This window comes from Bombus pyrosoma, linkage group LG5, assembly GCF_014825855.1.
Source record: "Bombus pyrosoma isolate SC7728 linkage group LG5, ASM1482585v1, whole genome shotgun sequence".
Classification (NCBI taxonomy): domain Eukaryota; kingdom Metazoa; phylum Arthropoda; class Insecta; order Hymenoptera; family Apidae; genus Bombus; species Bombus pyrosoma.
In genome coordinates, this window is record NC_057774.1 from 2431512 (window position 1) to 2719869 (window position 288358).

Genomic DNA, 288358 nt, shown 5'->3' on the forward strand with positions numbered 1-288358 from the left:
ACAATCGCAGGATAAACCGAAGATATAATGACACGTATGACGCGGTAAAACTTCTGTGCCACTTCAGTTAACTTCTGAGGGATTGGCGGAACGAACAATCGCGGAATTGAAGTCACGGCGATCCTACGGCTGCTTCACCGGTTGACGTACCGAGCAAACCTGTTACGAGATAGACTCAAAGGATCTCGTCTGGTACGCGAATGTTTGCGTATATATATATATATATATATGTACACGATATCGAGTCGCAGCGCACCCTCGCCGTGTGGTCGCCTTGGTTGTCTCCCTCTCTTTTACTATTTACCATCGAAGAGCAGAGAGTTAAGGGAAAAAGAAAAGAGAGAAGGAGAATGAAGAAGAAGCGGCACGTAGGAGCGCAACAGGAGAGGAACGAAGACGGGGACACGCGAGGAAATACGCACCGGTAGAAAGCAGCAAGAGGGCTCGGAAAAATGATAGAAGGAGAAAGGGAGACGTCGGACGGTCCTTTTCTACCTTCGACTCTTTTCTCGAGCGCTCGTTTTTTCCCCTTTGTCCCGAAGCACGGAAATTAAGAGACTTCTGCCGGTAGTCCAACCCCTTCGCAGGATCCGCGTATATACGGACGTGCAACGCACAGGCACTCGGGGCCGCGAATCTGTGACACGCACACACGTTAGCCGATCACAGCGGTCTCTATCCATGGGACCATGTGCATGTGCAGACGTACAACAGGGACGCGAGTCATTGTCCGCGGACACCTGTGGACTTACGTGCTATGTACGATGTAGCCACTTACTTCAGAGCCCGCTGGAAAAAAAGCTCTCTTGCGCTTTTCTCCGCTTTTCACACCGGGCAAACTAAGCACCCTAGCCCTATGTCTACAAGACTCGTCCTCTGTCCCTCTTCAACCGTGCTATTCTTCCAACGGTGTGTCTTTCTCTCTGCTCTGGAACGCTCAAGGTTCTTAGTTCTCCCTGGCGCCTCGTGCTTCGTTTCTCACCCTCTCCCCCACTCCATCCTCTGTCTAAGTCTGGGGTGAGAAAGTCGTTCAGGGCGTTAAATCGTCTCTTCGGCTCCGCCGCTTCGCGCACCCGTTGCTTTGTAAACTGCCTCACCCTCTCGAGAATAAGATAATGCAAAGTGCAACGGCAGCGTGCTAGGTGCCTTACGTCACGCGACACACTGTGTTGTCGTTTTATTTTTCTCTTTTCCACAGTGACGCTGTTTTTTCCGTTGCCGTCGCTGTGCTTCCTTTAATTAAAAAAGTTATTATCTTGGAAGAAAGAGAAGCACTGGGCCGGGGCCGCGTATTTATTCTCTCTCTCGGTGTTTGCTGACCGTGCCGGAGCTCGCGAGCGACGAACGATTTTTGTGGTAGTCGGACAAGAACCCTCGAGAACAGAAAAGATTGTACCAGGAACAATTGCGATATTATATTAGGAAAAGAGCGATTAATCAACGAAATTCTTTTGGATGAGACAATCACGCAGCCCATGCGCTCGTTCGGCTCGATTTATAGCGACTTTAGGAGTTTCTTCAGATTATGTGACGTATTACTTCGATTCTATTACTTGAAAGAAGTTCGCAACGTCTCTTAAAGATAACCTCCACGCCATCCTGAGTAAACTGCACCGATTATTGTAGGGGTGTGGGCTACCATCTGCTATGTACTATTTGCAAGCTCGTACATCTGGATACATTGGCGTAATAACAAAGTTTTAGTACTTGTAGGGGAATGACTTAGGCAATGATAATACGAAAGACTTATATAGATTCTATACAAAATACGATTCTTTGATTCGATCAAACAGAGGTATTGTTCAACGAACATCAATGCTAGGGATTACTTGCGGCTCCACGCGGGAAGAACGATGACAAGAGAGAGATTCGATGATTAAACAGTCGACAAAAAAGATATTGATTTGTCCGAGAAGAAACGAACGAAACTTTCTCATCTTTGTCCCTGTTTAACGATGGATGTCGAAAAAATCGACTGGCCGGACAAAACGCAGAATCCTCCTGATGCTACAAAAAACATTATCCATGGTGAAGTGTCCTCGGATTATCAGCTGCTGTATTTGCTTAAAGACAGAAAGCTGTTGCTAAATTATCCGTAATATCTGTGGCAACGAGTATCGTGGATCGTCGAGTCTGCACAGTTTGAGAGGGCGATGAACGGCGAAAAAATTTCATGCACGCCTAAATGCTTGTGCACGAACGTAAATTTGCACAGGCTCGGACACACTCGTACACACGCGCGCTTCTTGTTCCTGCGTGTATCGACAGAGATAAAGAGAGAAAGAAAAAGCGCGAAATAGAAAGAGAAAGAGGTACGAGGTGTGCAGTCGATCTGGTTGGTCGGGGTGAAAACAAAAATCGAGGCCGAGCCCGCAGATACGCGGTTTTTGCGAAATTACGGGTCCCGCCTCGTACCTCCGTGCATTCCGGTAAATCAATCGCCGCTTCGACGTTCGTATATATTTTCCGTTAATTATTTTTATTCACGACTCCGCACGTAGGAACGCCCAACGCGCCCATCAGGGCCGATCTACGCGTCAACATGCACCACTCGGGGCCACTGACATATTCCACGTATATATATATATATATATATATTATATACTCACGTGCGCACGCACGTATGTACATATTCGCGCACTTGTTCCTGGGATATACGTCGAATTTTTCTGGGGAGGCTCATGGAACGCGCGCCCAAGCCCTTACGCATCTACGATGCGACCAGAAAATTCTCGAAAGTATGGACGCATGGGCGTACGCGCATAATCTGCTATCTTTTTCTCTCTTAACTTTTTTCTCTCTGCTTTTTTTCTATTTTCTCTCACGTACACTCGTCGCTGACAGGCGTGCTTGTACGCGCGTCCTTTTTCCAATAGAAGAGGAGAGGGCGGAGGAGACAAGGGGTGAGAGAGGACAGCCAGGGAGAGTGGGGCTGGTTCGTCAAATTTGCACATTTATTCGTTTATCGGCATACAATCGAGCTTAAACTCGGCCGAGTTCGTATGAATGCGTGGACACCGGCGGCGTATGTGCGTCGCTACGCATGAACTTCATCCCTTATTCATAACCTTTCGAAGGGCTTGATGGAGCTCCGAGGCTCGTACGCCGCACGGACAATCTCTCTTTTTCTATCTATCTCTCTCCAACTTTCTCCTTCTCTTGATTTTTTCTGTTTTTTAAACTCCTGCTCTGCTCCCCCTTGTTTTCGTGCACGAGGTGGGGGCAGATCGCATTCCCCTGAAATGCTTCATTTGTCGCGCGGCATTGTGTAATTCTTGACAGTCTTGCGCGTCTTTCGGCGCCGGTGCAGGTATAACTCGTGGTCGAAAGGATGCAGGGAAAATCGTGGCTGGACCTCGACCGAATAATTTTTCGTCCGCAAATAAATACACCACGTTTCAAAGAAATACCCATCGGTTGCAGTTATTATTATTTGCGATTTTTCCCCGAGCTTCTTTTTCAACACTTATGGCAACGCGATGATATTTATTGTCCGGATAGCAATCATCGATAGTCGTTTTCTTATCAATTTGTGTGCCGTTTCGATAATTAGTTTTCATTTTGATCGACTGAATTATCGATTTCAGATTTGCACGTTTCTTGTCGGATTTGAAAGTGGAGTGCTTTGGAACAATGCCCTGTTGTTTGGCATTGTTGTTTTTATCATTTGATTTTTTTTAGTATTTGTTTTTATTGCGTTTTGACTGCACTTTGAGTTTTAAGTGCTGTGAAGTCTGACATTTGGATAATTCTTGCATTGTAGATTTCGTTTTATGTTTTCATGGTACATTGAATATCTAGAATTTTTTCTGTCTTTCAGACAAATCTTCTATTTTTTAACTCAATATCTGATACATACTGGTATATTATCCGCGTTACAGAGTGATATATAAAAATAGCGAACTACGTAACATTTAATATCATTTATTTGTTTCGAGCTTTACTAAATATACTGATAGTTTTACGTGATAAAAAAGAGAAAGAGAAAGAAATTTCTAATTAGAAGAACATCCCGATGCTAACTCCGAACATTTGAAGACGCGACAAGTGTAAATAAAGGGTAGGGCGTGCCGATTGTGTAACTTGTGGAGGGACGAGCACGGAGGGCAGTTGCTAATTAACGATTCAATCGCACACACTCGGTCGCCTCGATAGTTTAATTAATTCCGAAATAGTTGGCGGCGCGGACTAAACCAAGTTCAGTTTGGGAATGAACCTGAGCGCCACCCTCGTCAGGCATCCTGTGGTCAGGAGATCCAGCAAGAAATAAATTACCAAACTGCACGCTGTTCCCAAGAATGTCCACCCTTCTTCTGAAATGTCGAACCGTTCGCGAAACAATCTCGACGCGGATTGAACGGCTCGTTCTTCGTTTCCCTCTGGTAACCGCTCCGATGTGATGGGGCAACGGCAAAGACGAGGCTCGATTGTCACTTCCGTTGGGGGAGGACCGAGCGGAACCGTGTTCCAGAAGAGAAATCGATTCGGTGAATGCGAAATTTTGAAACCGGGGAAACGAGCATTCGAATCGGTTTTTTTAGGCTTTAATGAGAAACAGGAGGCGAATCCTTTCTTGTGGAAATGAATAAAGAGACGGTTATAGTTAAATATTAATTTGTAGATAATTTTACCAAGTCGTGGTATATGTTTGAAAAAAGGAATACGAAAGAATGTTCTATGAGTAAAGAGAAACTTGGAATTTTCCAATTATGCGTGATTATTGCTGTAAGTAATATGCAGATTTGTGTGATCTTGTGTTAATGGTTGTAGAAGATCGATTAAAATATAGAGAAAGAGACGTAGAATTGCATCATAATTTTAATGGTCCTTTTCAAGTAATATCATCGTAAAAATGGTAGTCAATTACAGCTGTACTTGTACTCTTAATGAAATTTTGTTACCAATATACACATAGGATATCCATATCTATCGTAAATTATCAGTTACACGAACATTTATACGATGAACAAAATTACCTCTCGTTTAACAGAATTTTCTAACATATACTCGTTATCAAAGAACGTTACCGAAGCCGTCACACTCATAACTTCCCATGAAGTTGTCAGTGGTGGGCAAAACGTGACCGTAAAAGAAAACGACGATCGCGAAGTTGGCCGGTATATTTGGAAAATTCGACGAGTAGCAGCGTGTGAGCTAGCCATGGTAACAAGGCGGGCAGTTTGAAGAGCCAAAGTTGGCCATAACACATGTGTATCATTACGTAGTTCGTAGAGTTTACCGAGTTTCAAATTTTTCCGGTATACGGTCCCAGAGTGCACACCTTGCCGTCAATTCCTCCGACTTTTCTCACATACGTGGCCTTCCTCGCTACTGCCTGGCCCTGGCTAGAGCAATAGCGAGTCATAGAAACATTTCTCGTGTGTTCTGTGTACCCTTTGCTTTCGTGTTGGAGAAGTATCGCGGTCGTGCGCTACAGTTATCGCGTAGTTACATGATACTTGCACGGTCTCTGGCTGCAAGCGTATCTCCAAGCGGAGAAGTAGACGTATGGTTTAGGTGTTTTACAGCTTCTCGTACCGAGTTTCTCGAAGCACGCAATTTGGCGAACCATCGTCTCCTTTTTCTCCGTTTTCCTTTGTATATTCTCCTTTGCTCTCCGTTGCTCTTGCTTTCCCGTCTTTTCTTCCTCTCTCTCTCTCTCTTTATTGCGCAGTATATGTATGTGTGTGTGTGTGTACGTGTATTCCGTGACGGTCCGTTCCTTTCCGAGTCTGCCACACGCTATTTTTTATTTTTCATCGCGCCTTCTTTTGTTTGTCGCCTTCAGACTTTGTAACTACACACTATAGTCACTATAGGATCCACGACCGATCGCATCGGCCATCGCCGTTTAATAAAGCCGCAATAAAGGCGCTGCCTGAGAAGAGTCATCTGATCTACGGAGCGTAATTGCGAGTAATCCAAGTGTACACAACGCGTGTGTTTGCGCGAGCATCTATAAAATGCGCGTGTGTATGTGTGGAAGGAACGTGTGCGTGATGTCGTTGGGGCGAGCCTTTGTCAGCCAGAGTTGACGGTGATATTAGTTTTCAAAGTTTCCGCATACTGTTCGACGAAATCGACGAGCAACAGCTTTAAATATTACCAAAGTTGTGTAATACTTCGTTTCGACGGAAAAATTGATTTTTTTACTCGACACCCATGAATCGGTTTCGACAGCTATCTAATTGCCGTTTGTAGTATAAGTACGATGATCTTTGGAGACAAACTACTATTCTGATATTTGGCGATATAGTAAAGTTATTGTATTATTAATTGAAGATTTGAAAAAATCATTTATTCGATGAATTGTTTAATCTAAAGACAATGTGGAGTGTGGTTACTTAATAAATATCGTTGTTCGTTATTAAAGGAAGCATGGAATATTTAAAATTGTGAAATGTAAAAGAACAGAAGATATGAGATGGAATTCATATAATTGGAAAGTTTGTTAATAGTAATTTCATGTTGACAGATTAAATAGAAGTTATTAAATAAATAACATTTCATCACGTTTGTTGTAATGTTTCCATTTGCAGGAATTCGCAAGCAGTACATAATATTTATGTAAATGCAATAACGCTAATGATAACGTTGTGTTTGTCAAATTTATACGATAAATTTTCAAATCTGCATTTCCTCCAGACCGATTCTTCGTTGGAAATTCAATCTTTTATATTATTCATATCATTTTACCCTTTCTGGGCTACATTTTTCTGAACAGCGAAAAAATTTAATTTTCAATTATCAATAATAAAATTACATTTTTTCTAAACGGACAAGATTTTTTCCCATGTTTGAGTAAAAAAGCTAAGATCAATCTTACCAGATATATCTATAGATAGATACATTTATCACGTAGTTGATTAACTATTCGTTTTTCTCACAACATCGTGTTACGACCATTTCCATTTCAATCAAAAATTACCAATGGAAAAAAATAGCACGAATAAACGATTCGTACAGACTGTACAACATCTTGGCTGATTTCTTGAGTTGGAGCAGAAGGATAGAAAAGTTGGAAGCGTGCAGGTTAGCGGGAATCGGGAGGAATCGGGCGACCAACGAAACCGAGACAGTCTGCAATAATTATCGGGGGTCTCGGGAAAGAAGAGAAAAAAGGAACGGCGAAGGGAGAATGGAAGGGCAAGGGAAAAGGGACAGAGAGGTCGGTGCGCGCGGACAGAAAAAGAAAGGAGAGCAGAAAAGAGAGGAGAGCTGCGAGGGACGATGAAAAGTTTGACCGGACGCAGCGAGCACAATGCACCGTGGTCCACCCTCTCCGCCTCCACGACCGATCCACCCCATAATCCCACCCACATTGTACGACCAATCAATATTGTTTTATACCGCGAGTCATGAGACGAGCCGGCCCGATGGTTCGACCGTTCGATGCTCCTCTCTTTTTCCTGCAGCTGCGGATGCAGTCGCTGCCTCTCCTCTTTCTCGTGCTACCTAGAAATTCTATCGTATTCGTTGGATTTTCTTTCACGATCAAACGCTCCCCTCTCTCCATCCATCCGTTCTTACTTCAGAACTCCAAGACTTCTCGAAGCCAGCCAATCAAAGCATCATCGTTTTGTTTCGGTTTGATCGGTGCCTGCTGTTCGAAAACGAGTTTCTCTATGCTCGTTCAACTTCTTTCTATTCGCCAACCCTACCCATTATATCATTTCTTGATTTCGCGGTTTCGTATCGAACTACGCCTCCTCGGTTTATCCTTCGTCTCATTGATACGCTCCTTATGCCGCGGTTGCCTGTTTGAAATTGCAGACTTCATTGTTGCGTTATCGTTCGAGGTAGAGAGCGTTATCCAGGCCGAGCGAGAAGAGAGTTCCATAAAAACCGGAGATTCCGATCAATACTCGTGGCCAGGGGGCCGGACGGAGGTGGATGGCGGGCGAATGGAAAATATCGTAAGCGATCGGACGACAGCTTTCCGATCGGGCGTCTTGTCGCGCGCGCCACGCAGAATCTATTCAACGAATCTGTCCTTCGCAGCCGTACAAAAGCGAAAGAAGATGCGACGGACACGCTGACTAGACCCGATAGATCGTCACTGCGTTCAGCTTGTGTTTTCATCGTCGTCGTGTGCTCACGTGCAGAGATTGTGATACTAGTGACAAGACGACGCGCAAGAGTGGCGCACAATGCGCATCCGTTTAGCCTTCGCTCTGCTACGAGGAGAATCCGTTTCGTCCGCTCGAGGACACGCTGATTCAGGATTATTCTCCCTCTTTAATTATCTCCGCCGCCTCTCCATCCCGTTGCCTCGTCGACGTCGTCATCGCCGTCTTCTGTAGTTCAGTTCGCAGAAACGAACAGAAAGTCCGGTTCACAGCGTGATAAACCATTTATCTTCGAGAACACGCTTCTTGGGCAGGAACCGGAAATATTGCCGGACGATAGCGTCGGGCGGTATCTTGCAAGACCCGCGGTGATATACTCCTTGACCGCAATTGTTTTTTACACCTACGTTTTTCTGGATTTCAAAGAAGGTCCTCTTATCAAGCTCATTGAAGCAAGGAAAGGCGTACTTTCCTGTGACTTTTGAACGTATGAGAAGATACATAACTAATTAATTCAATATATCTTTACAAATAGTATTTTAAGGAAAGATGTGATTACTAATATATAAAATAAATTTTATCGATCACTTAATAATTTCAATATTTATATCGAAAAAAGTAGAAACTAGGAAAGAAAACCCAGTATTTGAACTCAAATAACACATGGTATAATACTTGGCTATTGATTAAACTACAGTTTTATTTTGATGAATAAGAATCTTTTGGGTATCGTAAAAATTTTACCATGAAAAAATATTCTCCATTAGAAAGCAAGTAGATATATATTCGTATATGGTTACTAGAATAACGGATATTAGTCGAACGATAAAGACAGCGAATAAAGAATCATCTTCACGTGTCCGTCACTGACGACTCATAAGCCTCCGACCACATGACATACGCGTCACATAATCTCCGTTAAGAGTGGAAGTGCAAGTGCATGAGCGAACGTACTTCTGCCCCATACCGACGACGCAATTCTCCGGCTCCCTACCATCCAAACATACCCTCTGCATCTATGTAAATAGGTTCTCCACCCACGAACGTAATCTTGGTACGACGTTCATTATACCGTGATCTAAGCACTCTAGTTTCACCATTTACCGCTCGTAGCTCGTCTGCGTGCGTGGAAATCGTGACACAATTCTGCCGCCTTTCTCTGTACTTTCTTTCCACGTTTCTGTTTTTTTTTCTTTTTCTTTTCTCTTGGATTCATGATGGTTAACGATCTGTAGAGACTTTTCAGGGATGCTAAGTCGATCGTACGGCCACGTCCAATGCGAATGTTAATTTTGAATAAAGCGAAACATGTCGATATCAATATGGATTCTTGTACTTCTTCGAGTTCTGCTTTAAAATTTATCAGCGGAAATATAACATTCTATGAAAAATTCGAAATTCTATCTGGAAGGTTCTCAGAATTCTAAATGTAACTCGATAATCTACAAAATTTTATACGATACGAATACGAAAGCTTATTTTCTAATTTCTTGTAAATACTGTATTCTATTTTCTGTATTTGGGTAATTATGATGCGCAGTTGTTGCGCATAAACAAACCAAAGAGAAGCAAGGTCACTGACCCTCTAAGAAATTATTTCATTACGTAAAATTCTTTCCAATTACTATTGAAATTGATTTCAATTTCCAATCAACTTATAGATTTAATTTACGAAGAAACTTGAAAAGTATCTTTCAGAAATTTCAATTGACAAACTGTGATAGCAATAAACGTATTCGCATAAATACACCAAAACATCTAGACCAACGTACATGGTAGAGTTTTCGATGACTAAATTACAAACAGAGAATCAATTTCTCGTGTTCAAGAATTCTGCCAATATCTAACATGACCAGAAATAGCCATCACATAAGTGTCTAACTCTAGAGGTAGCAATCGTTCCTAGACATCTCATCCTCAGCAATAATACGTCCCCAAGTGGTCAGTAACTCGATATCGAGGCGGATGGGTGCTCGAGGCCGTCCGCAAAAATCGATGCCTCCATCTGGAAAAGGACTGGTTGCAGCCAGACGGCGCGGATCGCGTGCGAACGGTTGCAGCGGGTGCAATTATCCGGATTCTTTATTCCGTTTGGAAAGTCGCGATTGGCGGGTAACCTGGTAACAACTGGAACCTGGTAGACTCGAATCGCGATCATGGGGGCCCAGTGAGCGAAGATCCGGCCCCGTTCGTCGGGAATGGGCGTAGAACAGCGCGCGGGAAACGGCGATCGCTCCGGAAGAACGCCGATCGTCCATTGTCGGTCGCCATTCTCAATGGCCATTCAGCGTGCATTGCCTCGCCTTCGTTTGCCGGCGATTCGATACACTTACACACGCCTTCGCAGATTTACCGTGATTCTCTAGTGTTCTCGTAAACGGTGACGAGCCGTGATGTAAGAGCTCCACCTAGCTCGGGAAATTATTCGTGTTCTCCGAAGTCGAGGTAGCCTTCGGCATCCGGTGTTGCCTTTTTCTCATACCAAACGCTCCGACTAATTAGCCACCGGACCCCCGGGAAGTTGTCAAGGCTTTCGTATTCGTTGCGTGATTAGAAAACACCGGTAATTCGTGGTTCTTGATTATTTCTAATGATAGGGATTTGCGACTTATGTCTTCTGTCGACGTTGGTACCTAGGAATTTGTCACGTAACTAGGTGGCAGTTGCTTGGATAGAGATACGATAAAACTTTGATTTGCTTGATACAAGATATATTTCCAGAGGCAATTGTATCTTGTAATAAACTTCAATGTGTTCGATAACTAATAATGGGTTGTAACGAAACAACTACGACAGATCGTATTTTGTTTCTTCAAGTCGTATCCATGAAAAGTGTCAACATACTCTTGTTGGATTACTTTTTTGGATTAATTTCACATTTGACAAACGTCGAAGACGATTTAATCAACCGATCTGATAACTTGTTCACTCCTCTAAGGTTTACATCGATGTCTAAGCAATTCTTAAAAGTTATCCAAGACGTGAACACTCGATTTTTCTCTATAAAAGGTCTAAATCGCTTCAGGGATAGAATTTTAATTACAGGTTCGATTATAGCTGTTTGTTATAGAAAAACGTACCGATACAGCAATTTTGAAAATCGGGTAGAAATTTCAGAAAACCATTAACCCTGTCGACTGGTCGAACGATACAAAGCAGGGGATGCGTTGCAGGTATTCACACATGTCGCTGTTTTATGATACATTTCGAGTCGAGGAACAATGGAGGTGTAAATCGATGTATTTTGATATCAGAAATTGCGATCAGAGCAAGGTCGTGTGCCGTTCAACGAACCTTTATATTCACGTTTAGGGTCATTGTCAAATTTCACACTCGATATTTATTATGCATCCTGTGGTATCTATGATCTACCAACCTTAGCATTTTTCCTTTATACTTAATTATGTAGCTCTATAATTGAAGCTATTGTACAATAATTTGCCAACTACGTAATAGCACATGGGTTGTAGCCTTTGTTGTTATGGCATTCAAGTTTTTCGTCAAGTATGATTAGATAGCTTGTAATCTGTAAAATCTATTTGCAAAATTTTATTTGCATTAATTTCAAACTTGTCAGTGTTCTTCAATCATTTCAAACGACCCACACATGTAGTAAAATCTGCTATTTCTTGAACACACAGAATCGTTTTATCGATATTGTTATTCAATTAATAAATTTAATTACACATTAGCGAGGTTATATTGGACGAATTATAATTTACCTCGATATTGATTAAGTGGTCGACCTTCCTAATATTTTTCATTAATTTCATACAACTCTTAATCACAGTTAACATCTCTCCTTGTATATTACAACCATAATTCTCATCATCATAATCGTGAATTCATTTTTATTTATATTTAGAAAGATAGAATCCTTCTGAGAGTTCGCTGGAGTAGACAAACAAGATCAAATTACTTGCGTTACAGAGACCGACCATATTCTAACTTCCTTCAAACGAAATAACGATCTTCGCAGTCGGTTCAATGGTCGACAAATTAATATTTTCGTCATTATAATCAGTGAAGGACCTCTGTCGATCGGCGATCGCGGCCTGTTTAGTTTGTCGTAATAAAATTTGCAATGGTTTCCGCCGCTCATATACATAATCGACGCGAATCGCTTTTATCGCCTCCGCATACGCGCGCGCGCGCAAGCTCACCGCGTTAACGATGCTTGACGACGCGTAAAATCAGGGGTGATAATTTGGAATTAACCGAATTAGTATGTTACGGCTTTGTAATTGCGTTACATCGTACCGATGGTGCACGACCGTAAACCAGATGAAAGAAAGTGTTTGTGAACTCGGTCGCGTGGCGAATTGTCACTTTTGAAAATACGATCGATCGAATATCACGCGGTCTCCTCCATATCACGACCAGCATTATAAATTTAATTGTTTCGTTTATGTTTTTCAACTTCTCTTTTATCGAAGTCACGCTTCTCGCTTCGACTCAGACGGTGCTTCCTTGAAACCGAGCCAATTTCTGATATATCCGAAAATGAGAATGCTAATCGAGTTCGAGAACGACTACTTGTGGTTTAGAAGCGAATCGCACAGCGTTGGAATCCTTAACGAGAGTTTGAGAAATTTCACATCCGTCGAGGTTAATCGGGGGTGAACCATTTCATCTTAAACAGATGTCGATCTGGAACGGGAAGTTGTAACTAAACTTCAGTAACTTGTCGTAACTAATCGCCGCTCTCACCGTGATCTTTGACAATTTGCGTAGTATCGTGTAAGAATGACCAAGTGTGATACGATAATCGTAATAGTTAAGCATGCAATTATGTTAGCATTCGAATTGTTTGTTCAATGTGGTTATGATTCTTCTTGACATAGGTTTTTGGATGGATTTTGTCAAATATATTGTCTTCTTTCGGTACCAAAACTATCAAAGTGGTCCAAATGACGTATTTCAGGTTTCCTTGTTTTACATTTAGTAAAAATATCCAGATAATTTTGATAAAACAACCGTTGGAAAAAGGTATGTAATTGTAATATTCTTTTCTCTTTTTTCATTTCTAAGTTTACCATTGTTTATTTTATTACAGGACCGAGGAAACATTCTATTTTCTAGCGCTAAAAGCGATAATAGTTCAGTGTTTAATTCTAACTGGATACAATTATTTCACATATTATTTTATGTATGTGTAATTGTAATTGCTCTGTAATTACATAATAATTCAATAATATGTTAAAGAAGTATTATCATCCTTCAAACGAATATATAATTTAATTCCTCATATATATAATTAATTATCCATATTAATAACTTTGCCATTGAATATTGTACATAATTCATTAAGTTAAACATAATGAGTCGAGATATTTAGTTTCACTTTCGTTTGTTTGAATTTTCTGTGTAAAGTTACGTTATTTATTTCCTGAGTGAATGAAACATCACGCTTTGTACATCTATTATTCGTAATCTTAAAACTGAAACTATATTAAAATATCAAGAAAATGAGGAATCTTCTGAGAAAAAGATTTATTAGATAAAACGGCGAACTGAGTCGGAAGTTTTAGTTCTAGTATTTTAATATTAGCTGCTTTTTTCTTCGTTCTTTTTATATTTGCACAGTGAATAAAAATTTCATAATACTAATTCAATATTCTCACTGAAAAATACACCGCTCACCTACCATATCCTTATCATAGGAGAATCAGAAAATCCCTTAAATAGGATATACATAGATATTCAAATAGAACTTTTTCAAGTAACTTTATCTCGCATAACCTTTTCCAAAAATTTACCTAATTTACACCTGACGTCGTCACAAATTGAAACAGACTATTCCCATAAGAGCAGCACCAGGCACAATTCGATTCCCTAATCCACCACGGGAATCAATAGTGTACTCGAACACCACATTTATTTACATAGATAAACATCACGAAATTATCCCCAAATAGACACTTTGCACATATACCACGAACATATACCGGATCGGTTCTGCTAATAAACTTATCGGTAAATAATTGTGGCAAGTGTGATATCCTTCCTCCCAGTTTGTCCTCCTCTTTCCCTCGCCAATTAAATATTTCTTACATCAGAGATGTAACGACGGTAAAACGAGATCCGCGTCAAATAAAAAACAGAATCGAACGTGAAATTTCACCGGAAACCATGGCGAGAAGCATCTCGGGTTGCGCACGAACCATTGTCCGTGCTTGCTTTCAAAAAGTCAACCAAATTAATTTCAATTGCAGACCGCGGCCCGGTTCGTCTCCTAGCAACCGAACGTTAGCGGAGAACGCGGTACGTGCTGGGAGCTGGGCGAATATAAATTGGCGCGGCAAACAACTTGCCGGCAAATTGTAATCGGTGAGCGAAACGCGAATGGAACGCATCGCGAGAGGAAAAAATATACGAGCACGCGGAAATATGGAAGGCCGCTGATCGTGGGATCTGTTTGCTTCCTGCGCATTAGCACGTTCACTGGCACGGATATCACTGATCACCAGCATTAGAATTCATAAGGAGACACCTCCATTTCCCAATACATAGTTTGAATAAACCAACAAAAGCCAACTCAAAATCGATTGAAATCGGATCACTTTTTGAAAGGTACTATAAATTCACGTTGTCTGTTATTAAAATACAGCTGCTCCTCCGTGGAAGCTATTTTCAGAAATATCTGTAGTTTAACTAATACTGCTTATTCTAACCTCATGTACATGTATGTATATTACCATGCATTATAGTCCAATGTACGACAATTCACTATCACTGTATGTAAGACACGAAACAAATCGTTCAACAATCACCGCGTTAGAAGAAGGCAGCCGATATTTTTGTCGGTAAAAGATCACGATTGGCGTCCACTCGAACGTATAAACAAGAGAAAAGCGAGGCGATAATTGAAACGCGAAGATCCTTCGACACCTCGTCGTTCCTTTAATCAGTTACGCTCAAACGAATCTGTCGCGTGCTTGGGGACTAGGAGAGAGGGCGCGTTCAAAATTCATCAAACTGATTCTTATTTCTGCAAGGAAGGAAGAGAAGAAGGAGGGGGAAAGACCAGAATCCATGGGCTTGTTGGGCTCACGAGTTTCTCTTGGTTACACAGACTCGACGGTCGAGGCACAAAGTGTTGCAGGGGACCACCTTTGATGTCGAACAATCGTGGATGATCGCGCTCGAAGGCGTGGAATTCGGCGCCCTACGAGTGACCACTCGTGGATCCGCGACGAGTGTCTCCATCCAGGGCAAAGGGAAACACTCTTTCCGTGTCGTTTGGTGGTTTCAACGCAGGTGATCGGTGTGCGACGAGGAGGTGGGAGGGGGGAAGGACACTGATTGTCCGGAGACGTTGGAGAGCGAGGTGGATGACAAGCATGAAACCGTGGAGCGAAAGAGAAGGAAGAGAGAGAAGGAAGAAGAAAACACGGGGGTGGAAAACAATTAAGGGAAGGCGAGGAGAGGACCGCCTTGTATGATAATGCGTTGTAACCTCCGGCAGAGGAGAACGATACGGTGAAGAAGGAGGTAGATGGTTGGAGATGACGGAGGTGGAGGAGCAGGTTGCCGAGGATGAGGCCGGATGAAGCACGGAATGGTGGGGCAGCCGCGAGAAGGGGTTTGGCGGAGGTCGTGGTTCTTACTTTGCATTCCTTTGTGTGTCCTCCTGAGCCCTCCATCTACCCTCCTACAACCCAGTCATCCTCCTCCCTCTTGAAGCTTGAACTAACGCCCGAGGTTTTAATGCACTTGTCTACTCCACATACCGTTCATAAAGACATATATGCCGTCTGTTGAACGAGCGGGCAGGAGGACTGATTCTTGGAAAGAGGAGTAGAACGAAGACAGAGAGGAAGGTGGAAGAGAGAAAAGGAGGGAAACAGATACGGTACAAGAGGGGGTGTGGGGTTCAGAGAAAGAGGGTGAAAAAAGGGAGACGGGGCGCGTGCGATGTACGAAGAAGCGAGAGACGGTGCCCGGCAAAAGAAGAGCGCGATGAGAAAGAGAAAGCGGAGAGCATAACGATATGAAATGCATTTTAAATTCTAAGCATTCGCTCCGCGTCATGGAAAGACCTCGGCTCTTTGCTTGCATAATCCTGCCCGGTGATGTATAAAAGTTAAAAAAGAACGGCGGAGAGCCAACGGGGAGGAATTAAAATGCACTGGTCGAATCAGAGACCTTTGCCGGATGCCTCCGCAGCCGTAGGCCACGTGAACTTTCGTCCACGATATCCGCCGAAGACGGAGACTGCCTCGGCGCTCACATTGCACGATGTTTCGTATGAATAGTTCGTCTGCTTGTAAGCGGCAAGTGTTTTTGCACTTGCAGGCTAAGCAAACTGTAAAATTCAGTCGATAGATCACGTTGAAGAGAAGAAAAGGAAAGTTGAGTTTATGTTCAGAGTCTGGTAATTTTAGAGGTATTGATTGGGAGATTAGTACATTTTCTGAAAGAATTGCACGACAAAAGTCCGCTATACAACAATTGTATCGTGGATATTTACGTATTTATGACAAGTAGATGTACATATGCAATAATTAAAAAAAAGTGTGCACACACGAAGGAACACGTATACAGAATATTAAAAGCGAAGAATATATTGTTGAATTTCGAGAATAAAGCGTTCTTTTATTCCAGTTTCAATGCTTTATTTGTCCTTATTATTAACATGAATTTGCATAAACATCTGCGGTATAATAATAATAATAATAACAATAATAATATAACAAATTTGTGTATGTCAATAAATGTAAATTCTCTATATTTCTTTCTATCATTTAACGTAATTCCTTTACATATTTTTATTTCAGTATAAATTAAGATTGACAAAAACGTGTACCGATCGTTAAACTTCACATCAATGGTTCAATTAACCACCGTAGTTTGAGTCAATAAAATTATAAAGCATCGTGCATGTACATTTACTTATAAACACCTGATAAAACAAGATCCGATTGTAGCATTTTCATCAGTGGATCGACAAAGTGACAAGAAACGAGAGCGCGTGCGAGTGATTTTAACGAGACGGCTGAAAAGTGGCCGAAAAGTCGAAAGGAACAGAGCAGACAAAAATATTGAAATATCCAGATTGAAAGCTACCTTTCACACGTGTTGCATTCGCTCTTCTGGCGTGTCAATGCGATACATATTTCATCGAATATAAATACCGTGTTCCCTCGTTTCTTCTCAGCGAGCGTAATCAATATGCATTCAGTTTCCTCGCGTTTTTCTGCTCGCTTAATTTCGCGCTTGTTACGCGGCCGATGATTTTTCGAGCGATTCGACACAGGGCGACACTTAGGAAATTACGGATGCACCGTCAAAGGAAAACCGCGCACCAGAATAGTCCTATTGTTTAATCATAGTTCGACTTACCTCTTGTGTCCCGGTATCCGCGCACCAGCCAGCTCTCTGTTACGTCGTCATTCGTCAATCTAAAGAACAAACGAAACGGTGAAAGAACGGTTAGTGGGGAAACGAATGTGTGCGTTTCGAGTGTGATTGTCGATTGCTTTCCTCTCATTTTCGAAGCGGTGCGGCGCGCGAAACGGGGGTTCGAAATCCGTTTAAACATTTAATTCGATGCAACAAGGTCAAGAGCAGCGGCATCGGAATTTATAATAATTTCGATTTTATCGCGGCGCATGTTTCACCGACATAAATTAATTTCGATACTCGCGCGCCGGTAGTTTTAATGAATTTCAAGTAATTTCTATTAAATTGCATCACCTTCGCATTATGCCGTCACGTTCTGTCGGTCACTTCATATTAAAATCCGCAAATATTTATACAAAATAACAACAAAATGCGTTGAATGAAACGGTTGGCCGGGAACGGCCGGCACAATGCCGCTCAACAGACCAACCTGATTATCGAACCTCGATCGCTAATTACCACCATCGGGGTTTTATTGTTCGTTTCAATTGTATATAGTATGAGCCAAGATATAGCGTAGTCATTAATTAAGCTCTCGACACCAACTGTGTTTAAGTATTCCATACGATAAAAAGTTACCTACTTGGAACTTATGATATCTCATTCATAAATAGAAAAGCAGCAAACAGACGTATCAATGCAATAAGTTTAAAACGAAAGGAGAAATTGTGATATAAATATAAATTTGTATTGGTTAGAAAAGCACTCCATCATTTCAGGAGTCCGGTGAATATTTGATGTAAAACTGTGCATAGACTGCGAATATTTGTGGAACTTTATAGTTTTACGAACGTACCTAAAGAAACTTATAAAACTCTCACGTGGTAACAAGATTTATTATTTTTAATTCAGCTCTCAAAAAAACTGCGTTCCCTATAGAATGACCCAATACAATACAATTCGTTTGATTAATTCCGAAATTGACTAATAAAATCTATGATCTCTTTGTATCGTCATATCACTTATATAATAACCGATGGAAACATGTATAGCTTGTACGCGAATACCAACAGCCATGAACATCCTCGTTATCGACGTCATCGTCATCGTTCAAGAGGAAAAAGACTTCTCAGGAGAAGGCACAGACGAACGAGTAGTTTTCTTTTAAAAGAACCGTGTGTTCATGTGCATATATATATATGTCGAATACAATGGCGACGTTAGGGTCGGCCCGTGGATATACGAACTGGCACACAGCAGTTGGTCGTTTCAGAGGAGACGTACACGGGCGCACGAGAGACAGACAGAGGCGATGAGCGAGCAACGGAGAAATCCTTTTCATTCGGCGGAAAAAAGAAAACGGGCGCGAGATTCGCGCTTCATTCATGGCCAAGTCTATGGGGTGAAAAAGGATTTCTTCTTCGAAATGTAATTAGCATGTCTTCGCACAACGGGCCAGACAATGCTGCCGTTTAATTAGTATGTGTCTCCGTGCCCCGAGTCCGTGTCTTTCGTCGTGATCCCGTGTCCTTTACTCGCACACGTGTCATATACACACGATATACACACATATAATGTGGAACATATATACATTTCTCGTGAGATTCATGAACGAATCGTGTATGCGTGTGTATGCCTGTAATTGACACAACGCGCGTTGTTACTTACTGTATCGTTTGATACGAGTGGATGGACAAACGCAATTTTGATTATTTTCTATCATTTAGTTCGTGGTTCTTTTAAGTTTCTAGATTTTTAAGATATTTAATTATAATGTTATTTAGCTATCGTAGTCAATGATCTCTCATTCTGCAAATTGAAATTTAGAGTATCAATTTATTATTTAAATACTTAAGGAATTTTGAAACAGAGTAATCTACGATTTAAGAAATTTTTAATGACCAACATTGCTCATTTTTGGAAAAGGTGATATTTACATTCTACTGTTTTACGTGTCATGAATTTTTCAGAGAAATACATATTTAAATTTCACGATAGAAAGGTCATACAATTTTGATGCTATCTATTTCAGAATCGACGCATTAAACAATAACCGATGTTCGAAAATACGTATTTTGGTCTTTAAAGTAAAACTATATGAATTAGTACAGATTAATCAAAATTTCATCGCAACTTTATTGTTTGGATTTAATTCTTCCATTGCTGTAAATAACAAACGTCGCTATTTGCTATCTTCCCTATAATTTATAGCTCCACGATATGGTACAACTTCTTGCAATCTTAATGATAATCTTTTACAAAGTAATCTTTTGTATTGTACATTTCTAAAAGCTGCCTAAAATAATACAATAGATTTATACAAATCTAGCGTTAAGTCTGAAGAATTTTTGTCAATATTCCAACAAGTATGATTCAACGAATTTTCAATTACATGTAATCACAATATCACGATATATTAAAGAAAATTGCAATACTCGTGGCAAACACGGTCGAATGAAGTGAAAGTTCGACCCACGTGGAAATTATTTGATGTATTAGGTTGTCCGGAAAGTGTTTTTCTTTCGCAAACGCGTTTTTTACAACAATGAACCTTCATACAAACGTGAAACCAAGTCTGTGAAATATCGCTGTGTTTATCTCAACAGAAAATGGATCGTACGTAATTCGACAAAATAATATAAAACAAAAAACGTTGTGCATCTATTATTTTCTCATAAAACGAAAGAAACTTTTTGGACAATCTAATAAATAAGAGCAACCAGTAGTCCAACACGGATGCGTTCTTCTCTATTTTAACGAAGGCCAGCCCCGTGAATATGTGTTCCCACGGCTCGAAGACTACGCTTTAATGGCGGACTCGAGCTGCTGGATACGTGACGCGATTGTGACGCATTAACGCGACACGTCGATTCGCAATTACCGTGCGAGAATCGGCTCGCATCCTCGAGACAATTGCGGAGGGTGACGAAGGACGACCAATTGCTACTGAGCCAACAGCAGAAAGCCACACGATTTCCGGGACGGTAATATTTAGTATCGTATGAAGCATCGTGCATGATCATGCATTATAAGTGCGGGCTTTATCGAAGAAGAAACACGAGAAGCTTTACCTTCTTTGTTTCCTTTCTTGATTTTTTTATTTAATCAAGGAAGGGAAATGAACTAGAGTGAGAGAGAGTGAGAAAGTGAGAGAGAGAGAAAGAGAGAGAGAGAGAGAGAGAGAGAGTGAAGAGATGCGGTAATCGGTTTCTGGTCGAAATGAATATTAAAAAACATATTCAATTCGCAATTTCATCGCAGTCTTCCGGATCTTTCGCTCGAGTGTCGTTTCGTTCGAGTGTTCCTTTCAATGGGACGCATTGTTCGAAACGTAAAATGTTGAGCACGAGAGTTTTACTTTTATTACCGACGTTTTTTCGAAATTAGTTTCGGAACGATCGTCGAGATAATTTAATGGTATTTCACGGTCTACGCGGGACCGTTTGAAAAAAAAAAGGAAAGTAGATGGAAAAGAGAGGGGGATAGGGAAGAAAAAAAGGAAGGGAAAACGCAATTAAAAGCCGTTTTCAAATTGCGATTGCGCCCCCCGACCCTCTCACTGTAAAACTATCGTTAATGCACCTACCGGCGCGGCGGGTCTTCAATTAAATGTTGAATGTTATTTTTCCGTGGCCGCGAGGCTTTTTCTGGCTTCCTTGCGCGATAAATTCAAGCACGTCGCCGAACGGATACAACGTCGCGGTACAATCAAACTCTTTTAAAACATCCTTCCTCGTTGATAAGTCCAGCCTACCTCGACCAATCCATGTGGCAACGTGATACATTTTAAAGACAGACTTTCATTCTCTTTTTTATGAACTCATGTATACCTTTGTTTATAAGTAGATACTAAAACACTTACAGAAAAATAAGATAAAACCTGAGAAATTATTAGGAAATTATTAAGCTTCGTTTGGAAATTTAGATCGCACGAAAAGTGATATATTTAACGTTTTAATAAGAATCTCACTGATTACATAATAAAGTATCAGATTTTTCACGATAATCAGGTTAAACTGAAAAAGATCGTTAGGAATTTATTATTAAAAGCTCTGGGATTATCATTTCGATTGCCATATTAAGATATGGAGAATGTGTATTTTAATATGCCGTAATAATAGAATTGAGCTCTCTTCTTTCTTACAATATACAAATCTGATGATTTCATGCAAAATTTAAGGTTGAATTGTAACATCACCCTACCAGAGAAAACGCTCATTTGAGATCTAACGATCAAAACATAGAGAAAATTGAAACTAAGAATCGGAAACGAATTACAAGAAGTGTCGGAATGACGACGCAGTCAAACTCGAAATCATTCGATGTGGGTCAATGCTACGATTTAACGCGTGTATCCAATCTTTTTGGAGGCCGAACGAATATCGAAATTGCATGACGGCGAGGTGCGGCGTGGGGTAGCGCGACGGACTTTTGCATAATGAGCCTCGCGGCCGCGAGCGACGCACCATCACCGATCCACCCCATGCACGTTCACGCATACCGCGGCGCGTGCATTAATATTTTCATTTGATTGCGTTAATTAAACTGGCTGCCAATCGATGACCTTTGAAGTTCAGCGGCACACGACACGCGTACACCAATTACCAATATTATTAATTGCGACGAGTTCCCCATTTTCAGCCGACGTCGGATAACGACGCTTTTCGCGCCTACCAGGAAATAATTGAAGGAACGCGTGAGAACCCGTGACTAATCACATACGTACGTGTTATCTTTTTCAAAGAAGATCTTGTTCTATTAGGTGAATGATATTACAGTCTATGAATGTTACTGCAGTCGTTGAATTTTTATGCCCCAATCTTGTTCTTCTTCTTGTAACAAATCAAAAGATTTTTAATTCTTTGGCTTCAGTTTCTTGAGTCGAAAGTCATCGGAAAATCGGTTTTCCCTCGGTAAATCGTAATTAAAAGTTCATAACTACTGTGTGTCGATCGAAGTAAGTTTTTCTATCGAAGGAAGAATATTCTGCGGTTTGCTTTTAATTGTAGCGGAAGCCCGAGATTACTCGAACACCGATAAGAATGATTTCTCAATGTTTATCAATTCTGAGTAAGGCATCTATATTTCCCAGAACTTAGCGACGGAACATCATACATAGTTGTACGTAGCATCGTTAAAATACTCTTAACAATTTCATCGTTGATTTCACCTATCGCAATATAAATAATAGAAGAGAGTAGAAAATTTTAGTTCCGAATTCTCTCAATATTTTACTCCATCAAACCCGCAAAACTGTAAAAATGATAGCGTGTAACGTCGACATCAAACATCGCTCGTAAGAACTTCTACGGCTTCCATTTTTTTTTTTTTTTTTTTTTTTTTTCGTTGTTCGCATCGAGGTACCAATAAAATTATTTTTCAGCGTTGAGTGAAATCGGATATTTTGGTTGGAAACCTGCGAAAAATAAGCCCGGTAACACGCTCACGGCCGTATATTTTATCAGTTTCGACGTAACAGAACAACCGTGCGTATTAAAAACTGGCTAGAAAAGGGCGTCGCTTCTCGTTTCGATGATAAATTCTTGTTAATGAAACGAGCAAGGATGTCCGTGACGAAAATTTTCGTCTCGCCCTCTCGTACTATCGTTTCCCGGTTTCGTCACGAGACCAGCTATCCGCCGGCTTTAGGGTGAAGCACTTACAGCTTACAATGAGTATGCAAATAGGCCGGCATTCGGCTACATTTGTTTCAACGAGCTTAGAAGCGGCAAGGTTCCTTCGTGGAAGGCTCATAAAAGTTCGCCGCGTGGCCTGAAATCTTTCAAAAACAAGGGGAGCCCTGCCCTCCACCTTCCTGTAGGTACTTTTATTGTCTCGATTTCATTTTCACGGCTACCGTGCGCGAATGTTGTTTGCCAGTCGCGATCGTTTCTCTTTCCTTCTTTGTTTCTCATACTTCCCCCCCCCCCTTTGTTAGAACGTCTTGTAAATCGAGGATGAGATGAAAATGATGAAATGTAGCGAGGAATGTACGATGTCTTGTAAATATCGCAGTTGTCACTAGTGACAAGCAAATTTGATTACTTCGTTTCGTATTATTATTACGTGTATTACTCGCATTAAATAAAAAATTAGTTGAAATAATTGAGTAAAGGATTATAATATTTATGGCGACTGTATTAAGTCGACAAACTGTACACGATTGATATTTTATTTTGAATATTGTTAAATTTTGATTTTTATGGTGTTCTATGAATTTTTATACTAGAATATCGATTTTATGATTATTGGATTATGTGACATTCTGCCAATCAATATTCCTATTAGTTAGCATATTAAGGTCATACATTTTGAAATGTACTTTTAAATTTAGGAAAAAACTAGGATTGACGGAAGGGGCTATTAGATATTTTTTGCAAATACATATAAACTGAATGGTGTAAACAGGGAAGGAAAAACATATAAGTAATATTTGTAAAAGCATAACGAGAAGCCGATAGATTATTCTGGAACCTACTTATTAATTTAAGATCAATTATAAAATAGTCATTTTTAACTCAGAATCAACAATTATCTGACATGCCACGAAAGTGAGTGGTAATAAAATTAAGTAATATCACGATTAGATGGAAAATATATTAGTACGCGGTTATTAAGCTATTTTGATGCGAAGAAGTGTAACGATATAGTTATTTCACTATATGACGAAAAAATGTAATTTCGAATGTTAAAGGTAGAACAAACAAAACTTTGTGCAAATATAAATTACCAAGACAAACAATTTTAAAAACAATGTAAAGCTGCACAATTTGAAAAACTTAAGGACTTTTATTATTATTATTTATTTATCTTAGCAAGATAATCAATTCACACGATGAGAACAAAATAGCTTTTTTCCATGGAGACTTCACTTCATTGAAATTAAAAGCTCGGCACAAAAAATATATGTATTATATCATATTTTTCTAGGAACATATAACAAACAATTAAGGTGACATTAGAATTAACAGAGTAGTTAAGATTAACATTTACGTGACTAATACGAATCTCGCAAGATTAAAAAATACTTAGTTACTTACAAATTGCTTCTTGCCATTAATCAAATAGAAAAAAGCAGTTATTCTCAAAATTGACAAAACGAATTTTCCTCTGGATGAAATTCACAATTGTAAATTCGGTTGATTCGTATACGATTTAGCTCGCGACTTCTTCGCCTCCCACGAGATTAGGCTCGACAATCGAGGCTTGACGATGAAACTTTCGTTACTCAGACGATGACGCGAGGATACGTTAAGATGCGTCACGGTGTGCCACTCGAGAACTTAGCAAATCCTGACAACGGCCGCCATTTGGGAGTGCCTAGAAGTCGTTATTCCCAACACTTGCCAAGACATAACCCTGCATAGCGATTTTGAAAGCTTAGCAACGGCTCGATGAAATGGGAAGCATTTGGAACGTCGCCTAATCGTTCGATCTTCGTTCCATCGCTGACAACACGGGTGCAGTTTCGGCGTTAAAAATGTGACAACTGTTTTTCAGAATGAAATCGAATGGACGAATCTCTGAAACTAAGCGAATGCATCTATATTTTTACGTACTGCTTGCAATTTAGAGTAAAAGATTTCTTTTCAAGTAAGAAATAAGCTTCGAAGCAAAAATGTTAAAGAATTTGAAAAGTTGCGTTGAAGGTTAAGGTATTTTTATAAATATAAATCTATAGAACACTTGTCAATATTCAAATACAAAATACACAACGTATTTTCTTTTCAATGTAACACGAGCAGAATTTTTGACAGTTACGAATATAAATTTTTATTCAGTTTTACGATTATCGTATTTTAGGAGAATGCTATTAAAACATCTACTGTTGCTTTTACGAACATTCGATAACCGTTCATGGCTAGATTCTATTCGTTGAAAATGACAGGTCTTGAAATTCGGCTTCAATTTAAGCCTTGTCAATTTCAAAAATGCAGATGCTATGTGAAAAGGAAGAGTAAAAACGCAACTAACAAAAGAAACAAAATAAAGTGATAATTAACTTATAGAATAATTCTTGGACGGACATAATTCTCTAGGCTTAAATTACAGAAACATTAAACACGATATGTTTCCAAGGCTAAATAAAATAAATTCAGAAATAAATTTGCAACTCGGTGCATTACAATGGACAACTTTGGCCGGATACATTCCAACGAATCGAATCGTCGCGACGCATTACCGTTTGCGCGACGTTCCTCAGAACGTTGGTGAAAAGTTAAGCCGGAAGCGGAGCTCAAGTTTCGCAGGCAAAGTGAACGAGAAGTTTGAGAAACGCGACGCACCCCCGCGGGATTCCTAATGGCGAGATTCTGAGATTTCATTAGGCAACGTATACCTCGTTCCCATTTTAAGCCTCGAACAACCGCTCGTGGAAAAAGTTTCCGACGACTCCGCGCAACCGAGATTTCGCGTGATCCCCGTGGCAAATTGGTTTTAGGAAAATTAATTAAGATTCGAAGCCGAGGAGATCTAAGATCTTAAGTAACGAAGAACCGACGGAGAGTTTAATTCTGACCGATTGACTTTCAGTCGCTGAGGTTCGTCTAATCTCTTTCATTTTTTGACAGAATATCAAATTCGTAACGCAACCCTCCAGTTCAGAATTTTGAAGAAATATCGAGGCTGGCGAGGAACGTATTTTTGTTTAGATGTCATAAATAAGCTAAGTTACAAAAATTCGAAATTGTTGAATAGAAGCGTGAGAATTCAAAGTGTCTAGGATCTAGAGTACTATAGCAAGAAACATTTATGCGAAAAAGTAGTTTTTTTATGGTTAGTTATCAGATTCTTGGTATTTTTCAATGAATATGTGAAATTCTATGATGTATTTTTCTCTAGAAATGTCAATAGATTTTAATCGTAAATTCGTGTATAGTATTTTCTATCAATATGACTGCGAATAAACTATTAGCCATTAAATATTGTACAAATATTTAATTTCCTTATCTTATTACTAAGCATTACCGTAAAATTCGATGGCGTATGGTATCGATAGGAAAATACTAACTTTCATACGATATGATACAATTCGCGATAAAATATAACAGATTGATCAGACTATTAATCAAAGAAGCTTCTTGTACAGTCAATTAAAAATTCTCAGATCATTTTTACAGATTTCATAAATTAATTATGTCAAACGAAAGAAATCATCGAACAATTAACAAATATATCGTCTTATGACCTCATGGAGTTCGACAACCATTTTTTCAGCATACTCGAAAGTAGCAATATAAATTGCAGAAAAAAGTTCGGAGCAGCCATCACTGTTCTATTCCCGGTTCGATACTAATTGAACGACCTCGAATCGAATACCCGATCGCATTCAACGTTTTTGTCTTTTTCTTTTTTTTTTTTTCGTAACTAGAAACAAGCGACACCATCGTTGTACGGGATCGAGCTGTCAAATCGCGCGGCGTTTCGAAAGCAAAAGGGAGTCGTCGCATTTCCTTACGGACAACGATACCGGAGAGCTTTGTCATGGTCCGCGTGCATGGTTAATGAACCCCGTGAAAACGATCGCGAACGTTAAGGAGGCTGTTCCCGTGTGGGAAAGCGTAGTCCATTCTCTCGCTAACAATACATCCATTTGATAAAAGTCACTCGATCCCCTTTTCGCCGAGAACAAATATTGGAAGGAGTGCTCGCGATAAGCGTGAAACTCTGAATTCGAAGCTGTCGTAGATTATGCTGGCTCCGGCGTTGTTTGCACCCGTGCGCGCGTGTGTGCACGCGTGCACATACATGCACACGCGGATCGCGCTGCTTTACGAGGCAGATGTTGATAACGGACGACAGCGACAGAGACAGGGACAGTGACAGCTGCCCCGTATTGTTCGACACGTTCGCTGATTATAGGTCAAAGGCCCCTTACGAATCAAAGAATTATCGAAGAAAGGCTCGACATTTTCCCCCCTCATCGCTGTAAAAAAATGCTGCTTTTTTTCCTGCCGCCTCCGATTTCCCGTGCGATCGCCGACCGATCCCTTCGAGTTCGAGAACCACTCAAATTCGCCAAGCATAAAAATAGTAAACGACTCGATGAAGTCGAATTAGACAACTCGAAGAGCGGAGACAAATAATATTCTGTCAAAAATTTGCATACGTACTACGTATATATTATATATATGATTATTCTCGACTTTTCGCGATAACGTATCGAATGTGTACCTTTGTAAAAGGTATTATTACCCGTTTCCTTCGCGTTCTTCCTGCTGACAGCTCGAACATGTCGGAATGCATATAGAATCAAGTCCTTACTACGGTGAGAAATATACATCGAAATAATGACATCTGACTGAATTATTGAAGGTCAGGGAACAACTCGAGTGTCTCTCGCTTATGATAAATAAACCAGCAGCAGCAAGCACCGCGGCTAGTTATTCGATATAGGGTAAAGAGAGACCGAACTATTGATCACAATAAATATAATTCCCTTGAATGGAGCTTTACCATTGTGCATGACGGGTTCTCTCTCGTCTCAGGCGCCAGGCGTTCGTAGTCTATCGGACCGTGACGTCTGGCCACACACGCTTGCTACTACTAAGACCGATCGACAGAGTAATCTCGCGTCTCTTCCTCGTAATTTCGGACTTCTGATATTTAAAGCGAACAGAATAGTAATTTCCGCGATGTTCCTAACCACGAGACGTTGAATTAATCGTAGGTATCTTGTATAAATTTGGCTCTTTGAATTTAGGAACGTATCGTAGAGTGGATCGTTTGAACAATTCAGAAGCTATCACGGAAGCGCGAGAGCGTGAAATATCGGTTTTCGTTGGATGACAGCACGATTTTGATCTATTATTGGGTAGAATCCACTTGACGATGGACAAAAACTGAGAAAAAGAGAGAGAAACTGTGACCTGATACGAAAGACTCCCGACGGAGAGGACGCAGAATCACGAAATGGGTTTAAAATGATTATTGAAACGTCACGCGTACCCATTCTTTCCAGTGCCGCGGCAATGCGCTCGTTGCCGTGCTAATTAATCGTTGTCACGGTGTTCACAGTTGTTTCCTTTTCTTTCGTTTTCTCTTCTCTTTCTTTTCTTTCCTTTTTTTGTTTGTTGAACTATACACCGTTCCGTGACACGTTCGATGATTGAAATTTCACGCTGTGAGAAGCAATTAAATTGCAAATAAATTGCAGTGAACAAATGAATAATAACTAAATTAAATGTAAGAGCATAAGTGCTCTTGATCGCGCAAGGCTTTTCTATACTTTATCTCTTAATTTTTTCGAAGTGAAGAAACGATCGTCACTGTATGTAATTTCTGCTAGAACTGCTGAAAAATAGCATGACAGAACTTGCGTGATCAAGTTGATGTAAGGAAAACGAAGGGATAAGAAAGGAAAAGAAATAAATAAAAATGCAACGCAACACAAAAAAAACATAAATTGTATTTCATGGTTAGGATTCGATGGAACGAAAGTGAAACACTGGTCGCATACACCGCGTAAACCGCTCATTGACAATCGCGATGAATAATGGAGGGGTCAATTAAATCTCAATTAAACACCACCAAATAATACGATCCGCTGCTCTTTTCAGCGCTGTTCGACAAGCGAACGCGTTTTTTTTTAAATACTCGTCTCACTCACACATACAGCCGCACACTCTCTTTCTCTCCCTTTCTTTCTGTCTGTGTTAAACACCGGCCGTGTGTTCATTCAGCTTGAAAAACAGCACGCAATCACTGTCGAACAACGGTTCCGTACAAATCGTAAAGGCGGCTTCATTAAAATTACAATCCATGGCCACTGATAGTCAACAGCTAACAACCGCAATTTTATTGTCGTCGAATTTTGACATGCGAAATTTTTTATGAGACTCGACGATACTGAAGTTCCACCGGTACAATTGCAAACCAATCAATTTTGCTCGTCGATCACCGAGGCGGGTTAATTTTCGTCGTACTTCACAATAATCAGCATAGGAAGGTATCACGTAACCTATTTCTCGATTCGTTAAACTTTTTCGGAGAATAACGTCAAATTTCACGGGCGGAACTCAGTACCGCCGAGTGTCTTAACGACATGATAGCACAGGTTTCTTCTTCGATGATCACAGGACAGTCGACGAACATCTCTCCTATAACAATACTCGAATAGATGGAAATTCAAGAAACGAACCCTAACATAATTCGAGAACATCGAGAAATCTAGAATCACTAGAATCACTTGAACCCGGTTGAATAGTGAACACATGTCAACAGGACATTCACGATGTATTACCTTATTATTGTCGACGCAGCCACGTTTATCCGGATGATAAAAAATACACGTGTCACACTGAGTCACGACGTAGTATAACACGAGGGATGATCAACGGAACAGTCGTGGGTCGAGTCGGTCACACGAGCGTAGAGTTGTACGTAGAAACACAACAGTCTCGGTCGAAGGTCGACAAACCACTGACCAATGTGACGAAGAAGCAGAGGGATCTACTGCCTTCTACCGGCAGCAGCCTCACAATGTTCTTACACACTGTACTCGATTTTCACGATACTGTCCGGTCATCTTTGTTCTATACAATCCCGAGCATCTTTCATTCACGAAAACCAACGAACGGTGTCCTGTTACGGCGGTAAACTAATCCACGATCGTTTCATCGTGACGATAACTGGCATCGACGATGTACACGGTGACGAATGCCAATCACGACACATATAGATTCCGTTTTGTTCCTCTTTCTATGTTCACGCGTCCAGCACTGAATCAAGAATCACCGTCTGTTCGCGTTCTTAATCGGTCGACCACCACTGCGCGTCGTGTCTCCTCACCTCACATCTCACCTCTGTTCAAACGATCGGCGTACACCACTGTTTCAACGTACGCGTCTTCGCAGGACGTATGCACCTTCGTGTCCTTAAGGTGCACGTATATTAGAAGAACTGACCGATGACCGCGCTCGCGTTGTTGACTGGTATACGCATCGGATGCGCGCGTGCACGTAATATAAGAGAGCAGTGTCCGCGTGTTTCGGCACGATCGTGTGTCGTAAATAAGCGCGATGTGGATCGACCTGTATTGGTTGGGCAGTTGTGCGTATGTGAGTTGCAGTGTTGGTGCGTGTACCAGCTTATATATACATATAGAAATTTGGTCGCGCGCGCGCGTTTCAATGTACACATATGTATATGTACGGTGTGGTTGTGGGTAGTCGTATGTACGTGTATGTATATACGTGTGAGTAGGTGTAGGTGCGGACGACGCGGGAGCGCGCGCGCGCCTCTACGGTGGTTATATTACAAGGTGTACGCGTCTTAAGTGATTTCGGCCTGGCTGGTCAGCCCGGCAGCTCCGTATGATGAGGCCGCCGCTTTGCTACTGACAGACCTAAAGACCACCCTAACCCTGCAGTCGGGGACGAGGGGTTCCCCACCCCCGTCGTGAGCGGGCGAGAGAGAGACCACCCCTCCGCCGCCAGGGACTGGGGCGAATAAGCAACCCTTAGCACCCGATGCCACCTCCACGGCGGCGGCGCAAACGCACTCCTGCCTCCGAGGGTAGTCTTATCCCCACCATTTCTTCCGTAGGAGTGAGACTACCACCCCCACCCACCCCCAGACGGTCCAGCGCTGCCACCACCAGAAACCTCTATACCCCGCGACGCACGCCGCCACCGCCGCCGACGTCGACGCCGCCGCCGTTGTCGTTTCTACCCCTCCAGCTGGACTCCGAGCTTGAGAAGAACCCCTTCCAGAACCACCACCGACGAACCCCTTCTTCTCTTCGTCTCCTACGCGGCTTCTAGTCGGAGAGTCGTCTTAAGATAAAAACACGGACGATCGGGTTTTGCAGTTAACCCACTCACCCTCGCCTCGTGTACCCCTACCATCCGACAGACTTTTCCTTCTACCCCTCCTTATACCTTCTCTACCACTATCCCCTTCTCTTTCTCGATACCAGGCTACCCCTTCTTCCTAACCTCTCCTCTCTGTCTTCCTCTCTCTTTTCTCTCTATACTAGCCCTTGCAAGCAACCACGACTCACCCCAACCCCTTTTTCAATCCTCTCCTTCTCTTTTCTTCTTCACTCGATCGCACAGTCTCTTTTTCTCTCTCTCTCTCTGACTCGACGAAACTTTCGATTCTTTCGGGGGCAACCTTCAATCCTCCCCCTCCCCGTCCACCCCCATTTTTTTCCTCTCTTCACCGACCGATACATCGCGTGTCGACCTGTTCGACGTTATCATACCGTTCACCCTCGGAACATACATACCCCCACCTTGACCACCCAGTCTCCCACCAACGAGAGACGACAACAACGAGAACGACCTCGTGCTTTTTCACAGAGTCGGTATATATTGTTGTCAGTGTGTTGTTTTTTTTTTTTTTTTTTTGAGGACCTTTTTTAGGCACATCGATCTTCGACGTGTACGTATTCAGTTCTGTCGTCGTGTCGTTGTGACGTGACCGGCAAGATCACTTTCGCCCCCATTTCTTCCCGATCGGACGTACCAGCTCCGAGGTTTTAGTTTTTGCCTGGATCTTTCTAGATTTTGTTTTTTTTTATATTTCGGGGATATAGTCAGGAAAAGGGTCAGGATTCGAACTTTTCGCGCTGACAAAGGACGTAAACAATGCGGGAAGGACGTGGAAATTATTAGACAGGTTTAAACGCGGATAGCGAAAGATTGCCTGCGCTATTAGAAGTTTTGGGTGTTAACGAAGGGACAAGGTGTCTGATTTTAACGGAAGTGTTGACATGCAGCGTAAAGGGATGCGAAAGATTAAACTGACGATGGGTGACAGAGAAGAATGAAATATAGTCTGTGATCCCTGTTACGTTTTTGCGAGATTTATACGACTGTAGACATTTTCAACTTTGACTCGACGTGGAAAAATTTGACCAAAACGTTGAAAATTTCAGAGTGCTCTTACTTGATTTTAATTTGCTTGAACTTTGCTTGATATTGCCTGAACTTTGTTATATTTTGCCTGTTGCTTTTTAATATAAATTTCTGCGAAGGTGTGTATTTGAAATTTCAATGAATCTCCGTACAAGGATTACAAAATTGACTTTTAACGAATAAAAAAATCTAACTAGTTGTATAAGTTGGATGATTCGTGAAAGTAAAATAAGTTGGTACATATTTTGGTACGGAGACATGTCATCGCAGAATAAGATGAATAAAAGCAGAGTCCACTGTCTGACTTCTCGCTGTGAAACACGTTCGTTTCTTTCCCATAGCGCGTGCCTCTACGATTTAATAGAAACAAGAACAAACGTCAATGAAACCTTTCAACGCGAAAGTAGCGTTCAGCTTTTCAAAGTAGCAGAACGGGCTTGATCAAACACATGTTCCACTATACGCGACGTATTCAATGCAACCTACGCAAAATCTGAGCGGATCCAATGATTTAGAAGTTGGGCTTGGGACTTGAACAAGATCCAATTCAAAATCGATCAAGCACATCAAGTGTTTTCTTCCTATCGCTTTATCTGACGACCTTCCCCTGTCCAAAGTAGGTGGAAAGAATCGTTGAACGAAGTAGAGGAAAAAAGAAAGTTACTTTTGATATTCGAAAATACCAAAAAACTTAGAATGTTCGAGAAATGACACTACGACACATCGATGTAACTGAAAACTGGAAACATTCAGATGAAAGTCGGACATCGAAACGAAATTTTTCAGCGGGTCGAGATTTCCTATGCTTTTCAAATTGATCACCCCCACCCCGTCACGTTGTTGTACCCCACTCCGCCATCGAAATTCATTTATACTTTTACCACCACTCTACCGCCCCCGCAGGATTGTTTATGACACGATTCGTTTGATTATTAGCTGTTTATACGCGGTCATCGATCGAGTTGCCAACTGCCACGCGGCATTTCAACAACAAAACGCTTCCGAGGTTGCGTTCCATCGGTAACCCTTCCTGCATGACTGCCTGTGCATACATTCTCTTTTCTTTTTTTGCCCAACCCTTTGCTCGGGCCGGCGAAACTGGTTCCACCAGATTCGTGATCGAAGCTAGATACTGATTTTCGGACCCTCAGTTCCACGAGGACGCCGCCACGATTAAGGGTCTTTATCGTATCGTGAAAGTGTCTAATTTTTCGTACTCGATAGAGTTCTCGTGATTGCACCAAAAATCATTCTGTAAATGTTGTTTTGTCCTCCAACGTAGTTCGATTCGAATTTGCGGACAAGATTATTCCGGTGGTGATTTTACGATTAGAGTCGGAAATGCTTATAAAGATTAATTTCGTTAATTTTTACGATAACATCGATCGTTCATCGAGTTTTAGACAGTTTGAGTACATTTATCGGTTTTAAATCACGATTTAAGTGTTTTAATACGACTTGATAACGCGATTGATTGTGATTAAACGAAAATACGTTTTTATTAATACGAACGTGATATTTAGAGATGCTTTTACTACTTTTTAGTGTATATTAATGATTTGATACGTATGTTAGATATAATTTTTCTTACTTTTCAATTTCCGGTAACGTCAGTATTATTCGCATCTTTAATCTATCATTTTACAAGTTTTATTTAAAAATGTATAATATCTTTCATTATTTCGTGTTATTCATCTTTTTTTTTCTAAATATGTCCCGTTCTATCTGGTTGCCGACGGAAGAGTAGTTCGGGCGTATGTATCATCTTACGTCTGACAAGAACTGACCGTATCTACTTCGAGGCGGACGATTCGTACATTTTTTATTAGACACACGTTTCACGAGTTATTTCTAATACTCTAATAATAATACCCTCATTACTATTCCAACATCAACCAATTTATATCATTTTACGAATATTTGATAGTAGAATATGTTGCTACAAAAATGTTCTAATAGTTTTTCACACGTTTTGATCGAAGGTTTTATTGGCTCGGTTTCATTCACATTTTCTTTGAAAACGACTATATTTATTCATACGTGTTTCACTGGACTTCTTGCAAATTGAATGGAAATCTTAGCTGTTAAAATATTCTCCTATTTTTTGTTTTATGATCAGCCGTATAGTTTTCCAATGACGAACCCCATCGGCATATGTTTATTAATATACACGGACTGGAATATTAATATACCGAGAATGAAACATTCATATTTGCGATATTTTAATTACGCGCACACGTGACTTTGATTTTCATTATATTCGCACGTCGGCAGTTGTGTTTCGATTTAATAATGACAAAATTAATACATAATTGTCACTTTATTAACGGACTCTTATATTTACGAGGAATTTTTTCATCACACAAACGTCCAGTGACACGTGTTTTAACCGAATTCTTAGAACGAAATGTCACTTCCACTGTTTTCATACGATCGTCAGTATACGATTTGTCCCTTGTTCCAGCTTATTTTCAAAATTTATTCTCATTTCGCAATCGTATTGATTAATCGTGTTGTTTAGCTCACAATTAGCACCACCACCACTATACACTGTCACCACGAGTGTCACCACACAATCAGAGACGCGTCTTTGCTTGAGAAATATCTACGAAAAAGGGGAATGTATCTGTGAACGATAGACAAGCCACTTAGATCAAAGGGAAATCGCCTAATCGCGACTGAAAAATACATCCTTCACCTTCAAAAATACGCTATTTCCTGTTAGATTTTACAGAAAAGAAGCAATCGAACTATAAAAGTAACTTGCGATACAACTTGAAACGAAGGAACAGAATTTTATTAATCTCACTGGGAAAATAAAAAGCACTGTAACAGGGTAATCATTTGACGATTTTGAAGAAATTAGAAGCGAAAATATAAAAATTCAACAGAAACACTTCTGTCGTTACTGGACAGTATCTTTCAACCTCGCTGCAAAACTCCCATTAGAATAAACAGATAATAGACGAAAAGAGAAAAACTTAATGGCTACCCGTTTTTTAAAAATGATATATTTAAATATTTTAAAGTACAGAGCATCACTGTTAGTCAGAATCGATCTGACAGATCTTGGCAACGATGACATTTCCTCACGATACACCTTACAAACCTACGAAACGATCAATTTCCAATTACAAAGTGTATTCCCTCGAGACATTCTAACGACGTAAATTAAAAAATTCTTCATCATACACTGAAACACCTCGCTAGTGCCACCCCACGAGACATTTCTCGCGACCGTTCCTGTGAAAGGAAGATCGAACACCAAAAGGAGAAATGAAAGAAACGAACGAAAAAGAAAAACAAAAAAATCCTGATGATCGTTGAGGAGGTGGACTCACCTGTACGATCGCGGCGATCCCAAGAAGACGTGTTCGAGGACGTGCGTAAACGGTGTTTCACAAACGAAAACAGCGCACTGGATAGCAGTCCGTGATATCCTGTTCGTTTCCTCACAGTCACTGCCCGTTTCTTCGAAGAGGTCTCGTGTGATCAGGTCGGAGCGCGCGTGTTTCGAATGTTTTCACTCGTATTACGTGTCACACCACGTCGTCGAACTGTTTCCTTGAGCGGCGAGCGAGAACGTTATTATGTATATGTATATATAGTATATAAGAATGATCGTTTCCTTAAGAGACTTGTCTTGGAGACGCGTTGCTCGCCAAGCCGGCCCGGTCCGTTCGTTCGTGTTTGTCTTCGAATTAACAGTAAGAAATCGTCCGTCGTGTGTGTCCGTGTCCAGTCGGCTCGCGCGCGGCCCCGCTGCCTTTTTGCGTGGGGCCCGGCTGACGAACGTGGCCGATCAGCGCGCGGCTAGAGAGAGCTTGGGCTGCGTGGCGGAGCGCGAACTTGCGGGCTTGCGGGCGCACTGGCGCACACAGCATACTCGCACCGCGTAGGCGGAGAGAGGAGAAGGTCCGGCGGATGCTGTAAGCCGAAGGGAGAGAAACACGCGCGCCGGCCAGCAAGCGGAGGCAAGCCGGTGGCCCCTCTTGGCCGCTGCCCCGGACGGTGGCTCCCCTGCCGTTCGGACACGAAAGCTCGCCGCCTGCTTCTCCTAGCGAGCTGTGAGAGCCGCGGGAGTGCGATCGGACTCGACCGACCAAAGAACAGAGAAAGTGAACGCCGGATGCGCGACAGAGACTCACTTATGCGGGAATGTTTGTAACGCGAGAAAGAAGGGACGAACCGAACGACGGCGAGGACATGACCGCCCCTTGGCACCGGCCTAGCGGCACCCGCTCTGACTGCCCCGGCAAAATTCAAGATTTATGATGAGATGTTTCTCGCGAACGTTTCACCTACCGTTCGGTCGTTGTCGCGGATCACTTTTTGTTTTTCTTTTCCAGTCTAACTTTTCTCCGATACGATCTTTGTCATAGGGAGAGAGTTAGGGGCAGTGTTCAACAAGGGACGATTCTATTTTTATTCTATCAACATGAAATTTTCTTATACGTAACAACATCTTCCAGAGATAGAGAATAATATAAATAAGAAAAGAAGAAAAAGAAATGTTTATTAAGTTTTAGAACTTATTACACGTTGGCCTATTCTCGTTGACTCGAAGAAATGCTCGTTGCATAGGGTAACCAGAGTCCAGCAGCCGGCACTGAATGAATTTAGAGGAAGACGATATCAACGAGGGAGTCGTTTGTGTGACGAGGAGGATCTCGATCGTGGAAGCTTGCGACGGAATCGTCGGTGGTGGGTGAACAGGTTACGCCGGGAGAAGGGGATAAATTACGAGAGGAAGATGACGCGCCGTGACGTCCACGAGGGCGTAACGAGGACGACTGCAAACGACACGAACATCCCCGATCTCGTCCGAGACGCACTCGACTGGTCAGCCGTTCAGAAGACGGAGACGGAGCTTGTGGAACGATCGCTGGTGAAAAAGAGAAAACGAGCCGCGCGGCTGGTGTGGACGAAGACGAAGAGGATGATAGAATAGACACCATTGGAACGACGGAGAGCTTTTTCGCAAGCTGACCACGCGCTCGTATGCTTCGCAACGGTGAACCGCCGAGAAGGACGGATAAACGCGTTGCACCTAGATGGACAGGAACAGAGAGCTTTTCTACTTTATCACGCTGCCCCTGTGTACGTGTGCGTGTCTACGTCGAGGTGTAATGGGGGCTTTCGAGGCGATGGTATATGCTGATATCGGATAGGCTGGACACGTGCAAGCTTCGGACGAATGCAACGGAAATTAGGCAGGCTAAGATGGTTTATGTAGGAACGTTGATTATTTCTATTTTACAAAAGAAGCATAATTGGTTATTAAGATGGTTTATATAGGAATGTAGATTATTTCTATTTTACAAAGAAACAATAATTGGTTACGGAAGTATAAAATGATATTTAAAATCATATTACGAGAATGCTGTCATTCTAAAGTAATTTGTCGTAACGTAAATTATTATTCTAAAGCAAGAAAACTTTAAACTGTATTTAGTCAATTCAGAAAATACACGATACTTTTTCCCTTTTTTTAAGCTGATACGAGCCTCAGTGAACGACATTAACGATAACAATCGAGTACTTTTATGTCCTCTGGAAGGAGCGATTCATTTGATGTTGCTTCGACGAAGATAGCGCGAGGAAGAGCGCGAATGGTTTCGGTCATGCGCGATTCTCGAGAAAAGAGAGGGTAGCTATCGCTTTCGAAGCGAAACGAGGATACTCGCAACCCCACTGATGCATGCTCGTATCGAGTCTGTGTTCCTAACGGTGAGACGACTCGGTTCTGTGTCGGTGTTCCAAAGAAAAATCACCCCCGTCTGTGGAGACGTATCCGTGTGTGCTAAGGGGTTGAATCCTGCTGGTGTTGGTGAAAGGGTCGCTGGACAGTGGCGAGCTCTTGCTTAGACGGCTGATATTGGAACTAGCGTAGAAACAGCTTGAATCAAAGACCTTTCCGCTCTTTATACGCGATTCTATTGCTGCGATTTCCCCTTTTAGCCTATTAAACCTTTGCGTATGCAGCGTCGAAATATTTTTGTTTTAATTTTAGAAAATATTCATTTGTACTTATTTACGTATCTTAGGTCTTATTATTGAACGTTTGTTTATCGCCACAAATATAATTTTTAAGCAATTTATTCGCAAAGTAAAATTTCAGATTGTTTATGTTAGTTTCTTTAAAGAAGTAAAAAAAATTCGTTTAACTCTGTATAAGCAGTTTCGTGATCTCGGTGTTTGTGCTTTTAATCCTGATGAAAACCCAGTACCCCTCGTTTTATCCCCCAAGATATGCACGAGAGGGGTTCGGTTTCTTTGTAGTCGCCGATGACGTCAGAAATGGTCAATAAAGCAGCGTAACTTCTAAGTATTTATCTATCTGAACTACCCTCGGCCGTGTCGACTCTCGCCCCTTTTTACCTCTCGGTTTACTCTAACCCCATATTTCCCTTTCCGAATGATCTCGCCTACCGCTTTGAGTTCGATTGAGCCGCGTAAAACTCTCGATCGGCCGTTCGCATTTTTATGTTCGTACATTTTGAGGTCACTTGTTGCTCTTTAATTTCATATCTCGGCCCCGGATCGAATCCTGTTTCTCTTTTCGAAAAAACAGCTGTTTCCGCAAAAAGAAATAGCTGCTGATCGATCGACCCGACGCAACAATTTGCGGGGATTCCTTTCTCAAGTCTTTTATGAAAAAAAACCTTTATACGGTCGAATACTTTCTATTAGGTACCTTCGTCATTCTATTATCGTCACTTGTAAAGTAACGAATATTATTATCGAGTGCTCAATGAATTATGCAGTTTCGTTACAATTTCCAGTACTGTTCGTCGCACAATTTTTGCTTCCCATTATGCAAACCACTTAGTTCGCTCTTTACCGAAGGTACCGTCCCTACATTTCAATTCGTTCAACTCGGCATACACGCGTACACCAATTACCACTGTGAATAACTCCGACGATTAACAGAGCAATGCCGCGTACCAGTTTCGTCTCAAAGAAGCGAAGAAAAAATGCTAAAAAAACGATGTACGTATACACACACGTATAATAGATCGATCAACGATAGAGCTACCGGTTTAAGTTACGCGCGCGTAACTGATTGGTAAAACTTTTCTCCTATTGACAGAAACAAGCGCGTGTCGGGCAAGAGGGAGGGAGGAAAAAAGGAAAGCGCAACTGACGTTGCCAGCAGCGGTTTCTCTTTTCTTCTTTTTCTTTTTTTTTTTGTTTCTTTCTTTTCTGTTTTTTTAAACTACGATCCCGGTGTTTACATGCGGCAACGGGTTGCTAGTGGTTCCTTGGCACGGCGAAACACACCCTGCAACCCCTTTGCCACCGGCAGGCTCGCAGCTGCGCACGATACCCGATCAGTAGCCGGTATTTTTATTCGCAGATTTTAAGGTCACTTGTTGCTTGTTTAGTTATGTCGGCGTACACACGATCAGTCAACATGCGCGCACACACATGCATACAGAGAGCGTGTGTGCAGTCGCGTGGCGGTGTGGTCGAGTCCGTGCCACGTATCGCGACACACGTGGACAAAGCATCGGCCAGCACCGTGTGCAAGGCGTTCCATGTATGTGATCGTGTGTTGTATACGTGCCATCGGACCGATAGGTGGACGCCCTGTCGATTTCATTTCCACCCCTACCACTGATCGTACCGTCGACCAAGCGTCGGGAAGGGAAACGTGGTGGGGATCGGTTCACTATTTTTTTTCCGGCTTTTTTCCTCCTTTTTTACAGACCGTCCGGGTTCCACCGTTGCGGTTTTTTTTGCGCAGCTTTCGCTAGTCGGCTGCCGTGACGTACTTCTCCTCTACTCTGTAACAAAAACAACAACAGGGACAACGTATCATCCGCGGCTTTTCTTTGCCTTCGCTTCTTCACCTTCGCGTTTCTTCCTCGGGACATCGTTCCGTTTCAGCGGTTTCTGTTTTTACTCTACCGTCCACCGGCACGCTGTTTAGTCAGGTTCGTATTTATAGGCTGTTTTGTTTTTAAAGCAGTTACTTCGTCTCGTTTCGAGTGATTAAACGTGAGTATGTACATAGTGTGTCTTAAAGCTAGTGCATGGATGTTTGATTCGATATTTGTGTAATTGTTTGTTTACGATAAGAATTTTTCTACCTATACTTATAAAAATATTACATTTCCCTTTTCACGTTCTTGTCCTATCTCACTGTTGAATACATATACGAATCTTTTAGAAACCAAACTGATAAACTACACTTTTTATAAAGTTATTAATTGCCCCCTAATTGAGATAAATAGTTAGTAATAATTAATTAAATGATTTTCATAAATTTATTTATCACGAGATGGTACGATAGTAGCAAATTCCAAGGCAAATTTTTAAAAAATGTCTGTGAACTTTGTTTTTCTATTTGTTTCAATTTATGATCAACATGAGTGACTCATATCTCTCACATCTACATCTGTCACAATACTCTGTCCATAAATATGTATCTCACAATACGATCAAAATGTTAAAATGTTTTTTTATTTTTATGACAGTCGACGTAGTTTTTCGACTGAAATTTAAAAAAGATTATGACCAACCTAAAAATTTTACAATACCGTGTTTCATTTCACGTTACAAATTACCATCAGAAATTCCAAATTGACTTTCATCCACCGTATGTAAATGGCTTCAATTACGAGTCCTGCTTCAAATACACGGCTCTGTCCAGAAGTCGAGGTTTCGCTCGTGTCTCGCGAAATCGAATATTTGCGAGGCCAGGAAACTCGAACTGTGCCCGTGTCGGATGGAAGAAAACGCATTGAAAAATCGCCAAGTTGATGGAGTTACACAGCGTAGCAGTATATTTGTAAGCTCGTTCACGTTAATTAACGTCATTTTGCTTTTAATCGCGCGGGAAAGCCGCGCGCGGCAAGAGCCCCCGGCTAATGTACCAAACGGAAAACGGCATTTTTCCCCCTTCTTTTTTTCAGTTTCCTTCAAATGAAAAAGTATATCCGTATTACAACTTCGTTAAGTAGTTCAGGGCGCAATTTCATATTATCCGGTTAATTTCGTTCCGGCGATGCCTGATCGTTGACAGAATTTTAATTAAAATTCCATTCGACTAGCGATGCCTTTTCTTCGATTGTGTCCTACGAAATCGATAATTACAAGTAATTACCGTTTGACACGACTTTGCATCTCCTCCCCTCTCCCTCTCCGCTCTCGGATGTTGAACAAAATATATACAGAACGGGACGCGTTTAAGCAATGGGAAGTAATAGTTATCGGTTAACAACGTACACAGAATAGAGGGAAATAGCTGTAGAGGTTGATTTGTGAGCGTTCAGGTTCCATAGATCGACCGAATCGATAGCATCGACTCCCTAGAGTCAGTCTTTTCCACCTTCCTACTCCATCAGCCTCGAGTGTACACATATACGAACGTTGGATGCACAGCGACCGAAGTACAAACCGATCTCACCTAATACGTCAGTGGGCACGAGTCCGTTCTACTGTTATGGAAAATCTCATAAGGTGGAAGAAAAAGGTATCGGTTATTCTAAAAGAAACGATGGCTCAAATAACCCCCTATCTCTTAAAATAATTGCTCGAATGGTTACTCGAATAATTTGTGGAGTCTAGTCAAAAACTGATAGCTATTCTTTTACAATTTCTTTCTACATGCAACGTCTATAATGTTCACACGAATTGATCATGTGTGTATGTGCGTGAATGTTTTTTAAAAGAACGAAAATATTTTTGAATATAAAGTTCGTTCCTGGATACGTTTATAGGTCGAAAAAACCGTACCAGTCCAATTGAAATTCCATGTATATAGAGTTAAATGTGATCAATGATTATTTTATTATTCGCAGTATATCGCGTATCTCCTTTGAAACTCGAGGGAATAAATCGGAAAAAACAAATACATAATCGATGCATAGAGCGATGCTCACTGATTTCTCATCGGCGATAATGGAGAACTTTAATTGGTGATGTCCGTATCAACTTCATCTGCGACATCCGCGTAACAATAAGTACGGTTCTGCTCTATCGGTTATCTTTAATCTCCTTCCCGCAACTCGCTCTCTGATTACGTGAAATTTATCTCTCAAATACTCAATGATTAGACGACTAAGATCAGCGTCGTTGAAGTATCGTAGCTTCTTGCTTTTATCAGAGACTACTGATCTATACACTGGTAATTATTAATTACTCTTAACTTACTCGCGTATTACATCGATGATGTAAAGTGATAAAAATTGCGATTCGCTTTATTGGATTATTCATTTCTCAGATTCGTCAACATAAGATATTTATTATATATAGAAACGAACTAAAAATAAGTATTTTCAAAAAGGTTGTGGCATAAGATTGAAACGAGAAATCAAACATGTTAACAACTTTCATATATTCCTTAAACTTGAAAAATCTTTCGATACGTTGGAAGAAATACGTTTAGATTGAAAATGACTCAGATAACATGGTAAAATTAAAAAATAAAACGTTCGTCAACAAATTCACATTAATTAAACAAAAGTCAGCGTCGAAACGTAGCTTAGGGATCGTTGGCGTTCGATTTTCACACGGCGAATAGTCGGAAAAGTCTGAAGCCGGTCGGACGGATTGGTGGTCCTGCTGTTCTGCCGGTGACAGCCGCGGTATTAACATTCCTACTCCGACCAGTAACTACTCATAGCCGAGGATATACGCCGTGCCGTGAAAACACGCGCACGTACGCACGTCCGTATGACTTCGCATACATACGAATCCCGGCCACGGTACATTCGAACACGGCCCGCTAACGGAGGATATCGGGGTGCTTTCGTATCCGTTTTACCATAATAATTCGCCGACGTACAAGTATACGCGTATCTACGTTTGCACGGAGGTCGGCTACGTCGGTTGAAAGGTACTGGTTCAACTTCGTCCTCTTCATCCGCCTCTGCCTCGTCCGCCTTCATCCCCCTTCGCTGCTCTTTTTCTCTTTCTACTCTCCACCCTTCCGCCGTTGGTCCGTTTCTCGCTTTCCCTCGGCTTGCAGGACTGCAGCCAAACAGACTCAGTCTGCTCCACCTTTGACCAGTCGAATTAAACCTTTTAACTGTCGCATTGTTTTTGATGGCTCATTTTCTCCCGTGAAATTGTTATTTAAAGTTCGCGACGCAGGAGTTCCTTCCCAGACAGTCTCTGGTCTCCCCACAATGTCGATTTTGTTCGTCCATAGATTTGCGACTTTTTCAGTTTTTGCTTTAACTGTCAACTGGTATGGTACAGGTTTACCAACAATTTTATTCTGTATACAATATGCTGTATGATTTTATGCAATGTAAAGGTCATAAGTGGAAGACATAAATCAAACTTATATATAACGTCTTTTAGAGAGTATTAATTTTTATATACAATATGAAATCAACCAGTTTCATCTCAAAACATACAATAATAATTATATAACTCACTGCAATCTAGTACAGTATATAAACCCTTAATTTAATTTAAGAATCCAGGACTTTACAAGATATCTTACTGAAAAATAATACGAGCAAGATTTATTATTCGATTAAAAGATTTAATTTTGTCCTGAGCACTAAAAAGTTTTATGACTAATCCCACGCACCTCCAACTTGCTGCGAATCTGTTAGCGACAGCGAAATCGTCTGAAAAGGATTGCAGTACACGTATTCGCCTGACGAAGAGTTGCTTCGTGTAATCGGTAATCGTGTCGCGTTGTATCCTTGTCTTTTCTCTCGACAATTCAGCGAAACGTTCGCAGAAACTCGTCATTCGACTTGCCTGGCCTTGCGAACGACGTTTTCGCGATTCTATGTGCATGGCAAGTTTCCACCGTCTGGCAGGAAAGCTTTTGGAATAGGTGGCAGGTTTACAATATTACTCCGTAGTTAGATTTTAGTTTAATGATTTCCAGTGGACAATAAACGTGGTAATGGTACCGAAATCCTGTCCACCTCGTTCCGGCCGAGCACATTCTCCGAATGGTTCCGTGGCGCGAACCCGCAACACGTTCCTCTATGCACTCAGGAACGTACGCATCCACGCACTCGTATATACGCGTTTACTATTCGCGAGTGAATCCGTAAGAGGCACCACTTGCAGCGCCCAAAATTTCGACTCTTTCACTTTCAAAAACGGTTGAACTTCAACGGCGAGTGGCGTTTCAGCTAAATTAACGCTTGAATCAGTCGCGTTCGTTTTATTTCTCGAGAACATACAGATGATGCGCACCGGCCCATAGATTCAAAGTGTTCGAGTGGAAAAGCGATTTTCAGTCGATCAAGAATTATCGAAATCCTTTGAGGCCGGCAAAGGTATCCAGCCGCTGTTATAATTCGTCGTGACATTTCTGCTTTTAACGAAGCCTGTTAAGTACCACACTGAGAGTAGAACCATCATTGGATTTTGGTGCAAGCATCAGTCTCGTTCAATTAAAGAACGTCTTTAGATTGCGTGAAAGCTTCTCTTCGGAAGCGAGAAAACGACTATCCAACTCTGATCCTCCTTCATTCACCTCGTGCTATGGTTTTCAACGAACGGATGCGGGTGCCAGCTCAGGTTTTTATGAAGATGTCCTACCACTCGATTGTGTTCTCATTTCATTCTTCTTTCTTTTTTCTCGATTACACGGTCCACGCTGCAATTACCATTGAAATATTGCAGAAAGAAAGGTATCACTTGTCTAAAATTTTATAATGGTTGTACGAGGTGAGTGTGGTAAGAGGAATTAGCAAAATTTCGGTTTTATTACGCTAGGCAAGATATTTATACTTTAATCAAATAAAAGAAACCGATCTTTTTCAAATATTATAAAACTCAATCTATGATTTTAGCTGACGGTAAATTGCTAATTACTAGATGTTTACGCATTTATTGGAAATTCGAAGGTACATAAATGCCTATAATGCGTGTAATATACAAAAACATTGGAAATATCTAATTCTATACTTATTCTATTTTATATATCGTAGTTAAATACCAGCCTTCTTTAAATAGCAACCTAACCGAACAAAATTGTCGGTTGGTGATTTTTTAAAAGACATGCGGCGTGCATGTAACAGACACTGGCCTTTAAACGTCCACGTTCGACTAACGTCTTCGTCACAAACATTAAGCAGAAGTTGGCGGGGTTCTGCTGCGGTGCACCTTAAGGGGGCCCCCAACAGGTGCACCCCACGATACGCACGTTGACCACCTCTTGAGTCGAACGTATAATGCATTCTTAACCGTCTTTCTTAACTACGATTTCCTTCGTCTTGTCGGTTAACTTCGTTTTATCATACAAAGTATCGCAACTGTTCCTTCGTTGGGTGTAGCGGTTTTCTGTTGGACACTCGTTAAATATCGAAACCATTACAGCGGCCGTTGGAGAAGTTAGGAAAGTTTGACGCAGTAAATTTTACCGGCTGTTTAATAACTTCTACCGTAACGTGGCTCGAGAAGTTTGCAAGGTTTTAATACGCGCACGGATATACATGAACTATTAAACGTTTTAAACTAGCCATACGAAATACGCGACAGGTGAACGCCTTGTTGAGCTTGTGCATATAGAGTTTTCTCGATCTTTTTTACGAAGTTCCTCGGGGCTCATCCTTCTCCATCCTTTTATTCTTTGCTCTTTTTATGTTCAGTTGCGCAAGTTTCTAATTAGTACTTCAAACTTTGAAGTTATGATACTGCCATGCGTTTACGTCGTTCGTGGAAAGTTCATAAAGGATGAGAAGGAACGAGCATTCTGTCTTTTTTTTCCAACGAATTGAGAATGTACAATTTTTGTTTGACTTATTAGTTTATATGACAATTGTACGTATTTCCTTTGTGTTAGAGAGGATCATATTGAAGTTGCGCTTTGTTAACTTTTTACGACCTGAATCTTTTCTTACAAATGAGAAAAGTTGATTTTCCAAATAGTTCATATAAATGAATAATCTTTCCAGTTGTTTATTTCTCATCATCCTTACAATTTAATTCTCTTACATTTTACAAACTTTAAAAATCACATACTATAATAATAATAATGAATAAATTGTAAGAATGATAATTACGGTTGATGATGAATATATTCGAACCTACCGTTAATTAATAATTAACGATTAAAATCCTAAAAATTTTTCGATCGTCCCTCCCAACTCGTTCCCCCAAAGTAAACTTTAAGAATTCATTTTTCGCGCCCATCGTCTGGCATTGGTAGAGAACGGAGTGGCAACGGATTAATATTCAAACAAATAAATATTTATTTTGCAATCAACCAGCAACAGGTAGCAATGTAATTAAAGCGTGCAGTTTAAACATTATTTTAACAACGCTCTCGGCCGCTGACAGATATACGATAATTATTGATGGCAATTAGAGGGCGTGCGATAATGTGGGATTATGTGGATTTATAATGTAATTAATACCAGCGCAGAAATATTAGTTTTTCTGCGTCGATCGACGCGGTGAGAGGAAATTTTACTGAAATAACGCACCTCATTCCCGGCCCGTAAATCGCGACTTCATCGGCCCCGCCTCCAAAAGTTGGCTTTTCACTTGTTGACTAATTCATTGTTTCATCGCCGCTTCGATGATGCGTAATGCACCGTTTCAACGAAACAAACAACGCATTCTCTATGCTTATTATACGATATTCTACCTGCGACGCCTATATAAAATGCGCGTATGCACGTAAGTCAATCGCGATAAATTACCGGGACGATTCTATTTCGAGGAAATGGCGAGCGCGGTTAATCTTGATGCCCGACATCTTCCCATGAATCTTGCGAGTAGCGACGATACAGCAGCTAAGTAATTGTATACGGAAGTGTAATGGCGTGATGGCCAGTATGATAATTAAAGGGCGTGACGGCAGGTCCGTAAGTACACACGCACGATATCACCAGCAACTTTTAACGTTGATGCGAACACCGGAAACGAAATTCGTTCGCGCGCACCGAACCCTTCCTTCGACAATTGTTAAGGGAGAACCTACGACATGACTGCTGTTTGTGGTTACCGTTGAAGTAGGAATTGAGACTTACATGTGTTTAAAGGTGCAATAGCGTTTATAGGTAGATCATCTATGTATATTCATGCGAATTTATATTTTTACAAAGGTAATTTTAAAGATGAAACGTAAACGGAGAAGCAAATCTGTAACTCAATCCAACCAATCCAAAACCATAATACTAATAATTTGTTATACATATTCTTGTCTCATATTCTCATTATCGAATTGAAATTTATGATTACAATATGTACATCATTCGGTAGAGAAAACTGAATGTGTCTGTTTTTAGTCTTTTCCACATATGCGAATGTAACTGACATGGTTTTAACATTCGAAATGGAAGAAAATGACACGATAAAGGTTAGAAGTATCGCAGAGCAATTAAAATGACGATTTATTTGCGGCGCCTGATAAATGTGGTTGCGACATGTAACAGTTCGTTTAATGATGCCGCTTGAAATTATTTACATATTATCTGCCATTGCCGTATTTACACGAACATAATATCATTAATTTACCACTTTCGTGTGCACCGTGAAATTCAAAAATTGAAATTCGAGTACAGGAGATCGATAGAACGATCATCACACACGTATCCATATGCCAGGAACGTTTACGGTATTCTGTGAATTTGCAAATATGTGTCTCTTCTTCCCATTAATCATTAGCACTACATTTTGTGATTTCAGATATCTAATAGAATTTATGCCAAGAATTTGTTTACAAATCGATTTTAGTATTTCTTTTTATCTTCTTCTAATTTGCTCGTTGCTTTCAAATTAATTGTCCAATGATAAACGACAAATTTCAATTTTGTAAGTATGGTTTAATATGCTTCACTGCATCTGTGATTTGAACTGCCTGAAAGAAAGATATTTACTGATAAATTTTCGATAAACGCGTAAACATTCGTAGTTTAATTATTTTCTATAAAATTTCTCGTATTTAAATATTCTCATATTATTTGTAGTTCGTCGCATGAAGCGTATTCCACTCTGTTTCGTACCAACCTGCGATTTGATACAAGTAGAATCGATTCTTACACACAAATCCAAAATCTTCTGTGCACCGCTTGCAAAGGTTGGATTGCGCGAGGGTTGAAGATCCCAATCAAGATATGCCACTTGCTTCGGGACTATGGTATCTTAGCACGGCGTTATCAAGAAGGGACTATCTTTATTCGCAATAACCTTCGAAACTCACTCTATTCACGGACTAGTAGACATTTGAGCAACAACCAACCGGTTAGTTAAGGATTTCGTCAGAATAAAGCTGCATTGATGGGAAGATAGATTCGTAAAGTCGAAGGTATTATGGGTATATAAATGTGTAAATTTAATAAATTAATAAGTTATTGTTATATTATATGTAATTGAAATTATTCTGAATTGAATTGATTCTGTATGTGCTATATCTTGAATATTTCAAAATCAACTTATCGGACGACCTAATATATGTAGTTGATATATATCCATCTTTGAATATGTGAAATTTCAGCATCATTTGGTTTATTGCTTATTATTTAAACATACGTTTCTACCAATTACAATATTTGTATTGTATACATTTATAATAAATAAATATACATATATATATATATATATATTCATATATCCCAGGTCATCATATTATGTACAATAAATATTAATATTAATATGAATCGTTTTAAATGTTATCTATACTCTTATTACAAATCTTGATATTTATAATATTTTTAATATGGAACTCTTAATATTTATCCTAATAATAATGCTACTGTAGTTTCTCGAAGATAAATAACGATCCTAATGATCAATTAAAAAAACGTGTCTATACCTATGTCGAAACATATGATTTTAAGACGAACAATGAATTGCCAACATAGATAATTGTTTTTTTCCTTTTGACATTTTTCTGAAATTTTTTCTTTGAAATAGTTTATGTAAACGTTATACTCGTATCAATTTCTGTCTAAAAATGGCCATCTGGGGTTCCTCTACCCGTTTACGAGTATCAAATCGACCTAATTTAATCTGCCACGATAATTTGTAACATTTCTAATTAGGGTTGAAATTAGCATCGCGCATCGGTTTAATTAGAAATATATTATTTTCGATCGACGCTTCAGTCGTTAATTATCCACTGACGGTGTGTAGAGAGTACGTATTGAAAAGTACAATTGACGAGGAACGACGTCGGGACGGTTTTAAAGGCGAAAGTATGATTTAAAAGCAAACACGAGGCCGATTAATGGAGAAAACAGCGAGTGGCCGATCGAGATGTGAAGGGCAAAGTTTCGAGAGCGACCGGGGAAACCGATTAACTTACAAATTCAGTCGGCCGTTTCAGGAATTCCTTTCGCGACGCGTCATTTTCACCGGTCATTTCACCTTCATGCTAATTACACGCAAACACTTCGCGTCATTATATTCATTGACACCGTCGCGATTGGATAATATGAGCGCAAACAGCGAGTAATTGTTTCGACGATCGCGAATATTTTGTCGTTTCCAAAAGCGAGCCACGGTTGATTCGTTGCACGTGGACTGGCGGTCGCCTCGCTTTAATGCGCATGGAAAAAAGGGGGAGAGAAATAAACCGATGGAAAACCGCGGCGCACGCTGGGAAAGTGTCGCCGACACGCGACCGTACAATGAGATATTAATACCCCCATTTGATTTCGATTTCCTGGAAAAACGTTCGATGGAGATAAAATTACTGGCAACAACGGTACGCCGTCACAATAAATCAACCACGGCCACGTATACTAACGACTATCCAAACGAAATGCCGATTATACGTTTGAAAATTTGGTCTGTTCTCACATTCCGATAGTGGTGCATCTTTGATGAGGTGGCGTTTCCTTGAACCTTTTCCAGGAAGTGTGCTATTACTCTTCGAAGAACTGCTTCTTCGTGATCTACATGCAAATAGGATATACCAGGCGCATATTAAGCAGTTACGGTGTAAATGTTTGGGCAACAATTTTAATTACGTTACGATCGAGATCTTCTATATTGAACTTTAAATGTATAGTCTTTCAAATATAGTAGAACAATTTAAAACCCCTAATTTTTATACTACGAAACTATACACGAGAAGGATACGAATCTGGATATTTCACCTTGTAGCATGTTTCACTTGGGTATAGTTATCCCCTAGATGCACCGTGTGTAGAATATATGAATAAGTTATAGAGTAGTCATTGTAAAAATACTATAAATTACTTATATTCTGGTAACAGGTACAGCGCAACATTTTAAAAAGTGTAATATTAAATAATATTTTGAATATAACATTAAAAGTAACAACCATAAATAAACAGTATTGAGACTTTCGAGTTATGAGAGTAATAAGATAATAAAGCGAAAGTAATTCTTTCGTGTTTGTTTCTCTGTTTCAACATACTGATATTTCAGCATACTACGCAGTAAGTACAATGTGTCTGGTATATTAGGAAATATAGGTGTGTTTGCAAATGACAACATTATGCACTTAAGGATTAAGCAGTTTATGTACTCGTGTTATTACTTTGAGGAGATAGATAATGGCGCTAAAGCTGTTTTAAATTAAATAATTAAAATATTAACGCAAACTAACAAAATTTTCATCATAAAAAGATGCTTCCTCGGATATGATGTACTTACCCATGACCTTTCCCCAAAAATATCCAGCTTCTAGCCAGTCGAAGCAAAAGAAATCTCATCGAATGTTTGAAAGAAAATACGCTGACGCACTATCGATCCGTCGAAGCCAGATCGAAATTGAAGCCTAACTACGGGTCAACCCACGTGCGATATTGTACATTCAATAGGGTCATCGTATCAGTGGGTCGTGTGTTACGATACATCGACGCGGTGGTTCCCCCCCATGGTTCACCCCTTGATAATAGTATTATGACTCGCCTGATTGTGGAAATAAACACGGGATCGCACGGGGTGCGGCGTATACGTGTATATATTATATCCACGCTTGTAATCGTGTCTATGACGCGTATACATGCACACGTGTGCGTGCAACAGCAACACGATTGAGTCGGCCGCGCGCTGTTCATTAGGCTGGACAAATACATGCAATAATAAATTCGGTATCAATGATCGATCGTTATTTCGATCGGTATTTTGATCGGGACCTTCGATAATTGTTCAATCGTGTGTTTACAACGTTTCCAGTTAATAATAGACAGAGGATAATGTGGCTACTATCGGTCTTACGATTGAGCTTATTACGATGATAGCTGTTCGATTCTTTTCAAATCTTTGAATAATTCAAGTTGTGTAAAATGGAATAGTTTTAGTGAAATTTTATTATCAGACTGCAGATGTTTATGCAAAATTGGATCCTTATGAATACAACCGAAGAAATGTAATTTAAATAGAGATTCGTTTCATAATTTAAGTATTATAACGAGTATTTATTTTAGATATTTACGTATAATAGCAGTTTATACACTTGCGTATTTCAATATTCCATAAATGCGCAAACATCCGCAGTCTATTCATTATTATATTGTACAAATGTGTTAGGTGCTAAAGGACATTAATATTATAATATGATACTGACAACTAACGTATAAAAAATCTTCCATAAAAAATATATATTAACACAAGCACAATTACATCTCCTCTTGATAAAAATTTCAAATTCTTCTACAATCTTCCCTTTTTTCCCCTAGGTTTTAGAAGGAAAAGTCTGTGGACACCTAAACACGGAGAATTGCAGGTGTGCAGGGGCGACGATCGGAAGCATCAGAAACGCGAAATTCAGGAATGTTTCGTAGGAAGAGGCGACGTGCAACAGGCGCCTCGGTCGAAGGGCACATACACTCGGGCTGCCTCAGAATCTTTGGTATTTGATCGGTATCGATGAGGACCAATACGTGCGTGTCCATGTACACAACAGACGCGGGGGGAACGTGGCGTGGTCAGGCATGAGCGTGGCTGTGTGCTCGACGAGAATGTGCCCGTTTTGTATACGGGTATCGAGGTCACTATGCTAGTGGAACACACGTTAAGGGGGTTGTGCACCCCTCGATACGATCATACGGATACGTAATGGTAAACGACCGATCGTATCGTCAAGTTCGATCGATCGATCCCGTTCAGAGCCGTAGCCAACGCTTTAGTATCTATAAACGCGCTGCCAGGATTTACTGTCGCTTCAGGCGCGTGTCCTGTGTGCTAATTATTGACGGCGACTGCGTAAGTCGAATTATTAATGTTAAATCGTCGAGGGTATACGCGCGGAAATAATCTGAAGCTTGGCTAAATCTTATTTTGTCTTGATTGTGGAAGATTGCCATGCTGAGTTGTTTCGAAAGACTTCATGTATTTTGTTGACTATATCTTTGATTAGTTCCTTAATTTGTTAATCGGGCAAGGCGAATTCACTCGTCATTCAATAGTAATTTTTTTATTTAAAGATACCCTATATCGTTGCGTATAATTTCACTTTTGTTCATGTTCGTATTTGCAAGAATTTGAACTAATTTACCTGAAATTGATTTGTGTTTATCATTAATTTTGAATCTCATAGTTATAGAAATTATTGGTTAAATTAAGCGTGGCGAAATTAATTTGTTAATATTATTTTGTAAATGCAAACCATCAATAGATATTAACTTGCTAGAGAAGAATATCATTAAAGTTATTGTTTGTTTTAATTAATTAATTATTTATAAAATATCATTAACCAAATAGAACTTTTGTTTTGTATTAAAATCTACAATTTTTGAAAAATTAACTAACTATAAGCAATTCTTCGATTAATTCAAAGTTTGAATTACAATAAGAAGAAGGACGAGGAATACAAATTTGTATACAATTTATTTTTATTATGATCAGTTTATTCAGGAAACAATTTACTGAATAATTCTTTCTTCATCATGATCAGACAGTCTTGAATCCTTTACGTCGACTGTGTTTCAAATATCTTAAAAACGATGATATAAAAGGGTACTTTCACGACATTATATTTCTGAATTATAAAAGAAACGTATCGTGAAGCGGGTTGAAATGATCCAGAAGTTTTAGAGACTTCAGTCGTTAAAATGCTTACACTTTCCACTCCCTTGTGTTTCATTAATTATGTCTGCTTGAGGCGGCTTTGAAAAGTCGTCTCTCGCGTGACCAAAAGAGGGTGTGGCTGTCATCCGGTTAGTCGACGGATATCTGATATTAAGACGTTACCACTTCTCTTGGTTATGTAAAAGCTCTGACGAGCTGCTATTTCATTTATCGAACCAATATGGCTAATCCATTTGATTAGTTTCTAAGTTTCTGCCATGTCATCGTCACAGTAATTAAAACATTTTTTATCAGGCGTGTTTGATGTCTCATACCAACGAAATCGATAAAACCTGAAAGTAAATTGCCAGTTTTTATAATTATACACCTTGTTCATCATACGGCAATGGATTGAGAACGTTTTTTTCTATCATGAATTTTTTTTTATATTAAAGAATAAAAAATACTATGAGTGGATTCATAAAAAAAGTAGAAATTGACCGAGGGAATTTGTACAGAAAAGTTTCTCTTCTTTTCTCTAAATAGCCAATGAATTAGCTGGAATATTTTCAAAAAATTGTACTTTGCTGGATACATTTTTCAAACCGCTTGATGTAACGCGTTAAAATTTTTTATAGTACCTCCTATTCATGTTGGGATAAAAATACTGCTACACGTAGAGCATAGAACTTAAATTTACAAAATATCTATTCTTATAGCTTGAAATACTTCGTTTATTAATGCCATAAACATACATTAATCTCGCTTTATTACATTATTAACCGAACCTGTAATTCGAAGAACATGTAACCTCCTAACCTTCCGCGATATTAAAATTCATCTTCATACAAAACCTGTCTACACGAGACCTTCGTATCATATTAATAACACCGGATCGATACGTGTCCATAATTTTGCGAAATTTACTCTACTCGTTATTTCAATCTTTCTAAACCGAAATTACAAGAACGAAAAATATTCAAACACTGGTTCAACTTCAAAATATCGCTGAATTCGCACGATATTCCAGACAGCGCACGGTGTCTTGGAGAAACGTGGAAGCAGGTTCGTGCGAAAGGCGCACGGAGAGGGTCGGAGGGAGTCGAAAATCAAGTTGAACCGGGTTGGGTAGAGTCGCATGAAAGGCGAACGACCAAACGGGGCTCGGAGGGAAGACAATTCACGGGCTTAGCCGCGTAATAAGAGACCAGTGTTTTTGGCTCGGCATGGGACGATGTTGTCCGGCCGCTGGATCACCGTGCACAGGGGGGTTGAACGTGGGTGGACCGTGGGATGAGGGTGTCCAGTGACGATGGGTCGCCATGGTAACCGACTGCACCACCACGGCACCCTGTGCATCCCCCACGGCTGCAGTTTGAGTTTGCGAGCGGAACTGCATCCTGCAGAACAGAGAAGGGGGCGCGGTGTAGAGGGCGAAAGGGTGAGTCGGAGGGCAGAGGGACGACGTCGGAGGGACCCTGAATTTCGGTGGATAAGTGCGGCGCTAGCTAGCCGAGGTAGAGGGGCGAATGGGCCGCGGGGGAACGGGCAGTCACCCCTGCGAATCTATGTCTAATGATTATCGCGCATCCTCAGACCGTCCGGATCCCATGAAAATTCAGACTTCCGCGTTCATTAAAAATGTCAGCGTTCCGTGGATTTTCACGGGGTTAAAGATCGACGAAAACACGTACTCGAGCATATTCTACTGTAATATCTCGATGCGAATTCGTGTACCATGGAATAATTTACGAAACGCGATTCGATTCGGCTCGATTTCTTCACGAAATTACGAAATGTTATAGGGAGACTGTACTATCTTATTCAGAACCGTTAGGACACTGACTAATCTTCAGTGAATCCAGATCGAACAGTCGATTGACTATAATTGAATAATTTCCGAATATGTATTTACAATCGATATCGAGTATAGCGTTTGTTTTGTCAAGCAATTTTCAAATTTCTTTTGGTATTTTAGGATAGATCATGTGTTGAAATATGGATGTTTCATAGTAGATATTGTATTAAAAAAATTTCCTTTTAAAAAGGAATTAATATCGCATTAAGTTGTAACATTAAAAATGTCAGATTTTTAATGACTCGAACTTTACTCGGGATCTTATTATTTATTAATATGATAAGCTTTCCACGTTTAAAATTTTTTTAATATTTCCATATGACATCACTTACGAAATGATCTGGTACATAATTTGTGAGCTTTTTATCACGATGTTGAACATACGAGTTCTTCATAGTTTAATGTTTGAGATACTAATTTTTAAAAATTTAAATAATTTCCTAACGATTTGCTGAGGTTTATTTTATTTCTCATTAAGTGTCTTAGTACTTACGAATGTGACTGTAGTTCCATGATTTGGAATCTATTGTTTGTATTTTGATTTTCGCCGGTGGTTGGTGGTTGAATTTACGAGTAAAGCTGAGGTTTTCGCGGCGTATATCGTTACTCTCAAGACCGAATTAGTAGAGAGTGTTGAGAATTTGAGAGCTTCGGGTTTCGACATAAAATTTATCACAACTTGCATGGTTCGAGCTTTAGGGTAGTATCAATGGAGATAATAGATATGCATGACGCATGCATGAAATGCATTTGCGAAATGTATGCGCCGGGATGTGGATGATACCTCTGTATCTAAAATATTTTGTAAACAATATATCCATGTTGTGAAAAGCGAAACTTGCTACATGTTGTAGATACAATACGTTTTTTCAGCCCTCTTTTTTTTTTTAACCTGTAGCCATTCGAGAAATGGGATTAGTGTGATAGTAACGGTTCAGAATTGTAGGAACAAAATGTACAAATAGAGATTTTTATTACCTGCAAATATAGATAAATTATACTAGATTGCAGAAAAAGACTATTTTTCCTATGAGAAGTGGCTAATATTTTACTACAGAAGAATTTGACTTTCACATTTAACTTATACAACTTATATAAATTCATTTGAAACATTTTCAATCTCAGTTTAATGTATTATCTATACATTCCATTGACCCTTTCAACTAATTATAATTTTGAAAATATTCTGAGGATATGTTTCATATTTTCTTTTAAGATAGACAGAGAAAACAAATAACTTATGTAAGAATTACATCAACAATTACATGAGTTATCTAATTTACTATACTATTTCTTCGCAATTATTTCTATAAAAGCAAGACATTTTCTATTTGTTAAAAAGAGTTTCTGTATTATACGGAGCACGCAATATCATTAAATTCAGAATGAGTTAATTCCACTGTACGTCTTACGCTCATTAGTCACAAAACATTAGATTGCCGTATGACGTGGAGATTATTGCAACCGGTACAATACACTTTGATTAATGTATCCTCCCCCTTCATTCCAACGACTTTTTCTAACTGCGACTAGAAAAGAGGACTAACTGATTGCCTTAATCACGCCAGAGTCAATCAACGATAAAAACGATCGAAGATAGTAATTAAAATTCACTCAGAGTATATCTATCGGATCGATTCTAATAGCCTTTGAAAGGAACGCATGCCTGTGCGTGGCGTTATTACCTCTGAAGTATCGCAGTCGTCGAGGCTGACACGGCACGAAGAAAACTAGACCAGTGGCAATTTATGATACCGATCGGACGATAGACGTGTAACGACTTTTACTCTATGGCGAAAGCGGGCCGATAATGGTTGTTCCAGAGCGAATCTCCTTGAACGAGGCCAATCGTGGTCGCTTTGCGCGAAACACGATATTAGGGCTCGGCACGCTGATGGACGTGCACGCGACTTTTGAAGTTTTTCGCGGGAAGGGGTTGCGTCCTGTACGGAAGCCGCGTTACATTATTTATCTTATTTATCGGAGTTTGCGCCATTTTCTGATCAGATCTCGCGATAACGGTCACGTACGACCCACACCGCCGGAGACAACACACAAGGTGGCGTGCCTGAAAATTATTATATGCCTTACTTTGCCGTCTGTCCGTCGAGTGAATATTTTATTAATTCCATAAAGCGCGCACCCGCGGGCCCTGTCTGCCTGTGCACGCGTCAGAAGTACCTATTTTCGTCGCTACAGACTTTTGTCGAATTTCGGTTACGTTCTACAACGACTACGTCGTTCTACGAGCAACAGAGAAAGGATTGAGCATTGAAAGCTGCGAATCAGCTTATGAGCAGTTTTTCAGAAAAGACTGTGATAATGTCGTTTTGGAGGAGACTGGAAAAATTCAATAGATCGTTTGAATGGTTATTGTAAAAAATAAACTGATGTACGTAGACGTACACTATCGTTCGTAAGAATACAGATACTTCGACCAATTTGTACTAACCAGTTTGTATTTAGATTTGACCAAAGGAAATTAACGATGAGTTAACTCATTAAGGACCAAGCAATGAAGTAGATATATTATAGAATATGTATATACTACAATTGTATCCATATCATTATTGTTAAATATTATAATTACTTAATAGTAAAAAGAACATCAGCTTCTCGCCTCAAGAATATTCGTGGTCCCTTCAGCGAGGTTTCCTTACGTCCTTAGATCTAAGCCGCAAACTATGAATTTATGCAAATCGAGATAGGACTAGCAAATCTCCACGATCTCGACTGACCCTCTTCAGTCCCTACACTGTACTGGCTTACGGATCGAACTTCGTGGCCTCTGGTCTAAACGGACTAACTAAACGGCCAGCGTCTGGACTTAACCGACTGTTAAGTTCGATTCGAGTTACTCCGAAGATCGAACCCGTTTAATCGGCAGGATCCGTAGGAAAATACAGCAAGTTGAGTATGCGAGCGCTACGCGACTGCTTCGAAGGAATCCTGGTCTGGGGATGGATTTCAATCGAAATCTTGGAATATGACGAATGTCGACGCGTGAACTGCAAACACGAGGGGCATGAGATTCCGCGGCCCATAACAGGAATCTCTTACGAATCGAATCAACACGTATCTTGTTAGTGTCCCATTAAATTCCATGATCAGGAGAATGAAATTTCCTTCCAATTTTGTACAAATATATCGTGACTCATGAAAATATTTCAATTCTAAAATTTGATTTAGTTAATAATTCTTTCTATTAGAAATCTTTTTTTGTTTATTTCGCGAATGAATTAAAATACATGATAGTATAGATAATTATGTGATTATTGCAAAAAGAATTATGTGATATTTTTAATAGAATCAATAATCTGATATATGGCTTTGAAAATATATATCACTCGCATCACAGCAAATTTTACATTAGAGTATTAACTTGTAAATAGATATTTTATTAAATAATTCGAATACCTCAACCTTTTTTTCTCAATATATCCTTTCTTAAAAATAGATTAAATGCTTATCAAAGTTGATAAAAATTGTTTTTAATTTAAAGAGCAAATGTAGAAAAAATAGTATCTATAGTATGCATATGTAATATTTTCGACCACAGAATTCTATACATTTGAATCTAATATACGTTTGCTGAGTTATCATATATTATATATTATATCGGCATGTACATGAGGCTATAATTTTCCATATCATGTTAGTACATCATGAAATATTCTTCTTGAAAAATATGTGAGTCGGTATTTCTTTAAAATTTCCGTTTCAGCTATCGCTTCATTTTTATGTGAGCATTTTACGATAGTATAACGCTTGACATATGATACAAAAATAATAGCAAAATAAATTCAATCACTTCAATAAAATAAATTATCTTCTTATATAAAATAAGAAAGGACATAAATATAATTCGTCAATTTTCATCTTTTACCTATTTACTTAAATTTTACGCGAATTTAGGAAATTAATTAGTAGAATACAGTATAAAATAAATAACTATTCATAAAATCCAATTGACACCTGTTAGGCACAACAGTAAATTGACTGAATCGCACGTACTGTGTTTCAGGCATATTAACCAAACACAATCGAGTCAATCTCTCTCTACGTTCAATTCACAGTATAGTAAAAAGTAAATGGACTTACCGACGTAATAGAACTCATCCCTGTAATTTCTTAGAATTCAAATAAAAAATTCAAATAAGAAGAACAGTTGAAAAGCTTTCTAGAAAAATTTAACAAAATGATATAATGACACTTCGTACTTTCTACATTTGCATAATAAGTAAAAATTTTACTAAAGTATTTAACCGTTTGATTAGAAAACATTACATTCGATCATATTTACCATAAATGTATAGGCCTCCTTTTCAAAAAATTCCTCGATTGCTAATAAAATGATGCTCTGTTCACCGATCGATCTGAGAATATCAATTCTATCTTAGAAAATAGACCAGTCAAGTAAAATAATATCTGCAAAAAGGAGCTATGATATTCGTCATGATATAATCTATGTAATATCGCCAATTATAATTGCACCCAATTAACTTGATTTTACCTTACTTTTCGTGCATTACGCAATATATCATATCTGATATCTCATTTCTATTGATACTTTGTTGCGTGTATAGTCATCGCAGACAGCAGAAAGATCGCGCGTGTGACACCAGGCGAGGTCTCAGGGAAATAACGAATGCAAGAAATCAATTCTGCAGCGAGATAACCGTGAGTGTATGCGTTCCGTAGCCGGGAACCGACTGGGCGAGCGATAAGATCAGTCGCGTGAGCCAACTCGGGGGTAGTTTGCCCTAAATGGCTAGTCCCATTTCCCTCTTCTCTAAGTAGCTCTAGGTATTTGTACTGTCGACGGTACAGTCGCCCTTGCCTCACTATCGCCGCCTCTCACCGATATAACTTACACACCTATTGCCGAGGCCTATGCGCGCTTCCTAGCCAGCCCCTTTATTCGTGAACGTCAGATCGAGATACGATAAGGGGGAAATCACTAATGTCCGCTGGTGTCTGTTGTGAATAGCTCGTTTTACGAAGGTCCGTCGACGAAGACGTTGGTGGATTAGTTTTCTTCGAGAAGCCTTTATACCTGGTACAATCGAAGAGCTAGAATAGATTTTCTTTGTTAGAGAAAATGTAGATTCTATAAGGAATGTGATGAAAAGAGTTATAAGCGTAGGAATGATTTATTGTATTTTGTATGTACAAGTTATTAAGAAATCTAAATTCGACACTTAGAAAGTACATTTATCGCATGAAACGTTTACGCTGCTTTCTTCAATGAAGCAATAAAATCGTTGAAATAGTCTGTGCTACGATGTTTAAATGTGCTAGTTATTATGATAAACCTACGATTCTTATCTTCCTAATAAAAATTTATTGTTATATTCTTTTAAGAAGTATAGTACGTAGAGTAACCATTATTACAACCGCACAAGTACATTCTATTAATATTCAATGGGTAAAAAGAACGCATTTACAACTTTAGTTTCAGTCGATTAAAAATCAAAGCAAAAAAGGAAAGGAGAACTAACACCAGCATATAAAAGCCAGTATGAACTTCTGCGTCTAATTCATCCATGAACTGAAACACACCGACTGGTCTCGGTAGTGCGCTTAATCCATCATCGAATACACCGAGCGACGATTACAAGCGCTAGATCGCGACTTACGGACGCACGTGAATCCGAGTCGCGAGCGACGCAAACAACGCGGCGCTTCGATTATCCCCGAATTTTCCGCGGACTGGTCGCCGAGTTAAGGAACAATTTGGCAAAAAGCGCGCGTCAGATTCGTCAGCGTTTCACCGGCGGCGTATGGCACGCTGGAGCCGTTTGGAATTCCACGTGGCGCGCTCCTTGCACCCTGTCCTTCCAACCCTGCTGGCCTGAGAGCGCTTTTGGACTAGGCGAATCCCACGAATCGAACGAGAGCTGTGTAGCTGCCTGAAATCCTGACGTCCTGACGTGGCAGTGCGCCGACAGAAGCGAGAGCCGGCACCAGGCTCGCTAGCTAAGCTCAGCACATTACTGTGTGCCTTCCGGCTTACATCCGACAATGTTTTCATATTATGGCCCCGAATGTTTACGGCGTGCTAGCTGCATTATTCCCTTGCTTCTTCTTCCGTTTTGCCCGTCGCTTGTTCACTGTTCTTCCACGAACTTAAGTCCTTTCGACGTTTTTCCACCCCCTCAACCCTGGAGCTCAGGCTGTTCTTGGCACATCCGGTAAGCTAGCGCGAGCTGGCGCTCAGAATTGCACCGGAACGTGTCTCTTGGCATCCGAGCAGCTTCTCACCCGGACGACCTTCCAACGAGAACGAGCTTAAAAGCAGTGAAGGACTCGGCTTGCCTCACGGAAGAGAACTTGAAAGGAACCACGAAAAGGGACACTCGACTCCAGCTCGAGTGCTTTCCTCCGCTTACCGTTTGTCTTCAACTCGTCGTCGACTTCGTTCTCTCCCTCGTTTCCATCATATGCTTATCCTTTACGCTTTTCTAGCTACGTCGACAATTTTTCGCCACCAGCTTTCGTACGAGCGATTTCCTCGTTTCCCGCTTAGGACTTCTCTATGTTTCACGCGGCAACCGAGCCACCTCCAGCTTACGAATCGACGATTTTTACGTTCCAATTGTGGACGAGGTAAATGGTATCGTTTGGCTTTGTATGAGACTGGTTTTTAGGAGGTTGAATTTTGTATTGAGAAAGATCTATTCTTTTTGTGGTTTATAGATTAGGTATCCATTATCTTATCCATTATCCGATGATTCAAGGGGGATGAAGAATTTGTTGATAAAAAGAAGTTTAAAAAGTTTGTAAATATGTACTTTATTTAATCTACTTGTTAGTAATTGAGACTTGAATAGCATTACTTTTTCTGTCCATAGCAGTGGAAGAAAAATTGTTTTTATTAGTTTCGAAGGAGTAATTTGAAAAATTCCTAATAAAAAATAGAAAATGTTTCAATTAATGACTCGTCAGTTCTGAGGATAAAAGTTAATGTAATGGATTATGTAAGTACTTCGGTAAACCAGGAACGAATTTTAACAAAGTATTTTTTATGTTCGATGCCAAAATTAAATAAATTTAGAACTTGAATATGTTACAATATCAAAATTTAAATATCTTTGTAGTATTCTTATTTATCTGTGGCATTCTATCATTTCGTTATTCGTAGATTATATACGTTTGATGTATATCATCTAACATACCATACCACCTTTTAATTACTGTAAAAATTATTTCGAGTAAAGTAATTTCAAAATTAAAACCTAGGAGACGTAGGAGATTAATTTCAAGAATAAAGATTAATTTAACGCTTAAATCCAGAGTGCTTAGAATTAATAGAATGCTAAATCTCATCAAAATATATCGTTTTATAAAGGCACGTACGCGCGTTTTACCTAAGACAGAAGGTGTACCACAAAGTATGAGAGTATAACATATGGCAATTAAGCTGGAACACGATAAGGTACATCAGACAAATATTTGTCTAGTGATGCCTTTACCTTCGATCCACTAGATAGGACTTTTTCCATCTTATCAGAGTCACACGGATCGAGATTCGGAAATATAAAAATTAAATAAGCGTTGACGAAGAAAGATTTTGCTTTGAGTACGTAGCTTACTAAAAAGCTCATGAATCATCCTTCTACATATAAAACCTTAATGTAAAAGTTATGTATTTAAATATCACCATTCTTGTTTATATACATAAATATGGATGCCTACTAATTTCATATGGGATATGATTAATCAAAATTTTGGAATCGTGTAAGATAACGATTTAAAATATACGATAAAAGCTGACAGAAATTGTTATTTGCAGGAGTTATAGAAAAATGATGAATGAACAATCACACATTATCCCCATGATAGTGGAGTAGTAGAGTTTCTGGAGTAGTAAATTTCAGTGACAAAATTTGAGGTAAATTAAAAAGAAAATTTTAATTAAAATCTGATTTGAATCTGAAAAGTCTAACTAAAATCTGAATTTGATTTATTGTTTTCGATAACATTCCACTTTGATTAACATAGATGATTGTAAAAGAGCGAAAGTAGTAAAGATTCGTCGATATTCGAATATGAAGAAATATAGAAGTCTAAATTATGGGTACAGTGTTCCTCGTGCGCGCTTTTCTCTTTTCTCTATGGCTATCAGGCGTAACTTCCGTCGAAAAGAACTTTGTAAACTCCGTGATGGTCAAAGAACGGAAACAGCTCGGCCTAAAAGAGTTGAGGCGCTTAACTTTAAGCTGAAACTAATGAGATTGAAGCACGACGTAAATGTCGTCTAACGAACGGAAGAAGCTTTCGGTCTTTGATTCAAAGTACGCCTACTTTTGGAAATTAGGATGCCTTTTAATGGTCGATAAAGCATGGTCGACCAACGATCGAGAATTTTTTCCTAAGTAACGAGCTTACCTTTCGGCCGATTTCAATTTTTAAACAACTTCTGTTGAAATTAAAATCTCCAACGCGATCGCGAAGTTTGGCGACATCTGTAAAACAGCAGAGTTTAAAATTCTCTTTTCAGCTTTGATTTACGTAAGTCACGAGTATAGATGGCAATTTTAGAAATATGCAGAATCTCATTTTGCGAGATTACCTGTTAGATTTATGTATTTCCGTTATTCTATTAAATCTAAATACATATATACTGCAAATAGAAAATTTTCATTAAAGAATATTTTTAAATATATGAATTAATATATGAATAAAGTATAACTGAGGAATACCTCAAAGTATGTAAACCAATGCATAAAATAGGTATGTATTTATCATTTCAGAGTAGACTGGATTAATCAGTTATTCTAACGATAGAACATAAAACAATATTCAAAATTCGGCGTGAAAATGTTCTTTTCTGTCAGAAACCATAATACACATACGTTATTTGCACTCATAAAATTATTTCCTAGCGTATTTCCTTTATTTTACAAATTACTTTGTAAGTGATTTATCATCTTATAATCAATCATAATAATATACTCTCATATCACGTATAATATCGTTATTATATATAAATTTATACTAAATATTAATTTCGTAAAGGTTTGATCACGAAACTAGTGCGTATTAGACATTCGGATTCCATCAAATTCTTTATTCTACAAAAATCCATGTGAATTAAGAGTACAAAGAAGCAAATCGATTCGCCAGCAATCATTAATGTTGAAGAAGCAGTCGATTCTTGGTGAACATTAGTGTTTCGAACCATTTGTTCAAAAAGGAAAAAGCCAGAGGCGTCCAGGATAATTTATTAACCTATCCGGTAGAAATCTCGAGACACAGACAGACCTTGTGCATGAGCGATTTCGATTAAGTCACATATGGCTGATTCAGTTGTCGTTTTATCGAATGATAAGTCGAAGCGATTAAACTACACCCTTTTCCTGTAACGCGCACCTGTTCCTTTCGCGTCAGTTTTATTTGCTAGATTCTCTTTTTTTCAATCTATTCACATTTCCGATCAGAGGCAGAGTGCCTTTATCAGCAGAACAAGGCATATATCGGCTAAGATAGGATTATTTAAATCAATAGGATATTTGGGTCAAGTTAAGCAATTTAATTTACCTAGTAATTTGTTAAATCCTATTAGAACAATTTTTTTAACGATCTGTATTCGAAAACAACTTGCTAAAGAATGAAATATATGGTGTACATTGACAGTTCGATTACTATCATTTTCTATTCAACGTCTATTTATCCAAAAAGCAAGAAGTTTCTTTAATTACTGTTAATGATTAGTGGAATTAATTTCAGTTGTATCGAATTATCATAATTCGATAGTGTTTGTGTATTATCTTATTTTTAGCAGAAATTTTATTCTTTATTTTATTATTCCTCATACGATACTTCGTTACTGACTCAAATGACCCTAATTATTTTTCAAGAAATACTTTATGCCGAGTTTAAAGTACTTGTACGATATTTCCTCATCTTGTTGTCGTTATCCTAAGTCTAATGGCGTCTCACAATATACAACAAGTTTGATTACTCTGTATAAAGCTCAAAATAAAGTTTTAAGATATTGAGGCTTAGGTGACTCAAATAATCCTAGCTTACTATACGTTTCGGACGAACAATGGTAATGTCGTCAAAGATAGCGAATTTAAAGGCGATAGTAAGTTCGAAATGCGATGCGATACGCGCGATAAAGCGATACAGCATGTAGCGCAATCGAACGCCGTGCCGCTTAATTTTCCAGCGGGCACCGTGCAATTACATGCTTGATCGCATATAATTTTCTAAAATGTTTATCTTCCTAGTAACCACACGCTGTTCGAACGGTTTCGTATAAAATTAGCGGAATTTCATTTCATAACAATCGCATTTCTGCCGCTGCCACAAGTTACGCGGATATTATCTTGCGTGCAACTTTCCTGCGTCAGAAACGAAGCACAATAATCTCGTACTAGCTGATAATAATAATCGTCAGCCTAATAATCGTGACCTCTTCGTCGAATGGAAATTCCATCTACGCTGTGTTCCACAGCTCGTTCGTTTTTGCACGTAACGCTCTATCGTCACACATTCGATCGAATGTGAACATCAAAATTAAAAGATAAATGCTAATTTTCCTAAGCCGAACCTTGACAAAAGTAAAGTCAATTCAAAAATTAATTCAAATATAGTGGCTCATGGAAATAGTTTGACACTTAACATAGAAAACTTTCAGTATATTATGTTTGCTATATAAAATTATTTCGAATTTTTATTGATATTGTAATAAAACACGACTGTCACGATTATATTAATCAAATTTGAAACCAATCTGAAAATGTATATAGAACTTACAAGTATAGTCATTGCAAATACATTTTGCACAAATTATTATTTGAATAGTCAATTGTTGATTATACTAATAAGCTAAATTATTTAATAAGACCATCTTTAGCACTTATTCTAGGTATAAAACCATTGTTCGTGATATACACTAAATTTTTATTAAGTATACGTTTGCAACAAATGACTCGTAAACAAATCTCACCAATATAATCACGATAGCCGCTGTTTAAAATTAAAAAATACAAGAATCGCTAGTAATCATGGTAGTCGCGATCGCCATTAAAATTAAAAAATACGTGAATGTAGCTTTATACTTGCTTGTATGTACGATTTATTTCATTTATTTGTTTCGCATATTTACATCTGTTGCATGAATAATGCGCTGTTGTTTGTTTCTATGTAAACATTAACTTCGAGGCAAAGATATTAGGCGGTCTTGAACGTTGATTTGATTCAATGGGAGACTTTGATTGATATATGCTCATCGTTGAAATGGCTAATTACTTAATAATCCTTCCCTTTCCGGCCAAGGATCTTTTCACGTGCAGCCATCAGGTCTTCTTCCGTGATCTGTACTTGACATCTGTTCGCGTATATGTGACACTTTGTGTTAGTGCAACAGTCTCTGTTGGAAACGCACTGAAATGAAGAAATAAATTCGCGTTAGCGAATTTATCAGCTGGTATAAATGACATTGTGCAGCTCTGGCTGCATATTATTACGGCTGCTTTAAAATTCTATTTTAGGCTCTCATCGTCCACGAGACTCTAATTAGCGGAACTGGTTCGCGTAACCCTGTTATTATTTTTACGTCTGGTCCTCTTTATGACCTGTGTGTCAAGCTGACGTCGAACATATCTGATGATCAACACGTCTATAAAGTAATAGTTCCGTTGAATGAAACACAAAGATATTGTTTTATCTACTGCTGAAGGAAAATGAAAGGCAGAGTATGTCTAGAATTAGGATAATTAAATATTGGGATATAAATTTCTAATATCGTTTTATATTTCGAAATTTTTTTCGCGCTACTGAACGTGTTGACAACGAACCAACGTTACATCATTTTGTTGGTGGACATTCAGAGAAATAACAAAATAACTTTTTACTTACGGGGTCACCGTGTCTACCGCAGGAGCTGGGGACAGCCGTAATGACGGTTGTAGCCAGCAAAACGACGCAAACGAATAGCATAAACTTGGACATTTTGCGATGTATTTTCACACTGTAAATGAGAAAAAATTGTATCACTTTCTCTTCCCATCTTGCAATGCAATTCATTTTTTGTTGTTCAATTTTTTAATCTCGTATAGCACTAGGAATTTTATTGTTTGCCATCGAACTATCATTTTGCTTTTTATTTTCGTTTGTAACGTACATTTTTCAACGAACACTTGCTTTTTTTTGTGAAATTTAGAAGAAATTCAAATCGAACCGGAATATATCAAATGAAAGATACTTCTTAACTTTTAACTTCAGACTTAACATCTCGTCTAAACAGATCTGTGAAAGACGCTCTCCTGTGAAGGTCGGACTCAGATTCATAACATTCTAGCTCATTACGCAAGCGACCGAGTATATGTATGAGTTCTACGCAGGAAGGATGTACACAGGTGTCCGTGAATGAGTCATTAACTACTGACCTGACTCGTTCTTGAATAGCGATCAGAGTGAGTAAAGTATATGGCCACGGCCAACCGTGTACGGCATCAATCTACTTTGCCAAGTGGTTGTCACGTATTTAGTGTGACAGAATTCTTTCGTGCTTTATAATGGACATGGACTAATAAACACATTGTTTTGGCCTTCCTTTGCAAAATAATTTATTGATGAGTTGCGAATTTATTATCTTTATCTGCTCGAGTTTTTTTATTACGTCACTTTTTATGTAAATTATGCGAATACACAATTCTGTTATCGACATGCCTCGAATTTTTTTTCGTTAAAAGAATAATATTTTTAATTTAACCGATAGCAACACTATGGTCAGTTTAAAATTGTCTTCTTTCCTAATTTGCCAATTTTATTTTTATTTTTCCAGATCGTTAATAATACATTTATAATCATAGTGTTTGATTTGGAAAAAGATAACTATCTCGATAGTTGTATGTACAATGACGAGATGAATAACGTACTAAAATAACAACAATACGTGACAACAGGCGTTCAAAGTTCAATGCACGACCAAGTTAACGCATCGAGAAGAAGTCACTTGGAAAACATGCTGTCGAACGTTTTCGTCTCTTTGAAGAGAAATTTGAGAAAGTTTGGCGTTTACGATACACTCATATTTACACTTCGTACACTTGATACGATTTTCTATATTCTCTTGATATTCATTCACTCCAAGTCATATATTCAAATGTTTCACCATCTAAAATTATTTACCGAAATTCAAATTCACAATCGAATCGAACCAATCACTGAAGAACGGTTTATACGTGAAATCTGTAGCTGTAATTATTTTATTTTCAAACACTTTTTCACGATGATCAGCTTAAAAACAAGTTGTTGCCAGCTATTCAGAAGTAATTCGTCCTTCACGGAGAAACTGCGCAATTCTACTCACCAGAAGTGACTTGATCTGTAGGAGCGATTTCACGGCTCTTTCTTCACAGCGAACGTCTCAAGAGTTCGACCTTAACTGATTTCTCAACTTGAAATATACTACGCTTTTATACCGCAACATCGCGTCACTCTAACTGCTGTTTAAGTCGTGTATTACACATACAGAATGCGGCACGTGTGCGTAGCTGGAAGAGTGCTGGGTAATAGCGAGAAATGTTATATTTCTTAAAAGTACACGTGATTCAGTTTTAAGAAATGTTTGTGCAGTTGTTTCGCTCTTTATTACACTGATGAGTTCTCGTTCCAATGATTAGTTTAGCTACTGAATGAATTTTCCACGTCTTACTTTCTTTCCTCTTTTCGACCTTCTTATTCGTTGGAGGAAATTTGGAATTTTTATTGTAGAATTTTGTAAACTGCAATTATGTCATTTTGAACTATTATATATATATATATTATATTAGAACAATATGGTTGGAAAATTGTGTTAAAACTTATTAGTGGAAGATTAATCGAGTAGGTTTGTTACATCATTATTAATTAATTTAATTATAGATATTAAATTCAAATTGATTAAATTAAAATTATAAGTATTAAATAATATTAATATTTATATGTTTTAATCCGTGTTAATTTATATGTTTTAAGTGACTAACTACAATTACGTATTTAGAAGATGATAGAAGATAAGTATAATGCAAAATTATAATTAATAATGAGCGAACTTTTATCTTTCAGTTATAATTGTTATGTAGATTACATGTATATAACTCTAATATAACTGTCTTCCAACATATTTCATCATACTTTCCAAAACAGATACGATGGGAAAACTAAGGAGTCTGTCGGAAATGGAAAATACGTGATACAGTTTGTCCTTGAAAGTTGAATGTACACAACGCGTATACGTGCAACAAATATGTTTTTATCTGTTTCTTTCTGGTTATCTGTAAAACATTTAGAGGACCTTACATCAGTAAAGTATTAAGAGCGCATAAAGTAATGCTTTACAACTTTTTCTCTCCAAAAAAAAGAAAGAAGAAAAGGAAGAGAAAAAGAATTAATTGAATAGATAACGTTTGGAGAATATAAATTGCTGGCGAAACGCGAATAAAAATAACAAGGAAGATAAAATAGGGAAATCCTCTGTCTTTGTTGCTAACAGATTTCATTTTTCAATTTAACAATATACTGTATGAGCGTAAACAATGAAACGTTGCCTTCGATCTCTATCTTCGAGTTTAATCGTTCTGTTGTATGTACAAATCCTTCCTTTCCTTTCTACGTTAATAAAAAAAAAAGAAAGGAAAATAGAAAATAAAGAAGGAAAAGGCCACCTATAAACTTACAGTAACTGAAGATTGTTCTGGATCTGTTATTTAGTTTGTATCTCGGCAAATTCGAGGAAGTCAAAACCTGCCGTACTATTTTCCCCACAATTATAATTCACTCCGATTATACTCTAAACTGTATAACAATTGAAAAGAGGCAGTCACTGCGAACATTCTTTTTCCATTCGTCGCTATGAAATGGTCGAGCACTTTTTGCTTTCTGCACCGATATTCCATCGACTGCATATTGCAGGCTTTATACATTCCATTGATCTCCCGACAAAGCCCTCTTGTTCTTTAATTCGCTTAATAGGAAACAACAGGAAAGAAAACCGAATCATCCGGTAATATTGTCCTTTTATACGTAGACGGTAGCCAAGTGAAAACGTCGATTATTTCTCTTTTCCTTTCTTTCGCTCCTTTTTTTTTTTTTATTTCTTTTAACGTCACTGAATTTCACGTACAACGAGCCGGCGCGCCGCAATCGTAGCTTTCTTTCCCTCCTTGGTAAATCTGCTTTTGAAAAACATCACCATACAACGTCACAACTTTGCAATTTCAAAATTAAAAATTTTTTTACGCATCTCGTTGTTTGTTTGTTATACAATTTCGTTTACTTATCGTTACGATGATACTACCATTAAACTGCCAAAAGATTAGGTCATTTGAGAACTTTGACATTTTCCACGTAACATCCGCGGAAACGGATGAAGTTTCAAATTACGTTGCTTTGTCATATGTAATATAAACGAGCAGTGATAATTTTTGGTTTATTTAAATAACAACATATGCTAACAGTCAGAAATAAGACTCGTAATATGGTGAAACTGATATCACAATGAACCTTCACATGGAACAAATGAAAATTGAAACGTTTTACAAAAAAAATTTTTGTGAGAAGTATTTCTTATCTTAATATTACTTTTGCGTTGCTATCAGCAGATATTTTTATCAGTCACTTATTTCATTTTAGTCGTTGATTCACATGGTTCCATATGATTCAGCTGTTATAGTAACAACGAAGACGACGATATTTTTAAGTATTTTATTGCTTGTTTTCTTTTTATATAATAAGGAATGTCCAATTCGAACGAGGATACATATTTATACGGTTTGTTAAAAGGCATCAAAATTTATTAAACAAAAATTAAAGATGTTAAAGTATCTTTTCTATTTTCCTAGAAAGAGATAAAAATCCAGAAGGGTCGTTTTTGTTATGGATGAATAAAGAGTTTAAGAGTTAAGGAAAAACGAAAACGTAATAGTACTTAATCGCTTGGATAATCAGGAGGAAATGGTCCATTTCCAATAGGTCTTTTGTCTTGTCCTGGAATATGCACTGGATTTAGCACACATTTAGCTGCATATGTAAGACAAAGAAGATGGCGACAACAATCTTCGTACACTCTACACTAAAATCAGAAATACAAAATAATTAAATATTCAATGTTAAAAATGATGTTAAGACTTAGAGCTACGGTAACTAAACTGTACTTGATATTTTATATATTTAATATATTGATATTCATTGTATAATAAATATATTGATATTCTAGTTTTATACAAGCTCGGATTACGAAGTTTTATAATACAAATTTTCGATAAAAAATTATATAATTTTTCATATATATATGAATATAACATTTATTTGTGTATGTGCATATTTCATACTCATAACAGAATTTTAACATTGTCAATTGGATAGTTGCACGTTTTTAGCACGTGTTAAATATTACTGTATACATAATTATTAAAAGAAGTCTACTAATAACAAAAATGAAAAAAGGAGATGAGGAACGAGAACTACTTTTCCTAGTATGAAACTAACTATAAGGCATCAACATTTTCTTTAGCTTATCGTCATATTTTCGACAAGATTATTTAACCATTGTCGTAAAATAACGCTCAGTGTCTTGTTACCACAAAATTACATATAATGTAAATGCTACGTTCTTAGCACCTGTAAACAAAATAAATGTGGGTTAAGATGTTAGATAAAAGAAAATCTTGAATATTATCTTCGAACAAGTGAAAGATATCATTGTAGAAGTATATCATCAATATGCACGAGAGATATATTATTATATGTTTTGTTATTTCATATTAGCAACACTGTGACGAAGTTGTATCTATCGAATCGTTTAAGATTAAACGATAAACCGTACACACTGCATTAGGTATATTTAAAAATGACTAACAACAGAGAAAAGGTCGTATATGACTTTTTTTTAATAGTTTGTAAAATAAAGTTCATGGTATTTCACATTTTTTATATTCTTATCTATCATATAAGTGATGTTAAGTTGTCTTTAAGTAAGCGTCAGCGACGATCTGACAAAAATAAAATGTGTCACTTTGATATGCAAAGAGTAACGTCATACACATACACTTTTCAAGATACTACAAGCAAAAATATTGTACCGTATAAAAAAAGAAAATGTAATCTTCAATATCGATATCCGATATTATGTATATTTTATTTTACAAATTTTCTTAGTTTTTCAACACATAAGTAATTTCTTTTCAGTAATTATTGGATGTTATAAAATTACATGATTCTTCTGATTTAAACAATGAAACTGTCTATAATTTTTAAGATAATTTAGGAAATACACAAGAAAATAATTTATAGGTATAAATGAAATATCTTGAAATTAATATATTCTATAAAGAGGAGTACTTCGACAATAAACATTGTTCTTTTCGTACTTTATAAGTTTCATACGTGATGCACGTACCTTTCCATTCCAAGGGCTGCAACTGCCGGTTTCTTTCGATTGAGTCGATAACACAGCAGTACAAATTGCCATAAACATCAACATGGACAGCAGAAATCGCATTTCAATAGCTATTGAAGCTGCAATAATTATTGAAAAGAATATGATATAATTAAAGATTACTGTAAGCATAGAAATTAGGAAAATATATACGTACAAGAAATTGAATAAATATTTTAATTAGGCTTAATAAGCAAATTGTCTATTATTCATGATTATTCTCCTTATTTATAAACGTTTCGTGCTAATTACATATATTTCTATACAGAGATCTAATAAGAAAAACATAACAGAAGCGTTGTGAACATAACTGCAAACTTTTCTCATATTTCACGTTGAATTCCGCCCGATTGCGCATAGCTCATAAAAATTCACCATTACATTCGTTTTTGCTGTTATACTTGCGCTATACAAAATGTGCAGTGAAATTGAAACATTACTTCTATTACGTATGGTTGAGCGGGTTCTGCGATTATTCCTCAAAAATTTAATAATTATGTTTCACAGAACAGAGATTCGATACAATGTAAATTTTAAATTCCTTCCAGTATGAAACATTTGTTTAAATCATTTTCTTTCAGATTATCGGGTCCTGGAATTTTCTGTTTCATTAAAAATGCAATTTATCAATATTCTGGAGTAAAAATACGATTAACATTGACAGTATAAATGCTAGTTATAGCACATATCTATATGAATAATACTAATTGAGGAGCTTTCTAGAAAACGAGTATAACTTTATATATTAAGGCTAGAATAAGGCTATAACTTTGTATATTTTTCACTATAGTTTGTGATAAGCGAACTAATATAGATGTAATACATATGTATGTGTGTGTGTATTTAATGCAATTTGATACTAAGGTACTATATAAAATTAAAGAATGATTTGTGTGGAATTCGGATGAAATTCAACGTAAAAATTGAACTTAGTATGAACGAAATATGCTTGAAAGAAAAGTTATAAAATATTTATTCTATTATATTTGTTGTAGATGTTAATTCAAGTTATGTATTCTTTTAGAAATTTAATTACAATGAAATTTACAGTATGTGTGAAGACAGCAAATCAGCAAACAGTAAAACAGCAAATTAGAAAATATTTCCATATTTTGAGATTTTTATTCAAAGTAGATAAAGTAATTGCAGTCAAATAATAATAATTTGATGTTTCAGATCACAAATAATTTTAGAGAATAAAGAGATATACTAACTTCTACCTGCATGCTCTCAGCGTCGAAGTATGCTTTAAACTGTCTTGTAAACAGTAGTTTCGTGTATTTATACGTTCGACATAGTCGATCGAGGTTGAAATCACAGACCCATTCATGTTATCGTGAAGTGTTATTGTCGTATTGTTATAAGAAGTTCAATAATTTCTTGCGAGTCTTAATACATACAGTGTAGATGTAACTATAGAATACATATTAGTGGAATGTTTTTTCGTTTTATCATTTGCATATGTTATTTTTTGAATTACGTATATTTCAATTCACTATTAATATTAGTATGTAGTAAATAGTACTATAAATACAATGGTGTGTAAATACTTTTTGTAACCACTGTATATATTTATCATCAAATTTTACTAACAATATTAATTTAGTCAGCGCTGTTCCGTAATTTATTTACAAATTATACCGTACATGAATTTATCTGTTCAACAAACAGAGAAAGATATAGTACCTTATATAAGGAAAATTAAGGAATAATAAATTTAGCACAAATATATCTTGTATTTATTATATATACGCATACATATATTTATATAGAGGAAAATAAATTCAATTTTAAGATTCTAAATATGGCGAGTATCTAACTAGATTCGTAGGCAAACGAAATAACATTGATATCAATCGAAAGATGATTCATTGCTGGCCCAGAACACGTGCGCGTCTTGATCTCGTAGCTAATTTTCTGATTCTAGTGGTGCTGGCGGACCCATTTTCTTGGTACATCGGCGAGCCCACGGGTTGCATATCAACGGTTCACAGCAATCTTTGTCATCAGAACACTACGACAAATTACATCCGATAATTAGCCATACGAATGAACCAATTGACGCGTGACAAAAATTTCGAAAAATTCCCAGACGACGCATAAGTTTCGTTGGTCTCTAAAGAAATATCTGGCTACATTACGTATAGCTATTGGATTGGAAAATTATTCGCATAAAATTAATCGTTATTCAGATCAGTCAAATTATTTGAATTCGAGAAACTGGAATTTAAGCTTTTATTTGTACGAATTAAGTTGTATGAATTAAAACCACTTAAATTTTACCCTTTCGGGATTGAATGTTTTCTTGACTTGTGAGAAAATTTGTTTCCTACTAATTATTAATAATAGAAACACATTTTTTCAATAGTTCTATAAAGTAAAAATAATATTTCAAGTCAGGTAAAGTAACAAGTATATGTATATTAGTATTTGAACGAATAATCACTGTAATCGATGTTGAAATAAATAAATAAAAGGAAAAGGGTAGTGTAATTCCAAGCTACTTGAATTCAAGCAATTGGAAGTAACTTGACCAATAAGAGCTGATTAGTGAAAACGAGTAAAATAAAATAATAAAATTCCCTTAAATGATCCAGTATCAGCAATACACTAAATTGTAAATAACATTATGCTATCTAACAAGTGTTGTTCATTACAAAGAATAATTAAGAGAACCTCAATTCTAACTGAAATTTGCAAAGATATTTCAATTCAAATGAAATAACAAATTCAAATTAAGCCTAGTCCAAATTAACGGATTCAAACAACTGAAGAAGTTTTGCTTAGTTTAATATAATAACAAAATTGGTACTCTTAAGTTTAATTTTCATCGTTAGCAAATTTACTTACTAGTGCACCTGCTGGTCTGCAACCCGTAATGGCTGAAATAGCCAATAAACAAATGAAGAGAATTACGAACAGTACTCTCATTTTAATCACTTGGTGTGATTCCACAAATATAGAAACTGCAAAATATCATACAAAAATTGATATATATCGGAAGAATGAAGCTTGTATTTGTTTGTTGGAAACAAATTTAGTATATTTGATATATAATTAAAACTTACCTTTCTTAGATTCAGCTTTCAGTATCTTTGATGTAACTTGCAACGTCTGAGCATATTTGTTGTAACTTTGATATTTATATGATCCGACAAATCTGTAGATAATATTTTTTCTATTTGGACGGGATACCTTGACGAATCATCAAACTCTATTTGTGATCGTCACGGATACTATTGCATTTTATCGAGATTCGTCGACTACAAGGTAAACACCGTATTGGATAAACATATTGCGCAGGCCTTCCTGCTTCGCAGAAATCTACGAGAGAGAAAAACAAACCCCCTGTCGTTTCTTATCTTGATAAAATAATTATTTTTCTGAAGATCGTTGTTTTGCTGCCAATTTATCATTTTCTTCCAAGAAATTCGATTGTAATCTCTGTTCATAATTTTTATCTTGTGTTTATTTCCAAATTAATAAACTTATAATTAGATATGCTTGTAAATCTATAATTAAAATTCAATTAACATTAATAACAATAGATATTATTACATTGCAATAATAGGTAAGAAGATAGTATAATAAACTACATGTAATAATAAGAAATAAAAATTTATATTTTTTTGCAAAGCTATTGCAATCACAGTATAATACTAAAGTATTATTTTTCTTCGTAAAAGATATATATCTTGATAGAAATTTTGTTCACGGGTATAGAAATAGAAAAGTTATACAAACATGAATGTAACACAAACGTGTTTTCTATTAATGAAATAACATTTTCCGATTACTCAAATTCAATAAATTTATTTAAAAATCGAATCTCAAATTTTTAAGGTATCTTTATCAAAGTGTTCCATTTTTAAAGTTACATGTACATGTGTATGACATTTGTACATTTCCTTTTACGTAAAAGAAGAATTCATGTTATTTGAATATCTTTAAAGTACATAGAATAATCAAAGTATAGTAATCGTTATTGTTTTAAATTAATTGTCGAGTTGTTACTAGCTTCCAGAATTGCAATACGATCGTTATTCCCAAAATGAAACTTTCATGTCGTGTTTCCAGGGCGTCATTAATACGTCGATCGCTGGTCACCAACATTTTCAGGAAATAGCATAATTTGAAAGTATAACAAACACTTGGCGTTTTCACCAGTTGTTCGATCGAATCGAGCGATTCGACTGGGTTACAAGGTAAACGAAATTGATGCAAGCAGTTAATTTGTATGATTGAATTTTGCACGACGTTGTGTATTCATTATTCTGTTTGTTGTTAACCAGGACAATATTGAAACTTTATGTAAGAGTTCTATGTGTTCGACAAATTTTTGTACTCACATTTCCAGATCTTCCTTTTTTTATTTTAACAATGCCTCGAATAAGGTTCCTGTTATTTTCCTTTTCCCCTTTTTATAAAAATTTCTCGTCGCATTGACTTCTGAATCATTAATAAACTGCAGATTCTATGAATCGAAAATAGTAAGATTTCATACGATCAAATAATAACCGCTTTGATAAAGAATTTAATAATTACTAATTTTCTTCTTAATTTAGTAAATTGCATAAACAAGCAATCCTTATAAAAGGTTCTGTACATTTTATAAAAATGAATTACTTTATTGATTCAAAATATATATCATTTTGAAATTTATTTGTTGAAGTTTATTATCCGTTATAGTTTTTTAATTTATAATATGTAAATAATATTTTTACATTTTGTAAATAACGTATAAAAATGAATATGGAATCAATGTGAGATAGTATATTTATTATTATATGAAAATTTTGAATAAACAGGAGATATATATAGCCACATGCGTATATCGATAAATGAACTTTCAAAATCATTGCTTTCGACAAAATAAGCGGGATAAACAGTTGCATTCGTTTGTAGTTATTAATTAATATTACATCATATATTCTAATTAAGGGTCGCGAGTAATTATTGTTTAACTATAAGATAATTATTTTATACCACTGTAAACACATTATTTAATCATCTCTCTTTTAAAGGCAATTCTAACATTCTCAAAGATAAAGTTTTATCTGTCTTATCCTTTTGATGAAATCTTATGCACAATGATTTTCAAGCGCCGTGAAGAAACTATAAACAGAAGTAAATAGATTTAAGTGGTTAAAAAGGGAACAAGAACTTGTTATCATTAAGATTGAAGATGAATACAAGATATCTCGTTCTCATTAAACTATTTAGAGAGAAGGAAGTGCTATGCGAAAGACTAAAATGTTATGGAATTTTTATCATCTAAAATTAATTTTGTAATTATCGCGGAACTAGTTTCCTAGAAATTTTATGATTAAAAAAAGCTATTTCTTTGTGAGAAACGAAATATTTTTAGATAGGGAAACTTCTCATGATCATTTTCATCTCTTTAAATAGATTTCTATATTTTTAGTATTATAATCATGTAGAGCATACAAAAATAAATATTACAAACTCGACAAGTCGAATTCAACGACAAATATTATTACTCCACTCTCAACTGATTTTAATGATTTTAATCCATTCCTTGCTGACGAAATGCACATAAAAAAAAAGGTATCTGTTACCATTGCTACTTACTACATGTTCAACATCGTCAAAATATTGTAATAGATGTTCAAAATGCTCTTCATCAGCTTCCAAACATTTACGCATTCTCACTCGAATAGACAGTTGCAGTTAAGTCAACAAGAACACTTGAAAATGCAAGTACGTACTTCACCACGCATACGTATCGTTTTTCTCGTTTTCAGCTTTCATGCTATTAAACTATTCCATACTAGTGGAAGCTGAAAGTGCTAAATTTTTTATTGTCTGAAACTATTTTAAAGAACGAAAACTTTGGAATAATAAAATCACAAAAATTACTTAATCCACTATTAAATGACAGTGAAAGGAAATAATACATATATCGTCGGTTAACAAAATTTTACAATATAAAAATAACAATCTCGTTGATATTTTTAAATAAACAAACGCGTAACGAGTTTATTATGCTACGATCTAATACTTATGCCAGTATATCGTCTAGCACTGTACAACCTATACCAAGCGTATTTCGTATTCCCGAAAAAAATCGCGATCTGACGTGTGTCGTAACAGCCGATCGCATTTTTTTTCTGCGAGCTGTCGACGATAATTGGCGTAACACCGGCGTAATATTTCAAAACACCTGCCGTGTAACGCGTTCACATGTCGTACGGCCTATCAAAACCGCCCTCTAAATTGATTCAATTGTCGTTCCCCGAGGGAAAAAGAGGCCTCCTCGTGCGCTTATTTTTTGGGAACCCGGTAAATCCGTTGACCGCGACTGCTATTACTTTTCTCTGTTTTTTCTGCCTGTTCTTTTTGTTGTTGCTTTTTCCCCAATTCCGATGCTTTTCTCGAGGCGTTTCTCGGGGCTAAAAATTATTGTCGTGCGATCGAACGTTTCACTCGCTATGGAAATGCGCGTTGCCGATAAACTTCCAAGCTAAATGTTTCAAGGCGTTATATCGTGTACAATATGTTCCTTCTTCGCTGGCTGAAATTGCTTTTCCGAGATTGTTATTCGGAAAACGATTCTTTTCGATTCTATCCGCAACAAGTGGCAGGATATTAAAAAAATTTCATGCGAAGAGTGATACAACTTTTATTGGAAACATTTAGCGATTTCGCATTCTACGAACAAGGAAATGAAAGAAATGAAGTTGTTATGATAGTGGTGCACGATATATGTATCCACTCGATTAGTCTACACAATTTTAAATTATTTGTATTTGCCTAATCTTTTAAATGATGAAACAAACAAATTTTATCTGTGGATGACTTTTATCTAGAAGTTGCTTGCTTCTTCTTTTTGGAGCATAATGTTCCGCCTAAAAGTATTGCGTAACCGGAAATATTTAACGACAGTAGTAAAATAACAGCATTTAGTTCTATTTATATGTAAAAAGAAATTAAGCGTTTAAAGGTATGAAAAATATTATTGTATCGAAAATCGTAATGTGCGAAGAATGTTGAACTGAAAAACGAATTCGAGGTTGTTCGATAGCTTTTGTTTCAAATCGAAGTAGTTAGGCCGTATTTTCCTTTTTATTTCCAATTTTATATCGCAAATAGAATTTTTCATTAAAAACGTTGAGCAATTTCGCAAGATCAGATAGGATTTTTACGAAATTAAAAAGAGCGATATCGAGAGGTTTGGAAAACGCAGCAGTAAACGGAAAAACATTATAAAATAAAACGCACCGTCGAAAGTTACAAAGTAACGAAATTTATTGTTCGCGCGATCATAAAGGATTCGCAAAATCGTTTATGGAATTCAATATCATTTATATTATTAAAATTTTATCATGGCACATATTTATGCCGATGCTGTTGGAAATACAGTCACCGAAACCTTAACAAATTTGAAATCACGCACTGATATCACTTATCGCTTTAATATTCATTAACTTTTTAATCGATTTATGTGACCGTAACAGATGTAGTGAATGATAAAATTAGTATATTTACATCTCACAAACTGTATCTACTTATTTGCATTATATCGCTTCAATTCTAATTAGCTGTGTACAACATGTACATACATATCGAAGTCGGTAGTTCTAACGTTAACGTGTATGTGTCTATATTTCAATTTTGTGTTAAAATTTCTTTTTTTTTTTTAAGGCAACATGGCTGATAATATTTCGTCAAGTGAAAAAAAAATTCAGAAGGTAGCAGATAGTATTACAAGATTACAATTACGATTGGCTCCAAATAAGAACGTAATACAATTTACATCGTTGAAAAATTTAGAACCCGTAAATCAGAAATTCTGATCTGTTGGCAAGACTCAAATTACACTCATTGATATAGAAAATGTAAACGATGGACGAGTTATGTAACGCGTTAGCAGTTCGAGAACGAATCTCGCGGTGAATTTTCTGAACGTAGAGGAAAAGAAAAAGAGAACGAGAAGGGACAGATGAGAGAATGAGTTGGAGTGACGAGAGAGCAATGAGCTGCTTGAATCGACGATCACGTGTTTTACGTAAACACGATATTATGTATTATAAAATGTATGCAACCGAGGCTCCGTTAACCGCGAATAATATTTCTCTCTGACTGATGAACACGGCTGGTCAAGTGCATCATTGCTTGCAATTTAATACAATGAAGACAATTAAAACATTTATCGAGCGCGGTTTTGATAATCGGCAAACAAACGAGCGACCAGTCATTTTATCGAAGCGATAATTAAATGCCTGTTCCGATTAATTCGTTGCATCCGAAAGAAGATCAAACTGTTGCGCTCCTGTTGCGCCAATCGAAGTGCTCGTCAGGATTACCAGACCTTTTCTTTTTCTCCTTTCAAGTTATCGTACTTCGAGTAAGATCCTGGATTAGTTTAATAAATTTAACAATATTCAACGAAAATCGATTTCAACGTTTTGGTTAATAAGCGATCTCGTCTTTTCCAATGTCGTAAAAGGCTGGGAAGAATTGATTTTGCGAAGAATTTTTTTAATTCTGCCATACAAATTGTATCATATATTTTCGAGTCTTATTCTTTTACTGGGAAGTTTTTAAAGCTTTTAAAGAATTTGAGGAATGTTATTATTAAATTTCATGTATAGAGTCTTCAGTAAAATCGAACATAAGTTTGTTCCAATAACAAGTGACAAGTATGTTTTCATAAAGTCTCTTATCATAGGTAAATAAGTCTTTAATGGAAAAAGATTTAAAATAGAAGCATCGGAAAGTAAATCATTTAGCGCATCGTAGTCATTATCGTGTAATTGTTTTTAACCTGGTTTATATAATTAATGCGTTTTCAAATGATGTATTCAATGCAGCATATTATCCAAATTAACTTTTGCAAATTTAACAATTATTCCAATATTACAACCTGTAATGTTGTAAGTGGAACTGAAAACTGTCAGTAGTTATTTGCATCATTATTCGGATAATTTCAGAATAGTTGCTTCAATAAATTATTCGAATACGTAATGAGAAATCATTTGAATATGCAGATAGAATAATATATTACAAATAACCAATAATTATTATCCAGGCAAAATATTCGACCGAACGAAATTCATTCGAATAATTATTATACAAAAGTATTAGATAAACATTTATTTAAACTAAAGTAAATATTTCTCGTACCTATTCTTCACGAAAGAACGTAGAATTTATGAACTCATAGATTATGAGTGAGATTTAAAAGCATTATGATACCGTGGATGATACAGTTGAATTCTTCATAAAACTGTATTTTTATTAAACATAATGTTCGTTAATTAAAAAATGAGATCTACGAAACTAAACCATATCATTCCTTTAGTTAATAAGTCGTATCACTCTTCTTGCAAAACAATGACGCGCGCGGTGTCAATAATTGCTTATCTAAGCTTTCATAACGTGAGCTTTTCAATCTTCTAACTACTTTTATGTTTATCATTTATGTTTCCTCTTTCATCTATTCATTGAAAGTGAAATTATCTTTCTATGTTTCGAATAATCTAAACTCATTTTCCTATTATACATGAATATAACAACATCTAATAAATTTGTCTACGTTGATCTTATCAGATATTGTGTTAATCGCACTCAATAAAAATGAAAATACGAACGTTGCTTATACAACACGTGCGTTGCGAAGTCATCTATTAAATTTGAAAAACCAATATGCATGACCTACGTGGTCGATGAAGTAAGGCGACGTCTATCAACCTCAGGGTTAGTTACGAGGCGATAAAAGTGATATCTCTTCCGAGAACGACGTTGCGTTCCTAGTCTTTGGAAAATTATTAAACGCATTTCCACGAGGAGGACTTGTTTGTTACGATTCTCGAGTAGATTTCCGCGATATCGCTTGATTTTCAGGGTTAATATCTAATTATACGTTCTACGATTTCAGTTTATTCGATTTTTCATTTAGGACAGATAAGCTTCGATGTTATGACTCGCTAGGAAGGAAAATACGTATTGAGTTTCCTGTAGATATCCTTCTTTAAAACGCAATATTATCAAGGAATTTTTATTTGTAATTGAACTATACGATGTAATATATTTATCTTAGTTGAAAGATTTATATGTTAAATGACAAATGATTACTTTATACTACTTAAATATTCGTTTGAAATAAATACTTTCAGGATTAGCAATTAAATGTTAATAATGAGCAATTTAAGAGCAAATGTTACATTTTAGAAGCGAATTATCAGTTGCTACATTCGACAAATATACCAAACTGATCAAAATGACTAGTTTATCACAGATATTCTTCATAAACTTTTCATAGGTCTACGAAAGTGGATTTTTTGAAATTTCAATGATTTTTTATAAAATTTATAGGTAATATATTTCTTCGTATCTTTTTCATTTTCATTTCTTTGATTTGAAGTTCTATACATTCAATACATATATTATTTATTAACTGTCGGTAGTTCTGGAATCAAAGACTTTATTAAACAGCTGAAAATTCAAACAACATATTGCTGAAATTATCGTGCTCAATTTTCCTGGTTCAATAATTCCCGTTGTTGAAGAGCCAGTTACTTGTTGCTGGCGATTACGATGTTGCGTGTATCGTAACTGAATTAAACTTGGTCTCTAAGACGATGTCTACATTAGAATCGCGTGCAAAGGGGGTGTGTGTGTACACATTCCACACGCACATCCGGTTTGCATTTCCAGGTACTAATAATCATTTTCCTGTACACGTGTCGCCTTAACTTCAAGGAAATTCTGTGGTTAGGTGAAAAGGAAATTAGCATCGACGTTCTTACCAAGGGGAGAACAAAAAATTGCATCGTTTACGTGTCTCGTGGGGTTGATAGGGATCAGGGTGAACTGTGTAGTCACCTAAAAGCTGATCGTTTCGAATTTTTCAGATAATCATCTAACGAAGAAGCTATCCTTAACAGCAACTGTAATTTTCGTGATAACAATTCAGCAATTTCTTTGTAATAGGAATATTTTATTTATTGATTTTAATTATTCTCAAGGTTACACTGACAAATTATACGCTTTCCAAATAACACTCTCGTTTCTTCATTTTACCATATCGAATGAATTATGTCAAATTAAATAAAATTGGAACTAAAACTTTATCTTATTGGTCGAGTTACATGTTTTACGGTAATCTTGATATATCGGTCAATTCGTATAAATTAAAATGAACTTTCTGTGCTGCTTCTAATGGTCTACTTTAGTGTAGCCATATATTCTGTCGGTAATTTCCGCGTTATTTTTAAAACCTCTATTTTGGACAATTTACCAAGAATTTATACATTATAAGTAATTTCATAGATGCACAGAATTCAAGTATATGTTGTGAAAAGCTTCAGCTTATGTGACGTTTGTAATACATGCGAATTATATGAATTTTCCGAAAAGATGAAAAGATCGAGAAGAACACTTTGTTGCTTCTTCATTGTCATTTTCATCATCAATTCTTTCTTTTTCTTATCCGTTCTTGCCCGTTGTTCTTATCGATTTATCACCTTATCTGACGACGAAATACTCCCCAGAGTTCGTGTGCTTTCCAGTCACTTAAGTGATAAATTTTCGCTGCTAACGTCGAGCTGTCTTTAGTGGTTTTGCCTGGCAAAATCTATTGCTCCCTTAGTTGGCCATTTCACGGCACTTAGGCTTGTCTATCGTCTGCTCTGCGCGTTACCGAAATAGTGGCTCAAAATTACAAATAGATTGTTATAAGGGATGGCCAAATTTCAATTTTAGAAAAGAATACAAAATTCAAATTTCATTTATGTACAAAGTGTTTCGTGTATTTTGGACTGATTTACTCTCAATTACTTTTATCGATACAAAAATTTATGTCCTAACAAGAAAAAGTGATTCAGAACAGAGAACATCATGACATTTCAAGACATTTCTTCTCGAAATTATCTTTTTCGAAAAGTTGTTAAATTCATCGAGATTTTTCTTAAATGGAAGTACAAATAGATGCAATTTTGTATTCTGAATATTGTGTATAATTTCTTGCATTCGTAAATGTAAATAAAATAATAAATAATTTAAGACTAACGAAGCATTCCGTACATAAACTTAAAAGCTGATTAAATTGTTACTGTAAATAATTTATGAATGCTTTTAACAGATGCAGATTCGGAAATTTTTGTAAAGAAGTCACTACATGTAATAGATTGGTGAATTTATAAAGATTTAGTATTTCAAAATGTTTCGAGGAAGATAGTCATGCTTATTAAGTTTGTTAACTTCATTAAAATATAGGTTCAGTTTATTTTTCCTATCTTAACCATTTTCTCGTTAAAATATTGACAGTGTCATTTGTATTCGAAGCAGTTACCTTTGTTATGGTAAATGGTTTATTCCATACAAATGCAGGTATGTATTCATAAATACTTGTACAGATGAAAATAGCATTATGATATATCAAAATACCATTAATGTAACAGGCTGCAAGCTAACACGTATACCAACACGAGAAGTGCATGTAACAAGTTATTAAAAAATTACACCAAATACCAGGTACTTTTTCATATTTTAATGAAATGATGTGAATAGTACGCAAGAAAACACTTTCATATATCGTTGTAACTTTTAAGTAGTAATTACAATTAATAATTTATTAAAACAAATGATAATAATCTCATCAGTTATGACACAATTGTATTTTTCTAACGTTAAAAACCTTCTCAAATTGGTGGAAAATATGAAAAAATTATTATTTGGCATTCGTAACTTCTCGTTTCAAAATTTCACATTAGATATTTTTTTAAAATATTGCAAATCTTTCTTTTTTTTAAATGAGAGGAAAATTAAAATATACGAATTCAGGGATTACAGTAAGATTAACTCGTCTTTCACAGTAAACAAGTAGAATTTTAAGCTCATCCTCTAATTGTTATTTATCTTATGCGATTTTAGAACAACCTATATAAATCCAACCTAGATTCATTTTCTCGCTCTCTCTCTCTCTCTCTCTCTCTCTCTCTTCCTATTTTCCGGTTTTTCTGGTTTTCTCGGTTTCGTCTTTACGCGTTTCCTACCTCGTCTCTTTCTTTTCTTGGAAATTCGCCTTCGTCCCGAATTCTCATCCCTCTTCCTTCTGCGGCTTCAGTCCGTTTTCTCTTGACTCGGTTGAAGTGCCGGACAATTTGATAATTGGATCTGCGGCAGTGGCGTGATTTACGTGCACGAGGGTCCAGCTGACCATTCGTGCGGGGGGCACGCGATGCATCCACCCTCGAAGACCCCAAGTGGAGACAATCGGCTTGGAGAGATGCGTCTTCTGCGAATTAACTAAAATTACGTTTCTAGCACGGCTAGACGATGTTTTACCACGCAATTCCAATGATAGGACAAATTATCGCGTCACATGTACCCATTGTCCAAGCTTTCCAAAGATGCGACAAGGAACTTTTATTATTCATTATTATCCTATGAAGAGTTGCATTTATTCGAATTAAAAATGTATTTAAAGTTTATCAAAAAAATGGAAGGAATATTTTGTTTGAGAATGTGAATTTTTGTTCTTAACGAGTTATGTCTTTTTCTTGTTGACATTGCCATTTCTCTCGTAGATGTTACTAGTGTTTTTACTGTTATTACTCGTCGTTATTAATTTATTTGACTTTTGGAGCTAGTGGTTTATAACGTTAAGACAGACGCTAAAATTGTACGATTATGCGAAGGAGATGATACGTTCAATAGCACAAAAATGTGACATATTTGCTTATGTCATTCTGTTTAAACCGTCTCAGATTTTTTAAAAAGCTATAACTTCGTTTCATTTTATATTTTAACCAGCTATATTCTAAAAATTATATTCCTCAAGAAAATCTACAAAAGGAGAAAGATCGATTTTTTCAGAGGTCTATATTAGAACATCCCCTTAACACAGAATCCTGTACCTCGCCTTTACTTTCCCTTACCTACAGCAGTAAATAAACTAAAAATAAAAAGAGGGGAGAAGAGAAGTGAAAAAGAAATAAAGTTGCACGATAATTTTCCGATCTTGGTGGGCACTGATGATGATAGCTCGGTTACCGGGTGTGAAACGAAAGAGAAGATATAAAAGAAGTTGAAACGGCCGTAGGAAAATTGCCTGCGGTTCGATAGCGAGCCTCCGGATAGGCTGTTCGCGTTGAATCGAATTCGCGTCGCAAGAAGAAGGCGACGACCCGTAAAATCAAACGACGAGGTAGCAGAAAGAACCTCGTAAAGCTTCCTTGCCGTTGGGTGAAAGCTGCCGACACGATCGCTGCTTTTTCTCTCTTTCTTTTCACACCGATGGCAAGTTGGCCCGCGTGTATCTCTTGCACGTCGCCATCGTCGTCGTCGTGCACGGCAACCGTAAAAGAGAAACAGGAAAAACCGTCACCAGAGAAATAAACCGGCAGCCGGTTGTTTCTTCGTTTATTCGCCACTCTGGCTTCGCTGAACTTGGAACTTGGAAATTCGTCGGAGGGTTGGCTTTCGTCGCGCGAGACGCTCCAGGCTGACGAATCTTTCCACAGACGTCTAGTCGATATTTCTTTCAAACTTCTCTGGACGAAAAAATTTCATGTGAATATACATTTTCTCTTCCTCTTCCTTTTTTCACGCTTTTACGTTTATTTGTGACAGAAATAGTTTTGGAAAGATAGATTTTTTTTTGTTTGTTTCCTATTAAAGCGATTGAAATTTATATGAACTTATATATCGTAAACAAGTAAAGAGAGAACTTAATAAAAACGATGGTGGAAGTTGAAAAAGATGAAATAAGAGCGTGGAAAAATATATCATCGGTTAATTATCACCAAATAGTTGTATATTTACATTTCGATAATATACATTTGAAAAACTACTCGTGAAATGACTTAATACATTAAAAACGGGAAGACCGATCTGTTCGGTTATGTCTTTCGCGGTAACACGAGTCGATTTTGTATATCGTTATTTAATATTCTCAACGGCATTAAATATTGTTAATACGACCGGATAATAAATTAATAACGCATAAAGCGTGATTAAACCGAGCCAGTTAATTGATTACCGTGGTCCGCGAAGTAAAAAATGACGACCAACGAACGACGATAAACGGTAATTTACTTTGCTGCCGCACGGCCATCAGGATGAAGAGTAAATTGCGCGGATTGCCCATATCGGTAAGGATTAAAAGTATGAAAATCAATCATTAAATGTAAATAACACTCGTGTTAAATAAATTCAATAATTTATTAATCAGCATTTGTGCGGCCGCGATTTCAACTCGTCTCGCTAACCGGAAGATACCCAACCACGCTCCCCCCAAGCCACCCCCGCCGCTCGAATCGCTTGTTGTATATAACGCGTTGCGTTTCTCGTGTAATTATTCGACGATATAATAACGACGATGACAACCAACACACGATAATACGACGCAACCACCGCGGATTATTATCGTCCTCGAATTACGATTATTATTTTTATCATTGTCATCATCGGGGTGGCTTTGTAAATCGTCAGCCCGTATTATCGGGCTAACCGGAACGAATGAAACCATTAACCTAAAAGGAGTAACAGATAGAAAGAGGAAAAGAGGAAAAGAGAGGGGAAAGGTAAAGGTGGTGAAAAACAACGGGGGTAAACACAGCGGCGCAGTCAGGTTTTATCTGTTGCATAAGAGGATTTCTCGACTGTAGTAAAAAGCTTGGGATCGAGAGCACGATGTGGCTTTATTCTTGCAGTCTCTTGCGGTCACGCGCACCCGTGTATATAAATCTTTCCTCTTACGACTGAGACAGAGACAGAAAGCGGAGGTAGAGGCCGGCCAGTCGGAGCGTCGAGCGCGTTAAGAAAAGAGAAAGCTCTCTTCTGCTTCTCCGCTTCTTTGCTGTATTTACCGCGTCTAGCTGCCGGCTGAAAAAGTGCACCCCAGGCGAGGCGAACGAAGGTGTGTATGAAACGGGGAGAGTAAAACGAAAACGTTTGGGGGAGGATAAAGTTTCCGGGAGAAAGACGCGTCCTCTCCTCCCCGTTTTCCATTGTCGTTACATCGCCTTTGAGGTGTTTTAAATATTACACGTTACGCGCCCGGATACCTTTTTCCATGATCCTCTACCGTCTCTCCTGTCTCACTCTTTCCAACCTTTTCTCCCTTTTTATTGTTCCTTTCTTTCATTCCGCGTTGTCGTCGCCTCGTCAAGAACAGTTCTTCTTAATTTCTTCCGGGACTTATTCTCTCAACCGTATACCGTAATCTGAGATCGTGTTAAACTTCATCAAGGGTGAAGGAGCTTCCTTGTTGGTGCAATTCTTTCTAAAAGGTTAAGAGCTCCACTTATCCTTGCTGCATGCGTATTTATGTGTTGTTTGGTGCATGCTGCGCATGGCGTTGACGAATGCTGAAAGGATATTGTTCGAAGTGAGTTATCGTCAACACATTTTTCATTAAACATGTGTCAATAAGTCTTACGTTATCCGAATTCTGTTGGTCGTTAGAATTATCGTACGAAGTTGTTGAAGCTCGATACTACCTTCATTAGAGAATTTTTTATTCGTCATTCTCATTTTGTCATGTAAGGCTATTTTTGATCATTTTTCCATCACACGCGGTTGTTTCAACGCTGTCTTGCGTGAAAAATAGTCAGCCACCGGCGTTAGTTTCCGCATAAATCCTACCATTCACAATGCGTTAAGAGGATTGTTGCCATTTTCGGCATCGTTTCTTTCGGTAATCGAGGAGACTTCTAGCCGGCATTGCGCGAATTTATTTATCACGCTGCTTTTCATTCTCTAACTGAGTTTCGCTTGCCAAAATGATATAATACGTAGAATATATAAAAAATTGTGTTACAGTTTGTAATTGTAAATTACGCTTTACTTTGTTAGACTTCTTACTTTCGTTCCGAAAATTTTTTGCATGGTCTATGTTTCTTTAGCTTTAGACGAATGAAAAGGCGCACAGTTATCGTATTATGTTATTAATAATTCATATTATTACACGATAAATTACACGTAATTAACCTGAATTATTTTTATTCATATATTTCATATATATCGTTTCTTAGTTTGCTCTTTTGAAAAACACAGTTTAATTAGTTTTTTATGATATTAAAGATAAACATAGATCTTCAAAAAAGGAAAATGTATAAAATGCGAATGGAATATTAAAATTGTAAAAAGAATTAACAGGTAAATTCCTATGCGTATATAGCAATTTCTCTTAAATATTATACTTAATAATAAAATTCTCGAAATACAAATTCTTCTCAAGATTATTCAGAGTTTTTAAAGAATTAATTAAATCCCCTATTGGATAAACCCTAACGAGTCTTTTTACTTAGTTTCTTTTCACCTCCTAAAGTACACATATACGATACTCCTGATCGCAAACAGAGAAGACATAAAGTAAGAAATAAGAAACGTGGAAAGTTAAAGTTACGTTATCGGGTGAACCTCTCGTGAGAGAGGGAGCTCGGTAATAACCTTTATCTGCGATAAAAGGAATCGACCTTACAATAAAACAACTGCTAGAAATGGCGAAGTAAAAATCTTGGACAAGTCGTACACACCCCTTGTGTAATCTCGATTTTAGTGTCATACTTAAATGGTATATCGAAACGACGCGTGGAATGGCTCGTCAAACGATCGTAGGCGTAAAAATCGTGTTTCGGTGATTGGGTAAAACACGAATTTTTGAGTGTTAGCGTAGCTTCTTTTACAGGAAAAACGCGTTGTAATCGACTTACGGTCAATCGAAGTGGCTTCTTTCATCGAATCCAATCAGCAAGCGTCGGGTATGAAACAGCGGGGACATCCATTCTCTCGCCTCCTTCGATCGGCGTCCACAATCGCGAAGGATAGAGAACGCGCGACAGAGACGCACGAGGACCATCGAGCGGAAGAGGGCCATTGGTAAACACGAATTTCGGCGCGCTCTGGTCAAGACTCCGCAGGGACGTCGTTTAATTTCCTCGAGGACAACGGCGCGATGTATCGAGCGCGCGCGGATGAACAGGCGACATTTTTTAGTCTCCACTCGACGAGCGCCAGCCTTTTAAAGGCTTTTCTTGTGACCGTTTAGGCTATTAGACGAGAACGAACATAGGGACGAGCGTGGTCAAAAAGGGTGGCCATTTCCTAGCAATTTCCTGACGCTGTTTTTCACGTGAACTTTTGAACTGTTCCCTTTCCCCTCCTATCCTGCCACCTTTTCACTGGAAAATATTCGCTAAGTAGCCACGGCAAGACTGGCCGATTATAAATGGCCCACGCTCCGGCCTTTTATGTCCAGATGCGTCCTGTATATTTAATGCGAGCTGGACAACGATCCGTGTGCCTGGCGAACGAAAAAGACTCGAAAATTAACGAGCTGTCTTGGTAGCTTGACTTTCCGCCGAACAAAGTTTCCGGCCCCTGCGCTTTGCTCGATAAGGGCTATCGAGATGCTCAACGAGGAGATGGTGTGATTTGTAAGTCGTGATCCAAGCGTGAAAAGATCGTGCAAAATTGTGATTCATACGAACGAATAATCGAAGGGTTGTAATAAAATAAATTGGTAAATTCCTCTACTAAGAGAAATTAAGAGATTAAAGATACACACTCGTATTTTTCATTTCAAGCGATATATTTATATCGACAACTGGCTAATTTTTATATTATAATTAACTTCTCTAAATATCTAAAAGACAAATGTTAACTGATTTAAAGACTCGTGTGTCACAGAAATTACAATTTTGTCTTCACGTTCGTTTTAGAAAGCTTCTTTTCTCGATAATACGTTAAATCTTTATAATTCTATTCACGAAGAAAATTATCGCTTCTGCACGAGACGATATCGTTACGCAGTTCCCTCTCACTTTCACGCGCATAATCGTTGCATTTTTCATACGATATCCCCGACTTTAATACCTCGTCCGCTAACCGTATATGCATAATTCTTTACATCGACGAACGAGTTAGTCATTCCTTGGCACGCGATTCGTGATTAAAGTGATTCCAGCCAGACTGAAATATTCATCCTGCTCGTCCAAGCATCGTGATTGATAAGATCAAATAGAAGGACGATCTCGTCAGGACTGAGTGCGTTTAAATCTTGAAACAGGACAATGGCGCGTTTCCTATGGAAAAAAGGAGAAGAAAGGAAAAAACGACCACTAAGTCTGAATATGTTTTCGTTAAATACGCCACTAAAACGTGCGAAAGATCGTAAAGAGGGACAGAACGTGGCTTGTGCTCGGATGCATACACGGTTATCTCGCATCAGGCGTGCCACCGTTCGGTTTATGGGGAGCAGATCCTAAAAAGGGATGGTCGTGTAGTTTTCCGCGACGATGTAACCGGTAAACGGTACTTTACACCCGTTACAACGTTCAACTATCGTTATGCACGCGTTTCCTGCTCAGTAACGGGCAAGAAAAGTAGCGTTTCACGGTGCCATGCTTACATTGCGAGTAGTGTACTGAAGTATTATATATAGTTATTAGAAATTTAATTTAGCGTTCATCGGTGACTGGTAGTTAATTTGTCGTTAAAAATTTTCAAACATATGAGTCGCCAGTGGCCGTGCTCTTATAATTGCGCAGCATACTACAATATGTACATAAATTTATTCAACTATTTTTTTTCAAATTGTCCGTCATAAAGGGTTTGTAAATGTCTTGCATCTTTTTATACAATTGTAATCTTCTAATTTTGTAACCAGAAGACATATCGTCGGGGGAATAATTTTTTGGAAGGTCTCTTTTTAATTCAAATAAATCTTTATTAACAGCCTTGTTACCTTTGACATTGTAATCGGCAGTATTTAATAATGTACCTACAGCATGCATTCAAACATGCAGCAAACAAATTCTATCCGAAGTATGAACGAACTTGATGAAATGTGAACACACTATGTCAAATATTTATTTGTGAACGAGTTATCTGAAAAATAATTTAGAGACTTATCGATTACTCGTTTTTAAGTGATTTAATTTCGAATGATTCGGTCACAGAATATGGTTAATACAAATTGTTCTTCTTCATATGCTCATAGTTATAGTTCATTGGAACGCCGGTTAATACAGAAAAGACGGGAAAAATAAATTGTTTATTTTAACTCGAAGATTTAAACAGAAAATAAACGTATCAATTTTATCACATATTCAATAGTTCAATTTGTGAGTTAAATGTATACTTAATATTCAACGGCATTATCGTACGTGCAATTAAACAAAATTACGATAAAATATCTACACTTGATTGGCTTCTAAAAATCGATGTATGATTTATAATTCCGTAAACCCCATAGTATAGTATTTACGTACAAAGAGGCGAATACAAATCCAGTTGTAAATTATTAATTTAACGCGCAACATGTTGTTCGACGTAGTTGTGTAAACGTGAATCGACTTTTACAACTTTATTGGGGGACTGTTTGGAAACGCGGTAATGCGATAGAGGATGGCCAGTCGAACGAATAAGGAAAAGCTCACACTCTCGGTAATAATTTCCGGAATTATTTTATTCCGGTACCCGATAACAAATTTCACTTGATAACGAGGCTTTAATTATGAAGTAGAAGTTAATGGCTACCAATTGATTCAATTAGCATACATTATAACAATCGAATTCTACTTGACGCTAAATAAATAAATCGTTATTTAAATTTGAATTCAATAAATGTTTCTCGTTTTGTTCGCGTGTCTCCGTTGGCTGTCATTCGTTATAACTACGATTTCCATCGTTTCGTCGTAGCACATTTTGTTTCATTTTGATCGAGCCGTGTTTCGTACATTGCGAATTTCTGCAAGTATTTAAATAGCGAGCAGATATGATTAAATAGTTCATTAGTTTTCAAGTAGGCGGCTTTATTTATTGTCTTTGAACGATCTATATATTGTTACACATAGATCTTTCCTGCTGCTTTATTATTTTTTCGTTATATTAGCTTAGATCCATTATTCCTGGATTCGTAAACATATCGTTCTATCATCTCGTTACGCAAATTGGTTAAATTCCTATAAAAATCCTTCATATTATTAATTGCAAGAAAAAATAATTTATTTATTGGTCTATATAAAATTTTATTCCTTTTGTCACATCAGCATTGAGAAATACGTATGGCCATTGAATGATATCCTATAATTTTATTTTGTCAGTATACATTAGATGACTTGTTCGTACTTTAATTGACGAAATATTTCACTAGAACAACTTACTTTTTGTGATGTTTTTATAGTAAGATATTTGCTAATGTTACAGGTATAAATAACTACAGATACTAAGATTACGATTCATTACATGAAATTAACCAATTTTTCTCTTGCTTAAGATTTCACATAGCATGCGTGCAGCTCTAATTCGGATAATTAATTACTGAAATAGTGGTAAGGCCGCAACATGAAGCCGAAGGGCGTCGTAAAATGTTGCTCAATTGGACAAAAGTTTCGCTGCAGTGTTAATTCCCGCGAGTATCCCAGACAACACTTTGTCCGTTTTTTAAGCAGGTCGCTGGTGCCACCTGGCGTGTACTACGCGAACTAACCGGCTCAACGCATGCGCGTTGTGCAGAAAAGATCAGAAATAGGGAAGGTCGGTAACGGGGATTCCTAACGAGATCGATAATGTGAAGAAATTAGGAGCCCGATGCGAAACTCGTATTTTAGAAACGATGAAAAACCCATAAAAATTTAGAAAATACGTGGAAAAATGAAAAAATAAAAAGTAATTGGAAAAATGACAAAAATTCAAGGACTGAGCAACGGTAATTTTTTTATAAAAATTTTTTTTTAAGCCTCTCCCGAGGGTTGACTCTTTTCGTGCCGACTTGCACGATGGGTTGCAGACTGCAGGCGTCCATTCGCTGCATTCTCAGTGCAATGGTTGCAACGCTGAAGTAAAATACAGGATTTCACGACGTTCTTACATCCTGAATAAATGAATTCATGTTAATAGTAGCGAATTAGGAAATAGTAATATAAATTACCAAATATTGAAATAGTTGATTTCATGTAGATTTTAAGTACATATTTTCATAAGTATTTTTTAATGTATCAAGGCTGATACTTTTTCACAGAATTCATTGATACCTAGATTTTCCGATTAATTATAAAATTTTAATAGATTTAAACATTTAGAGGAAATTTAAAGATGCAATAAAGCATAGGATGCGTACAGTATGCAAAAATATATAAAATATCATTATAATATTTAGTGAGTGAACAAATCGCTGCTTAGGTCTCATCTTTTCAGCTGTGATCACGAATATAGAAATTTGCACAAACATACTCTACATAGTTATTACTCGTACCATCTATTTTTTACATTCTTACATAATATTCCAAAAACACATCCCATCTATCAATGAGACCAATAAAAAAAAATTAACCGTAAAGCTACATTCTACAAGAATGAAGTACGATACTTTTCCGTGGTGAAATGAAATTGGCAAAAATATTTACCTCGGATCATCATCGATTTTCCGCATTATGCTCATAGTAACGTAGGCGAGCTGGTCTACACGTTTCGCATGATATTGGAAATGCCTGTGAAAATCCGTTACAATACAATGCAATGATCCGTCTATTATCTAAACACCGTGACAAAGAGCCTGTCACCGTAATCAACGCCAAAATTTTCCGGTAAGCATAGCCGATACTCAGGTCGGCGGGCTCGTGTTACGCGCAAATTAGTCGCGAAGAGCATCAAGCTACGATTGCAGCCGCGTTCCCAACGAGCAGAATTAACGGTGCATGGGAGAAACAGAAGCTTTAGAGAGTTTAGATATCGATCATTCTCCGAGCAAGCAACGAGCTTATGGTCTGTGCCACTCGAGGATCTCGATACGGCCTCGAGCTGCGACCTCGTTCCAGACCGTGTATCCTGAACACCTTGGCTGAGACTGTGTCACAACATTGATAAGGTGGAACTTGATTCAAGAACTTACAAAAGAATGATCTACTAAATACATTTTCCAAATAATATCTCCTAGGCATAGCTTCTGAGATCATTCTTTGTTGGTTTTGATGTTCTTTTAACACAGGACTGAATTATTTTGAATTGTGACGCTCTTGAAATACACGTGAGAAAAGATAACTTGGAAAGATGATTTGGAAACAACTCTGAGGAATGGTCATATCATATACACAGCTTCTTTATAACTGGTCCCCTATTTTGAACCATGTGACTTCTTCATTCATGCTTTGTTTAGCTTCGACTCGTAAAGTTCGACTTGCCTCGATCAGATTATATCGTCGATCCCTTCCTGCAAAAAAGAAGAAGAACAAGGAAAAGAACTCTAAGAATCACGAGTAAAAGTGGCGATAAAAAAGAGAAGTACAACAATGGCTAGTCGGAAAAACGCAGAGAAAGCTGCGAGAAAGGAACAGGGAGAGAGAGAAACAGAGATGAAAAAATAGCCGTGTAAAGTGCACGGTGCGCGAGTGACCATTGGTCGAGTGCGGAACAACCGATAGGGACCAGTCTTTCTCATTTATCCAATCGATCGAGCTGAAAATTTCCAACCCTTAATTAAGATCGCGAGGGCACTTGAGTTTTCAATTAAAAGAGAACCGACGGTTTTTCTCCGTCTCTTTCCCAACGGTTTTCTCAACGTTCTCGTATACTTCTCTTCTCTTCGTCGCCCTTTCTTTTTCTAGTTTCTTCTCTAACTTCTCCTCTTGCTATGTTCCCTCGTTGTTGGTACTCGTTCCCTTTTTGGCTAATTTTGATCGAAAGGTGACAATACCAAACGCTGAGAGTCTCGTGGATTTACTTGAGGAATCTCATGTATCGTAAACGAGCTTATGGCTCCACAATGGTCTGATACTTCATGGCCAAAACACAATTTCTCAACTTTAACATTTAGAAAAAAATCTCTACAAAATGATGGCTCTCCAAACCTCCAAATAAAATTTGAAACCAATGTAAAAATATATATAGAAGATACACATATTTACTGTTGCGAAAAATTAGTGTATAGCATGGACAGTCTTATGACTATATTATAATATAATAATATGTTCAATATTGTTATTGATATCGCTATAATTTACTATCTAAATATGTTTGTGGACCTTACGAAATATTTTTTAATTTTTATATACATTTTCAGTTTTATTTCAGGCTTCGCTAAAATCCATACACGTTCTTAAGTTACTTTGAAAATTGCCCAATATAATTACAAAGGTTGTATTTCATTGTAGATTTATAAAATATCAAAATCTTTTCTACACACATATAAGATATTCATAAAAGGTTTCTATGAGAGTACAGATACCTTAATGAGCAACTGTATACTGAAAATATCGCTGTATCGATGTTTTCAATTTCAAGCTTGAAATATCTTTGTTTCGTGGACAATAATCGTGACATTTTTAATAATACACAATAAATAGACGAATTATTATATAGAAATTAGATTTATATTGAAAAAATATATATCGGACATCTCTATAGATGCTTTTAATTTTAACCACGGAACGCTGATTTCCAGACAATTGTCCAACTCGCGAGCTTCAGGCCGTTACGATATCGAGGAACAAGTATTCGTCGAGGCAAGCAGGCGAAAAGGTGAAGTGGACTCGCTGCAATCGGTAATATTCTATCGTGCGATATGGAGCCTGGTCGCGGGGTCGCGACTTTTTCATCAGCTTGTATATGCACGCGGCGACCCGCGAAAATTGAAATTCCTGCGCCGCACTTGTGCCGGTGGTCTCCACTTCACCTCGTTTCCGAATTCTCGAACGCGAGTCGCCGCGACGCGACGCGCGGTCTCTCGCCTCGAAATTCGCTGGACGATCACTCGTTTCCAATCTGCCTCTGCGGTGATCCTACGGCTATCCGCGCGATATTTAGGAAATATTGGCTCGTGGGGAGGTAACAGGGGAGGTAACAACACACCACGGCCTGATTTTCTTTCGCCCTGTTGGCAAGGATTTATTAAAGTTTCTCTGTGTGTATTCGTTCGATTTCGTTATCGCATGGCGTACACCCACTTGAATCGATATGATGAAAGCTACCAAGCTTCATATGTTTCTGTTTCTATGTTGCACCACTTTTATAGTTAAGTGTGCTTAGTAAATTGCAACAGTTATTATAGGTTTCTCCATTTCTGGGCATATGGGTGAGTAGGGATAAGCAAGGAGCGACGATGTTGATATGGACCACGAATTATAGTAACCGTGTTTGAAATGTTGAGATGAAGCACCTGACAGAGATGTACGTATATATAAACTTGAAATCTTGGACAATATATTTCGAATTTATAAGGTAATAAAATAATTCAGAAAAGATCCCAGGTACCTCTCTCGTTGCATGATGTAGTTGTATAGCTACAGAATTATTAAAAACCTTCTGCAGATATCGTATGTCAATTGACACGTTATCCATCAATCTTGATTTCCTAAAACGCCGTACACCGTCACCATTTTTTTAATTCTGCGCGATAAGAGATACCCTATACCCCGTCAATCGTTATCATACAGGCACTTGAAACACACCCGTAAAAAGCGAGTTCCGCCCTTTGGGGTCGTAGGCCAGCCGATCTTTTGCCACTGTTCTCTCTATCAGAAAGCACGATCCTAAAGTGAAAGGTCCTTTATCCTCGCATAAAACGCGCATAATTTTAAAAGGCACGATCGGCACAGCGGTTGGTAGAAGCAAGCTCATTTTGACAAAACAAAATCGAAAAAAAAAAAAGGAACAGAGAACGTTATCAGGTGCAGGGTGGCGCGCAGAGCGGGCAGCTACGCGAAGGTAATCGAGGGAAGCAGCCGCACGGGTGACGCGTAATCGTGGAAGCGGAGAGAGAGAAAGAGCAAAAGAGGGGACCGGTGGGTGGTATTTTTGGGAAACAGCAGGGCTCGGTCCGCGGCGCGGTATCGCTCGGCCTGCGGACGCGTAACCCTCGCGCAATGCCAATTTTTGCACACGCATCGTACCGTTGTGTACGCTTATACGCGGCGTGCTGCTGGATCCCACCCACGCACGGCCACGCAAACACAACTGTCCGATAATACTGTGCACGATGACCATGGGACACGGGGCTGATTGGGGTGTGCAGGCTAGCTATGCAGTTTAATTTATGTTGCATCACCAGCCAGTCGTAGCCGCATCAACCTCTCTCCTATACGGCGATGATCGTGTCTTGTATCGCGCCATTTCTCACCGTGATCTGTTCTCTGTTTCGTCTCGTTTACGTATACGTATCCCGGTGTTTCTCGTTGAAGACGAGATCCAGAGAGGGAGAAGGTTCTCCAACCTCGAAAGAGAAGAGAATCGGATCCGTCGCGTGTTTCTCCGGCATGTGCCTGTGTATGAGCGTGATTGCGCGTGAATTTCGCGTATTGGTGCGCGTGTGCGTGATAAATACACATTGGCAGCGTTGGCTGAATACCGGTGTGCACGGAGAGCAGCGGCGGCGGACGCGCGTCGCTCGGCCCTGCAGGTTCGTAGTCGGCCATATTTGTTAAGCGCGTCTGCGAGACGGATAATCGATCTTGCGGTTGATCTGAATTGGAGGCGGATAGGTGACGTTTATTGGTTCACTATAACACCGATCGACCGTACAAGCTTCGCGGCCTGATACGTGTGCCGCGTGTTAAGCGTTTGCCGACACTCGCGCTTCTTCGACCGATACCTTTCACCTCGGACGTTTCACCAAGCAGGGGCAAGTTAGAATGGTTGTGATTTAAGAATTGAACCGATGCGCTGTGTAGGAAATCGCAGTGCGGGTGTTTGATTTCCGAAGTGTGTTGATTTATAGAGGTTCGTTTGTTAGCTGAGAAACGAAAGGTAGAAGCTTTCGACGAGTTGGTCGTCTTTGATGTTAACGTACGTTGTTAAGGGTACATAAAGAGGAGAGGAGGATGTCTACGGTACATACGATACGACAAACGTGGTTAAACGAATCATAGTTTCCAGCTTACCTCGTTTTCTTTCACGAAAGTATATGGATATTTTTTTCTACTTTTAACATTTCAAACTTTCAATAGTTACTTTTATGTACGTTTATAGGCAGTGATAGAATTGTCGTGTAAAATTAAGTACCATATTCGAAATTTACATTTACAATTATAAATTTATAATTTTAAATTAATTTTAAATTTACAATTATAAATGATTTGAGAATTGTATATTAGCATCTAATGTAAAAAGTACTTTGGAATAACTATATGCCCTATTTATATGAAACTCATACCTTTTATAAAATCCCAATTGAAACTTATCAAACACCATTTTACATATTAAACTTTACTGTCTTAACGTGGATCTTTCGTTCGTGTTTCACTGTATATTATTTATTGTACGATGTATTTAAACGAATTATTTGTTAAACATTTTATCGATCTTAATCTAGAATGTTTAAAGACACTAAATGAATTTTTCCAATTTTTTTAACTACTATTATTCGATAAAAATCGCATCAAGCATAGAAGACTCACGTATTACATGTACTTATATTCTTCGATCAAATACCTTTTCATCGGAAAAATTACAGATTTTATACTAAAAGCGGAACAAATGCAATTTTTCTGACATAATGTAACGATAATTGATCGTTGATATTTTGTATTGAAATCTCCCATCATAAATGTTTTAGATATATCTTGGTAACATTTTGCATCTGTCGTTGGAGGGTGTAGCTAAATATTTCGATACATCAATGGATACGTTAATAGACGCGGTTTCGACATCAATGACGTGTTTTTCCTATTAACTTCTTTCTCTTAATTTGATCTTCAACAATGAATTGATCGAATAACGAATTAAAGGAACAATGGGTTAAAAATATCGACTTACACAGTGAGTGAACGAAACATTCAGACGATTTTTATTAATTTTCAACCGAATAACTCTGCTTTTATGCGGAATATGTCTTTTAATACTCTTATAAATAGGTCTCATTTAATACTTGCCTCGAGAAGACTTGGAACTCATAAAGGATTTATGACGATGACTAGAACTCTAAATATGATAATGTCAGCACTTTTCCACAATCGTTATATTTTTTGGGACAATTTTATGAATTTGATACGATTTATATCCAATCGAGCCTAGAAGAAAGTATTCTACAGAGCTGCTTTTGAAGATATAATAAAGATGTAGGTATTATTTATATAAATGACATCTCTGATGATACTTTGCTCGAGTATTTCTCAGTGTAAAGAATTAAACCTAAATTAATCTTAAAGCGTGGCACGCATGTAACATTACAAACATGTTAAGATCAATTTCATATAGGTACTTATCTTCGAACAAAAACTTTCCTCGAAAATTCACATAGGTTGAAAAACAACGTTCACATTTACCTGTCGCACATTTAATACGGTTGGAGTCGAGAAAACGGACAGACGCAGGAATTCACGGTCCTAATGAAAATCCATCGACGAAGGCTGATTAATAACGGCGTTAGATAGGCGGTGTCGTCGGCGCTAACTTTTTCACGCGTCTACCCTTTCGCCCGGCCTCTCCCTCGATATCAAATATACGTCGCGAGACAAAACGTTCTGCTTATCGCTACGTGAACGCAGCAAGATCAAACGGCCGATAAATAAAGGAGCGTCGAACTCGCTCGAGGTATCGGCCAACAGCGCGGAAACGGAATCCGGGAACGAGCAGGAAAAGCTAATTAGCGCGGATCGAAGCCTCGTCGCTTGATAAATGAACGGTCAATATTTGAATTAAGGACACCCTTGCCACCTTCGTCCCTGGCCCCTTCTCCTCTTACATTTTTATTTTCATTCTTTATCCCTGAGTTCTTTGCCACCAGTATGACTGTCTCGCCAGAGTGGTCACGGTAACTTAGGCGCGTTTAGTCAAATATCTAGCCGGTTTTACACGGACAACCTCGACCACGAGATAGCCGATGATTAATGGGTCTCCTTCAAGGTTTATTAACTAAGCTAGCACGCTCTTCCAATCCTGACTCGGCCATTTTTTTTTTAACTTTGATATGGACCTCGGACATACGGCCCGATTTCTAATTACATGAAAAATTTGCGATATTAAAAGAATTAAGAATTAGGAGGAGAGTATTTTCAGAGGAAAGAGGATTAATCCTTTCATTATTCATTAAAGTGCCGATATTTTGCAAAATAGGTAAATACAAAACATTCTTTCAAATAATTTGCTTATGTTACTTTAAAAGTGTAACTAGTAGCAAGAAATTATTTGTGTAATTGTAAGTCTTAGAAGTTTTATCTAATATCTCTTCATAAAAATGAGATGGATTAGTCTTCAACGGCTGTATAGTTAAGGAAATAAAAGACGAAGAACACATATTCAGATCACGTAGATAGGAAACGTTGGATACCTGAAACGGATCAAACATTTGAAAATTTCATTATGTGCAGTTGCCTCGAATTACGTGAAGTGTTCGAAAGTTTTAGGCACCTGAAAATTAACTCAGTTACTCAGAATTAGCTGTAATGGTCTCGAGTAATCCATCGGATTTTATGCGAGCGAGAAGTTGCCTACTTAAATTTGAAACAGCTTTGAATTCTAAATATTCCTATGCATTTTTAATTTATAAAACTTTCGGATACTCGAAATATTTGGCGTGTTCGTTTTCTCAATTTTACATTGGAAACTGTACCCAAGTTTTTGTGGAAGGCTTGAAACCACGTGTCTCTAAAAATTATTAGAACAGTCTAGTTATTTCAAATAACAAATAAGATACATTGAACGGAGGTAATAGCATATAAACATTTCATATAGAAATTGTTCAATCTTCGATATAATTTTTAAGAATATTTAAGGACAAGTTATCTAATATTTCAAATAGCCCGCGAAGTGCCAGGATATCCCAGAATAGACCTAACGATCGATCAAATCTGCAACCAATCGGATACATCCGTGATATCAATGGACAAGGAGACTGCTTTAATCGCTGGGTAATATAATTCATCGACTAGACTTATCGGCATTCTAGCTGTGTCACGATGACTTTGACGTATTACCTTATTTGCGAAGTAGATAAATCCGTGCAGGTTATACAGACCGCATTATTCCTTGGGTGGAAGTTGACTCATCCGCGGGAGACCATAAGGCACCATGCAAATACACGGTAACCCAATCCGATAATAGTTAGATGGTCAATTAAGATGGCCATCATAAGAACCAATTAAACGTAAGTGGCTGACCGGCCTAGCTCCGGTTACGTATTTACGATGTGAAATTATGCTCATCTCGTAGTTCGATCTCCCATTTCTTGCCGCATCATTCCTTCAGACTGACCCCTGGCATAGGAACGCTATTTGGACACCTGGTTTTTTGGATAATCTGAACATAAAAGATCTTACTTCTGTCAAAGACTCTTTTAATTGGATCTTCTACGGTGTCATATAATGACGGAGAACTTAGAACGAACGATTCAGAGAATAATTAACTATATGTCGTAAAGATTTCTTGTATTTCTCATATCAGTTACAATATGTTATGGCAAATAAATATTAATAATTGTGTTACACACGATGACGTTTTAAATATGAAAATGTAGCTATCAAGTGTATCTTTCGTTATACTTTTAAAGCGTCAACATCTTGTTAAAGAGTTACAACGAATAGTAGTTGTAACTTGAATGGAATAGTTATTTATATAAACGAAGAATAGAACAATGTTCTACCTTAGGTTACCTTATGAATCTTGAAGTTTTTAATTCTCGTCAAATAGAAAATGAGAGCTTAGATCTTTCACCCTAAACTGCTGTAATCATTAAAATATTTAAACGTCCATTATCATTTTAAAAGATGTATCACATAATTCTTAAGAATATGTTGAAAACTTTCTGTGTCAAATTTGCTATTTTCCAAACAATAGAAAACATGAATGGATCCTAAATCCATATATAGATGAAGTTCAGTTACTTCTACTAATTCAGATTGATTTTGATTACGGTGAACAACACGGCATATAACCGTACATACAGGTACATCACTATACCGACAACGTTTCTTCACCTTGAGCACTTGGCTGAAAACGATGGAGGATATCTGGATAAAAATGTAAGAAAAGGATGTACGAAACGTTTTGTGGTGAATGGTTCAATTGAAACTGCAACGTATTTCGAATTTCGATTCATTCGATTAACACTTTCAATTAATTACTGACGTACTACTTCTGATCGGGGCATAATGAAGCACGTTATCGGAGATATTACTGGCCGATACGAGCTTTAAATTGTTTTCGATGATCGTTTAAAATTTCGTTTGTTTTCTGGCTGCGAAACGCAGCGGTCTGCACTGTAAATATGATGCATATCATCATCAACCGATGACCTTGGTTATTAATCACCGTGTTAATCGAAACGTTTGTTTAATAAGTACACCGGGAAAAACAGGGTCGCGATTCATTTAGCAATTATTTTATGCGATGCACGCGTAAATTCAGTGAAAGACGTCATGGAACACGTACACACACGCTCGTCCGGTCAACAAAGTGGAAAATTTCGAAACGAGTGCCGTCCGCTTGGTAATTTGACCAATTTCATGACTAATTGGGGATCAACGAAAGGAACGAAATCACTGGAAAACGATTGATAAACAAACAATAGGCTCGTTACATTTATTCTCGTTCATAGAAAAGATGTATGAGAATTGACCTTAATTTATTTATTATACTATCGCTCGTAAGTATCCAAACACTTCAGCCGAATTGTAGTAACAGCACATAAATGTTAGTAAAATATATAAATTAATGAGAAACAAGTAGCTAATACCAGTAATAAATTTTAATTATTTGTTTAAAAATTGACCAACAGTATATGTAAATTTAATTCATTGATGTATCAAAGAAGATAAAAACTGGAATTTTCTTCAATTTCAAAGCGGTCATTTTAACTAAGGAGGCTAGTGTAACCGAGCATACGTGATATGAGTATCCTTCGAGAAAGTATGTTTTTTAGTCCCTTCTCGACCTCGTTTCTCACGGTCAGAAGTGGTCACGAAACGAGTTTCCGCAAGGATATAAAAAACAAGCAGTGGTTATTAAATATAGCTCGAAGAGTGACCATACATACCACACATACGCGTACACACAAAAGGAAACACGTATATTTCTTCCTCGTTAATCGTACATGTTACACTTTTTCCAAGTGCTTCCATTGTCAGGGAAAAAGGAAGCACTTTCTTCCCTTTTCTTCCCTTTATTTGTAGAAATTCCTTTTTCGTTAGGGAGAACACACATATATTCTTCTTTTACGTGAAATCATTTGAACCAACATGAAATTTGTATTGACACGACATTAAAATATTAGTTAAGATATTAGAAGCTCAGGGAATCTACTTAATATTTAATATATTAATATTTAATATATAATATTTAATATCAGGAATCTATTTAATATTTCCTGTATTCATGATAACGAAAAAAGGTAGTTTAAGACTTTAGAAACTTATTGCTCTTACTTAAAGAGTAAGAGTAGAAACTTAAAAGAAGTTTGGGAGAGTTAAGGAGGAGTAAATAATATATAAGAATTTGTATTGTATTTAATTTACATTGATTTACATGGAGAGAGAAATTAACTGAGAATTACGAACAGAATATATTCCTTAATCTATGATCCTGAAATATCAGTTCACACACATATCTCATAGAAAAAAATCTTTCAAGAACATCTGCATCCATATTATACCTCCTCCTCCGGGATCAGCGAAGAAAGCTGGAAAACGAGTAGGCTGAATCGAGAAATTTTAATTCTCGGTGCGTGAAGGTAGCGTAGGAGAATTTTCCAGCGGTAGGTGAGAGCGAGAGAGAAAAAGAGGGAATAGAAGCGAGATCTCGTTCGGCATCAATTTTCTGAGAAAAATAAATGGCCATTCGGAGGACAGACGACGGAGAAAAAATTGTCCGCTTTTCATAAGGGAATGAACAAGGTAAGCTAGTCCAATAGTTTGAGGGCCGAAATGGAAGAACCGGGAGCCATGTTCGCAGATATATGGAGCCGGGCCGCGTTGATAGATACCAGAAACTTTACAACTTTAATTTCTCCCTGGGCGTCAATTTCGGATTTTAATCTTGACCGCCCAACCGAATCCACGTGGCGACCAGGTGACAAGAATTACTGTCGCCGATGCAGCTTCGAGTTCTTTAGGCTGCGATTTCTGTGCGTAGGAGGACAATTTTCTCGGCCGGCAATTTTCACTTGGCAATGTGCACAAGTGCAACGCAAATATGCTGAAATTCTATAAAATGTCCGCCGCGGTCGATTCGTTTCCCGATGATTGACCGTTCGAGGTGGTTCGATCGGACGATTTGCTCGTCCTAATTGTCAGAGAAATATAGTTGATGACAAAAGTATTCGAACATTTATAGAAATCTTTGATGAATATATTACATATGTTATATGAAATATTTTGAAATTTCGTTCATTTCACTAATCTGATAATTTATCTTTTTCTGTCAGGAAATCTTTCTCAATTTTTATTGCATGCTCTGAATCATTATTTTGTACGAATTTATAAAATTCTAATCAATTAATCACGTTCCTAATAATTCAATATTATGTTTTGGAACAGACACTGTAATATTTATGAACGTAGATGTAAGTAGGGAATGAGGATGACTCGATACTAGATTTGAAATAAAATTTAATCTGATATAGCATTAATCCCAATAAAATTTTGATTTCAAATAAAATTAATGAAGATTTACTCTTTTCTCTATAATCAAATAAAATATGACAATATTGGTATTCGAATGAAGGAGTGGAAACGTATAATAGTAGTATTTAATCGAATTAAAAAATCATTTACAAGATAATCTGAAAGCGTTAAAGAAACAATCAATGAATCACCTATTGGCCACGCGAGCAAGTTTTAATATTCACGGAAAAGGGTTTAGATTACCGGACAATCCGATTGCCTCCGAGTCGATCAATTGAAAAACCAACTGCTAGTGATAGACAGTTTAGAACAGAAAACAACATTAATTGCTTCCCAGTAAAGTGACCACTCGAAAATTGAACAGGCGGCTGATCGATAAGCAATTTTTACTGAATCCAGATGCATTACTTCGTTTTCTACTGTATCTATATATGCACGTTATGTATATACATATATCGTCGGTTCTGACCAATATTATGCGAACTACACAGGTATTACTTGGTGTTTCAGTTAAGATTCGGTTGAATCTAAGCTAATAATCGTACGCTTGGCAGAGAAGATCGATAATTTATTTTGATCGCGGATATGTTCGTCGCTTCACTGTCACTTTAAATAATTCCGTGTTTATCTTTAACCGAATCGCACCTGACGGAATTCACGAAAGATTTTTGCCGATAACGAGCCGATTTGTCACGCATAATCACGAAAACGACCGATCTAGGACAAAATACACTCGCGTTATTGCCAAGGAAATAGAAAGAAAATAAATAATAAGAAAATATATTGTTGAGACAATCACGCGAAAGTTTAGAGCTCGAATTTGAAAAAAAAGAGTTGTTTCAACTAAGAGTCATTTTTACTGTACCATTTTCTTTTATTGTTAAATATCGTTTTCATTATTATATTTTATATTTAAAGAGTGGAATTATACCTGTAGTCCAAACTACTTGTTTCTCCTTAATTTCATCAATATATTATTTACAATGTATATTGAGAATTCCGCACGATCCCCATACAATGGAATTTTACAAAACGCAATTTGACATTAATAAACGACTGCTCGATTACATTCTTTGATAAGGACACAGGACAAATCGAATCACAATTACTAACTTGCTTAGCGATAATTTATCCTCCTAATGACGCGGACAAAAGACTGTTTTAGGGGGGATAGCTTTGAAAGGTAGCTTTTTTCAAGGTACAGAGATCCGCAAAGGACTTTGTAGTCGGAACCCGGATTTTTTTGAAACGGCATCAGGTGCATTCCTGTTTGGGACATCCCATAGCAGGATAATGTTTCACTCCGTGTTAGTGTTTCAGGTATGTTCATTGTCACTTCGCACCCCTGTTCACCCGAGGAGTTTTGTATTCACGAGAGATCGCTTTTCATCCCGTCTTCTAAAACGAACTATTGACGAAACTCGAACATCCTTAACGATGTTCGTCCTTCCACCTGATCATTCACAAAGCTTGCTAATTAACACGTTAACCACGACATCCTCGTTGAAAGAAGGAACATCTTATTTATTCGTGGTAATTTCTCTGGGAACAAAGAAATGTAGAATAGAATGTAAAATTATTTAACATATTTATATACGTATTTGTTAAAGCTAATAATACAAAAATGTTCGAAATAATATTTCAGATTTAGAATAATTAAAAAATTTTCTGATTCTGTGAATGGAATAATTGAAGATGATAGTGAATAAAAATAAAACGTAAACAAGAGTAAAAAGATTAAAAATTAAGATGTAATTGCTGTGAGTAAACGTATTTAGTCATCGATGATAATGGAATAATGACATCGTATCAGTGATACTAAATAGAGTTATTTAGCAACGCAATGATTTATGTGGTATGATAAAATATGATATGAACAGATTAGTACGTTATTTATAGCTGACCCTTTCCTAGTAAGATGGAGATAACATTATTAAAAGAAATTGAGCTTCGTAGTAATCTTAAAAAATATTGTACGTATATTACTTTTTCGTAAAAGAAAAATACAATACTCTTGTAATGCAATTTATTTATAAAATATCGATATATAAATATATTATATATTATGCACTTGTATAATTCTATTAAGTAAATGAAAATAGTAAAGTGAAACTACCTTATAACATTTATATATATATACATGTATACGTATTGCAAATACAGTAATAACCGTTTAGCTTCCTCCTGGATAATAATCAGTGTATCTCTTGATAGCTACTAGAGATTATGTAAAATATAATTATGGAAAATTTGATGAATTTAACGTGATATCGTATTCGCCAATTTTGTTGATAATTAGGTATATAATCTAATGCTACGATCATAAAGTAACTATGCATTGCACTTTTTCTAATTATTTGTATACGGTAGTACTTTATATAAAGGTTAGTGTAAATTATTTATTATTAACTAAAAAAATGAATTCACGAAATAATTATGCATATTACAATTGAAAAAGTGATAATAAGAAATCAACGATCAAATAATTATATTATTCAATGATGAACATGTAATTTTGTATGATGTAAATTAAGATGAAATTTTCTATTAAATGCTTCAATCAACTGACATGTATAATGGAGTTTCATTAGCTGCCTTGAATTACACATTGTATTCGTAAATTTTGATCTGATCGTAAAATAATATGTTTGTGACGACTGTGCTATTAATAACAATCATTAAACTTCTTGTTCTAACAAACGTAAGAAAAAATTGTATTTTCTTGACAAAATAATTATTTCTATTCTCCTTATTGTACATTCTTATTTATGCAAGAGCGTACATGATCTTGATACGTATGTTGAACATATTTTTTAAACAACTTGCATCGCGAGCTGACGCTTTCCGTTAGTTTATTTTAACTGTAAACACTGCATGAAACGATATTGTATTCGAAATAACGAGAGTTTAATTCGGTAAAAGCATCACAATGAGCGATAGTAATTCATTTATTTGTATCAACATCATGTAAAACGTACGAAATTTTGATTCGATCTACGCTATTAGATTCGTTTCCCTTGACAGGTTATGGAATAATTTTAACAAAGAGCCATACAAACACGTAACAGCTTTCGATTTACAATCGAACATTTGACAGCGTCTGTGCTTATCCTACAGTCTCATAAAATTGCTTTTGAATTTTATAAATAAACGAGATCAATGCATTTTCATATTATAAATAACTATTACCTAGCGACATGATTCTTTCAATTTCTACTTGTAAATCTGTAATTAAATTAAGTATATTCTATCAAAAGTAGACAAATATTCGAATACTTTTCAGAAACGTGAATTTATTGTATATAGGCTTATATAAATTTGTAAATAATATCAGTACCAAGTGTATTTGCCAATCAAATACTTTTATTATTTTATGAAATTTTCATTTAGTCTGTAGATATAAAACGAATCAAGTTTTTTAAGTGCTATTATACGAGCCGTTCACGGGCCAAAACACCTCATATCCAATTATCAATTCAAACGTAGCTAATATTAAAAAGTTAAGAGCGAAGCTTTCGACGCAATTTACACAATCCTTTGCCATCCTGTCTTATGGGTCCCTTTCTCAAATAGTTCCTCAATTTTCACAAGAATCGAAGAATCCATCGCAGCGATTCGTCACCACTGAATAAACAGCTCTGTTTAACGCGTTTTTATGCGGTTAGCAGACTTTAATTCAGTTATTTTAATGGTGTTACGCGGTACACGTGTAATCCCCTTCGGGGCATGAAATAAATGACCGAAAGGAAAAATCTCGGAGTTAAAGGTATAAGAGACGGAAACCTGTTGTGCCCTAGCCAACTCCGGTGGCTTCACGTGTTTCTTTTTTTCCCTTAGCCGTCGTAAGTTCGCACTCTCGAAAGCGGAGTGTTCGTTTCTCAGACAGAATCAAACAGGTTTGTGTAACCGGTGTGTGTGGTGCCAAATAAAAATCAATCTCCCGCCGACTCTTTTGAAACTTTTTATTTCTTACGTCAAACGTAAGCGACTTAATTCTTTAACAAACTTACCTCGCTTGATATTCTTCCTCTTACTTTTCCCTTTTATCGGGCACGATAAGTCATGGATGAACGTTAAACCACGTAACTGAGATGATTTAATCGAACTCGTTTGTTTATCGTTTATTTATCAACCAGTGTTCTTGCCCGTGTCCTTCGATATTTGATTAAAGGATTTTACGAAGCTCGCTTCGATCAATCAGCTCGTTACCACTCGTTCAGAGTACACTAAATGTGAGGATGAAATTTTCATCCGGTATGGTTATGATTGAACGTTAATAATCAAGGCCGTACGCAAGGTGAAACTGTAATTCATCAATACGTCGCGTCGCATCGTGAAGAATACGAACGAATGGATACCGTTGGTCGCAGCGAAAGGGGAATAATACGTGTTATCTCTGCTTTCACTGTTTCGATACCATGACGCGTTCCAGTCAATGGAATGCACGTAGTATTTGGCTAGTATAGGTTCGATGAAAAAGAGACCAAGAAGATTCAAACGAAATCAATTAAGATACTTGAAAATTGCTTCAAACGCATGTTCCAATCATAATTTCGACACATTATCGATTAAAGAAATGTCCTCGTGAAAAAGAAACGATCGTGCCCCAGAGAAAAACGGAATTTTTTCTTGTAGAAAAAGAAAGAAAAAAAAATTAAAGATCGTGAATTTTTCCATTTTTCCTGGCGCGAGTATAGGTCATCAGTGCAGAATGATTCTTAGATGAGCAAAGACACGGCGTCCAGGGTGCGGGCGCTTGCGTGAAGCACGAAAATGAGGGGGTTGCAGAGAGGTTGGCGGCGTGGTGGCGGTACGGGGGGATGAGTTTGGGGATTGTGAAAGCGAGGGCGCCTGCAGTGACTAGCCTCCATCGATTTACTGTGCGCCGCCATCTTGCCACCCTTCGCTACGGGGGTTGACCACCCACTCCCCCCACACCCCCCTCGTTCGTCGGTACCGACCCCTCCAACCACCCACTCAACCATCCACCCACCTCACCCCGCGAGGCAGAGGCAGACATTTTGAAAAATGATTCCGAAAGTCATCGTGGCCCGGCACGTCGTTTTTCAGCCGGCCTTTTTTTTTGCCTGCAACAACAGCCCCTTCTCTTTTTCGGCACGCAACCCCTTCGTCTACAGAGGGAAGAAAAAGCGTCGTGCGGAACCCTGGACGCAAAAAGAAGGCAAATCGAAACGTCCAGGAGACAGGGAAATAATAAATGAAGGGGATCATGCCAGATGGCAATTTCGCGATACGTGGATATTAAGTTCATGACTTTGTCAAGCCCTGCGTCCATTGAACATCGGTGAATGGACATCCTTGTCGTGCCATCGACTAATAGAACGGTTACGTTTTACTACGAGCTGATGTGTAATTAATGATAATCGACACTTTTATTTTTGATAGTCCTATGCTTGTTTATTCTACGTACTATTTGTAATTTTTTTTCGAGTATTCCTTTTTTGCTCGAAAATTTGTACACGCGAGAATCCTTCTTTTGAAAAGATATTTGAATGAATTTAGAGAGATGAAAGATATCATTTTCTAATGATGTATGTACATTGTCAAGTTTAATTTTATTTTTGTTGGATAAAAGACAAAATTGAATTGTGCATGATTCGAATAATGTAGTTAATTTTGCTAGGATATCTAAATGCTCTAATACTACGTAAACTGATCAACGATATTCTACAGTATGGAAAACATATTTAAGAGATCAAATAAATTAAACAGGTCTTCTTCAATTCGTGTAACATACGCTTTTACAAGCAACATAAGTCACCATAAGCATTCGTAAACTGTAAAAGAATTTAATATCAAATTTTAACTCGTGTTAAATAAATTTGTAACGTATAGATGATCATTCGATACTTCGATTCTTCGCAGCAATATTTCCACGCAACTTCAAATAAATTCTCTGTTTGAAAAACACGGCTTATCAATCACTTTATTGAAAATATACATGTTCATGCAGAACGTATTTTCCGAGCTCTTTTACATACTAATTTATTAATTGATAACATTAGAGTAAGAAGAGAATAGACTCTTTTACAATTTTGCAATGTTACGTTACATAGAATAACCAAATGGCTGATAATTTGCAACACTCAGTTTCTTCTATTACTAAATTTGTTAGTATCGTATAACAAAATTTATTAGTACTAACAATTTGTAAAATTCCGCTAAAATTTCATTATCCTGCATATTAGATAATTCTATTATGCAAGAGGGATCATGAAAGATAATAAAAAAGAAGAAAGAAGATGATATTTATTTATTTATGAAGAGTTGGATTTCGATATGAGACGAAAGGCGGGATCTTAATTGCATCAACGTCATGTCGTCTGAGGTCTCAACGCGAGGTTGATTCGCGCTTTTAAAGAGACGGTTGCAGCTTGTCTATGAACATCCCTGCATCAAAAGAGGTCGGGAACAAAGGTGGCGCGGGAGAAAGATTTCAATCGCGTCTACCAATCGCGAGATAAACAATGCCGGGCTTTCGAGAATTCACCGTGCGGTTGATCGGTTCTCGATTAACCTGAAAAAAATTTTTGTTTCCGTAAAAAAAAAGTTTGCGTTCCCTGTTCTATCGGGATATCGGAGGAAGTCGGCCGGTGAAAAAGTTGCAATGAAAATATGCGTCAGAAGGTACCGACGTCTATTTTTATTCCGCTCGTTTCACTAATCTAGCGGAATCCTGTCTAAATGCAGCATTTTATTAAAATTATGTACCTACTTCCAATTTATTGGAATCTTTCGTTTTCCATACTTATAGCATTCGCATTATGATATTAAAAATAACATGTTATAAAAGTACGTTACAGATTTAAATCATTGCATATTCAGAGTTTTAGATATCTATATATGTAAAATATCTAGCAGAAAAATTATTCTCGTCTGCGGAATATAATAGGATTAAATAAATAATTTTTAGATTAATAAGTTTCCAATATATTGAAGTTTCTTTGATTTCCCATGATAATATATATTTTTAAAGAAATAGCATTGAAGTCAATTTATTATTACGACGCATTATCAATCATTATGCTTCACACTTGCTATTCCAATACCGTATCAACAGTCCGTAATTACGTGATCAACGAATATACAATACTTGAAGAAAGCTTAGTGAATGATGAAGCCTGAAGAACGAGGACAAAAGCGGAATAAGTGGCGAATACCAAAACAATCCAATTGGCGTACAGTCTGTAACAAAAATGTAAAGCGCCCACCGTTAGTATCGGTAATTGAATTTCAACGGGAATAACAGGAAGCCGACAAATTTACGGGATTGCGTTACACGGTTCTCGTTCCGTGATTATATCTCTTCGTTGTTCGTTTTCCCTACACTTTGCATTTGATTAAAAAGAATAGCATTGTTGTGGACCAGATGATGCTACTTTCACTCTTCGATCGTGTTCCCGTTAACAGAAAATACAAGCGTTTAGATTGGTTAGAAATTAATTTAATTATTCTGCAGAAAGATCCATGGAATTTCAGCAAATCGATAATTTTACGGTGGTCAAACAGATTTTGAAAGATATTTCTGTCCTACAAAAATAGTTCACTTACAGAGTCCAAATCTATAAAGATAATAAATGTAAAAAATCCACAGTGTTCAAGTGATAAACGATATACGTGTCAAAATCAACAAAAAATACATTTTTCATCTCTATTAAAAATCTTCACTTCTGACATTATCATAAATTATCATTCTAACTTCTAACATCTCTTCCAATTCTTCCAATAACTCGCAATATAACCCATTAAAAAAAAGTTTGCTATACGATTAGAAAATATATGTTTAATACGCACACGTATCTCTGATTCAATTCAAGAAGATCCATGCTCATTCTCGATGCTTGATAACCTGTTAGGCAGAATAATGAGCGCAAAGAAACTAGAAGACAGAAGAACGTGTCGTTTGGTCCGAGGTAAGAAACTAAGGCTGAACGAGTACAGGTGCTCGCAAAAATAGAATCAACGACCGCACCGGTAATTGAATTTCGACGAGGATAATGGGCGGCCGACAAATACGCGCACGACCGCGTTAGATGGCTTTCGATGTGTGCCGGTGCGGGCATTCAGCCAGGCCAGGATGGATCCTTGATGGCTAGATTTAAAAAACCGTCCCCATCCAGGCGGTGCCCCTCGCACGGCCATGTGTTACGGTTCGCGGTGGTAGATGACGATGGTGTTGGTGTCACCGTTTTGGGTGAGATGGTGTGCGAGCTGGTTCAGTCGCGCGGCGGTCTCTGTATAACTGATGGTGCTTCTGAGTGTCAGGGCCAGGCTGTCCACTTCTTTGCGAGACTGTGAGCGTGTGTACTATCTGGTGTGGGAGCACGTACAACGTCCGCCGGACTTGTATTGTGATTCGAGGCTCCGTCGTGTGTTCGCCACCTAAGCATGATCGGTGTATTGGCACGCGGATATCGGGCCAATCTTCTCTTTTTTTTTCTTTTATTATTATTATTTTTCCCGTTTCTCCTCCCTTTTGTTTTTCCTTTTTCTGTCTTTGGCTTGATGTTTATGTGGAGAGACGAGGAATCCGCGCGTTGGATAATGTTCGGAATTAGAGGGTTGTTTAGGTGGAGATTATGTAAATGAGGAATTCTTGGATCGGGGCGTGTGTTATTTTCGGTTTTACTCGCGAAGGCCACCTTAATCGGATTTATGGCGTTGTACCACGTGAATTTTTCTTCTGATTAATGGGCCATGTTTGTTTATGCAAACTCATATTTTATGAACTAACGAAATAGAACCTAAGTAGGAATTTGGTTCACCTTGTATTCGAAGCAAGACTTTGAGTTTAAAAGTATACATTTAAAAGTATACATACAGAAGCCACGATATCGCAAAAGTAATTTGAACAGACAATTATTCGTTATATTATATGTATACTTAGTGAAAATATCTTTAGCATTAAGTAAAACCTACCTGTTTAAAATGACTATTTATGCTGCACATTAGTTTTTTATGAAGCGTATATTTGTGCTAAATGACTTATAAATATAAATTTAATACATTTTTAAATTGGTTTGGTAACCAATACAATCATGATACCCGTTATAGACTAATAAACAGTATTTATAAAATAAAAATTTTCTGCGATATTAAATGTTCCGGCAAAATTTCCTTTAAAATCCCAGCAATCAATCTGCATCTTCAAATAGACACTTCACGAAGCTCAGAAATCAGACTTCTGCTTTCAAAGAAATCTCCCGAAGAAAGAATTAAAAAGCGTCAAGTCAAACATTTACTCAGCCCCGATCCTTAGCACTCTAAGAACGTGCGCGGCCAATTAATGTTCATTCGTAAAACGTGAAAGAATTCCTGGAAGAAAGGAGATTATGGAGTCGTAGAGAAACCACCTTGGAGAACCGCCAGACAGGACAATTCCTCGCAAGAAAAATATTTTCCTTATTCGATTTTCAATCCTCGTGGGGTCGCGGCTCCGACCGCAGAATTATCTCGCCGTGCTCGAGGCCATAGGAATAACGATGTGCAATGAAAAAGGAGAAGTGGCCGACACACCGTGTACGAGTCAATTAAGATCGATCGAGGAAGCCGCCTCTTCTCCATCTGTGTAACCATAAATGCGTATCGGAGCTATAAACGACTCACACGATGGTTGCAACAGGCTGAAACGAGACACGGAAGATTGGGAAGAAGTGGAACGATAAAGAGTAGACCGTATATCGGGATTGAATGCCTGTAAAACGTTAACACAAGCGGAGAGGCGTGTTCCACGAACAGTGCCAAGTCCAATGCTACCGACAATAATCGGATTGATTAAAAGTCGCCGATCTATCGACGATATTTCGCACTCTCTCGCGCGAAGCGTGAACTCGCGACGACGACTATAGACACTGATTCCCTAGACCGGATTCACAGGATGTGTGAGCATCCATGCATGTGCATGCACAGAGGCGGCCACGTGAACGGGGAACGCGACGTTTGAATCGCGGAATCAATGAGAGCACTTGGTATCACGTCGACGCATCCATCGTTAATGAGCCGCTAATTATTGTACGTTACCGAACTCGCCGAACAACCACGCAAAAATCGGCCGCGTTCGATCATGTGAAAGGCGTTAATGCGCAAACTAGCTGTTCCTGATGCTTTGATAGAAACGTTTTTGCCCGGAGGCGAAGAACTTTTGGGAAAAAGTGGGTTTTCTTTTAGAACGTAATTTTGTATACGTTATCTACTTGTAATTAGCGTAGTTTTGCAGTATTTTCTAATCGTAGAGGTTGACATTCTTGGAAAAAGCTTGGATGTTAAGGAATTTGAAGAAAGTAACACTTTTATTAAATTTCTTTGATGCATCTGGTTTTATTAAAAAGTAATATAATTTAATAAGCTTCTTTTTCTACGAGATACGAAAGAATAAACGAAAGTCGAATCTTATAAATAATATCTACTTCAATAAAACGTATATAACACGATGTACATTAATATATTCATTTGTTAACATATCCAAAGAGAAATAATGAAATTGGTGGCTTTAGCATAGACTGTATTAACTTTGCAACAAAATTTAATTTTGTACACAGTAAGGAGTTAAATCAAATATCAATCAATTTCCTAAAATCATTTTTCAGGCAGTCTCCCTCGCTACTTCTAATCCAAAAGGTTCATCGAAATAAACTCATCATACGATTATAACGTAATTGGACGATATGTATCCATTCAGTAGATACATTCTTAATATTCAATTTTTCACTAACATGTTATATCCTATTTTCACAAAATTCAAAAACAACTTTCACATCGTTTGATCATATTAAACCTTCATCAATTTCTACCAACTGCATGGACGAACGAGTCTATCGGTAATCGCAGTTTTCGACAATGATCCACATTTCAGTCCGCGTCATTAAGCAATCTCGTAATTATGCAGTACGAGACACAACGATATCAAAGCAGCGTGCTGTAATTCCATTAGGACGGAGTAAGATAACCGTGATTACCAGGGGTTTGAAAGGTGACCCGTTGGGAAGGTGGAGGGAACGGATAAAATGTGAGCGGCAAGAGTAGCATAGACGCACAGTAGTTCCATGAGACGGGGAGGAGGTGAGGTGGAAGAGGCTGATGGCGGAGTCAAGGCGGTGGATCGATATTTTTGACTGCAATTTAGTCTGCGTTTAATCAACGTTTAATCACCTCGTCAACGGACCAAGTTAATCCGAGCGAACTACCTTCGGTCTGGTCAGTAGCCAGCGCCTATGTATCCGTACACGACGGCGCCATGTTTAAACTCATCATTATTCGGTGCACTAATAGAGCTACCCTGAGGAAAATTCTCTCTGGAGTTTAACTCTGGTAAAAAGACGAGCGTGTTACATTGCGTGACCTGAACCATCGCTGACGAGAGATGCTGGTCTGAATACAAGCCCAGATTTCTGCCATGGTACGCCTTTTTTCCAAGGCTGGATTCAATGAACCACCGTTGATAACGTCTTCGTGTTTTTGTCCTTTGTACAGATTTTTGACCTACGATAATTTCGTAATGCTGTCGCAACATCGTTGAAACGGTTTCCATACGATTTTTATGCTATCCTGGATGATTTGCTGATTTCTATAAATTAATGTAGCTAATTTATGGTGATTAATTTTAATCCACCAACGAATGTTTTCTATTGAAATTCATGAATATGATAATGTGTAATACATTGTGTTAAAATATTAGATTTATAAAATACATTTATAAAATTGAAGATTTATAGAATTAATTATTTATAGACAGACATTGTTGATTAACGTTAATAGATTTATAGAATTGAAGTTGAAATTACAATTGTCTGTTTAATAGAAATACATTTACAATAAATTTATTTGAATGAAAGGAAAAGGAATAAAAGTCAGACAGTTATTTGTTTAATCGTCTAAAGGAATTAACGCAGGACAGTCTGTTTTACATTCAGACCTTTACGAGGCCCAGAGTCGTTTCGAAGGTCTAAATTACCATGGGCACATCCTTCGAGTTTAGGAGCATCCCCCGTCTCAACCAATGTTCTCCATTCCCTTCGGTCCCTTAACCCCCGTCGTGGCTCCGTCGACCTCTATAAATTCCCTCAGGATTTTTCTTTCCTCTACTTGCCTTAATTAAAGCCCTCCCATGCCGCCCTTATGACTACGTCTATGGATCCGCCCTTTCGCTCGTATTTACCCTACCTACGACGATTCTACCCCTGACAGGATTGCATTTAACGCTGAATGTCAATCGGAACAAAGACGGCAGACACTTAATAGAGGAATTTAGAGATTGACCAATGTCACTTTAACGTTTCGATGTTTGATAAGCATTTGTTCCGTATCGTTTGATGTTTGATTACGCTGTCAAAAAGTTAAAGTCATGCGACCAATTTGAATTGAAATTCTATAGTTGTAAGTATATTTTTGTTGCTCATTTTCTTCTATAGATAATCGTAAAATGAGTTGACAAACAAACTGATTGAAAATAGGTTTTAGAATTATTCTAATTTTTACTATGTATTTTTCTTTAGTTCATTAGTCGTAAAATATAATGATTCAATTATAGATTCATATTTACATACACTGTTTTCATGTTGAGAACAATGAAGTAGATCAAACAATAACAGAATAAAAATTTCCATTTCTATTACAGAATTTTATTTTAACGTGCCTTCTCAAATAAGAGGTTGCACTCGAGGTAACACAAAAAAATAGTGTGAGATAAAACTTTGCTTTAATATATTTTTATATTTCATAGCGCTCATTTCTCTCTCTGGTTAATTATATAAAGCAAATTAACGGAGAAAAAGAGGTTCGAAACTACCCTCGTTACGTATCTTTCTTTTTCCCTCTCACGAGTTTCTCGCTTGGCGGAGTTAGTCGCGCTCGAGGGGGTGAGATTTCTTTCACACGGGTAATGTTTGGCCTCCCACCTCCGTCAGAAAACTTTCGTTCCATCTGCGTGTGCGCTGACGTGTCGGTCAAGAAGTTCGAAAAGTTTTCCCGCGTAAAAAGCTGAGTTTTTCAGAGTTTTCTTGGCCGCCTGCGCGAGAGGGTGCGCACGGTGTCACGGAGGAGGGTAAAGTTGTAGGGGTTGGTGGTAGTTATGGAGCTGGCCGTGCCGTTAGTGGAAGTGGCGATGTTGGGGGTGGCATCTGAGGGTTCGAAGAAGGAGTCTGAGGAGTGGGGAGATCGACAGATAAGAGAGAACCGGAAGGAGGGAGATGGGGTAGTTCGAGGAGGGGATTTTCATCTCTCTACCGCTATAAGCTGTACCGCTGTATTAGAATCCCTTAGAGAATAGAAACTCGTTTCGTTATAAGGAACAACATCACGATTCCATTTCAAGATTGAATCTTAAATATTTGCTAAGGGATGGGGCGGCTGAGTTAGAGAAAGTTTAGACATACAGCTCGGCTGTTGCTCAATTTCAATAAATTTCAATTTTATTCGTTTAACGACTAAATAATTTAGCGAGCGATTCTGGAAAATACAGGAAACGTTTTGTGGAGATTTGTAATGTTAATACGTTTCACCGTAAATTTACGCGTAGCTATAAACTATCTAAAACGCGACATAAAGCGAACGCCAGTTTTTCATGATAATTGCTCGCCTTTGTCTTTTATCTGCCTTCAACTGCTGGTACAATTTTACGCGCATGTAACAATATTTATAATATTTGGAAGAAATTATTCTTAGATATGTGTCAAACGCAATATTTTTATTTTTTTGTACATATATATATATATAGGTTCTACTTTATATTTATTTTAGGTTCGTTGAAGAGACAAAATATGTTCTTGAAAGATTAGTAATATCGCATATAATATTTTTAGTCACTTGTTTCTCCGGAGACAATTTCATTCATACGGAGTTCTAGGTTAAGCGGCAGTTAGGTTCGTAGCACGAAGGTCTCGCGAAAAGAAACTGAAAAACGTAAACATTCCTAGCACGTGGAACACACTCTGAATAGGATTAATGTAATTTCTGTAGGTATATAAAGGAGAAAGCTGGAAAAGAAAGAAAATAAAAAAAAAAAATGTATAGCTTTCGCTTGTAACGAAATAAAAAGTGATATTCCATTCTTGTAGCTTAAGTGATTTACTTGTTTCAGGTGAAATAAAAAAAGTACGCGTAGATCATCCCTTGTACAATAAAGATAAAAAGATGAAAGAGCCGCGTAATCGATACAACATCGCAATCGACGTTAACCTTTTGTTTTCATATCAAGCGTAATTAACGCGAAAGCAAATAGGTGATATCGCGTTATTGAAACAACGTCGATTTCTCAATGTATCTTAGGATGCTTATTGATATCGATTCCAAAAATTTCTAGAAAACAATCGAAATATAATTAAAAACATTTAAGCTTTTCTTTTGACGTATGTTTATACAATATACTTTTACACTATTCGTAATGACATACTATTCCCAATTAGCTATTACTCCTCGAGGAATTAAAAAGGTAGCAAAAGATTATGCTTGTACTTAAGATATTCCTTTGAATACAATAGTATGTGGCACAACATGCCATCAAGGAGAAAAAGGACAGTGAAATAAAATAACACGTGATAACGTTAACACGAACAAAAATATTCTCAACAACATCTCGTCCCTGCGGAAACGTGCTCGCGGCTATCTTACCTACCCAATTCTGGACGCCTGCCCGCTCTGAACTTTTAGACCTCCCACAGAGCATACGTATGCGTACAGGTGCAAATGAACCTTTAAGGGTAAACGGTGAATCGTCGAAGAGGTAGCAGGATGTATGCGGAGGATGGGTATGGGGAAGAGAGGGTGTCAGTGCGGAGTATCACGGACCACCTAACGATGCACATATAACCCCGTAAAAGAGGATCCCGAAGCGGGAATAGAAGCAGAGCGGGGGTCGAAGGAAAAGGGGATGTCGAGGGGCGACGGAGGCTGGGTGGTTAGGTGGGTGGTAGGTTAGAGCCAGTATCCTCGAGAAGCTTTAGCAAACCGAGTCGAACTTGTCGCTTGCGTTGTGTGCGGTACTGATGGTGGGGAAACTGGTCGGTCGATGCGCTCGGTCGCTGCTGGAGCTGCAGGGGGCTGTTTTTGCGGGTGTGGCTTAACGCACCCCCTGTCGCCCCACTGACCCTCGCTTCCTTGCCCCAGGAATTACCAAGCGTTCCTCCCTCTTTCCTCGCTGCTCCAACTAGCCACCGTGGTCGCTACGCTCGTCTCTTTCTCTCTGAATCCTCGTCCTCGATCCGTTTCTCTTCGTCTCACCTTTCTCGTGTTCCTTTACCTTCCACTTCTCCACCCTCTCCAGTCGTCTCTGCTGTCTAGCCCCTGAGGGCGAGAGCGTGAGCGCGAAACTACGAGAGTCGAGCTTGCTCGATCGTGTCTACGTGATCAGCAAACCTCGCTAGCGAGAACCGCCTCGCTGGAAATATGGAAATTCACGCTTTGAGACGCGGTTTCGTGAGAGCTCGATTGTTGTCTTGGGTAGCGGCGATTTTGTTCTGCGTTTGTAGACAATGAGAGGAGATTGCTAGCAGCTCGCCCCTATGGTCAGCCCGAACACTCTTTAATTTCTTCAGGAAACACTTTTACCCCACGTGTACTTCGACTTTCACTGCACGACGCGACGTGCCGAACACGTCGTAGACGTTCTCCTCTAACTCGCAGGAAATCGAATTTTAGATATCCGCGCGCGTTACTCTTTTTGCTGCTTTTTCCCTCTTGTGGGATTTCGTTCTAACGTACTTTTTGCATTGCGAAATTTAATTCCTTTATCTGTCTTCGATTACTCTTTTAACGCTTACATAGGGATTAAATTTGTTTCATTTATTCCTTATCGTGACTGTATTGCTTATAAATCGATGTTTCCACTCGTTTTTGCGATAAGATTGATTAATAACGTGTATATCGAATCACCGCAATGACTGCCTGCATATTGAATCAGTATTAAATGACGTATACAGAGTTTATAGCGGTTAATGTTGCAAGTTATTATCAAGGTTCGAAACAAAATAAGTTGATTAGACTGCATTTCGTACGATCAGTTTCGTTTGTAATCAATTAATGATATTTCGATGTTTATAGTTATTAAAAATTTCCCCATCAATCGCATACAAAATACCGCCTCATTGTTCACGCAATTTCCGTGTCATTTAATTGAATCCTTTAAACACCTTGAAACTCTTCGCCGCTTATATTTTTTCTAATTCGTTGCTGAATGTGAATTTATCGGGTCGAAATAGAATATCAGCGAATGAACATCAAATTGAAAAATTCAAATTTCTGAAACACAGACATAACACAAAAAATAAAGGATTATGAATATTATTGAAAAATTGTGCAAAATTTATGCAAGTGAGATACACAGGAAAAAGTTGGAGTTTTTCGATATTTCTACAGCGATTTCTTAATTAGTAACTCAGCATCGATATCAAAAGTATCCTGTCCGTTATTAATTAGTCCTCGAATTGAGCAGATGTAATTCACAGTCTGCTCAAAAGTGCGTTTGTTCCGGGCGAGACCTTATAACTGGAAGGAATAACTAATTAAAGCGGCACGATGAATTCCAGTTCGGCTGGTATGTACGCCGGTAATCGCGTAGGCGGATATCGTCACTCGCCAAACCGACGAGATACGAGCGTATAAATAATTTATTAAACAATTCTGAAAAAGTCTGATCCAACTGGAATATATACTACTCCTCTTAGCTCTTTAAGCTGAATGAAAATGTGGTGTCCTGTGCACCGCGCAGGATTAATTAAAAACTAGTTAATAGATTGAGGAACGCGTATCAGAATAGCTTTTTGGTTTGATTCTTCCTAATATTTACCGTTTACAAACGCAAACTTGTCATTTAAATCTAGGATATTTAAAATCGTGTAATAAAATCACCGCAGAGTAATATCGACACAAACAATTTATTTGATACAAATAATCGATGAACTGATTATGTCTCGTTATCGGTTTAATGTATTTGACATTTTCCGTTTTCCTTTGGCGATGCGAGATGCATTTACAATGAGATTACACGATAAATGTATTTTTATACGATAATTACGAATAAGTCGTGTTAATCGAACATGATAAGAATTAATGTGATTAATGAAAGCACACTTCGTTTAAGGTACCTCGATAACGTCATATTTGTTCAACGATAGAAAATTAAAGGAAATCGTGGTACCCCCAGCACGCCTTGTTTTGACGACGTAAGTTTATTTTGACAGTCGTTAATCTTGTTTACAATCGCACACCTGAAATCGATATTACGAATAATTAGCAAACGGTACCGAGGAATATGAATTAACCAGGTTATCTTGTATTTATTGCCAGGCTTTTAGCACCGATACACTTTCTGTCCGACGCTTTAATGAGCATGTGAAATGAACGGAAATAAATACGACCTCAGCTCATTATTCACCCAAAAAAGAGAAAGTAAAAGACTTGGTTGGCTCGCGTGTTTTCCTTTGATTAAAGGATTGCTGTTCGATAATTGTTTCTTTTTTCAAGACGATTTTTCAAAAAATCCTTTCAGAAGAAAATCTTTGTTCGGAAAAAGATGAAAAAGTAAAATGAACTGGGGATCGAATGTGACAAAGGATGAAAGCAACTTGAGCAACTTGAATATTTTAAAATATACGATAACCGTGAACATAACGCTAATGTTTCACTATTGAATAAATATTGAAAAGTTGATAAATGTTCTAGTAATCTAGTTACGTAACAATTAACAAATCATATAATTTACCATCAAGCAGAAAATATTTCTTCAAAATAAAATGATTACTATCTCCAAGAAATTCATAAATAATTCTATCTCAAAAATAGAAGTTGTTTTCTTATAGCAATATAAAATAAACAAACCACGTTGCCTTCCCATAACGATATCACATTTTATCGGAAAAAGAGAAAATAACCGTTTCAATCGGGAAAGAACAATCGATCACGCTGAGGCCCGTACGACTACCGTTTAATGCAGTTCGAATCGCGACTTTTTATTTCTTCCATTTCTTCCCATTTCTTTTCCCTTCCGTTTCCCAATCTGGAGCAAACCAATTATCATTAAGAGAAGACTCTTTAAGCTTCTCCTTTTTCCCTTCTTCCGTCAGCCAGGAAACTAATTATTTCGCCAAAGAAACTCTCTTTTTTTTTCGTCGCACTCTTCTTCTATCTGTACTCCTTCTTCAACTCGCTGGTTCCTGAACTAATTGATACTTTAGCGGCTATCTAGCGTCACTTTCTCCCTCGTCGAGGATTTCATACGGATGGAAGAGGAAAAGTAAATAGCCGCGGTTCAGAAGAAGGACGGCCGCGATGCAGGACAGCGACATTGAAACAACAACGACGACGACGCGACGGTCCATTTGTGAAAAGCGACGTGCGGGCCACGGTCGTTGCCCGACATGGTTTCGATTGTTGCTTCACTCTTCTCCGCCCCCGTACACCCACCCCGTCTCCGCGCTCTTTTTTTCCCTCTTTGCTGCTGGTGCCGTCACGACACATGAGAAAACAGCTGTTGGTCCGTCATCCCCGCGTACCACGCGCAAACGCAAAAAAGAGCGAATTCGAGCCCCCATGTATCCAACTTGACTTTGAACTGCTTGACCAATCTGTACAGTCTAAGATATCTTTGAAATATAGCATTTTGTTAATAAAATATGTCATATTGATCCGCTATTCCTTTCCAAATAAACTAATCTATTTCATCATTTATAAAAAATTACTAATATCTTTGTGTATTATATAGCATAGTACATTAATATAAATAATTATTTATCTAAAATTTAAAAGCGTTTGAAAAGTGTCAATAAGAATTCAGAGACATTTTGTTAATTGGTTTAGTATCCAAATTCCGTAAGTTTTCTTACAAAAAGGATAGTACCAAATATATAAAAATTATTTCAACATTGGACTAACATTTACATTTCATAGGAATTCGTTACATATCAACATAGATAAACTTATATTCATCCAATAAAAATACTACAGAAAATTAAAAATATTTCAAACTATACGTTTCTCAAATATAAATTAGATAGAATATATTTTTTTTTTTAATAAGTCTCAGCGCAAGGAACTTCAATTAGAAAGGAAAGTAATATTAAACTGCCTGAGCACACAATCGTGCTAACGAAATCTCAGCAATTTCACTGGAGGTGCATTAACATCGAGTAAATTATTATACATGAGATGCGTCCACCTTAAGTATGCAAAACCATTTCGCGACGCTTAAGCGTTCACTTTTCCTTTCTGAAATGCATACGGATAGACGAAAGATGGACGGAGGTGGGAAGCTCGTCAGTCGTATGCGCGAGCAGTATGATTAACCGAGTGACTAATTAGAAGAAAAAAGCGCGGGAGCACTCAGCAACGCAAACATAATTAGGGGGGGCAGCCGGGAAGAAATAAAGAAAAAGGGGTAGATTGTTTGAGGACACGCGATCTACCGTGTTCCTCGACCAAAGTCTACGATGACCGACTAGCCATCGCTAATGGCGACGGTAAAAAGTGTTTACACGCGTTTACAAAGAGCCCGGGATCCGCCCAAGATCGGACGCCACGCTTAATTCGTCGAGTCAAAACAGAAAGTCGTCTGTTTCTCACGGACGACCTGTGGAGTGGTTTCATGGCACTCTAAATACACACAAGTACACGTATCAAGCTTCCCGTTTTGTTGCAGCCAGAATTTGATTCGTTTGGTGTTAATTAAGTAAGAAGATTTGATTGGACTTTATTCGGTAGAAAAGATAGAGATGCTTTTATGAGCCTCAATTTAAAAAAAAAAGTAAATTACTTTTAATTTAGGTTGAGTATGAACTTTTCAGTGCTTTATAAGTTTAAAGATATCAATCAAATAAATGGATACACACACGTGCACACACACATATATTATATATATATAAATGTATTTTTCTGTGCGTAATTTTGGCATTTATTTTTCAAAGCTTTTAATAAATTTTGAAATCCTCGGATTTTACATTAACTATATACACCTACTTACATATACATATATTATTATTGGCATTTTATACAAATATATTTCAGGACATTTGAATTACAAAGAAGTTAAGCTAATCGATTTCACCTTCTATATATTCTATACTATCTAAACATATAATTAATATTTAACTTTGCAGAAATCAGACAATTGATATTAACTACGACAAATATTTTAATTCGTAATTATTAGAGATATGTAATTGTTAGGTGAAGTGTACCATAACAATTTGACTTCTCTTTCGCTCATACCCACTCACTTCCGTCAGTCGCCGAATGTTGTTCTGAATCACGACACGGAAGGGTTTATCCCCGTTGTAAATACCCAGCCGTGGTCCCACATAGGACAATGGCACTCCCGGATTTATGCTATTTAATTTATAAGCCTTTAATGTAAGGCCTGAAGCTACACTATATTGTCATATAGTTGTCACTAGACTGTGGATTTTTATGGAAATTCATATTTCTATAAAATGTTTACGCGTAAAAGGTAAAATTTAAAAGAATAAAGCTTAAAGCAATATTTATTTCACCCTCTAAATATTATAGGAAACAAATATGAGTTAATGTATTACTTTAGATATTTTTCACGTTCTTATAATATATTATTGTTTAAATATCTGCTTTCTTCTGTTCGTTCACCTAAAATCATCAAAATAACTACAACAGTCATCAAATCTATATATGTATAGATTATTTATGATGAAATGCATTATGTATGCGTTATTTCTGATAAAAGTATAAATATTTTCTATATAAATGCAACATAATTCCTCGCACAAACATTCATAATTTTATCACAGTACATTTATCAATCAATAATTCACCTATTCACTCATTATTTCTCTCGATAATCTTTCACTTTCACTTGAAAATTTAACTCTCTTTTTCATTACTAAGTGCTAATTAAAAACATCCTTTATCATTTACCGCGTACAAATATTTAGACATTACTTTCCAATAATACAGCCAACCTATCCCTGTCTCGATGCTCTCAAAACTCGCACACACTTCCACTACCATGCTGTGTTCAGCGAAATTTAAACGCATTCGCTGGAATGAAATGTTTTCGAAGCGACTGCGATTCATGAAACGTTAAAAGATTCTCGCAACAAGTGAGTTTCATTAATTATTGCAGTAACATTTGAACACACTGCTCGTACGAGAAGCGTAAATTATTGTGCGACGTGTTGCTTGCCATCGTTCACTGATACCTACGTACAACATTGAGGGGACAGAGAACGAACAGAATAGAAGTATGTATACACTATCGTCTATGTTATTGCAAATAGCTGTGTTTATGAAGTATAATAAGGTAGGATTGTTTGAGTCGAAGGATATTTAAGTCAAACCATGTAATTTGTTTAATGATTCATTCGAATTCTCATATATCGATGAAAAAAAGGGCAACAAATTTTATTTTAATTTCTATATAAAACTCTTTTAATTACATTAAATTGGATACTCTAAGAGGTAGGAGAAAGTTCACATATAAGTATATGTGGAAATTTATTATTAAAAGAGACGAATAACTTTTCTTTGAAAAAAGACATACGGAGCTACTCGATGGGAAAGAGTCACGGTTGTAAACATTATTCAATAAAATTCTTCTTCTAGGAAAATACATTATCGTTAAATTCTTCTTACGTTTCGCTACGAACGTTCCGAATAACCCACATCATCTTCTGATCGAATTTTACCGAGTAACAAAATACCTGTGAATAGCGACATAGAAGATAAAAGGTGGACTGAAACAAAATTTTTATTACGAAAGCGGTGCACGTCTTTTGATATAATGAAACGTTGCGACGTGTAGACTTTTTAATATACAATTGCCCCGTTTGTGTTACGAATTTTCGTCGGAGGAATATTTTCGCTTCCGGCGTATGTTAATTGGAAGTTAACTACTTTCCGTAGCCGGCCCATGGGTTCTGCTCGGCGGATCCAGATTAGACAATAAAGTGCTTGTTAGCGAATAACTATTTAATATTAAAAACTACAAGTACCGCTCGTGATTGTAAAATATTTAAATACATGCACATGCATATCGCGCGTATGAAATTAACATTCCTTCCTCGCGGCCTCGTGGCGTATCTACGCTCGTGCATTAACGTTATGAAACATGGATTACTCGCCGTGAAATATTTGCGGAACTTCGCGCGCCAGGCAATACCGAGGATGGGGCTCTTTCGTGGTTCTTTGTTCGTCTTGTTTACCATCGAACGCCACAGGGAGAAAGAAAGGAGACAGAAGTGAATTGGTATTGTAATAATAAAGTATAATGGTTTCGCAATGACATGAATCACCATGGCAGAAAAATGATAAACCATCCAATGATAAGAAAAATGATAAAAGACCCATCAAAGAGTAATAATTTATTCTACATTAGTTGCATTCGCCTGTTTAATTTCGTATCTTTATAATTCGTCGTATTGATAAAGAAATAGAAGAAATAAGAAATATGTTACTGTTCATAAATCGAAATAAATATATAAAAGAAGATATATAAAATAATCTATAATATTTATGATGATATTGTATGAAGTATTTTGTAATATTTTTAACTGTAAGTAGCTAGTAAAAAGAATAATTCCTCGTGCGTTCTCATTCAGAAGATAAAAAATGTATAACCTATTAAAACCTGTTGCGCTGTTTTCAAGCAACCAACTGCGTGTTGCTCGCGAGTTTAGTGTAAGTAGAAGTAACGAGTTGTAGACAGACACCTTAATCAAGTAGTAGCGAACTACATGCGCGTCCTAGGAATGTTTAAACTCGATTTTCTCGAGGATGAAATGTTGTCAAATAATATATAAAATAATTTTACTATATATTTTGTATTCTTTTCATTAAGTTACTTTATTTCTGATTGAACGAAATCATTTGCTTTTTGCGACGAACTAGAAAGAACTCAACATCATCTTTTTGATAGAAAATGGTAGATGGTAAAGTCGGAAGATATTGGGTGGATTAATTGCTAAAGCAGTAATCAAACAGAATACATAATATCAAAATAGGACAGGATTTCTGACACATAATCAAAGTGAGGCGAATGAAGATTAATTAATTTTGCACAAAAAGATATAAAAATATTGTTGTTACAAAGTACAGCGTCGATCTGGAATAATGTGACATAACATTAAAAAGATATATTGTTCTCATTACAGTTGATATTTAAAATTGAATTTTATAGAAAACAGATCATAGATTGATATATGTAGTATATAGATAAATATTAAGCCATTCTTTAATGGTTAATATTTTATCACTGGATACGGAATTTCTACCATCTGATTAGTTCCCATTTCAAATGTTTAATTCATTCACTCCCTTAATTAGTAATATTTAATTAATTATATTATTTGCTCGTCACAATTTAATTTATTAATACATTTGTTGACGCTTCATGTATAATATGCGTAACATAATTCATGTTGGTATAATATAAAGATTATTACTTAATTAGACTAAACTTTAACGGAAAAAGTCAAAGATTTGAATGTACATATACTTTCCGTAAGACGATTCAACAAAATGTACATAGTGTATGTAGAATATTTAAGAAGCGCTTAATTATAAAAGCTATATGAAGAAAAATATGATATTAGCTATTTTTATTAACTATCTAAATTTGATGTCGCTTGATAACTAGATGCCAGAAACGAGTATTTTAACGTGATAAAATTGAAGAAGTAGATATAAGTCCAAAAATGTAAATCATCTAAAGACGACTGATCAATGTACGAAGTTTTTGTAGAAAATCAAACCAAAAAGATAAAGAACAACGATATTACAACTATTAAATTTTTTCAATGAAGTCAATCTTTTCTGAAAAATTTGAAACTTAATCTATAATCGACGCATAAATAATCAATGAAAAAGCTAATTTATTGAGTCAAAGTTACTTTGCCGCGTTCCATAAAGAGAAATTCGAGCGAAATCCTATGATATTCTCCTTGTACCTATATTCTCATAAATCGTAAGCCGCAGGCGTTTGATTGAATTAAGGCGAGGGAAAGCCAGCGATTTCGCGTGGCGAAATTTTGCCCGCGACCGCGTGCCGATACATCTGCGCATACGCCGCGGCAAACGAACGTGCCGAGCCGAGTAAAAAGTGAGAATCCGCAGCCAAGAATAATCGAATTCACCGCACGTTATACAATGTTAAAATTTCCCTAGCCACCCGATCGGTTGGTCCGCGCTTGTTACCCTCTTTTCTCTTTGCTCTCGTGCGCGTACACCGAATCTTCTTTCATCATAGCGAATCCTCGCTTTCGTCGCGTTTTCCTCTGTTAGGTTGTTTCTATACTCGTGCTGACTGGCCACCGGCACGCTCACGGCACGAACAATCGTGCGACTATTAGCAAACTATTACAATATCGATACCGGTCGATGGATCGATAGATAGCGGCGAGCCATCAGCTGTTGCGCTGATCAGCTATCTCTGTTTGGGCGTAGTCGGCATCGCTGCGTGACCACCGTGATCCCCTAAATTGGCCCTCATAAATTGGCACTTCGAGTGGCTGGAAACTTCGCCTTTATGCTGAAGGCCGACGTCCCGTGAAAGAGTTGTCGATGCGTTTTGTAAAAATAATTTAATTGCCGCATGCTCGAATCCGATTCACCGAATACTTCGGTGGGATTTTCTCACGATTTTTATTTTTATGGGATTATGGGGTTTTTCGAATGCCATCATCATCGTAATTCCGTTTCTTTTTTCTCGTAAAATTCTATTCGATCTAATTTCCGTATTAAAGAAATCTTTAAAGATCGAAATCTTTTAAAATCTATTAAAGAAATTTTGATTATTCAATGATGACGAAGAAACACATAGTGGCGGGCAAAAGAAAGATTAAAAAAAAAATTGCAAATAAGATGCTTAATATTACTCGAATTCACGTCACAGCCACTGTGATCATCCATCGGGCGAATAAATGCCAATGGACGTCGCTGCGACGGAAAAGTTTCATTATGCGTATCGCTGAATATGTCGCTCGTTAAGACAATTTTATCGAGCGAAATTCCTACGTCATGCAGCATCGCGCAATATCCTCGTAGTCGCGCGATTTTTTATCGTCTCGCGAGTCGACGTAGCATGAAATGTTGGCGTTAAAAAAGAAAAGGAAACGGGACCGTATAAGCGAACGCATCGGTGATTCAACGGAGTCTGACGTGGAGTACGTCCAGCCAGGGGAGTAATTTATCCAGTAATTCGTCCCGAAATAAAAATATATCCAATTAAAAACTCGAAGTATCTATTTCGTTTAATGGTCATCCCGTGAATCATGTTACTTACAGGGTTATCCGTGTTCAGGCTGACTGACAAGGGAAACCGACGAAAACAAATACTCCGATTTCAGCGGGACTTTACAAACACGTAAAGTAATCTACGACGGTAGATTTATATTCCTCTATGGGGTAGCTTCGAGAAATAAAATTGTCAGGTTCTCCTAACGGCAGAGAACGATGATTTGTAATTACGCATGGAAAGATATTCTGTTACGCGGATGTACACGATGTTTAGTCCATGATACGTGTAGGAAAGTTTTTTTCATGCAGTGTAACATTTTAAGCAAGCTGATAGGAGGAAAACTGGTAACATTAATTTTGATAATGCGTTCACTTGATTTTGCTTACTTTGACATCTATTTTAAACGAAAGTACCGATGATATTCTTAAAAGGATTGTAACAGGTGAACAGCAACTAAAAATTGTATACGGTATACAGAGAACAATATAATTTAAGTTATGTAACAAGATTTACGAAATTAATGAAAAAATTTTAAGAAATTTTTAATGATTCTTTTTATATGGTATACCATTATATGTATATTTTCATCATGTATTATCTTATATTTATAATGTTTCCAATTATCAGCAATTTGTAAGAAAAATATATTCCATAAATATACATATATGTATATTATATTATATATGCACAAGTACATTTATAGTATATAATAGCATTAAATCTATATACTAAATTAAATGTTCTAAAATAACATATTCATTATCGTATTAAAAATACTTTTCTAATAGGAGATGTTTTAACAATTTTAAACTGTTCAGCGTACATTAATTTTCTCTAATTTTCCATTATGGTCCAAGTTAATGGGAGAAATTTCCGTACATATTACATGATGTTTCTTTTTTTCATCAACCAAAATTTCATCATCCAAATTTTATAGTTTGGGCAACCGACATGGAATGACAGTGGCGGTGTGTACCGCATTATTTTTATTGCTCGGTCGAGTCGACGGATTGTAAAATACGAGGGTGGTGGGAAAAAAAAATATAACGTAGCATGGCCGTACATAAATGTAACCCCGACCTAGGGGAACATTCGCGGCGGTAAAAGAGGCGGAGATGGGCGCGCCTGGTACGCCATTCAAAATCGATTCCGCAGCGCGGCGTTATAGCCTTCGATGAACGGGTCACGACCGTGGAAATATGAATGAAAAACGGCTATGCGCGGTTCTTCGGGAAAAGCCCCGCCTGGAAAAAAAGGAGGCAATCCATGCTGGCCGGCCATCGATCGACCACGTGCTCAGCACCTGTTCGACTTTGCCGCCCTTTTTCTCCGACTTTATAAACACTTACGTGACCGTCTTATCTCCTTTAATATCCTTCCCTTTGCTAATAATGCTACTTTAAAAGTTAAATAACTGAGAGTGCAAGAAAGGTAATATAGTAGTCCTCTTCAAGGGATTCTCTCGTTGTTGAAGAAATTTATGCGGATATATTTGTTGTTCTAAAAGAAGGAATTTATATAGAAATTCATAAGATGTATTTTATTGCAATTCTTCGGTGTATCATTATCTATCCTTTCATTCATTTTCTTAAGATGCAAACAATGAAAAAGAGATAACATATTCGTAAAAGTAGTTGAATAATTGAGGGTTTAGGAACGAAGATTTTACTGCACTGTTTGAGAATGAATATATTTAATGTATGACTAATACTATCAATATTAATTCCTGTTAATAGCAAAATAGCTCTTCCAACTCTTTCAATCCACATATTTTGAAACGTATTACTTCTAAAGAATCATAACGTAACAGTAAGACGTACCGATGATTAATAACGAATGTGTACTAATATTTATGAAATAAAACTTTTCTAGTTTCGATCCCCTAAAACATGGATAAAGTTAACCATTCTATTTTTTAGTTTCAGATACCCGGGGATCGAGGCACGACGTAGCATCCGATCTGACGCCATCTATCTCCACGTTTAATCATGCTTAAGGACTCGCTTCCGTTAGGAGCATTCCCGTTCAGGACTTTGGTCCAGGTACGTCTAGCTAATTATGAATTTCTGTAGACCGCAATCAATTTTCCCCGGGAACGAAATTGCCGGTAAATTGACGTCGCCGGTAGCCTCCTCGGCTAGGCCAACTGTACTTGCAGACTATCCGTTACTCTCGTGTTGGTGCCCAGACGCTAGGGATCACGCTGGCTCTTTGTGCTCCGATGGTTACCATCGAGCAACACGCTAGAGTAACGAAGACAGACAGACTGCTTCGGTTTGGTTAGACGAGGAGATGCGATATGAGCTAACTTCAGCTAGAGCGAGAACGGGAGACGAGAGCAAGGGTGGTTTTTGGTAGGTGGGCTACAAAGGCGAGAGGGTGGCCCATGAGGGTGGACCTAAGCGAGGATAAAGGAGAAGGAGAAAGCACACACCAGTATGGTGTATGCCCCCTTTCCGTAGGTGGGCCGGAGGACGATCAATAAGAAGCATCGCTGGTGGGGGGTCTTACCAGGACCTCAAGCTACCCCCTACGTTGTCCTGCTTAGGGTGAGGGTCCGCAAGAAAGAACCGAGAAAATATTCTGAAAGGGGTCGTGACAGTGGTTCTGTGTGCGTGTGCCTGTCCGACGCTCAGTCCGTGAACTTTGGCTCCCACCCTCGATCGCGTGCCACTCTCACAATCACAGGAAGATTACACACGTAAGAGCAAACAGCCACAGCTCTTTCTCTACCGTTCTCTCGCTCCTTCCCTCTTTGGTCTACACACGCTGACCACGTGTGCTTGTTTCATTCCTCGAGTTTTACGACAGCGAGGGTTTGTTGGCTGAGAGAAAATTTCGGAGGAAACGAGTATCGAGGGAAAAAAAATCGCACGAGCAATTACTCTCCCTCTCTGTTTCGTTTCAGCGGGTAAACACGCCACCGTTCAAAGGGTGAACGAGTTTCTTTCTTTTGCGGCAGAGAAATTTCCTTTACGGAAAGAAGAGTGACTTCGGTCTTTTTATTGGGTTTTTCTTTTATTTCTCTGTTTTAATGGGGTATTATGACGTGTTATCAAACGACGAAAAAAGATTAAAGAAGAAAAAATAACATTAATCGCGATTTAGATACTTACATGTTCTTCCTCAGCTTTTTCAGTGACCACGTGGTCGGACTTTTTCGTACGGAGAAAAATAACGTACACCTGTTTGAATGCGCTCGCTGTACGAGTTCTGCAGGGCGCTACGTGTAATCTATGGAATCGATATTCGCTATATGATACAGTTTTTTGCGATGAATCCATACCTAACGTTCTTTTCCTTTTATATACACACATCTAACTGCTAGCGAAAGTATTGAGGAATCGAATCCTACTTAAAGAAGATTATCGTAATACTCATAAATGTTATATATGTATATTAAGTGTTACTTAAACAGTTATATATATATACAAATAACACACACACACACACACACACACACACACACACACACACACACACACACACACTGTAAGCAACTCAATAATTTGTCTTTGAAATGAAACCTTTCACGAAAAATTTAAAAGTTTCAATCACTCGTTAAGATAAACAAAGTTGCGACAAATCAACAGACTGTGGTCACGCGGAATAATTATGCGATAGTCGTGTGTCGGTTTCCGAGGCTACAAGTTGCCGCCGGTGAGTGAATAAAAAATGACCGCAACGAAGTTACATCCCAGATCGATTTAAATCTAATTTCGCGTCGTGGAGAACGAGCGCATCGCGCCAAAGGCCCGTCAAGGAATCAGTGTCAATTAACGACGATGAAAGCAAAAGCTGGACGCCGAGATCTGCCATGAATATTCATCCCCCTTCGGAGAATTTAATAGCCGCTAGATTCCGCCGACCATCGCTACAAGTGTCGAAGAAAAGAAACGACGAGGGAAACAGAGGGGTTAGCACCGACTATCGCCAGAAGAGATATCACCCTCGATGTTTGATCGTTCCGTATGCATATACTGTGTCCGCGACTGAACATTCACCGCTACCAAGTATCGCCTAGAAGGTGAACCGTACAAGGGTTGAAATCTACGTGTGCATGCGTAGGTGGTATGGTGTTTATACGAGACCGGCGGAAGCGTCTAATCCATCGGGTGGGTATTGTTGTCAGACATATTGAGGTTTGTTCTTGAGGCAGCAGCTCGAGGGAGGAGAGAAGGTGGCAGATGAGAAGGAGGTGGTGGAAGGTGGTCAGGTGGGTGATTCGAAGAGGATGGACCGAGGAAAGGGGGAGGGTGAGGGTGGTTAGCTTTATTGATCTGTAAGACTGCCAACCAACCTACACACTCTGCTTACCCGCCCTCCTCTTCGTTCTCCACATTCACCACCTCCGGCTTCTCTTCCTACGATGTACCTACCTAGCGTGTCTCCCTTTCTATCTAGTCCTCCCTCTGTTCCTCTATACCTGGCTGCTTCACCGTTTTCTCTCTCTATTACTCCCTCGTTTCTAGTTTCTATGTGCTTTCTACCTTGCTCTTTCCCTCTAAATGCTTACAAACGTGCATACAGCCCGGTATTGTCACTCTCTCGCTCTTCCTATCTCCTTCCGTCTCTCTTTCATGGATTTCTCGTTTCTCCTACCTTCCCGTAAGCTCTGCGTACCTACTCCAAGCCACCCTTAACGCTGGCTTAGCAAGGGACAACCCCCGACCATCGCCACCGCCAGCTACGCTGCCGTCCTCTCACTCTCTTTCTCGCCCCCCGCAACACCCCCTGCGCTTCGCTCGTCCTCTTCCACATCACACGCCACCTCTTCGTGTATCCCCCTTTTCTCTCCTAGTCGACGGACCTACCCGGATTCACAAGCAGCTAACCAACACGCAAGTCGCTTAAACCCACGCTCAACCTAGTCTCATTGTGTTTGTGTAACGCCCGAAGACCGCACCGACAATGCATGCCCGCCGTAACTTTCTCGACGCACACCCGTTTCTCGCGAATTTTCTCTTTTTCTTTTCGGACCATGTTCTCTTACCGTCTTCCCTCTTGCGCTTCTTCTTTCGTCTAAGTCGTCCTCGGCTCTGCCATCGGTTTTTTCCTTTGTTTGCACTCTACCTTTTGATTCGGCGTTCTTTTTTTGCGGCCAACCAGCTCGCTGCTCCCCTTTTCGAGTACGCAGAGAGGATTTAGAGTTTTTTCTTCTTCGCCGTTTCTTTTCCTCCTCTCCGTTCTCTCTCTACTTCACGCGATGTGTTAACCGAGCGGGAGAGTTTGATTGTCGGAGAGCTAAAAGTGGGATTTCGATACTTCCTTTCGTCTCTACATCCCTGAGAGGGCACAGTCATCCCGGTAATTGTGAAACGGGATAGCGGTAAAGGGAGTCAGATTATTTCTTTCCTCGTGCGATATGTTTATCATCATTGCATGCGTGTCTTTCTACAGCTTGGAAGTACTTTAATATGCTTCCTGAAAGTTCACTTTTAATAACGGTCAAGTTCTTTCTCTATTTTCGTTGAGGCGCACCGGTATGCTTTTAAGAATTTTTTACATTTCATTTTTGTTCTTACTTGGGATATATTCTTTTAATTATTTTCCGTATTATTGAGAGGATTTTTTTTTTTATCTAACAGCTGAAATGTTTCGTATATAAATAAATACTGCCGTGACGAATATTGTTTCAAAAACTCGAGAACGAAGCAGGTTGATTAAGAAATTGATATTTTAATTGCATAAAATGAATAAATATGAGCACGTATATTTTAAGAAAAATTTATGTAACCAAACTTTTCGTTCTTCTATGATAATATCCTGCGAAAATTTTCCATGAAACCAACTTTTCTAGTATACAAAGTGACATAAAAGAAACTTATACTACAGTTCACTAGGATAAAAATGTAAGGTAAAAATAGACTGTTTTAGAAACGTTGATTATCATATAACACACAATAATCAAATATTGTTTGAGCATGTTTTTCTATAATTTTGCTTTGACAAATATTTAAAAAGTCGTACAGTGATTCATGAAAATATTTGGTCACCCACCATAAAAAGTTTTCTGAATATAGTATGTTTGTCATATAAAGTAATTTGAAATTTTATTAGCACTATGATCAGACACGCCTAATACCCGTAGCTAATAAGAAATCGACTGCTTATAATATAATAAGTAATCTCTGCAAAATGTAAGCTTGTAATATAATTTCAATACTTATATATTTTCAAATTCACCTCACGTTTTACAATAGCGTGTCTATAATAATATTATCTATCACGTTTTACAATACCGTGTCTATAATAATATTGCAGTGCTAATAAAATTTCAAAATATTTCGTATAACGTATAATACGTTCACAAAATTTTTTTATAAAATCTAAATTTATAAAATCCAAAAATCTGTGCAATCCACATTTTCGTAAGCCAATGTACGTAATATTTAATGAAACGTAATACATTATTACAATTAATGCTCATTATCCCGAACCTATTTAAAAATACCACAAAATGGGGATACCACGGTCCATCCTACTTCGCAACCCGTTTTTCGATTAAATCCTCTCAATCCACCTAAGATCCTCAACACCGAACTTCCCCCTCTCGATGCTCACGGGCGTCAATTAATCTTAATTACACTTTACGTAATTGCATTCTTTCAGCGGGCAGACGTGTACGCGTCTCTATCCCTTATCCAGGAGTTAGCAGGAACGGAATATAAGTGATTTCGAAGCATCCCCGGCCACTTTCGTGGTCCAACCCTCTTTCACTTTCGTCCGTCCTTACTTCCCCATTCGTCCCTCTTTCTCTTTCTCCCACGCGCGCATTTTTCTTACGTCGTCCTTTCCTCGGGTTGTACTCGGCCTTCCGGTCGACGTCCAGGCTGGTTCGCTATCCACCCAACCGTGTCGGTGTACTGTGCGTGAGACTGCTCACCACCCTCGCATGCACGCGTCGATGAGCGGGCCAGCCCTCCTATGACGTGAGATTAAATTCTAACGGGCCAGCTCCCCAACGTACAGGCATTTTTCTTAGCTCGCCCGGTAAAGGACTACGTGCCTAAATTAATACCCACTCCTACGAGCGTACACACATATACGCATGTCACAGATATGCACATACATGTATACGTATATGAAGGTGACCTTTTCAACGTAGGAAAATGGTCACACACATGTGTGACCGCTTAAGTATGGTTTACGGGGATGGAAGCGGGGCGTATGTTAGAAGACACACGGACGCACGAACACATGGTCGCATGGTTGGAATACTCGTAGCGCCATACGGGCATTTCGACCCCCCGTTGAATTTCTAGCGGCCATTATTTAGCGCGCTTAGAACTTGCTGCCGTGGGGTAATGGCGCCCTTCTCTGCACGTGTGTGTGCGCTCCGTGTAGACGAAGCATCGTCGGGACGTAGACGATAGCGATGACGACAACGTAGCCCGGGGGACATCGGGCTCAAGAGCCCGGCTTGCTAGCAATCTAGGAATTCCTGTTACTTCTTTGTCCGTAATGAGTCAATCCCTCGCTCAATTGCCAGCAGGGGGTGGTCCGCACTGAGAGATCCATGAACGAATCGGCCGTTTTGTTATTTCGGGCCTGGAATTCCGAGGGAGAAATGGAAATTGGTTTTTTAACTTCCTAACATCGGATTATTCTTGCGATTTTAGGCAGAGGTGGTTGAAGCTTGCGTAGATACCATCAAATTGTCGCGTTACAAACGGATCTTTCATTCGGTTTTGGTTAATTTTAGTTGTGTTTCATTCTCTTATTCCAGATTTTATTAAGACAAACGCTTAATTACTAGCAGTTGTTTACTTAATACGGCAAAATATTAATGGAAATATGTACCATTCTAACATACAATGCAATTTATATTATATTATACTTTGTAACATTTGCTTATTTATAATTTCAATCAATAATAGTTAGTTTTGTATGAAAATGTTCCAGATCTAAACCATTACAATCTCTTTCTTAAAAGGGGAAATTTAATTAGTTTGTGCACTGTTATTGATAAAAATAATTATTTTTCACGCTACTAATAAAAAGGGATTGAAGGGAACAGTGTGGTTCGACTAACGCTCTAAGAATATTCTTTCATTTTGCTTTTCCAGTTTGTAACCGCATCTGCATATCCATTCTCTTTTGTTGATTATGCAAAAGGAAATATCGATTATGCATACAACAATTTCATCCTTTTTTATATACATAAAATATTAACTACCAAAATAACTATGAAAACTGTACAAAAATACACACATACAACATAACGTAGAATAAGAAACGTAATTAATAAATTGCAAAAATTGTTCCTGTTATTGTAATATATTTATTTAATATTCCTTAAAGTCCGCTATTTTGAACCTTTGAAATGTATTATATTACTATTTATATTTAGAAAGCATATTTTATGTTACAATAGAATCTCGATTATCAGAACTGTGATTAATGAAACGCACGATTATCGAAGCATCGATTAACGCCTATTGAAAGCTTGTCTCTTACAGGAAAGATTGAAAAATAAGATTAGAAACTAAAAGAAACTACTTGCTTTATTCGAAACGTTTCATTGCTCTTTAATATTAATATTCATAGAATAGTTCAAAGTAAATGATCTCTTTTTATACGAAAACAAACTTACCCGATTCTTACTCGATAGATAGTTCTACTACATCTGCATTTTCTCTCTTGACTTTCCTAGTTCTCAAATTTTTCTAAAAAGAAAAGGAAGAGAACAAACTATTTCACACAAGACTCCCAACACAGCACAATATATATATGTATATATAGGAACACCGAAAAAAGAATAAGGAAATTCCTTTCCATGAAACGTTTCCGAATGCTCGAAAATATTCCTCCATCCAGGGAACCTGGCTTCTAATCGCGATGGCTGCGCATCTGCCTCCTTATTTCCCGGCTGGGTCGATCCCTTTTTCCTGGGACTGTACCGCTCCGGTGGACTTAGATTTAGGGGCTGCTAGTTGGGGGTAGTTCGCGGGGGGCGACGAGAAGAGCCGGTGAGTCGAAGGGATAGAAGAGGGGCGAGGTATATGGGGGTCGACGAAGAGGGAGGGTCGGGTTGGTTCACATTTACATAGCGGACCCGGCAGGACTAGATGACTAGGCGGTGGGATATTAAGAGGGAGAAAGGGGGTAGGTGGTGGCAATTCTGGCAACATGGCCGCGACCGAGCCGCGCGACGTACACCAAGTGAGTTCCGGGAAATGGTGTTCCTGGGGGTGTGGGAGAGACTAGATTTCCTATGCCAGCGTCACCTTCTCTCCTCTGACCGGTGTGACCCACCCGTTTCGAACACCCCACGTACAACGTCTGCTTAGATGCGATTCTCGGACCCGGCTTTATTCGATTATTAAGGACCGCTATTGGATTAAGTGCGATTCCGCGACTGATTTCGCGCCCCGTCGTCCTCGTTCAACTAATCCGCCTCTCACGATGTTTTTCACTGACATTCTCGTCGCTTTCGAACTTAGGTTGAACGAACGTGCCCACCTACCATTGGCTTGATTACCCCTAGGCACCCGGCTCTCGGTTAACTTTCCTCCATGAAAACCGATGCATTCGCACGTGCGCCGAGAAATGACGAGGGTAATTAGATCTGTGATTAAGGGTGAAATGCAGAGCGAAGACGCTCTTCAGTGTGAGAACGTTATTACGTTCGTCGGAGAAAGATCTTGGCCGGGAAAGGCGAGAACAAAAGAGTCGTTGGAAAGAAGTGATGAAGGGTCGGGATGGTGAGCAATAACAGGAGAAAAGAATTTAATCTCCTCGTCGTAAAATATCCCGCAGGATCTTTCGTGGCTTTTAATAGGATTCATTTCTCGAGTGATTAACCTTCCTGGCTCGACTTCTGCGTCTTAATGCATCTTTTTCTTGAGAGAGTCTTCTTTTACGGGCACTAGGTATTTTATTCTTCGGATAATATACTGTTTCCTTTACGATGAATATCCGCGCTATTAAACTGTATCAAATGAAATCTCCTGTTTATGTATAATTATCAATTTTACTATTTTTTACACACTTCAACGATACTCAGTTTTTTAAAATAACCTTAATCATCAGTATATTACATATACATATATGATGGGATATACATGAACATACGATACATAATATAAATTATCTTATAAATAAATAATCCTATCCCTTCGTTCATGATTTATAGTATTTAGAAGCTCACTGAAATAGTTAAAAATTAGAAAAAGAATATTTATCATGGTGATGATAGAAGATTCCTATTTTTTAAGTACCTTCTACCTTTCTAACAAATCGCCAACTATTTTGAATCACTATTATAGCCAGGATCATTGACGAGGAGCAGGAAACGGTTAATCCGCGTAACTCTAAAACGATGGCAACTCGTCCGATCAAAACTACGAAACTTGAAGGCAGCGGGCTTAGTCCTAATTTAAGGGTAGAAGTGAAAACCACCCTTGCCGGCGCTAATTTAAGGCCGCCGCTGCCCGCTCATTTGTTTTAACCGCTCTCCCGCGGGAGACTCGGTGTCGAGGGTAGAGGACGGTGTACGCAGATCCGCGGGGGTGAAGGAGGTTGCCCGGTGGTGGAAGAGAATGGCCGTGCCACGGAATGGCTGGGGGGAGGCGGTGGATAAAACGCGGTTTAGTTTAGTTGCAATTCACGCTGAAGCACCGGCTGAACAACGGGTTTTAGCCCGGCTTCCAAGAATGCCAGGGTTGCCCTCTGTTACTTGTTCATTTTGCTCGTCGCGGCGGGTTTTCAAGTTTAACTTCTTTTCAGTATCATTCGGTCAAGGCCGTTTTATAACGCGCCACGAGACTGCCACATATTTACGCCTGTTTCCGGTCTGGCATAATTGGCATTTTGTGTATATTTGGCATTTATCGTGTTAGTTGGCACAGGAAACATTGCGTAACAATTGTCGTTTCCTATCTAATCTTTTTAGATAAAATTATACCGAACAAAAGAAATAGCATTAATATTGAAATATTACATAGCAATGGCAATGATTTCTTTTCATTTAATCCTTGCGCATTCGTTTCCTGAATTATTAGTGAAATGAACTCACTGAATTCGTGGAATGGATTTTTGAAGTCAGTATTAAACGGAGAACAATAGGGGAATAATAGGGGAACAATAGGAAGCACAGTAGTTTCTTTTTACTTAATTCATTAATGAGCATTGTTAAAAGATTTATTAAACGCAACATAATTCGCATATTAACTCAAAAATTTCATATCTGTCGTCTTACAAATCGATCGATAAATAGATCGATAACTGTTAATGTGAAACGAAAAAGTGAGGAATTCGAAACAGAGATAAAATGACGGATGCACGCATGGGTTGATAGAGAGGAACGTGGTGCTAATAAATCGGTAATTCGTGAGTTAATTCCGTTTCTGATCGATTCATCGGGTCAGAAAAAGGAGAAAAGCGGATGCGCGTTACTCGATGCAGAAAAAGAAGGCAAGAAGAACGAACGAGAGAAAGAGAGCCGGCAAGTTGCAAGAATGCCGGTGAAAGCAGCTTTAAAGCGATCTCGACAAGCGGAGAAAAAAGAACGCAAGCGCGGCCGATCGACATGGGTGACGAAATAAACGAAATAAAAAAGGAGAAAGGAAAAAGGAAGCCAGAAATCAAAGAATTCGATAAACCTTCGAACCAACTGGCTTGTTTAAATTCGGATACTGGATTATACGCCGTGCGTTCTTCTACTCTTCGAAAAATGTTATTTGATGGAAACTTAATCATGGAATGTCCTGGCACTAAAACATGGGCGAAAGTAAAACACCGAGACTAGAATAGAGACATAAATTATTTAGAAAGTGAGCGTTCGTACTTGTGAAGACGAGAACAATGAGATGGTTTTGTATATCGGTTTCTACAAAAAGGCAAATAAATTTTAGAATAGTAATGGTTTTACAGATGGGTCCAGGAGCGGAATAAAATTGTAATACTAAAGCTAAGCAACTCTTTATACAAGAATAAATTTAAATTAAGATTGATTTACGATTTGAATCAAGAGATAGATAATATTTGAATGTGTACGTAACCTACAATCCATATGATTAAGACTTTACAAATTCTAGGTAGATATGTCTCTATATCTAAGATACAATTATATTATATTCTATAATATCAAAGATTTTTGTCCATTTTAATGTTGTAATACGATATTTCTACAACGATTCGTATCAGCGAAGAAAGACCATACCTGCGAAATTCAGAAGCAGTGACGCTCGTTCTCAAAAAAAAACCGAATGACACATGGTAACACCGAGTGGCGATATCGTTTCTTGTGTATCAGTTTCAGGCCTCAGAGAGATCAGCTTCGCGAGTCCCTCCTTCTTTATTCTTGATCGCAAAAATGTCTCTGCCACGTCCCGTCTCTTTCGAGAGAATCGCGTTGATGCGCGTCACAAACTAAACGCGACACTGAAAGCACCCCAAAGCCGATCGTCGCGATCGCGTGAATCCTCACCAAATCTGAATATCAAAGGAACTTCCTGGCCGAATAGAAACCTGAATAACGGCTGGGGGTCCTTTCGGTCCAGGTGGGGTCTACACCGGTTCATCTGGTTCATTCCAAAAAACTGGATCGCCGTGGTCTCATCGTTGACCACGTGGGGTTCGTGTTACGATCCTGTTGATTCGCAACATCCCTCGTGGCGGTCCAGCATCCGAAGAAACGAGTTTCTCCTGAAACGGGTCGCGGGCAACCGTCATGGTGGTCCATTCAAGTGAAACCCGTTCCGCGAAAAATTCGTTGGTCGAGCCGGATGAGAAAATTTTCTACGCTTCGGAGCAAGAATCTTAACCGTCTTCGAAACGATTCGTAGACACAGAGAGACGCGACGTGCTTGTTGAGGAAAAAATCTGTTGCATTTGCATCCGAATTTTTAATTTGAAAGTGAGGAGAGAAAGAAAAGCTAGTGAAAGAATTGTAGGAGATGTTTCAGAAGTATTTCTCGTTTCTCTAGTCTCTGTTAGTATGTTCTTTTACTTATTTTCTACTTGTTGAAAGTACAAATAAACAAAATTACAGCAAACAGTAAGATTTTGTTAATTTTAACAACATGAAAATTGCACGTGGAAAAATAAATTGAACGTACGTAAGAAGAAACTACGACGGATTTAAGGTAAGTATGTATTGTATAAAATCTGTCTTGTTCTCTAATTACAGTTGCAATTATAGTTGCATTTATTCACAAAAATACAACCCTCTTGCATCAAGAGCAAAATATTTCTCAAATAGATTCTTTATCCTAAATTTTCAAACGAGACGTTTCGCATCCTAATGAAGACACGTGAGATATCTCATCCATAACGTGGCATGAACGACATTGCAACGCGAGATATTTCGTCTATAGCGTTGCATAAATGACATTAGAGTAGCGAAATATCTCGTCCGCGGTCGCGAAAGGGTTAATTACATAGCCTCATTATCAAGTAGTAACTCAACCAACGAAGAGTTATAAAATATATGACATTAGGGAAAAAGCGAAAACACGTGTTCTATGTCCATAACTCCATCACGGCAGCAAGAACAACAGCAACAAGCAGCGAGCATCGTGGTGATCTCCCATTAAAAAAAAGCTACGCTGAAGCGACATTCCGCCACTTTCGCGTGTATCAAATATACAACGTGACAATGCATATCCATGGAGAAACGGTGGCGACGTCGAGCGAAAAAAATAATAAAAATGCGACAGCTTCTCGGGAACGAACGCGTCCCCGGAGTGACAGAACTGATCGGTGTACGTGACCAGCGGTGCAAATAAAGGCGATACACCTGGCCTTATCCGGTTAACGATAAAAAGGAACGACTAGCGTACGGTGAGCAGTTATTGGATAGCGAGAGGTCAGCCCGCCGCAAATGGTTAATAAACCTCGAAGAGAGCATGGATCGGCCATAAGACACACATGGGGGATGGTTAAGGTTGGCGTTAATGATGCCCGTATGGCCGTGCGTTCACGGTTCTCGGAAAATAAATAGGGTACACTAGCTATCGTTCGACCATTAATGCTTCTTCTTTTACCATTATTTACGGTATTCGCTAATCTTTGATCGACGTATCGAATGTGATAATAATTGACATCGCTTTTAACGAAGGTTAAGATAATACTTCTCGAATCTTTGTATGTATGTTCATGTTTATTAGCAATGTGTAATCAATCTGTGACATTTGTACTCGTGTTATAATAAAGGTATTATCCTTAAGACTGTATTTACTATTTAGCTTTCTTCAATTTTTAACTTTATTCTACGGGTTCATATTTCTCATGTTTTATTTATATGTCCGAGATATCTTCCCTTTTCATAATGGAAATTGCTAAATTACTTAGTAATAAATATATAATTCTTATTTCATTTTATTTAATTTAATAACCAAATAACGGGATAATTCAACTAGAAATCATTTTCTTCTTCTAATAACAGATTGATATATAATTATTTCAAAATAATTTCATATAAGATAAAATACATTATTTAAATGACTCCATACAAGCGTATTGTATTTTAATAACGCGAAAATCTGTAGTAAAACTTTTTTTAAAAATTATTAAAAATCGGTAATAATGTGAAAAATAGGGACAACTGCTTGTGAATTGAAGTGAGGCTTTGAATAACTTCGAAATGTAAATGGCACTAGTTGGTGACGACTGGGAAAAACGGTGCGCGCAAGTGTCTATTATTTGTAAATGGTATTGTTTTATTTTCATCGTACAAATCCATTTGTATCCATTTCGCGTGGGACACCACGTATTGCGAATTGTAACCGCTTGAACAAGATGCGCGCGGCATGTGAGTCTGAATTTTTTTCTTCCTATCTCTCTCTCCTTCTCTCTCTCTCTCTCTCTCTCTCTCTATCTATCTATCTAGCCCCCCACCAACTGCCCTTCGTATATTTTTTTTGTTCGATTTCAACACATTCAACATCGAGTGCATAGCAGGAATAATTGTCGTATAGCCAGTTTCGGCAAGCGTTTGCGTGAAAAAGCGAAATTCGAGGGGTCTCCCATAAAACGTCACGAATATTCGAAAAATATTAAGATGCTTTTTTATATCCTTTTACCGCGAACGAGCGCGCGTACAAACGTTTCGCATTAATAGAAATAAATCGCGCGCTGCTTGAACTGCGTTTCAAATAGAACGGCGAAAAACAATGTTTCGAAAATGCAACGACCTGCAAAATGGTTTGATGGATTTCGTTTTATAACTTACACGATACCGTACCTGAGGGACGTGCACTTTCACTGCAGGTTTTCCTCCTTCGTCGAAGAGATCGAATTGGAGCGGAGTAAGCGGAAGAATGGATGTAAAGGAATTCAAAAGAGATATTGTTAAGTGTAGGTGGATATAACGAGGTATTCGACAAACTCTCTTTCATACGTGAGATTATTAAGTACTATTTCGACAACTGTATAATCACGTTTTGTAATAACATATGGTGAATGGTTGCTAACTTCAATTCATCTGAACAATTTGTTTAATATTATATATTTAATTTCTTAAAAGCATTTCTAATTTGTAATGTATAACGATACGAGGAAAAGTTTATATTTGCAGAGAAAGATTGAATGTTGATTCAATTATTATGAAATTGGAACTTCAATGAAACGTAGATACATGTGTACTAAGTTGGATAATTTTTAAATTCTCAAGACTTCTTCATATAATATGTTACATTTTCTAGAATTGGCATAATTGAATAGTACATCTTTTTTTTTTATCGTAAGGTTTCATAATATTAAAATGCGCTTCGTTAAAGTCAATGTAACGAAGTCGATATTATTATTCCACAGCCCTTCTCGTATTCATTATTTTTCCCTGTATACCACGCATAATAATTATGAAATTCAATGAATTTCAATGAGTTCCAAAGATTCGGTTTCAATATTGTGAAATCATTTCCTTTTGCAACACAGGTATTCCATATTCCTTTCTTAGGTAGCTTAGATAATATTTAACATTTCTTCAAGTATTTTTAATATATATTACAATATCAATATTTCTCACAACATTTCACGTTTTTGGTTTTGAATAAATTCTAACCCTTTACAGATTAAAACAACAATTTTCATATTTCATTACATAAAGTATACATCACGTTAAAGTTGCATGTAAATTATGATTAAAGATTAATACATTCCTTGTGAACTACGCGCGTGACGATGGGAATTTTATGTTTCCATATAGAAATGTCAAAGGAAAATAATTAAATAATCAAAACGTGTTTGATACACCCAAAAATGATTGCCACATATAGTAGCTCATGTGAAAATCGAAGCTGAGGAACGAATCGGCAATGTAAAATCAATTTGGGCGTGTCTTGGACGTCATGGCGCGAGTGAAAAGTTTGAAAATGAAAAACTTCTGACAGAACGTTGTAATCGGCCACTGCCTGGGATCAGGCAAGGTTGGTTTCCAGGGTGGCACCCGGGGTTGGTGTAGCGTCGGCCGAGCGACCGTACGAGTGAATAACCGCGTGGAACTCGAGTGATTTATGTTAATTCATGTTAAATTACTTTGTTCCGCAAACGCAGCGCAGCTCCGTTTTGAAAGGAATGAGCCAAGTTGAAAGCGACAACCTAGAAATTGTGTCAAAGAAAGTAAAAAATGATCGGAAATCCTCCCAAGTGTTAGCATTCAGTTTTGGTACGATAGTTGGGAAAATTAATGAAAGTTATTACGGATTGATCAAATTAAGAGTTGCAACTAAAAATGATCGAAATTTTTGTTTAAATAAAACATTTTTTTTTATGTCAAACCGCATCAGAGTTGGTACAATATTTATTTAAATTAGTATAAATTGATACGAAATTTTGGAAAAAAGTATGCTATTGGAAAAAGTATATTGAAATGACAGAGTGATCAAATTAAGAAGTAAAACTGGAAAGAATAAAAATTGTATTTAAATTGGAAAATTTTCATTCTAGTGTATTTTGAGTTGCGTTAAATTTCATACAAAATTTATCTAAATTAATACAAATCATGAACCTTTTTCCTATTACTTGAGATATATTGTTTAATCTATAAAATTGACCTTTATTTATTTTAACACATTAGGATAGAATCGCGTGATTGATTCGGAATAGTTTAAGAATCGAGCGACAGGTGCATAAAGATAGAATGTCTTCCTTGAAATGAACATTCACGATCATTAGTCTTATCTTTTTTAGTGAGAGAGATGAAGAAGGGGAGTAATTCTATAAATTTCGTGGGGATTTAAAATTACGCTAGTCGAACAGAAAGCGCAAGAAGGAGAAGAGAGATATATCTTCTGTGTTGGACGCATTCCGGATTTCCCCTATTAATATGAAACTTTGCCAGGTTCCAAGTATTTTTTTTCTTTTGTTGTTGCGTTAACGTTACCTAGGCATTATTTCTCTATTTCTCTCTTCTTTCTTAATTTGGAGAAGCAAATAAATTTTCTTCGTTCTTTCGAATATATTTTTAGAAATATTAGGAGACTTGGAAAATGAAATATCTAAGCCTTAAATATATCTAAGTTTATCTTTATGATAATAAGACCGAATTTTCTCTTAAATATTATTTTTTCGATTCCATATCTTGTTTCGAATTTCTGTTCTTGATTACGAACCTCTTTGAATTTTATCGTATATTTAATTCGTGCAATATTTTTTCAGTGTGTTTCGATTTAAGAAATTGTGGGGGATGCTGTATAATATTTAATTTATGAAGCTTCTACAGACAGTTTTTACAAACTATGACATTACGAACGCGAAATCTTGATCGATTAATCACTTGCTCGATGATTTAGACCACGTGCACGTGTCACGTTTCATATAAAAGCAGAATGTTTTTAAATAAATACTCACGCACGTGAGTGTATGCATTGAAACAGTATCATTCGCAAGAACGAAATCGAATTTTACGGAAAGTGTTGATCTCTCTGAATGAAATTCTTTGTATAATTTATTTAACAGCTGTTCGCGATGTAAGCGGTGTATTAATTTAATCGCCGGCATTCGCGGTCAATTTATATTTTATTCCGCGATTAATTAAAAAGATAATTTCGCCCGTTGTAATTTTCGTATTGGGCCGAATATTCTGACGGCGAAATAAATCAATTCAACAGGTAAATGTCTTTAATAATTAACACGCGTTGGCGAACGAGCACGGGGCTGGATGTAAAACCGTAAAAACAAATTCTTCGGTGGTCGCATGCGCGCGATCAAACCCAAGCCGACAACGATAAGTGGGAGACGTAAAAAGTGAAAATTAATGTATAATTACAAGGTGATTTTTGAAAATATTTACGCCGGATCGAAATGACGGGGAGCACGTTTGAAACTGAGCCAACAATGCGTCCCCGTGCACATGTAAAGATGCAACGACAAATATTTATATTTTTCGATTTTAATGGAAATTCATGTTGAACGCGTTGCAGGCCAATCGCGGATTAACGATTTGTATTAACCAAATGTAACGGCCGCTTTATTTCCGCAGATATTCCGTGCAAATAGACACGCGTAATCATTGCATACACACAATCCGCTAATATATTTACATTTTGATAAACCTCTTTCATCGATAAACCCTTCAAACGCGTAATAACTCGTAATATCGTTTGGTACTGCCGACGAAAATCGATGAGTCGAAGGCCCGATATGTTAAGCGAAATAAAAAAAGGGAGATAGCGATATATAAATAAACCCAACTTTTTTATTGCTCTCTCAGGATCCAGCGAAATGCGCCGTGACAATTTATCGCTTCCATTCCTGACGGTGAAATAAAAGAAAATGGAAGTTCCCTGCACGAATTACACGTAGGTAATGTAATGCAGAGATTGACGCTATAAAGTTTGGCACGCATCAAGCAATTGGAAATAGCAAAAAAAAAGAAAACGTTTTTGTTATAGTATTTTCTATATATATGACAAAGATAGTAAAGTATATAACTTTAAAAAAACTCGTTTGCTTCTGACGCTTCAGAAGTCTTTCAGGATGATTAATTATATCTTAAATTATGACAATTACATGTGGATATTGTGTTTTAAAGAAAGTCTATGAGAAATAGAATTTAATTCGTGTTATATAGCGATATGTATTATTTTATTAGATAAATAGTAACGAAAAGCACAATTATTAACTAATTTTCTACACCTGCGACGCCAAGCATTACTACATTGAATACACAGTACTCCCTTTGTTCTGAACGTTCGATTCAACCCTTTATCGAACTGAAAAGTTCAAACCTCTAATTCCGCATTACAGTAAACCATTTCCTGAACGCATTCATCGAATCAGCTGCAGTTCAATCTGAAACAACAGGCGATTGCACATTTTCAGTGGAAAATCAGGTTCCGTTGGTGAATGCTAGGTTCTCGAGGAAAATCGTAACCACGAATCAGTAGAAAGCCGAACTCGGGGGCGGCAAAGTGGCGAGGCAAGACACCTGTCTCCGGCAGGATAGATCAAAAAAGAGGAAAGTTCGCATACAGCGTGCGCTGCTCTTCTTGTCGCGTTTGCTTTTTCGCCGTTCTGTTCGTCTCTCGTTTCCACTCGAAACCGAAAAAAAACGCGGTCAGCCAACGCGGCCGGAACGAGGGACAGAGAGAAAAAATAAAAAGCATCGGCGGAGAGGGAGCGTGCGTCCGAGAAAGTTGAAACTATCGTCTAGCAGGACAGAACCCCCCATAAAAAAAAGGAAAAAGTAGGAGAGCCTCGCGATAAACCTCTCCCTGCGGCGTGCCGTGTCCATTTTGCATTTCGACGCACACACAAGCGGAAACGGACGTTCATGCACGCGCGCTCGCCCACGCTCGCTCACCACGACTCTCTTTTCCGTTTAGCTGTGTAACCGTCGATGTAAAGCTGTAACGTCACGCGCCAGTGCAGCCGGTTCGTCCCGTTCCGCTGTAACTGCGTGCTACGGCCACCGCAATATGATGAACGATGAATAATAAACGCCACTATCGATGAACAACAAAACGGCGCGAAGTATACCGCAAATAATAATTGGTAACGATTCGATCGCGTCCACCGGCGCGGCGAACCGGAAGTTGCCAAGGGGGTGAGGAGACTGGAAGAGGCGCGGATGGTCCGGTAACAATTTTAGCGTGATGTATTGGCACGTAAGTATTAGTGTGGCATGAATTAGACGAGCACCTTGATGATCGTCTTTGGAATGATTTAACGTTAGAACCATATACCGGCGATGAAAGTATAAGACATGTAGTTAAAGAATTATAATATATGGCATTGTTGTGGAAAATAATGATTTCGGAATTGTCAATAAAATAAATAGGTTTATATCTTTGCTTAAGTAATTATTGAAAATAAGTTATTAATATGTATATGCATTGTCTAATAACAATTTATTAACTCTTATTTATTTCTTGTGTCAATTTATACTTTTATAATTTTTGCTCGAAGAACTTGACGATTCATGACCATTTATCCTTCCGTTATATTGACCTTTTACCATTGTGGTAATTTAATACCGACGGACAAATTGAATTGGAAAAACGAGGGACCGACGTTGGTTGATATTTATTTATTAAACGCTTATCATTAATATTTATTGTATTTAATAAGAAAGAATAAATATCAACAGTTTGAAGGCCGAAACTCGAATTACATGACTCTTGATTTTTGATTAATTTTATTTCAATATTTTAATATTGCAGTATTACAATATACCTAGGAAATTACTCATTATCGTTAATTAATCTAATTGCTTTCGATATTCGAGAGTCTTCTATTTCTATTTCTCGTATTCGACAGATAATTGGAACAGCAGTAACAAAATGGCAAATATAAACGACAGCAATGGATGTATCTATGCTTGAAGAAGAAAAACATTGACGAATTAAACTCAAATACAATATGAAGGATGTATGGTTAAAAGAAGAAAAATAGAGATCTAGATATGCATTGGCAGAAATAAAACGATATCTTTAGAGGTATTTTGCAAGCTTGAAACTCGTTTAAAAGCTAAGAACGAAAGTAAGAAGCTTAAAAAAATCATCTTTAGGAATATCCTTCGCTTTAATCGCTAATTTTTCTTGATTTCAAATGAAATAGAAAACTAACTTTTTGCCAGAAAAAGGCGTCATTCTCCAAGATTTTTATCACGAACTGAATACATACTCATTCTATGTTAACAAGCTTGTCGATAATTCTTCTATTAAATGACATATAACGAATAATTGTCAAGCGAATATTACGTAGATTAAGATATTTTTATCCACATCGTCGAATAAAGGTTATGCAATACCTTAAATCCGCACTCAGGATGCACTCGATTATTGGAAAACATTTTTGTCATGTTTCATCGCCTCGTAGATTGAGGTTGAATGATGTACCGGTATCGGGAGATAGCCCGCCAGTTCTTTTTGCTTCTTTTGGGGGATGAACCGGGAACGGCCGAGCCAATGGAAGAGGTTTTCTTGGTTTATGGTAAATGGCTGTGTTTCAAGGGTGTCCGTTCCACATTTGTTGAGTCGAGGAAAAGATCACGCGAAGCGAAAGAATTAACGCGGTCAGTAATCATCCCCTGTGGCCGTGACATTTAACCTACTACTCGCAGTGATAACTCGGTTCGCTTTGAGCATTTAGGTCTTTTTCTACCTTGGTTAAAGTGTTTGCTGTAGACGAATTACTTCTTTCACTTTCCTTCTCTTAAAATAGATTCCTTCTGCTTTCTTTCCTGTTCGATAAAATTAGTTATTAAAATCGTATGAGAGGAAGTTTTTGTAACAATTGATAGGAGAGAAGAATGGGAATAAGAATTATTACTATTTTTAAACTCTCTTACTAAAATAAATGTATATGATGTGGTATTTAACGAAATAATTAGATGGGTTTTAATAAATATATTTAGCGTAATAAGCTATAGCACACGCTTTTACACTTGTCTACGCAAGTTAAGCAAATAGTCCGAATCTCACTTTCGTTTTCACAAAGAATATGGCTTTCAATGTTCAAGGGAAAAGATAATATTTAAGGCAAGAAATCATGCAACAATAGGATTAAGGAAATGTTACTATTAAATATTATTAATTAGAGAGGGTCGTATGTTTCTGTTCTTTTTATTGTGATAAATTGTGACTTTGTCCCAAAACGTAATACGTAAGGACACTATACTATAAATATAACATTATATTATACATCGCCTGGAAAATCAACAAACGTCTCATAGAGCATCTAGCAGAAAACGCAGCCCTGTTTGCAAAACTGTATCGAAGAAACTCCTCATCCAAAAATAATAAATACATGAAGTATTGTAGCCAGTACCTCCTCGTGAGCTCGCAACCCCAACCTTGAAAAGCTCAGTTCGGTCGTCTCTCTTAAAAACGGAGCATCGTCCTCGCACCTGGCCAGGCTGCGAAACAAAAAGATAAATCCTATTCTACCGCGGTTCTCCTGCAATTTCTCTGCCTTTCGCTCATTCGAACTACCTCCCTGATACGTTCCCGACGCGCAAAAGCAAAGGCAAGGCTCGCGAAGGAACGGGGAATAGTGCTCGATAGAACGAGCTAGTCGAAACAGTAGAAACGGCAGAAAATAAGGACGGGTACAGGGTAGAGAAACGAGAGGAGAAGAGAGACAACACACGGTCGGTGAACCAATCGCATGCTGCGCCTGACAACCAGCCGACTACTATACTGCACCGTTGCGACCATTTGAGTTTCCTACTACAACGTTCGCCCTCTTTCTCTCGGACGCGTTCTATCCAGCTTTCAACCTGGCTCTTTCTCTCTTTCGTGTTTCCTCCTCGTCGCACCGATCGTTCCTCTATCTATCTATATTCCATTTTCTCTCGCTCTCCGTGTCCAGCGTCCTCTTTCCACCCCTATACGTATATCGTCGAGCGTTCGTTCCCTCGACCAGCATGTTCCCTCTCTCCGTCCCACCGTGTATCCTCCTCTCTTCATCAACCTCGAATTTTCCTCTCCGTCACTCCCGTTCCATTATATCTCCCGCCCGCTCGTACTTCCACGAAGCGACGGAGCACCGGCCGATTTTGCATTTAAATTTGGTAAATTTGCCGGAGTTGGCAAATGAGCTGTGGGCATGGTGTCTAATACTCGCGCACGAGCACGGCCGCCGATACACTGCGTCTAATGCCTCTGGAGAGGGTACGCGTGTATACATGTGTGTACAGTCCGCAGCAAAAGTCGAGGTCACGTCACCGGGGTAAAAAGGTCAGAGGGTTGCACGGCTGGAAAAGAATGCCGTTCCGAGTAGAGGAAGCAACAGGGGATAAGCATAGGTCGGTTTAGGATACGAAGTTGCACTGGACTTTCGTACTCTTAACGAGACGTGAAGAGTTTCTGTTCTCTTTCCTCTTTGCTTAAGTACGGAGTATGATCTAATGGTCATTGCGTTTTTAATCAATTAATTAACTTTGATTAATGTAACGTAAAGAACCGGTAGATTATTAACGGGTTTGACTTTTCAAATATAAGAGCGTCGTAAAGCACGCGAAATAATCAGATGAACGATATTAGGCAATTTATGTTCAGAGTGGGTCAAATGTTAATCGAGCAACGTGTAAATCAACGCGTGGGAAAAACGCCGCGCGTTCGTTCCTCTTGGACACGTGTTAACAAATCGATTTCATAAAATATTATGGATGCGTATAAAAAATAAAAAAGGAAGAACAAAAAAAAAACAAAAAATAGGAAAAAAGAGGAGCGAGAACGAAAGCGGAGCGTAGACAAGGAAAGAGACAATAGAAACGCGCGGGTCGAGCAGCCGTGGAAAAAAAACGAAAGCAATTTCATTCGCGGGTTTCATTCATCCCTAACCCCCACCTATTTCTGTCTTTCTCTCTCGATCTAACTGTTGTTAGCTTTTTTTAGTCATTGTTTCTTGCAACACACCGCGAACTGCTCGCCGATAAGCTGACAAATTCGGGCAACACGCGTCTCTCGCATCCGGCCTCGCTCGATTTCGTCGCGGACTGTACGCACCCACACGTGGGAAATAGTGCATAGGAAATGCAAACGTGTAGCGGAGAAGTTCGGACAGCACCCTCTAATTTTAGCCCGCAGAAGGCACCACCCTGTCACGCCTGTACGTGTCTGTTCATGTTGTAAAGTTGCGTTCCATTTTCATCGTACAGTCCTCTTTCCAAATTCGACCGGAACAACGAGCGAAAGGGTCGCGGTAGGAGGGCGCCTAGCGAAATCGGTGTGGTTTCCGGCTCGTCGTTGGAAACTTTTTGCATAGTTTCACGCCGATGCCTCCCATCCACTGATAACCCGTACTGGCCGCAAGTGGAAGGAAAAGTCTCTTGGAACCTGATTGTCCTCGTTACCAAATTTCTGATAGCTCTTTGCCATTTTCACCAACTCAGAAAACCGTGCGGTCGTTCCTTTAATCGCATTCCATCGACACTTTTACCTTCTCCAGAACATGAATTCGCGTTTTATTCGAGTAGTTTGACAAATATAATCTACAAGGTGTTATGCAATCGCGATTGTAGGAAATTGAAATTGAATCTTCGCGAGGAAGTGTTGATGAAATTTTTGCGATGTATGGAAAGTTCATTTGTATTAGAAGATCATGTAGATGAAACACGATGAATTTTTTTTTATGGGAATATATTTCGACAACTGCTCAAACTGTCAATCGATCCTACATAAATAAAACTGTTTGCGTTACTTAATTTTTAGATCGAGTATATATATTGAATAATACAAAAATATTGATTGTCGTAAAATTAGTTAGATCGCTGGTTTCGTGGATTTGGTTCACTTATTTTTATATCTTTGAATTATTTTTCAATTATGTAATATTAAAATACCCACTTTTAGTCATCCAGAAACATCAAGATTAAAAAACTTAACAAAAATGGATTTATCGTGTCCTTTTTGTATAGTTTTCATTTGAGTGAGTTAAAAGTAAAATACGTGGTAAAAATGTTGCAAATGTTTTCTCTAATGCGAAAAATTAATCCAATACGTGTTTGTTAGATACGATGCCATAAAGTTTGTTAGGTATCGATACGTTGCGCTGGTTTTGAATAAAGATCGATTGACGAAAAATGTTGCATAGGTCGATATTGTGATTCTTGTGTTTTGGAATATTTTCAATTTTTATCTCGACTAGAATATGTATTACAAATTACAATATTCTCTTGTGCATATATCTTAAATTTAATAAAAATTTCTATTGAACACAGAAGGATTAAATTTTTACAAAATACACAATTTCGTATTTATATATATCTTAACACAATTTTCATGTTGCGTTGTTGTAGTTATATTATTTCTATTAATCTTACTACCCGCCTTATATTTTCCACTCATTCAAATAAATCTCTCTTCCAGAAAATTTGAAAAAATTCGACAAGCACGCCTACACCCCTTTTTCATATTATTTACAACATTATCCATATTTCCCACAAGCACCATCTCATTTTTACCATCAGACCCGCTAAACACGTATCCATTGCACAAAGAAAGCCAACCGTACAAACATACTGTAGGAACGTGGCTTCAATGTTATACATAGTGGCTCGCATAGTTATGCGTTAGAACGCATTGCGAAGGACACACGCGTGGAAAAAGAACGTGGAACGGGTTTGTTGGTACGCGATGAAAATTCACGGATCATTAGAGAGGTTCTCGTGGTCGCGTTCCACGTAGAGTTGCATTAATTCGCGAACGTCTGGCCGACATTTGAATGAAGCGAAAGAAAGGGTAGGGAGTAAACACGCGAGAAGAACGTGAGCGCGCGAAAGGTGGTGGAAAAAAGCTGGGCCGAGCGGGACGAAACGTGGGGGTGTTAGGGAGAGAACTTCAAACCGGCTGTCTCTCTATTTCTGTCTCTTCTCTGCCTTTCTATCTCGTAATTAAAGAGTTCTGCACGTAATATCTAAAAACATAGAGAAAAATTCAGAGACGAACGACCGGGCTGCGTGAAATTCGCGTCGACGCCGCGTAGATAGACGGATAAATAAAGAGAAAGAATTCTAATGTAATTATTTTTTACACGCCTCCATTACGCTTTTTATTCGAAAGAGTCTGACGTTCCTTGCCGATTAAATCGGTTCGTAAGAACGATTTCGTAGTCGAGGGGTGAATCGATGTTAAAAGAGGGGTACGGCTTTCAAACAAGGGCTCTTGTTTGGCCGAGGCTCGATTTGGTGCATTTCCTTACCGGCACACGGACTACGATAGAAGATGAAAGGTTCTAAGAGGAAATCAATTATATTACTGAGGAGAAAATCGAACTTGCACCTCTTGTTGCTTGTTTTAGAGATTCGAATAATCTAACAATAAGATAGTCTTTTGTATGCTAAGACTACATTTAAATGACCTTTATTTTTTGATTTGGTAACTTTTAATGTTCTTAACCTTGCTACAATGGAGAACGTAATATACTAAAACTATGCGGGACCAATTTTAATGAAGATAAATACATTTATCGTTTAATTGATCAATAATATTCTAAGGTACATTAAATGTACCTTAAATGTTACTTATATATAACATACACTGTGGAAAGATTAATTGTTTAGTGAAACGTAATATTAAAATAGGATCAAACTATGCAGATAAATTAAGTATAAAAGCAATCGTATCGGGAAATGCTTTTTAGTCTACAACCGGTATTTAAAATAATCATTATTTCGTGATGTTGTAATTTGTATTATTCTTAATTGTACAGGAAATTTAAATCTTAAAATAATCTAAATAAAATCGTTATCGGAAAACTGCAATGAGAAGATAGAATTAAAATTTAAATCGCGGAATGCAATCGAATAGTAAGTTGAGAGTTTAAATGAAGAGAACGAGATATACTTTTTTGAATAATGGATACATAATAGGAGAACCTTTTTTAGTTTTACTTCGATAAGAGTAATGAACCATTGATCAACAAAGAGTTATCGGCGCAATTGTATCTACGTATCGAGATTTTTTACCGTTCTCTGAGAATCGTTTTTAATGGAACGATGTACAAAGTAAAGCTGTCAAAGTTTATGTATCTCCTTTTATACGATAAAGCAATGTTTGCAACATGTACAGGGCGTGCTTTTAATCATTTTATATGCATATCCATACAATTATTCTTTTCTAGTGATCATTTGTATTACAGTAACACTCCATCATTTACAAAGGAAATACAAAAATTCACAAGCAAGAACGAACTAAGCCTCATGATATTCAATCAAATTATATTAATATAAACATTTTAATATAAACAAGAATTGTATACCTACGTAAAAAATAATATTACAGAATAATGTTGAGCTATAAGACAGTATTAAACATAAAACAAGAGAAACATAGCTATATCTAACAAAACAATATAGATAATGTAGTAACTAACTCGATTTTGTGAAACTGAGAGATTAGAAAAAAGCTCGAAAGAAGGATACGAGGAATGTTTCTATAATTTACATTCCCGATCGTAATAAAAACAGGTGTAGCAGACTCTTTCCTTCTTCGAATCGCATACAGATGTTCGTTATCAGTTATCGTCGTTTCCCATGAATTTCTTCGCTTCTTATCAGCGATGGACGCGCACAATCGGAAAAAAGTCGGTGAAAAATGGTCGATGCGCGGGCGTTCGCTTCATTCGATTTCCCCGATCGAAAAATCGAACGTTAACATCGAATCGGCAATGAGGCGGCTCGTGCTGGGAACCGGATTATCGAGATCGAGTAGGGAAAAGAGATAGAGAGTAAGGCGAACGTGCTTTAATCTCACAAAGTACTCGTACATTTCGAATTCCGTTCATTCGACGCGTTACTGCCCCCCCCCCCCACTTCCTGTCTAGCAACGATACAAAATAATCTATTAACAGGGAACATAATCGTATTTTCGGACAGGTTTCGAACGTTATGAATGTCGTTAGAGGAAGCTTCTCGCGTTATAAACGATCAGGAATGTGTACAGAACGTTGTTCCATTGTTAATTATTAAATTGGCGCATATGAAATGTCGTTTTTTTAACACAACGTAGTTCCTTCAAAATATCATATTTCTCCATTACTTAGTCTAGTGATTTTCACGTGATTTAATGCATTTCTCCAGAGACTAATGAGTTTCGTTATTACAGATTTTTAATAATTCTGAGTTCAGAAGAATTCAAAAATCCCTAGAATAGAGCTTATAGTTGTTTCATTTACAATCCTTTTTCTCTTGAAATAACGTATGCATTAAAAAATGTTCTACTTGGAACACAGAATAAATAATGGTATCCTTGCCTAAGTACCAATAAGCAATCTCGCTTTCGTATTTATAAAAACACTTGTGTTCTTTCACTTGCTATCCTGTATTTTATAGTACGAAGAACGCAAGATATAGCGTTAGAATGACAAACAGAGATGCGGTATTGTATAACCAAGAGACAATTTGTACGAAATGTACAATTTACGAAATTGTACATTCTTCGTCGGTCAAGTGGAAAAAAGTTGTACGTCAAGAGACTAAATCGCCAATACCCTTTCAAAGATGAACTACAGTTCGACTCTGACAAGTTGTTCCGGTCACCTGTCCATCCTACGTCTCTCTCCCTCGTGCCATCCCTTGAGTTCCTTCTTGTCTGCACTATATCTTGGTCTCCGTTCATCTCGCGAGCAGAACACGCGGCTGTTTTTTCCGTGGCGGCACGTACCATCATTTTTGCTGTTCCAGCGAGGCTCGAACAGCGTCGCGGCGAGGCGCGGCACGTAACGCAACGCGACGTAACGTAATACGGAGAAATAATAGGTTGATGAGGGGGATGAACGTGGTTACACGTTGGGAGGGAGGAGGAGCAGCGGAGGCAGCGGCTACGCCGGCGAGAGGCAACCACGGGGAGACAGGGGCTTGGCGAGGCACGAACCGAGCTCTAGGGGGTGGCGGCGTCCTGTTCATTATGCAACGACGCGACTGTATCCCCCCGGTACAACGAGCGCCGGTTCTCTGTTGCACCGGAAAACCGGCGCAAAGTACAATCGGGAGCCCCCGTGGTTAATGAGTCGACCGAACAAAGCGAAAAACCGTCCATTAAATAATGCGCGATGCAACGTCGGACCGCCGGAGCTCCTGGATATGCACGGAACCAACCGGCGAAACGGGATCCCCCTTTTCCTGGAAATTCACCGTCATTGCACCCAACGGCCCTATGCACTTGCGATTCGCGATTCGCGGCACTGACGATGGGGTCGTGAGTGGCCAAGAATTCGGTTTGGTAGTTTACGGAAGTTGTTCGCGAGAATAGATAAGTTAACCTTTTAAGGGCCAAGCTATTAAATAGTTATTATACGGACTATTGGAAAATAATTTGTATAAATTTAAAGTGCATTGGAAATTTTCATACAAGGAGTTTGTCAGTCTGGTTCGAGAAGATTTTCACTACTCGAAAATCAAAGTTATAGTCACAGTTGGGATAGCATCATTTTAGAGATGAGTTTCGTTTAGTTGCGCGACAGATTTAATGCAACAGAGAAAAGAAAATGCGTATTCGGGTTAGTTACTAGAACAGAATAGAAAATATTAGAGAAAATTAGTTTAAAATTGATAATGAGGTATAGCATCTGTATTAATTTGATATGATTGAATTAAGAATGGAAATTAAACGATAATGGCTGCTTTTCTAATTTATTGGATAAACTGATCGAAATTACCTTTTGAATACCCGCTTTGAACAGTATATTCGCAATATGAAAAAGAATTTCGAAATAGTTCCGACTACGGTAATTTTTATATAGCATAGCGTCATTGGATCCGTTTATTCGTTTACAAATATTTTGCATAATTTCAATTTTATAGATAAAATTAGCTTTAGTCGCACAAACGATTAGAACGTTAGGCATCGTTTCTCATGTTGGATGGTACCAAAAAATTAAACATTAAAACGTACTAACATGAAATATATGCGGTGGATTGTTTCACATTCCAACAACCACTATGGTACATTTATTAATTTTCTCGGTATTAATTAAGTGGTTTCTCAACGTTCTCTCTTAACCAAGGTCTTTCCGCTATCTAAAGATTTCCGATATTATATACAGAATATATTATATGCAATTACGTTAAACCGATTACGCTTGATTATTAAAGATATAATATAGCGTATTAATACTGCCACTTCTTCCATGTTAACAAAGAAAAATTTCTAGATGTTAATGATGTGTGTTTTATAAATTTCATTTTTCATTCACTTTCCTGATTCCTCCATTGATGTTTCCATTTTCTTTCTTGACAAACTATTTCAACATGTTCGTGATTTGAGATTTTTTACTATATATTTTCGTATTATATCATATTTCGTATATTATGTCGTATTATATATTGTAGGTACCACAATAAATATTTGCAACTTCTATATTCTAATATTTTAATGGAAAAGTGATACCTATGAAGAAATTATTTGGTTTCCTTAGATATAGCTCTGATACGACCTAAAAATGGTAGGAACCTTTTTAACACTCGTAGACTTATAATTTCGGACATGTTGAAAATTTAATGAAATTGCATTATTAAACCAGTCTAACAGGTCGAATAAATCAGAGATGAAGCAAAAGTATTTTGGTAAGAAAATTATTTTCTCATTTCATGACTTATTCATACGCACAGTTGCGTTTAACTTCAAGTTCTCTATCTCAATTCGTTGAATTACTAAATAGCTTCGTAAAAATATGTTTGACAGAGTTCCAAAAGAAATCGAATTTATGTTGATAAAAATGATATTAATTAAATATACCCATATAAGTTGTACAAAGATTACGGAATATTCTGCGTAAAATTTTCGAAATTACAAACCACAAATGGATTTTGTAAAACCACTGGAAGAACTACCTCACGAGTTTCACATTTATAAATGTTCAAAACAATTAAGAGGTACAAATTGATATTGACAGAAAATATTAATTATTCTCAATCAAAAACTGTACCGATAACATAATGTTTAAAATAACCATATATGTCTAATAATAGCCAATAGAAGAAATATTATCTTGCCACGTGAAATAATTTGCCAACGTAGACATAAAAGATTCTGGCCTGGCTGACGAAACGAAAAGGGTGGCTGGGTCGCCATTCACATTCGTGCGCGCGTAGATTCCCGGCAAGCAGTCTCGGCGAAGAGCGAGCTGACGCACCCTGCGTTTTATCTAAACTTTCATCTAAACTCCCCTATGCATCTAATCGCGCTACCCCACCACTATTTTCTATGAAAGGGCCAGGAAAGGAGTTGGAGTGGGGTTGGTCGAGGATGGTGGGGAAACTTGCACACACGCAGCTGCGAGCGAATAAGCGTATATGGATCGCGCTGGAAGGGGTAACAACCCTTAATAAGTGCGCACTCGAAGAGGGCGCAGCAGCTCGTGAAAGAGCGTTAAGAAAGATCGTCGTGAAGCTGTCTTAGGGAATTAACCTACAATTTTACGACTCTTTTATACTGCGTAACAATCATCGCGACCTTCTACGATCCTAACCACCCTTTCTACGCTTTTTCGTGTCTCTGAATTTTGAAACGACAGGGTTGATCGAATATGCTTTCAGTTGACGAATAGAATGTTAGTAATTTTGCATAAAGGTAAATTTTCAATTTTTCAGGTGGATACATATATAGCTTTTACCTATAGTTTTAACTAGTTTTATTCTTCATTTTTAACTGATATTTATGAAATATAGCAAAGAGGCTAAAATATTTAATAGGAAGATTGAATATTGTTTAAATATCTAAACAATAGGTGCTATAAAGCCTAGATAACTATATTTTAACAAAATCTCTTTCATACACGTACGCTAAAATACATTCTTTCTACCTTAAGCATTTTTCTGCAACACGTTTCCATTCATTAATAGAAGTACCCTGAAACGCAACGAGACATAAGCAAAGCACAAAAACCAGTAAATTACAAACTCTACATTTACTATACCTACAAACTAAAACATTTCGTTTAAAAGCCAAACTGCCCTTTATCATTTTAACAGCAAAAAGGAATATGCTGATTATTTCTTACGTGTGATAAAATATCTCATTCAAGGTCACCGATAATCAATTCATTCAATCAATGAAAACGACGTTCATCTCAGGATAAATCGATCCGTCTGTTTCCATTAATATTTCTCACCGCCTCACGGTTTCACCAGGGATTTGTCTCGCCGAATCCAATGTCACGCGGAATAAAAACTCATTTTCTCGTGACGAGCGAGAAACGTCGTCAGAAGATTGCTAGGGTTTAAAAGAAGCAGAAGAGCGAGGTCGAAAGATGGTCAAGGGTGACGATCGCAGGGCGAGACGCGTCATCTCTGGAAAGGACGGAATTTTTTTTTCTCCTCGCGAAGCGGTTAAAATGTAAATTAAGTCGACGTGCTTAAGAATGTGAGATTATTAAGAGAGACTGCCGCTTCCACGGGTATTACATACTTGCGAAAACATTTCTCTACTTTTTATTTTTTCGTCGGATACGACCGCGCATTATAAAGCATATATTTTCTTCTTTTGTACCTTTTGTCCTTTTTCCTTCTCTCGGTGGCACCGTTGTTGACTTCCTCAAGAGACGCGACCACGCTCGTCGAGTGCTTCTTAAAGTTTCAACGAGCAGACCCTGCCCAGCTCAAGTTCGTTGCAGTTAGAAGAAAGTCCACGAGAGTGTTTTCCGCGAGAAAAATTTCAGTGGACTTTGCAAGTAGATGGTACGGAGTAAGGAAGGAAAGTTGAGTGCACTTTTTATGTTAAATGAGACTACGGCGGTAATGGAGATCTGGATGATGGCGAGTAGAATTAACGGTAGCGAGAATCGTAATTTTCAAATGTGCACGGAATGGTATAATTTTACGCGCGTAATGATGTGGAAGTGAGCAAATTGTGAAATTTATTTAGAATCGTTTCGCGTTTATGGATGAATAATTGAAAGAAATATTATGACATTATTGGTAAAGTTGGAATAATTAACATTGAATGTTTCTAAATAATCGTGGTGAGTTACAGGATATATGTATGTTTTATATATCGTGGAACATATTGAATTTAAAACATGGAATTTCTAACGGATTTGCAAGACACTCAGAAATATAGAAATTCGATAAATTTTATACTTCTACGTGTATTATATTGTAATGTAAATAGATTTCATTAAATTGCTCTCCAAGAGTCATAGCGAAATTGCTAAGGGAATTTCTACATCGAACATAATTTAATTGTTACGAATAACTGAATTCGGAGACTTGGTTTGGTATTTGCAGAAGTTTGCCTGTAACTGTATCGCATGGTCTAATTAATGAAATACAACAAATGCGAATATTAGAGCAGGAAGGTACCTATGAATACTTTACACATGGACGTGAAAAATTAATTAACGGGAGAAATGTAGTATATGTATAGTTTTATCAAAATGTACTGTCTTTAAAAATTACTTATTTGTAATTCTAGCGTTGCTTCAGGATTAAACAAGAATATATCAATTTTGTACATTAATACAGAAATTATATAGATATCTATAACAGAACGTAAGTATAGCAGTATACCAGAAGTAAAAACGTAAATATATTAAAACCATCTTTTCAATCTACACACAGTAGCCATACTTCGTTGAGAAAGATTCGTATCGTAAAACAGAGCTTGAAAACCACCCCTTCTTTATCTCAGAAATTACTCGGAAGAAAACTTGTCCGTGCAATTCTCATATGCTTGGACAGCAGTAAACTCTTCAAACCGGACTACATCTAAGGCACGATTCAATTACTAAAGGGGTCTGTACGATTAGATTCTCCCCTGCGCTCGATATTTCCAGCATCCCTCGCGAAAAGAGGGCGCCACGTAACCGTGCCTAGAACATATCGAATTAACATTCTTCGCGGCCCACGTCAAACCGATCGACACAAGAAAAATCGTTCGCTGGCCGTGAAAGATAAAACTCTCGACTATGCTGCGCTCTTCTTTCCATACATATAAGGAAAAAAAAACCGTCGAAAGACCGAAGAAGGAAACGGTAAAGGAAAAGGAGGAGGCAACGTATGGAGATAGTATGGAGGCAATCAGTGGCAGCTTTCGCAAGGAATCGCCGTGTACCGATTACCCGAGGCCATAATCGAATCAAGCAGCGCTATTTATTTTTCCATCCATTTAAAAACGTGTTAAAATGCAAAAAAGCGAATGGCAGACTACGAGAGGCAGGGATTGTGCGACGGTGGAGCGCGGCAGGACGGTTGGAAACACCGGAATCTCGCCGAAGGAAGCGGCGGAGGAGGAAGAGAAAGAGAGAGAGGTGGTCCGGGAGGAGAAAGATCGACGAGCACGAGAACGAGTGAGGCTGCTAGCGAAAAGGGATGCCAGGGGGTGGCCGGGGCGCACGCAGGGGTCCCGACAGGGGGGTGGGTAGCCACGATCAGGCCGGGTGCGGCGGAGTAAAGGGTGAAAATGCAAAAAGGCGCCGGGGGCCTCGCTCAATACCGAAGCGGCGGCGCAAGCGCCTTCATTTTGTTTTTCGTACGTCGCCGCGTCGCTTTCGTTTTTCCAAGATGGCCGCCCGCTCTCGCGTGCACGACGTCGGTAACTGGTCCCCTTGAAGTGGTGCCGTACCGCCACGGCGCATTCTACTTTGCCGGCCGGAGAAGAAATCACCGCCGAAAACGCGGCCACGCTGCGGCGCTTCGCTCGCCGCGAAATTACTACCCTTTCGAATCTCACCCCGGGAGACTTCGATACTGGTAGAACAACAACCTTCGGATTTGGATAAAAAGTCAGAGACGGTAACGTTTTTCTGAAATTGTATTTATAATTCGAGCTTCTTCTTGAACGAGATAATAGTAACGTGCCGGTCTTTTTTCTTCAATTTAATTGATGCTATTAGTAAATTTTTAGAAATTACAAGTTACAGGATATCGCTATCGATGAATACTCTTACATAACAATAACTTTGGTAACAAAAGAAATTAAATTTCAGAAATATTTACAGATTGAAAGGTATCTGATTATTATATTTAAGAAAAAAATTATGAAATTGTAAAAGGAACGTCTATAATATATAACTTATAATGCATCTAATTTTCCAACGTTATTATATAGCTGGTAGATTACAGTGCAACGACATCCGACCTCTTCTGATATACAAGCTTACTAGGTACGCGAAGTTGAGAATGATAATTTTTTCTGAATTTTTTCATAATCTCTCTTAACCTTTCATTCAATTTTTTAAAGCTCAATATCCTTACGGGGATTGAGTATTTTAAGTTATATAATTGCGCAAGTGGGATTCAACCACGGATGGCTTAATTAATGTTATGTTATTTCACAGGTATGCATTCCCCTATATGTATGCAATTTAACTATTCTGTTGTAACAAATGGCTTACGATAGTTAATTAACAAAGATATTTAATTTATATTATAGTTATCTAAACATCGTGAAACAACAAATATTAGACATAAAAATTGGACTGTTTTCATAAAAGATAACTAAAAGCTGATGTCGCTGTATAGCAAAATTTCCATGAATGGCGAAGCTCTGTCTTCGTAGTGAAAAAATTAACTAGAGGATAATATTAAAATCGAGAGAAGTTTTATTTGTATGTAAATTTCACATTGTTATTTCATCTTGTATCAGTATACAAAGAGAAAAAGATATGATCAAGTAAAGTTCCAATTTTTAATAAGTTCAATAATAGATTATAACATTTCGCCTTAGAAGAAAAGTAGCACATAAAAGTAGTATATTATTACACAAATAACATGATACTGTAAATACATATATATGTAATTACATTATATTCCAAACAAATTCTAATACAATTCTGCATCGTCTGCAACTTATAGTATAATAGAGACTCAAGAGAAAAAATATAATAACATATAGCATTTATATTAATATTACTCCACTTCCACGAAAAACTCCATTCTAATAAGCTAGTACGGCATATTTTAATAATTGAAAAACGTAACATTTTTCTTGCAACAATGAATTTCAGGACATCTTGATTGACACACGAAATCCTGAAAGCAGCACGTTCAAATTATTTAATGTGCGTCTGACACGTGACTCTGTTGAAATATTTTTTTCTCCCCCCGTTTCCTCCCCTTTTTTACGGAACGTCTCATTTTTGCGGTACATTTCGCTTCGTGCCTGTCGCTCCGTGTTAGATTCTATTAAAGGACATTTTAAGCGACTCTTTTTTTCCTTCTTGAAAAAAATGAAAAGAGAAGAAGAAACCGATAGTAGATCGCGTAACTGCATTCTTGCCTCGTGTATTATTTTGACTTGCACCAAAATGCTTTTAAAGTGTCTTTCAGCGAATGCACGTGAATAGATCAGACGTTGGGATAAGTATCTTTTTTCTTTACGCCAGACGGTTTATTATGCGTATATATTTATGCATTTTCTTGCGTTTTCTGGAAATTATTTATTTTGTAATACTTCTCTATAATTTCACAATTCGATATACAATTTATAAGATATTATAAGACATTGGGCTATTAAAAAATAATCAATGTACTATTGGATCGATTAGATCGATTTCGAACGAGGGCATCGGTATTAGCTTCGAGAAACATTTTTTAAACATTAAATATTTAAAATTAATTATTTGTTACAAGATAATGACTTGCCCTGATTTAAATATATATGAAATACCACGCAAAATATCTTTCAAATTTTAATCGCAACTAGAATGATAAGAATAGAAGCATGTATAAAAATATCTTAATAGCGACAAATACGTATGTTAATATTTTAGGAGATTTTCACGTGCTATGCTCAGTCTAAATAATGCTGGCTCCCACAAATGAAATTCAAAAAGTAAAATTTAAACAGAACCCATCTGTCAACCTTCCACTCTCACTTTCCAATTTGCTAATGAGAGAATCAATTCCAATGTAGGTATCAATCATAATCCATTAACAATTCTGAATGCAACTTCTAGATGCACATATCCCTTTGGACACTGAATATCCTCAACATCCTGCTTATTCAATGTCCTCTTCGCAGTGAATAATCAAAGTAGTTATCATATCTGTTGAGACGAAACTGTAGTTCATATTGAACGTTACTGTTAATTAACTGAAGTTCGCTATTTTTTGCATGTATGTGTGCATTATCAAATTTTTCAGTACAGTATATAATTTTTAACATCAGAGATTAAACGTTACTATTTTAGTACATTAAAAGTGTAAAATATATTATATCAACCTTAGGTTAATACCTGACTACGAATGATACTACTACTTAAATTAAGTTCACTACTAAGATTATCTAACTTAATATGCCCTATAGTTCGAATGCTCTATTTCTATAATTTGAATTGTCATCTCATTAGTAGCTGTCATGATCGACTACCAATTACGCAATATCGTAGTAGCGTAACAAGAAAGATAATTCGACTTCCAGATGATTTATATATAACTTGTAGCAAACGGATTCAATTACAAATTCATTTACTTGGGATTCATATCATAAGCTTTATTGGTAGTGATTATGTATGGGAGTATGTACATATATATGTATATATATATTATATATATGTATCTTTTTCGTTCCATCCGCGATCTACACTTTCCTGCCACATAATTCCATCATTCGACATTGCAATTTCTGCTTCAAAGGGATATGCGTGCTGAAAACTGCGACCTCTATTTGTATTGCTCTTTCAACAACGTTCCACGTGGGACGAGTTTTTTTCGAGCGCGCCGCTACAGATCTGAAACGTAGAATAAATGATATCGACAACCGCCAGAACTTCCATGTCGCGTATTCTCGCGACTGTCCTGCCTAACGATTTCGACACCGCTAGGACTACGTATATATCGTTGAAAAATATATTAACAATGACTGGAAAAGTGAAATAAGATGCCTGAAGAATCTTGGTATGTAATCAGTGAATGTTCGTTTCGTATTTATATTTTACATGTTGCGGTAAACTTTGTATCGCGTGATAGGTATATCAAGTGATGATCATTCTCTGTCTGATAGATGAATTTGGTTATAATATTCATGGATATCTTGTTTTAATATGTAATTAGATAGCTTGAGTGGAGTAACTATTTCAGAAGGGTTTCAGTGTTTCAGTGAGAAATGTTTGTGTTAAAATATTAGTTCAATCTGAAATTTAATTTTAATATCCAAAGTGGAAGCTTGAATTTGATACTTACACAGAATTGCTCTATATTCTATTTTACAAGCTCTAATAAAATGTTACGAAACTACTAGAGCTGTAATTTCTTACGATATTAAACTTAATGACACCATACATTCCCAGAATAATTTAAGGAATCAACTTATAAAAAAAAAAAAGAATAATAAGATTCCACTATAGAAAAATGCATCGATGCATCTGCGAAAAAGTTCACGCGATAGAACGAGAATAGAGCTCGAAAAATATCGCAAAATCTTCCTCCATATTTTTTTTTTCAATTTCACACAAAACAGATGTAGATATAGTCCGATATATTTTCAATTCCTAAATATTATTTCTTAGATCCCTGAAAAATTCTAGGTGCTTAAACATTCCAAATCGGAGCGTTTTATCGCAAAACGGTCACGATGAATTAAAACGATCCAGAGTAACGTTTCAGCATGTCGTTCGCCGAATATCATCGCGAAATAACGAGAACGATTTGCAGTGAAAGAGGCGGCGTTTGCCGGAACGGTAGACCGCGTTGGGAAACAACGAATACTCCTATTTATCATTTCCGAAACGGTCGTTTCTCTGTTCTCTACCATTTTGAAAATCGCTACTCGCATTACCGCGGCGTGTCGACCGGAAGCAACTCGAGCTTCCCGGGTATTCGCGGTTTTCGCAATACCCTCGCAACGATCCGCTTCACTGGGAGAAGCGTCGAATACGTTTGCGCGCGACGAAACCCGAAACACTGTAACACCAGTGTCTGATAATCGACTGATAATTGCTGAAACGGTCCACACGCTTCAGAATCCCATCAGCGGTACATTACGGTAATAAGATTGCCCAGCACCTCGTTCGAATTCTTTCAGTATCGCGCACGAGACCGAACATCGACCTATCGTGGCGTACACATCCAATGCCGAATATCGTATCGTGACACGAATTTGTTACAGTGACAAACACAAGAATATGATTTATACCTACATATTTTTGACATTTACGAAGCGTTTTCATTGCATATATGAAATTTTATATTCAACATATAAAACTTAAGAAACCTTATGATATATATATTACTGTTTTATTATATTAATTCTAACTTATACAAAAATGAAAATTACATACATTTCTAACATATATTTTTATTTATACATAATATCATTTACATATATTCCTAATATTTATAAATTTATTTTATTGCGCAAACAAAATTATGTATTAACTACATGTGTGTAAAATGCACATGTAAAATTAATAAACTCTATAGTATTTATTATATATAGTACCTACATAATATTTTGTACCTATTTTATATATAATATTTCACTGTATTAATTCTAGTATTAAATTTGAGTCAAATGTAAGAATATAAGAAGTCGCTTTTCTCCATATTTCGAGGATATTGTTTAAAAAGATGTTAAACTTAGATACTTATTTTTCATTCTGCGATCAGCGTTTTACTCATTAGCGAAAATTACCGTATGTTCGTCATCGCAGCGAGAAAAAATTACGCGCAACATGTGTATCGCAATATTTCGTGAAGCATTCTTCTCGACGTAGTCATCGTGCATCGCTACATCAAAGGGTATCATTCCTACTAAGATTTTAATCCCGCAATGAAATAAAATGCATATATGCCTTAAAGCAATCGTAATCTTGAATTGTACGTTGGATATGGGAATTTCGGCTTCCATAAGCTTTCCGTGATTTTCATGAGCTGCTAGATCTACTTAGCAAGCACGAAACAATGGTGTCGAGCATTGTTGGCAGATAATACTGAAAATGAATATAATTCGAACATATACTCTAGCAAAATACCGTGATATCCAAATAGGAACGTAGACTAGGATTAGACTAACACTTAGTAAATTGAATTGTGGAAGTAAATCTAATATTTATTTACGTCGTTTTATGTTTTTTTTTATTCTTAGTAAAGTATTTTTATATATACCAAAAGTTATCATTAATTTGGAAAATTAAATAAAATCGTACTTTTGGATCTATAATGAACGTGGTTACGAAACAGGTCCTGCTTTCGATCCTTCAGAAAACTATCATTAATCAGCACGTCATTTTCAATATCTGCTGTTACGTTTAAGTAAAAATATTCCGTAATATTTTTCATATTCGGCATGTTTAATTACATATAAAGAAAAAATCGTCAATATCAAATTAAAGTACAGTACACGTATTAAATTGATTTACAATACTTCTTAATTCAGTTTTCTTTTATCGATAATTTGCTGAAAATTTAAGTATTATAATATCTATTTAGGAAAATTCAAGTATTCTAGTATTTGAAAACCTAATGACAAATGAAATCAATTTTTAGATAAATCGATAATAGGTAATTTGAAATTTTTTATTTGCCTAATATGCGATTACGTTATATCCAAAGAGAAGAAAGAACAATATATTATCCGAATTATCAAAAATTTTACCACTATTGGAAAATTATCCAAAAAAGGGGCAGAATGCGATATCGTAACATCTACATAGAAGGAAAAACATTACTTTTGCTACGAGAGAACCGATTGTGCTCCCTATTAGCTTGAATAATTTCATCCCGAAATGTTAGTAATAATTTTCTAAATCACATTTAATATTTTGCAAAAAATCTACTTTTCTATTTTTCACTTGTTGTTTAACTTAATTATCCACTGGAATTTCAATTTTTCCATTCGCGGCCATATTCCTTTATTTTCCTACATATACAGAGTGTATTTCATCGTATAGTAAGTAACTATGCAAAGGAAATCGATACTGACCTTGAAAGGCTCGAAAAAAATGGGCGAACCGAATATTTTTTTTTAATAAAATAGAATATAAATTTCTTTCGAAAAAGAGCAAAACCTATTACTACTGTTACTAGCTTTTATACAATTTTTCCGGAATATACGGAACAAGTTATAAGTAATTTACTGACGCTCTATTTTGCTGTTTCGAAAACATTTGCTTTCAATTTTCCGCAGAGTAAACGTTCTGATATTTAATCATTTCCTTAAGATATATGCAATAGAAATTAAAACATTTTTTAGATATTATTTGCAGTCATTATTTCGCGTGATACAATTTCGAAAACCTTGTAAAATACATAAAAATCGTAAAATGCTACAAATGGAATAATATTGAGATAACAAGGGGATTGAATTTTACATAAAAGTTTTTGCCATTATTACCAATGAAAAACGTGTTTGTTTAAAAAAAAAAAAAAAGAGGAGCAGCGCGCAAAAAATACAAATAAACGTTTAAAACATACAAAGATAATATTCAAATATTTCACTCTAAAAATTCCTACGCGTCAAACAATCGCGTATTAAAAATGCTTGAAGCTACATCGCTTCTAAAATAAATAAATAAAGGAGAATCACCATTGGGTAGTAAAAGAAACCTGTAAAGAGGTGCAAGGACGCCTCCGTAACACACGTAGGTGCAAAATAAAAAATGTTACAACATAGGAATAAAAACAAAACCAAGCAGTAACAATAAAAAAAACATCAAAGAATCTTATTCAAGATCGTAGGTTGGAAAACAAAATGTTCTCCAAGCAAGTTGCTAAGCTCTGGCAGCGTTACGGTATCGTCGACAAGTAGCGCGGCGATATTATACCATGACATTGCGTTTTCCGCGACATTACGTCGTATTGGCGGCCATTAAAGCAACTAGAGCAGGCGTTCGCGACTCTCGCTGAGTTTTAGCCGGTTGATCTCGCTCGCCTCGTTCCACGAAAGATGGGACCGCGGCGGAAAAACCAGTGTTGAAAAAAGAGGAACCTCGTGACCGTAGATGCCGTGCATCGTGGCGAGACCAGATAACCGGCGATATTAAACATAATTCGCGCGTTTATCGCGCCGCGGCCGCTCGTAATCCGGCATTCGACGCACCCGCGCGCGATGGCGCCGCGACGACCAACGCGGTCGTTTACGCCGCGTGGAGAGCCCCGCGGAAAACAAAAGAGAGAGCCGACCCTTCGAAAACACGCTGCGATACCAAGAGATGGATAGATAGAGGGAAAAAAGAACGACGCTAGGTGGTCGCAGGACAGAGACAAAAGACCAGAATCAAAGAGAGCGCGATGATGGTCGCGGAGAGGAGGACGCGATAGCGACGAAGGAAAGCGATAGAAGAAGATAAACGGGAAACGAACGAAGGAATGGAACAAGGACGGACGAAAAAGAGGTTGTCGGGATGAAAAAAGGAAGCACGGGATAGGCTGGCGGAACAGAGACGGAGATAGATAAAGAAAGGACGAAGGGACGAGTAAGGGTGGACGCTGGGGAAAAAGAGAGTTGATATCAAGCGAAAAGAGAGAGGGAGGCTCACCGCCGTTGGACATTAAGAACGTTTCGTGCGGCAATTTAACCACCTAGCAGGGACGCCGAGAGCGGCGCAGTCAGCGTTGCTGCTGAAGCCAGCCTGAACAGCTATATACGCGAAGGGAAGGTATATAGCTGAAAAGAAACGCGGGAAAAGAGTCGAAACGAGACAGACAGAGAAAAGTAGATAGGTTCCACCACGGTGTATATACGGAGTTTATACGACTTCTTCGCGCGTGCGCCTGCACACCTGGAGATTAGGTTTAACAGCCTTAATTTTAAAAAATTGCCACCTCTCCCCAGACGATCTGCTCTTTCCTCTTGCCCCTCGGACGAGCTTCCTCTTGTTCTTCCCTATCCGACTCGTTCGACCGTTCACGCCACCCCTACGTATCACCTCGACACCCTTCCCACGACGAAACGAAATTGCGCCGCTTTGCGCCATTTAGAACCAACTTCTCCATGGCTTTCTCTGTTTCTCTCGAACCCTTGATGGTGTTTCTACGGTCAAGAACTACAACTGAGGCACATTGGCCATCGTGGACGTGGAAAAGTACGGGGAGGCTCAGGCCATTTGCTGCTTGCCTATACGCACCGATCGGGATTAGACGTCACGAAGTGGCAGGGATATGTCGTCGGAATTTTGGGGAAAATTGTTTGGGGGTGACTAACGTGGACAAGGGTAGACACCAGGGAAAATAAAATTGTGAACCAATGGAATTTCGACCAGAGACTTCCTTCATTTTACGTTACTGCGTTCAGATCATAAAATAGTTAATTGAGGCTTGGGCAATACATATTTAGATGTTTCAATGGATTAATATGTTGTGTTAAAGATATTTCATTTTGTAATTGTGTCGAGTTGTCGCTCTGATTTGTTTTTGTAATTGGCAAGTTGAAATGCTGAACGATGCAAATCCCACAAGTGATGTTTTCTAAATCAGGAAACGTATTTATGTTAATTCTAGGGCTTACATCGTTTATCACTTGAATGCTATTGACCATCACCTTTATGAACTTAAAAGTAAAATAATTGGTAAATATCTATTAGTTATTGGTTAGTAGAAATTTTTAATCACAAGTTTCGAGATTTATCTATGCACGATCCGACTAATTTCCAAAACTAATTTGACCAGAAGCTTTTCGTTAATACTACTATTAACTAGTTAATTCTAGAAATACCCAAACGTATTTATCTAGTTTTAATTAACAACACACAATTAATTTTGTAATTAACTAGAGTAAACTAGTTCCTATAGACGAAAAGCATTTGCAACTACTATTGACAGAATTCGGCTTTTACCCATAACACGTGTACCAAATTACCTTTATCTCGCCTAAAAATACTATTCCTAGAAATACAACAAATATTCTAGATGACAAATAATATTAAATAATAGTAAGGAAAAATTCTAGGAGATAAATGATATTAAATAATAGTAAGGAAAAATTTACAGGTTGCCTGTATAAAATTTGCAACACTGATCTTTTATATACAGACACATATATTTCTCCTCTATTCATAATGCGGACGTAAGTAATTGATCAATAATTAATTGCTAATAATTAATTCGTATTTAATTCTAAGATAAATTCTAAAATAAATGTAGAAAATAATATTTGTAATGTCATCAGTTTTCTGAATTTGTCAAAGCACATCCATTAATCTTTTCAACGGCTTATACGATATATAGCGGCTATAACGAGAAACGAGTTAATTACTAATTTTTTAACGCCTTTGATAACGCAAAAATTATTCTTTGCGCAATTATCGTCAGAGCTCGATCATCGCCATTGCATTCTTCTTCCAGATAATTTGACTCGATCTCCAGTCAGCTTCGCCCACGATCGAATCCACGTTACTGGTGAACCTGTAAAAATAAAACGAAAGCTATCAGCGATGTGAGTATAGGAGATATTTCTGTTTTAAAGTTTCGTGATACGATTACGTGCCACGACGCATATCGCGACGACGCGACTCTGGAAGCGGAAGAAGTTGCCGCCTTCTCCTATTCGGCGCGAGTCAGCAGAATAACTCAACACGCGTGGCCCATGTTCGCTTCAAGCGTAAATTGATGATGCATCCAGTGTATTTGCGAGTTTCGTCAGACAAACTGCGTAGAGCGTCAGAGAGAGGAGCAGAATATCTAGATGCCTAGATTAATTAACAACTTCGTAGACCGTCCCTTCTCGTGGACCCCTTTCCGTAATTCCGTGGAAATTTTTGCCCCGACCCCGCCCTCTCCCTCTTGGTAGCCGACTGTGCTGGCCGGCCGCAATAAAATCCACGTTGAGCCAGGTTCCAGACTCGTGTGAAATATCGCCGCGAATTATCATACCATCTGAAATTAAAGGGCTGAAATTTCGGGCTGGTACCGCGCCGGCGGTGGTGCCCACTGGAAAATAATTTTGATGCTCGCTCTCTACTTGTACGCACGCTTTGCCCCCCGCCATCCTCTATGAACCCCCTCAGGCCGCTAATCCCGCTGTTCACCCTCTTCTTCTTCTACCTTGTCTCCTTCTGTGTCGACTAACGTGGAACAGACAGAGCCGAGAGTAAAGTCGCGAGCAGAGGGACGCGAGTGGAGAAGGGACGAAAGCAGGCGGCTCGGTAACCGTGACGCGATGGGGATGACGACGATGGAGAGCGAAAGAGAGGTAACCGAGCCAGCTCTCGGTGAAGAAAGAGCAGGCCGAAAAGCGCTACGGTTATACGATGTTCTCGATCGTGAAGCGGAGAGACTACGAGGAAAAAGGAGAAAGTTCGACGCGAGGGACAGAGAGGACACGAAGGGTAGCAGAGAGCGATGTGGAAAAAGAGGTACCGACGATGCTAACGTGAAGGAGAAAGGAAGAGGGCGACTTCCGGCGGAGCGAAAGGGCGCCCTCTTTGCCCGCTCGTGCGCATTTGCCTCTCTCTTCCTGCCCTCTTAGCCAGCGACCCCCGCGCCCTCCCTGCACCCCGTTTTTTTCTTTCGCGCAACGCGTCGCGCGTTTCCGGCACGGCGCGCGCTGCTTTTCCTGGTCGCGAGCGACGATTTTTCTTTGGCAGCGTCTGCGCGGCCACGCCCTCCCGCTGCAATGGCCGCGGGACCGAAATTTCTCGCGGGGGCGGCACCCTTTTCCCTGCTACCCCGCGATCTTTTTCCTTCTCGCTTCCAACCCAGCTTTCCCCTCGTTCGTCCTTTTTCACCTACTGTTCTCCCCCAACTACCCCCCACCCCAATTTTTCTCATTTTTCCACCGGTTTTTTTTTCCCCTCGTTAACTACTACCCCTTCACACGCTATACATCTCACGGCCTCTCTCCTCTCTTGTCTCTCCTTCTCTTGTCTCTGTTACCCTTTGAATGAGAGCGACGACGACGACTAGTACGACGACCAGCAACAGCTCGCCGACCAGCTTTCCTTCTCTCGCTGCTGTGAGCTGCAAGGGTGTGTTTTAAGAGGTCTCTCAAACAGGCCCGTGGCTACGACGCCGACTGTCTGTGTGCATTGTACTTGGCTCGTGTAATGTGTACGTACGTCTTTGATCGAGTGTTTATACGGACTCGGCTCAGGAATCGATTGGTCCCTATGGTTAATGAGTCGCGCTGAATGCTATTGATGTTTCCGATCGATTTATGGAAGCTTCCATCGTTATTGAAGAAGAAACACAGGACAATCGTGGCGGACTTGGTTAGATGATTTGCTCTATGTCGTATCGATTTCGTTCGTATGCTTTTTAATTGATCTGCTAGTACGTAATTCGATCGGGATTTGTCAGGATCGAACGCAACCCCAACGTCGACCAAACACGCTGGTTCAGCCTAAATTTGAACGCAGGCAACGAATTTAGTATCGGTCAACCGGGCTTGTTTAGAGGCAGGTTTGACGCGATTTCACGAACCTTGGTTTTCGATGAATCGATGGAAAATCGTACTTGGTGGATGTTATCGTGGAAATCGATGAATCTGACTACGTTATAAAATAACGCCCTGTGAAGTGGGACCACAGCGAGGACTCGATTTAACAGCCGATTATGCCGAACGATTAGCAAAGCTCGTGGATGTTATAAACGATAGATTTACAGGATTTAAGAGTTGATATCTGCGGATTAGAATTTGAGATATAATCCGCACTCGAAGCGCTGTGATTACTGATAATGTGCTCAGCGTTATTTCATATTTACCGGACGGCTTGAAAATATTGCGAACGTAAACGACCAAAAGTAGTTATGTAAATATATATACGATATTCCGTAGAAACTTTTTCGAAAAAGTAAGATGAATTCAGGTTTAAGAACGTCGATGAATTTTTCAAACACTAAATCACATTAAAAACATTCGATCTATTCTCATATTATCGTGAAATATTTTCTTAATTAGAGCTAATTTGATCCGATCAATGACCATCTCTCGATCGTGTGTATCCAAAGGAGTCAATATTTGTCCGACTTGGAGAAATGTGTACTTAGCTCGTGCAAGCTTCTTGAAGCTTGTTTGGGTCGATAATTCGTGCTCGATGCTAATCGAACATCTATCAATCGCTCCCATGGTTGGTTTATCGCCTTTTCGCTTGGCGGAGCGTTCGATCAGTCCAATTTGAAAAGCAACAGAAACCAAAAAAGATTAAATTAAGAAGAGAATGAACTTTTCATTTCCGCTTGATACGAACATGAATCATCATCATGGAAGATTAAACATAGTTTTAGCCGACGTAACAATAATGAGATCGAGCAGTTCGTTCTTCATCATGGTGCGTTTGTAAATGAACGAATGATTAACATCAAATTCGCTGGAATATCGTGAACAGCCATCGACGCGATACCACGTTGCGCCCATCCGCTGAAATTTGTCTATGAATTTTGTCATGAAGCACGCCAACTGAATTTTATTCTGAATACGAGCCTAAATTAGTACCGTACAATTCCTCTGGCGCTTTATTAGTTTATTAGTGTGGCGCGAATGTTAAAAGAGGAAGTTAGAAGGGAAATTTTAGACGAGGAATTCAAAGGGAATATTAAAGAACGGGATCCGTTGAAATTACAAAATCAGATGATTTTTCAATTCGTTGTTCAAAACTACGTACCACGTAAACAATAATTTTCCTCTACAAATAAGGTATACAAAAATTTTCATTAAAAAAAGACTATTGACAAAATTTTTTTTAGAACACTTACTTACAGTTAATTAGTTCAGAAATGCGAGATACATCGGAATACTAATTACATAGAATTGAATGAATCGAATGAAAGAAACTTCTATGATAAAATATGGAAAACAATTTTCATTCAAGTATAAAGAAAGCAACATTTTTTACTCTGTAACACAAAAGAGTATTAAACAAAGATTTAACAGCAAAAAGATTTGAAATCGGCATATTAATTGAACAGCGTTAAAGTAAGTCCAGGGAAAGAAATTTTCATAGTAAAATACAAACAAAATTTTCCATTCTAAAGTATAAAGGATATTCAGAAAAATGTTTGGAGGTGGTTATTACTGAGAAAATCGGAAAAACTTGAAGTAATTGGAATAGTAATTATACAGGGTTAAATAAATCGAACGAAAGAAGTTTCGATGGTAAAATGTGGAAGTAGCAAGAAGACAAACAAAAATTATTCAAACCATGAAACGCGTTTGTTCGACTCGCAAATCTTCCACGTAATTAACATTCTTCCAGGAAAGAAAAAGAGAACCAGGCGAAAACGTTCCGGCTGATAAATGCAAATCCCGTTGGCTCGGCTATTTCGCGAGATGTCTCGCAATTATAAGGTAATCAGAATATAAACCTACCGTGCAAAACAATAATTTAATGCGTACAGAACAACGGTATCACGGTGCGCGGTCATCTGTCTCCCGGTTGGTGCAATGTAAATTGTTAATTTTAATTCGACTACTCGTTATTCTGCCTAAAAATCCTGATATTGCTTAAAATTTCACAAAGGACCGTTATCATTCGAACAACGAATTTTCTCAAAAACCTCTTACACCAAAATCAAATTCTTATCTCGTGAATCATCATCATCGAACGAAGTGTACGAAAGATTGCAACTTCCATTTAAAAACTTAACTTTTCCATCGAGCAACAGACAGTAACTCCGCTGATCGAAGATCGTGCTTTAATTGTGTTGATATCCGCGACAAGGAAAATTAACGAGATTCATCAAGAGGTCCAATCCGTACAAACGTTCATGGCTCGTCGTATTACGCACGTATGAACAGCTATGAACTTCTCTCTAACGGTAGTCTCTCTGTGGCTCTATCTCTGCCTCCCTTCACGGTCCTGCAGCCTGTAGTGCACGGGCGCGTGTAAAATTTAACGAAATTTAAAGGGCTGGTTTGTGAGCTTCGATAATTATAATTATGCCACAGCCGCGTGTAATTATCCCTGGATTTCCATCGGTACGCTCAATGGCGATGCGTTGGCACGCGCGCGCACGCCTCGCTTTCGAAACGTCAAGAAATTATATAATCGTGAAATTCGCGAATACAATGAAACACGTCAGTCTCGTGTATCCGTTCAATGACGCGAAAGGAAGAGAACTCGTTTCAACCGAGGCCGTCCTCCTCGTTTTTCCCCTTTCCCCCACTATCATGCTTTTTTTTCTAGTTTGGTCCATTTCAACGCTTTCCTTCGACCAGGTTACTCTTCCATTTCGTTTGCTCATTTCACCGGGTTGGACGTTTTGATCGGGGAACACGGGGAATATTGGCGAAACGACGGGGAACAGTTTACGCGGACGAGCGCGTTATAGAGAGAAGTTTGTACTGGCGTCGTTTAGTTTCGAAGTCGTTAATTGCAGTAGTTTGCAGATTTAGTAGAAAACTACCACTTGAGGGGGGCTATTTCATGGTACGCAACGAACGGAACTAGAAACGCGAACCGTCATGCGAACGGTTTTATGATAAGGTAGCTCTCGGTAACAGCTTTATTCTTCCGCGTAATATTCGATCTTTTCAATCGTTCGTTTTATCCCAAGTCATAAATTGCCGGAAAACAATGGCCTGGCGAGCTTTCGACGCTTAAAACGAAGGAAATTTGCCGGCATTAAACTCTCGGAAGCAAAAGTTCGCGCGGCTGGATAACGAGCGGGGTTACTCTAGCTGTGGGTTGAAAGTCCACGAAGCGAAAAGCATCTGCATCGATGATGCGTTAAATGGTCGACAGCGCGCAATTACGAGACGAGAGGTGCACCGTCTAACGAAGTTCCTGCCGAATTTCACGTAATTGTTTGATATGGTCGACGAAAACTGCCGCGAGAAACATAAATTATCGTCGAGAGACATTGAAATTACGCTCGCGACGTGGTCGAACAAGAGGTTACACGAGAGAAGAACGTATATTCCGTGTAGGAGCTTGGCGACCTCGGTGCGTCGAGAGGCGCGCGTCGACGCGACGAAAGCGTTCACCTCCAAGCGAGGCACGTGATCGATCGGACGTAGTCGCGATCGGTCGCATCGAAGTCAATGGGAACGGCGGGAACGGCGTTTCGTACATTCGACTCGTGGAAAACAGATGGCCAAGTATTTGCACCTCTCCCGCCCTCTGCGCCGATACGGGGTTGGCCGTGTTTTCCGGACGCGCGGGGCGAGTGAAGAAGATGGAATTCTCAGGCGAGCGGAAAAAGGAAGAACGGGAAAAAGCAGGCAGGGGAAAAAAAGAGTGGAAATGAAAGGTAAAAAAAAATTTGGGAAAAAAGAAAGGTAGTCGACGACGAACAGGTTGGAAGGGATTGAACGAGAGTTTTGCGCAGGATACGTGGCAATGGTGGGGAGCGGCTGGAGGGAAAAAGACGAGCGATTCGGAGAAGCGACGATGAGGTGGGGGTGTAGAACGGTGTAGCGATCGGTGCACGAAGGCGGGAGAGGGGTAGGCAAAGCAAAAAGAAAGACAGAAAGAGGCGTGCAGCGACGGTATCGGGGGAAGGAAACTGAACAACGCAAGTCAATCGTGCGTCTCTTAATAGAAAAGTGGGGTCGATTTATGGGTTATAGGTAAACTCTGCACTCACCCCTCTGGATCATCGAGCCCGTGTCCCTCCACCCGGCATCGACACCCCCTTTCTACATCGCCTACACACGTCCAGTAGCGGCCACCGATCGGCCGGCAGATATCGCTCTTTCGTTTCCCATCGACACTATCCCCCTTTTTGTCAACCGCGTACTCTCCGCGGCCCTGACCGACTGCCACGTGAGAAAACTTGCACGTGATGCGCGAACGCGCGCAAGGACCCGATCTCGAAGAATCCTCCCGAGAGGAAACACCGCCAGAGATCCGGCGATTCCTGCTTGCCCGGAAATTTAAGTGTGTCTGTGGAATTTGGGATTATCGCCTCGCTTCGAGGATATTTCAGTTATTTGTCGTTGCACCGTTATTAGTTAAGTATGTTGGGATAGATTACGAGGACTTAGTTAGGGCAAGTTTTCGTATGTTCGATCCTGAATACAGGGAATTATCGTTACGCGATATCCTTAGGAAATTCAATTGTTATTAAACTGCGGACTTTTATGCATTTTAATATTGTTATGAACACAACTAGAGAAATGAAATCTCTTATGTATATGTTTCTACTTTTAGGTGCTAGGCACAAAAACACATAAATATTCGCAGTTTAATTATTATGAAATGATAGTTTTGTAATTACGTGTTGGGAATATGAAAAGTGAATGGAACGGATTAGAAAGTCGTGAATTTGTTGGTTATATTTCTAACAATATGGAGAATGTGATTCAGCGATTTTATAGAATTTGTTTGGAATAAATGTTTATGGGACGTATTAATTATCCCGTTTAATTAAATTCGTTATAAGCGAAACTGCTTGCAGAGAGGGAAGAAAATTGAAAAGGAAATTGAAGTTAGTTAGATGATATTATCTATATCACGAAAACAATTCGGTAATTCTATTAAATATCTATTTTCATTTCTAATACTTCCTGACGTTTAGGATGCCAAATTTATCTACAGAGAACTGAAAATATATATTCAGTTTAATTTATGTATCATGCTTTCTTTCCAAATGGTGTATAATATTTAACAAAAACTATTAGTAATAAAGCAACGTATTAATATAAGTAAAGACAAAATGAAAAAATATGATTAAGTTTCACCATATTTATATTGTAATACATCGAAAACTTCGTTTACATTTCAAAAATTTCATCAAGTTACTAAATGTATTAATGGGAGCTCTTTAGGGGTAACAAAAAATTGTTGATGTTAATTTGGTTACTCTTTAAATTTAAATATTTGCTCGCATTATCTGTATAGTTAACTACCCTTGAATTATAATACGTTTCAAATCATGTATCTTTCATTTACATTACAAAGGTAGAATTACCAAATGTATCGATACGAAGAGAAAAATTCGACGAAGGATATTTAAATGACTCCCAAACCCTCTAAGAAATTATCTAACAAATAAATCGTACAATGACACAAAACTTCATCCACTGCTCGAGCATTATTTAAAACACTACAATTTCGGCCCACTAAAGAAAGTTAGGCTATCTTAACGCTTGTCCAAGCCACGATGTGTTCGCGGCGGGGTTGATTAATAGTCGCGTCCCAATTTCCGTGGCGGTCGCGTTTCCGCAAATGAAGCGTGCCGCGTGGCCGACGTTATACTATTTAAAAAGCAAACAATTGAAACGTATGCGCCCACGCACGCGAAACGAGCACGACAACACTAAAAAGGGAATGGTGCGGAGATACTGGACGTATAAAGAATGAAAAAAGAATGAAAAAAGAAAGAAAGAAAAAATACAAAACACGAAACAGAAAAAGAGCAGAAAATAGTAGTCAGACTAGAATGAGACTAGCCAGAATTTTTCCCCTAGAAAATTTGTCCTGCCAAGAGACGGCTATGATACACGGACACATTTTAGCAATCGTTACGATTCGCCGGGACGCTGATCGCGTATTATGAACGCAGCAAGCTGTGTAATTCTCCTTGGTTCGGAGTTATAATTAGTTGAATTTCCGAGATTTCGAATTCACCAGGAAAGGAGACTCACCGTTCCCGCCGGTATTCCCCGTAATTTTTTTGTAATGTGCGCGCGATTGCGTGCACCGTGTATCGCCAGTGCAGGGCGGGAGCCATGACTGCGCTCTTTTTTCAGGAATTCGCGATACACGCGCAGGAAAAATTAGCTCGTGAGAATGGCCACGGGATTTCGATCTTCGTTTATGGCTCGCGCCCCCGTTGATGGAGGGAGTAATCGATTAACGATCGGGGAAATTTTGTTGTCGTACGCCGTGAATTTGTAGAGACGTTACGAGGTTGTTCGTGCAGGGTTTGAGTGAAAAGTTGTAAAGATGATGGATTCAATTTGCCTGGAAATATGAATAATAATGTCCGAAATATGAGTAGCAGTTTCCTACGCTAGCTAAAACGAATTCGAAGAAATCAGAATTTGAATTATTCAGTAAATGCGTGGATGATGCGAAGTAGAAGTAAGGAACAAAAGTAAGACTAAACTTGCCTACATTTATTTTAATATTGTGCGCAGTTCTTGGAATTATTTCACATTTGATTAATTATAGCAACAACCAATTTATAAATTTATGGCTATCAAGTCTTCTTTATAATTTTATCGACATTTACGATCTTAAATATATGAATATTACGTTTCAGTTGCAAGAATAAAAAACGAGCTGTATAAATAATCAGCTTCGCACTGAAACTAATCGATACAACGATAGTTCAAGAATAACGATACTGAATTGTTAGCTGCGCTAATTTGACGAGTGCATGTTAGGATTTGAAAATTTAACAAACCACTTCCTCTTTGTATTTTTAGAAATGAAGGATGGTTTTTAATACCCTTTAAATTTCGATAATAAATTTTTATTCCGTTTCGCTAATCGATTTCTCTCTTTTTCTCTGTTATATCAGTTACGATATTCCTTCGAATCTACGTCTAAAATTTACGAACCAAACTCTACTAACTAATCAATTAATAAGAAAAAGATTCCATTTTGTTGAGAACTGTGTATCAATCTTTTCGTATCGCGTAACATTTAGAGTACTGCAACATCGAACAAATTACCCTCAATACACCGAGAAGATATGTGTAGATAATTTGAAAACGCATAGGGATATTACTCCCCTAAATGGAGACGCCCGGAGAGTGACACGTAGAACAGAATAGACATTAAACGGACATTTCCATCGGTGCCTCATGTAACCCGTAACGTGGACGCATAATTTCCAAAAATACATCTATTCCCCGTACACGACCACTATCAGCTATCTACAAACATTAGCGATAATTATCATTATTGCTAATTGATGTATACGCAGAATTATATCATTCTGATTGATCCGTTCCACATCAAAGCGGCGGTCATGAATGAGTAACAAAAACAGGCAGCCTCTCGTCCGCCACTCCCCCTACGCACGCTGATGTCACGGAAGAATCCTGACGAAACATAAATAATCAGCCCGGACGCGCGAGCAATCGAATTAATGACAATACCAACGGTTCGGTGCCCGTTAGAATCGCGTTATCAACGAGAGCGATCAAGGTATCAACCGGTTACCGGTTTCTAATTTTGTATGCAAATCTGTCACGACCGACTAATTGAATCGAACGTAACGCACGAAATTTATCTGGCTGATCGAGGTCCCTGGAATGCACGATTCTCGAAAGAGAAGAACGGGAAGATCGGCTACGATACAGCAGGTGCAGGACTTTTTACTACCGGTCGACGTGAAAAATTCGTAACGAAGTAATCGAAGTTAAGCGACGACAAAGGAGATAAAATTCGAGACTTTCACGATCGAATTGAAAATGCTTGTAGACGGAAGATGGCGAGGAGAAAACGGGATGTGGAAGGTTTTCATCGCTGATTAAAATAACACCACGATCAGACGAAGGTACACGGTGAAAATAAAGAACGAAGAACGTAACGAGACTGCGAGGCGTCGATCGACGAGAAGCTCTCGCGATCCGGAGACTAATAACCCGATTTCCTGTAAATTTCGCGCCGGCGGGCCGCTTCTTTTTTCCCTAGGAAATAACCGGTTTAATCAGGGACGGCTTCCTTCCCGTGCTATTTGCACGAAATTTCGGAGTTTCGAGCCCGCACGATACGTGTGGGTGGCACAGCTGCGCCGAATGCCTGCTAAAATTAGGATGTGCCCGCGTGCGTATATGTGATCGTGTGTCTGGCCGTGTATACGTGTACGCGCGTTCTACTCGCGCGTTCGTCGTTCCGTGTGTCCGTAGTAAGCTTTTGCGCTCTCTCGGCCGTGCTTCGCCTCTCTCAATCCTATCGCGAGCGCGAGCTCACGTACACACAGATATACCAGCCTGCTGTACGCTACGCGTCGCCTCTCTTTTTCTCTCGCACTCTCTCTCTGCGAATCTCGATCTCGCTTCAATCCTCTCTGGCTGCGTGCTTTTTTCTCGTGTGCGCGCACGAAGGTCGGTCGCTGGCCAGGCGCGAGGACGAGGCGAGCGGAGAGAAAACGCGAGAGAAAGAGAGAGGCCCGGTGGACTGAGGGAGGAAAAGAAAGGGTACCAGGAGCCGAGAGGGTCGATAGGTGGGCACCGACCACCCCAAAAGTCCGCGCACCACCGCCACCACCACCCTTCTGCTCTTCCTCGTTCCTCGTTCCTCCTCGTCCTTCCTCTACCGTCGCCTCATCCTACGGCTCACCCTCTGGCCTCCTCGTGCCCCCTTGGACCAACTGCTGGGGCGGGGGTGCGACGCCCGCTTTATAAATATCTACCGTGGAACGTTAAACAGTTCGCTAGTTACTAATGAAAAAAGAAATAACGCTTGATATTAGTTGCTGCTGCGCCCTTGCGCGACCATTTGTCGACGAGCCGCGTTCCGCACCGACGAGACGGAAGGGTGGAACGACGCTCTTTTCAGTTATTTTCCAGCCGGTAATCGATAGGCAGAGACGCTTTTAAGAATGTGCGAATTAAAAAATCCATAGTTTTAAAAAAGTCGGGCCAAACGCTATAGAACGATTCAATGAAGGAATAACGATGGTTCTGACGTTTCGAGTTATCGTTGTCTATATTGGTTTTAGTGTTTGTTAAACATCGAATTATTTTATACAGGGAGACTGTAATTATTCTGATATTTCCGTTTTCTATATCCGCTTTATTTTCTTAAATACTGTATTATTTGTATCAATTACTTTATCTCGATGATCGTATGACGAAATTTGCTTTAAACGTGTCATTAACTTTGACAAAGGATCCTCATTAAATAAAAATAAATATTTATCGAGTAAATATCGAGTTGCTAAATTTCTAGCAGCTTGAACGATCAATCGATTTAATCTCAACCAAGTTTTCTAATCAAACTTTCGAGTAATCTCATGCGACGACATATAACGACGGATTATGCATATTCTTTAAACGGAACGAAGTTCCGAATTAAAGAGGTATGAATCAAAATTCAGTAAAATACGTGATCGAAAGAAATTATCTTGATTAAAATTCCGCGCCATCGGGTGACTCGCGAAAAAAGAGCGCAGAGAGCATCGTGTAGGCGCGGTTTCGTAGATGGTGATCGATATCGGGGGCAGAGGGGGCGAGTTTTTTAACGTCGCCGGCGATAAATGTTAACGACCACGGGACGAGGTACGCGGGGGGAGGCTATTGAAGGGTGGTTACACGTAAGAGTGGCGATAACCGGCGATAATCTCGTTTGGTCGGATACTTACTTATTCATGCAAATATTTATAATTCACCGTAAGCGTTTTAATTGCATTAGCACAGTAACGAGTACTTGCACGCGTTCATTAAGTATGGAAAAATGGCAGGGAATAGGTTGTCGGTGGTTGCCGGTGAATTTTCAAAGGAAAATATTGATCGCGATGCCCTCTCTAGCGCGTGTCTTCGCCTCTTGCGAATTTATTTGCACTCGCGCGACGCACTGCACGGAAACAGAGAAGAGACGACGCGCGGAGGCGGAATGGAAAGAGAGGAACAAGAGAAACAGTGAAAAAGACTTGAGCCATAAAAAAATCGGACAATTTGATCTCTTTCTCCCTCTTGTAGAACACTCAGACCGTACACACGGTCAATTTCATTAGCCGTGCATTTCGAAAACGGATTTGTTCTTTGTGCCTGGGGTCCGGGTAATAAATTCCGCGGAAATGGAGACGATGGGAAGCGAACGTTACTCTCGAAACTCGCCACGCGACGCAAGAAGCATATAGTAATTATTGATACCATTCCCGCCAACGGCATGGTTTAATCATCGAATTTTGATGAAACTGACGCAAGAAGGGAAGGGAAAAAAGAAGAGAATAAATGAGGCGAAAAAAGTAATCTGTAAACGTCAGGTGTACGCGCTGAGTATCTCTATCGGGCAATCGAAGAAAACAACGATCAACGGTGGTTCAGCACAGAGATACGTCTTTATTATTAACGCATAAAGAGTCGGTTAATTGGAAATTCATATAAGCGCCTAAAATATGCAAATTCGGGACAAAGAAATTCATTTCGAAGTTTAATTAAAAACGAGCGAAGCAAAAAAAAAAAGAAACGGGAGGAGAGAAAGAAAAAAGAGAGAAAGACCGGAAAACAGGAAAAATAGGAGAGTAAGAGAGAAAGGGGGAGAGGGAGAGGTAGGATTCCTAGCTATTATGCGTCAAACTTGGCGCACCTGCCTCTCCCTGTCAAATATGCCGCGAAATTAAATCAGGCTCAAAATGTTCTTGTAATGAGAGTGCCACGGTGAAAAGAAACGAAAGGGCGAGAAAAAAAGGTCTGCACGGTCAGAGTTGTCGAACGCGAGGAATTGCGCTTAAATGCTCGAGCACGGTGCAACGACCACGCGAAGAAGATCCGCTTCCGGTTGAAAGTTCGCGTTACAAAGCGGAGCACAGGCTGTTCCGGCCACCCGGTGGATTCGAGCGTGCATGCACACTGGTCCATCCAAGCTCTCGAAGAGAGTTGCGCGAGCGAGCAAGCGAGCGCCATCCCGCTTCGGAGGGCGCTGCCTGACGTCTGAGATTTAGAAGCCGCAAAATAACAAAAGCTTAAACAATTTCCGCCTACCAAAGCGGGACCATTCTCCATTCTCGTGTCGGACGTCGCGTCATTGTTTGGTCTTGCAATCCGCGATGGGGGAGGGATGGACTAGTCCAGGGCGTGGAATGAGGAACGGGATGCCACGGTAATATGTTGCAGACATATCGCGCAATATCGCTTTAAATAATACGCCGCGTGGTGCCCTATTAAGAAGAAGACCCGTGTTCTATGCTGGGAACGAGCTCGTGAAATATTTGGCTCGGCGTTTTTTTCTAATGACCGCAAATGTAGGGTTTTATTCGGCAGGAAAACGGCGTCAAGCAACGTTTCAGTATTGTTTTCTTTTTTTTTTTTTCGAGAAATAGATTGAGGTGCCGTGAGATGAAGCTTCGAATTACGTTTTTATTAATGATTCGCGAGAGTGTCGGAGCAAGTCTTTTAGCAAAGGAGTTTTGCACATCGGAATAATTTTGTAGAGGAATTTTCTTTGTAAGCTCACAGGGTAGAATCTTATGTTCCTAGATTTATACATATATTTTACGAAAATATTTCTTAAAATATTAAAGATTAAATCGTTCCAATAACTTAAAACTTACACTACTTTCCATTTACTAAGTATTTAAATCGGATGGATTAATAGTTGTAGAAACATCGATCAATTTTTTAAGTTCCGCAATACTTCCCGAAAATAACGAATCAAATTTATTTGACAGCAATTTATCCTCGGTTCATTAAAAGGAATATTCAGTTTCAGTAGCGATGATCGAGAGAAAAATAGCCTGTTTCTTTTATTAAACTTCTTTCATTAAAGTTAAGTAAATAAATTTTGATACAGATAAAACATTTTCGAGATCATACTACTACTATTTAGTTATAAACCTTCCGATTGATAACTATCAAATCTACTTCAATAAAATAACGATAAATAAAAGACGTTTGATATATTTCAGCGATATTTCATGGGCGTCGATTAACGAAATCTTCGGATGATATCTGTGACACAAAGAGGAAAGGAAAAGAAAGTAAAGAAAAGTAGAAAAATAAAAAACAGACAAAGCTCACGTCCACTCCAAAAGCACGATCCTTATCCTCGGCTACTTGTCTGGAGATGTTGCGCGTAAAGTAACTCCGCCGATCTACGTGCGCTGAAATATCAAAAGACCTTCCCCACCCGGCTAAGGGAGGGACGACGAAGAAGAAGAAAAAGGGGTTGGAGGTCGTCGCCGTGTGTGTCGTTGTGTCTTGCAGCAGCTTCGAGCTACGTTCGTAAGCATGTAGTGGTATTAGCAACGTAGAAGCTAGGCAGTATTCTCGACAGAGTTGTTGTCGACTCTGCTCGAGTGCTGGTGGTAGTATGGTGGTCGGTGGGTGGTGGTTCGGGCGACGGTTATCAAAATTGCGCGTGCCATTATAATTTTAAAGCCGGCTTTCCTCGCAGCACCGCCGCCTGGTCGTTGGACCACAGGAGGTGGCAGAGTTCTGGCAGTGGGTAAAAGAGGAGGAACATAGAGAAACGGGTAGGATGAGAAAGAGGTTGGAGGAAGTGGCGGCGAAGGGTGGTTGGGTGGCACGGAGGAAGTGGAAGAGGAAGAGGAAAGAGGTGGACGAAGGGTGGCAGCGGCGGCAACGAGGGTGTTGGTGGGTCTGTGTGCACACGCTGGGGATTGAAGTTCGGGACGGGACGGGGGTGGACGAGCAAGAGAAGGGCCGAAGGGGGTGGGTCATTTATTTCCCTCCCGCACGGCATAATTTATCGCGAGGATTTTCGCGAGAACACGCAGAGAGCACCGCGATAGAGGAAGAGCTAGGTAGACGAGAGGAGAGAGGAAAGTAGCAAAGGGAGGGTCGGGACAGAGGAAGGGTGGAAAAAGGGTGGTCTGCCGGCGGCAGCGGCCGCGGTGGTGCCGGTGCCGCGCTGCTGCGGCAGCAACTCGCTCGGGGCATCAAGAAACTGATGTAAATGGAGGCAAAGTATACGTCCTACGAATGCTCGTTCTCGTGTCCTCGTCTTTGATAAAAGGACCCTCGATTTACGGTCGTCTGCAGCCGGAATTTTGCACGCGAATTTCGAATTACGTCGTTAACGATTCCAAGCAGCCCGGACATTGTCCACGGCGTTCAACCTCTCACGAATTTACCTTCTATTCAGCCTGATTGTACTCTGCTTGCTGAAAATATTCTTCTCTCAGATTTCAAACGTTGCGATTGGACGGTATCGTATATCGATTTAAAGAAATATTTACACGTGTATTAGAATTTTTTGGACGATGATTTATGATTTTTCCTCTTTCGCGCTTCTTTCTTGTCTTCTTCGGAGACATCGGCCGATCGGTAATCGCAATTACTAAATTATCACGTTATTTTCACGGGAGACACGACGATAATGCAATTTATTATTTCCAACAGCGACCGATATCCGTCCCAAACGTCAATTTCGAGGCTGGTTAAATACAAAGTACAACTGAAACAATCGCAACCGGTCTAGAATCGTTCAGTCGTGACTATTATGCATGTATTTACTTTAGTTCATTATGAAATGACAGGCGTCATAATTAATGCCAGATGTATTGCGCGATTAGAATCGCGGAAGGGCGCACATTTTCAACGTAAAACAGACGAACGCGCGCGCGCGCACGCGAACGAGCGAGCGAGCGAAAGACGGGCTTTGAAGCTGGCGCGTATAAACGCATTTACAACAACCACGTATGACGATTTACGTGTGAAATTTTCATGAACGCAGCATAGTTGGCAAAAATAAAGAATTAATTATAATTATAGTATGTTTAACGCGGTAACGTATTATTCGGATATTGAATATTTATCATTAATTTTTGAACGATTTCGATGGTCTTATGGCTGTTAAATTTTACTATTTATTTGTCTGTTACAATTCAACTAAATACATATATGATCGAATAAAACGATCGTCTGTGAAAAAATTGGTTTATTGTCGCCAAGAAAAAGGAATAATTTAAATGATATATAAAATTTCGAATTTAAAAAAATAACTAAATACAAAAGGAAGCTACATCAACTTTCGTTTTGTTGCATTTTCTTTGCAATTTCTGTATTAAGTTGTATTTTAAGTAAACACGCGACGAAATAAGACTGAAAGTTTTGAAGATGTATCATTTCCAAGAAAAAATGTAGTTTATATGGCGTGTAGAATTTCAAATTTAGGAAAATATATCGTTGCTTAAAACTGTGTTTTCTTTCATGAGTTATGTCCATGTTTTCCAAGGCTCAGTAGATGTAACAGGTTTGTAATTTCAGCAGTACCATGAAGATCGGCATCGATGAATGTTCGTAGACGGAAGTGGAAAGAAATACAGACACATCGTATCAGTTATGAATCGAAATTTTACGGGGAATGATAGCTGCTAAAAAACGTACCATGCCCGCAGTTATTTATCCTGCGATCGATTACTTACGTGTTATTGTTTCATTAACAAAAGGGAGGATGGACACCGTTTGCGTTCGAAAAATATTCGAATTTTGTCCTGCGGTAACGGAATCGCGACGTGTTCTTTCTCCCAATATCGGGAACAGGATGTTTTTTTAGAATCCTATTTGGTTTAAAAATGTTCGAAGGACGAAATGGAAAATGGCGAAACGTAAATAGCCTGGACGATAAGCAACTATACCTATACAATTTAAACATTCTATGTAAATTTATAATTATCTAATTACTAATTATTTATACGACGATCAATGTAATAGAGTACCTAAAACGTTTCCGAAATCAAGCGGGGATTATCGATTAGAAACAAATCACTCTTCGTCTCCGACATAACCTGACACAGTTTAAAGCCAAGACCATATGACACCCTCGACCGCGTGACACTATCATTCATACTCGTCCGTCCATACATCGAATCCTTCTCATCTGTATATCGATCAGCGTCCACGCCGCGACCGAGAAGCCGAGCATCGTTGGGGTAGGGGTGGTCCAGCGGAAGGTGGCAAAACACGCGAGGAGAGCGAACCTTGAGGACACAAATTTCGCTCGGCGCCGATACACCATTCGGTTATGGCAGCGAAGAAAAAATTAGTATTTTTTACATCCATTAACAGTTATAAAAACGGATACAAAAAACAAAAAAAATTAGCTGAAAAAGTGATAGAGTGTTAAAGAGTTGGCCATGGTATCTGCGGAATTCCAATCGATTCGAGAGCCTTGAAAATCCAAGGCAGATTATTTTGAAATTGATCCCAAGCTCGGCGCCATCGTCCGCGGAAAAGTAGCGTACTGCGCACACCCGTGCATGGATAGCCCCTTCTACAACCCCTTTTCCACCCCTACGATGCCGACGAGGACGAGGAGACACGGTCCGAAGAGAGGGGAGGAAAAGCTCGGAAAGCCACCCTCGCACGACTTCAGAGGGGAAAAATACACGTCGAAGTGAGTGCGGAACGTGAGAGGGTGGCGGCGCTGACGATGTCGCTGTCGTTGTGATAGTAGTAGTGGTGGTGGTCGTGCCGACGGTGGAGGTGGAAAGGTAGGCAAAAAGTACGGCGGGTCCGGATTGGACTATTAGCCTGGGGTGGGGCACCTTTTCGACTGTCGTTCCTCTTTCCTCGCTGCCCCGAAAACCATCGTCGGGCCGAGCCACGTCGTTCACCCTCGCTCGTCAGCTTTCATAAAAAATATTTTTCCTCTGCGAAACGGCACTGTACAGGGCCCCACGGAAACTCCATACACTCCTGGTCTTTTACGCGATATCGGTATTGTATTGCGATTTTGAATTCAATCTGACAAACGCCCACCGGATTGCTCTCCGTAAGAAGATTCGATAATATTTTTAAGAAATCATCCGCGACATTATTATTCCGTAGGATTAAAAGAAACCTCATCGCGAAAATTTCAAGGTGGAATATGAGTCGAAAGATCGAGTATTAAGATGAAATTCTGTTAATTTCATATCGGCTTTCTTTATGTATACGATTATGATACAGAAAAGTGGATTTGCGATTTATATTGAGACCAAGAAAATTTATGAACTTGACAATATGTATGACTCCTTGAATTGAACGAGAAAAGAATCCACGATTAGAGTAACTAACTTAAATGCGTCTCTATCGCTTGTCTTCTTCAATTGATTTACAGAAACGTGTCGGAGATGTACAAAAATTCAACATAATGAAATATACAAACACTTCTAAGAAATCCAGAGGGCTACAAAAAAAAAGAAAAAACTATTTAATGAATATCGAGATCGAAAATGCATTTTAGACATTATTATACTATTGTATTATACTAATTAACCTGCGTAGCTTATCAAAAACTATAAAGCTCAAAATCTTTGGCCCTTTTATAGCAACCTACGTTACGAAAAACACTTCGAATTTTAAAAATTATATATAAATTACGACGACTCGTCATTTTTGCAGAATTCCAGATTCAAAATTTGAATAGAAAAACTGGATTTTTGAAAAAACGAATGCTTGGTGGAGGTGTCTGGCGTCTTTCGATACACAGTGCAGAGCAAAATAGAGGAGAAAATAGAAAAAAAAGCGGCCGGTGACCGGCTCCTTGTCGCCTAATGGAAATTTCTCGTTTCAGCGCGACGAACGAGCGGCGAGCCGCCCTCGAAACGCAAAAATTGTCACTTTCAGCCGCGCTGCTGCATAATACGCGTTACGTAGCGATCAGCATTCATAGAATAATTTCGTTCTAGAGACTCGCGCGCGACCTATCTGCCCGTCACGGTTGACAGGCTTTCCGCGGACCCATTTTAATTATCTCATCCTCTAAATTATTCGCCTGGGAAAGTTCGACTTCCTACAACATCCGCCCCTTTTATCTCCCTCGCGACGATTCTCGAATTGTTCGAGAAATACTTTGCGATTAATTCAATCCATTTCTCAGCCAGAAGAAAGGGCAGAATTTCGCGCCGAGGTGAGTTTGAAACTTTTCGTTGTCAAGAGATAAATTTAAAGAATATTTCCGAGGAACATTCAAATTGGTAGACAGAATGTAGGAAGAAATGCCGTGTAACTGATCTTGAATTTTATTTATATTTCGTTTTATGTTTTATGTTTGTTAAGAGAGGTTATTAAATTCGAGACGAAGGTGCAAAGTTTTAGAAATATTGTTTGCAATTAAAGATTCAATAAATAATAACTGCGGATGTATAAATTATGAGAGTAGATGATTTTTTGTTAATTTTGGTTGCCATGTTTTATTCGCTTAAATAAACTGTTCGATACAATGTTTAACACCGCAAGGAGGTGGAACTTAGAAAAATTTGTTCAATTCGTACTTTTTCCCAGATACATTCCAAAGATGACGAATTTGAAGTATTTGCTACAGGTCACACTTCTCTAGAGTAATTTGTAAAATCGTAAAATAGTTTAAACATTATGAAAATATGGTATTGAAGATTTTAATAATCCATGTATTTGTTTTTTGATATTCATATAAAACAACTTTTTAATATTATATATATGTATAAAGACTATAAATAATATAAATATTATAAAGAATACATAAATAATGATACTAAAAAACTAATAATAAAGAAATGGTAAACTTTTTTAACAAACAATCTCGTTGAGTCGAATGAAAATCCACGGAGTCGGCTGTTTAATTATATTTCTTTGTGGACGAGTAGTTAAAAGCATCGGCTTCAATGCTGCTACCTTATCATCTGAAAGTCAAAAATTCTATCGGGCGATAATTTGCACAGCAGTTCCCCTACATCAGGGAAGACCTCGTGATAATCGAAAGCTTTCCGGTCGCGCTCAATTTATCTTTAAATCGTCCTCCCGAAGGCGTCATTTTATTCAGGAAATCGTTCACGGCCGGATGCCTTTTCATAATTCCCCGTAATGTCCTCCTATCGGGCGCGTTTCGACCGCCACCGGCCGAGGGAAAGGACGAGAGCAAATAGGGTGGATCTACCGAAAGGAAAGAAAAAAAAGCGAGAATCGAGGCAAAAGAGAGGAAGGTACGATGAGGGAAAAAGAGAAAAAGGCGGACCTCTAGATCCCGACACCCAGCTCGACGCGATAATTAATCAAGCTAAGAAAGCCGTACGACCGTGAACCGTGGCGTCGGTCGTGGGGGTAGTGGTCGAAGGGAAGAAAGAAAAAAGGAGCACAAGGAACGGGAGGAGACACGAGGCTGAATTCCAAACAGAAAGGTGGCAGCAGCTTGTAGGCAGGGAATTTGGCGGGAAAAACGAATCCAAACACGACGACGGGGAACACGCCGAGCAATACATCACGTTCTTCTACTAGCGGAGGGAACAAGTGGCAAAAAGTAAAAAAAAAAAGCGGGCGGGAAGGGGAAGGGAAAAAAGAATAAAAACTACGGCTACCTTCGAGAGGGGGATAAACGATTCTCCTGCTCTTTCGATTCCTCTTCTTTCTCCCTTCTATTTCTCCTTCATCGTTCCTCTCTGCCTCGATCTCCACGCTCCCCTACTATCTTCTCCCTCGTTTTTTTCAAAGCGACGCGTCACGGTGGGGAGGAAGCAACTCCACTCCCGCAACCACCAACATCCCTTCTACTTTTCTTCCACCACCGCGACTCCGCACACCACCAAAGAGAGAGAAAGAGAGTGAGAGGGGGTAGGGGGAGAGGTGAGACTCATAGAGGGGACGGAAAAGCGGGCGGAAGGTAATTTTTAAAACGCCGCTTGTGGGAAAATAAAAATTAGGCGGGGATGGGAAAGACCTGGCAGATCGGTGCTCTTCCGTGGTAACAGAGGAGAGACGTCGAGTGGAGCACGTAAGAACCGAAAGGGAGGAAGACGCAAGACTCATGGTATGGGGATCATTTTTCAAGAGGGAGAGAAAAAGTCGGGGAACGAAGGACGGGTGGAGAGGTCAGCATCGAAAATTGGTGGGGGTGAGAAGAGAAGGGGCAGCCAGAGGAACATATCGAGGGAACCACACGGTAGTCGATGCCATGCCTCGGTCTCCGTGGAGAGGATTGGGAGAAATTTACAGGATGTTCCAGAGGAGGCATCGTTCTGACTGACTCCGGTTGACACACACGATGCTTCACTCTGAGGGTAACGTGCTTCACAGCGATCGGTTTGGCGGGAAACCGTCGAACGTTACAAGATAAAAGTGCGCTTAACGACTGACTGATACACGCGCCACATTGCACGGCTTTGATGTTGTCAACGTCTTGATCAACGAAACAATCCTGTCGAGAATCGATATCAGGCCAAAAGAATAATTTACGTAATTCATATTAAATATTCCGTCTAAAGAGGTTGATTATTTTTATTGTCAAGATTTCTATGAAAGTAGAATCGTCAATAATTACATGGAAACACGGACACATTCAGATGTTGGTAGTTCATGAAAGACGATGAAAAATGCAGTCACAAGGAAGAAGCTTAACAGCGATTATTTTGTTCAGGATCAATTGACCGTCACGGTCGAAAGACACTGAGGATATATATTAATGTATTAATAGAGACGGCGGGGAAAAAGTGAATTCATCGAAGCAGCACAATCCCTGACTCGCCCTCTCTCATCGAGGGAGGATCAGAAAAATTTATAGGGTGTTCCAGGAGGTATCTGCGCTCCGCGCAAATTTATTGGCACGTGCGATGCGTCACGGAGAACTACGTTATAGCACAGCTACGGATCGATCAATTTGCCACGGGAGTTATAGGTTACCTGACAGACGCGCATCTTTAATCCCCGGACTGGCTGGATGTGGAAAAAGTTATAAAACAAATAAGCCCGCACATATCTGATGAGACTCGCGCGTTATAGTTTCGCGTAAAACACAATATCCTGCTACGGTAATAGGAATTTATTATCGTGATCGAATAAATTAAATTATCAGAAACAGGAAGCGAAGAAAGCGAAAGAGAGATCAAGAGTTATAGATAGACCTTTCGGAAATTTTGCATCTATATATCTTTCTGCTGGAGACCTTCCATTACAAAAAGATTTCACAATTAGATTTTAATATCATCTGAAAAAAAATATTGTATTATTATGAAAGTATAATTTATTTTATAAAGATGGAATGAATAAAGCTTTCTAAGAACAATTAAAACTGTCAATTATAATTTTTAAACCAGCTAATATTAAGAAATTAGATTTAGAACTTCTGCGATTTATCCAATTTGCCATTTTGTGTTATGGGCTCATTTTCCAGAAAGCTTTTGGATCGTAGACGTCGATATAGGTCATCAAGGAAATGTAATTTATACATCTCAATTTGCTTTACTATTATCATTGTTTAACAATTTTGAAATTACGAGCTCTCCCAAATTACATTGAAAATATTACTCAAGGCATAAGCACTCTGTCGAATGAACTTCGGTAACTAGTCAATTAGTAATATCAGGAACTAATTTACATATCACGCATTCACGCGTAGTTGTTTCACAATTACGCTACGAATTACAAATTATCGAAGCACAAGGAAAAAGTTTCTCTTCAAAATATTTTCTAATTTTCAAAAATTACTACGACTGCTGTTGCCTTTAGCGAGACAAATCGTTCATACGTCACTGCTATTTACGTATAAGCGAGCGTAAACGTGCGTGCAAGAGTGCACGCGAGCGCAAGTGGCGCTATTTTTCTATCCTTCTCGCTCGAAATTTAGAGAGATTTAAAACGCTAGCTGGAAGTATTGCTCTGTTCCCATTTATTGGCACGTGCGATGCGTCAGGAGAAAACACGTTACAGTACACTGACTGATCGGTTTGGCGGGAACACGTCGAACTTTCCACGGTGAAAGTTCGATCGGGCCGCGCGCACTGCAACGAGCAAATGCACGCGAGGGTGCATCTAACGGATTGCGTAACAGCTCGAACGCCGCTCCATGGATACGGAATCATGACAGTTCCTACCATTTTTGTTCGATTCTCCGCTCTTTTCCGCCCGGAGAGACACACTTGGGACTCCTCTCTTTCGAAACTTGGGATAAATTGTTTCCGTCCGTCCGTTGCCCGGCTTTCAACAAAATTTAAACGTTATACCGTTACTATCGAATTTCTACGAATTAAAATACGGCGGAAAGGATTTTTTACATGAAAATGTATAGCGAGGAAAAATGCTATTCAGAGAGTGGTCGCGTTATTATTTCGGTGAATTTTAATGAATTTCAATGTAAAAATAAATGGCGAGTACGTGACGTCTTTAAAGTGTTTTCTACGGTAAGAATTTGTAGGTACCCGGGTTTGAGTGTTACTTACGGTCTGTGCAAAGTAATTTAGCATTCCGAGAAGAAAACACGAGGTGTAATAAGGAAACACGAAAAGCGAGATACGAGGTGCGAGAAAAGATGACTAAGAATGTATGCACGTGTGTACACAAGAAAAAGATAAAACTGAAGAATAATCGAGGAGCATACGTAGAAAATTGAAATAATCTTCTTACGGCGAAAGAATATAAAAATACTTGCGATATCAAGTTAATTCTCCATGTTGTACATTTTTATAAATTCCTATAAATTCATAAATTTCCACAGACCAATATTTATAACTTGGACAAAAAATCCACCAAAATTTTCCATAGTACTGTTGACATCTTAAAATAAGCTCTTTCGCCTCTGTCAAGAAACAAAGAGATTCCCCGTTTTTGCTGTTCCAACCAAAAAACCTAGGAAATCCGCGACGAAGGCTGGACGCTCGTTTTTCATCTGCCAAAGGAGCAGACAAAACTTTCTCGTGACGGTTGAAAATTACACCTGCGCCCACCGATGGCGGGGACGAGGAGAAGGGATGTCCGCGACAGAAATTGCGAGTAAAAATTAATTATCGCTCGCGCATCCGTTTTCCTTCGATTTTCGAAACGACCTGTCATCGAATTTTCGCCAACCCCGCGACAAGTCGCGCCGCGATCGAATTATCCTCGGACTGTCCATTGTGAGCGCGCGACTGGATCGCGTGCGCATTCGTAATTCGTCGCTGGCCGCACTTAGCCGCGCTAAATTGCGTTCGCGAATCTCGTTAGCGCGTCGCGTTTCTGGTGCGCGTCATTTCGCACAGGGAGAGACGAAACTTGGAAGGTGGCGGCCATGATTCTCGGGGTCGCGAACGGGCCGGACATCCGGCGGGAGATCCGCAATTAAACGCGGACAGGAAATCGCGCGCGAGCGAGCGAGAGCGATCGGCCGCGCGCGCGCCAGCCACGTAAATTGAAAAATTTCGAAATACCGTGCCGGACGACCGCGCCGATCATCCGCTTGCGGTTTCGTACGTGAAACGTTGCTCTCTGGACGTTTCCCCCTGGCTGTCCGCCGGGAAATCGTGTTAGAATTTCACGATTCGATTGGGAACGATTGGATCGACCCGTCTCCCTTGATCTGCTTCCGAAGAAGATCATTTTTCCAACGTGTCGCGTAATATAATTTCTGTTGATTTCATTTCTCTTTTCGTTTTAGCGGCTTGGTGTAGTTTACAATATTGAAAGAATATTGAGTTAAAGCGATGGGCTGTTCCGTAAAAATTTTTGGAGCGTGTTATATGAACTGCATTAGGTATTTCGTCGTCATTTTTAAGGAATTGCACACGATATGAGTTTAACGCGCCAACAATTTCTTATTCGATAGAAATATTAAGAAAAGATTTGATGATAAAAGAAATATTTGAAATTGAAGAAGTTTCAGTACGTATATAAATTACCTCATTATAAATTTTGTTACACATATTGTTACTCATAAGTAAAATGAAATATTTTGACTTCGATCTTTTACATCCATAATTAGTTACGTGTTGATATTCAAAAGGACACGTTTCTATTTTTAAATTATATTTTTACTTTCATGTTCTTTTTTTTTTGGGATTATAGAAATCAATTACTACTACGAAACAGCAGTTAAAACTCTTTGTTTGTTTTCTCATTCGTTATAGCTGTAGCATGTTTCCTACTATGTAAACACAAATCTAGGTACAATTGATTATTTCACAGAACGAGAAGTAATCATTAAGAATGCACACGACAAAAACGATGCTGTATAATTTGAATGGTTGCAGACAATAATCTATAGCAGACCGCATTTTGCCGCGCTAATTTGCGCTTGCGAATCTCGTTAAGGTAACGCCGCCAGTCGAACATGTTCCAGCAATTTTGGTACGATATACATGAAAGGGAGAATTGCTCTATGAACCGGCGGAACAATGAAATCTGCAATTAAGCTGAACTGGGAAAAGTAATATGCGCGTTACATACATTGGAAAATCTGGAATCTGTACACGACCGAAAGAACCGTTCAGAAACGTTCCAAATAATTTTTACCAACCCAACTACAGCGGCTGGGTGAACGCCCTGCGCGCCATGATTTTCGTGATTCAATCATGAAATCTATCGAACCGCATCGAAAAAAGAATGAGACAAAAAGAGGAAGTTACTAAGGTAACGTGCAGTAATGGGTGAAGAATCAAAGTCTCCAGACTATAAAAAGACACGAATCGACATAGATAATTTATCTATCGAGAAATAAATTAATTACAAATAACATACAGGTCGTTATTAGCTTTTCGCTTCTGTTTAGAGTACAGAAACAGAGAGTTCCTCTTTGCTTTCCAAATTTACAAATAGTATTATTGAATTACGCGCGTTACTGCTGAAGCCTCTGATTCAACGTGATCAGATATTGCACTTTACCTCAGTAATGGTAAGAACGAAAAATAAATCCGAGTCGCAGAGTCAAATGTTCTTATCATCGAAATTAACGTGTCCGATTGAAAAATCGTTTTTTAACGTACGGACGTCTTACTAAATTTTCTCGCGCTGTAACTGGATAATTCTACTCGTGGAAAATGCGAAATGTCGGGCATACAGTTTCAACGGTGATTTCCCCCGGATCAATAAGCGATCTACGATGCAAATGGATCGTTTATTACAACTCTCTTCATCGGTCACGAAATTCCAGCCAGCGAGGTAAAGGCTAATTAGAAAGGGATGATGCAACGCGCTTTTAAATTCTCTGTCACATGAAAACCGTGGAATCCGTCTTAAGCCGCGTTCACTGTGACCCCCGCGATCCTCCGTCCAGCCCGTCCTTTTTTCCCGTACGATAGAGGACGCTTAATACCCTAATTAATGTAATTTGGTTTCTATACCGACACAACTCCCAACTGTCCGACCGAAACCGTTCCATACTTCCCCCGATGGCCACCCCTCCTTCCAGTGTCATGCCCCCACCGCCCCTTGTGTCTCCGTAGCGTCTCTCTAGCTTCTGTATATTCCAGCCAGCCATCGGGTCAACCCCTTTCCGGCCGCCGAACGGCTCGACGGTCATCTAAACTTTTCCCGTAATTAGTTATAAATTTCATTCGCGTTCTACGTAACAATATTCGTGCCCGACCTCGCTGGAACACCATGTACCGGTGTGTACGTGCGAGGCCGACGAGGGTTGGCAGTAAAGGAAAAAGAGACAGAAAGCAACGGCACTGTGCACGGAGGGGGTTGTGGACGTGCGAAAAAGAGAGGGCGAAAGGTGGTAGGAGTAGCTGAAACAGCAAACTAGAGGAGGGTGGAGAAAGAGGACGACAGGGGTGAAGAGGTGGAAAACGGAGGTTGTGAGAAAAAAGGAGACAGAGAAAGAGAGTGGCGGGAGGACGGAAAGAGCGAAGGTTGAACGGGAGACGAGGAGATTCGAATGGGGTGAGAAAGAGAAGAACGAAGAGAGGCTGGTTTCTAGTTGCCGGCGGTGGCGCTGAGCAAGCGGCGAATCGGGGAGGGGAGAGTCACAAGTATGGTGGTGGAAATGGAAAATAGAGGGGAATATTGTAGCCGGGGGACCGATAGGAGAGGGTTGAAAGAGGCTGAAGCTCCGCCGCCGGCGGAGAGGGGGTGCACTAACGAACGACGAACGAACGGCAAACGAACGAACGAACGAACATACGGCGGATAGAAAGAGAGCAGGACGGAGAAAATTCGAGCACTCTACACCCTCTAACCAGAACAGGCCGATAGTAGAGTGGGGGTGGCGGCCATTTTGCGAGCCGCGAAAAACAGCCCTACCACGAGATAGCGCGAAGGGGGTTTCTGCCACCGACCCCGCAATCCTTCCAACCCCCTGCCGTCCCCCCGGTTCGTTCACGCCCTTACTCTTTCTCTCTCGAGTTTCTCTCTACCCTTTACGGAACTACGTCAACCCCCTCGCCGCGGACGTGTGTGTTACACACACACACTCGCCGCTCTCTCAGCCGCTCTTATTCCCTTGATTCCCCCTACGATCCTGTATTAAGCGCAAAATGTGGACGAACATTAGGCACTAACGTTTTACTTTAAAAATACATTCGTGTTTGGGGGATCTCCGTCTGCCGTACGAGCCTCTCGGGCTTTTCCATGGGGTTGATTGTCTTCTGGAGGATGCATCTCGGTTAGATAAAGGGTTAAACGGAAACAGTTCTCCTTTGTTTTTTTTTCTCCTTCTGCCTTTTTCCTATTCGTTCGTTCCAGAAGGAGGAACGTATATAGCTTCGTATCTACGCCGGTAACGCTTTCGGTTATTGGAAATTACCTTTAAACCTATAGCACGAATTTACTGTTTCGTTGTTTCATAATCGACTTAAAAATACTCCCCCGCGGTAGAAATTACGGACTGAAACTACGGTTGAATCGTCGGCTCGTATTCAAAACATTGATCCCCGTTCTGATTATCTGATTGCCAAAATAATAACCGAAAGGTGTATTAAATGTTGTATATTATTTGTCTCTAATAACGTCCACCAGTATACGTATATATATATCGTATCTTTCGCGTGATTTTCTCATCTGATAGAAACGAAACTCGAAACCTAGGATAATTTAACCGTCTATAACCCGATTTCGAAACGGACGGGATAGTAGACAGAAACATGGCACGTAATGCATACGCGATACTTAATTAACGCGTCGCCCGTGAAATCGAAAGTCCCCGTGACCCACATATTCGGGGAAATTAAATTATTGTTATTTTCGAAATCACCTGTTGGCAATACTCCATCTGATAATATCCAGCGAGCCACAGAAGCGAGAAACGGCCGACGCCGATATATCGTGCGCTGCGTTGCTGATTTTTCGATATTTTCCCGAAAACTTTGACACCCCGACAAATTACGGGCATTGGTCGCTTTATCGGTGATACCGCCGGCCTCGATATAATTACGTAATGCCGATGATTGTTATACTGTTTACATTATTACCAGCGTACCGGCTATTTATTTCGAACGCAACACGTGGCGCGTTTTTGCTTTTCGCGTTGTCCCGTTCCCGCCTGTCCCGTGCCATTTTTCACGACGCGAACTCCGTTGTCGTCCGACACCGTGCCTTCGATCATGTGTTCCCGTTCGATCAGACACTACCCCGCAACTACCCAGCCTCTTTCCACCGAGGGTTCCATTGATTTTAATCTCGAAATCGAATTCGAATTGCAATCGAATTCATCTGCTTTCTTTTTTCTCTATTTTTACACCTACATGGTGGGAATAGGATGGGTTTATTAAAATATTGGTTTGTGGAACAAGCCACTTGATTTTTCATAGCCTCCGTTAGCAGTTATTCATCGTAAGCAGTCTGCGAAGATTTACGAACTAGAAATTTTACGAATACAATATGGAAATGAAGCTTTATGAATTATGATTCTAAGTTACGTGGTAATTTTATAATTGGCAATTTAAGTAAGAGATCAAATTTGATCGATTCAAAATTAAATACAATGACTATTTGTATACCACTGTATCTCTTATAATATTTACATAATAATTAATCGAGTCCGAGTAAGTATATTAAATCTTGATATTGCATTTTATATAGCCGCGTGAATTTCTTTTAAGACGGTTTTTTTCTCGGAGGAAATTGAACGCAAGGTCAATCGATTCAATCGAATCTATCAACTCGTTCAAACATCGGAGGCTTTTAGTTTCGACATCAAATATTTTACACGTGGCACAAATTTTTTCCAATACTATTTTTGTCGATAAAAATCGTCCAAAAAATAAGGTAATTCGATAAAGTCTACCAATTCCATCAAGGATAGGTCACTTTCCGTTTCGATATTCGATCTTTTCGTACACGCATTTGTCGATAAATATTTTAAACAGTAACAATTAAAAGAAAAACCAACTCTTCTCATCCGATCAAAATTAGATCATGTTATTTTTATTAGTAGACAGATTTCAAAATCTCGAATATGTTGACAACTAAACTAGCACATTTAAACACGAGCATATATATTTCAGAGAGTCGAATATTCTGCGAATGAATTTATAATTAGATTTCGTTTAGCACAATCTTCATTAAATAAAGTTGAAAAGACACCTAAAATGCAGTAAATGTAAAAAGTAGTTGCATACTTGTAAGTATATCTATTTCAACATTTACACATTATTTAAGCTCGAGTATATTAAATTTTCTACAATTTAAATATACATAAATAATTTTATATCAGTTGAGATATTTAACATTAAAGGAGCAAATAGCGGAACGTAGTTACAAAGAATTTATCTAGAAAGAAACATGGATACGTATAAATACTTGTTGCATCCACTGTAATCCGTCCGCTGAGATCTTAAAGACGGTAATTTTTGTCGGATAAAACACCTTTTCACAGACCAGATAACTTTTCCTTTAACACATCTCTCTATAACAAAACTAAAAAAATGTATTTCGGATTCCAGCGATAATTAACTCGGACTACGTAATTTCAAAATCAAGTTATCAACCAACAAACAAGACACCTACACCAACTCGATACTTAACACGCTCGCTATTGATCGAATCTTCATTAAAATGTATTTTCATATCACAAAAATTTACATCCACTTTTTGAATAAATTAGATACTATAAAAGTTCTCTCCAAAATTTCATTATTTTTGATTAATACATCAACAACGATGCACTCCAATTGACATCCCGTGCGAATTAATCGCATTGCAATGTACAAACATGAGATATAAGTACTTCCAATAATGTTAAACATGTGATGTAAAAAAGAAATCAGAGTCGCTTTAATATAGCAATTAGGGTCTATGTTATATGAAATACAATTTGAACTTGCTCGCACCAAAACCTTGTCGATAAAGCATTAATACGTCGTATCCCAATGAGTATGCATAATCGTAAAAGACTATCCCGGCTCGAATTCAAGACGTATTATGTCGAACCCGTTAAACCAGTCAAAGTTGAAGCCATTCGTTCAATGCATGTCCAACGCACAGTGTCACGTATCGAGTTGCCGAGATCGCGTGTCACCTATCTCCTTTATTCTTGTGGCATAACGAAACGTCACCCTTAAGCTTTAGACCGGTTGGCAATCGGTCGTCGAACAGGCTTCCTCCGATCGGTACGGTGCTGGATCTGCCCCCGAAAGCCGCAGGTGCAACGAGCGAAAAATTGATGCCGTCCCCTAACGCGCCGAGACTTTGTTTGGAGAGGTTTCGCGCGGCGTTATGCCGCAGCAAGTGATTCCTCGGGAGAGGTAGCGGGTGCCCGCGAGGGTTGCTCCGGACGACGTAGAAAATAGGGGCTGGGGATATTTCCAAGGCAAGGATAGAAACGAGCGAAAAACAGAAAACGAAGGGAGCAAGGGTAGGAAGGAATAGAGCCCAGCCGGAGGACAATCGAATTCGTAACAGCCGTCTCGGACGGCTCGTTTCGTAGCGGCCCTCTCTTATTTTCTCCCTGGTCCCCCGGTGACGGCCACCCTCGTCCACCCACCTCTTCGCCCCTTTCCTTCGAGCGCTTTTCTACGACTCGCTTTTCCAACCGGAATCCTCACCCTCTTCCTCCCCTCTTTACGTGTTCGTAGCCCTTTTTCCTCGGTCTCGTTGGTCGAACGAGACACGGCACCCGGGACGAGGGCATTACGTCCAATTACAAGAAGCTTTCAGCAGATCAAATTCGGTAGCGTGGCGGAGTTTTGATCACGACCCAGAAGAGCGGCTTGGATCAATTGGAAACGAGGCGGTATCCCCGGGTAAATTCGTTTCTCCGTAAGAGAGCGACCGAACACACCAGCGGAGCCTGGTCTTTCCTTCTTTCTCTCCTTTTGATCGACTCCGCCGGACCATGTCCGCCGCGCGTCCCTTCGACTTTATTTCGCCGCGCAACCGGCTCGGCCGATTGGAAACGGACGCGACCGGGCACAAGCGTTTCTTTCTTTTTCTCGCTCTATTTCTGTTTTTCTGTCTCCCTTTCTCTGTATCCGCACGCTTTTATAGCGCGTTTCTGATCGTTGAAGCACGCAGCCCGCTCGATACACACACGCGTACGATCGCGGGGTACGCGCGGCGCGCTCTGGCAAACGCTTCGAAAGTTCCTTTGTGTTTTGCAGCGTTTCCTGTCTGGAAAGGGTATCCGATATCTCTTGTCGCGCGCCGTTGCGGCTCAGATAAAGAGCTAATTCGCTCTCTTCGCCACGCTTTCGAGGAACTGTAAGCGCTCGTCATTTTGCAATTTCGCGGCGCGCTGCGCGTCCGTTGCGTTTAAGGACGCTTCAAAAGCAACGAAACACACGGATTTTGCTTTTTTAAGTGAGATTATGTTTAGGACCCTTTGCCAGTCTCTGGAAGCACGACTCTCCAAGTGTATGAGATGTTTAGTCGGCTAATCGTATGTTAAAATTCTTGTGTATGCGGCTTTTCATAGTAAATTGCTTCGGAACTCTTGGAAATTTTACGGTGAAATTGATGCGAAGTCAGACAGATTATGTCTTTCTCGTCGACTAATGTTCATAATTTATTCAAATTATTTCGTCATTTTCAACAGAATATCTTTGAATAAACGATGGATCATTTCTAGAGTGGAAAATCAGTGAAATGTATATTTTCATAATATTATCACTTTTTGATGTTATAATTTTTTAATTGTCGCGTTGGCCGCTATAATAGGTAATTAACGACTCAGTTGAAATCATAAGTTGAATTTTATAAAAATAACTCTTTTTATTTCCAGAAAGATGAATATGTTCTTTAAAAATACAGAATGAGGAAGGATCTATTCGAAGTTTGTTGAAAAATTTGCTAATTGGAACGCATCCGTTGATTCCCATTATCATGGATTTTGGAGCGTATCTAGCACTCATTAAAAATTGAAATCAAAGTTTATTTTACTACGTTGACCAGATATTTGTCTAGAAGTATCCGTTGTTATAAGATTACATTATTGCCGATAGTGTAATTCGCTCCGTTTAAGCTCGGTACGTGATGAAGTTATCAGTGATGGAATAATTAATATCTTTTTCGCCTGTTTTCATCGATAAAATTACAATGTGTATATATCTCGTAATTTCATATTTTTCTCAAATTTTATCTGTTTCTTTTTTATTACTTTAAGAAAAATAACAATATTTTTACTTTCACTTACAGAATCGCGGAAACTTTTCCAGAAATACGCGACGTCGAGTACCAAGCACGTAAAATAAAAGAAAAACGAAGTAATCTGTACAACGAAGTAAGTAATTAAGAAAAGTCAATCAACGTGAAATTGATTTTACAGAAGCCATCAATTCGATTTTCATCAATAGAAAGTATTCCTTTTAATCTCAATAGTAATCTCATTCTCGTTAATACACACGCGATATACATACATCATCTATTTTACTATGTAGATACCACGTTCGAATTTCTCTAAGCCCAATGAAAATCGTCTGACGGCCTGGACGCCGCGTTACTCCATCGCGAAATTCAATCACGTACTGCATTGTACGCGTCTGAGAACAAATTATGTTCCTCCGTTAATTTCACGCGGAAACATAATACACAACGGTTGGAGAATAACGCCTTTTATCGATTGCTAAAACCGAGCGGCCAACGTTTCTGTCGGTGGTGCACTGTAACCGTGTATTTCCTGCAATTCCCTCGAGAATAAACACGTTTATTCAGATGCTAGACATTAGCTTGAACAACGTCGACAACTACGAGGTCGTCATGAAAATTACCTATGCAGGGCAGAAAATTACTTATGCAGGGTGGTCAGTGGGCGGTGAAGAGACGCAGACGATGTAAACGCTCAACTACCGTGGAAAAATGAATGTGCCGTCTGCACGAGAATGAGTTATATAGATTGAAGTTTCGGAAAAAGTTCGTTAAAAATGGCCAAGAGGAAATGTACCCGTGCGTGTGTGCGTTCGCGGGAAGGGTACTAGCCCATGAGCGCGCGTTCAAGCGCACGCGTATCCGTAAGTCGACGTTTACAAACGACCCTTTACACTTGTCGCCGCCGCGCCGTGAGATATGTCTTATGACTGAGAACCACGAAAAAAGATCTGTTGCATCGCGCATTCCGTGTTTCCCGCTAAGCATTCCGCTTACCACATGCTAAGCTCTTTTTGTAAACTAACGAGATTTAGTGGCATTTCTCCCTTCCTTTTGCCTGTTTAATTCGGAAACAGATGATAATAAATTTTCGCATTTTTCAAACTATTCGACTGTTGATTAATATTCGTTATTAAGTACAAATTAATGTCTTATTAATTATTTATAACTTGTTTACTTTGCTAACTGTACTCTGTACAATTCGAAATAATCTTCAGAGAAAATGTTACGTAATGACCATAAATCAAGTCTTCTATATCGTACATAAGAAATCGAAGTTCGATTATAATAATTATAATCGCGTAAATATTAACAATAAATATCATCGAACAGTCTCAATTAAAATAACTTTTCAATTTATCAAACTACGTCATACATTCATTTTAAACACCTCGTACAGCATACGAGAAAATCGAACAACCATTAATTACAAAATTTTCACTATCCCCTCGCAACAGTAATAAGCAGATTCACATTCTTCGATCTTTCGATGTTCACGAAACAACATCGACAGGATATTTTTTATTAATCGTGAGACGTTGCACGGAACGTTAGGTTAGCAGGCACCGCTATGATATCATCGAAAATCCCAGTTGCTCCGGACAATAAAGAGGCTGGGCAGAAAGTTGGCGATGCAAAAGGTACGATAACGTCGCGGGAATTCAATCATAAAAACTCCGGGGGGTAGGTAATCGTTTCATGCGCTAAGTGGCCTCTGAAAGAAATTTCCGCTGAAAGGAGTGAGATGGCCAGAGGACGGAGACTGACGCGCTTATCAACAGCAAAGAGTCAAAGGACTTGGAAACATAATGAATCTGAGAATTTCTCGTAGTCCCTCGAAACAAAGTGCTGTCACGTGTCACGAGGCAGAACGACGACGACTACGACGACGACTTGGTCCCGCGGAGAGGACGAACATCGGAAACCTGTCGTCCGCGGCCAAACAAACATTAAGTAAGAACGATAAGAACCAGACCGAGAATAGGACGCGACTACATAGAAATCGTGTAAAAGTTACACAGTTAACGACTGAAACGCGGGACAAAGATATTAAACAAAATGAAGGATTCAAAGCTGTGTGACGGAAATTCTCATTTGATCTTGGTGAAGCGGGCGTGACGATCCATTCCCGGAAGAATTTCGAGGTGGATGCGCGCATTTCCAAGCGGTGGCGCAGGGAAAAACGGGATGGTTTTTGCTATGGCGGTATAAAAATAATAAATATCTGGCCGATGAAAGAACGCGCAGATCGCACTGGGCTTAAAGCCCGGGGCTTACATTAAGCGGCATGAAAATTCCTGTATTAAAATGTACGACAAAGCGGCCCAGGATTCGTCGCACGAATACATATTTTTTTCGAATAATTTCAATCCCATGGAACGGTATTTTTTTCTCTCCCTCCCCTTTCCTCTCTTTGTTTTGACCGATCGACCGGCAGAGGCCCATCTAATCGAACCTGCGTGTCAAATAATCAACTTTCTATTGTTATCGATCTAGCGAGGGGAATAAATTGTTTTATCGGTGTTCGGGGACACTTTAAAATATTTCTGCTGCGCTGCTGCTGTTTCACTTGCTTTAAAAAGGGATTAAAATATGATAGTCGACTTTGGAGCGAAATATTTCGAAACGCATTCGCGGATTTAGACTCTATTAGCGGTTATATTTTTGAGGAGTAAATAAACCTGTATATGTGATATATAATATATGGTATATACAATATATATAATAAAGCTATGTATATATATATTGATATATATATATATATATATATATTGATATATACAATATATATATATATTAAACCTATATATATATATAGATATATACAATATAAATTTACTCCTCAAATATACATATGTATGTATTGTATGTAAAAGGTGTAAATATATACTCTATGATATATTTATAATATATTTATAATATATTGTATAATATATGATAGTTATATTATATATGTAATCATATTACGCGATTTTTATTACATGTATAATATGTACGTATATATGATAAATATTAACACGTTTTCATACTAATTTTAATATTTACATTTTCATACAATATTTGACGCTAATCCTCGTCTTGTGCTTATTAAATGGCGACAATTTTTAATCAAAACAATTTTAACGGTAAATATATGTTATTGCAAAAATTTATCCGTTATAGGTAGTCAATAATTTACCATTGAAAACAATTTTTGCAGCAATATGAATAACAAAATCGATATAAAGTACAAAAAAGAGGAGCGGTATGATCTCAATTTTTTAACGATTTAACAAAACCGACAATTCATGAACAAATCCAAATGTTCGACAGGACAAAGTCTACATGGCTAAATCCTCGAAATATCCAGTCTCAAATATCCCTCGCAACCATCGAACATCTACATTCGACCAAAAAATGGCGCCAAAAACCATGCTCTCAAAGCCGACTTACCAAGCGAGACCGTGTTTCTCGTTCAATGACAATTGTTTTAAAGGATTTAGTTAGTTTAAGAACCATAAAGATTTAATTTGACGTACGGACTTGAAAAAACCTGTTTGTAAGTGCAGAAGTTCTTGATTAATCCCTGAAGAATCAAGTGGTAAATTGTCGCAATTATGAATACGTCGATTTCTTTAAATTATACAACATTCTAGAATTTAGTAGTAAATATAGTAAACATTTAGCGAATTCTTGGAATTTTCTTTCATAGACACAGTTGTAAAGAGACAAAAATCGATGATATAAATTGGTCGAAAAAGGAAGATCGCAAATGAAATTTTGCATTAACACCTAATGATCTAAGGAAGAACTCGATGAAGGACAGATTAAACATGTTTTACGTTGCAACGGTATCGAAAAAACGAATCGATCGGTCATTATGCAAAGAAGTAAGACACGGAGCGCCAATTTCCAGGCTCTCGCGCAAAGTACACTGTGTTAGCGCACACGGATGCTTTCAATCGGCGTAAACTCTCGTGTAAACAGTAATCGCGCATCGGCATTTCTGGTCGATCAAGCAATCGCAGGTCAAGCATACCGACGAGTACGTAACGATGGGTTAATGTAGCTGTGGATATGCGGAGTTCCCTTGTGAACGCACCTTGTTGTTCTTACGTTGTCGCCTGTAACGTTATTTCTCCGTTCCTCTGACTGTCCCATTCTCAAACTACAGTGGAACGACCACCGCAGCGGCCCGACACGCCAATAAACAATGAATACATGAATATGAAAATTTCCATGAGAATTCGCCCGCGTACATCCACGGTGACGGGTGTTCTCAATGCCGCGATTATATTAACACGCACGCCTCATATCGGCACGCATCGATCGTCTCTGATTGGATCGCGAGACCGTGGTTTCACGCATGCCGATGTGCGTGGATTATGAGCACACGTTTTGGGCGGAGGCGATCGCAGGATTTATGTAATTTATAGGTGTTTATAGGTGCATTGGTTAGAATTAATTATAGAAGGTATTAAAGAGTAAGAAACTTACGTTGAGTAGAGAAAACAAGAGTGTTACTGATGAGAATTTTGTCAGATTCTTACGTCGTTTTAATTATATTCTAATCAATAGCTTTCTCCTATCTCTGAGATAAGTGTTTAGTTTTCAATCTTACGGGAAATATGACGAACTGTGCGATTTCTTGTTTCAATTTTATTATAAAAATGCAAAAGCCTTACGAGAATTTACGTAAAGTTCTAAGAAATCTGTTTGGCTTAAGAATTTTTTGCGAATTTAATTTAATGAATGAATTTTGGAGCACGGATTAGAGAAACGTGTTTGGGAATACGTAGATTTATGGGGGATAGTATTTCAAATACAAATGTAATATTTATTTATGAAAGATTATAAAGCAAAATTAGACCGTTTAAATATTTTATCTATTGCAACATACAAGTTAAAATCAAAATAGGTATTGTTTCGTATCGGAAAAATTCGAAATACGTATCGCTTGCGAGTACCTATATCTTATGCTTGTTCAATAAATATAATAAAAAGCTGTTTAATTACAAAAAATTGTCACGGAATAGAAATAAGTAATTATTCGTATTTTTAAAAATTCAATAGAGATTATCATTTTTTTCATTAATACATTAATATACTTTACGATTTTAATATTCATGTTTCCAGAATTGTGAATATTTCCATAATACCATGAACTGCATTGTCTTATCATAAAACCTGTAAAAATCACGGGATAGCCGAAACGAACGAATATGCTCGCGAATCAAAAATACCAGCCGGGTGTTTTTCCAGAAACAAGCCCGAAAGCAGTCCAATCTAAAGACAAAAATGTATGTTTATTAACGAAACAACGCCGGAGAGCAAGCACAAATCCTCGAAATAGACGAAAGATAAAGAATTCCAAAACTGATACGAGAATTCAAGCTCGATTAACGACAAACCGTAGCTGGCTGCAGTTCGAACGACACATTACAACCGTCGTGTAGAGGAAATTATTCCCAAAAAGACAAGAAATTGTGAGAAAAAGTGGCAAAGAGGTAAAAAGGGGAGAGAGTGAGCGCGTCGTTCATTGCCGACTAAAATTCCCAGGCCCGGGGGCGTTTTCCTCCACTTTCTACAGGACAGTTGAAACATCGAAACGCGGTCGAGCGAGCGGAGCGAGTGGAAGGAGACGAGGCCTTTTCCATAATAACAGATGTAAATTACGTGCGTACATGGATAGGTACGCGTGGACAACGGTAGTGTACGCGCGCGCTACCAGCGAACGTGTGCGTGGTCAGAGGAAACCGGAACGGTAGATGAATGCACACGTTGTCGAACGACGAAGAGTGCACACGCCCGACCGGTGCGTGTGTCCCGGCACACGCGTATAGCCGCGGGTCGGGAATATTTGCAAGCCAAATTTTAATACCGGAATTAATTTGACCCGAGGAGGCAGACGAGTTTGAGGTAGTTAGGTACACCTCTGTACGCGAGGACGAGGACCGTCAGCCGCCCCCTCGTCGTTGATCCAACCACCAGAGCTCCTCCAGTCTCTTCTGATGGAAGCCGTAGAAACAGATAGAAGAGAGAGAGAGGGAGAGGTTTGCTGCTTCTTCCATCTCCTCGGCCCTCGTCGTCGCATTATGTAAAAAGTGTAAGCTAATTTATCGACGTCGGACGCCCAGTGCACCACCCCGAAACTTTCCTCCGGCCAAGGTACTTTAGCTTTATATCGTGAATTATTATGGCCAGCCTGGCTTCAACCCCCTTCGCTCCTTTTCGGAGACCGAGGATTCGACCTGTTCCTCGTCTCTCTTCATCCCCCTTTGCCTTTGCTCTTATCCCTTTCTCCCTTTCTCTACTGTTTTTATCTTCTTTCTCTATTTATCCACTTCTTCTCTCATTCTATGCCGCGTTTTGTTCTCTTCTAACCGCCTCTTCTCCTCGTTTCACCTCGTGTCGTTTGCGTTCTCTCCGTCCCGCAAGCGTCCATCCGTCTCGCTCCTTTTCCTCGATACAAATGGCCAAAGTAAACTTCGCCATTACGAACCGTGCACGGAGGTCACCCCGCTACGGAGCCACCATTTTGGCTCAACCAACACCGCCGCCACCCTCGGGAGAAGCCCCCATCTGGAGTCGGGAACGAGAGAAAGGGGCCCCCTACCACCGCCCGCCAACTATCCAGCTTTATGGCGGCTCAAGAGGGGCACCAGAACTTACTCCGCCGTTGTCCTAATTGGTACTCGGTATTAAAAAGAGTTAAGGTCGAGGGACGCGGAGGGGAGGTGTGGCATGCGAGAAAAAAATAAGCTGGAACTCTTCTGAAGGTAACTGCGCCGCGGAACGTTACGTGGGACGGGTTAATGAGATCAGGGGTTTTTAGTTGAATTAACAAAATATGCGTACTAACTGGAAAGAGCGCCGCCGTAATTTGCAGTGAGAAATGAAGCAGGTTAGGCGGTATGTATGAAGGTTACTGGATAATACGGGTGCTCTACTGCTTGGAGGCGTTATACCCAGGAGTTATCGAACGACTTCCAGTTTTTAGCGGATTATCTGATTCTTTAAGAGCATAATCGATTGGTATCAAGAAGATTTAACGCCAAAGAGGAAACTATCAATGCAACACCTTTGAAAAAGAATCATCGAAAGTTCTCACCATGAATGAATGATTGAAATTTCATCAAAAAATCCATATCAAACGTTACAACCATCGTAAAGTAATAAAAACTGAGATTTTTTTTATTTTTTTTACTACTGAGTAATTTCAAATTTTCAAATATAAATTCACCCAAACTTGCTCCAAAATTCCACAGATAAATATCCTCGATATATATATTAACTCAAGTATCTTCCAAATGGAATCAATATCTTTCAAAAAGGAGAATTTCTCAAACGTAACGAGGCTCTTTGAGGCGTAAAAAAATAGAAAGCCAAATACCAAACAAAATTCGTGGTCAAAATTCCTGAGTGAGGGCCTCGTTTGGCGTTCTTATCGCTTGGGCTGCGAAGGCATCGAACCACTTAACAGCGAGTGGGTAATTAAATTTCGTAATCGGCTCGGGCCCGTTCAACGACTTTAATTAAAATTATTTAGAGGCGTTGCACGAGCCGATAATTAATTAAGAGTAAGGATACGCCGGTAATTAAAATCCTCGTGAAGAAGAGGCCGATCCATGGGAGAGAAGGGCGTGAGAGCGTAGGAAGAGTATCGGAGAGGACAGAAACGAAAGAGGATTGGGGGAAAAGCTTTCTCGCGAGTTATGCGAGTTGACTCGTGCCAGGAGTATCTCCTAGGAGTATTAATTCAATATCTAATTAACCCGAGACGCGGTCTCGCGGGCGTGCTGTTTCTGTTTTTACGTGACTATCGCGAAAACGTCGTGTCGTCGGGTTATCGCGACGAACATTCTCTCTCGCTAAAGAGAAACGGAGAAAACAGCTCGAGTAGGAGTGTAAATAAGATAGGTGGGCGTAATTGACCGACGTCCAGGTCGGGACAATGCGCCACGATCAAAGTTATTAAAAAGCACAGCTTTTGGAACCACCGCTGAAACGTCGCTTGCGATCGTAATTGAATTCACGATGATTTAAGCGGTGAACACCTTCAACGCGGCCACCTCTGCTCTCTTGCGCGTCGGCGCTCTTTATTTTTCTTGTTTCCTTTTGATTCTATAGACCGACCGTACCGTGGGGAGTGAAAGAGGAATGAACTTTTCTTTTAAGTATATGTATACGCGACGCGAACAGAACTGTATATTTTTAGTTTAGATTTAGAAATCTTTGTTGAAGAAACTCATAGTTTCAAATAATGAAGCATATTTGCATTAAATTAGTGCCGAATGAAATGGAAATAATTAAAATATTGTTACCTGGATATTTCATATTCAATTGTATTCCATTATGACAATTGTACGTCATTGTATTGCCACGTTTAAGGAATATATATTATTTATTTATTGTTTTGGTAGAATTAATGAATTTTTGCAAGGAATTATGTGACGGATTCATTTTCCATTACGTATAGATTAATTTTTTTACGTCCGGTGTTTTACCAACATAAAACTAACATTCGTTTCTCAATATAAATTTAAATATGTATTATCACAGAGAATGGTATAAAATAACGAAATATTTCTTCTATTTAGAATTACATATATTGAAGTAATGCATATCTCATACACATCTACTACAGGAATGACAGACTTCGCATTCGTTCTATTCTTATATTAAACTGTTTAATACTGCTTCGTCACAAAAGCAATCACCAGTAGCTGTAATTATTTGAAAAATTATTTCACAATTTCATGAACGACTTCAAAGAAATTTCATGAAAGAATCCAGGAACTTCATTTACCACGACAGATTTACACTTTTCATGCTAAAGCAAATCTAATAAGCACATTAAGTATTATTGAAACTAATCTCTCTTTATTGCCCCATCTCTCTTTGTACACGCACTATCAGACAAATTTCGACATTCAATCGTATCATTATTAAATCACCCTGTATACATCCAATATACTTTCACGTTCTGTTCACGTTCACGTTTTGCACTCTACTGTTCATAAATATTAGCACACTTACAAAAACTTAAATCAATTCATGCATTTAGGAGAAATTTGAGGAAAATCTATGGAATATATGTAGTACAAAATACAAAAGATACACAAAATATATAAAATATAATACTCATTAAAATACTCGACGAATAAATTATATCTCTAAGTAGATCTTATTTTTCTAATCGTATCCATCATGATATATATTTGCATAAATATTCACAACGTAATTATTACGTTTTGTATGAGATTAGTACTGTATCTTGAACAGAAGTGCATACATATAGAAGTTTCAACGATCTCGAGGACGAAGTCCGTGACAATTATCGCCATTAACCATCAACTGCAGAGGTATCGTCGCCTTTTAATAAATACTCCGGGCACAGCGGCAAAGATCGATTCGGTGTCTAATTAACCGAGCCTTCGGAGTCTATGGTTCTCGCCTAGTCTCGTGGGCGTACCGTTCCTATTTTACGAGCTGTCGTGGAAACGAGCAGCGGTAACCAACCACGAGCGACGCGGCTACTCTCCAGAGGAACGAGGGAAAATCGCTGCCACGTACTCGTCCCACGTCCACGACCCTTTTCGTACCCTTCTGCCATCCGATAAACTTTGTCGATTACACTTTTCCGTGGAGTTCGAACGGACTGAACGGGTTGCCGCGCCCGTGTAAGTTAATGAATCTCACGTCGAGACACAAGGTGGACCGATATCCGTCTAGAGCCAAGGAGACACGCGCATACGGAATTGCTGAGTTTCTCGTGCACGAGATAAAGGAGGAACTCGAATGGGAATAAGTCGCTAACGACTTCCAATTGGAAGCATCTGCTTCTGCTCTGTTTTGTAATCGACAATATATTTAGTTTTTTAACCTCGTGTTTTGCACTAGTTTAATGGATATTTATGCATCTGCGAGAACCTTAAACACGTGGAATTGTACAGATTACGTGTGATATTTAACTCTTCGATAGTGTAATAAAATAACGAAAGAATTTAGAACGATTTAAGACAAAATTATCTCTTTATCTTTATGATCGTCTACGTTTCTCATATCAGATATGAAGATTATAATCGCTTCATGGACTGTGGCATTTAAGATTTGATATTTGACAACTTGTCCGAGTTTTTGGATTGACACTATTAAAGGGTTAAAAATGTTCAGAATCAGTAAAGTATACAATTCCTTGCTATCGTACATTTGATAAAAACAGGTCTCATTTTTCAAATTATATTCACGAGGATGTAAATTTACATAAATATCCGCAATTTACTAATAGCTTTTGTCCAAACGAAAGATGGAAATGAAATGTTAGTAAGATCGGATGGGTGAACGGGGGAAATATTAATAAATCATGCGAATTATTAACACATTTACGACCGAATGTAAATTTTGCTTTTCTTTCTTCAGATACTATTATGATATATAAAGATGTTATTTAAAAAATGCTAGACTTCTGTTATGCTAATGGTAAACAAACAGTTCTGGTATATAACGTAGAAGAATTTATAGTATTTTATTAACGCGGAAATTCTTCCGATCGAATCAAGTACATTTTCATCATTTTATGTTTAATTCATTCAACAATTATGTATTTTATCTTTATATTTAAAATAGGAATACGTTAACGAATAGTGAAGATAACTGCTTGCTAATATAAAAATATTTCTCAATATAAAAGAAATTGATCAAACGGACGGAATGCTCTATGGATAAATTAGAATCAATGGAAATGTGTAAGCTAACAGGATTCGAAGTATTTTTCGTTCAAATTTCGGTCCACTTTTTTATCAATTTGGAGATTAGAACTAGGAAAATAACTTTACGGACCTACAGAAATTCCAACGGAGTTAGGCTGTAAGAGATTCTACAATTTCACTAAAGTTCCAGCGATTCCAAATTCTTCAAGAGAAGACTGCACACGAAAATCCAAATACGATTGTCTAAACGAAAAACGAAAAGGAACATAACGATCCGAATAGAGACCACTAATAATGCAAACGAACATAACGATAAACGTCGATATATCTGAAGAAGAATTTCGCATGGCCGAGCAAAAAGAATAGCTTTGCATAACGGTTAGCTCGCTTTAAGCGTATACGTACTGCAATCAAAGTGGCTCTCGTCTCTATCGATAAATTTAACGATATCATAACACGACGGCCGACGGAGTATATATACGGAATTCATACAATGGTATTTCATTTGCCGGACAAAAGAAGAGGGGAAAAAAACGAAGAGTATAACCGAGACCGTCTACGATCGGAGAGCGGAGGCGCTCTTTGATTTTCACTCTCGGCATCCTTGACCTAGAAAGGGGTTCGATTTCAACGGTGGCTTCAATTTTTTCCCTCCTTCCCTTCTTTTCCCTCTTCCTTCTCTTTTTTTCTCTTTTTTTACACCTCCGATACTCACCGTTCTCCTAGTCACCCATTCCAAACCGCCTGCGCTCCCTTCGACTGCTCCTTCATCCCCTTCCTCCACGAACCCTCTCCCTTCTTCGTCAATTCTCTCTGCCTGCTTTCTCGCGTCGCCATTTTGAGCTCTTCATCGATCCTGCGCCCACGCACGCTCCGATTTTTCCCGCCATTTTTCTCCGCGTCCACGTTCCGACACTGTCTTACTCGACATGGCTGCTCGATCGTCTTCCAAGTAACTATTAGACAAGTCCACGAGTTCGTCACCGTTTATGAAAACCAAGTGTGTCGAACAGCGGCCGATTTTCAACTGATCGAGCAGCGCAGCGCGTTCTTCGATCTTGAGCCTGGTCGCCGAACGATTTGCATAGAGCTGGCGAAGAACCGGAACGAGATAGAGTTGGAAAGGGAGGCATGGCGTGCTAGAACAGCTACGACCTTTTATGGTGGAGCAACCGATCATTGTTGGACCCCCAATAAAGCTGCAGCTCAACCCCCTCCATCGTACCCCGTGCTCCGCGTGCAGACCTTGCACGCGTCTGCAGGATGCTGCAGAAGTTCACGAGTTCTCCACTTGGTGGAACTGATGGTATTCTTAGCTTCTTGCAGAAGAGAGCGCTAGAGTGGATTAAGGATTGAAATTTAATGAAAAATATAAAGAAATGGAAGATGAAGAGCGCAAGTTTGTTCAGCCTACTTGTTTAATGTCTATTATGAATAATTTATTATTTTCGATTGTATAATTTTATTGAACGTAGCGATTTCGTAAGAGTTCAAATGGTCGATAGAAGAGAAATCTAGAAATTTCTTTAGGTTCGTTGTACGTGAATACTTTTGAAAAATTCGTACTAAGAGTAATATTGTAAGGAGACCTCTTTTCTTTTCACCATTTTCGCCCTTGATGTTGCGTAGATATATCTAACATTGTATTTTGATAACTTAATATATAATTAAGTAGGGGATAAACTTGTTTGTTTTCGGTAACATTCATCTAATATTTTGTCGCATTTTATCTTCTTTACGATATTTATATATTTTTACATTTACTCTACATTTAAAATATGTGCTTCTATTAACTATAATTAGTGAAAAACAATTTTTCTCAGAGGGTAAAATAATTTAGTTATATCCTTTATCTTTTATCCCATTATCTTTTCAATAAATTATCAGAATCTTTTTTCATAAATTACTTCTATGTGATAACGTCTGATATATTATTTATACATGTATTACGTATGTATTACGTATTGTAATATTTATAACGACCATAATATCTTATTATTAAGTAATCTTCTCATTCCTCTTTTCTACTTTATCTAGCTTATAGTAAAATATTACTTAATGAATTTATATTACTAACTCACTTCACGTCTTACAAAAACAAAAACGCAATAGACACAAAACTGAAACTTTGCTGTAATAATTATACAATTAGAAATAATCGTTCAAGAATGAAGACATTCATTAAAGGTGTAAATAAAAAGTGAAATAAAGTTAAAGACATAAGTAGATGAAATAAATTTCATTGCAATTTAGAAGAAGGTGAGTAACTCTTTAGCTGAAGCATATGGAAGAAATATCGCAGGAGATGTAATTAAGACTTTCGCGAGAGGGAAAGTGAAGCTGCAAAAGAATTAAATGAAGGTAGACGTAAGTCGTAATATAGCACCTTCTACTTACTCGATTTACGCGCCCGTTTCTTTTAATTGCACTTTAAGCTAATATTTCTTTCTTTCTCCTCCAAATTTGTATACTTTTACGATATAAATGTTTCTAATGATATTCATAATGACGGGCATTTTAATATTATTTTCACGAACTGATTTACAATTAATTTACTGCAATCTAAAAGTTATTTAATCTGAACAAGTTTTCCACTATTTAGAATTAATATTAATTTTTTTTTAGAAATGAATTTTTTATCTATTTTAATACCCTTTATGTGGAAAAATTAGGAAAGACATTATTTTTCTCATCAAAAATATAATCTCGTTCCATATTTTACTAATAACTCATAATTCATAATTAAGCAAATCTAAATTAATTCTTACATACGATAAAAATTGTCTATCCGGAAATATTTTTCTACACTAGCTATATAAACATAATATAGACATTCCTCGGTATTATTATTAATTAATAATATTATTTCTCGATGAATAATTGAAATTAATATAATATATTTATTGAAGATGATATATATTTTAATTAATTAAACTTATTTTTTCTTATAGTAATATTGTTACTTTTTCTTTCGCATTTCTTTTGCTTCTTCATTACAAACATTTTTTCTAATCATCGAGGTTAGTATATGAATGCAATAGTTTCTTAATCTCTTTCTCTATAAATTTCTAATTCATGCAAAGCATTTGAAAAAGAATTATTACACAATAAGGATAAAAATTTCCGAAGAAAATGTCAAGCTTCAAAATTAATTAAATTCCCATAATTTTACTTCCAGTAAAATAATAAAAAGTGAAATTATTGCTTCAATATACTTTTTTTTTTTATTCATTCTATGGTCTGTAAACAAAATTTTAAGAAGTGTCAGTATTAGTACCAATAAATATATATATTTCAGTTAAAATGCTTTTTAAAACGCTTTTCTGTACTTCTTGCGAGCTATGTCGGTTAACTAAAAGTTCTTGAGGAAACACGTCGCTGTTCCATGTTCAAACAAACAACGACGTTATCAAGCTCCGTTTCAGAACGTCTCATGATACGTCTGTGAGAACTTTTCGTGCTTGCGCCTCGAACTATTTGCGGTTCAGTATGCCGTGCTTTCAACTTGCACAAAGTTCTCTCTCATATCAGTCTTTCCAGGTCGTGTCGGAAAATGGTTGGAATGAATTTTGCGGAAAATACTTGCGCAAATAGAAATTAACAAATTTTCGCCGGCATTGTGTCTTTCGCCACGCCCAAAATGAGCAGTCATTACGTCTCATTAATTGGTAATAAAACCACAGTGCCCGTTTATTACAAAAATAATTTAATCATAACTTTGGGCCCTGATAATATCTGAAAATTACTTAATCATGCTCAAAAAAGTATGTAGAACTTCTTTTACTATCAGTCATATACCGTTTTTCCCTTACATTCTACAAAACAATCTTTGTAAGGTAGACAAACAAAAAAGATTAAAGAAATTCAACTTAACAATTCTATTAAATATTTGCATCTAAAAGTTTGAATCACCTTATTGTTTTTTTTAAGAATATTATAACTATAACTTTCGTGTTTAAAAATAACTAATCCCAATTTCAATATTACTACAGAACAATAGTATAACGAGTAATATTAAAACATTAAAATAAAAATTCTCAGGAGGCACCTTTTCGTACATGATATCATTTATGAAGAAAGATCTCTTAATAACCCGCTGCATATAGTACGATTAATTTAATTCCAGTTCTTACGAAGCAACTGTGAATCCCACAATTTCGTATGCAGGAGTTTATCGTCTATCCTTAGATATCAATCCATCGGATTCTCATTTCCCTCGAGCCATTTTTTTCTAAAAGTTTAAGAACCAACCCTTGAAACTCGAATGCTCAGACAATGACCTCTCGTTTCGAGTTATCGTATAACATCACCCTTTCGTGAGAATATCGTCCTAATGAATAAAGCTAAGCGGTAGAATGGCACGAAGGATCGCATTGATTTGAGAAACGTGCAAACAGATCGTTTCTTGAACGATTTCTTTTTCCACCGTAAGGACCCCCAGCGAAGAACCGGTTATTGCAGACGTGTCGTGTAACATCATCATTGTAGTTCTAATATAAACGAGGGTCAGAAAACTGGTTTGAGACGAGATCAACGACTAGCTAGGGATAACAGGTTGTTCCAAAAGACTACAGAGCACGAGGTCTCGACCTAAAGGTAACACCTTTGACCCTCTGCAGGTATTTTTGGTGTTAGGGTAAATTATTTGGATTGAAGATTACATTAGCTGGAGATGACCTCTGAAACGTATTGCTGGGTAGTGTAGGTTTCGAAAACTTTTTACAGTTGTTAGACAATTTATTTCAATTTTTAATAACTTTTAAAAGTTTTGAAAAATTATTGAATTCAGTATGAGTGATTTTAATATAATTCTAAGAATCTGGGTATAATTGTATAATCTTTTTGATGTTTGTATTCTTCATCCTGGAACAGCGTTCATTCCTCAAAATCATACGAGATAGTTACAAATTATTTTACAAAACGACGTAAGTTTTACGCGTACTTCAATTAGTGTTATAATGCAACTATGATATGCGTTAAATTTTTTATATTGAAATTCAATGAACGGATAAATTTATTGAACGTTTATTCTGTGAAGAAATATGTTTAGTAAATTATATAATAGACATTTGTTAATCACGGAAATAGACACGGGGCAGAATAAATTTTAGATTAACCCCGCAATTGGGCGTTTGTACATTTATGGTTGGACAACAAACGCGTTTAGAAACGGCTGAAACGGTTACCCACACGCGCCCCATAACGAATATTAGTTTTTGCTGAAAATTCTAAATTGATAGATTGTCAATTTGTGAACTCTGCGACTATTAAATTACGTGTAGAATCGGTGTACAAATAAAAAATACATGGTTAGGATCGACATAAATATAAATCGTGTAACCGTACCTGTGAACGTGATTGGAACGCACACATTTGGGAAATAGAAAATATATCCCTGATTGTATTCTCGTTCGGGCATACCCAGTCCTGTTCGCGAATAGCTGTTTTCGTCGTATCTTTCCCCTGTTACGCTTTCCTCTGCGTATCCCGATATTGCATACCAATAACTCACACGGTTCCTGTCATTAATGCCGTGTTACACTACCGTTGTCCTCTATAATTTTAATCAACGCCATTGTTTTAATTTTCCAATTTTAATCTATAGAAAGCAGCGTTAATAAATACGTATATGTTAATATCTGGATAAAGCCAGAGCTTCATGAAAAATAGTTTGCTTGTTGTTTGTAAATTGTAGTTACTATCATGTAGCTTTTTTTTTTTTTACAAACTGTATAATCCACCAAGCAGTTGAGGAGAGTTGATTGCTTCAACACCGCGATGTCTAACTTGTGTGCCACAAGTTTAAAACATCTACTCTGTCATTCCATCGAGATTCCTCGAACTCGTGTGTCGCGAGCCCCTTCCGACCGTCGATTTAGCTAGCGAGTCTGGTTGCATCGGCAATGAACGCCGGAATCATCCATGTTAAACCGGGTTATCTTGATCGGGTAAACTGCATCAGATGGAGCGACGTTGCATCGGCTCGGCTGGACGGCCAGTTCGAGGGCCGATCCACGCGACATAGGCCTATTATGTAATCGGTGTGTATCGTGCTGTGTATCAATATGTCTGGTGTACATATGCAGGCACGTCTATGCCATCGTATCCCGTGAACAGTATCGGACAATGCGCGGCCGTGTGCCGGGTATAACGGGATGGCGTGGCGCGGTTCAGCGTGGCGTAGCGTACGCCGGCGTGGCATGGCACGAAACACATGTCGATACGGCCACATAATGGGAACATAACCGCTATGTAGGTACTCGTAGTATTTAGGTGTCATGGTGTCACAGGTTAATTGCACATGATTGGTTATTGTCCATCTGCCGTCCGCGCCCGTATCCATTCGTGTCATCTACTTTCGCTTTCCGAACGTCGCGACGTATGTCACGGAGCCCTAGAACGACTTTCTTGCGATACTTTCAGATTTGGAGGGAATGGAAGCTAAGTTGGAACGACTAGATATGCGAGTTTAGTACTTTCCTACCAGCCATGATTGGAATGGCCATGGAAATAACACGGAGATTAGAAACATACGTTCTAGCACTCTACTCGCTGTTCCATTGATCTAAATGTAGATAAGACTATTTGGACCAGTTAAGTAGTGGGCAATATTTTCTTAAGTAAGTCTATTTGTATTTATAGGAGTATTTGTCAAGCACATAAATTTATCGATTTCAATATGATTCACACTCGATATGATATTGAATTTCGATGTAGATACTTTGAATTTAATACGAAGTCGGACATAATTACTGTCGTCATCAGACTATCGTGAATATAAAGCTTCGAAACACTGTCAATGTGAATACGATAAGAGTAGCCAGATTTAGAAAATTTACCATGACGCTTTAGGTATTTGTACTTTTTTTTATTTTTGATTTGTATTTTTATTTGAACAGTTTCTGTAGAATAGAAATTGTAAAGGAACGGGAAAGATAACAGTAACATAATTCGAGACTTAAAAGAAACACATCTGAGGGATTTCTTACAGGGAACGATTTTTTAAATTCAGAACATTATCAATCAGTCCAGTGTTCCCAAAATTGTCTTTTTATTTAGCCGTCGCTGTATGCTCGTAAATAGGAATGTATTTAGCGAAACATTAAAGGAATTTTCATTTCAACCTAAAATATCAGGTGAGAGTTCAAGTGTGAAGAAACGAAAGTCCAGCATTTGTAACACATGTCCGACTGATCGATCGTCTTCGTGTACGCGATAGAGAGAAGACGTAAACAGTCGGTATTTCGTCACAGCGCGTCGGCGGACAGGTGGAACGCGACATTCGATTCGTTTTTCGATCAATGCAGCAGCTGACCGCGGGAAAAATTGAACAGGAGCAAAAAGAAGCGCGCACAGTCGAACGGCTGACCTGACCGATTTATTGCCGCGTCCGCTGACGCAGCTTTTTCCTTTTCTTCGCTTGTTCCAACTGTTCGCCGACCCCTGCGTTTAATCCGCGACCTCTGTCGCGACGAAGATGCAATCATCCACGTGGGTTTGACGAATAGACCACGTGGACGACGTGTTTTATCTCGAATGATACGAAACAAATGATTTCTTTTCATTCAAATATATTTACGATAATATCGAAGATATTATGACGGTTTTTCAAACGTCTTCTTTAGATATTTTTATATGGATTATTGCATTAAAATTTTTATTTACGGAAAATTTTAATTTGCAAAAATATATAGAAATCTATAATGTGCAAAGATATAAAATCCAATGTAAAGTATTCCTTGTGATATTTAAAAGATAAACTAAATCTCTATCTAGGTTTCACATTTATTTATAATTATATATCTAATTTATCTAATTATACATCCATATGCATTCACAATTTAATTGGAAAAATATAAATATTAAGTTTGAACATTTCTATATATTCAGTAAGTTTTATTGTATATTCAATAAGAAACAAAGAATTGAAAAATCTTTTTATCTCAGCTTTTGCTGCGGAATTAGAATTTCCATAATGATTTCGTTATGGACTATCATTCAATACATTATGAATTATTGATTTGCACGGCAAAAATCATTTAAGAGCACAGTGGAATTTTCTGTTTCAGAGTTCCTTTCATAAAAGTCGCTTTTATTCTACGTCGATGAGCTTAAAAATGGAAATTTGAAAAGGAATTTAGACGATGGACGTAATGACTCAAACGGTCGTCTTATCGTTGCTCTGTCATCGATTTGGCAGCTGTGTCGGTCTCGAACTGACCACGAGATATGTTCAATAATCGATGATAATGCGATGACGCGTTGGAGAGGTTTGACCTTGACACTGGACCAATTAACGCGTACCAACCCCCTTCGTGTCCCTCTATCCCTTTACCACCCCCGATCTGTGGTCCAATGCTACTGTACATACATGTGCCAGGTTAACAGCCACATGCACGAGACCGGACTGTATACTGGGTGGATCGTACCGGTTGGTATGCAATTCCATGATTATATGGCAAAGCAGCTCTGAATGAACGTTGATGTTCTAAATCAATGGCACGCAGCCTTGTCGATCTTGGCATAGTTCCCATATATGACACAAAGATACAGCGTGTCTATTTTTCTTCGATTCTGACTTCTAAGCCCGATTTTAGACTTACTGGCGACATATAAAATTCATTTTATTTTTATAGTTGCTTCGAACAAACCAAAAATTATGAAATATAGTATTTTATACGTAAAAGACATTTGAGATCAATGGACATATTTTTGTTGCAATTTTATATTATATTGCTCGTTTGATAGTTGTAAATGTTGTATTTACGATACGTGATTTGCTCCTCCAAATTATCTGGTATTTTCATTATTGTATAATTTTCACCTACCTTTACACCATTTTTACATAGATTGTTTTGTACTAAATTCAGAACAGTAGAATGAAAATATTGTCACATTTTAGAAAAATATAATAATCATTTTTATAGAACAAAGAAATTATCGTCTTTGTCATAAGTGGTTTCCAGCACTTTCAGGAAAATGCAGGAAGGTACAACAATAAGAAAAATACTTGAATTACCGTAGAATTCCTGTAATAATACTAACTATTATAACAATATCCAAGTTATATATTATAGATATATTCGTGCTACTAGAAATATTCATTCTACCCTTTCAAATATATAACTTGACTGATCATCTTCGACGTTAACAGATTGATCAATAAACTTAACCAAAAATGTAACAAATCTCTAACTATAAGCATACACAGTGTTATATTTGTCTTATCCACTTTAATATGTTTATTACTTTCGCAGATGTAAACGAATGTACGAGGGAAATGTTTGGTTTAGAATGGCGAATATTGTGATTCATGTTTTTCTCCCTTTAAGGTCACTTTTTTCGAGTTTTCATCTACATCGACGATTCTTCAATAACAATGGCATATTTTTATCATCGCATTATTGTAGCTAATAAAAAATGCATTTCAAATAAATGTTAAAGATATGTTGATCTTTAAATAACCCTGAGTAGAAAAGTCATGATAATTTGAAGAGAAGTAAGAAATTAAACAATTGTTTGATGCGACTTTCGTTATCTATGAAGGAAAATAAGCATCACAATATTCGACGTTCTAAATCAAACAACTTTCTTCTCACATATTTATTTGTATCTGCAAAAGTAACCAAGATATTAAAGAGGACAAAATTAACGAAACACCCCCTATATATATATATGTCGTAATATAAATATAAATATAATAAATAATAATGAATATAAATATAATAAATAAATATATAATATATATGTATGTATAACTTCGAACGAAAATATTTTATTCTACATCTTTTTCTCTTTTTTTCACAAGGAAACACTTCCCACTCTTGTTATGTTATTCGACTGCATTCTGTATATATATAAATGCAATAAATGTATTGCATTTGACTGATATTTCACGTTTCAAGACTACATAGGCATAATTGTCTAAATGGTTATCTGAAAGGCGAATTTCATTAAAAACATACAAGGCAAACCAAGGAACGGATATAATCTGTTTGCAGAATTAGTTGAGGCAATGAGGAGAGAATCGAGGGGAATCGCTCGAGCAGATGGAAAGTCAATTCATCGTCGGTCATTTCAACTGATTACGCACCCTGTCTTCATTAGTGGGTCGGCGCACCGGCACCCGGTATGTGCGTGACCGTGAACGCACATTCTCCGGAACATTGCGGAACACTATCGCTGTCAATGACCGATATTACGCACGGCCGTACGTCCCGTTGGCTTCTGTGAATCCCCTATGGCAACGTGGCGTGGCCCATTTCAAGGGCCGTGTACCTGTGAAATTGCTGTCGCGGGGAAATCCCTTGTATTGTAACGTTACGAGCACTATGATTCCCAAATCGAGATAAGTTTAAGGAAAGACAAAAGTATACTAGTTACTCAGAAGCCAGAATGACCAACTTCGTGAACTGTACAAGTTATTTTTAACAATTTTCCTTGGAATTTACATTTATTTGTATCATATGCACGAACAATTTTACTCAAATTTTGATCAATCCATTCGAGTGATAGTGTTGTGAGATTTACGAAAAGTGGAATTGATCAGTTTGAATTAGGAGACGTTCATACAATAATAATTCTGCAGACAAATCAAGTTATAAACTCTGACTACATGATTTATAAAGATTTCATTCCAATATTGGATTTAATAAAATATTCGATTAAGTTACGTTTACTAACGAACGAAGTTGCTGCCTTGAAAGATCTGTGACTGAGTGGAATTAATTTAATCGAGCTTAATTAAAGGTCGATTTTAATTTCCACCTTATTCCATCACATATTATTTAAATAATTCTCTGCCAAAGGCGAAAAAATTTCATTATAGAATAATGTTTCTTATTAAAATAAAATTATAATCGCTGTATTAAACTCACCGATGCCTATGTATCAACCCCAAATAACTAACGAAAAGAGTGCATATTAATAATTAATAGCTGATTTAAATTCCTAATAAATTCTAATTATTAGACTGCGGATGTTTATGTATTTATGGAAAATTTAAATTATGTAAAAATATACAGATCGTATATAACCTGCAAAACGCATGAATATCAAAATAAAGAATATCAGAAATAAAGTACTCGTTATAATATTTAGACGATGAAATAAATTTTTCTGTAAAAAAAAAACGATCCCAGAAAAGTAAATAAAGATCCTGAATGGGTTAAATGATCGCTCGTTTACAAAAAGATCCGGATCGCACTATAATTATTAATCACTGTATATTAAGAGTATATAGAAACAAACAAGAGGCACCGAACATTGAACGACGGATCAAGTGCGACACAAAAAAAGGAAGAAACGCGAAACGAACTACCGAATAAAAATAAAGTAAAAAGTCAAATGAACACGCAGAAAACGAAACGATACCGGCACAATAATAGGGGAAGAGGCGCCCAAGGAATGATAAAACAGCTAAAAAGAGAGAATGTCCATGCGGGCATAGGAATGAGAGGGACTGAAAAAAAAGAGAGAAGAAAAGATGCTCGTTCAACTCGGACAGCTTTCCCTATATCGGTGCCAATCCAATCAATGGTTTATTAACCGACGTGTGAACGACGAAGACAGCCACCGGACAAGTGCGATGAAGACAACACCGTCGAATAGTACCGGAGGAAAAAGAGAAAGAGAGACAGCTGGCACGGTGAGCATTGTATCGCGAAGAGGATCGCAGGGAATCGACAGGCGAACAGTGAGAAGGGTGAACGGGGTTCGAGGGGGTTGAAGGGCCAGCCAGTCGGTTCGCGGTTTGTTTGGACGATGGACCTTAACACATGGTCCTGTGGTACACATGCATCGTACACTCGCACAAAAAAAAATCCAGAAGAAGGTAGAAGAAGCGAGAGAATCGACGTGGTCGAAACGACCGAGGTAGAGATAGAAGAAGAACAGGCAGGGATGATGGTCAGGGGTGAGCGAAAAAGAATGACATATCGAGAGAGGAAGCAAGAACGAAAGAGAGGAATACCGATGAAACAAGAGGGACAAAGGCGAAAGAGAGGGAAAGCACACCCTCTCCCGTGAATGCTGTATTGTTTCTGTATCCCCTGTTGTTCGTGGAACAGAGACAGGGAAAGTTTGAAGAAAGAAAGAAGGAAAGGTCGGCAGAGCGAGAGAGGGCTATCGGTTATTGGAAATCTGTATTTTTGTAGGACATACCTCTTCCGCGCGTTAACCCCTGCATACAGTCTATAGAGGGTAAATCGCAGCAATGGGTCACCCCGATCGTCTCCATCGAACGATTTAGAGACGTGGTTATGGTAGCTGGAGCTTTCAATCTGTGTATATGTATGTCTCTGTTCGTTTGTTTCACCGTTTCTCTGTCCTGTCTGAACGATGCAACAGCCACGAGGCTGAGAATCGTTCTCAGCGATTCCAATCTAACGTACAATGCCGCGTATTAAGGGTTCCATTCGGCCGACCGCGATCGCCGAGTCTATGCGAAATTACAGCCTGTTCGAGTATCGGGCTTCACTCTCGTTTCGCCCTTTGCTCTCAACCTTTCTTCGCTGATCTTGCGCGCAAGATAACGATTGTGTGGAGGAATTGCTCGTTCTCCATCCATCGAGGGTGGTCTGTACGAATGGATGGATGAAATATCGAGGTGATCAGATGCTGTTGACGAATTACGTTCGGTTCGATCGGTTATCGCGGAGGAGCAATCTGCTTGTTCTTCGTGTTATTTTATCTTCCCAATAGTTAGTTGTTCTCTGAGGTTGATTAAATTTTCATTATTATCTTTTAACGTTGGATATTTTAAATTAATTCGTTAGTTATATGAATTATTGGGTAGACGCTATTTGTTATTTAAATGATTTAATTATTTAAGATCAATTTCTTTATTCGCACTGTAGAAAGAAGGATATGTATGATTACTTGCGCGTTCTTATCTCGTTAAATAGAAGGTAAAACACAAGGCGAAAAAGTATGATTTATGTCCGCTTGTTGTTGCTATAAATTTGGTTGAAAAGAAAAGTATGCCCGCGAGATCCATCACGATGTAAAAACAGTTTAAAGCGTATATAAAAATGGAACAAACGCTTCACTATTTAAGCTGCTTTTGTGCTTACCTTAAAATGTTATGAATTTAATTCTAGCCCATTATTATTCCAATATGAATATTTAGTAATTCACGATAAATATAATAAATTAGAAACTTTTATAACCTAAATTTGTATCAACTACCTTCTATGACATATACAATAAAAATTCTCTCTTTCAAAGAGAAAAAAAATTGGTAGATAAATCTTCTCATTGTGACAATTTGAATGTAACATTCCATAAAGAAATCGGCGCAAGTTTCTCACGAACGACTGCTCGGAGCGTTTAAAACATCGGGTTGACCGGTCAAGCAAGTCGAACACGGGTCGATCGACGATCTCTAAGTTCACTGAGTTTCGATACGTAGCCTGCAGGGTACCAATTACCGCAGAATAAACGTTTCCGCACAAACAGTATCAGTAATCAGCGGTCGAAACACGAAGTAGAAGAACCGGGGCAAATATTAGACGATCGCCGCGTTAATTTCCAGCCCGTCTGTGCCCCGTGTCTTCTCATTACTCGTGAAAAAGGAGCCGGTCTCTGACTTCGTATTTACGTCTACGTCTGTCAGCATAATAACGATGTTTACCATTACGACAGTAAACGGATAGCAACGATGATATCGGTGGCTGCACTGATTTCTCGAGTACCAACGAGAACTCGTAGTTCGCGTTTTCCCTTCCCTCATTGCAATTTATGGAATTCCTCGATCGACGTGCAGGTATTTGTTCCTTTCGATACGTTGAACGCGACTTTAATCAATAAACAGCATTTTCGAAAGTTTCATTCAATCTTCAATTACATATTACGAAAGAAATAGAAATATGGAGAATATCTTTTTTGTTTGCTTTTATAAAGCTTTGTATCGTGTAGGTTATATTATTTAAAAGAATAATCTCGTTCTTCGTTAAAGAGTTCATTAATAATATATAGTTAAATAAAAACATCTGGTATCACTATTAATTTACAAAGCGAACAAGATTTTTAAAAATTTAATTCCAATAGAGATTGACAAATTTGATACAACTATTTTTTTTACTATAATATTTACGAGCTTTATTTTATAGGAACTTCACTACAAGTATAAATTATTCTAACTAATGCATTAGAAAATAGTCACATCTCATAACGATGATAATAAAATTACAAGAAGTTCCGTATAACACACATAATACATTCACAAAGGTTTTCTATGGTAAGTGTTCAAATAATTTCGTGAATTATTGCCCTGTACTTATTTCATGGGATACAGGAGTCTCGCTTCACGAAAATAATATTTGTCCTACATTCCTGAAAAACACATAATTATTTCTCCCAACAAAGAAAAGTTGTCTCATCAGTTATCAACCTGTCAAACATCGGAATTTCACCTAATTCTTCGTTTCGAACGAAACTTCGACGAGAGCCGGCTCAGTCGTCAATGATCCCGTAGCGTTTATACGGCCAAATAAATTCTTCGAAATCGCAGCAAACAAAAAGTGGGCGTACGTTCCTTTAATCGTCGGCCAGACGGAAACAGCAAATCAGGTCTGGCGGCTCGCACGGTAAAGGTAAATTTGCTCGTTGCGATTTCCCCGAAAAAACTGCACACACTTTGAGCGTCCGTAGAGGAGCTTGATATATACGTATGAACGGTTACATGCTCACACGATGGTGGGTGCAGGTTATTGCATGGAGCAGCGCCCTTTTCCGTGGTAACTGCGTTGCATCGTCGACCGAACGACACGTTGCTCAAAGAGGTCCAATTTTGCATGGCGTTAATCGCATTATCCCGCCCTGGCCGCCGATCGAAAACTCAAACGCTGTCCCATCTCGTCGTCTCGTAACCTGCGCCTCTCGATGCTTTCGTTTCGTTCGGAGAGATGGCCGAGTGCATCCGCAGCCAAATGCAACCGTGTCTCCAGGTAAGGCCACGCAGACTAATTAGATTGATATTGAGCAATATGATACGGATCTCCTTAGATTAACCCTACTAGGTGTATATAGAATACCAACGTTAAAGGCTAGCACCTGTAGGTAGGAACCCTCGTTGCTTGATATGAAGTAACCATGCTACTTTGAAATGTTATTAAACAATTAAACGATAAATATACTTGTTTTCGATAAAACTAATTTTACCGCATTACGTTTTCCTTAGAGAAAGATCGGAAAAGATGTGTTTCGATTGTTAATTATTGACAAATAATCAATTTATATCCAGGAAAAGAAATAATAACTTAATAAAGACTTTTTCTTTAACTTATAGCTAGAAAATTATTAGTCAATTAGGAATATCATTTTTAATTGCTAGTTACACGAAACATTGAACAGTTATCCCTTTGGTTTATGCAAATTCAACAAATCATTGAACTCGTGTCTAGATATTTAAAATTAAAGAACATTATGTATTTGCAATGAAATACATAGGTATATAAAAATAACAGTGTAATTAATAGCATGAGTTTACCGTCTTTATCGCATTTGATACAATAACAGATCATACTGTGTGCATTTAATCTAGCAATGAATTGATATCCCATAGTTTCTAACATAGAAGTAATCCCACTGTATCTCCTACAGGAAATCTCTGAGCCAGCTACAATTAATACGGATACAGATTATACTCGACGGTAATGTACTACGCGGAACAGTCGATTGAATCTAGCGCGTAATGATCTCGTACAATAATGATCTAACTACGTAGAGTCACTCGACACGGTCACTTAGCCGCGTTTACCCTAACAGCATATGAACTTCATTGGTTGATTATGCTTAAGAAGATAGCTAAAAGCACATTATCATTATCAGAGGACGATTGTTCATTCAATTAGTATTGAATATCTACAAGTAAATTAGCAAGATTGTTAACTAATTTAAAACCTCTGAAATAGATTTTATGTTACGTTTTAATTAAAAAAAGGAATAGAGAACGAAACGTAATTTATAAATTATAGATTAGTATTATACATTATTATGTAATACAAATTATTAATAAAGCGAGCACTGTACACGTTAATATTGTACAAATTCATTCACAAGATTGAACGTGATTTTGGAACCTTTAAGAAGAAATACATATTCAACATTATAAACGAATTTCACGAATATCTCGTTTATTCGTAAGATCTTAGATTGTTTAGACAGCTCATTTGCTATAAAGGAGGACTGCCTCTAGTTGAACAGTAAATACAGCTATAAAAGAGAAAAATGTCGTCTCGGTCAGGTAAAAAATATTTCCTTCTCTAACAAAATAATATTAACAATGTAACAAAAAAAATATTGCGTTTCTATGAGATATGCCGCCTTCAAATTTTCTTCAATTTTACTATAAACCTCCTGAACAACCCAATATTATAAAGACCAACGGTAATTCTCAAGGGTTGCATGTTTCTTCCTGCTTTGGCAGATAGGCCAAAAATTGGCCATATACCAGGTTTCGTGCGATACGATATCCTGAGAGGTGGGCGCGAAAACGAACTTACACCGCCAAAGGGAACGAGTTGCAGAATCAGCTGAGGCTTTTACATGCGGCTTAACCGATGAATGAAATTGTTTCGTCGGTTACAGTCAACAAACGTTCTGGCCCGGCACAATAGGCTAAATTGGCGCAACCAACGAAACGGATGGTTTCCCTAAATCAGGTTAACGAGACGAATACACCGGATCGATGAACTTTTTTTTCTCCCTCGTCTCTCCCTGGGCCAGCCCCCGTTCAGCCCTCTAACCCAGCCCGTAACAGCGAGAACCGCGTTCAGAACGACTATGACTTGACGGGTAATTGCTAATTAGTACGCGGGATATCGTGATTCGAGGATCGTGGTAATTAGACGTCAGCGTATACAAACTTCCGCGTGGATCGGACGTTCATATAAAGCGTGAAAAGCACGAAAAAAAAGCGCTGCGATGCAAGCAACTCGATACTCATGAAAACTGCCACGCTTTGACCGATCACGGAAGATTCTGGCTTTTTAAAGCATAGGAACTTTCAGATCATTTGTTGGCTTCCGAAAAATTCTCCCAACGGATGTACAAATTTATTCGCCTCGAAGTACGATGATACTTTACGTAAAAAGACAGTAATTATTTGAACCAAGTGATTGGTTTAGTTCAGTGTTCCCTAAGCTTTCTTAAGTTGCACACACGCACAAACTCTTTTTATAATAGCTAAATAACTTCTGTGATTTCCTCCGCTCATAAAAAGAAAATTTCTTAAGGAGGTAGAGAAAGGATATTTAAAATAGCTACTTCAAAATGTAATTTTACCTTAATGTCTAACTAGTCCCAATAATCTTTAACCGAAAGTGACCGTGCTGATAGAATATTCTTAAATACTTAATATTCATACGAACGTTAGATCTCGTAAATCTTTGTTTCCAAACTCACGCAAACGAGCTATCGGTATATCTCTCCGATCGTACCTTTGTATCCCGCGAAAGCGGATAATGCGTATAAAATATATGCAGTAATTAACCTACAACAATTACCTACCGTTGGCAATTTACTCCGTCTTAATTTAAACACGGGACTTAGGCGGTCGAAGTACGCGCGCCGCGGAAAAACAGAGTTTTATTGCGCGGTTACACTTTCGTTGCAGGAAGCGTCGCGGGAAATGGTGCTCGATAAATTTACGACGAATTCACCGATAAAAATAAAAAGGCAGCCAAACGAGAGCAGAGAGAGATAGAGATAGAGAGAGAGAAAGAGAGAAGGAGAAAACGAGGAAAAAAAGCAAAAACAAAAAAGAAGAGAGAAACGAAGAGCATGCGTGTGTCCAGTAAATCCGAGGATCGTGAAACGGGGCAGCGGAGTTCGTCGAACGATCGACGACCATTCAAAAGCCACCGTCTGAAAAGTTTTTCCACCAACGGCTCCAGTAAACACCGCCACGGTTTTTCTTCAACTTTTCAACCTCTAGCCCCCTCCCCTCTTAGCCCCTCAGCACGATTCCATGGTTCGATTTCTCCCTCAAGCCAACAACTTTCCGCCGTTTCCTTCTCGCTCGTGACGTTGGCACATATAACGAACGGGCATCGGGCAATTCCGCGGAATTTATACGGTCGTTACATGCGGCGCTGCCAGTATTTACGACTGCGTTCTAGCTGGAGCACTCGCCGTTGAATAACTTGTTTGACTCGTTGCAAAACAGGCGACTAATAAAGAGGCGTCTATCGTCGATTCGACTGTCGGATTACCGGTCGTATCAACTACGTCTGGAGGAATCGTCTCCTCGTTATTGATTCTGTCTCACCTTTTCGTAGTTTGGAGATGTTGCTTACGGGTCCATTCGAACGTGTTTCTTTTCTTCGACGAAGGAAGCTTTGGGTAGGATTGGGAATGGTCTTAAAATATTTTCGAGAATTTTTACTCTTTAACTTGAAGATTTTGTTTGAAAATTCAGGGAGAAAGAATTACGGTTGTAAGTATTCTTAAGTAGGGAAAGTTAAGATAAGTAAAGTCAAAAAATCCGAAAATAAGAAATACTGTTAATAACAATAATAAAACGAAGTTAATGTTTTACTGTAAAAGTATTACCATTTTAAGACAATTATAGAAACAAAAGAAGAATCCTTCTTCTTTTCAATGAAATTTACATATATCTCGAGAAGAATAATTTCTTCAATACTCTTCTTTCCCCGTTTGCTTCAGCAACGGTTGAAAGGATACACTTTCCACAGTTAAGTTGGATGTAAATAACCGACATTATTCGCTGAATAGATAATTAAAAGAAATAACGTTTCATTAATTACAAAGTAATGAGACTACCTTTTTCTTTTATTACTTATTGTTCAATTGTTTATAAAGTAACAATAGTCTATGAAATTGGAAAAAGCACGTGCGAATGGTCAAGCATGCTTGCAGTAACAATATGACACATTCCTGATACAAAATTGTACTTCTCAAAGAAGATATAAATAATTATATTAACTAAATCTCGAGGCTGCATTTAAGATTCATTGTTGTTTTAAAAAATAAAATTAGCCACGAAGGTCGACAAATGCTCCTTTCACTGGAATAAAGTTGTTTCTTACCCACGAAGGTCGACTAATGCTCCTTTCGCTGGAATAAATTTGTTTCTGTGGTTCTATAGAGTAAATTGGAGTCGTCAAACTCCGCCAGCCTCAAATTGCTTGGATATTTACAAAGAAAGTTAACCCGCAAAGATATTAAATAAGAATGGTAAACGATCATTCTTTCGTGCACAAGGTATTTAGATGATAATATGTCGCGTTACAGTAATACAACAATTTATAATAAGCAAAAATATTTGTGGAAAAAATAATTTTTATTGTTGATGCAGGAACTATTCTCCATTAATATATGAAAAAATTCTATAAGAAAAAGATTACGATAGAACCTCGATCATTATCGATACAGGTTAACAGAAAATTTGGGAATGATTCTTTGCAAGAAAATAAAAATACGAACTAAAAGAAATCGCTACATTTTCATTCAAAAAGTTTTATTCTCATTCAATATTAATTTTTATAAAATAGTTCGAAATAAGTGATTCTCTTACACGAAAACAAAGTTATTCGATTATTCGAGCAGCGTGTGCAATGATTGGTTCCCATGAACACGATTCTTCTGTATCATTATTCCAACAACTTCGACATCTACTATTTTAACTTTACGCTGTGACATTTGATTATAGACGAATGCTACCGCATATAGGTTTGCTGAAGAATTCGAGTTTGATCCATTTGACGTTCAAATTTACTCTGCTTACCTTTGGCAAAATATACTTTAATTTAGTTATAAAATTACAAATGGAAAGATCCAAAATGACTTTATGATATATTAGAGCTGTCGTCGTAATAATAAAAATTTTGTTTACTGTTAATATCTAATTAAAGAAAAATTGGTAACTGTAGGTGTAAAATCTACGTTATATAGATATTGTATTATTTAAAGAGTTTATTATCTTCTCCCATAAATCGTTAAACTATAGATAGGATAGAAAAAATTTTTCAAAATGAGTCGTATTGTTAATACAAATCGGTCAAAGCGTGTGCATAGGTAGTTACGAGCAGCTGTGTATTTTAGTAAAATTATACTGAAATAATTAGTAAGAGTTAAACCTTCTAGCTTCTATCCCTTTAATTTATAATATTCTCCATGTTTTATAAATGAAGAGTCTCTTTAGTCAGCACCTAAATATTCAATCACACGTGGCTCTTTCGAAAAAACTATGTACCCCTGAATTTAATAATCATTCATTAGGAAACAAGAAAGAGAAGATGAAGCCATGATTTTTACGAAAGCACACGATCCGCGAATTACCGTGTGCATTCGCGTAAACAATTTGAAATCATCCGGCGTCATCAGACGCGGAATTTTTTCCCGGCTGGTCCATTAGCGTGCACATCGCGTCCCTTCATTTCTCTTTCCTCTTGCCGCTCGGTCTCTGTCGCGAAATCACGCGGATTTCCAAAATTACCATATTCTCGCGATAGCAACGGGTACGCGCGGTCACACTCGCGCAATATATGAAAGGGGCGCTCCTCCAGAGGGTGCACGGATGCTCGCGCCCATCGCGCGAGACGGACCTTAAATATTTCCGTACGTGTGCGGTTCCGCGGGCAGGAACGCGGTGAAAGAAAACAAAAATGAGTAATTGCACGCACGTATTACCGCGGAAAGCCCTTCGTTGGCGCACGTACAGCCCGGTCGAAGGGAAGACAGCGCGAGAAAAAAGAAGGCGAGACGCGAAGGGGGCGGAGCGCCACGGCGCTGCCTGTCAACGAAAAGAGACAAAGCGAAGAGACGTCGCACGAAACGAAAACGAAACGCAGAGAAAATGAACGAGGGAAGGGACGGGGGCAGAGGAAAATCGAGAGGGAAGAAAGAGAGGTTGTATACGCGGCGCGCTCCAAGGTAGTTTTCGAAACGCGAGGCGGGAACAAAATTGCAGGCAGCGAGGATGCGGCAAGACTGGTTCTCGTTCTCTCTGAACTTTTTTATTCTCCTCGTCTCTTTCTCCCTTTCTCGTTTTCCTTTCGCGTTCTAGCCTCGTTCGTTTTTTCCCTCCCTTTATTTTTATTTTTACACGCAGCGACTACCCCGGAGAAAAGTGTCGCGAAAAGGGGGGAGCGAGAGGAAAGAAGAATCGCGTGGTTCTCGCGTTGTTTGCTCACGGTACGTCGTACTCGTCTGAAAGGTACACAGGCATGGTCCATATGGATTTGGAAATGTTTGCCGGCCGTGCAGTACAAATATTAATAAAACGTAATATCTTCCGAATGCGTGCGCCTACGGGCGCAGGTGAGACGAGCCGCCGCGTGCCTTTCCTCATTTCCTGCCGGCGTGCTCGAAAAAATACTCCCGATAACGGCGCCTCAATGACCTTCAGCCGATTTCACGTTTTACCTGGGGCTTCTCTGATTTCGTTGCTTCTTGTTATCATCGCGTGATCATGTAACTTCTGAGTTTAATAATGTTTTTGCAGTGGTAAATGAAACCAGTATTTCTTTTCAGAAATATAGAGATTGATATGATTATGGGGTTGTATAGTTGCAATATCCATAAGTCTGACGGTTAAATATGTCGAATCTTAACGAATGGAGAATTGTCAGTGATGAAAAATTAAATATTTCATGCGTTACTTTCTTTCTTGTTCATTTTTCTCCATTGCAATAAATACATTTTAAATTCTTTATATTAACTTTTGCCATATATTAATTCTTATTTGATATGTTTATCCACTTTAAAATAACCAACTACGATCTGCCTGTTCTTGAGAATAGTACTTATTACAGTTTGACCATTATATCAAACGGAAATCATACTTTATACTTTTAGGACATTGCAACAAAACTATATAATAATTAACATACACAAACTTGTTAAATTATTTTGATATTCGGCATGTATTTCAAAAAGGCGCCAATAGTAATAATTAAAATTGTAGTCATCCAACTATCAATCGTTTAGAATGAGTATATCTGTTAACAGAACAAACGTAGCTCTACCGATCAAAGAAAAACTACCCAATGCAAAACGTTGTGGATCAGCGGGAACTCGAGAAGTACGGTCGAGTTGTTATTAAATTATGATATTGTACGTAGAATGTTTTGTAACGTTAGCCAGAAGTTCGGAGTTGCTGGCACACACAAGTCTCTGTTTTCAAAAATGCTGGCCGGGATTTTAAACACATTTTGGACGAGTAACCCATGTAACGAAAGAAGCATATTCGGTGGTATACAAAGACCGATGTATCGAAAAGCTGTTGGGTCATTTAATATCGCGCAATATTTATATTATAAAATATAGACACATAGGCGTGTATGGGTGAACACTGACACATCGTTAAATTACCAAATATTTTTCCAGTATATTGGGCTGACAAGATCAATACTACTCCAAGCGATCGAAAGCTAATAATGAAATAAAAAAAAATGTTTCACGCAGGCCGAACTAGCGAAATCGACTTTGAAAATTGAATGCTGCGTTATTCCCTATTCGGGAAGGTGAGGGTGTAACAAAAAATAAACAGATTCATTTGGGGAAAAATTTCACGTTAAAAAATCGCCTATGCTTCGTATAAAAACAGTGGACCTTTGCTTTATTTTCGTTTAAAATTTCGGAAACGCCGATAGGTTTCAGGTAAAAATGGCGAATAATAAACTGTCCATTCCACAGATTCGATTAAATGTAAAAAAGTTTTATTACAGTTCTTACTTTTATTATAAGATAAAGACAAGTTTACGTATGAAATGTGTATGCGTATACAATTTACATAATAAACATTATACGGATAAATAAATATATAGCATAATTTTTAATAAATACCGAGTTATAATAATGTAGTATGTAAGGTACGTTTCAACTTAACGTATTTCAAAATTTAATCACTCAAAAACTGTGGGTTTTCAATATTTTTTTGTTACTATACCTATTATATATTCTTTTTTATTGGTTAAAAGTTTTTGTCACATATTGACAGCATATCCCACGTTTATCAAACAACAACATTTGTTTTTCATTCTGTGACAAAGAAGAATACAGAATATTTTGAAAAATTATATTATGCAAGCTTTTTTCAGCTATCTAATATTTTTCCCACTAGATAAAAGCTTTCTGTCGTATCTTTCCTACATATTCCTTTTTCCCCATAAAATGTTCTTCCTTTACATTGTATTGAAGTTCTCTGATTCGCTGGCTCGTGGAATTTTTAACAATTATGAACAATAGTACATATAATGTTACGTTGAATATAGAATATATTTAAAAATAGAATTTTGCAAAAAACAATATTCTTCCTTCAATAATACAGTATTCTTTCAGCCTCATTTTTATTCTGTATCTATTGTACATCTATAATGAAATTAAAATATAAAATACTACTAAGAGATTGAATTAAGAGACCAAATTATACAAACTCTTTTTGATGATCTAATACGTAGCTGTTTCTTCCTACTAAATGAAACCTTTCGAATAACACAAATTTTCAAAACTTATTATGTTGTACTCTTCATAAATTATTATGTCATTAAATAATTATTAAATACGTAACATTTACTAACGATTATTATAACAAATATTTTAACCACCTAAAATTTACCTCCTGCGATAAAAGTTTCTATCGTATTATACGTACATCTAAATAATACATTTCAGTCTCTCGCAAAACTCCATCTTCACTTTGTCGATCGAACAATACTCTTATAAAAACCCACCCTATCTTCCCACCGTATAAAATCTTTAAATAACAATCTTAGCAATCTGCTCACATTTCTCATGCAGCATCCCCATCTTCTGCAACGAGGTGCACCCTTTCCTTGAATCGATCCGATGTCTGCGAACCAGCCAGCGAATTCTCATACTTCGCAGCATCTACGCATAAATAATATCGCGGCGAGCTGGAGGTGCAGGTAGCTGGAGCGGAGTGGCGGCCTTTATGGTCCCCCACGAAGTACCTCGAACCCGTTCCCGGCATGTTTCCCCATTGGCTGGCCGTGCAAAGCTGTCCTACAGTCCCACGAAATTTAAGGCCCACGATATCTGTCGACAGAGTCAGACGGTTCGCCGATCTCGGCGCTGGGCCCACCAGAGGCCTCGATCCGATCCGTGGCCGCGAGTTCTGGTCAAAATGTCGTGGTGAACATCTTCTAACAACGAAAGTAATACGATGAAACAGTGATTTGTGCCGTGTAATCGAGAGATCGAGTGATCGTTTCGTTTTCCATGGAATGTGAAATTTGGAAGATTTTCTATTCGTTATAAATCGAGGGATTTTTTATTAGAATCAAGCAACATGGAATAATTATGGCGATCCATCAGATATCGTTGTAATTGCCTCTTGGAAACAGTTTTTCTTACTATTTCAATTTAGAGTTATTCGAGGATTTTACAGTTTAATTTTCTGGCTTAGCTTCGCGGAAATTTGGCTCCCAATATTAAAGCATGGGAAACTTTCGATGCTGCCGGTGATCAATACGAGTCGCAACGCGCGTACTGAACAAGTTTCATAATTACGAAATTTGTCCTCGAGTTCGAAATTGCCTTCGTAACTCGTTCCATTCCGTAAGAAAAACACGGGACCACGGCGGCTTAAACTTTTACCAACTCGAAATTATTAATTTTTACTGCTTGATTACCCTCGTGTACCCTATCTCTCGGAAATTCCAACAGAGAATCAAAGTGTCAGAGATTCTAGCGATTTCAAAATTATGATAACGCGTAGCCACTCGAAATTTATAATTATCGCTGTCTGATCGCTTATATCGTAGCAAGCTACACTGTTATAAAATTGCATCTCAAAATTAAATGGCCACATGAAACGCCGCGAATTTCAAGAAAATTTAAGGACGCGTAATAACTCAAAATTATGAAAACGCGTTGCAATTCGAAATTTTTTAATTATCGCCGTCTGATCGCTTCATATCGTAGCAACCTATCGTTTTAAAATTGCGTCTCAAAATTGCTCAAAGTCGTACGAAATATTGCTGATTACAGGAAAATTTGGCAACACGTGATAACTCAAAGTTATACAATCTTTCATACGTTTTTGTCGTTCTATTTTTAAATTAAATAACTTTGGAACTTGACTAATCTCTAAGAAAAGATAGGAAATTAATATCTAAAAGCTTAGTATTATTAATTCCATAAATCAATTTTATAGGCTGTCTTGAAATTTCGACCCGACATCGAAATTCACGAATGTTAATTATTTCGAAAAAGTAGAGATACGTTCGACAGTATCTCGAGAGTAAAATTCGATTGTTCATTCGATGTAGACGCGTGGAAGGGAGGAGGGACAAGTACGTCGGTTTGCTGTTTTATTCAATAAATATCTACCATCGGTGTGGACGTTGATGGGCGTTGTTAACAGGGTAAATTCGCGTTACACGATCGCGTTTGTGTAATGCCTTGTAACCTGCCGATACGCGCGACTTAGTCTTCTAATTTACATGCCAATCCGATACGAAATTATTGATATATTTTCATCGGCACCCGTTGATCGATTACGATTTATCTGATGCTGTGATTACAATTGCGAACACGGTAAAAGAAGAAAAATGGAAGTAAATTAGACACCTCGATTGGGACAAGAATTCGATCGATAAAACGAATAGAATTTGAACGAAACGCCGGAAGGTGGGATCAATCGAGCATGGGAAATGTAAAATTTGTTAGGAAACGTTAACAAACGCGTACGTTCAAACAATTGAAAAATCACGGCCCTACTGTAACATTAAAAGTTCGCGCATTTCACTAACGAGTTTTAATCAAAATGTTTCCGTAAGTTTCTTAAAAAAAGTCACGTAAACGAAAGGTTCCATCGTTGGTCCTCTGACTAACATTAAATCTGCAGAAAAATTCTAGAGAGCGGAAAATTGACACGTCGCGCTGTGTCCATTAACAGTCGGCCATTTATTAGGTGTAGAGGGAAACTCTGTTCGCTTTACACAGTTTTATATTCTACAAGCTTTTCCGAACAAGACGTATCTTCGTTCTTCAAAATTGAAATATTTTCAATCATTCAACTGTTTCATTCTTCGGTCGTTTTAATTAAGTAATTCTCCTCTTCATAAAACTTTTACAACATCCGTAGAATATGGCTGATTTTAGAATTAGAATTCAGTTTGAAAAATTCCTGACGTCACTTTTCACGTATAATACGAATCACGAAATTTTCATTTATAATAAGAACAAATTATTGGAAAGACAATTTTCGACACGTTATTTCAAAAATTAGATATTAGCACTACAAGTACGCTAAAGAACAGTATGATATGTAAATTTCGTGTCGATAGATTCTAAAATCGTGAACGATAGAAAACAGACTATGAAATTAGATAAATGAGCTTCGTTCTACGTCTAATAAAAATGGTGCAAGAATAACGAAAGTCATAAAAAGAAAATAGAAGAAGATACGTATATACGTCAACAATTGATAATTATGTAATCCATTAATCGCACCATCGATAAAGCATTTCAACCAATTCAATCCTTCGAAACAAATCAATCAGCGAAAAATCAAGTAAAACACGCCGAATTAAGATTCGAGTAACACACGCGGTTGCACAATGAATAAAACAGTAAACGAATTGACGATTGTACAGCAAAACACCTTTAAAAATACCCAGAAGGAACGGTCGTCGTCCGATATTACGTTTCGATACCTTATCGAATCACGGTGGTGCGGTCGAGAATCGAATGAATCGCGGTTATCGGTCAATGAAATCGTCATGAAGTCCGTTTCGACGGTCGGTATTTGCGGTGATGGGACGACAACCTGGACAAGAACGAACACGGGAAGAAAAATTTTAGTCGAAATCTTCACGATGACAGGACTGGGAAATTTCAATGTTATTTTTCAACAATTTCACCGCTCGTCTCGGCATCGTACAGTGATGCACAAACGAAATTTAACGATTCAATGACTAAAAATTAGACTTCACAATTTGCAAAGTAATAATTAATTATTTTATAGGTATCTTAGAATTATCTTCCAAGAAATGTTAATTATTTAAGTGATGATATTCAAGTAACGAAATAGCCTTAAAGCTGGAAGTTTCGAATTTTCATTATTTTTATATCGTTTCTTAAATATTTCCCACCGTTGTTTTCTCATCATTGCAGTTTGCAACAATAAATTTTCTCTTCTTCGGTTTATTATTGACATTTGATATTTTTGACGACGTTCATTGGTAACAGAAACTAGTAAAAGCAATTATTTCATCTATTCAAATTCTTCACTCGCTAAATTTATATCTTGGCCCAGTGTGCGTCGTTGTACTCGAAAATTTCGAATGCAGTCGTGATTCTTAGTTAGAAAATCGAAAGATTCGCGTGGCAATGAAGGAAACGAATCGATCGAGATACGCGTTCGTTTTGAACGGCAGATCTTCGCACAGGGAAATGTTTATGGATCGAAGCCTATTCGATAATTGAGTTCCTCTACTTCGCTTCATAATGGCTTTTAACGTCGAAAAGTGGAAGAGGGACAGAGAGGGGTGGAGTGGTGGAAGAAAGAGAGAATTTAAATCAGACGACTTGCAAAATTATTCCACGGAACGTAATTAAACGCGGAAAGAGCCCCGAATGAAATTTTATTGAGAACAAAGTTTTGTGGAACGTAATTAGGGGATCTGCTCGATACTTGAGATGCAAAACGATCCGGTTCGCGTGAAAAATGATAAAGAATCTCTGGACGTGTACGATCATCGACCTGTTCGAATCATGAAATATGAATTTTTACGATTCCTGGAAAAAAGATCAGGAGAAACTTGGAACAACGTACTTAGATACGTCCGTTTAACCGTGGGAATTATTCACCGACTCGAGGATAATAAAATTGAAAAAGAGGATTATGTAGTTCTTTTGACAGCTTCAAAAAATAGAAAATCTACCGGTAAAAGAGATGGTAAAAGGAAAATTCACGCAATGTTGAATACAAATGTATGATTATTTTAAAATGACGTACTTAAAAAGAATTTTCTATTTGAAAAAGAATTTTCCGTTTTTATTAATCAAATTCCTTTTGTTAATCGATATTGGATACGTCGCTATCTACTTTGTTCGAAATAATCTCTAAGCAATTGCAGAAAATGGGCAAAACGAAAGAAATCTGTCAATGTTTGATGTATCGTGTTTTTTCACTGAATATTCTTAAAATATTTATTTGAAGTTATTTGAAAGGTACGTCATTCCGTAAATATAAAATAATGACATACTTAAATATCAGTCTTTAACTAGTATTAATATTTAATTTGTTAAATCGATGTTCTTTGCATATTTTAACGCCACTCGTGTTACCATATTTATAAAGATATTTTATTTTTACCATATTTAAAAAGACACAAAATTATTTAGATTCTGCTTATTTTGATTATCAATTCGCTGTACATATTCAACGGAATATTTAATGTAAATTGATTATAGAATATCGAGTGATAAAAATTATTTTGGCTGATACCTCGAATTCGAAAAATTCTACCGACATTAATATCGCATTAAATATTGAAAGATCATTAATTAATTTATATAAGCGATAACAGACGAAATCTGTAAGAAATCTCTCGAAAAATTAATAATTTTTCCACGATAGATATCTACGTGTTAATAATTACATATAATTATACAAGACGTAATAATAATATGCGAATATTCTGTCGAATTCACAAGCAAAGGTATAAAATTATTTGAGAATAAAAGAAAAAATTCCAATTTGCGATGATATAAGAAAGAAAACGATTCCGACATATTCTCGGTGAATGGTTGATCGTTTCAACTCGTTAAAATTGTTGATCTATCAAACACCGCATTAAATGATTTAAAATGATTGAAACGGACTATCCCCTGGTTACTTCACGCAAAATACGAATGAAACAAAAATGTCATGCGGACATCTTCTTTAATCCAAACACCGAATAACAATTGAACCTTCATAATATCGCAAACCGGTACGCAAAACAGGCAGAAATTTGTCGAACAACACGATTATAAAACGGTGCCGGCCCGGTTTCGTTGACAGCTTCGATCGCAAACCGTATCGCGGCTGTTATTACGGATAATTCAAACTGCATGTAAAACAGCGCCGATTAATTCCGGTCAATTGGAGCGAAAATGCGGAAAACAGAGCGGTGGAGCCCGAGCACTTTTGTTTTCTTTCCACCTGCAGTTACATGCTGAAATCAAAACGCCTGATCACTTTCGATTTCTGATATCGAATCCGCGGAAGGAATCGCCACCGGCTCTATAGCCTCCCTTTTCTTCCGATCGATCGATCTGCTTTTGCATTTTTTCCGTTTCTCGGATGTTCACGATTCGTCGGAATTGGCAAAGCGAACCAATTGGATTCTTAAACGAACGAAAAAAGGAATCGTGCGTAGATTGCATTTATTACTTGGAATTTCCTGCTGATAACGAAAGAGCAATCGAAGCGATATGCCGAACAGAGGGATCCTGATTCTTCGATTATCACGAGCATTTTAATTTGACGCGTTATTGAAATCGTATTTACGTTCGAGTAGTTATACCTTGATACCTTGGAAGATTTTTATTTTATTTATTTGTATATTATTTGGAAAAGTATTAATATACCTATATTTATTTTATTTTATTTTATTTTATTCTACTTTAATATATATATATATATATTATTATACATTTTTTTTTATGGAAGCGAAGTGATTTATTTTTATCCTTATTTAATTTTGATAGCTCTTGTATTTCTATTTCGTACATTGATTCTCTATATGTATTTAAATATGTTGTTAAAAGAAAATATATGGATAGATAATAGGTCTGATAAATTAAAATCAAAATCATTTCTAGCTACTTTACTTGATGTCTGTAATCTCACTACTTGCAATTTGAAGATACTTTTATTTTATGTCTTAAATATACGCTACTTATCGTTTAATCTTCTATACTTATATTTGTATTTTAGGCATTTTTATGGGCATTCTTTAGGAAATCATAACAAAACGCAAATTATGGAAACATTTCTATTTGTATACAATGTTTACTTCGATACGTCAAAAGTGTAAGCGTAGCAAAAGATAAGTTTCTATTTTAGTCTTACGATTAGTTTTACTTTATTTCGTTTTATTTTATACCCTAAATTTATATTTCCAAAAATTGATGGGCATTGTCGGAAAAATCACAGTCACATTTATTTCAGAGAGAAATTATTAACATTTACCTAAAATTATAACTTAAAAACGTTAATACGTAACGTAATTAAAAGTAGAAGAGAGATTAAGAAAATCTATTAGTTGGTTATAAAAATACCACGTACTTTCTATTTGACTTCACTTATTTCAGAAGAACAGAGTCATAACTTTCTCACAACGTTTTTAACATATTCCGAATTAGTCTAAAGAATTTTTTATATTTTTATAAGGTTCTTAAATGTTTTTTATAAAAAAAAATTAACTGAAAATAATAATTATTAGTAATATTTAACATATAAATCGCGTTGTATATATTATCACTTCTTAAAGTAGCTTCTTTGGATATCGATTTAATAATTGATATTTCCACCGAACTTTTTTAATTTCTTCATATTTTAGTAATAAGAGAAAGAATCATTTAAGATTATTATCAAAAATAGGACAGTAATTTTCTTCGTTTAAAGCGTTCCAAAAGAGTTCCACGAAGCTCGTGAGAATCGAAGAGTTCGAATCAATATTATCTATCTGGAAATTCTTTCCACCACTTTTTGATTGTTATCGGTCACAGGCTGAAGTTATAGGAAACGATCCCATCGGGCACCGTTCGAAAATTCAAGAAAACATCGGAAGTCGTGAAAAAATAGATCGACCTGAACCGAACTTGGGCTCGTCGTCGCGTCGCATCGCGTCGCGTCGGTTGAAATCTCCGAATTTTTATCGTTGCCACGCCATTCTCACATCGAATTCTAACCATTATCGAGATAAAATTCCACCTTAATGTTACTGAAACATCTTCTCAACGACATATCTTAAATTCAATTCTGTTAAATCAATATATGAGTAAAAAAAATTTGGTTAAACGCGTTGAAAATCTTGTTAGAACGTTGTATAAAGCGGCGTCTCTTTCCGTTTCGCGCGAAAGTTCTCATTATCTGCAGCAAAAACTGTTCCTAGCAATTTTCGCGAAGTGTTTGATGTTGAAATCGTCTGTCAAAAAGTTGTCAAAATGAAAAAGAACGTTATAAATCTGAATTGTAAGAAGAATATTAAAAGAAATTAGTGAATTAAAATATCACCGGTGGGTGATAACAAAGGAATAATAATAATAAATGAAATGTGCGTGGTGAAATATTATTTTGATAGAAGTACAAGTGTTTAAAAGTGTAAAGTTATTCGTGAAAGTTCGCATGGCGAAGGCTACGCCTTCCGACGGACGCCAGCCCGGCGTAAAAATGGTGGACGAGCGTGTTTGACATTTCGTTTTCGTTCCATGAATTCGTCGCTGCCGTGATTTTCAAGCAACAAAATCAATGATTGACCACGATAAAATGAAGCGCCGCGTATTTTCATTCGGAAGGATTAATTTTTAATAACGGTAAATAAACGCAATCGAGCATTACAGCGTGAATTTTGCCGCGACTTGCTAGTAATTCATGAGCTATCATTATCGGGTGATAATGTAATTCGTTAAACAAATAAATTTTAACAGAGCGCGGCTCTTTCGGAAATATTAACATTTTTCGAGGCGAAATCGATGGAAAATTACGCGCAATTTCACTGAAAGTAAAAGCGGCGTTCGGCGCATTTAAACGTTAATCGTGACCCTAAAAATTTGCAAATTCATCCGCGCTCCGTGATTTCTATCGTCATTTTAATGCATTGACGTTTCCTGCCCGCATTTCATAAAATTGGGTTACTCGAACGTTCTACATCGAAAGAAAAGAAAGTGAACGCATCGAAATCCACGTAAATATGCCGGATGTCTTTTATTTTTCAATCGTATCGAGGTAAATAGCACAAGTTATTTTTTTATCTCCAAACAGTTGCGTACATACTTGTGTGATCGAATGTTTAAGTAAAGGAAAAAATTGTACGGAAAAGTAAATATGGTCAGCCCGGTACATTTTTATAGAACTATGAAATTTTTCTGCTTTATTTATATTATATTAACGAAGAATTTTTTTGCGGCGAAATAAATAACCAGACATATAGAAGATCACGATATTAGTAAAAAGTGTTAATTAGCTGGAGAAGCTAGTCAGTGAGAAGCTAGAAGTGAAAAAAAATCGTACGAATTCTTTCCGTCGGCCAATTCCACAACCGCCGTCTCTATATACACATTTAATCGCGAAAAAGTCATTTCTTATCTTAAATACTGCGATAATTCTTTATTTAACGCTTGTTTTAAACTATTGTAATCCCTGATATAAAACTTCAACGTTTTACATTCGAGCAGAAATTAACCGACAAGATTAAGTTAACACCGCGACAACTAAAACTTCTTCCTAATCATCGTAATTCAACCGAAAATCTAACAAAATGATGTACTCGTTTCGCGAACATTTTTTACATTTCTGCGCTCGTTATACGCCACGTTCTATCGTATTTCGTGAGTTTCGTATTAATTCGTTAATATATTCGGAATTTCTCATTCGCATAGTTCGTTTGTATTTAATTTCGATTTTGTACAGAATTCTGGTCGTGTCATACGGTTCATTACACTTTCCAAATGGCAAAACATCCTATTTTTACGCTAAATTCGAATAACTTCAGATTAATACAAGATATCACAAAAGCATCATCTTGATCGTGAATCGTGATAAAAAATTCTTCTTTCAAAAAATACGGCTTTGTATTCTTTAATAATACTTCTAGATGATTTATGGAATTTTTAGTACAATCAAATACATTGTGAAAAATAGAAGTTTGAAGCCCAAACAATTTTAACAGCAAAGAGATAATCTTTTAAAAAATTGTCAAAACATAGACAAAACTGTTTGATCAAACGCAAGGGAGAAGATCAATAAAATTAAATATTCGAAAGATCTTTCCGTCTTATATATAAATCGAGTACTCTTTTTTTATTGGAACCAATTTATTCGATGACAGAAATGATTAATTTTTCAATAGAAATGATAAATAAGGAAATGTTTAATAATAATAACAAATAACGAAATACGTATAATACTTGAAGAATATTTTTGAAATGGATAAATATCCGAGGGTTCATTAATATATTTACCAAAATGGTTAACTGTTTAATTTATTGTTTAGAAATTCTCGCGCACAAATTTTAATATCTATTCTTTTATTCGTACGTTCCTTTCATCGTATAAAAGCATTTTCATTTTCACCACCTCGCGAGTTCTCTTTGAATAATTTCTAAACACAAAACAAATATCAATAATGAAAAGCGACTGCTTCATAGACCAATATCTTTCTCGTCTCATTTCAAAATACGTAATATTTATACAACGTTATATTTCATAGACACGCACAGACAATATAATCTTCCATAATTAATGACGAAGTACTATATAATCAAACTCAGACCGATGATTTTTACACTTATACATATGTTAAGATACATCTTCTATCGTGCACCAAATTTGAAAGATCACTGAATCATCAAAGAGAAACAACAAAATTAATAGCAAAAGTGTCTTTATAGAAACAGGAAAAAGTTCTTCAGATTCAAAGGAGAAAAGTATAATATTTACTAATAGGAAAATAATTTCGTAGGAAAAGTACGAATCTCGGAGACCTTCATACAGAACGAGGATAATTAAGTGTATCGTTGCGACGGCTGACAGATTTTTGCTTATTAACTACTCGTCCCTAGCTTGGGCGTTGAATTTCATTTATTTTTTATACCGGCCCGGCTGTCAATAGCTTCCTCTTCCAATTTTTCTAGCGTTTGATTAATTTACGTAGCTGCGCACGCACGCGTCATCGTCTATCCGGCTGGGACAATTCAAAATGCCGGAAAATTTATTTCGCGCAATCCGAGAAGAACATTGACCTCGTTTTCACGAACCTTGTCTTTGTTACAAGAAATACGACGAACGAACGTGTACGATGTACCTTTACCGAGCCGTAGAGACTTAATTCCATTTCTCAACATTCTTGGAAATATTTGGTATAATTAAGCTGCTTCTTAATTCAAGGAATTCGTTCCCCCGTCTTTTGCATTTTTCTATTCTTTTTTCTTCTCTCGAAATTCGCTGTGAGTTTTCTTTATTCATTTGTTTCCATATAAAGCAAGAAATTCGTTTATTGCTGCGCAGAAATAAGTTTCGTATCCATTACAGATTCGCCCAAAATATCGAAAGTATTTTATTTAGTTCGAAGTATCCGATAAATAGCTATTAAATAATCTCTATAGTAATAAACATATATAATTTTTAATATTTGCTATATCAATTTAATGAGAAAACAAATCATTTACCGTAGCCGAAGAAATATTTATTTTGATCAATTAACTAACAATCGCACCAGACTATTCTAAAAATTTCATTAATTTATTATTAATAATTCTCTACTTTTTTATTATTAAATTCCTTTCTGCCCTTTTTTGTTATTAACAAACGTAGCTTCGAAGAAGCAAGTAATTTTTCACGTTAAACATTTGAAATTTCCCTCTTTTTTCCTTTTCTTGGTATACGCAAATATCTCCAATTAACAAACATCGGCGAATACATTATCCAAGTTGTTTGTTTTCGCATAAATTTCTTGTCGCGAAACATACATTGACTCGTTCACCAGCCGATATAAACTTATATTAATCGACGTGATATATCGGCCGCGTGCATCGAATAGATACGAATGGCTTGTTTCCGCCAATCGGTTGCCGGGTAAAAAGCAGCTCCCTCTATACCTTTTTCTGGTGTATTTTGTTTTTTGCTCACTATGCCACGGGTAATTTATAAACGTAAACAACCATAAGCAACGCAACCAGATACACAAAACAGACTAGTGTAACTAGAGTCTCTTCACACCGATGACAAAATGGTGGACGTATAAATCCATATATAGACACGATATCGAAAAAAATTTTTTTTTGACACACTTTCTCCCCGTTAAGTGAAAGTATTTCAATCGAAAAGAAAAAAGAACGAACGTTCGTAACGATAACAGAAAAAAACCGGAGATACATACGCGATTTTTTTTCAAAATCGTTCGTTTGATTTAACGCGTTTCCAATACCGTTCCTCTGGTTTCATCTCCTTATTTCGCTTTCGATTTCTGGAGGATGCCACTGTATAGCCACAAGATTGCATATTCATGTACGCCAGTATATATAGATTAACTACATAACGCTACCGGTACCGTCTATGTACAGACTATTTGATAGCAAGTGAGAGTGAAACCGGAAATGGATCGATCGACGGCACATTGTCACCTCGAAGAGACATTGCCCGGAATCAATCAATAATCAATTTCCATATTCTTTTAAACTCATGCAAAAGAGTATGGATTTTTCTTGTTTCTGTTTCTTATCCTCTTCCGTGATACTTTTTCTCTTTTTCACGTAGGAAAACACACGACCTCTTTCAAAACTGTGTCGACGTTAATAATAAGTTGAAAGTCTAAAAGAAAGCTTGGATTTCTGCTCATTTGTAATTTCGCTACTAATTATATTAACTAATTATGTAAATTATTCTGAATTATAGAGATAACATATTAAATTATTATCATTTATTGTCTATATGTACCGTTAAGTTGATACTGGGATATGATTAAATAAAATTAATATCTGTTCAAGATAATAGAAAATTTTCTTTATTTAACAAAAACACGCGTTGTAGTTTCTTAAACTAATTTTATAATCTACTAAATATCTGATTAGGTTTAATATATTCTCACAAATGATTCTTACGACACTTTTATATTACTATATTAAAAAAAATGGTGGTTGCTTATTTTCTATTCATTCAAACTCAAGAACGTATTTTTAAAAATATCTGAGTAATTCACTGTATTAATTTACTTTTCGTACAACTGAAAATTTAATCAATTATCATCTCAGCCAGCTTATTAAGGGTAACTCGGAACTTCTTTGAATAGAGTGGCGACAATGGAACTTGATTGTTGATTTAAACGCACATGAATAATGCTCTTGGCGGAAATATTAATGAACGTATTACCAATAAAGTATTCGGTACATTACACTATATTGAATTATTACCGAACAACGACTAATATTTCTTCTTTGCAAATAACCAATTGTCATCGAATATGGCGGCGTACGATATGTACCTATTTAGATAACTCCCTCTATTATCATTACGTATGCAATGAAATTATCGCTTCTTCTTCGATCAATGACTATGATTAGATTCATATTGATGTTTATACATTTGTGGAAAATTTAAGCATTTAAAAATTCATAGAATTTACATGCTACGTAAAAATATATACAGCATCCAAAGTATAGTGTACTTACTTGTGATATATAACGGGCGAAACAAATCTTTTTGAAAAAAAGAAATAAAAAATCTCGATCTTGTACAATAAACGCTTTCTATCGATAAAATATGCAAACATAGAGTTCTGTTCTATCGCAGTGAAATTGTTATATACTTTCTCGATCAATGACGCGGATGAAAAAGGAAGAAATGAAACAAAAAGAGAAATAAAAAAGAATGAAATAAAGAAAATCACAATCTTCTACAATCGACGCTTGTTACCGATAAAATACAGAAACATTGAATTGTATTTCAATAAAAAAGCTAATAGTAGCACGTGTTCGCACGATTCACGATTAATCGTCTTATCGTTCGGTTTGAATGAAAGACAGAAGGTTGACGGTTTATTGTCGCGAAGCAGAAAGGGAAAATGGACGATCAGAATTGGCGAAAGCGAAAAAGCACGAATGGCAGAGGAATTAATGTAACGCAAAAGGAACGAACGATCGGAAGCAAACGGGAAGTGATACCGACCCATACCATCGGTATTGGAATGCAAATTATTAACGCTCGTATTTCGAGAAGTTGGTTCACGAACTTTTCCACGGCATTTCGTTTTATCCAATCAATTTACCTTCAGGAGGCTTAATGAAATTTCGCCTCGTATCGAACGGCGGACCCATGTGTTTGCGATCCTCTTCGATTTTCGACCTAGTGCTACGCGTATCGGCTGACGTATTAATCCGACAAAGTTTTTAAATAAAAGCCATTATTCGCTTTTGTATTTGTATAAATGCGTCGTTAAGGAAATATAAGAAAAATAAGAATCTCCCTTTGATGAAAAATTACAGTTTTCAAGTTTCGACGCGAGAAAATTTGTCGACTTTACTAGCCCATTTTTATCCAGATGTTAGTTTCGTGTATTTTCGAAATTATCGACGTTACTGTCGACTTTTAAAATTTACGATTTTCCATCCTAACTGGCCCAATAATTCGAAGGAATTGAGCAACTCTGCAACGAATAGTTTTAAAAAAATGGTAAACTAATACATTATTCGATATACCTATAATTGATAATAATTTCATATTAAATATCGGAAGACAGAGACTAAAAGGTTAACAAGTCCCAAATTGTATCAATTTTCATTTCGCTAGTTCTATCGAATTAAAACCTTGAACGATACAAATAGAAAACATAACGGATCATCCATTCAATTTCTGAGAAACATTCTTTCAAAGATTTTCAATTATGATCTTGCGATTCTCATCCCACCCTTCTGTATTTCGCAACAAAATTTTCTCGGAGCTTCTCGGAATCGACGTTAAACTTCGCAACAACTCGTGGCTGCTTCTATTAACCCCAAACACGAAATCGTGCGCCTCCATCGAAGCCTACAATTGGACCGTCGAAAGTATTAACAAAGGCTTCCGAAAATTAATCAGCGATTCCCGTCAGGGCGGGCGTGCCCTGATCGAACAAAACCACCCTCCTGGTCCTTTACGAAAAAGAGGTGGTAATCAAGAAGGGATGCTCTCGAAAGGGGCGGCAAAACATTCTACCTGCTCGGTCGCGTTTCGTCACCATCAAAGTACAATTCGTGGCTATCAGCGGCAGAACCCTGGACCGTGTTGGCAAAGGGAGATGCTGTCAAGCTGCGGAAGGAGCCATTTCTGTCCTGATGAACTTTGCACGGCAAAGGACCACGAGGTTGGGGTGGGAGGGGGGAGGAGGGAAACGAGGTGGCGACGTACGTTCCGAAAGGGTGAGACGGAAACGGCGTCAAGCGGGAGAATAAAGGAAAGTAGCGTGGAAGAGGCGGAGCACAAAATCGAGGCAGAAGCTGACTGGGAATCAGGCTGGGAATTAATTAAAAATTATCCGAAAACAAAATTCACCGACGAAGCTGGCTCTTCGTCGGGCTTCTCGATGGCCTCTTCTTGGTCGAGCTATTACGCGTCGCTACTATTATACATTCTGAACCTGTAATAGTTGCGAACGTATAGCCGTGAACATTCCTTACGACGACCAACGCGATATCGTTTATTGTTAACAGGCCTACGTAGGTAGATTGTGCTGGCAGCGATGCTACGAGAGCGACTAGTAGGGCTGCGATACGGCCGGTATAATATTTCAAAGTGCCTAACCGAAACGGGCGGGACAATGGAGGGCAGCCATCTTCCACGAGGTTCGCATCAACGGCGGAGCAGCACCCCGTGGCCACCCTATCAGCGAGGCCGTACAACTCGGAGATACACGAGGACAAGAGGGTTGCCGAGGGTTGGCCTGAGGTTGAGGGATCGTTTAGCATTCGTCGTCGTTTTCGTTTCTCCGAAGGGTGCAGGGCGACGCGAGGGGCGAGGGTGCGCGGCAACAGAAAGAGAGCTACACGAACAGAGACAGCCGAAAGGGTGGACGATGATGTTCGTCGCCCTCGAATTCTTTCCCTCTCCGACTTTGCTCGGATCCTCGCTGGCACTCTCGCTGGCTCGTTCCCTCATCTCGAACCCTTCGGGTTCGCTCGTTTTGCTCCCTAAGCAACGCTGTTTTCCTTGTTTCACTTGGAAAAAGCAAGTCTCCGCAAACAAAGGGCCGCGCTGTGCCAGACAGCCCTGGCCTGGATAAGCAGCCGATCGCGCGATTATAACGGCAGGGATAATGCTTATTATGCGCCACAGCACGACCGGCACTGTCGTTCCAACCCTCCTGGGAACGAATACTGTCGGAGAACAACGTGATATGCCCCGCGACCGGCCTCCTCAAGGATTAACCGGCTACCACGATTTCCCTTTAGCCGGTCTTTTGGGCTTTTGCCGCCTGGCGAAATACCGGCGTTTCTATTTTTACGCTAATGGTTCGTCGCTCGTTTTTCCAGTTCGAAAACGAAGAAACCGAAATCATCTCTTATCCTCTAACCGCGCTCGTGGACGACATCGTCCTCAGCGTGACAGTTTCCAGTTCTGTATTAAGTGACTTCGGTTTGATGTTCCGGCGAGATGATTCTTTAAACGGTTTAGCTATTTGGATGCAATTAGGGCTTCAATTCGATAATAGGATCGGTTTTGACGATTAACAGGATAGATTCGGTATCAGGGATATCTGTGAATATCCTTTATAGATGTAGGACGGTAATTTCCTATAGCGATGGTAATTAGATACTTGTTCGAGATGAAATTTATCGCTTGATAATTTAAAAGTGCTTTCTTTATAATGGAACATGTCACTGAAATTATAAGTATCATCTTTAAATTACATGCTACTGCATCGATAATTATCGCGTATAGCATAGCTCAGAAAGTACTTAGATGTTCCACTTATTTCTTCTTGTTCAAGAGAAACGCTAAACTCAGACTGGAAAACCGTATACGTACAAGGTTCCTAATTTGCTTCAAAATTTTGTTTATTCCGAATTCTTGCTACTTGTAACTCACATTTCCTATGTTATCACGACATGTTTAACATTTTCATCGAACTAGAAATTTCCATTTCGATATTTCGAAATCGACCCTCAAACTTTCTTCTCCAATTCCCAATATAAAGATAGACGTAGAGAAATTGATAGAATTTTTGACATATTTCCCAATTAACCGTACCTACCTTTAAATATTAAATCTCTCTCCAGCAAAGAAAATTCGCGTTCCCTTTAAAAATTGCATTTTCGTCGGCTCTTTGAAAGAACAAAATTTAAGTCAGGAATCAATGTTCGACAAATTCGCAAAACCTTCAGAGATATAGGATACACTTGAATTTCTCATAGGCTAGGCCGCGTGCACAGAGAGAGAAGCTTGTTTTGCGAACTTTCCGTGAAAATCGGCCCACTTACTCGAGACCGTTCGTCCGAATGAATTTTCGACTCCCTCCAGGGTCAACACTCGCATTCGAAAACGATTACAAATTGCCGCTCATCGACGAATCTGTTACATAGCCTTAGGCTTGGCCCGTACCCTCATCGAAATTGTTGATTTCCACAAACCATTTCGTTCGCGAAAAGTTCGTGAACGCGGTGTGTGTACACGGCTTGAGTCTTCGAAGTCGTACAAGGCCAGAAACAAAACGACCCACTACGAAAGTGGTCGACATGGTTTTCATAAAAATGAATAACGAGTCACATACACACGTACATCGACACGGACAAGTGTGAGAGGGAACCGTAGATTGAATCCTTGCCACGCTTTGTTTTAAATAATTGGACGATTAACGAGAAATTCCATTTCTGCCTTTCAAGATCGACACCCGCACGCTGACGTACCGTTTCGTAAACATGCGTCCGCCTATTTCTCCTCGGAGAAATCGAATCTCCGTGAACAAAGGACCGATGTTCGTGACAACTCTGGCTCAGATAGCCAGCCGATCGTATGATTACAACAGGAGGGATAATGTGTATTATGCGCCGATGCAGTATAAATGGTTCCGGTACTTCCGGCAATGAATACTCGCGGAGAACAATACGCAGACTTCTCGAGTATAAACCGATTATTGTGCTCCCCTTCTTCTTCCTCCATATTTTTTTCTCTGGTTTTCTTTCCTTTGTTTTCCTCTCTTTGGTTTTTCATCGATTGCCAGCGTGCACTCCTTTCGCTCTCGTCACCTTCAAAAATGTCGAAGGACAATCGATCGCGCGGAAGACCGAATTTCGAGATATTGGGATGTATCGCCGTTCGACTCTTTCATGAGTTTTATGGAAATTGACTGAGTGAAAGTGATCCTTTTTTTATTTGACTGTAATTTCTGAAAGAATGTTATATAAATGGAAAATTCATTTGGTATCAACGTTTTAAATCTATAACGTTTTTAATTAGTGGAATGTTGTGAAATAGTTTTGGATACAGAAATTTTTGATAGAACGTCTCGGCAAAAATATACGCACTTTTTGCTAGAACTAAGCGATTAAAGCTTCAATTACGAAAATTCTATTGTAAATATCACTGGTTGTAAAATTATGCTCTATTCTCTTGAATTTCTATATCACTTCTATATCACATTTACATTTATAATATTTTCAATATAAAACAAAAGTAACACATGAAATCGAAACTATAGAATATATATTAAATACTTGTTCTTAACGTGGCAAAAATTCAATTTAACTATAATTAAAATGACAAGAAGGCTAAATAGTTTCACGACTTTATCTAGTTTCATATACAACACAGCCAAACGATCTATGAAATATATCCACGTCGATCGTATATAAACATCGTAGAATATTAATTGAAAATTAGTGATTTCTCAATTATCTGGATTATACATATTGACTTTTGTCAAATGATATCTAAATTTTTATTCTAAAGATTACATCAATATTTCATTCTTTCTTGTATTCATAAATAATAATAAATCCTGTATCGCATTCTAAAAACACAAATCAATTCTTCATACAGGCAACGAAAAAATGAAAATTCCTGGAATTTTTGGGTCAGCTTTGATCGTTGCCAGTGAATTAACACGAACGTTTCGCGATGCACTGTTACGAGCAAGTTCCACGCCGTATGATTGGAGAACTCTGGTTACGAACAATGGCTCGGATTAACTCAACCCGTTACATACGTGACACGTGTTCGACACACACAGTCCGATCGATCGGAAACTTTTTTTGGATCTTTTGGAGTCAGACGTTTTGTGTCCTCGAATTCCTGGTACATTGACCGAATTAAAAAAAAGAAGGGAGGCAAAGAGAAAAAAGAAAAGGAAAAGACGAAGAAAGAGAAAAGAAAAAAAGGGACAAGGAAACGTTCATAAACCACTATGTTTCATTCATTGCTCGAAACCGTATGCGGTTACACTTTACCGAAAACAGAAGAGATTCGTATTAAAAGATCAGTTACACAGTGATGGTTAAAAGAAAAATAAGATATATTTAACAACATTTTAAATGACCAATACAGTGCATCGATTTACTTAAAGCGTATCACGTTCGTACATTCGCGTATAAATACTATTCTTTCTTCTACGACTTCTCTTTTTCTCCTTTTTAATCAAATGTAAAGAGTAATAGCTATTATTGAAATATTAATTGGCGCAAGGACGAAAGGCGCGAGGCCAGTATCAATTCCTTTCGACGATCATTTCTTTCCTTTTTTTTCTTTTTTTGTTTCTCCCTTTTTTATATTTTTATCCCCCGTCAACGCGAAATATGTTCGATGAATAATTTCCTTTCACGAACGATTGCTATTCTCGAATTAGCTTGAGCTACCCGCAGCCTCTGGCATTTATTCGATACGTATGATCAGAATATCGTAGTTACAAGTAACAAGCCGATTTCATTTGTTCTCCCTTACAGACGTACGAGTTAACGTGTATCTATCAACGGTGCTGCAGATTGGCCAGATACAATAAAAAATTCACTCGCTATATTCTAAGCGATTTTGGTGGCAGATATGTAAGAGTCTTGCAAATACTGATATCTAATTATGTATTTTCTCAATCGATCGAGTAATTATCGTAGACACAAGGTGGTGACACCAAGACAGATTTAAGAGAGTTTAGAAATCCTAAAAGTATGTATTCTTTTACTAAATAATTGATATTTTAAAGACAAGATAAAATTACTAAATTGGAAGAAATTAATTACATGCTCCAAAGCTATTTACCAAGAAACAATAGATTATTTAAATAAAGAAATAAAAGATAGAGTAGGTGCGAATGGAAACATTTGCAATGAATAGATGATGTGAAAATAAGTGAAAAGATAGCCATTTGACAAATTTCTTAAATTATTCTGTGCAGATAATTTTTTTCATAATTTCTATTTTAAATAACAATTAATGATCATTTTTGTTCTGTTTTTTTCTTCCAAATTGAACATTACGTATCTCAAATGTCTTTTAATTAAAAACTGATTTAATTAAAAATTGCATAAAATAATCTTTCACGAAAAATTCTAAATTTAATCAAATAACCATTTTCGGAAGCATAAAAGGATCGTTTCTATTTTTAAGAAAATCAAAATTAAATGCTTTAATTTTTCAATAGCTTGTTACTAAGGACTCAAAGATTAATAAACAAATTTAATGGAGAATCCTTCGTTATTCGTCGGTGCGAGTTCTTTAAATCTATAGCGATGGCTAAACAAATCAACGGATGCGGTATTTGTACCGTGTCGTTGGTGGCTGTTGCATTTTAATGAATTCCAGAATTATACAACCTTGGCGCATGAATACGACACGCGACGCGATAAGGAAAACTCGGTCGTAAGGAAAACAATGAATTCATTTGTAAATTGCTTCAAAAGACCTTCGTTTCCCAGCAAATCGCATCAGAAAAAATCATTAACAGCTTTAATCTCTTTATCTGTATAAGACAGATTTATTTGTACACCTTTATAAACGATCTTCATTCGATTTTCTCCATCGTAAAATACTTTTCGAAAACAGAAACAGGATAGGACGTCTCTTTGAGGAATTGATCGCCTAACAAAATGTTTTAATTACGACTTTTTATCTACACTAATTATACTTTTAAATAATTTATCATTCATCGATGGTTCTCATTTGTAGCTATCTAAAAAATAATAATTATCAACCATCTAAAATTCATTACGGTATCTTAAACTCAACGAAACAGTGTACAAGAAAAAAAATAACGAAACGATATACGATCTCTCGAGGTCACGATCAGACCATGTGCATCGAATGCAAGGGTCGAAGCACGAAACCCGATGGAAATCGATCGGAGAACCGTAGTCACGGACAACAGGAGCCGAATTGAATCGGGTCGGTGCACGTGTGACGATATTAATGTACCGATCGATGGCCTAATGAAGATGTATCCAGTTCCTGGCAATTTCTACTAGACCTGCGAAATCCTAGCAGAAGGGACCTTGAATTCTCGCGAATGCGAACAGCCGGCCGGCCGGTCAATGGATTGCTCGACCAATAACTTCCCCGGAATAAACGCGATACACAGACTTTGAGATCGCGCGTGTATTAATCTGGCGATAAAATATCGCGAGGATTTTTCTGCTTTACCCCCTCTCTATCTATTTTATTCCCCCCCTTTTGTCTCTTTTTTCTTTTTTTTTCTAACTCATACCTCACACCGCGGATTCACGGAAGCGCGGAAATTCGATTGAAACATGAAAATCGAAATGTTACGTGAAAGTAGACCAGTCCTCGTTGCTGCAAAAAAGAGAAGATTTACGAATGTTTATCAAATGTACAGAATGCCGATAAATTGGAAAACACGATACAACATTTTTTTTTATGTAAAATCATATTTATCTTTTGAACTTCATTATAGCTGGAAGAAATTTGACGTGTCCCTTTAGGAACGGAGAAATTTCATGCGCTTCTAAAGATCATATTTGTTAATTAAAAACATGGAAGAACGTTTCATTGTTGATCCCAACATCTATACGAAAAGGTATACGTATTTGATGTTACGCTCAAAGTTGGAATACTTTTTAGAAACAAAGTACGCTGTGTCTCGGTTCGAGATCTTTGACCGATGAAATGAGTATTTTGTATTCATGTGTATATAAATTATGATAAATTCTTCGTTGAAATTTTAAGCAAAAGCGCAATATGCTGTTACGACTTTTAAAAATATTTTTGGAAGAATGAGGAGACCAGACTGCGAAAATGCAGTCGATCCGACGGCACGCGGTTTTCCTGCAAGTTCAATATTCATTTGTCACACTCGTTTGTTAAGGATTGAATAAGGTTGGTAAATAATTACTATTACTGCAACCTTACATAATCCTTTCAAGAAACATAAAATGATAATTTGATCTATAGTATAAATATCGGAAAACCATGGGAAAATAAATCTTTCGATTATTCATAACGAGTATTGTAAATATCGAAAATCAGTTAAACCGGACCTCTAGTAAAATATCAAAAAATAGAACAACTGAAACTTCTATTCGTGTCAATAATAATTTCTACGAAATTTTTATATATCAATTCGTAAAATTCGTAAAAATTACTTGAAAAATTGCAAATAAAGTACGAAGTAGTCATATATTGATATCTCATTGAAAATTTACAAACAGGAATTTTGTATATTTTTCTATAGTCGACAAGATTTTCTCAGCATAACGAATTTCCCAACAAGTTAAAAATACTGTAATCGTTCGTGAATCGCTCTTTTTCGTTGCAATACCCAGGTTCGAACAAACAACATGTTTATTATTAACAATAATCGCATGGCGAATTTAGCGTATTGCTTGCATGCTGGTGCACATAAAACGCGAATGCACCCTTTGTCCTTCTCTTTGTTCTACGTCATTGCTACGTTTCGAATAAATAAATTGTCAATGTGTATTAGCGGAAAGGTTTGCTCAAAATATAATTGAAAGAATCGCAAAAATTATACTCACTTCTCAGAAAATATTCCAAGAGATCTCTCTAACGCTGCTATAAGCGTGACCTAATATCCAGAAACGAAAATATCAGCGCCATAGTAACAGAAAAGATCACGGATAGATGAATACGATCAAGGTAAATGTAAGGAAAATGAAAATACACGTGTATATAGATAATTTTTAAATCGAATAAAATCATCTCGTTAGATGTCACCGACTGACGAGACCTTTAATTCGTTTGAAATTGTGGAATCAAAAATAATAACTGATTTAAAGATAATCCAGAAACGATGGTAGGCCATGTAGTAAGGTAGCAGGGAGGAGAAGTATAATTCAGACTCGACAAGCCGTTGTTATCAATAACATTTTTGCAGAGGCCGTAATATCCCGGGAAAGTAATTAGAGTAAATTCAGGGGCTCCCGGCCGACCCTTCCAGCCGCACAAAATGGCGGCGGGAACCGCCCTTGCGAAAAAAATTAGGCCTCCTTCCGCTGCGCAGTAAAATTTACATGAAAAAAAGGAACGCCCAGTGGCTTTCGGGAAACGAAGCTTCGACAATGCGAATCGTTCTCTCTTTTCTTTTCGCTCTCCCTCACCCTCTCCCTCTCATTGCCGTTTCCTTTTTTTACTTCTCCTCTTTTTCGCCTTCCTTTTTTCCTGTGTTTTTTAATGGGTAAATCGAAGGGAGTCCTGCTGCCGGGGAAATACCTGTAATTTATGTGTAGGAAATGGAAAAAATATGGTAAAAGGTCACGTTCGTCGGTGGACTTTAAAAACGATTAGAATCTTAATATCCGTCGTAAAATACGGACCCAGCCATTATCAGGCGAGAATGTATTTGTCTTTACCACCAATATGCATACTCGTGTCAGAACCTTGACAATACGAGGCCTTCGTCGTGTTTAATTTTTTTCTTTGGCTGTTTCAGAAGAACACGAAACCGGACGAGCTTACGTACGATTACATTTCGAACGGTTTCTCTTTTCTGTAGAGTTTGTCTCAACTTTGCAAAAGTCGTAATTTTCCAGGTTGTAAACATTTGTTCTGCCATTTGATGGGTGCGGTTATCGATTTAGATGCGTTAATTTGCGTTCCATTAATTCAGGTAAAAAGTATCATTCATTGTTCTGTTTCAAAGCGTTTATTAATAATCTGTTGGTATTAATATATTGCTAATCGGTTACACGTATAAATATTAACTTTTGAAGTACGCAACGAGCGCAACTCGATGATTTCATAATGGAACTGGTCGAAAACTTCGTTGGAAAAGAAATTTTCTTTAAAAAAGTTAGTGGTCAGAAAGGCGTTGACTGTTGTGCCAATGGAAATTAATACACAGACAGATTTTGAACACTTTTTGTTGTTTTTCGCTTGAGAGAATTTGAAATTTTAATACCTTCACTGCCCCTTGTGTAAACGCTGCCGGTGAAACATGTTATAGAGGGTGTTCTGAAACGGCACGGTGGATGTATCAACTGTTTCTCTGCCGCTTTAATTGCAAAGCATTATCCAGTTTTCTTTTCAGCAAAAATACGCACCGAAACTGTTCGATGGACTCCTAATTATATTTACGATTCTTGTCGTGGATCGGTCATAAAAATTTATTCCACGAAATTATCCACGACGTTTTTAAATTCTAAATATAACATGGTATTTCACACGAAGAAATGTTTGCCAATAATTTTTATATCCATTCTACTAATATATTATTAAAAACTTTATCCTGTCAAGCGAAATCGGTGCAAAATAGAATTTACCGATTGCTCATTGAGAGACAAGCAAATAAATTTATAAAACCAAAGATAAAATAATTAATTTTACGAATAAAATAAGCGCCACGACTTTTCTTTAAACGAAAGTTGATTTTATGAAAAGAAACGACACTGGCAAGAGATTCATTTAAGAAGGTACCTACATTCTTCAATTATTTTACGTTACAAACTTTGATATTCCAACCTGTAATTATAGCATGTTAGTAAAATTTGTTTGCCAATTTGTTTCATATAACGAACAGCGAATATTTGAACGTAGATATTTAAACTATTGGTTTTCAACAAATGTTGAGCTTTTGTCACTTTACTGAAACAAACGTAAGATCTTTTGCAATCTTATCGTACCAATTACACTTCAAATTTTTCTAACGTACAATATATGCAATTGCACGATCAGATATATTTACACGAACGACAGAAATTTGAATTGGTACCTACTGAATTTTTTTCTTTTCTAGATTCCCCATAGCAAGATAATTCTCAATAATCAACGTGCAAGACAAAAGGATATACAAAAGGAAGGAAGAGAAATTTATTAAAAATGGCTTATCAAGAACTCCAAGGACTACGAGAAAAGACTACAACGGAACAACATGGCGAACAACATGACCGGTCCTGACGACTAAGGGAAGTCAGAAGAAAGCTCGAGGAGAGGAATCTGGGCGATATCTTTTTTTAACCTCGTAAATATTCTTTTGAAACGGGCATATTAGCAGGCAGTACATTCTTGGCAAGAAGCCGCTGCTATTGACAGGGCATTCATATTAGCGAACCACCACATGCCATCCGCTTTTTCTCTTTCTCGACCTTCCCTTCCGCCACCTTCCACGATGGAAACGATACCTAGCGAATGTACCAGCCGTTTCTTCCTCTTCGCGTCGTTCGCGCAAGCATAACGGAGTTGAAGCCACTGATTGGTAATCGTTAATTACCTCATAGATAACTTCCTTCGAACGAACCCTCTTCTGTTTTGATAATCATAAAATATCACCACTCTCGCCAGTAACCAGGCCAACAGGATGGTATACTCGAGGGAAGGGAATCCGAGAGAAGAGAAAGTGACACAAAAAAGAAGAAAAAGAGAGATAGGGAGAGAGGATTGCGAACAAGAAGGTATTGATCGAGTTATAGTCTTCAGGGGCTCGAGAGGCTCTATCGTGAGAGGCCGATGGGAGCCAATGAGAGATCCGGAGGGTGAATTTAGAAGAAGAATGGCGACTGAAGGTTCCCATCGAAACGAATCCCTTGCTAATGGACATGTATGTACATGGTACACCCGGATATGTACCTTGATCGTGCTTAATCGCAGTTGAAAGTGGTATATATTGGCCTTCGATCGAGGTTACTTTTTGCAGAGGAAAAGGTGCTAAATTAATGGATCGAAACGAAAGTCTGGCCGATGTTTGAATTGGTTCGTTTCGGACGATTCCGCCGATTCATTAGAGAAGTAAGAAGGTAGAATTGAAAAGGAGTTAATGAGAAATCTGGAGGCTGAATTTAAAACGGCAGAGTCCGAGGCTGAAGTTTCTCGACGCTTGCTAATTAGATGTTTCGATCGGCTCTGAATATTTTACGCTACCCACGATCAAAGTTCTGGGTACTAATGGTACTGACTTTTAAACTGCTCTATTCTTTGTGAAAAAAAGGAGGGCCGCTAAATTAACTGATTGGAATTTTTACGTCTTACCCTATTAACTTTATTTGGCCTGGAAATTGACAATTTTATAGCTGTTTGTCTAATTCGACCATATTTTGTCGTAGTCGCCGATTTTTTGTCTCAATTTCGCTTTCGTTTCAACAAACAGGAAGGTTTTCAATATTTTAAGAAATTTCTCGCATAAAATTGAACCGAAAAATTATATACATCAGTAACGATTTTTTTATATCTTCCTGCAATCTAAGCAACTTTTTGACGACAAGAAACATGACACATTGAACGCAGCGAGCTGATGGACTTGATGAATTCTAGACCTATCTGAAATTGATTCGTCCTTAACAATTTATAATTTCATGATTATAGAAATTTTTGTACAAAGGATGTCCCAGTTAGCAAGTTAATGGCAATTGAAAGTTTTTAATGAAGTAAATTGATAATTTTCAGGACTCCTTCTACCGTCCATAGATGAAGTACTTACTCAAAATTTAACTAGTTCTATTCTTTATAATGAAAATGCAAAATTAATTGAGTTATTATAACCTGAGTGTCTCTACAAATTATCTCTCACCGACATTTCAAATTTGTTGAGTAAATACGAAGCAAGCGTATTACTTAAAAATCTTCAAACAAGTACCATTTGTTATGTATATTTAATACAGCAATACTTCAATTATATTATACTTTCAATATTTCAAAAACAATTTTAAATTGTTTAGTAATCTTGCCTTCGATAATTTTGTTTTCGTTAAAACTATTTAACACAGAAACTACCGATGGCTGAAATATAAAATTTATATCAAGGGAATTAAAATGAAAGACATACGAGAAACGAGGGAACCAGGCAACGATCCATATATAAAAAAAAATTCATTTACATGTCCAAGAAGTGTATGCTTGTAAGTTTAAAATATTCCCGTGAAACATTTTGACATCTCTCATTGATAATTCTAGTGTTCGAGAAATGTTAACCACCTCATTTCTACTCTATTCGAAGTGTACACTTTTATCGACGAAGAGCCAGAAGAACAAATCAAAACGAGCACATCAACAGCGATAGAAAACCGAGCAACATAAAAGTTTTCCCCGCATAAAAGTAGCGAAAAAAGAAGAAGGAAAGAAAAGAATGAAAAAGAACGATACGTTCTCTAAGCGATCAAGCGATCCTCTCTCGACGCCCACTGCCGATTGAAACCATCAGAATGGCCGATAATGGCACGGTGGTAAGAACCGTGAAGAGAGACTCGGCGAAAAAAGGTCGGAAGAAAAAAAAGGGAAAAGGGGTCGCGATAATTTCCGAGCGTTCACCAGCCAGCAGAGAGAACAGAACTGACCGAAGAAGAAACGATACGTTCTCCATTACGACTTTCACGCCATAAATCACAGCCAGCCGGCCATCGTCCCGATAGAATTCCCCATAATTCGTAAATTATTCGTGAAGAGGACCGCGCGGTCACGAACGGCACGTATATGGCTCTATAAGATCCGGAGCGAGGATAGGGTGGCTGCAGAGGAGCACAGGCTGCAGGACATTAAGGGTAACAAATGAGGCTGCCTAGTCCTCCCGTAGGACTCTCTTCCGACTGAGGTGGCGGGAATGAAAATAAGTGTACCTCGCTCCTACGTACCTCGAGCTTTTTTCTTCGTTTCCTCTCACGGACGGCGTGACCCTCTCTTTCGCTCTGCTTCTTCAGCCTCCAGCCGCCCGTTTGTCGCACTCCACGCATTATTCTCGCTCTCCAACCCCCTGCAACCTCCGTTTTTACCACCCCCTCTGGTTCTCTCTTGACGTCCTCGTACCAACTTCCTGTTTCTCTGGCTAACTCGATTTTTTAAACGAGCCACGCTTAGCCGAGAAAGCGCGACAGAAATTTAGCGCGAGCGGCTAGCGGAGCGTGCACACCGTGCACGCGGAGGACTTTCATCGGGGCGTCTCTAAGCGCTGAACCGAGGTGGCGTGTCGCCAGCTGCACTCCTGTACCGCACACACTCCGACGACACCGGGAAATATTTAGCAGTTAGCCGGGATTAAGGAATGCGTTAATTGCGAAATACTAGCTACTTCGGTCTATTAAGCAGAAATGTAATTTTCACGCTGGACCAGGCGCCTGCTTAATTGCTCAAGGCCGATCCTTTAATCTCGCGCTTGATTAATTGGAAATTACGGACTACTCTTCTCGCAAATTCAAACATGCAGCGGCTAAAATCTTGGTACACGATACGTGTATCAGACATTTTGACGTCCAGACGATTTGGTACACATCAGATACGTGAAATAGATAGTTTAAATGCACGATAGAAGTAATCGTTTCGTATGTTACCGATTTCTTTGTATACTTTGTATTATGATTGTATTATTCGACATTACTTGTATATGTACCAATTAATGTATGACTTCATATGTAAGAGATTAGTAATGTTCATATCAGAGCGTATAGGTAATTTAGATGGATAAGAAACTTTGATGTATGATGAATCATATATGTATGAGCTAGGAGCCAAATTACCCAACTCTACCGAGAGTAATCATTTCGTTCCTCAGAAGTTAAACACTAATCATCGGATTACGGGTGTTTGAACAAAATTTTCATAAATTTATGAATGTATCTAGCGAAACGGACCGTAAACAGAAATTTGTTTCAACTGCTAAATAGGACTTGTTATAATTAGTATTGTATTTTGCGCATTTTTTGTTTGACTTGAGATGATCAGTTTGACTTCTGAGTAGTTCATATATTTAAAGATATAGATTTGGTTTAGTTTGAGCAAATACGTAGTGTCAATTACGGATACGAGACAATTTTTCCTTAGTTTCGATATTTTATATAGAGCTTTTGGAAAAGTTATGTACACAATTTAAATACTTAATTGTTCGTTTAGAAAAATTGCTCTCTGATTATTTCATAATCAAATTTTCCTTGTCTTGTTCGCGCTAAAATATTATAAATTCTGATTTGTACAAGAGTCCGCAATTATCCACAGTGGAAACGGGAATTGAGAAATATTTACTCGTTTCAACTAATCGTATTATCCAAAAATATATTTTTATTTTTCTTCTGTAATATAGCATTTAGAAATATCTTTCTTGTTCTTTGCAGTGCTATAAATATGAAATGGACAGAAAATTTTGATTTCTAATAACAATTACGATCTATATTAACTTCAGTTTACTTTTAAAATCTTATGTATTTATACGCTCGTCGCTGTAGATATTTTTATATTTCTATTATTTAGAACATATACAAATCTCGACCTATGTCTAAACAATTTAATTTTTTTACTTGTTTTACTTAAAATTTAGTAATAACGAACAAATCGTAATAATTATCATCGCTATACGATCATCCAAATCTAACACCATAAGACAAATAGTCTCGATCTCGTGATTGACATTATTAACAAAAGTATGTTCCGAAAAAGAGTTGACACTGTATCTATCATATCAATCGACATAACCTTCCATCTTTAAATAAATATCTTTATTTTTCTATTATTCAAAACGCGTATGAGCTTTTGAAAAAATGACAGATTCCAGTTCCCTCTTTTTCTATAATTATTCGAGACACTTTTTTATTATAGAGAAATAATATATTATATAATTATACAAAAATTATTATTATTATAGACATTTATCAAAATCGAAACATAGTTATACATATCTGTGGCTTGACGCAAGAATTGCCAATGTCAGTATTTATAAAATTAAGATATTAATACTTAAAGATATGTTAATACTTCTTGTTCAAATAATTTCTGATACAGAACTTTCAACTGTTCCAAAATTCTTTTCTAATGCAAAAAGAGAAAATTAAAGCCTATGATATTTGTTTTTTTCCATATTGACTTTGGTATTATTTGCAGAAAGTCTGTTTCATGAAAAATTCTGACATTGCCATATACAAATGTCACTGTAGTCATTCTAGATAAAATCTGAACTATCGTTTTTTATATAGAAAATACAATAGTTTAAAAAACCAATACCGAGTTTAACTTATTTTTGCAAAAGTACGACTTAGTACTCCTTGCACCAAGTCACAAATATATACATATTTTACTTTCATATCATAATCCTTTTAATTATTATTTAAGTACGCATTGGAGGTTGGATGTTCTAGCGTTGACTTTCAAACCGTTTTAAAGTACGGAAAAGCGTAAAATGAAAATCTCGGCTTGGCTAATTGGTAAACAGTTGCGAAGCAGCGGGGTCTCCTCCGCAAAAGAGGAACAAAACAAGAAGCGAAGCGGGATGGCGAGGAAATATTTTCTCGATTATTACCAGGGATTAAGAAGTCTACTAACTGCAAAATACTGTAGCAGCGTTTTTTCATGATTATGCGCGAAACGGGGTATCCCGTAGGACGCGGTGGCCGGCTTTTGTTGATTGGACGAAAGCGTGGCCACGTTCGCGTTCCGGTCAGCTCGCGTGCATGCGCGAGGATCGAGACGCGCGTATACAAGCGTAAAAGAAAGAAAACGAGCTGACGGCCAGCCAGCCGAGCCGTGTGTACCAGCCGATGTGCGATTGATGCAACACGAACTATCGAGAGGAATGAATTTGTGTCGACGGTCCTGCGAAAGAATGCCACAGGTTGACGCCGGGAAAATCGGTTTCGCGGTCTCCGCCTCCGATACACAGACCTCGATCTGTATGTTTTCACGCGGCACGTATAATTGGAGCGATCGTATCAGATTGCCGTTTATTCGATTATTATAATTTCGTTTGTTAACTCGTTTCTTATTTTCTTCGAATGTAAATTTTTTATATAAAAATATAGAGACTACTTTGTCAAATATTTCTGTGTAAATCTTTTGTGTTAATGAAAATTAAAATTTGATAATTAATTTAGGATTTAGATTATCTTAAAACACTGATATATTTTTAAGCTATTTTTGAAAGATTTAGGAAAAGATATTTTGCTTTATTCATGTAGGTATATAATTTGCAATTTCTATTATACGAAACGGTAATACAAGAATAAACAGGACGGAAAAATTTACATAAAACGGAAGAAGTTATCCATCTTTTGTATTTATTACCATTGTGCTATGGTGCACTGTTAACGTGTTATTGCTACAATACTCTTAAGTTTAACAAATTTTGGACAAAATTACATACCGCAACGAAACAATTGGGAACGCTAAATAAAAAATATTGAAATATTATGAAATATTTATTAAGACATGTTTATATAATATAAAACGTTTAACAAGTGACAAATAAAAATATTGTTCACGAAAGAAGAGTACGACAAAATTCCTTCTACAATAAAAAAAGTTAGATAACTGCAGAAGCTTTTTCTTTTTTATTTCTTCGCTGCGATGAGTAAACGCAAACCCAGCTTTTTTTCTAAACAATCATAGATTACACACTTTACTATCCCCGGTATTTATCGCGGACACAAAATACACGTAAAACTCGAAACTAAAAGCGACCCAGTTTCCCTTCTACAAACGCCAAGATTTCTCTAACGACCGTCGAACCAGCGTCACGTAGGTATCGTATCGATTACGAGCCAATTAAAATCGAAATGCACAGAAACGACCGCGAAGGAAATCGCGGAAGCCTATTAATTAATTCTAAAAATAAATTGATACAAGAATAAACGAGCGTACGTCGCGGATTCGCGAATAATCCGGATGCGGTTGCAGCCGAATCCGAACGAATAAAACGCGTCAAATTGATCGCTTTGGAATTTAAATAGCTGGCATTAAGCGCCCATTATGCCCGCGAATTTTATTACCGTTCGATCGTTACCATCGATCCGTGTGTAGACAATCAAAAAACACAACGATACCCTGCGACAGACACGCCAGAAATTCCAATAACAGAGTCCTACATACAGAAAAGAGCAAAGACAGGCGGCGAACGATACGACGCGTCGGCGAGAGGCACGCGAAAAAATAGAGCAAGCAAAGAACCCGCAGTAGAGATTTGTATAATCAATCGAATATAGTCGATAAATCGAGCGCGCGTAATCCCACCGCAAAAATAAACTATGGCCGATTGCCCAGCTCGGTCGACGCGGTTCGCGCGATACGAATTCCGCACACACGCGCCGCTTCCTCGCCTCCCGGTATTCCGCACACCCTCCGTTTCCTCGTCCGTTCGTTCATCTCCCCTCTGGCTCTGGTGGACGCGTCGCTCCCCCCTAGTCGCCGACACCCTCATCCCTTCGCCCTGCCTCCGCCTCTTCAACCCCTCTTTTCCCTCCCTCTCCACCCCCCGCCAACCCCTCTCGCAAAACAAATTCGCGGCCATTTTTCTGTTCCGTGGCCCGCATATATATATTCCGCGCTTCTACTCCGCGGAGGCGCGTGTTCCACGCCGCGAAAAAGGCGCTGGGAGGCAACAGCCGTGGTGGTCGGTTGGTCTGCTTTCTGGACACGCTTCAGCCACGTCCGTGTGTGGGCGGCTGGCCCGGGTGGATGGGTGGTTGCATACGTGGGTGGTTAGAGAGGGTGGCGGCCCAACAGGAGGAAGGGGGCGCACGGTGGTGGTCGGTGGCATGGGTTCGTTGAATGTAGCACGCTCGGCTCCGGGGTTCGCTGGTAATTTTTTTTCCTCGAGTTTAGCAAGGGAAATGACCTACGATATATTTCTAAGGGGTTTTTGCTGGTTGGTAAACGGGTGAGACGCTGCTAGCCACCCACTGGAGGACCGCCCGACCCGCTCTAGGGGTTACCGGACAATTTGCATTTCTCAACCATTAATCTAACCTTCGTCCGGCTCTTTTTTTGCGGACAGTCCGACTGCCCTTACGTTCAGATGTGGCTAGTGGACTCCTTGTCCTCTTTTCTATGGCTTCGTAGCTATCGTCAGGCTACCCGAACATCCCGGAGGATACTTGCGGTATTCTAAACTCTAGAGTATCGCTGCAGATTGAGATATTTTCATCGGATGAATAAAATTTTTTTCTCTGATTTCTTGGTTGTTCGGTGTTGCTAGATATACTATGGGAGCTTTTATATGTCATACACTACTGGTCGAACATTTGGAATCACCATCATATACTAAATTTTCTGCTAATCTTGCTATTATTTTAACATCAACGTTACAGTTATCTACTAATTCTTTTTATTTCGTTATAATTGCTTGAATGTAAGCCACGCAGAAGTCAAACTGATCAAGTCCATCGTGTTTAATTATTTAATGTCTGAACAATTTTTGGAAAAGTGCGGTTAATCAATTTGATTTCCAAATGGTTCAAATTTCTTTCGTTTTCTTATTGGTAGTAATTTTCTTTATTTCGATAGATTTTTGGCAAAAATGACTCCTAAGATAAGAAAATTTTTATCCTGGTAATTTTTATATTCTTCCAGTGGTAGATAATAGCGATACTAAACTTTCGGTTCATAGTACATTTCATATATACTATGTATGTTTCACGAGATAGATGCAGTGGGTTGTTTCTAACCTGTTGACATGGGAAATATCTTTAAATGGTTCTTCGAAGAACAGGTACATCCCTTGTGTCAGTTCAAACGAAAGATAATTCAAAGAGGAAGTTATCCATTAATCTTTTATGAAACCAGGACGAAGTATCACACTGTGGTGAACTGACATCAAAGGTATTCATAGAGGAGTCTATTTTGGAGAGTTATAAAGGCTTGAGTATATTCCATGACAGCATAAAACGAGATATGAATCACTGCAAATAAAATTAATTCTTTCAAATTGGTATGAATTTAATAAGAAATGATTATTTTGTACATTGAGGTATCATATTTTAAAATGAGCTACTCAACCAGTCTTATAAACAGTTAATTAGTGAATAAAATACTTTACAATAAAAAATTCTTCAAATACATGCTGTATTTTATTCTTTCATTCAATCTCACGTTAAGTATTATGCGATCACCATACTTATGTGTATTGTAACGAACAGAAAAGTAAATTAATTAAACAAGTTCAAAAATTGGGCTTTTTGGTCTCGTTATCGTGTAATCTTTTACTCTCAAGACCCACGTTAGCGATTTGCAACTTCGTTTATTCGCTTTTAAAAAATTATATTCCAAGGGTTTAAGAAAATAAAGTATCTGTAAGTGGTACTTCGTCCTGCGACGAAGAACATACGATGTACTGCAAAATAATGTCTTAACTGCGAGAAAGAGAGATATTTTAATTTGATAAAACTATAAAACAGATTGTAATTCGTTAATTTGCAGCAGGTTGGTCAGTCTTCTGTGAAGTTGCAAAAGAAAAACGGTTTCAATCCCGCTTCGAAAGAAGGTACGATGAGGCTGTATTCATTTGCGTTCCTCGTACTCGCGGCGAAACTTGCCGCGCGTATGAAAGTTTCGCAAAGGAAGCCGAGCGGATAACGCACAATAACGGTATCTCATCGTAATTAAAGTTCAGTTCCAGTATGCCCGTTTCGTTGACCAAGTACATTCGCTAAAATACCCGATCTTTGTCATAGCTTGTTAAATGGAATTCCATATTTTAATAGTTGTTACCGTGGCGTGGTGAGGAGGACGAATATGCGTGGATAGAATTTCCTACCTGCGATATGAGGCCACATCACAAGGGAATGAAAATGGTAAAGGTGGGAAGAAAGGGCGAAAAGCATCGAAGCAACGAAGATAGAAATAGTAAAATCAAATGATAGAAAGAGCGAGAGGGAGAGAGAGAAAGAGAGGACGTGGCAAGGTGATGGCGATGGTAACGCGGTAAACGTTATGGTAGATGGTAGAGTCTGAGGGCATTCAGATATCATTTTTCAACAGTTTTACTTCGCAAGCACGTACCTGGTACAAATGAGCTCACTATCTCCGGGCGACTTTCTCTTCTACCCATCGCCCCTACAACCTTTCCAACCGATCTGCCTATGGGTGTGGTCCAAATGTTCAGAAAAACACGCAAAGGAACGAAAAAGTGCGAGATAGTTAACGCGATCTTTGGTTACAAAGCTGTCGATTATAACGGGGTCTGGAAAAACCTGTTCAAGTAGCACGGTCAAAGGAAAGAGGCGGCGATCTCGATGAGGGAAACGATCGATACAACCGACCGGATAATTATGCGGAAAGAAATTATATTAAACGAAAAGCATCCATCACCCATGGTTATTATAATATCGATTCTGCATTAATGATTCATTAAATCATTTTGACCGAGCCGAAGGGAGCCCATAAAGGCAGAGCCGGCTTCCATTAAGTAAGCAATTTTCATCGGCTCCCTCCAAACCGACGAAACGTCAGCCGTCAACGAACAGAATGTTAACCCGCCAACGATCCTACTATCCTAATTCCTATTTTCTCAGAAAAATCTTCTCTAAAACTCATCTATTCTACTTGGAGAAAAATCTATGCTCATGAATACACAACGATTGTTTTTAAGAAAATTAATCACATTTTTAAATCGTAATTATAGATATGTAGGTTCATGCAGAAATATATAAAACGTTTAATGCAACATGTCGTGTTTGTTGAGGTTATTAGATGTATAAAGAGAGAAACGCGTGGATAGATTGTAAGGAAGAAAAATATATTTTAAATACAAAAGTGAAAGTACAAATAGGAAATAATATGAGCTGGTCCAGATCCGCACGCTAGCAGTGTTACCCTATAACTGAAAAACCCCGAAGCCAACGTCGCCTGTCGACTGTTTATAGTCTGCCTTCGTCCCAGTCTTTTGTCTATACGCTGTCGATGGCTCCAATGCTTGAGAAAACTAAAAAGGCTAGATGTAGAGTTTTCTTAGAAGTGGTAACCACTTCAACAGTATTTAATACAACATAATTCACTTAATCTACACTAACTGTAATGTTCTATCTTTCAAGATTAAAAGACTTTCCTTACAAGTAATCGCAAGAACGTCACCTTAAGTTTCAACATGCTTCAGCTATTCCCCATGCCTCTTCGACTAAACACGCCTATATCACGAAATATCCATAGGATGTACCGCATCAAGCTTGATTGGTATTACGGAATTTTAGGCACGCGTGCACGCACATGTTTCCTCGCGACCGTGTGGAAAAGACGGGAAATGAGATGGGCTACATGTTGGAACACGATAGAGATGACCGGTAATTTGTTGAGGGATTGACGTCTCGGAAATTGGATATTAACCGAAGCCTTCTTGTCCTCCACCACCTGTCATCCCTATAGTTCCATCCCTACTCCAAGAGCAATTGCCAGCTACCGATTCCGGTACTCTTTGGCTTTCATCGTGGTTGAAAAGAGAAAAGAATCGAAAAAGAAAGAAAATGGATTCCGTGAGAGACTCAAAGATTGGTCGAGATGCATTTTGAATTCTGCGCTACGTTAATTGTCTCGGTTACGTAATTAGCGTTATTTATCGGCGGCCAGCTTATACGGTGCGCCGGCATTAATCGCGTCGCAGCTGCAATTCTACACAATTATTTAATGGAGTCCGGTAACCGATCGATTATATTAATAACGGAGCGTTTTATAATTACTTTATGTAATGCGTCCGTTGTTTGCGACCCGCGTCAGGCACGCGGCCCGTTTTTGTAATTGCCCACAGTAAATCAGCTGATACCGGCTCAGTTTCCATCCAATTGAACCTTATTGTTTTATAACGACACTTTAACACGATTATTTTTCTTTGTCTCTCTACTGACAATCAGAGATGATTATTTCCTATTATTACTAGTTCAACGCTTCAAATTTGATTAAATTCTCTTACAATAGAATTTTCTGTTTTAATAAAGTTGCTACTTTTGTAAACAGTAAATATTTACTGTATTTATCATTTGGTTGTAATAATTCAGTTTCAAAATTTCAATAAAATTAAATGTAGAAAGGATTATATTAGATCATATTTGTGATATCGTCGAACAGTTCAACTGAAAATATTTTGTATAGAATTAACAGTTACACATATCTGATATAAATTCTACTTGTCACGTAATCGATACATTTCAGTCTATTTCAATTTAGAACTGCTTTTTTAACAAATCAATAGCAACGTAATCGAAATCAAGTTGCAATATATCATACTACAGTGAAAATCAATATTTATTTATTTACTTATAATTATCAACTTTGATGTCTAAAAATTTGTTAATCTTTTAGAATATGGAAGAATAACAAAGAAGATCGTCATATGACGACATCAGTTTCATTAATTTCGAAAATACAAAGACTACTTTCGTCTCCGCGTATGCAATATTTTATCAGAACGTAGTAATTATTACTAGACCACCCTTGATAAATGTTTGTATAAAATTACATTTGAATAATGAATTATTATATTACGGTAAGTACACGTCAAAACAAACAACTCGTCCAATATTTGTCTACCATCAAATTAGATTAACAGATCGAAATAAACGGAGTTATATCCACAACCTAATAAAGGGATTAAATGGAACCAGATAAAATCCATTTAATCGCTAATTCCATGACCGACTATAAATGAGTAAAGATCGGTCTTTGTAAATAAATTTGATATTCGAATTTCTTTCGAACCTCAAGGTAAAAACGCCGTTTTCGAAGCAACAGTAGCTTCCTTGCAGAAAACAAGGGGGTGAAATGGATGTGCATGCGCGAAGGGTACGATTTATTGCTAAAACGCAACTAACACAGCTCGTCGTGGTCGGCACTGATTAGCGACGCGATTGGTTAATCTGTCGGCGATTATGTCGAATTCATCGGCGCAACGTGCAGAATTCGCTCAACTTCCGATTTAATTATTGCTATTTACCATTTCGAATTCGCGATGAGCCATTACTGGCGATCGAATCGGTAATATTTAACAGGCCACAGGAACGTGAAGATTACGGATATTCATCCATGTTCCGCGCGAATTGCTTATGCGAATTCCGTGATGTCGGTTACGTGCGCGGAGATCGGCGTTGTTCCATTCATCCGTAGAAAAGAACTCTTATTAAATCCACTCGAATCCGATTCGTATTCAGATACAAAGAAAAAGGGCAATGAAAAAATAGAATAGGAAAAACGAAATATTTGATAATTCAATCGAAAACAGGCAAAATATTCTCTCCGGTTAAAACTCTCCGGATCCGTTAGCAAATTAATCTTAAGATTGGAGCAGCGCGGAACTCCGCTTCGCATTCCCGTGCGACACGAGTCACCGGAAATTAAACAGGCCGGTGGAACAACGAGTACGCGCGCAATAATTCCACGGAAGATATGTAAAACGATTAAAAACATGGGTGACCTAGGTAAAATGCAACGCACGAGAAAAACCGTTCGCTACCCTTGTCCTTTTTCCTGTGGGGGACCCGTATGGTTCTCCAAAATGGCGCGATGCTGTTACGTTCTACGCGGCCACCGTCGACCCTTCCTTCGTTTCGTTCCCCTACTCCTCTTCTCTCCACCACCTTCTTCACCGTCACCAAGCTGGGACGGAGGCTAATTTATTCATTCGTTCCTTTTTACTCCGCCGGCTAACACGTACCGTACTTTCAGGGCCTTTGTAAAAAGGCTGGCTGGGCGGGATGCTTACGGCACATAGCAACGTGCTCCGTATTTACGTTGCTCGATTTCCCGCCTCGTCCCGTAACTTTTTCATTCCGTTTGCCCCACACCCCCGCGGCCACCGTTCCTTCGTTCGTCCACGGCAAAGCGTACAACAGCCTGTCTCGTTTCACCGCGCCGCCCCTGGAAAAATCCCCCTTTTCGACGTGCTTTTTGTAAGAAGGCTAATTTTTCAACGCTCGAAGCACGAACCGGGGAACCACGTACGCCGAGACCGCGACCACTTATTAACCCCGACCAAAGTTCCGACTCTCTCGCCCGTTGAATACCGGACCAGCAGGCGTACACGTGGTCGTACAGCTGGATTCCGTCGTATTGGTTCCCCTGCTATCGCATGATGGACAGTGTCAGTGTGTGTTCGATCCGCGCGTGTCAATACGCGCACGCGTTCTCCGGAATTCGAGCACGTGCGTGTCCCGCGGTACACGTAATTCGATTCCGATTTGCCGCCAAGACGTTGCCACTATCGATAGCTCAACGGGAGAACGGGAAAAGTTCAACCTGGATTTCCATCTACGGATGATCCATTCATTTTTGCCGCATAATTCGAACGAGCGGAGTAGATAAAATACCATGCCGGAAATATCTTTCGTTCGCGTAGCTGGTGATTCCGCAAAAAAAAGAAGCAGAAATGGAGCTTGGCTTCTGCTAAATTGCGTGGATTCGGATTGAAAAGGGTTGTGACGAAACTGAATTTTTAAAAAACGGAGTTAACAGACAACGTGATTAAAAGGCATAATGTGTTCGCGATTGAGCGAACTCAATAAACATGTACATTTTGTTGGAGAAATTTGAACGAACTTTTGAAAACGTTGGTATCGCTAGTCAATCTCTTTGCGACAGACGAAGTAAGAACGTCGATTTAATCAATTTAGGCGGCATCGATTGTATATAGGGAAAGCTGTAAAAGAAACACGCGGAAAACCAACGGTAATCGTCTATACGCTGCGTTCCTCGTTTACAAGAAAGAAAAATATTTCCCTCCATCCTCGACATTCACCCCTGTCCTCAGTTACCAGCAAGACGAACCCTCTTTATCTCTCGAATTCTCCCTCTCCTCGCGTTTACCGTCTCTTTCCCGCGGCACGAGGCTCCCTTTCGCAGAAGTAATAGAGTCGTCAATTGCAGAGTGGCAAAAAGAAAAACCGGACAAAAGCAGAGACGACACGATGGCATCCCCCAGCACCCGGCGTCCGTCCCTCTGTCTCACCGAAAAAACTCCCACCAACGGAAATCGACCGCGCGTCTCGACGCGGAGACTCCTCTCGTCGCTTATCGTACCGTTCGAGGGTTCTTCCCTCTTTATTGCGCTCTCTCGTGCCTTCTATCCTTCTTCAACGGAGACGTCAACCCCTTCTCTCGTGTTTCCATCTCGTCCTCTTCGAGGTGGCAAAGCTGAACGGAGAACGCGCAAATCAGACGAGGAGAAGAAACTCGTGGGAACGGGTAGGACAGGGAGAAAAGGGTGGTCGTGTAAGGAAGAACAGAGAAAGAGATGGAAGTTTCGAGGGCTGGCCGCATAGAGGGAGCCAGGATCTGAAAAAATTGGCGGGGAATGATGGCGCCGTCGCCGTCGACGAGAGAAGCTCGATGGCAAGGGGTGGAAGAGTTTCGTGGCAGAGAGAAGGGTGGTGGCGCGCGCGAGAGGGTGTCGTTGGGTGGCATCCATCCTGGCTGTTCTTCTTTCCTCCAATACGTACGCGTACTAACCGTACGTACGATAGACGAGGTCCTCGAAAAGCCCAGCTGGGGCTACGCACACGTGCCGAGAACGCGGCAGCCGCGCGCGCGAGGGCGGTGCTTTTGCGCGAAGTTTTCAACGAATAAGGCGTCGTGACGCCGACGCGTTGCCACGCCTACGCCACCTTTACAAGCACGCAACGGCCGGAATTTTCCCTCTTTCTCGCGTAATCAATGAGAGACGTAGCCTGGGCCAGCGTCGGCCGACCGGCAGCCCGTCCACGACGACGCCTGCCGCACCCCCGTCGCCTGCTGACACCGACGCTGCCGCCGACACGGCCGACGCGCCGCCAGCCGCGTCGGTATTATGCTACATTACGTATCACGAATATAGCGCTAGGGAAAACCGAGTCGATCCTGCTCCGACCGAATTCGGAGGAAACCACCACCGCTGTCTCCCTCGCTAGGGGAGACAACCCTAATTCGTTCTCCCTCTCCTTTCCACCGAGTCCCTTAAGCCTCCCTCGATGCTTCTCGCTTTTGCCCCTGCTGTCATGCTCCTCCTTTGATTCGCTTTTCGGGTGATTGTCTTTTGATCTTTCTCTGTTTTTCACTCATACCCCCACCCCCTTTCGTTTATACCCTTCTCTCCTTACTTTTCTCATTTATTCGCGTCTTTTCTCAATTTCTCTGATTTTCTTTGATATTGTGAATTCGTGTTTCTTCGTTCCGTGCTCCACAGTCATGCTTACGAATTTATACGTCTTATTCCTCTACGTACTTTTCTGCTACCCTTCGCGTTCTGCTCTTTTCTATTCTATTCAAGCGCCTCTTTAATGTTTCCCTCGCTCTGCCTCGCTCACCCTGGCTCGACAACCCTTCTCACCTTCCTTCTCTCACGCTTACAGCGTGCTTCGTCCCTTTCTCATCTTCCACCCTCTACATACCATTCTCCTTCACTTTCGTCCTCCTCTCCAGTTTTAGCTTTATCCCTATGCGTCCTTCCTCCCTTTCTCTCGCTTCACATGCTCTTTCTTACTCATCCCCTGGCTACTCCCATGCTCACGCTTCCACGTGATGGAAGGAAAAATGGCGCTCTTTTCCCCTCTCCTGACCTGGAGCAGGACAGAATTCGTGGGATGTTTCGGTGTGTTACGATGGAATTTTTTCCCCGCTGGAACACCGCCGGGCGGCTGTTTAGGTTGGTCCACGCACGCACTCACGAGGGAGAGGGTGAGAGAGATGGAAGGGGATGCGAAGCGAGGGATGAGCGATGCGAACCGCTCTGTTTTGTCCATTGATACATCGAGAACTCGCCACTTGTAGGTCACGGAGTACGTAGGGCGTATCGATACGGTTTTGATCCGGCTGGAATGCACGTATCACCCCTCGACTCGACTTGCTCGCGTTACTTCGTGTCACAGAGTCACGCTCGCTGAATCGTTGTTCCATTCTTCCGGGTACTATTTTTCTTCCTTTTGCCCATTAAATGTGTGCATTTAGCCAGTTCGTAATGAATAGGGAATTGCAATTTTTAATTTGGAGAACACATTGGCCCCCGAAGGGGGCTAGAGGGCTGTAGCTCGCACACACGCGCCTACATATACACGAAAGTTGCTTTAGTATCTATATATAACTATAGGAGTATCGTTACGACTGCTCACGGTGCGAGTACTGCGGCAACTTTTTCGTATGCGCTCTACGTGGTACGCGTTCTTGTACGTTACATGGAAATGAAAAACATTCCCATGCAAAAGTCAAAGCTGAAGAACGTCCAACGGTGGAACACACTCGACCGCCTCCCCGCGCTGAATGTTCCGACAGTTTGCAGTTTGCTCAAACATGTATGCGGACAGGGCTGGCGAACAGACCAGAGGAAAAGAGAGAAAGCCAGGAGCTCACGACGAGGACTTTCGGAATGGGACGAGCAAGTTTCACTTTGCTACATCGCCGACCTCACGGAAACGTCAAAGCGCGCAGCTCGCTGTGACTGCTGCCGCTGCTTCGCTCGATTCTTACCGACGAGCACGTCGCTTTTCGAGCAATATTTACCGCCTGCTGGGCTCGATTTCACTCGATGAGTTCATTTAGACCACGTTGCAGTTCGTAAGAAGAGTTATCGCAAAAATACACACCGCAGAATGTCCAGATGAACGCCTACGTTATTTGATCTTTGATGAAATTCCGTGGCACATTAAGAGCGGCTCGTGATACAAGAATTTAAAATATTTAATTTCAAGTAAAATATTTGTGGATTGTATTAATTACACTAAATAGCGAAATTGATATTGTCTACCGAAAAAGAGTAAAAACAAGTTCTAGCATAGAAGGATACGCAAACAAGCGGGGCTGGGGATTTTATAATGAATTGTTATTATTAATTGAATGGGAGGTTATCGCCTAAAACAAAAGAGCAGCACGCACCGACCCGACGGCTTTATTAAATTTTCGACGTTAGGAAAGCGTGATAATATTTTCATAGAAAATTACGTGGCTTGCGGTATAGAGGCGGTCCACGGGCCATATACCGAGTAATCGAACGATGGCAAATATTTGTATAGACTTAAGCACATGGAAAACAAGTTTAGCAGAGGCGGGAAACAATTGAAGCCGGGCGTAACTAAAAATTGTACCGTGCTAGTCTAGTCGATGTCGGTGTTCCCAACTTCAACGCCTCGAATTATCCATCGCTTCGAAATCGCAACGATTCCGTTCCCGTAAAACACGTCGTCGGTCGATTCTTTCTGTTCTCTTTGCGCTGCTCGAAACGTCAGACGATTTTCTGCACCTATCGTTACCAAAACTTTTGAAGTACAAGGGGAACGTGTTTGCGTCGTATCAACGCACGCTTACGCGAACGAAGGAGAGAACGAGGAGGAGAATGAAGTGAATGATGGATTGAACAGAGACGGAAGATGGGAATTCCCGTGTGCAAGAGGACAGAAGATGAAACGTGTAAGTTCTGATTTGTCAACGGGTAGGGATAGCGTCGAGTTCTCGGATGTTGTAAACCGCAAAATGGTCCATACATCAAATAATTGTAGAGTAAATGACGTTTATATCAACTTGAATAACGATTATGATTGCTAACGTTACAGCAACGTGATTTCGCGTTTTAATCATGCCCAGCACGGTAGCCATGCGAGTTTGGTTCTATTTAAATTTTCATTTCCACGTACGCGTGTAGCTGAAATCGAATTGCAAAAGAACTTCGAATTTCACGTCACAGAGACAAAGCGTCAAACCGTACAATTTGCTTTTTGACTTTTCATACAACACTTTGTCATTAATTAATACTTAGTACCGAGTAGCTTCTATGTTGTTAAGCAGTAAATGCGATACGTATTTGAAAATCGAAACTATTCGTGTAATTCGATTGCTGACTTTCAAAATTGTACCTATTTTAAGATATTTATGCCTGTGTTGATTGTTGAAATATTTCCTTACAATTAGTATAAAATATCGTGAGATAAAGAGTCGTAGAATTAATAATTTCTATAAACTGTTTTCGTTTCTTAATACCTCATTATCATTTTAGATTAAAAAATGTTATAACTTTTCGACGATTTCCTTTCACTTTTGCTATTGTGACCATGTTTCCTAAATAAACATTATTTGACGTGAAAAATCCACAATATTCGTCATTCGTATTTGATATTTAAAAAGAACAACATATTCAAAAAATCATTTCAGAACCAATTCTGTACTATCATAGAGCAAAATTATTTTCCTCGCCTAGCAGATCGCCCTACTAAATTTATCATTCATCGACCGATTTGCACGGAAATCCGCTACTTTGAATGAAAATCAGTCATTACCGATTCCAGAATGATTCCGGTTTGATGGAACGCGACCGCGTAAAAGGAAGTCAGCCAGAGCAGCTGTATTGGAAGCCTTTTACCCAAGCCGGTACGCGCATTGATTTAATCTTAAATTTCGATTTTGGCCGTGTATCAGCTGATTAAAGTTCGTCGATTCCCCAGCCGTACGCTTTTTCCTATCTTTTTCCTTTCCTAGAAGCAGTGAATAGGAAGATTGATCAGAAATTTTCATTTCAACCGCGTTTAAACTCCACCATGATGGCACGCGTATACCTGACCGGTTTTGGCGCGAATTTTCGATTAATCTAGGAAACGATCCTAAATAGGCGGGACCGGCTGATGTATTTGTCACACGTACAAAGGAATCGTAGACATACCCGCGGAACTCCGGACCGCCAATCAATATTTTCGTAGGATTCAACGGGTGTCCTGTTTACACGATGTCAGTTTACCGTGCGTTCGCTTCAGGATGTATGAGTTTGCCGAATTAGCGTGCTGTTTAATCAGGCGCGAGGATTGTGTCCTTCCAATGTCCGTGGCCCGATGTTGAAATATCGAGAACCAATGACGGCCCGGCCAGAGCTTACTCCATTCGAGCATTGTTAGCCGAAACACGCGATTTTTGAATAATTTCAGAAAGTGGCCGCGCGATCGCGCGCGTCCATCATGGACATCGGCGTTTTTTATTTCATCGGTCTCGCTTTCTCTTTCCCTCTATCCTTCCCATCTTCCTTCCTCTCGTTCCCACCATCGCTCTGTGTCTCGTCCACTGTTTGTTCCAACCGATGAAACAGAAAAAAAAGCAGAAAAAAATAACGTTCGCGGCTACGCGCGACACCCGATCTAAAAAGTGCAATTCTGTGTCGCACGCGACTACATCGAGAAAATCGATTAGCGACGGGATCATGCGGCGCGCGAGACCGTGCAAATAACCGATGCTTCGCGATCCAGTAAATTATCTCGTGCCTAAACGAAGACTGAAGTGCCTTCATAAAGGAGCTTCTTCTTTACATCGATGGAAATTACAACGATTGAACGTTTTACTGCTTTTTGGAATTAATTAAGCGAATCATCAAAACAGAAAATTGTAATTTATCAAAAATCTTAAGCCTATATATCATGTGTACACCATAATTATGTAGAAAATATCATGCACTCACATATAATGACGTACTGATCTAATCTCTTCTTTTTCTCTTCTTATTCAACCACAATAATTGACTGCAGCGTGCAGTAACGTTTTATTTGTTATCTATCAATCATTTTCTTCAAAATACTACTCATGCAATATTAAAATATCGATAAAAATTGTATAAAAATGTTGTTTCCCTATGATTGTGCACCTTTATTCAATCTTTCCCCTCTTTGAAATTGTGCGTTAACCTCCTCTTTTCAAGATCTTAATATTTGCAAATCCTTGTCAAAATCTATACTTGCAACTTGTACGTTTGTTTATTCTTGGAAAACTGTAGCCTAACGATGCAAGAAGACAATCTATCTGTAAGACATTCCTTATTTTGTACGAAAATGTATACGATGTACTACAAAATAAACTCTTCAGGATCATTCAAATTGCCTGAAGAAAAGAAGCAATCTGAAAACTATGAACTGGCGGAGTAAAACAATGAAAGAAAATTTTCGTACGTAATAATTGCGCAACAGCGTGAGAAGTAATCTTAAACTTGGAATCTGCCGGTTGTTGGCTATTTATAGAATTTACGGACATTCAGCCCGATCTTCCTATATACGTCGTTAGAGCCATCGCTCGGTCGAATGCCGCGTAATAATGCAGAACGGTCCCTATTCATAATTAAAACGGCGAAAGCAAAAATGGCGCACGCGTCACATATCGTGATTACTTTGGGCCGACTCGGCTCTGAACTCCGCGAAACGTGGAGGATTTTCCGGCCATGCCGAATGAGAAGTGAGAACATTAAGGTCCCGCGGCATTCCTACGCCACCAAAAGAACGATTTAGCCAGCTTGCGGCTCCCGTGTACCCTATTCAAGCTGAAAAGCTGCTGCCCACGAGATGGCGGTCCGTGGAAGGAGAAAAAGGGGAGACGATTTTACGTCCTAACATTTTACGTTTTACCCACGCGTCGTTTCATCCTAAGAGATGATTTTCCGTGCGGCTTTATGAGGCATACAGCGAGATGGCTGAGTGCCCATTTCACAGGGAAGAGCTCATTGGATCCAAGCCATACTATGTACCCCGAGCTTAGAATCTCATACTCGTGGTGGTCGCGAAGAGTCATGGACAGCTATGTCTAAAGTGTTACTAACACACAGGCTAAGATCTTGAGAGTAAGTCGATGTCGTAAAATAACAAACGAATGTGAGTCTTTGAATGAGTAGTATAATACGTAATGCTATTTATAGAAGTAAGTCTTCGTTTATTTTATTTTGGGAAGATGTAATCTAATTGCAAAAATATTATAATATCTGCAATGTATTCATTGAGATATTCATTCTATCTATTTCCAATTGTAAATAATTAAAGATTCGCAGACAGGCGTAATTATGCAGAGATAGAAGAATTCTTCTTGCAAAGTTGCATTAGCTCGCTTTGTATGAAATAACAAATGAAAAGCGTCTGTAACTGTGCCCCATTGCAATCGTTCTGCTTTTTGTTACAGCCATCGATACAACGTTCAACTTCAACAATGAAAGCGACAACGCGTGACATTTGAGAATCGATAAAATTTGCACTGTCCATCGACACAACTGTAACTGAAAAAGACAAAAAAAGGCGCAAAAAAGAGAAGGAAACAAAGAAAAAAGAAGGGAAAAAACGAAAAAAGAGCAGATGGGAAGAAGAAAAAACACGAAACTGGTACTACTGCCGATCGTATATACGATTGGCAAGGCAATAAGGCGAGGGCCTCTATTTCCTCCAGTCGATGCGCTTCCT

General features: G+C 38.3%; 2 protein-coding genes and 1 long non-coding RNA gene across 3 annotated transcripts; all 3 read right to left on the reverse strand.

The window, feature by feature from the left end:
- Window positions 1-66110: 66110 nt before the first annotated feature.
- LOC122567385 (omega-conotoxin-like protein 1) lies at window positions 66111-68516 on the reverse strand. The gene is made up of 3 exons (XM_043725817.1): window positions 68377-68516; window positions 66921-67032; window positions 66111-66446 (listed from the first exon to the last, which is right to left on the reverse strand). The coding sequence occupies exons 2-3, from the start codon at window positions 67011-67013 to the stop codon at window positions 66312-66314; spliced, it is 228 nt and encodes a 75-aa protein (XP_043581752.1). The 5' UTR covers window positions 67014-67032; window positions 68377-68516; the 3' UTR covers window positions 66111-66311.
- Window positions 68517-68623: 107 nt separating this feature from the next.
- On the reverse strand, window positions 68624-70979 carry LOC122567384. The gene is made up of 4 exons (XM_043725816.1): window positions 70345-70979; window positions 70171-70222; window positions 69183-69322; window positions 68624-68791 (listed from the first exon to the last, which is right to left on the reverse strand). The coding sequence occupies exons 1-4, from the start codon at window positions 70345-70347 to the stop codon at window positions 68624-68626; spliced, it is 363 nt and encodes a 120-aa protein (XP_043581751.1). The 5' UTR covers window positions 70348-70979.
- Window positions 70980-75557: 4578 nt separating this feature from the next.
- On the reverse strand, window positions 75558-79653 carry LOC122567989. Its single transcript, XR_006316939.1, has 4 exons — window positions 78076-79653; window positions 77470-77598; window positions 76833-76957; window positions 75558-75995 (listed from the first exon to the last, which is right to left on the reverse strand). It is a non-coding gene; the product is annotated as an uncharacterized LOC122567989 (long non-coding RNA).
- Window positions 79654-288358: the final 208705 nt, after the last annotated feature.

Coding starts and splice junctions, on each gene's coding strand:
- LOC122567385 (XM_043725817.1), bottom strand. CDS start 67,013: ATGTCCAAGTTTATGCTATTCGTTTGCGTCGTTTTGCTGGCTACAACC. Junction 66,447..66,920: donor GCGGTAGACACGGTGACCCC/GTAAGTAAAAAG, acceptor TCTTCATTTCAG/TGCGTTTCCAACAGAGACTG.
- LOC122567384 (XM_043725816.1), bottom strand. Junction 69,323..70,170: donor TTGCGGCGCGCCGGCTCGTT/GTACGTGAAATT, acceptor AATGTTTTACAG/ATAACCAGAAAGAAACAGAT. Junction 68,792..69,182: donor CATCGTATCTGTTTTGGAAA/GTATGATGAAAT, acceptor ACATAATTGCAG/TTTACAAAATTCTACAATAA.